General features: G+C 45.0%; 1 protein-coding gene across 2 annotated transcripts; it reads left to right on the top strand.

The window, feature by feature from the left end:
• The first annotated feature begins 58,857 nt into the window (after positions 1–58,857).
• On the top strand, positions 58,858–252,400 carry NAT8L (N-acetyltransferase 8 like). 2 transcript variants are annotated; one of them, XM_069632126.1, is made up of 3 exons: positions 58,869–59,425; positions 71,900–72,064; positions 241,548–252,400. In XM_069632126.1, the coding sequence occupies exons 1-3, from the start codon at positions 59,092–59,094 to the stop codon at positions 241,913–241,915; spliced, it is 867 nt and encodes a 288-aa protein (XP_069488227.1). In that variant the 5' UTR covers positions 58,869–59,091; the 3' UTR covers positions 241,916–252,400. The 2 variants fall into 2 exon arrangements, with proteins under 2 accessions (XP_069488228.1, XP_069488227.1); XM_069632127.1 differs by lacking the exon at positions 71,900–72,064 and having other exon boundaries at positions 58,858–59,425.
• The last annotated feature ends 35,958 nt before the right edge of the window (positions 252,401–288,358 follow it).

Genomic DNA, 288,358 nt, shown 5'->3' with positions numbered 1-288,358 from the left:
AAAAATGTAGTCTGCATTGATTCAAAAATACGGCAAATTTCTTTGGGTCTCCTGTAAAGCGCTCTGGAAGTGCCAAGGGAATATTTCCAGGAACCACCACTTGCACTGGAACCTGGGGCGCTGTAGGAGCGGAAGCCTGGGGATTACTTAATGGTAGCGGTACCTGTCCCGCTTGAGCCTGTAATAGTTGACGAGCCAATTCTTCTGTTCGATCCTTGTTCACCCCTAACTCCCTTCTAAGGGCACTGGTCTCAGACCGAGCTGCATGGACTTCGGCTCTTAATTCTCCAAAAAGTTGAGTTAACTGATCCATCTCAGTTGTTTCCATGAATGCTCAGGCAGAGTGTGTTTCAGCACGGCCTCCCATTCTTTAACGCTTACCTCCTAATCTCTGCGGGAGCACCTCTCTGGAATGTCAGCCGTAGTACTCTTCTTAGTTTGCATTGTTCACTCTCTCTCTCTCTCTGTTCATCAAATTCTGTCACCAATAATCTAGGAAAACATGCAGCAATTCTTCAATATATTTTTCCAAGTAAGTACCTATTAGGATGTTGCTACCCTAAACACTCTTGCGTTTTTTAACTTTGATTATTAGTTGGTGGGCTCTCCATCCTGCTTCTACGCAGGGGCACTTGTTCTGAAGAATGGAGATGTAAATGAGTTTTCAGAAGGTGGAGTTGAGACAATCTCCTGTAAGTGTTGTAAGTGATATGGGTACTATAGAGGAAAGAATGGTAAAAGAAAACCCTCCCGTAACAGGAATAGCACTTTCGGTGAACTTCCCTTACTAGAAGTATATGCAGAGGAGGAAACTCTTAACTCTTATTATCCACTATGAGGAAACACCTATATATATATATTTATATACTGCAGGGAAGATTTGTATTGCAAGGAAATGGGTCAGATACTGTTGAATATCTTCCTAAACAAGGCTAGCAACTGTCTTCCTAGTTCTAAAACGACCTGTCTAAGGGAGCACATGAGCCATGAAACTCAATTCTAAAGAAAACATGTCAGAGTGTTTTGTGAAGGAAGTGCCAACAATAAGCAGTCCCTATGGCAGCTACTCTGGAATACTTGAACTTGCACAACACATTAATATAACAACTTGCAACTTTTATTTCTCCTCAAGAAATTACAACGGCAACTATTGAACGCAACCTTTCAAGAGAAAACACAACAAAAATGTGCGCGCGCCAACATAAGCTGCCGATACTTGCGATGTGTGGAATGCTGACAGGCAAGAAGATGAAATTCCGACAGCTGACGGGAATGAAACGAAATGTCGATTCAGCTGACAGGAATTCACGCAACACCAGAACCGCAGGGAGGAGATGAAGGCAAGCCTTTACTGCTGACAGGAATTACGAGTAGAAATGCACTACTGAAAACTGCAGCAAGGACTGGGGAAGGCACGGGAACTACGGAGGGAACAACTATGAAGTAACACTGAGATAAAAGGGGGTCTACGGAATGTTACTGAGGTAACTGTAGACTGGAGCCGGCACCGCGGTAAGCGTACACTGTGAAAGCAGACGACGCGAAGCGCGTAGCAGCACAGGGAGGGGCTTATATGTGCAATGAGTGTGAACCACTAGACCTTAGCTGTCACTTCCCATAAAACCACTAGGCCGCCATATTGGGTAATGAGGAAGTGCCTTCTGCTACATAGCCTAGGCATGGCCTTTCTCCACTCACTGCCCAAGCATGGTAAAGCCATGGCCCACAAACCTTTATAGGTAAATCTAGGGACATGACCCATGATCATGACACACTGGCAGACCTCAGGGCTGCCACACCTGAGCACAAAACAGCCAACTATATGGGCTGGCACGAAGTACGCTACACACCTACAAGGAACATCTCTAACATACTACTCCAGACCATAATGTCAAGGCAACTAAAAAGACAGGCACCTACAATCAACCAAAACACAAACCTACAATCAACCAAAACACACTCACCTGACTCATCCTCAACAACTCAACATTCATAACACCACTCACAACAAAGGCAACCAGTGGGGCACCGGTCAACCATACCACTAGACTTTCTCAAGATGTTGGCCAGACACCTGAGCTCTCATAGCTTCTAAAAACCAACCAGGTAACCCTACCACCAAGATGTTCTGTTGCCGTACTCCCAAGACCATCCAAGAACCTAATCTAGGACGACCCCAGAAGCAGCATTTCAAGTAAATAAGCAGTAATAATCACCACTCACCATAAAGACTCCGCAGAGCCACACAAAATTACTAACATGACTCCTCTGAGCCGCAAAAATTACTATCATGACTCCGCAGAGCCACACAAATTACTATCATGACTCCACAGAGCCGCACAAATCACCATCATGACTCCGCAGAGCCGCAAAAATTACTATCATGACTCCACAGAGCCACACAAAATTACTATCATGACTCCTGTGAGCTGCACAAATCACCATAAAGACTCTGGAGAGCCGCACAAAATTACTATCATGACTCAGCAGAGCCGCACAAAATCACTATCATGACTACCCCTAGTCACAGTCATCAGGACTCTGCAGAGTCTCATGACTAGCCACAACCAGTCAGCGCACACACATGTCACACTGATTACATGCTCCCCATGCAACCTCAAACAGTCCTGCAACATAGCCACTCAACCCATCAAGCAACGGCATCTTTATTACAACCGAAAGAAACTTGTGGGTTGTGGGCAGGGCCCTACCCACACTCCAAATCAAAACACGTGCTTAATAAATCAGATAGCAAGATAAACATTTCAATAATAAATGACTCTGAGACTGTAGCAACACTATCTAAAAGTCCATGTTGTCCTTTCCTAAACAATGCTCCAATCTGCAAATCCTCAAGGTGGTTAAACTAAAACTCGTCAGGCAGCATACCATAAATCACACCTTTAAAAACAGTATAAGTCAATTAATGACCAGTCATGTTCAAATTGTCAGTATCTAAGAGTCCATGTCGCCATATGCATGAAGCAACGCTAAAAACCTGCAAATCCTCAAACTCGTTAAATCTAAATGTTAAGCAGCATAACTAAACACTTTAAATGCAGTCCCCATGCAATCTCCATTATCACCACTCACTACTGCCCAAACATGCAACATACATAAACGCTGTAACTTACAAGTTAAGCATCTCATAAACCATCAACTAGCTGAGAACACTTTCTTAATGATGAATATATTCTGGTACTCTTCATTTGACTCTTTTACATGTTAAAACAGCTCCATAACCAACGCAGTGAACCTAGAACATCAATGCATCCTGTATGACGGTCCAACAAAGAAGACAAATTGGTCATCAAAGAAAATTGGTTATCAACTCTCTTTGAGCAATGTGCGGTACATACTTCCTGGAACTACCGCTGGACTAAAACAACCATTACCCTACGCGAACCTGGATGCACGCTGTCCATGCCCTCTTTGACATAGATGACGTCTCTTGTCCCACGAAGATCGCTTCCTGACATCCGACGAAACACTCCTTCCTGGAACAACAATGTGCAAACAAGAGTCGCACTTATTCCAAAAACCAAACCTGTATCATCTGACCAGAAGAATAAAGACTTCCTGACTTCCTCGCTGTGTAGGCGTGTTCCGCTCGGTGCCTTACTCTAATGATGGCTGGCTGCTTCATAAGAACATGGGAGCCGGAAGCTCTCGTAACGCCTCCAACATTCCAGGCAATCGCCTACTCCCCAGGGAGCCAGGCTGACCTCACCAGTTATACCGGAGCACCAAGAGGCTCAGAGCTCCAAGATCCCAACCGTCACCTCGGATGGGCAGCATCTCATGTCGCACTAAGTGAAGCACTCCCAAACGCTTCAGACACACGGTAACAACAGGATTCATTAAACCCACTGTTTGCTAATGAAAAGGACTTAAAATCTTTGCTCTTGTTACACGCTGCCACATAAAACGTCACCAATGTTAGGAACCTTATGGGTAGGTCATCCACTTCTACTTTGTATCACTGATTTTCTCATGCAGAACAGCCAGACACGCTTCTGCAGCGCTGGTACCTCACACAAGTGCTACCTTCAACAACAAAATGACCAATGAGCAGTCTTCTCTGCTCATCCCCTGGGCACTCACCATCCTCATCCCAAGGTCAATCACCCTGATGTCTCCTAGCAACCCAACAGGACTGCCTCTCTGAATTCTCCCCCAGGTGCCACTGTTTGCTTCCCCTGTGTGTCTCGGCAGGAAGCCTGCTTTACCCCGCACTGGGTGCTTATCCATGCTCCTCCCAGTGCACCAACACTTCCTCAGCCCTGGGTGGTGGGACTCTTCCTGGACCATGGGGGGCAGTGGATTACCTCTCCTTGTACAGTCTCTCACATGAATTTCCTCCTGCTCTGCACCCCCCGCAGCAGTATCTCCTTTCTCCTTTATATGGACCACACACACACAGGTACCTGGTGCCTTCAGGGTCCATCCAACCAGTCCTCTTGGAGACCAGACCTCGTTGCCAATTGTTATGACCCGGTCTGGGTCATAGTGATTTAAGAGAAGGATACTGTGGCAGGTATACTTCATAGATGCTTTATTTCAGTTCCTCAGTTACATGTACAAATCAGGTCTCATCAAGTCCATAAGGAGATAGGAGGAAATCATGAGGGAAACCCACTGGCTCCCACCACCCAGGCTTATATAGCTCAACTGCCTGGGTTAGAACCCATTCATACACAAACACTCCAAGCTACCTCATACATTCCACAAATGACATCACCACATACATACAGCATTCAGAAGGTGAAACCATAGAAGGGAAGGCTAATCTTAACACCTCCTTCCCTTACAATCACAAGTGATCCCAACACCTCTGTGTACCGACCCTGCTGCTGTATCACACGGACTGCTCCTGTCTTAATTGATAACACGTGTACCGAACCCTGCTTCTGTTTAATGGACTTTGCTGGACTGTCCCCGCTTACGGTAACCATTGACACTATTCTTCCCTGCCTTCCATCCCCGGACTTTCAACCACACAATCCGGATTACTTGCTCACCTACCGGGATTATCTACTCATTGCTGGACGCACCATGTGCACAATTGGACGCACTGCAGCCAGTGCACCTCCTCGATCCTAGTGCACCCCTCGTGCCGCCCGGGTCTAGAAATCCACACTAACCTTCCTTTTTATTATTTTATCCTGCCGTTGTTGGTCATTGATCACTCTTCCTCAGCACGCCCTGTCTCCACCTAATTAACAGTAAGGATTTCCTTCTTCATTGACTGTTGTACTCTAGTTCCTTTTTTCAGGTTAGCAATCCCCTTTTCCTACACTTGTAGGAAACTCGTGGTTACCATCTTTTAGAAGGGCAGTGAACTGTTGACCCCGGTACTTGCTTATCGCTACAGAGTTTAGTGGACTTTATACATCTTCTACCTCTTATTGACCTGTTGGCCTTTTTGTTCAGCTGGGTCCGTGGCAGTGTGTTCTCCCCGCTCTTTTAGGTGATCAGCCCCTTTGTCTGTTTTATCAGTTCAGCAAAGGGGCATATCATAGAAAAGAGTTTACCCCTCAAAGAGGGGAGGCTCGGGTTCGGCTCCAACCCGAGCTCTACAATCAGCCCAGGTTTGAAATTCCAAACCTGGTATCCTGCTTCGACCATTCACCTGCCCAGTGAGTAACAATAACTGCCAAATCAGCAAAGTCCTCTATAAAAGCCTCAAGAGTAGCAGGTGTATTGAGAGGCGTAGGCCCAGTAACAACAGCAACCGAACAAACACCTGAGCACATCCCTGCCTCGTCCTCTGTTTTAGCCAGGGTGGACTCTTGTGCGTATATCCCAATATTCCTACTGCAGAGGAAATTTCTTTTGCTTTTCGTGATTAACACGCTCAGTTTGACGGGAGGTATCTTTGACCGCTGTGAGAAACCTGAAGGTGTCTCACTTACTAGTACCCGGGAATCTGTCATCCAGATGGCCAGGACACGGCCATCGTTATTGGATCCAGTTCTTGGGTGTGGACCAGTGCGGGAGGATCAACTGGATGGGGGGAGTTCGGGGAGTGATAGTGGGACACTGACGGGTGAGACGCGGTACCCCCTTCCTTATAACACCTTTTCCCCATTCTACCCTGTAGGATATTTAAAAGCTTGCACCCTCCTTTTACTACACAGTGAAAGACAATGGAATAACACCAGAGCCGTTTACCTGACATGTCCCAACACATGGGTCAAGCAGAGTCAGGCAATTGCTGATAACTACGCACATCTGATGGCCCTTTTCCTCCCCCACAGGGATAAAAGCATCTGCACACATTGAGCAAGGCCGAATGCATGAGGAAGCAGCGGTTCCGGGACGGCATTTCAGATGGAGGAGAAAGGCAATGGAAACCAAAAGGAGGACAAAGAGTTAATCAATTAGTTCAGCACAGCCGGTGAGTCGGCAGAAACTGAAAGGGGACCAGACTGTGTTAAAACTCAATTTGCAGTGGCAACATTTTGCGTTAAAAAAAAGAAGATAATAGACAAAGGTCTTTTGTGAACAAACGAGTTATCAATGTTAGAGTGGTCCGGCGCCACGTGGGAGCTCCTTCGAAAGACTCGGACAAAGGCCCCGCTCCTGAACAAGGAGGAGATGGTGAATTGAGAGAACTATAACAACCAAGAGGCACTAGGGGAGGCCAGTGTGAAATGTCAAAGTGGTCATATAAGGGTCAAGCCAAAACCTCTTGTACAGTCAAAGTCTTTGACACATTGTGAAGTGAACTGTGTTACTGAGGGGAACACTGCATAGGTTATGATACAGTGAAACCTAAACTTGCCATGGAAACACAGAGTTACCCATCAAGACCTGCTAGCCCTTCAGGAGTCTCTGTGTAAAGTGACAAGTGTTTCGGAAAGCAGGTGAAGGAGGTCGAGGGGGACCTAAGTAAAGGGGAGAAAGTAACCCAGAGAATTGTTTAAAAAGACATTGAGATTCCTGAATACTGTGATTAATTGAAAAGCTAAGGTAACTGCATTGTGATGACAAATGTGAACGCGACTGGGGGATGTCCACAGTGAGTTGTTGATCTGAGCCCGATTGAGGGAGGTTAACGTTGTGAAAAGGATCGGAGCCCGGCTGAGGGGGATTCTAGTGTGAAGAGTAATCTAGTGTGAAGAGTAATCGCCCAACGTGAACGGTTTATAGAAAGAATCTTTTGTTTGTTGTTTATGATATATCAGGTCCTCTGAAACAAGAGACTTTGCATAAAAGAGACTTGGGCACAGAAGGCCCTGATATTGGAAAAGGAACTGTAATCTCGGGCTGGAGAAGCCCAGAAGTGTGCTGTGCTCGAGAGTTCCTCCTTATCCCGTGCGTCAAACGTGGGGAAGGGCGAGCCCGGCTATAACATCCTGACTTATCCTTTTGAGAACACTTCTTTCTTTGTATACATTATACCACACTATTTTGTATTTAGAGGTAAGGACTGGCAATAGGATTTTCTTAGTATAGCCCCTTTTTATTTGACTATACTCCACTAGGACTGTATTATTATTTTTTGATGGTCGTAGCTTGCTCTTATCTTAGATTTAGGATTAGATTAGACGTTTATCTCACCCATTTTTACAGTTTAATAAACACCCTTGAACTGTGATCACTTGTGTCTGTCTTGCTTTGATACCATGCCTTCTTTACACCGCACAACCCACCTTATAAGCAGAATCCCATGGAGCCAACGGAACAGGGAGTCAGCGCCGGTGCGTCAAGGGCGGACCTGTTAATCCGCTGACGTGCCTGACAACTGTTGAAATGGGCACGCAGACTACAATTCCACTGGGGATTATAGTTTGCCACACAACGCTGTTCAGCAGACCACACTGCAGTTGTAAAACAGACAAGGGCTAATCTGTCTGAAATATGATACAGACTCTTCCATCCTCAACGACATTTACCAGCTGATACAATCCTGGATGGCACAAAATTAACTTTGTCTAAACAATGACAAAACTGAGCTACTTCTGGTTGGCACACAAACTCACCTCAAGAAACCTGACCCTAAATACAAACACTTCATTATTGATAGAAGCACCATTTCCATCTCTAAAGAAGTTAAAACACTGTGTGTGTATCTAGATTCCTCCTTAACCTTCTCCAGGCAAGTTAATTCCATAATCTCATCAGCAGCCTACACTGTCAAACTCATCAATGCTTTCAGACCCTACTTATCAGCAGACAGTTGCCTAACCTTAGCTAGAGCCCTCATTTTGTCAAAACTTGACTATTGTAATATCCTCCTGGCGGGCAGAGCAACCAAACGTATCAAGAAACTACAGGTCACTCAAAACAATGCCTTACGAGCAAGCACTCAACATACCAAGAAGAGAACATATCTCTGAAATCAGATGCAAAGTGCGTTGGCTACCAGTTCAAGAACGGGTTAAATTCAAAACCTTAGCAATTGCCCACAAATGCCTCACCAACATTGCTCCTAAATATCTTACTAATCTGCTTACTCCAACCCAAACCATCAAACCCACACGCTCCGAGTCAGCATTCCTTCTCACAGTGCCAAAATTCAAAATAACCAAGGTGGGGGGACGTAGCTTCCCAGTTGTCGCAGCCAAAGGTTGGAATGCCCTACCTCTAGACATCAGAGTTGAACCTTCTCACACCTCATTTTGCAGAAAACTCAAGGCCTGGTTCTTCACTTCTAATGTGAAGCCCTCGATGCGGCAATGCCTACATTATATTTACTATACAATCTGCCTATGTAAATTACTTCCACTCTAATTCATCAGTACACCACTTATGTGAATAAGATTGCACATGTAAATATCACTGATTATTATACTTACGGATCCTGTGCATCAGTAAATTATCCTATGTCTGTAAATATGCTAATTATGTGAATAAGATTGCACATGTAAATATCACTGATTATCATACTCACAGATCCTATGCATCTGTTAATTATCCTATGTCTGTAAATATGTTCAATATAGTACATGCCAAACTTATGTTTTCTATTGTTGACTGTACCGCATTACCTGTTTTCCAGCGCCCAGATACCCACGGGTTTGGCGTGCTCTATAAATGTTAAATAAATAAATAAAATAAAAGATTAGTCATATATAGCAGCATCTAACAGAGAAAGAACAAAAGCCATTGGCACCATTTGGCTACCACAAAAATTCAAGGCTTCAGCACCCTTCTGTGCTTCATACAGCAGCTGGTTGACAGTATGGCCCCTATACTATGTAAATAAGTAATGTAATTTATTTTGGATTGTTCCATTAAAGTTACAACATTTAAAAGCATACAAACATACAGAAAACAGTCCAAAGTATAAAAACAAGATACACATTTGAAAATGTTTCAACATAGGACACAATTAACTTTCTATGTAACATCAGTGCCAACAAACTATCCACGTAACATCAGTGCCTATCTTACAAAAGTGCTAAGTGAATAGTTTTTTTCCATATATTCTGCTTTCATCAACAGCTCCAGGGCTGATAACCACAAATTTACATTAAATCTCAGCAACATACAATTTAACCACATCCTCCTCAAACATGTATATTTAGTACAAACAAGCATGAAGTGAGGAATATCTTTTAACACCCAGATTAAACAATCACAGTACCCATCATCTTTTATCGGCCACCCTCAGCTTGTAGTTTTTGCTCCCAATATTAGAACATTTGAAGGTACTGCTTTGATGTGCAACACTTAAATGGAACTTGAATGTTAGCAGGTGCCACACTTAGAATTGAAAACATTAGCCTGTGCCGCATCTAGACAGAATTGTGAAAGTTAGCATGTGCAACACTTAGATGGAACTTGAATGTTAGCAGGTGCCACACTTAGACGTAATTCCTAACTTGGGCCTGCGCCGCATCTAGACAGAATTGTGAATGTTAGCATGTGCAACACTTGGACGTAATTCCTAACTTGGGCCTGCGCTGCATCTAGACAGAATTGTGAATGTTAGCATGTGCAACACTTAGATGGAACTTGAATGTTAGCAGGTGCCACACTTAGAATTGAGAACATTAGCCTGCGCCGTATCTAGACAGGATTGTGAATGCTAGGGTGTGCCAGACTTAGACGGATTTCCTAACTTCGCCCTGCTTCGCATCTGCATAATATGGTGAAGGTTGGCGAGTGCCACAACTAGATGGAACTATGAAGATTATCAAGCACAACACTTAGAAGGAAATGAGAATGTTAACATGTCCGACACTTAGATAGAATTGTGAACATTGGCATGTGCAGTATCTGGATAATATTGTGAAGATTGTTGAGTGCCACACTCAGACTGAATTGAGTAGGTCAGCGGGTGCTACACTTAGACAGAACTGTGAATGCTTGCATGTTAAGTCACATAACCCACTAACCAATATAAACTCAAACTCTCTGCACACTTAAACTCACAAAACCATCTCTCGCACAACAAGCTGCGTGCACTTCCCAACACTGCAACAACACATGTCTCACCAACAGCACACGCTGACTGACACCGATCCTATACTCGCACCAAAGCTCAGCACCCGATGTCTACCGAGTTGAAGCTGCCAACAGTGCACCACTCCTCTCACTATCCTACTCCCTCCTTCACCTTACTAACCCCTCCCACCTTCTCATTTACAGATCCTCCAGAGCGCCTGGGGACCAATTCCGTAGGTGGCGGTGCGCTATATAAGTACCGTTAACATAACATAACATTACCTTTTTTGACATCAGGGACTTCATGTTAATTAAATATTCCTTGTTTACTGAGTGATTCATGTTAGGCAGATTTTCCATACGCCATGTTGTCAGGGTCTTTTACGTGCATCTTCCTGATTTTAGGTACTGGAACGTATTCCTTGAAGGGCACCAGGGACTTTATGTGGTTGTGTAGCAGGGGGTAACTCTCAGAAGTGGGCTAGTTAACGGGTACAGTACACACTTTCATTAATACCAAATGGGAGAATGATGTCCATAAACTATGGAGCTCATTTTGCAGTCCCCTGGAGCGTAAATGGAGGGGCTAAAGACAGCTATACCTTTCTTAAAGCCTCTATTTATTGTTTATGAAGACGGGAGTGGCACAGAAATTAGGTTTTCCGCCTCCCATTTGCTCTCCGCCTTCAAACAATATTTGTTTACGACAGCATGAGATTTTCGTGCTGGCTTAACATCAATTATTCCCTATAGAAACCTCCTGCTTTTAGCACTAGCAAAACAGACGGTTTCCATGAGAAATCATTGTAAACACTACCTCCGATGCACACTTGGCAGGCGGCGTTTACTCTATTTGCACTGTGGAGTACAAATAGAGAAGTGTAAATAGGCTTCGGTCATCTCTTTACACTTCTCATTGCACTCTACAGTGCAAATGATGAAAACTGCATGGAGGGGACCTGTTTGCCAGCGAGGGCAAACATAAACGCTCCCATCTGGACAATTTATGAAATTAACAAAATTAGCTCTTATATTTTTATAAAATTATAATCTTATTATAAGAAAAGGCAAGAAAGAAATCATTACACTTACAGGTAAGTAAACTTTGCAAAACAAAAGGTGCCACAATGTGACAGGGAAGTAGGACCGTTTCAATTAGACTTTTCAGACATCAGTAAGAGTCTTTCCTAGAAGAGAAAATGCAGTAGCAGGAAAGCAACACACTTTTCCTATGTAGACTAGAGGGTTTCAGACTGAGATTGAGGGATCAGTTGTGTGGATTTTGGGTATTCTTTGATAGGAAAACATTACCTTCTGCAATGTAGTGTGCCTAGGATGTAGTGTCCCTAGGAGCAGTTTCTGGAGTTCTGGTGGAGTTCAAGCCTCAGAGGACCGTTGGTGTGGAACAGGGGGCCTTGGGATGAAGAAACAAATAAAGAAACGACTCGCCAGCAGTACAGGAGAGTCCAAAAAGCAGTTCTACAGCAGCATTTGGGGGGTTTCCGGTGGCGGCCGCAGTGCACATTGTTTGGTGACCATTTTATATTTCAGGGTCTTACAGCCTGGTACACGGGAGAATGAAGGACCGTTGGGAAGAGCGGTTGTTGAATATTCAGTGATTTCCAGGTTGAGGGTCCGAGCAAGAGTAGATGCAAGGTGAAGATGCTGTTATCCTCTGGCACAGGTTTCAACTTCTGAGAAGGAGGTCAGATTGAGAGCTGAGCGCTAGTCAAGCTCCTCACTCTCCTTCGCCATTCACTAGCCAGATCGCTTTTTCATGCCTCATCAGTAGCAGAACTGATGGGGCTTGAATACTCCTTACTTCTTGTAAACATCTCATAGAATGGTGGGTGAGCCATCCATCTCTGCTTCCACTTCCACCATTCACCATGCTATTCAGTACTTCGCTCAGCGGCCAATGATTGGGGATCCACCTATTCTGCTGGGGACTCCCTTCGGAAAAGCCTCCCTGCCACCTTGAAATTACAAGAGAACCATCTCTGGTTCCGGAAGCACCTCAAGACCTTCCTCTTCGGCTCTGCCTTTTCCCCTCTTCTCCTCTGCTGATCTGTTTCTCTCTCTCAGCACCGTGCACATGGCCACCCTCTGTCCTTCGGGCCCAGGCACCTGCTCACTCTGCCACCATCCTGCACTGCCGACGGGCCACCACTTGCACTGGGGCATGTATCTGTACCCATACAGTCCCCACCCACTTTTCTTCTGCACTTATCAGATATACCCTATCTGACTAACCTAGCACTTGCCACTTGCTGGCTGCACTACCACTGTTTGTCGCCTTATCTATTTATTTATTTTACTCATTAATATTTATTCTGTTCTCTCCTCTGTTCCGCACTTTCCACTTCTCCCCCTTCCATGCACTTTCACCCTTTTCCCTATCCCATGTACTTGCACTCTCTTAAATTATTAAAGTCACTGGGCCTAGTAAGATCGCTTTTTTTTGTTGTTTTCCTCTGTTCCCCTTCCTTTGCCTGGTCGCACTCTGAAACACTTGTGTATGAGCGCGATATAAATAAAATATAATTTCATTCATTTTCATTTCATTTTTATTATGCTGCAAGCTGCAGTGGCATCACCGTGCACCATACGTAAGTGTCAGAAGCTGCCTCCCTGGCAATGAGAAGGAAGGGGTTAACTGGAAACTTAAGACCTGCCAGGTACTAGCAAAACCTCTAGCAGAGTGATAAAGCTTTCTGCTAGACCCTGTAAATTGCTTAAGCACATTTGCACGTATTCCAAAATTGTACTTATGCCAGGTTGAACAGGAGAATTGCAATTGGTCCAATTAGCTTTTTTGGGGGGCTGGGGTGTGGGGGGTAAAAATGCCCCATTCCTATCTTCTCAAACACACCCACTTTGCATGTGGAAAGTGGATGTGGCTGCAGTACATCCATCGTTTTTTTTTTCATTTTGCAAATCAAGCACTAATTGTCCCATCTGTATTTTGTGCCTTTTACCGCCCACAAATGTTTTGCAAATCAACCTCTTACCATTAATGACCTACTAAGCCTTACCAACCCCCGGCTATTGAAGCTATTAGCACCCCAGACAGGTAAGTGTTGCTGGGCGTTGGAGAGGGGTGCAGGAATCGATAAGGGACAGGGAATTTCAGGCATGCAAATTGTCGAATATGGCCAGATAGGAGATGGTGTACCTGCAGCAAAAGCTACAGTGGACTGAATTGAATTTGGGCTGGTGTTATATGACACTTGGTAGGCTGGTGCCTTCACCCCCGGAGGTGCTAATGTGGGTTATTAAAGAGAGTCAAAATGGTTTATTGAAGCGCTATCCAACTGTGTTGCCACTTAAACCATTAGTTCAGTGCCAGTATGTCATGTTTCCATGTATGTCCAATCATCAAAATCATGCTCAACACCTGCACCAAAATACCCAACTTAAGTAGTACTGCCATCTTCCAAAAAATGAATACATTCCAGTTTGTGATTGTGGGGCACTTTTTCATTGGTACACGGGACAATTTTACGTCAAGGTCCGTCCCTGTATATATGTAACTTTGAGCAGAGCTAGTTCCAGTTAAAATTTTGGGAGTGGAACTCGTTAAATAACATTCCTTGAATTTTGGAAGTGAAAAATTGTCAGTGCCTACAATGTTAAATTTAAATCCATGTGAGCGTACTGAAGCGGAGACCTGTTTTTAAAGTCAAATGAGGCAAGTCATTTACTTCTTGGTTCCCATTATTATTATAGAGATGTGCGTGGGAAAGTGCAATACAGTTTTGCAGTACCTCTGCTGCAAAGAGTTGTCTGAAGCCAGGGCTGCTGAGGATAGTGAAAATGGCACTCAATTCATTTCCCTGTAGCAGAGCACTGAGCACGATTATTCTTGCCTGAAAGACACAAAATGGCAAGCAGCACATGAGCGCACGTGTGGAGAAGTGCGTGGGAAAGTGCAATACAGTTTTGCAGTTTGGCAGGAAGGCAACCTAGAGTACCCCCCCCCCCCCCCCCAGGCTCCGGTAACACCAGGTGTCACGTTTGACAACTGTATGTTTCTTTCATTACTCTAAATTTGCGACCCTTGTCTTTGTGCGCTCGTGTGCCAACGGCGATCTGAACCAAAAACATACACCTTTTAAACAATGTTTATCGAGGACAGTACCCGTTTTTAAAAATGACCGCAAGATCACATCTCAGGGAACGAAGAGCAGGATCTAAGAACTACGTATTTTTTGATGAGTTCCGCCTTTCAAGTCGATCTCTGAGCCTCAGATGTTGATGTCGTGGGACAGAACTTATGCCCCCAACTGACTTGTTTTTGGACCGCTCTGATCCTATATCAGATAACAGTATGAAAAAGGCAGGAGGGGAGATTCCCGCCCCGACGTCAAGTAAATATCATGCTGCTCATACACGTTCATCTACTGCAATTAAAAGGTAGATCACAGATTTCCTCCAGCATGGAAGAAGTGTAAGTCTGGGGTACCTATGGGGAAACTCCTCATTAAATCTCATTGGGGTAGAAGTTTTAAAACAAAGGAAAGAAAAATCTGGATTGTTGCCCAACGAGGAAAGTCACGAAAGAGAATTACAGCAAAACCTGGTCCCGGAATTGAGGACTGAAATACCCACGATTTCTCGGAGTACGTTATCCGATACCCCAGCTCCATTTACCTCTCAAAACCCTATATGGCTAGAAACAGCGCTAGATACATCATTTTCGTCTTGCTCAACAGAGACATTAGAGTATACTTTTAGAAAGTAATTAAGTAATTACAAAGAAGAATGGGAGTCCCTCTACTGAGAACGAACATGGGTCAAATAAACTGTTCTACGGCATTTCTTCCACTCAGAAGGGTCTACTTCCACGTTTTAGCTCACTGCACTCTTCACAGAGGAGAAATATCCATTTACATATGAGTCTTTGTCCCAACCACAAGGGCAGTACAGCACCAAAATGCTAGGCAATTCTCCTTTTGAACAAGAGTACCATCTACAACCCCAGACATGTGTTCCGGCCTAGTCGGGCCTCATCAGTGAGGTGAAGTTGAGCCTCTCTAATGCACAGTGACCAAGGGCTCCATGTCTAGATTACCCTGGGTTACACCAAGTTTTACAAAATTACAAAGGAGTGTGGGAGTCCCTCTACTGAGAACAAACATGGGTCAAATACCCTGCTCTTTGGAATTGCTTCCACTCAGGATGGTCTACCACCATGTTTTAGCTCACTGCACCCTTCGCAGAGGAGAAATATCCATTTGCATATCAATCTTTGTCCCACCCATAAGGGCCGTCCAGCATCAAAATGCTAGTCAATTCTCCTCTGAACAAGATTACCATCAGCATCCCCAGACATGTTGTTTCGGCCTAGTTGGGCCTCATCATTGAGGTGAAGCTAAGCCTCTCTAAGGCTCAGTGACCAAGGGCTCCAAGATTACCCTCGGTTACTTAGGGTGAAACCCCAAGTTTTACAAAATTGCAAAAGAAGTGTGGGAGCGAGTGCCTCTACTGAGAACGAACATGGGTCAAATACCATTCTCTATAGAATTTCTTCCACTCGGGAGGGTCTACAATCATGTTTTAGATTACTGCACCCTTCACAGAGGAGAAATATCAATTTTCATAGCAATCTTTGTCCCACCCACAAGGGCAGTTAAGAGTCAAAATGACGGATAACAATTTTGCAGATAGAAACCGTAGCTGAAGAGTGGTCTTGGATTACAACTTCTTTAACAGCTGGAAACCCTGATACCAGAATTTAACATTTTTTATTTTCACATGTCTATTCTATTCTATTTGATTTTCATAAAGCGCCAACTCGCCCGCAGGCCTCAGAGCGCTTAAAAGCAAAGTCACATGGAAGTCACATGGAACTCATCAAATGGTACATGACAGCATTACAATCTGTACAATCAATGCAGGTGTACAAATGAACAATCAGAATTAACAAGTTTAACAAGTATTCACCAAGATTAGACAAATGGTAAAGAAAGAAGAAAAGGAGAAAGACAAGGAAAGGAGGAGAAAAAAAGACATTTCATGAGAATCGAGCGCACAGTAAATAACATTGGTTACATATTGGAAATATTAGCCATATGTTTCTAGGAATGATCAGATATATCTGTACATTTGTCAGTGTTTCTAGACTGCGTATAAATGTCCCTCTCATATTTGGATATGGGTAACAACTGCTCCACTCAGTCATAAATACAGAAGGAAGCCGCTGACTTTCATGCCCTCAGGATCATTTTTTTAGCCACCATACATGCCTGGATTAGCCAGACTTTCTTATAAAATGGCACGTCCTCCAATGGAGATACATCTCTGAGAAGTAGAATGGATGCATTAATTGTAATAATGCAGTTTAAAACCAGGCCTAGTCTTTCACAAACCCCTTCCCAGACGTCTCTTGTTTTTGGGCACATACAGAGTAACTGACTCAAAGAGCTGCTTGTCTGTCTGCACTTCCAGCATTGGTCATTGTGTATAAGGTGTCTCTTGAACATACGTTCCGGAGTCCAGTTTGTCCTGAGACGCTCTTAAGCTCCAAACCATGCTGACCAAACGGACATTATTAGAGCATCTCTGCAAGCAGCCCTCATCAATTGATTCACCTAGCTCATTAGCCCAAGAATTGGTCAGCCCAGGGTCTCCTCTACAACTGGATAATAGTATGCCATACATTATGGCGGCTGGATGTAGCGCATGATTGCAAAGCTGCAGCGTGTCCATGCTGCATTCTATGATGTCGATTGGGCGGGATCCATTTTGGCAGCAATGATTCCCCTCATTTCCCTGTATTCTCCATAGGTGCAGTCACCCAAGTCAAAATCATGGCGAAGACGTGCAAAGGGGACCCATTTCCCATCCACAATCAAATCTTTGATATATCTGATTCCTCCCAGGAACCAAGATGGCCAGAAGAGTACTTTCCCTTGGATGGTCAATGCTGGATTTAGCCAGATCGATGCGTCCTGGAACAAGTACGGATCACTTCCAATTTGGCCCGACACACAGAGCCAGCACTCATGCAGGAAGGCTGTCAGTGGGTTGTCAAGTGGAGATGGTTTTGTCACAGTCGTCAACAAGGCTTTAGGTGCTAGGTGTGAGACACTATTACACTCTGCCACAATCTCATCGGCTAGATCTTGCTCAGAACCAACGGTCTGTTAGGGACAATTCTCTCTTTAGGCTGAATTTCCTAACCTAGTGAGTCCCCCAGCAGCTTTGCTGGATTTCTGGAGTTTGTTTTTTTCTCCTGCCAAGAGTGAGACTCTTTTTCTCCCACTCTTGCACATGATTTATGGTGTTCCTTTGACTGTTAATGTGTTTTCTGGGCTATGGGGTCCTTTACTCCATAGGGTCTCATGTGTTTTTACTATGTGTGTTACACAGCACCCTCCGTGCAGTAACACAGGGGTGTCATAGTGACACCCCACCATAGACTCCATACCCTGGGACTGACTACTGTCTCCCAGGACATGTAAAGTCACAAATGGCTTTACTAGTCCCAAATTATTAACAGAAACCAGTACAAACCATCATATAGTGGATGTACTGGTCGGGGCAATTTGATTGCCCGGGGTCTGTTAGTCGAGGGGGCAGGTCTCCATCCCCCCTGATCGAGTTTTGGCTGGTGGCAGTGGAAACTACTTTTTATATTCGACCGCAAATATTTCCCTATAGGATTTTCCCATTGTTCGAGGCTACCAACTTTAATTATTTAATTCTCATAGCCTCGAACATACCGCCGGTTTATTTAATAAATATTAATTCGCCGGTTGGTATTTTTTGCCAGGACTCGATTCTAAAATGGCGTTTGTGTTCTCTTCTGTGACTCCAACCCAAGTCGAGCCCGTTGTTCCACTTTTTGGCGGGCTTCTCCACAGAAACCTCCAAAAGTGGTGCCACTCTGTCTGGGTACCACAGGGGGTGTGGGAGGGGGTTTAGGCACCCTGGACTGAGTTACCTTGGTAACTCAAGTCGCACTCTGGTGTGATTGGCCCAAGTGGTGAGCCGGCCGGCTCACCACTTAGCATGTTTGATTGACAGCTAGGCTGAGTGAATGGGGGTATGCTGCATAAAAGCATGGCTTTGGGGACTGGAACTTCAGAAGTCGCCACAGGACCTGAGAATCCGACGAGGGAGAAGCTGAGCCGACCGACCACGACGAAACCACCGGTGGAGCCCTGCGGAACCGACTCACCACTTCCCGACGACAGAGAAGATCTCCCGGCTGGAGAGGCTTCTTCCCCTAACTGGTGGGCACAACCAGTTTACCTTCTTTTCTTCGCACCCCAGACCGGTTTGTGGTCGAACTGCCCGTGCCAAGCACCCCGGTGGCCGGATAGCCACTTACCACTGAACCGCGAATCAACGGACCGCTCCTTGTACCTGAGAAACTGCGCGGCTGGTTTCTTCCCTGGCAGTGCAAAGGACACCTGTCTTCCTCCCCGACAAGATCCTCTCTTCCCCCGGACGAAGCACTGACTTGCATCCACTGCCAGGAACAACCGCCCCCGCTGGAGCGTTCTCACCACTTTAATGTACCGTGTCCGCTAGGCCTCCCTTTCTAAGGATTGCTACAAGGTAATAATAACCCCTTAACCTTCTGGACTGGGCTGGCCGCCTTGACCCTCTAACTGGTCCCTTTCTTTGGTCCAACTCCTTTTTGAACCGTTACAAGACTTTTGTGCACTGCAACCGTGTGACCTTGGACACATTTCGTTTTGATCCTCTTAAAGCGGATCCGGCCTACTGAATCTGAATTCATGTGTTACTTTGCCTTCCTCTCTTGTTGTGTTCATGAAAAAGTGTTGGGATCTGTTTCAGTTCATTCTCTGCTTTTCTCTCCCTTTTTAAAACGAATTATTAGAGTGCCATCTACGTTAAGCGCTCACCGCTGTGTCTGAAAATAAGTGGGGCTTTACTTAAGACTTGTCTAATATTCTTTTAAGGGAGTGTATATCTTTTAGTGACCGTATTTCTGAATTGTTTACTATTAGTGCCTGTTTGTTTTTCTAGATGTGGTTTTAAATAAATAATTATATCTCTTTTACACCGAGCCCTGGTCAGTGTTTACTTGTTCTATTGTGTTCTCTTGACCTATTGTGAATACTCTGTATACTGCCTAACTCTTCTTGAGGGAAGTCTGACTGCTCAGCCACAGCTACCAAGTGAATCTGTGTGGTACAGACTGCTACCAAGTGGGTTTACTGCCAAACACCTGTAGTCCTAAATCTTTTGCAGTGGTCACAGAGGGAACTGCACAGGTTTCTGCCTAACACTGGTGTACAGCGGTGGGAGTTGTATTGAGTATACACTTTAGAGTGCTTGTTGAACACTTTAGGACAACGAACCACAGAGCTTAGCACTAAGAAGCTGATTTTCTAACTATGTCTGCTATGGAGAGTTATACCCTAGAATCATTGTCTGCCAAAACTGCTGATTGCTTAAAAGTATTGTGTAGACATAAGAATCTCTCTGAGAAGGGCAAGAAAATTGAACTTATAAAAAGATTGTTAGAAAACCAAAGTCTGGGTGGTACAGAGGAATCTACCCCCTCCCCCCCCCAGCAAATGTAGAAAAAAGTGATGGTATTGATCTGAATCAAAGTCTTGATAATGAGTCAGAAGAGGAAAGTGAACCTAATGAAGTTAGCCACTCTGAGCCTCTGTCTGCCTTACCTACTGTACCTACTGGGCCTATACCAGGTCCTACATGTAACCCTGCTTATTTTGAACTTGAAAATATGAAGCTTGAATTAGAGTACAAACGTTTTATTGCTCAATCTGAAAGCAACCAAGAGCTAGAGTTCAGAGGAAGGAATGCCCAGGCTGAGCAGAAGCAAGCTGAGTTAAGACTCAGAGAAATAGAGCTTAATCATGAACTAGAAATGAAAAAGTTGTCTGTGGAAAATACTTCTCTCTCCTCTGGTTCTTCTAGGAGCTCCAGTCCCAAAAGACCCCGGATGCCTAAGGAATTAGTGGGTATGTATGAACCTAAATTGGATGTGTTGGATTGGTTAAAAATGTTTGAGTATAATCATGGGAACCAGGACATCACAGGGAATGAGTTACTTGCCTGGTTGTTCTCTAGGCTTCCCCCTGTTGCAACTGATGTGGTAATGGAGTTGGGGGAGGTGGATAAGAAGGATTATGAATGTGTGGAACTAGCTTTGATAGCTAGATTTGGGAAGACCCCTTCCCAGTACCTTAAGAGGTTTAGGACCCTCAAAAAGCATGATGGTACCCCTTGGGCTACCTGGGTGAGTGAAAGTTTGAACAACTTAGAGGGATGGATTAAGGGTTACAGAGTTAACACTTATGAACGAATGAAGAATCTGTAACACTCACCTGATTCCCACGGAGGCGCCGACCCATTCTGGACTGCTACAACTTCTTCCACGGTAAAGCGTAGTGCTTGGAAGATGGACTGGACTGGACCCCCAAACCTCGTCTGTCTGGCCCGTAGAATAATCCTTCTGTAGATGGGAAAAGGGAGTTAACTGTCTGCTAGATTGTCTGTGATTCCCCCCTTTTTCCCCTTCGCACCCTCCTCGAACCCTAGCTGTGCCTTCCGCAGACTCTCACCTTAATTTCTGTATGGACGAGCTCTCCATCCTGCTTCTGACGCAGGGGCCCGTAGATTTCCAGTTACTTCACTGGATCTCAGATTTGGCGAGGGTTCGATGTCTGCTTGCCTTTACCAAAATGCTGCCGTAAGTATATAGTTCAAAAGATCAAGTCTTATTTGTCCCTTGGCCTTTGTTTAATTTTCAGGGACTAGGTGAGGAATCCGTGTGGAGGTATGGATTCGCCGAGGTAAGCTCAGGTGAGTACCTTTAATGAAGGTGTGCCGTAGTGGTTTGCTCCGACACCTTAATGAGTGTGTCTTATTTCCCCATAGGGGCCGGGGTACGGAAAAGCCAGAAAAGCCGCTCCGACCCGAAAAGGGAACCGAGGTCCCAAGGTGAGTAATCTGCCCTTTTGCAATTAGTTCGTTGCTCACCTTGTTTTGTCATTTTTCTCCGTAGGTCTTGAATTCGACCGATGTCGCCTATGGGCGCTGAAAAGGTTGCCGGTGCCACGTGAAGGTAAGTGGAAGCGGCGCGGCAGCGTGAGAAGCGGAGCGCTTCTAACTATTGTCTTTCTTTCCGTAGGTGCTGGGATGCGGCCGATGCCGCCTATGACCGCTGAAGAGCTAGACAGCGCCACGTGAAGGTAAGTGGAAGCGGCGCTGCAGTGAGCGATGAGATGTGTTTCTAACCCTTGACTTTCTTTTGCAGGATCGACGGAGTGAAGAATCCGGATGCTGGATGAAGGTAGGTAATGTCCTAATGCTTGCCTTTCTCTCCTTGCAGGTGTTGCAGGTGCTGGCGGGCGTGGCAGGAGCCAGGATGCAGGAGCCGACTCGGTGAGCGTCCTGCTGCAGATGCAGAATAACGCGAAGCACGTGTGGCCATCCGGGCGTGGTTTAAATAGCCTTGGAAGAGCTTCAGGTGAGTGTTCTTCCACTGGCCCCACCCGAGTAAGAAAAGAGTTCCTGAAAGAAAATAGTTCCTCCCCAGCCTTAGTTGGCTTGGAGCTTCAGTCAGCATGGTCTGCCTCGGGTGAGTATGCAGCATGGTCTGCCTCAGGTGAGTTCACCCAAGCATTACCATATGTTCTGCCATGATGAGCCTGGCGCCTATGGTGCCAGGACAGATGCCTTTTATGAGCCTAGCGCCAAAGGCGCCAGGACAAGGTCCAAAGAGCCCCTAAAGGGGTTGGCTGGGTCCTGCTTGGTGAGTATGAAGTCTGCTTCCGGGGAAGCTGGGCCTGCCCTGGCTCCTCGGGAGCAGGCATCATGGCATCATGACAGAATCTTGTAATGTTGGAGTCAATTTATGATGCCTGCTCTCCTGAGCTTAGACAGCACTTGGCTGATTCAAAAGAATTAGATTCCAGGAAGTTAGCTAAGGCTGCTGACTTGTGGGTTGCCAACAGGGCCACTCACATGGATTCTTGGGCTACTCAGGAAAAGGATGAGGGAAAACAGCCAAAGAAGGACTCCAAAGAGAATTCTAATAATTCCAATTCCAAAGAGGGCCCCAAACAGAACCAAAAGGGTAAGCCACCAGGGAAACCAAATCAGGCTAGTGTACCGCCTGGTGCCAAACCAGAAGGAGGTCAGAACAAGCCACCATTCCAGAAAGCATTTGGTAAATGCTTTGTTTGTGGCTCTACTGACCATGTGAAAGGAGATCCCAGATGTAAGGGTAAACCTTCAGGGGTCCAGCTTGTCTCCTTAGCCTTCGCTCCAGAGGAGGAAGTACAAATGGCAAGTGGAAACTTTCTATTACTGGCTGATGAACCCATTGTCGTCTCAGCCAGTGTTTCTTTAGTGTCTCTGGGTTTGTGGGAACAACAGAACTTAGATGTCTATAATTCTATCCCAGATAATACTAAAGAGTATTATAAGGACAGTGTCCAGGTGAATGGTCAGGAGACTCCTGCCATTAGGGACACTGGGGCCAGCATAACTGTGGTGGACAAATCATTTTTCCAGGCTGAGGATGTTGCTAAGGTACCCAAACGCCTCACCAGGTTAGCTGGAGGGCCTGTGCGGATGCTTCCCCAATTACCAGTTCTCATCCAGTGTAATGACATGACTGTGAAGATACCTGTCAGCATACAAAGTGAGGTGCCAGGAAGGGTTCTGCTGGGTAATGACTTGAAAACTCTCGGAGTAGGGTCACATACTCCCAGACCTCCTAGTAAAAGGTTACAGGAGCTCACCAGACCTGCAAGGGAGAGGACCATGAGAGGTACTCCCAAGGAGATGATGAAGAAAGAGATCATTCCTGCTCCACTGGATATGTCAGCTGCTGTCTCTAAGCAACAAGAAGCAAAGGGGAAACCTAAGACTTCTAACAGGAAACCAGCAGTCAGCACTCCAGTGCAGCCAACAAGGACTTCCCCTAGGTTGTCCAAAGTTACACCAGTAACTCCCCCTCCAGCTGAGGCTGAGAGGGAGGTACAACCCTGTGTGGTTGAACTAGACTCTGAAGAAGATCTAGTGGAAGGCCAGGAACTCATTGGAGATCTGGATCCTGTTGACCATCCTGAGCTGCAGTCTTTACTGGCAGAAGGTGGACCCAACAGGGCAGACTTCAGTAAGGGACAGAGAGAATGTCCAACTCTAGAAGGTCTTCGCCACCAGGCAGATGCTCAGGCTGAAGGGCAAGAGCCTGGGAAATATAGGTTACACTGGGAAGATGGCCTCTTCTACAGTGAACCAACCAAGTCTGCACCTGGGGACAACAAACAACTTGTAGTACCCCAAGAGAACAGACCACAGTTCTTGCAGTTAGCCCATGACATTCCTTTGGCTGGTCACTTGAGTTTCAAGAAGACTAAGGAAAGGCTCTCACTCTACTTCTATTGGCCAAAGATGAGGGCTGAAGTAGATAAATACTGCAGGAGCTGCCACACCTGCCAGACTTCTGGTAAGGTTGGGTCCAAGAATGTGGCACCTTTAGTGCCTCTCCCAGTAGTGGGAGTCCCATTTGAGAGAGTAGGGATTGACATTGTTGGTCCCCTTGATCCTCCAACCTCCTCAGGCAACAGGTTTATACTTGTTGTAGTAGACCATGCTACTAGATACCCTGAGGCAATTCCTATGAGGACTGTTACAGCTCCGGCTGTGGCTAAGGCCCTCCTTGGTATTTTTACCAGGGTTGGGTTTCCTAAGGAAGTAATCTCTGACAGGGGGTCAAATTTTATGTCCCACTACATGAAAGCCATGTGGAAAACCTGCAGAGTTACTTACAAGTTCTCAACCGCATACCACCCTCAGACAAATGGACTGATTGAAAGGTTCAACAGAAACATGAAGAGCATGATAGGTGCTTTAGAGGACCCCCTTAAAAGAAAGTAGGACCTTCTACTGCCATGCCTTATCTTTGCTTATAGAGAAGTCCCTCAGGAGGGAGGAGGTTATTCTCCCTTTGAACTTCTTTATGGTCATCCGGTCAGAGGTCCATTGGCCCTGATCAAGGAGGGTTTGGAGAGTGCTCCTTCCCCCAAGCCAGTCAGAGTGACTGACTACGTGATAGGTCTCCAAAGGAGAATGTCACATATGATGGCAGAAGCAAGTGATAACTTGAAAGCTGGACCAGCATTGGTCAAGCACTGGCATGACCAAAAGGCTAACATGGTTGAGTTTACTCAGGACCAGCTAGTTCTCGTTATGATTCCAACAAGGCAGAGGGCCTTGCAAGACAAATGGATGGGACCTTTCAAAGTTGTGGGTAAACTTGGAGAGGTCAACTATCTGGTGGACTTGGGCAACCCCAAGGAGGCTCCAACAGTCTTCCACACCAACAGACTAAAAGCGTATGTCTCCAGACCTGATGTAGGAGCTTTGCTTCTAGCATCAACAGAGGAAGAAGAAGAGAGTGAAGCTCTTCCTGATCTCCTCAGAGGCTTACCTTTAGACAAAAAGATTGAAGGAGTAAATCTCTCTTCAAACCTGACACCTGAGCAACAGGAAGAGTGCAAATCCATGTTAAATCAGTTTGCCTCCCTGTTCTCACTTTCACCAGGCTTGACCCCTTGGGGACAGCATGACATACTCACTGGTGACTGTCTGCCAGTCAAAAGCAGAGGATATCGAATGTCAGAAAATGTAAGAACCCACATCAAAGGTGAGGTCAACAAGATGCTTGATCTTGGAGTAATAGAGCCCTCTACTAGTCCATGGTCTAGCCCAGTTGTGTTAGTACCAAAGGCAGGATCTAAAGAACTTAGATTCTGTGTGGATGACAGAGCTCTTAATGCAGTCACTAAGACTGATGCCCACTCTTTGCCAAGGACAGATGAGTTGGTGGATAGACTTGGTGCAGCCAAGTTCCTCAGCACATTTGACTTGACGTCAGGCTATTGGCAAATAGCCCTGACAGACCATGCCAAGGAGAAAACTGCATTTTCTACCCCAGTTGGCTTATACCAGTTTAAGGTTATGCCTTTTGGATTGAAAAATGCACCTGCTACATTTCAAAGGATGGTAAACCAGGTTCTCAATGGGATGGAGGACTTCTGCATGGCATACTTGGATGACATAGCAGTGTTCAGCAGTTCCTGGGAAGAACATGTGGACCACCTGAGATATGTTTTGCAGGCTCTTGGAAAGGCCAATCTGACCATAAAGGCAAGTAAATGCCAGATTGGACAGAGTAAAGTAGTCTACCTTGGACATGAGGTAGGAGGTGGAGAAATAAGGCCTTTGCCCAGTAAGATTGAAGCTGTGCAAAATTGTACAACACCTACTACTCAGACCCAAGTGAGAGCCTTCTTAGGTCTCACTGGGTATTACAGGAATTTCATTGAGAACTATGGGTCCATACCTTCTACACTGAATGTCATCTCCTCTCCTAAATTCCCTAAAAAGGTTAGGTGGAATGAGGAATGCAATCAGGCCTTGAAACCCTGAAAAGGGCTCTTTGCCAAGCCCCAGTACTCAGAGCTCCTGACTACCACCAAACTTTCATTGTGCAAACAGATGCTTCAAATGTAGGAATAGGTGCAGTCCTCAGTCAAATGGATGGGAAAGGTAGGGAGCACCCCATTTGCTTCATCAGTAGAAAACTGAAGGATCCTGAAACAAGGTGAGCAACCATTGAACGAGAGTGTTTTGCTATTGTGTGGGCTCTGAAGAGGTTTAGGCCATACTTGTATGGTTCTACTTTTGTCATTCAGACTGACCACCAACCCTTGAGATGGTTAATGCAAATGAAAGGGGAAAACCCCAAACTATTGAGATGGTCAATCTGCCTGCAAGGGTTTGATTTCACCATTGAACACAGGTCAGGGTGTCACCACCAAAATGTTGATGGTCTCTCTAGGATGTATGTCATCGACTAGAGGTATGAGATTCATCCAGGAGTGGATTAAATCCTCCTGTCCCTTAGTCTGGGGGGTGGGGGAGGCGAGTGTTAGGGAGAATTCTCTCTTTAGGCTGAATTTCCTAACCTAGTGAGTCCCCCAGCAGCTTTGCTGGATTTCTGGAGTTTGTTTTTTTCTCCTGCCAAGAGTGAGACTCTTTTTCTCCCACTCTTGGACATGATTTATGGTGTTCCTTTGACTGTTAATGTGTTTTCTGGGCTATGGGGTCCTTTACTCCATAGGGTCTCATGGGTTTTTACTATGTGTGTTACACAGCACCCTCCGTGCAGTAACACAGGGGTGTCATAGTGACACCCCACCATAGACTCCATACCCTGGGACTGACTACTGTCTCCCAGGGCATGTAAAGTCACCATTGGCTTTGCTAGTCCCAAATTATTAACAGAAACCAGTACAAACCATCATATTGTGGACATACTGGTCGGGGCAATTCGATTGCCCCGGGGTCTGTTAGTCGAGCGGGCACGTCTCCGTCCCCCCTGATCAAGTTTTGGCTGGTGGCAGTGGAAACTACTTTTTATATTCGACCGCAAATATTTCCCTATGGGATTTTCCCATTGTTCGAGGCTACCAACTTTAATTATTTAATTCTCATAGCCTCGAACATACCGCCGGTTTATTTGATTAATATTAATTCGCCGGTTGGTATTTTTTGCCAGGACTCGATTCTAAAATGGCGTTTGTGTTCTCTTCTGTGACTCCAACCCAAGACAAGCCCTTTGTTCCACTTTTTGGCAGGCTTCTCCACAGAAGCCTCCAAAAGTGGTGCCACTCTGTCTGGGTACCACAGGGGGCGTGGGAGGGGGTTTAGGCACCCTGGACTGAGTTACCTTGGTAACTCAAGTCGCACTCTGGTGTGATTGGCCCAAGTGGTGAGCATGCCGGCTCACCACTTAGCATGTTTGATTGACAGCTAGGCTGAGTGAATGGGGGTATGCTGCATAAAAGCAGGGGTTTGGGGACTGGAACTTCAGAAATCGCCACAGGACCTGAGAATCCGACGAGGGAGAAGCTGAGCTGACCGACCACGACGACACCACCGGTGGAGCCCTGCGGAACCGACTCACCACTTCCCGACGACAGAGAAGATCTCCCGGCTGGAGAGGCTTCTTCCCTTGACTGGTGGGCACAACCAGTTTACCTTCTTTTCTTCGCACCCCAGACCGGTTTGTGGTCGAACTGCCCGTGCCAAGCACCCCGGCGGCCGGATAGCCACTTACCACTGAACCGCGAATCAACGGACCGCTCCTTGTACCTGAGAAACTCTGCGGCTGGTTTCTTCCCTGGCAGTGCAACGGACTCCTGTCTTCCTCCCTGACGAGATCCTCTCTTCCCCCGGACGAAGCACCGGCTTGCATCCGCTGCCAGGAACAACTGCCCCCGCTGGAGCGTTCTCACCACTTTAAGGTACCGTGTCCGCCAGGCCTCCCTTTCTAAGGATTGCTACAAGGTAATAATAACCCCTTAACCTTCTGGACTGGGCTGGCCGCCTTGACCCTCTAACTGGTCCCTTTCTTTGATCCAACTCCTTTTTGAACCGTTACAAGACTTTTGTGCACTGCAACCGTGTGACCTTGGACACATTTCGTTTTGATCCTCTTAAAGCGGATCCGGCCTACTAACTCTGAATTCACGGTGTTACTTTGCCTTCCTCTCTTGTTGTGTTCGTGAAAAAGTGTTGGGATCTGTTTCAGTTTATTCTCTGCTTCTCTCTACCTTTTTAAAACAAATTATTAGAGTGCCATCTACGTTAAGCGCTCACCGCTGTCTGAAAATAAGTGGGGCTTTACTTAAGACTTGTCTAATATTCTTTTAAGGGAGTGTATATCTTTTAGTGATCGTTTTTCTGAATTGCTTACTATTAGTTCCTGTGTGTTTTTCTAGATGTGGTTTTAAATAAATAATTATATCTCTTTTACACCAAGCCCTGGTCAGTGTTTACTTGTTCTATTGTGTTCTCTTGACCTATTGTGAATACTCTGTATACTGCCTAACTTTTCTTGAGGGAAGCCTGACTGCTGAGCCACAGCTACCAAGTGAATCTGTGTGGTACAGACTGCTACTAAGTGGGTTTAATACCAAACACCTGTAGTCCTAAATCTTTTGCAGTGGTCGCAGAGGGAACTGCACAGGTTTCTGCCTAACACGGTCTGACATAGATGTCTAACAGTAAACTCTAGATGATATTCGAAGGTTTACCAAATCCATACCACCGTGTTTCAGTGGAAGCTGCATTTTCCATAAAGCCATCCTCAGCGGCTTGCCATCCCACAGGAACTTTTGTATAACAGTGTCCAGTTCTTTGAAAATTATTCTGGGCGTCTTAATGAGGAGCATCGAGAGAATATAATTTATTTTTGGCGCCATGTTCATTTTGATGCAGTTAATTTTGCCCCACACTGATAGTTTCAGAAGTGCCCATCTGTCCATGTCCGATTTAAGCTTGTGTATTATTGAATCAAAATTCATCTTTGGCAATCTCTCAACCTTTGAGCCAATCCAGATTCCCAGGTATTTCATTTTCTCTGGACACCACATAAAGTTAAATTGGCTGCAAGTGTGTCTAATGGATGAGTTGTTAATGGGTAGAATCTCAGATTTGGTTTAGTTCACCTTGTAATCAGACACTTTGGAGAAGCGACGGATATTGTCCATTAGATGTGAAAGGCCAGAGCCAGGGTCACGTAAGAACACCAGTAAGTCATCTGCATAGAGCCAAATATTATTTGCACCTACACCTTCTCCAATTGCGTGAATATTGTCATCTGACCGCAGGATCACCGCCAATGGTTCCCTAGCTAGAATGAACAGTAGAGGGGAGGGTGGGTATCCTTGCCTAGTCCTCCTGTTTAGCCTGAAGGGATCCGAGACCAGGCCATTTGTGGGTACATTGGTATTAGGGTTAGCATATAAAAGCTTCACCCACTGTCTAAATGTTTCGCTGAATCCCATTTTCTCCAAGCAATCAAATAGGTAGGGCCACTCAACACTATCAAAGGCCTTCTCTGCAGCAAGAGAGGCCACCGCAGCAGGACACATCTGTTTACTTCCATTATCAATAGCCTGGAGCAGCTGCCTCATATTATATGCCACTGATCTTCCTGATACAAGGCCCACTTGGTTATCATGCACTAGCGATGGCACAACTGGTTCCAATCTTTTGGACAATATCTTCACCAGCTTACAATCTATGTTGATCAGACTAATCGGCCTGTAGCTCCCACATGTAGTCGGAGATTTGTCTTTCTTTGTCAAAACAGTCACCAAGGCATGTCGCATAGTATCCAGCAATGACCCAGTTTCGAATGAGGAGCTGAATACGTCACAGAGCAGCTGGAGGGCGCAATCAGGTAAGATCCGGTCAAATTCAGCCAGTAGTCCATCAGTACTCGGTATTTTGCTTCCTCTGTGCATTGAAACTGCCAGGCGAACATCCTCCAATGTTATTGTGCTCTCTAAGAGTGCGGCTTGGTCATTCGTCAGGCGAGGAATTCCAAAACAGTCTAGAAAGGTGTGTATTGCATTCTGGCCACAACTTAATTCTGATTTGTAGAGTTCTTCATAATATCCTCTAAATATTTAATTTATGTTCTTCTGATATGTCACCAGATTACCTGATTAATTTCTTATCGCAATCACACTTCTGTCACTCTCTGCAACACTAAGTCTATGTGCAAGTAGTCTTCTGTCCTTTTCTCCTTTTATCATTTTCCAAGAGACTTTTTTGTTAAATGTGTGAAGATGGATGGCTATATAGTCACCCAACAATTTGCACTTGGAGGACAACTTGGGACACCACGAGGAGGACTGCTGATCGTGGTCAATTCTAAGATAGCAAATAACGTGCAAGTAGTGACAAACTTTCCTCCAAGTATTCAGGCGGTATCCGTCTTAACACAATGGGACAATATTGATCTTTTAATAATAAATGTTTATTGTAATTACCTGGAAATGCCCCAACTTATCATAATGGATAAAATGGACAATATTTTATTGAAATGGCATCAAAAACACAATGCAAATTGTATTTTTTTAGCTGGCGATTTAAACGCAAACTGTTTGCGAAAAGAAAAGGTGGAGAAATTACCCCAACTCCAAGAAAACCTAAGTCTAATTGTAAAAAAGACCTAGCATGGGTAAGGTTCTTTAAACAATGGGACATGGTCTCTCTGAATGGCCAGGTAGAGGGGGACTTAGAGGGTCATGGTCCCTGGATTTGTGGTGTACATCTAGAATAGACTTTGTATTTACTACAGAAAATGTGTTTGATTACTGCTGAAGATGTAAGATTCATGAAGGAACTCCTAGTGACCATCAGATTCTGTTGGGCTCTTTTTTTGGGCCCTGAAGTCTTTCATTTAGGTCCTGTATATCCTCGGGTGATAGTAAATCAGAGCTGAAATCACCTAGTTTGGTCCAACAATATAACAAATAAATTCACAGCAGTAATTAAATAAAAATGTACGAAGTTTGGCCAGAATTCAGGTTCTAATGTCTGCTCACCTTCTAATTTTCCTAGGTTTATTTATAATTCACTATTTTGTTGAAGGTTTCTTACCTTCTCGACTTCCAAAAGGAAGAAGACTTGTAGTAAAGAAATTCAAGTGCTGAAATGAGGTCTAAAATACGAAAACACTTGAAAGAAGTGATAAAAAGACCAAGTGAAAGCTCAATTCTCCCGAATTTACCAGTTAGAAGGTGAAGCATGCTAAGACGCCTGATACAAACATCGGACACTAGCTACTGGTAAAAACTGGTAAAACGGTGTTAGGTCAAAATACCTTTTTCTAAAACAAAGGGAAAAAAAGATTGATTTGGAAAGACTGCTCTGTGACCGCACAGAGCGGTCTTTCTAAATCGAACTTTCAGGCTCCTGCCGCACACGAGTGCGCGCAGAGGCTGACAGGCGCGGGAGTGTCGGGAAAGTGAATGTGGGGCTGTGTGTGTGCGTGTCTGTGTGTGTGTGTGTGCGTGTGTGTAGTAAGTGTGTGTTGTGCTGGGATGGGGGTTAAATCCCCCAGTTAAGAAAACAACTAATGGGAGAGGGTGGGGAAGGGATCACCTTGCGAGGGGGGTGGGAGTATATGTAATATTTCAGAATTGTAAAGATGAAACAAAACAGCCAGAAAAGATATCAGTGTTTTTTGTGTTTGGTCTTTAAAATGTGAAAATATGACAAAAAAACAGTAAAACGGTCAATTCAAATAGAGATTTTCAAAGTTGGGCCTAAGAAAGTCCAATAGCTGAATCAAAATGGGTTAATTAGTTTGAGACCATGTACACCTCTTCTGATGGGCCTAAAATAATCCTGAGGCAGCCAGAGAGTTGGAACATAACAATTGACATGCAAGATATTGAATTGTTGATAGAGACATGTAGTCGCTCCAAGGCCCCTGGCCCTAATGGTCTCTGCAACATGGTGCTTAAATCAGATCCTTTGTTTTGGGCTGCCATCCTGTTTGACCTATTTAAAGAAATGATCTTTCAATGTAAAACGCCAGCTACTTGGTCAACAGCTAATATAGTGTCCATTTTAAATAAGGGGAATACGAGCGACCCGCTCAGCTACAGACCAGTCGCTCTGCTGGATATCAACTCAAAACTGCCTCTTTGATTCAACGAGAGCTAAGTGCATGAGCGGAATCCAGTGGAGTGATTAAAACAAATCAGATTGGGTTTAGAGCAGGGGTCGGTACAACTACAGCAGGACAAGTGGTCGATTATCTGTAGCAATTGACTTGGCCGAGAGTAGTCCCTGTAATTTACATAGTGAGTGTGGATCTCTCATTAGCTTTTGACAAAGTAGACAGAAATCTGCTCTGGAGCAAATTGGCAGAATGGGGAATCCCAAACCATTTGCCCAGTTTAATTATACACCTGCACACAAATACCACCTTAAGTGTACAACTTAGTCAAGCTGGAGAAACCACAAGAGCAATCCACACTTATAATGTACCACGACAAGACTGTGTCCTTGCATGTTCTGACTTGAGTGTCGTGTAGACCGTTGAGACCTCCGTCCCCAAGTGACGCACAGGGGAACCTAAAAGAACCCTGCTGTGCGACCTTTGGAGCCACAGGTGGGAGATGTTGCTTCCCGGATCCACGGAACCTCAGGAACACCGATGCTGCTGCAGAAAGAACGGGGTTAAGTACCAGGCAAATACAACAGAATACAAGAATCACAGGGTCTGAATGATCTTACCTATCCGGTGTTTGGAAAACCCAGGAGACCTAGTGAAGGAGGTTCGAGACTCAGATGAGAGGTAGTCCCCAGAACAACGGGGACCAGAGTCACACGTGGGTACAGGACAGCCCACCTTAACCAAGGGCTTGGAGACATAGCGTGAGCCCTCAAAGGGCAATGGCGTAGTGCAGACAAACAAAGTTCAAAGGGATGATCCGAAGGCAAGTGAAGGACGGGCCGAGGTTCAGCGATGAGTCAACAGTTCCAAGCAAAGGTACAAAGGATAATCCGAGGGAGTCCAAGTGAGTGATCCAAAGTCAAGGTAAACCAAAAGAGCAAAAATCCAGACGTAGCGCCAAACAGAATCGAAAGACAGCTGAGAAGCGGTGAGTGCTCCGTGCATCAAGCGTTATGTACTGTGCGCTTCCGAGTCACGTGACGCCCTCCATCGTCACGTGGGAAACGCCGCTCTGAGTCACGTGAGCGGACAACTGTTCAATGCGGAAGCGTTCTGCCGCCCCTTCTGCTGTGTGCTCTCCATGGCAACTGCCAATGCAGGAAGGGCTGCAACCGGGCACGTACATTGTACCTGGTACGGAGCTTTCGATCCTGTGGGGTAACCAAATCACGTGAGTCTCGAAACCTGGGGGGAGTAGTGTGGGAAACCGGGGAAGGTGTTGTGGGGGCACTAGCAGTGTTCTGATGTGCAGAGGAGCGTCTAACATTGCCCCCCTCTTTTTTAATGTGTACCTAATAGACATGGGGGGGAGGTCTCTGGATAAATATGCGCTTGTCCCACCAATAATATATATTTTTTAAATGTTGTGGGTAACTTACGCTGACAATATCGTACTATTGAACTGTATCAGAGTAGGCATTGTCAGGGTGTGGAATGCCTTTGATCAATATGCTTGTCTGAATAACCTGACTATAAATGTGGCAAAAACAAAAATGTTGACCTTCAGGAAAATGGGAGGCAAGCAGTTTGGAAGGCCCTTATCGAGAGACAGTGAAGAGGTCTCAGAATTTAAATACGTAGGCTTCCAAATGTATACAAAGCCAGGTAAGCAACTACTGATTTGATTTTTAATATCAAGAGTAGAGACATTGATCACTCAGATGAAGCATTTCCTTAGTAGGTTTGGGAAATATTCACTGAAGTCAATCGTCAAGTTCTAGAAGGCAAAAATCACCCCTAAAATTGGTTCTGGGTTAGGAATGTACCACGAGTTAGAGAACTTTGACTTGGATGTCATAGAGGGTAAAATATGGCTGGGCACTCTAGGAATTCTCCAATCTGTATCAATGACAATATTACGCCACAAGTTTGGATTAACTTCTTTGAATATGAAATTTTATTGAAAGAAATCCAACTCTGTGGAAAACGTACTAATCCCCCACAACACTTTGTTCAGTGACTTCAATGTGAAAACTCCCAAAATCGCGACATCATGCAGACCAGCTGCGAGCGAAAATTGGAGAAAATAAGCCTAAACCTAGCTGAAATAGCAGACGGTTATGGGAGAGGGAAAACATGCCTTTTAAAATTGGGTTGGTACCTTACCTGCGATAAAGCATTTGGATATAGAAGTTATAAAGATTTAGCCAAAGGTCGGCGTAGGTTAGCACGTTGGTAGAGTATTATGCGGATGACAGCCAAATTATCCTTTCCCTCTCAGGTGACTATGCAGCCAACTCTGCCACATTACATGCAGTGCACCAAACCATCCAGGCCTGGATGGCTGATCATCTACTATGCCTCACGATAAAAAAACAGAAATTCTCCTTGTGGGATCTCCAGCCATGCTCAAGAATGTAAACCAACTATATACCATGCTTTCACCACTGACTGCATCTCGATCCCTGTCTTCCCAGCAGTGAAGACCCTCAATGTACACCTTGATTCCACCCTCTCACATTCTCAGCTGCCCACACCAGCAAACCTATCAATGCTTGCAGACCATTGCTATCCGCCAACAGCTGCCTCACCATCGCCCGTGCTGTGATTGGCTCCGGACTAGACTACTGGAATGCGTTATTTGCAGGCACCTCAACGCAAAATTTACATAAACTTCAAGTCAGCAAAAATAACGTACTCTGAATGGCCCTAAATATTCCTAGACGAGAGCACAGCACAGCCGCTAGAAAAGACATGCATTGGCTCCCCATATGTGAATGCATCACCTTTAAAACTCTCTCGATCACCCACAGATGCCTGTCTAACTCTTCCCCCGCCCCACCTTTCACAAAAAGTCAAAAAGGCCCTGTAATTTAGAACGACTTGCTCCACTTACGCCCACCATCTCATCACACTGAGATTTAGAATGGCTAGAGCCGGCGGAACCAGTTTCCCGGTCATTGCAGCAGAACTCTGGAACACGCTACCACTGACCTTGCAATCTGAGCTATCTTACTGGGTCTTTTCCCACAAACATTTGAAATCTTGGCTCTGTACCTAGGGGGCCCCCCACGAAGGTTCCTCCGCCTGACACTTTCTGACTGTTTGAATACATGATTGCTTGCCTTGTAACCTGTCTTGCAATTAGCGGTTTGGAGCGCTTTACAAATGTAAAAATAGAAACACATTTATAAATAAAATACCCTTCCTGGAAATTTGCCAGATAAATCCTCAAAATCGAATTAGGTGGAAAGAAATTAGCCTGGAAAGTTCAGCCTGCCGGATTTGTGCTGCGGCCGATGAGGCACTGCATTTATTTATTTATTGTGCATTTGTAAAGTGCCTATACATCAAGTAAATTGTGTTTGAAAGCGCCCACAGGGCAAAAGGGAAGGGACATGGTAGTGAAGAACAAATACAACAATGAAAGATAGAGGCGGACTTACTAGGTCTTCTGAGAGTTCAGTATAAGTAAGTGCAGAGAGACGGGAGAAGGGATGCGGGAGTGGGGAAGGGTAAGTGCTAGGTGTATCAAGAGCTGGGGAGTAAGCAGCTGTAAGTGCCTAGGTGGACTGGTCAGCCGCCAATAACGTAAGTGCGGGCCTGTGGTGACATTGGCCAGTGGGTAACAAGGCGAAGTGCTGAGGTGGGAAGTGGGGGCTACATGAGATTGGGTGTGGGAGGCCAGGACTCGGGATGCCCATAAGGGCCATGGTCACCAATCTCAGCAACTGTGGGATTTAGCCGAGGAGGGAGGAAGGGGAGGAAGAGGTGAAAAGGAAAGTCTTGAAGAGCTCCTGGAATTTGAGGACCACTGGCTCAAGACGAAGAGAAAGGCTATTCCATAGGAGGGAGACTGCTGAAGAGAGAGATCAGCCCCCAGCTCGCTGTTTAGCGAAGTGCTTGACACAGAGAGTTGGTGCCAGAGGAACTTAAGGATCAGTCTTGTGGATGATGCAGACGGATTTTAATTTGATCCTTGCAGCAACAGGAAGCCAGTGGAGGATTTTTAGGGCTGGGGAGATGCGATCCCTGGGCTTGTGGTCAAGAATAAGTCTTGCAGCCCTATTCTGAATTAGCTGGAGGGGTCGCAGAGAAAAGAGGGTAGATTAAGGAAAAGGCTATTGCAGTACTCTAGACTAGCGAGAACCAGAGCTCTAGAGACATTGAGCTTCTGGGGGAAAGTGAGGAAAGGAAAAATTCCTTTGAGGAGGTGGAGTTGAAAGTGGACTTCTTGGCAAGGTCCTGAATGTGAGGGATGAAGGAAAGAGAGGAGTCGAAGAGGATTCCAAGATTTCTGGCTTCAGATGGAGGAGAAGGGTTAGAGACCATAGAAGATGGCCAGAGTGAGCCGAGTGGTAACTACATAAAGATCTCTGAGAGGATAAGCATGGTCTATGCTAAAATACAAAACTGGATGACCAATAATGGCATGTGCCTGAATGCCACCAAAACCGAGCTCATGCTATTTAGCTCATCCCAAGCTAGAGCTAAATTGGACAGCCAGTATGCAGGATTTATCATTGATCAACATTTTATCAAGGTAGTTAAAACATTGGGTGTCACGTTTGAATCATATTTGAACCTTGATGCCCACATTACTAATGTCTCTAATAAAGCCCAATACTTTATTAGACTTCTGAGGTTAGTAAAGCCGTATGTCTCAGAGGCCAATTATGCCACCTTAGTACGTGCCCTAATAACACCCAGGATAGACTATTGCAACGCACTAATGGTTGGGGCGAGTACAAATGGACTAAAAAGCCTGCAGGAGCTTCAAAACAATGCTGCACGGATTGACGTACCCACGCATGAACCTATCTCTGCCCACAGAAAGAGTCTGCACTGGCTGCCGGTGGAAGCACGTATTCACTTTAAGGCAATAACATGAATTCATAAATGCCTTTATGGTCAGGCACCCGGTTACCTGAAAGCAGGTATAAATACTGCTCTGAAAGAACCACTAGATCCAGTAAGGGGCTAACCTGCTGGCTCTGAGGAGCAAAAGAACAAGCGGCATGGGTAGGGCCTTTGCTGTCCAGGCCACTAAGAGATGGAATAATCTCCCTAAAAACCTGTGTGTCGATGAAAATCTGTTGAGTTTTCTAAAAAAGCAGTAAAACTCCTCTTCGAATGATGTGTCATTGGTATTGCTTTCCTTGTACCTCCCTTTTGTTCTATTCGCTACGTCCTTTCCCTATCTCTTCTTCTGCGCCCTGATGCCTGTGGGCTCTGGCGCATAATAAATGTATAAATAAATAAACAAATTAATGAGGGGCAGAAAGAAGGAGCAGGAGTCCCAATAGGAAGAATCTCAGTCTTCAGAGATCATTGGAAGTACACCAGGACTGGATGGCGGATAGGCAGTCAGGAATGATGGAGGAAGTAAGAGAGGGATCAGAGGGAAGTTTGAAGAAAAGTTGTGTGTCATCGGCATAACACTGGAAGTTTGGGGAGAAGGTGGAAATGAGGTGTGCAAGTGGATCAAGGTAGTTGTTGAAGAGCCAGGGAGAAAGGTTGGAGCCCTAGGGGACAACACAGGTGGAGATAGAGGTGGGAGAGGAGAAGGAGCCCAGATTGACCTGGGACTGACGGTCACTGAGGAAGGAGGTCAGCCAGTCCAGTGCCCGCTCCGAGATATCTTGGGTATCATGGAGTCGTTTTAATTGGATGGAATGGGTGACTGTTTCAAATGCAGAGGAGAGATCAAGTAAATGAGAACAGCTGGGAAGTTGGAATCAAGAGATGTGAGAAGTTCCTCACTGGTGTTCAGAAGAGCAGTTTCCGTGCCTCTGGATCTTCAGAATCCAGATTGATGGTCGTGAAGCTCACAAACAAGTTCTGTGTGCTAGGTCAGTTGGGGGAAGACCAGCTTCTCCAGGAGTTTCCCAAGTAAGGGGGTGATGGATATGGAGCGGTAGTTAGCTGGACAAGGGTCTGCAGAATGTGTTTTCTGGAGGGGGCGCACAAGGGCGTGCTTGAGAGATGAGGGGATAGATACAGTAGCAAAAGAGGGGCTGCAGACATCAGCAGGGGCAAGGGAGACAATATTCTATGACAAGACTGGAGGCGAGCATTATGCTTCATTTCTACTCTTCAGCAGTTCAACAAAACACATATAAAACTTTGAAAAGTGTTCAACAAACGTTTCTCTTTTTCAAACTACAAAATCCATGAGCCTCTGTAGTCCATGCCCTCTCCACCAGTCACAACCCACTTCCTGTGCTTGGAGTCCTCCTCCCCTTTTACTGCTCTTCAAGCAGATAAGTACCATATTTCCCCCCTCCGTATGTCTGTGTGAATTGACTGGAAAGGAGTGGTAGAACTTTAATGAAATGTCATTTAATATGTACTATAACGCTCAGTGTAGGTGAGCAGAAGATATTTTGAAGTGTATAGCGTTATGCTTCAGGTTTTGTGATACACGCGTACGCGGGTACAATAGGCGTTTAACAGAAGCCTAGCGCGTCGTAGAACTCGAGGAGTTTGCCTCTTTCCGAACAGTCAGCAGGTGAGTTGTTGCAGTTTAGTGTCCGCGAGGCCACCGGCCCGTGTCGCAATCTCGGCACCGTAGGGGTGCACCGCCCTTGCGGACTACGCAGTAAGCGTACCGTTACTCGCGAGGCGCGGCCCCCACCCTCGGGTAGGAGGAGCCGCTGCCCGCGAGTACTGAAGCGCCTAATCGTCAGCACGACACCGCAATAGTAGCCCCCACCCTCAGGTAGGCGGAGCTACGCGCGCGAGGAGTAGCCAATGGCACTCCTGCAAGCTGGCCCCCACCTGCAGGTGGGAGGGATTGTAACATGAGATTTCTCGCGCAGCAGTGTAATCGTCGCTATTAAGCGACTTTGATACCGAAGCAGGCACATCAGTCCAAACGCTCTTACAAGCTTAATAAAGACATTGGTTACAAGAAATTCAGCGATCCTACGATCGCCCGCGCACAACAGCATCAGCACAGCATAAACAGCTGAGGAAGCAGGTGCAGAGTCCTGAGCACCTCACACTGCTAGACAGCAGTAGAACAGTGCAAGTGAAGCGAGGTACCACGCAGCAGCCGGAAGGCAAAGATTATATAAGTTGGGGCAGCCACTGAGAAGAAAAAAACAAAAACAAAAGATAAATACATATTAATATCCAATCATCCTAAGGGAGCAGTGGGCGTGCTAAGACACCTGTCTCAGGTATTTTGGGCACACAGCACAGCAGAAAGGATGTCTGAGTTTGAATGGAGCGAGGAGGAGCAGTCTCAGGACCTCGCTGACAGTTTTAAGCAAGTGCTGGGAAGCTCCCTTTTTGATCCAGTGGCAGAATGGGTCAGACCCCTACAGGAGAGACTGGAGAGATTGGAGGCTATGCTCTCCCAGCCCGGTACAAGCACCAAAAACTATAAGCGCACGCCCACAGAACCCTTGAAAGAGGGGCATAAGGGGAGTAAGATTGCCCTCAAGAGGAAATCCTCTGACGACCCCCACGGCTCTTTGGACGGGGCAGAAGATAAGGCCCCAAAGGTTATAGACGCTTTCGCGAAGCTGAAAGAGGCATATCTACAGCGTCAAACAGTGCCAGACCTCATGACCCCCTCTCCTGGGGAGGATAACACAGGAGAAGACCCAGGCTCGGAAGAGGAGCTAGTAGAAGATCAGACCTCACAAGGAGAAGAAAGGAGAAGAAGAGGCCACAGAAGAAGACTGGGTAGTACCCAGTGGGGGTAAGAGGGCGCGCAAGGAGAAACACCTCCTGGAAGCCCATGACAATATGTTTGACCCGGACAGCATCCGGAATCCGAGGTCCACAGAATGGCAACCATCCCCCCGAGTGGCGCAATATATGGCGGCAAGGTTACACAAGGCGCTGGATAAGGAGGGGAGACAGCGCCTACGAGCAGAGTGTCCGCACCCAGACCTCCCGGGAAAGGTAGCAGAGACCCCTGAACTCGACCCAAAGATGCTAATCTTTGTTTCGAAGTCAACTAAAGATCCCCGCAAGGGTATTGAAAGATCCTGGAGGAGCTGCCAGGAGAAGGTGTTGGACCTGGCTGGGCCACTTGCCAAGATTATGGACCTCGCAGAGAGGGCAAAGGATACCGCGGAAGAAGTGGACCCCGAAACTCTCGACGGCTGGGCTCAGAGAGCAGTCTGCCTCCTCAGAAATGCGAATTGTGCCATCGCTTCAGAAAGGAGAAGGGGCCTTCTGCTGAAGATAGACTCGAAACTTAGCGACTTAGCATCGTATGAAGCAGGAGAAGGAGCCGAGGGACTCCTGTTTGGAGAGACCTTTGGGAAGGAGATGAGATGCTTTGTCGGAAAATACGCTTCGCTGGAGAAAGCTCAAGCTTTCATCCACAAAACAGAGTAGGGTAGAGTTTTTGGCGGGACTGGCCGCTTCAAGGGTCGAGCAGCCAGTCGCAATCATGGAGGAAGAAGGGGGGCGTGGCCAGCACGCATGCAGTGAGGTCGACAATCTAGAGTGCTCCTGCCCATGATTCTGCAGCAGTAGATATTACGGTGAAATAAATGAAAGTTTGGCGATGAAAAATAGATGCAGACCCAGGGAAACTGTTTTGCCAAACTCAGCTGATATCGGTGTTGGAATCGTGGAAAACGGAACATCCGAAGGAGCTCCCCCCCCGGCACCCAAGATGGCAGCCTCCGCTGCGGAAAAGAACAAAACACTACGACAGTTTATTTAATGAAGTGCCGGTGGGCCCGCAGGCGAAAGCCATCGACTGAGTTCCTTCCGATGGCAGTAGTTGGACGCCTCTGCAAGAATCAATTGATGAGGCAGGATGCCTGCAATTTGTCTGAGCGAGTGACAAAAACTGAAACTTCTCTACAAGAACCCAGTGAGGTCACGCATTAATTAAAAGCCAAAGTTCGAGAATCGGAAATGACTGTAACTAGACTCGAATCCCGCTCTGAAGATGCTGAGGGCCGAGCCCGCCGAAATAATATTCGAGTGCTCGGGATTCCGGAAGACATGGAAGGCTCGAACTCCACTGAATTCATAGAAACAATGCTGCTTCAAGAGATTGGTGCTGGCAAACTCACCCAAGCGTTCTCTGTAGAGCAAGCCCATCGATCCCTTCAGAAGCGGCCTCCACCTGGGTCATATCCACGCCCAATAATTGCGAAGATCTTAAACTTCCGCGACAGGGAGACGATACTGCGGTTCTCAAGGGAAGGCGGAGAGATAAAAAGGAATGACTCAGCAATAGTCATGTACCCAGACTACACTCCCACGGTGCAACGTGCAAGGAACTCCTTCATTCCCATAAAAGCAAGACTACGGAAACTTAACCTTAAATTCATGCTACTATACCCAGCGAGGCTTAAAATACTATATAAAGGAAAGGCAATCTTCCTGGAAACTCCGGCTGCAGCAAATATGTGGCTAGAACACAATAACCTTGCAGAAGACGCTGAAGAACTGGTAAAAGGAAGCTAATACTAAATTGACGAGCCAAACTGCACAAGTTGGTAACTGAAATACCTTACACACAAGGCCTCCTCTAAGCTCTACTTGGCGCCTCAACTGGGCAGGAGCACAAAGACCCAAACGCTGAATCGTCGACAGCCCACCCCACCCAGAACAGTGTGGACAAAATGACTACACACCACCCGTACCGGAAGGCCTGGATTGGCCCAAAAAGCTCGGGAGCCCCCGAGCGTTGTAAATTCGCAACAACTGCTGGGGGCAGTTCAATGTTGTATTCTTTGGTTAATTCATTCATCGGAATGGAGGTTGAGAATGTTGGTAAATCTCCAAATGACAAAATGTGGACATATGATTGGAGGGCGGTGATGGTTATCCCGGGGGATGCAGACTGGCAGCTAATGGGCGTCTATGGGAACTTAACTATAATCGCAGATGTCCCTCGAGAAGTGCAAGTGGTCCTCGTACACCCCACCGAACCACCATGGCTACGCAAATAAGGTTAATGACGTGGAATGTCCGGGGCCTGGGTATATACCTTCACAGAAATAGAGTCAAATCCTACTTAAAAAGGAATAAAGTGGAGATTGCTCTACTACAAGAGACTCACTGTACGGCAGAATCAGAGGAAAAACTTAAGGACCACTGAGGGGGACAGAGCTTCAGAGCCTCCTACTCCAGATACGCTGGAGGGGTCTACACATGGATCAGTCCTCAAACACCATTCCACCTAATAAAGATGGAAAAGGACCCAGGGGGTAGATACGTGGTGATATGGGGGACCCGTGAACAAATGGAGATATGTATTGTGAACTCATATTTCCCCAACAATAACATCCCAACTCATCTGAAAGCGCTAGGCACCAAAATACTAGAATACAGGAATTGTTTTTTCATGTGGGGGGGAGATTTCAATTGTGTCCACAACCCAATACTAGATAGGTCCTGGCCTCCTCTAAGAGGCCCCTCAGCGGATACTATGTCCCTGAAAGCCATGACTGATGAACTAGACCTGGCAGACGCATGGCGTGACTTACACCCTGAAGACAGAAGATACTCTTTTTTCTCGTCCCCACATGATCTCCACACAAGACTAGACTATTTCTTTATAAGCACGGACCGGTTGCCCCAAATTGTAGTTGCGCAATACTTGGGAAGGACCATTTCAGACCACTCCCCACTCCTGATAGATTGGAACCATATCGGTCCCAGACCCCCAATCCCCATGTGGAGAATGCCTGTGGAGACCTTGAAAGACCCGATATTCAAAGATGAGTTACAGGACTTTATAGATAACTATATAACTGAAACCACAGGTAGCTTAAAACATGTAAGTACGCTATGGGATGCCCTTAAGGTGGTAACACGAGAAATCATGGCCAAAGCCGGGGGCATCAGGAAACTACTACGCAGTGAACTGGATCATAACGAGAAGGAAATCATGAATCTAGAAGCAACCCCCATAGGCATCCCGAAGAGGGAAGATATCAAAATTCTTAGAGAAAACTGCACTGAAGCATGGAGCAGATTAGCTAAATTTGACTTTATCACCAGAACCAACAGAACCCACGCGGAGGCTGACAAGCCTGGACCATTACTGGCCTGGCTTTGCAAAAGAGAACATCCCAGACACATAACCACTACATTGCAGGATGAGGCAGGGGAGATACTATCAACAATGCCTGATGCTGTGGGCGTATCGACAGGGTTTTCCGTTATGTTGTCCACCCCACTCGAACCCTGAGAGTCTGCAGATTCCCCTTCCTCCTCACCTGATGAAGATGAGATGTCCAACTTCTTTCCACGGGATCGACGAGTGAAAGTCCTCCTCTCCTTGTGTAGATAGGGTCGGCCTCGGGAGGAAGCCACCGCGACCCTTTGGGAACGAGTCAGCGGTGACTCCCCCCCGCGACAGACAAGTGAGGCAAGGGGAAAAGCCTTACGGCACAAAAACCCCTTCGGAGTGTAGATATCCGATGCAGCGGATCGAGAGGATACACCAAGACCAGCTGAAATATGAGAGACCGGAATACCGGCGGGTAGGGCTCAGTAAAGGTGAGTTGAGAGAACGGCACAAAATGGAATCAAAGGGGGGGGGAGCCCGAGAGAGAAATCAAAAGAGGCAAGGCAGGAGAGAAGGGAAGCGAGCAATACACGCGCCCAAGAGAACTAACGGGGCGCAGGCAAGAGAGAGAGAGAAGACAACGGAAAGAGAGAGGTAAGCAGAGGAAAATAGGACAGGAGCGGAACACCGCTAAGCGAGAGAACTGTGGAGCGCAAGCAACGAAGAGGATACAGAAGTTGCAACGCGCCGAGCCGCCAAGCGTAAACAGGGAAGTACACTCGGCAGCGGCCATGATGGAAAGGACTAGACCGCTAACAGCGCTTGGGAGCACAACGTGGCGGCACAGTTGGACGGCCACCATATTTCCACCTCTTCCATAGACGCCAGGAACCTGCGGTTGTGACAGTATGCCCCCCTCGAAGTCGGGTTCCCCCCGGCTTGCTGGGATGTAACCTGTGAAACTGACGTAACAAACGGGGAGCATGTACATGGGTCCGAGGTTCCCAGGTATCCTCAGAAGAAGGATAACCTTTCCAATGAATCAGATATTTAAGGCGACCTCTGTGGTAACGAGAATCCCGGATGTGGGAGACCTCGTATTCCTCAGAGGTAGGAGCAGGCAAAGTGTGGAGTCTGGGGGTATTCTGTTCCCTGATACGAAGGGGCGTAATTGGGAGGTATGAAAGGTCGGATGAATGCGACTAAGATTCTTAGGCAGTCTGAGGCGATATGCTACTGGATTGATCTTGGATAGGACTTCGAAGGGACCAATAAATCGGGGAGACAGCTTAGAAGGACGTACCCAGCGGGGCAGAAACTTGGTGGATAACATGACCTTGGATCCTCTGTTCCAATCCGGTACAGGTCTCCGGTGTTTATCAGCTTGTAGTTTGTTACGGGCGTTGGCCTTTAGAAGACTTTGGTTGGCGGTGTTATGGGCTTCCTTTAATCTAGAAAGAGAGGTTTCTAAGGATGGTATAGGAGTCTCAGTCCAGAAGGTGGGTACTATAGATTTAGGATGGTACCCATACGTACAAAAGAAAGGGCTGATCCCAAGTGCGCTGTGTACAGAATTGTTATAAGCGAACTCAGCTGATGGTAAGAGGGAAACCCAGTTGTCCTGTTGTTGGTTAATGAAACACCTCAAATACTGCTCAAGGGTCCCGTTTAGCCTTTCCGTCTGCCCGTTAGTCTGTGGGTGGAACCCAGAGGACAGGGCCCTTTCGATACCCAACAGTCTGCACAAGGCAGTCCAGAATTTTGAGGTGTATTGGCTCCCACGGTCAGACACGATCTTTCTGGGGAGACCATGCAACCTGAAGACATCTTTCATGAAGACTTCCGCCATAAGGGAGGCCGAAGGTATCCTGGGTAAGGGGGAAAAATGAGCCAACTTCGAGAAGGAGTCTACTGTTACCATGATACAGGTACACCCCTGGGAAACCGGTAGATCTACGATGAAATCTGTAGATATGTGCTTCCAGGGGCCTGAGGGAATCGAGTCTTGTTGAAGCAAGCCAAGGGGACTTCGAGTAGGATGTTTATTTTGCATACAGGTCAGACAGGTCTGGATGTATGCCTGAGTATCGGCTCGCATACCGGGCCAGTAAAAGGATCTCTGCAGTAATTCCAAAGTCCCTCGTAAGCCTCTATGCCCGGCCACCTTCGAATTGTGACACCACTGGAGAGCTTGTATTCTGAGGTCCTGTGAAGGAAGGATGAGTCTCCCTCGAGTGAAGTACAGACCGTCCCTCTGATCCACCGGAGTCCTCCCCACTTGCAAGAGTGTTTCTTCTGGGGAAAGAGATCTTTCCCTCACTTCTTCCAAGAAAGACGATACAGCGGAAATGATCTTGATATGTGGAAACATGAGCTCTTTCTCGTATCCCAGAGAGGTCTCATCTCTGCGAGATAAGGCGTCAGCAACCTGGTTTTGGGTACCAGGTATGTATGTTATGAGAAAATGGAACTGTGCAAAGAAATGCGCCCATCGGGCTTGTCTGGTGTTATAACACTCTTGTTGACGTAGGATCTGTAGGTTCTTGTGATCAGTACGTATCAGGAACGGATGTAAGCTTCCTTGGAGAAGATGCCTCCATTCTAGACAAGCCAGTTTCATAGCTAAGAGTTCCATTTCTATGACTGAGTAGTTTAGCTGACTAGGGTTCAGAGTCTTGGAGAAATAGGCGATGGGATGTTCTTGGCCCTGATTTGATTGTAGGAGAACGGCGCCAACCGCACCCGCGGAGGCGTCGGTCTCCAGAATAAAGGGAAGCAATTGGTCCGGCTGTCTCAGAATAGGGGCAGAACAGAACCTTCCTTTCAGACAGATGAAACTCTCCTCGGCTTCCCTGGACCATCGAAAGGGCCTGGAGGCTTTCTTTAGTAGGGAGGTGATAGGCAAAGTGAGTCTGGAAAATTCGGGAATAAACTTCCGGTAAAAGTTGGCCAGTCCCAAAAATCTTTGAATCTCCTTGACCGACGAAGGGGAGGGCCAGCCTAGAATAGCTTCGACCTTCTTGGGATCCATGGCGATCCCCTCGCTGGACAAAATAAACCCCAGATAGGAGACGGAGGATTTGGCGAAAGCACACTTTTCCGGCTTGACCAATAAATTATGTCGCTGCAGCCTGTGTAATACTTCCTTCACATGACGAGTATGCTCTTCGGGCTGACGGGAGTAAACCAGAATATCGTCTAAGTAGACAACAGTGTTTTGGCCCAAGAGATCAGAAAATATACGGTCCATAAACCTTTGAAAGATGGAGGGAGCGTTGACCAGTCCGAACGGCATAACCTGATATTCGAACAGCCCATAGGGAGTGCGGAAAGCCGTCTTCCATTCGTCACCAGTCCTGATGCGGAGCAAATGGTAAGCATTACGTAGGTCAAGTTTAGAAAAAACTACTGAGCCTTGGACGGTCTCCAGGATCTCCGAGATTATGGGCATAGGGTACCGGTCCTTGATGGTAAATTGGTTAAGCCCTCGGTAATCGATACAAGCTCTTAGGTCCTTGGAGTCCCTCTTGGGAATGAAGAATAGAGATGCTCCTGCTGGTGATCTGGAAGGTCGGATAAGTCCGTTGGCTAAGTTGTCATCTAAGTAGCGTCTAAGGACTTCCTTTTCCGACAAGGAAAGGGGATACATCCTACAAAACGGAACCATAGCCAGAGGGACTAAGTCTATCCTACAGTCCTCAGGTCGATGAGGAGGAAGTTCCATGGGTTGTTGGTCTTGGAACACTGTAGCGTACTCCTGAAGACAGCTTGGGATACAATGGATCGTGCTCCTCTCAGGGGCACACCCCATCTTGACGCTTTCGAACAAGGGTCCTGGAAGACACTTCTCCTGGCAGTAAGCAGAATGAAAACTTAGAAGATTGGCTGACCAATCTATGGTAGGGTTGTGTCGTCGGAGCCAACCAATCCCCAAAATGACTGGGAAATGAGCTGCGCGAATGATATCGAAGCTCAGTACTTCAGTATGTTGTTGAATGGATACCCGTACCTCCTCTGTGGTGTGGGTAATGAGGCCGGAGCACAGAGTGGTACCATCTACTCCCTCTACCTTCTGGTCTTCCTTCTTGGCTATCCTGCGAAGGCCTACCTTGTCAGCTCATAGGGTGTCCAGGAAGTTCCCGGCTGCTCCGCAATCCAGCAGGGCCAGAGTCTCCATTTCCTTTCCTCTGAACTGAAGCTGGACGGATACCACCATGAGACGTTGGTCGTCCGAGGGTTGGGCAGAAGTAACTGAAAGAGTGACGTAGGAACTGGGAAAAGCCCCTCGGTAGTCCATCCTGCCAACTACCGAGGGCGTTCGTTTCCCGGACGTCTGGGGGGTACATCTGGGCAGTCTCTCAAGAGGTGTGTGGAGGAGCCACAGTATAGACAAAGGCTGCCCTCTCTTCTCCTCTTCTTCTCTTCCGCTGTCAAGGGCGGTCTGGTTGCTCCTATTTGCATAGGTTCTTCCCGGGTGGATGGACGAGCGGCAGGTGAGGAGGTCGATGGGTGAGTCTCGGGGTAAGAGCTGGAGCTACGGGTCTTTCTCTTTTCATTCCTCCGTTCAGTCAACCGAAAATCTATCCGTACAACAGCCTTTATGAGATCTGAGAAAGAATCGGGGCGAGGGATCCTAGCGAGCTCGTCCTTCAGCTCTTCGCGCAAACCCCTCCTGAAGATGGTGTATTGAGCCTCTTCTTGCCAGCCAGCTTCTGCAGCTAGTCTTTTGAAGGAGGATATGTAAGTGAGTAGGTCAGAACCACCCTGACGAACATCCAACAGGTCTTCACTAGCCAGGTGAGCACTCTCAGTGCGAAGAAATGTCTGCTTGAGAAGATCCTTGAATGCTACAAAGTTCTGTAGCACTGGGTCGGACTGGGACACCAATGGGGTAGCCCACGCTAGGGCATTACCAGTCAGGTGAGTGATCATAAACCCCACTTTAGCGTGATCGGAGGAAAAGGCGTTCTGTCTGAAAGCGAAATGGATATTACAAGCTTCCAAGAATTCTTTAACTTTTTTCTCTGATCCATCGAATTTGCCTGACACCAGAGGCAAAGGTGGTAAATCTGTGACTTGCTGTTCTCTGGCGGTAACTCTCTGTTGGAGAGCGGCATTTGCCGTCTTAAGGGCTTGAACTTCCAGGTTTAAGTTTTGTACAGCCGCAACCAATTCTTGAAGTTGCTGGGGAGTTGCCATGTCAGTATTTTGGCGCTGCAAGCTATCAACAATGCCTGATGCTGTGGGCGTATCGACAGGGTTTTCCGTTATGTTGACCACCCCACTCGAACCCTGAGAGTCTGCAGATTCCCCTTCCTCCTCACCTGATGAAGATGAGATGTCCAACTTCTTTCCACGGGATCGACGAGTGAAAGTCCTCCTCTCCTTGTGTAGATAGGGTCGGCCTCGGGAGGAAGCCACCGCGACCCTTTGGGAACGAATCAGCGGTGACTCCCCCCCGCGACAGACAAGTGAGGCAAGGGGAAAAGCCTTACGGCACAAAAACCCCTTTGGAGTGTAGATATCCGATGCAGCGGATCGAGAGGATACACCAAGACCAGCTGGAATATGAGAGACCGGAATACCGGCGGATAGGGCTCAGTAAAGGTGAGTTGAGAGAACGGCACAAAATGGAATCAAGGGGGGAGGCCCGAGAGAGAAATCAAAAGAGGCAAGGCAGCAGAGGAGAAGGGAAGCGAGCAATACACGCGCCCAAGAGAACTAACGGGGCGCAGGCAAGAGAGAGAGAGAAGACAACGGAAAGAGAGAGATAAGCAGAGGAAAATAGGACAGGAGCGGAACACCGCCAAGCGAGAGAACTGTGGAGCGCAAGCAACGAAGAGGATACAGAAGTTGCAACGCGCCGAGCCGCCAAGCGTAAACAGGGAAGTACACTCGGCAGCGGCCATGATGGAAAGGACTAGACCGCTAACAGCGCTTGGGAGCACAACGTGGCGGCACAGTTGGACGGCCGCCATATTTCCACCTCTTCCATAGACGCCAGGAACCTGCGGTTGTGACAGATACACAGAACCCAACAGGGCATTAATCACACCTTCAAGCATTTCTATGCACAACTATATTCCCATATGAAACGTGTCCCCAAAGAACAAATAATTGACACGCAGGATGAGATTGGGCTACCTAAGTTATCCCCAACACAGTCTGAATCTTTAAATATGGACATCACACCTGAAGACATTACGGTAGCAATTAGATCTCTGGCTACATGTAAGGCTCCAGGCAGCGACGGGTTGCCTCCGGAATTTTACAAGGCATTTGAATCCTCCATGACACCTATACTACACAAAGTTTTCTCCGAAGCTTACGAAAGAGGGACGCTACCCGATAGCATGAGAGAGACCCTGGTGGTGCCGATGCTTAAGCCCAATAAACCCGCAGATAGGTGTGACTCCTACCGCCCGCTCGCCATGCTCAATTATGACGTAAAAATATTAACGACAATCCTTGCAAAGAGATTGTCTAGAATAATAGGAGACATAGTGCACACGGACCAAAGTGGCTTTGTTCCGGGCCGTAACAAAACCATGAATTTGCGCAGACTTCAGCACATAATAGCCCAGACTGACTCGAAAGAGGAAAAGTATGCGCTATTGTCACTAGACGCCATTAAGGCATTCGACTCCATATACTGGGAGTGGGTGGTGGCAGTACTGGAGGCATTCGGCTTTGGCCAGGGGTTCAATCAATGGATCAAAATTCTCTACAATAAACCAAGGGCAAGGCTAAAATCCGGGAAATACATCTCGGAAGCTTGGGACATCTGCAGAGGAACTAGGCAGGGCTGCCCGCTCTCACCCATGCTTTATATATTAGGTTTGGAACCCATTGCTATCTATTTCAGGCAGCAATTGTTCGACGCAGGGATTCGGCTGGGTGGAGTAGATCACATCATCTCACTATATGCCGATGATGTGCTAATTTATGTCAATAACCCCCATCTCAATGTGCCAACGATATTGGAAGTTCTCGATAATTATACTAAGGTCTCAGGCATACAATTTAGCAAAACCAAGTCCTGTTTGTTCCCCCTCGCTGGCATGAAGAATAAGAGCATAGAAGAACTTCCCTCAGTAGGTATAGAATGGCAGACCACATCTTTCCGATATTTGGGGATTCAAATAATGCACACTCCGGAACTAATGCATGAACATAACACGAAGTCGGCTCTGCCTGCACTACATAAATCTGTGGGGTTCTGGGCAAAGCTACCTTTATCTGTGATGGGCAGGGCCTCACTCGTTAAAATGATAATCCTCCATAGGTTCCTATATGGATTCCAAAACGTGCACTTCCACATCACTAAACCCTTCTTCCAGCTACTTGACACAATAATCCGGGAATTCCTATGGGGAACAGGCAGACACCGGATAGCACTATCCACACTGGTATTACCACATAAACAGGGAGGAATCCAACTCCCCAATCTAGAAAAATACTACCTAGCGGCGCAGCTAGGCTTCGTGTCCAGGTGGTTGGCTGACGAGACCACCTCAGAGACCCCCCTATTGCAGTCCTTGATCTCCCCATTAAAACTGAAAGAATTCATTTGGGCCCCCCAAGGCCTGGTACGTAACGCACCCTATCTGGCGGCACTAGATAGGAGAATATGGCACAGGACCAAAATGCTCACTCAACTAAAACAAGCATATTCCCCAGAAATTCCGTTAATCTCGAGGTTGTGCAACACTGAAGTAGACCTGAATAATATTAGGCTCTGGGAGAAAAAAAGGGTGTATACCTGGGGGACCTATATGCCAAGAGAACCTTCCGAGAGTTTGCTGCTCTACAGGCGACAGACGACATTCATCCCGCCAATTCCTCTGGTACCAAAAGATCCGGGAAATAGCGCGGATAAAATGGGATACCTGACGTAGATCCCTTCATAACACTGTTGTATAATCTGGGAGAGAGTGGGAAAGTAGTGTCTCATATTTACAACCATCTAATCGACACTCCCAACCCGCGTAGTGCCGACCTCAAGAAGAAATGGGAAACTGATACAGGTCAGGAACTAACAGACAAAGAATGGGAAAGAACACTGGCATTCCCCAAGGAAGTTTCTAGAAACCATAGATTCCGGTTTATCAAGTTAAATGTATTATATCGCACTTACCTAACCCCGAGCAAACTGGCTGCATTCAGTAAATCCTCGCTCTCGAACTGCACTTGGTGCGGAGCCGAAGATGCAAACCTGACACACATGTTGTGGAACTGTACTAAAACACAGAATCTTTGGGCAGGACTAAAACAAACATGCGAGGAAGCTGGTGTAACCAGATACAGTTGGACCCCGTCCGAATGTCTCCTGGGAAATTACCCCAGACTGGCTAAACTCAAGCATTCAGTTAAACTGATGGACATAATGTGCATCATAGCTAAAAGGACTATCGCTATGTCATGGAAAAAGCCAGCTGGACAGAACTTCAAAGTATGGCGCAAGGAGCTGGAAAAGTGGCTGAATGCCGAAACTAGAGCCTGGGAAGACAGTGTGACCAGATCCACTGAAGACTCGAGCATGGCATTAGCAGCATGGAAGGACACCATGGCAAAATTATTCCACTCCTCAGATGATAAGCCCTCCTGAACAACCCACCTGGGTGATCCCTTGAATCATGCAACTCATCACATTACCTGGCGCAAAGCCAACACAGACCCAGAAATAACTCCAGATGCGGTCTTGCCCTCCCTCTCCCCGCACCCCCCACGGACATCCATACTGCCAGAACCCTGTTGTTCATCCCTTACGACAATCATGGAGACAGTTAAAGTTAATCTGTTGTTCGTAATGTTACTGTTCATTGTTGTACGGCATAATCCATGAAAAATCTGTTATTTTTCTGTGCTTATATTAAATGCCAATAAACAAATTTGAAAATAAAAGCAATCAAGGAGGAAGTAGATCCCAGAATCCCAGAGTGCAATACTGGGAGAACAAAGGCCAAGACGCCTTCTTCCCGTCCAGAGGGAGATTCCCGAGAGGCCGCAGGTCCAGAGGAACAGGACGAGGTCAAGGTTTTACGCCAGGTGAGAGCGATTCATTATCCTCCCGTAGGGGGGAGGACACGCATGTTTCTAGAGAATTGGCGAGCACTTTTAAGCGATTCCTGGATATTGCAGACCATCAGAGGTTTGCAGCTAGATTTCATAGAAGAACCAGTACAGCTGGGCAGACCACAGAGCCAGAGATTAGCACAAGCAGAACAAGCATACCTAGACAGCAAGTTAGCACAGTTAGTGCACAAAGAGACGATAGAGAGATGTGTGACGACCCCAAGGTTGGTGAGCAACATGTTCCTGGTCCACAGGAAAGAGAAGGTACGCTCGGTTATAAATCTCAAAGAGCTGAACGGATGGATCATATACCGTCATTTCAAGATAGAGGGTATCCACCAGCTCAGGGACTCCCTGAGAGAGGGAGACTGGTTGATGCGCCTAGATTTGAAGGACGCATACCTGACAGTCCCAGTACTCAAGGAGTACAGATCATTACTAGCTTTTCACTGGCAAGGGCAATTTTGGCAATTCAGGACGATGCCGTTCGGGCTTGCATCAGCACCCTGGGCGTTCACGAAGCTGATGAAGCCGGTAGCGGCAGCGATCAGAGAGAAGGGCGTCAGGCTGATCATTTACCTGGACGATCTCTCACTCTTGGCAGAGGATCGGGAGGTAGTAGTATACCAGACAAAATGTGTGCAGGACCTTCTGGAATCACTGGGATTCCTAGTGAATACAGAGAAATCCGATACCACGCCAGCGCAGAGATTAGACTTCCTAGGGTTTGTGCTAGATACCAAGAAGGCGACATTAGAGCTTCTGGCCCGGAAGATAAGAGATATAAAGAGAGAGATCAGGGCATGCTTAGAAAAGCAGCAGGTATCACTCAGAACCTTGGCGAGAATAGTGGGGTTGCTGGAAACTTCTACTAAAGGCATATTCCCAGGCCCCCTGCACTACCGAGTGCTGCAGAGGTTGAAGATAAAGCACCTTCATCAGGGACTGAATTATCATCAGCTAGTACCGTTAGATCAGGAGTCCATTACGGAGCTAGAATGGTGGTTAAAGAATATGGATGTCTGGAATGGGCGAGCCATATTCGGAGACAAGCCGGATCTGATCATAGAATCGACGCCAGCCGGAAGGGCTGGGGCGCCAGTTGCGGATCTCTACAGACCGAAGGCAAGTGGAGCGAAGAGGAGCTTCGCCTCCACATAAACTGCCTAGAGCTCTTGGCAGGATCGTTCGCGATCAAGGCATTCACAAGAGAAAGAATGAAATCGTGTGTCCTGCTGAAAATGGACAGCATATCAGCAGTACGCTACATCAACCACCTAGGCGGTACGAGGTCCAAGATGCTAGCAGAGCTAGCGAAGGACTTGTGGCATTTCTGCCTATGATCAGAGACGTCTGTGACGGCAGAGTATCTGCCAGGTTCACTGAACGCAATAGCAGATTGGAATTCTCGCTATCTGACAGACTCCAGCGACTGGATCCAGCAGTGTTTCAGAAAATGAACACGAGATGGGGCCCATTACGCATGGACCTTTTCGCCTCCTGGCTCAATGCTCAGACGAGCCTTTACTTCAGCTGGAGACTAGATCCGGGAGCGCAGGAAACCGATGCCTTCCTGCAAGAGTGGACAGGAGGCCCTCATTACGCTTTCCCTCCCTTCGTAATGTTGAGCAGAGTTCTAGCGAAATGTTGGAGGGAGAAAGCGGAACTGGTGTTAGTAGTGCCTTTGTGGAAATCTCAGGTGTGGTTTCCAACGCTAATGGAGCTAGTGACAGACATACCCAGAGTGCTCCCCGAGGGAGAGCGACTGCTCACGAACCCAGCTAGGTCATACCCTCCTCTGAGAGCGAGAGGGACAATCCCGCTAGCCGCGTGCAGCATATCAGGAAACGCTGGGCACTGCCTGGAATTTCGACGCAGGCAGCAGAGTTTATCGCTGAATCCAGGGCTCCAACCACAAGGAGGAGCTATGACGCAGCTTGGGCAAAATGGACAAGCTGGTGTAAGAACATAAGTGTTCATCCCATTTCAGCGCCTGTAGTGGAGATACTGAATTTTTTAGCAAACTTGTTGCAGAACGGAAGAGCTTTCCGTACGATAGGTGTGTACAGATCAACAATCTCAGCAGGTCATATGCCAATAGAAGGAGCCCCAGCAGGAGAACACCCTGCAGTAGGAAGGCTTATGAGAGGAGCGAAATTCAGAGTGCCACCAGACCCCAGGCATAATACAACGTGGGACGTGGCAGTAGTATTACGCCTCTTATCAGATTGGCCAACGGATAAGTGTCTTTCCCTCAAGCACACTATCAGGTAAACTAGCTATGCTATTATATCTGATTTCCTGCAAACGAGTATCGGATGCGAGAGCTCTGGAGATTAACAGAAGGTCTTTTGGACCGGAAGGAGTGACATTCTCGATAGTCAGGAGGACCAAGACAGGGACCACTACGGTCCATTATCCCTACTTCCCTAGTAATACGAAATGGTGCGGTGCACGTTGCATTAAGGAATACGAGAGCAGGACGACGGTGAATAGGGCGGTAGGTACCACACAGCTACTAATAGCACGTAGAAAGCCTTTTCACACAGTTACTACGGCGACCATCGCGAGATGGGTCAAGGAGATTATGCAAGCAGCAGGTGTGAATGTGGGCATGTATGGGGCTCATACAGTGAGAGGATCAATGGCCTTGAGAGCCGTGAGAGCAGGAGTATCTTTAAGTGAAATCATGCTAGCAGCAGATTGGTGGAGTGATCGCACGTTTAAAGAGTTTTATTTTAAACCAGCAGAGAGTCTGGCAGAAAAGCTGCTGGGGAAGTTTTGAACAAGCATAATGCTCGCCTTCAGTCTTGTCATAGAATGAAGATTACCCCTGCTAGCTGCGCAGGGAGTATTAATTCTATTAAAGACTAGGAGGCAAGCATTAAATTCCCACCCGAGTATATTACTGTCTATAATTGCATTGTATTATGTTAGTAAGTACACTACATAGACTTCATCCTAAAATCTCCTATTGTATTGCTTCTTAGGGGAAGATCAGAAGAATAACTGAAGACAGAGCAATAGCAGAGTGATTCAGGAAGCCGGAGGTTCGCCGGCAGTTGAGTTTCAAGTTAAAGAAAGACTTTGCATCGTTGGCGAGGATCAGTTATGGAGGTTGTGAAATTTTCACAGCAAGTAAAAGCAGAGGAGGACTCCAAGCACAGGAAGTGGGTTGTGACTGGTGGAGAGGGCATGGATTTTGTAGTTTGAAAAAGAGAAAAGTTTGTTGAACACTTTTCAAAGTTTTATATGCGTTTTGTTGAACTGCTGAAGAGTAGAAATAAATGAAGATGAAGCACAATACTCGCCTCCTAGTCTTTAATAGAATGAATACTCCCTGCGCAACTAGCAGGGGTAATCTTCATTGTTCTGAATGGTTCTGGAAGAGCAGGGAAAACCTGCTTGGAGCAGACCTTCATGGAGTGGACAACTCTGGTGACCTCATCAGGTGTGATAGGAGAGGAGAGGAAGGCAGAGGGAGGATGGGAGGTCATAGGAGACAAGGAGGTGGGTGAAGAGTAGTGGGAGAGGGACTAGAGGGTGCTCAGGATGTCCTGAGTTTTCACAGTGAAGTGTGTGGCCAGTGCATTGCTGAGGGCCTGTGAGGGAAGAGGCATAGCTCTCAACTCGCATGCTTTTGGCAGGAGTCACCCGCCTTGCAAAGGGCTGACTCACCCACCAAGCCTCCTGCATGCCCATTCATTCCAATGGGCGTCTCACCTGCGAAAAACATAATCGGGTGATTTCACCCGCCTTTGCGACACAAATGGTTGAGGGCTATGGAAGAGGTGAGGAGACTGCAGAGAGGTTGGCTAGTTTCCTGCGGATTTTAAAGAGTTCAGCTATGCCCTTGGATGCACTAGAGATTTATAATTTTATAATTAATTTTGTATTACTTGTAATTTTATTTGATAGGTGGAAGTAGTGCTCTAAGATGTCTATACACATGATGAATAGCATTGAATTGACATTTGTGACTGTTTTAAAAAGGTGTTAAGCTTTCAGCGGATAACATGTGACACAATTTAAAACAAAAATAAGTATTCTTTTTCTGGACCTACAAATGCTCAAAAGCAGGAACTGAAGTAATGAGTCCATGCCAACTAGAGTCTGTGTAAAGTGAGCAATCTTAGAACCGACCTTGGCGCGGCGGTGATAAAACAGAGAAAAAAATAATTGCAATCAAAACAGGCAAGATCATCACTTTTAACGCTCGCACTGCTAAACGTAAAAGAGGCCACTTCATGCCTCCAAGTACCGCAGCACTGTAGCTTCGCCACAGCAACAGCCCTGCACTGAAGTCGCACTGCGCATGTCCTTAAAAGTGGTTGAATCAACGTCAAAGGCGCAAAAGGGTCCACGGTAGTTACAAAACCGAAGTTGACGCTTTGATCCAGTACTACCTTTCGTTGATGTACGGCGACGTCGAAACCTGCTTGAAAGGCAAACTCCATTGTTCCGTTAAAAAAGAGCAATCAAGAAGTTAGAATGGGAACGCGATGTTTTAGCGGGCGCAACTAAACGGGAATTACTAAAAATTTAGATATGATTCTTAGCGTGTTAGCTGTTTGAAAACATTTGAAATCTTATCGTTTTAAATTGCAAGTTTGGTCACACCGCTTATTTCGTGGAAAGCCTTACTCATAGTAACAATAAAAGGTTTTCATGATGGCCGACTCCTTCAGCGCCGAACATTACAGAACGAGTCCTTCGTTTGTTTTCAACTAGGCATTTCACTTCTGTCAAGTCGGCCATCTTCCAAGTGAGCATTTGTATAAGGCCAAGGTGCGTGGCTTAGTTCAACAAGAATATGTTTTCTACTGCAAAAAAGGGTTTGAAAATATTACGTTATACAAATTAGAATATGTTTTACTAAATAGCTGGTTTAACTGCGTTAGCGTAACACGAGTGTTTATATACGCCAAAGCAGAAAAACAATGCAGTGCCCGATTTGCGACGCGTGGGATTGTGCCATTATAAAACGCTTTTGTAAATTAGGCCCACAGTGTATTAAATTGAAAGCAATAGAATACCTCGCGGTTTTCGGTGGCTTTCGTATGCGAGGTGTAATGAGTTTCTGTAATTCAGCACAGCAGCCGTAAGGAGGCGCTGTGGGAGCTGGCACCACAAATGCATATCAGCGTGCGCAGTAACTAACGGCCTAAAATATCACAGAGCACAAGTGAACACTATTATATTTTTAGCTGCCGGTTCCCTTTCCCGCCCGCTCCATTCGAAGCACGGCGGCCCTATTATATTGAGAAGCTGTTTCCGTGGAGCAAAGCGAGAGCCTAGCAACCAGGACCTAGCCCCCCGTCTAGAAGTGAACAGTGCCCCCCCGCCGCGGTGGGCCATTTGCTTTGACATCCCCCTCCAAGGGCTGGTCTCCTTTGTGTTGGTGAAACGATTCATTACCAGGGATCACAGTCCTCCCCTAACCCTCCACCCCCATCTTCGACAGAAAGACAGCGGCTAAACCTCCATTAAGCTGCCCAAAATCAGGCCGTATGGTCGAGGATGATAGGTATTCGTTGATTCTGTTGAAAATTAGCCAATCTCCTTCTTAATTATCGAAAGCGTGGGCTGTGTCGCTTCTCTATTAATTGCACGCACCAGTCCAGTTGTGTGCACTGTCGGTGCCAGTTATACAGTTATGTGACAGAAATGTTGTCTGGAGGTTGAATCCTCTGGGCGTATGCATTGCTGAGCGCACGTTAACAGTGAGAGAAAATTAAAGCCCACTGTAAAGCCAAACTAACAACATAGAGCCCACGAGAGGCTTACTTTATAGGATCTCTCGCGAGGTTGGTGCTCACCATTTAGGCGTTTTTCACCGAGTACCTCCTCCCGCCTTATCGCGCTGTCTGCCCGACTGGGTCCAAGAGACCACCTTGATGATTCGTTTTTCCGCTTATAAATGACACCTCAAAGGAGCATTTGGTTGCAGTAATAAATAGGACTATATTTGCCCAGTTCTGAGATTCAAAAAGCTGGTACTGGAACGCTCACTTGCCCCACTGTGTGTTTAATTTTCCCCCGAAAGATGGCACGTTAGACTATGTGGGCTGGTACCAGTTGACAGTAAAAACGGAATAGGAGCGATGCACCATTACATGCAATGTACAAAGATGGCATGATTTACAGTGTTTTTCAATGAGATTTCCCATTGAAAAGCGCTTTGTAAATCAGACCCAGTCACATCGGCAAAATGTTGCAAGTTATCAACACGTGTTACAGTGTACACAATAGATGGTATATTTTAGAGAATAATGCCCACCCCTCTTAAGAGCATGACCGTAAAATAATATATTTTAAATAGTTCACTATTTATACATTGCGAATAATATCTGCAACGTCAGTAAAGGGGACAATGCTCGACCTGATTCACAACGCGTTTTTCAATAGGATTTCCCCGTTTAAAAACGTTTTGTGAATCAGGCCCTCTGGCTTCAAGTACACCACCAACTGGGTACTTTATTTACGCGTAAAGAAAAAAACATGCAGATACGAGAATAGACGCATTTTACATACTCAGCGGGATCGAAATGTTAAACACCATACACGGAAATATGCACATGATTTGCCACAAAAATGCATACAGCGGCAGGCAGTGATCCTTCTCTTGCGAATATTAGGAATGGTCCGCGGGCGTTCGATGCAGTCCACGCTGGCCGCTCTCGACCCCCAGTCCAGCATTACATTGCGATAAAACAAGCCAATCACTCTTCCTAGCAGATGCGGTTGCTGACAGCGCCTGTGTTGTGTTTTGTAGACCTCAGCATCAGGAGAAGATCGTTACAGCTGCATAAAAAGAGAGTAGAAAAAACGATGTAGTAATTTGCAATAAAGGAGAGTAGAAAAGGGGGACAGGCGTTGCTCGTCACATGACGGCGTTTGGCAGCCAATGTGGAGGGCTCATGGGCCTCGATCGCCCTCCCAAGCTCCCCCCCAGAGCGGAGCTGCACCGGGCTCTGCCGCAATATAAATACCTCTCTAAAATGCGGAGGAGATTCTCTGCCTGACTGCGTCCCCGCGCACAACCCTCAGGAGCCGGGATAGCAGCGCGCCCCTGCAGCATCCCAAGGAGGACCCCCTGGCCACTTGCATGCATTATTCGTCTTCCAATATGGTTTGCGACACTAAAATCGTGGCCGAGGATCACAATTCTATGTCTCAGGGCTCCCAGAAGGACTCCCTGATCGTGTCCTCATCCCAGATGTGGTCCCTGCCGGCTGCCTCCTCCACCCAAGTCGCTGATCCCACGGAAGAGGCAGACGCCAGGGCCAAGGACCGGGTTTATATTCGGGAATTTCAGCCCTCCGACCAAGAGTCGGCCCGCCGTATCTTCTACGAAGGCATTCTCGAAAGGATATCCAGCACTGCCTTCAGGGGGTTGAAGCAAGAGCCCCTCATTCAAATCATATATGTTCTGGTTACAGGTAAGTTCATGCGCTCTGTGCGTGTTGCACTACTTTCATTGCAGGAAGAAAGACGCGAATGGTTGTCTCCAAGTGTGCACCTGTCCCGGATGCTCTATTACCTTCTGAGTCAGACCGTGGAAGGTAGGGGTGGCTTTGCATGGACGATCATTTTGTTTACAGCTATACTAAAATAATTTCGTGATAATGCATACTAATACCTACATACGTATTCTTATCTGTGTTGCTAACTATCGGCCGACGACGATATTTATTACAGTAGGTAGCGGTCCCTTCTCCACACCGTTAGCTATAAGCATGGCCTAAAACGCACACACTTTGTTTAAATCCCAGGTCAATCGGAAACTCTGCGGTGTGTGACGGTGTGGTGCTCTGACGGTGCCTATTTCGGTGCAGCCGTGCAGGTGTCGGCTTAGATGGTGGCACATGCACTGCTTCAGATGTTGCTGCTGCTGCAGCATTACTGCCGGCGTCCTCTGCTGGCTGCATACTCCCTCTGCTCGCTGCAGCATGAGAATGACTGGGAGGAGGGGCGGGTGTAATTTTCACGCAAGCGCTCAACACCTTCCGCCCCCTTCCCCTGTACCCATCACTCGCTCGCATATAAACCCCTCATGTCGCAGCACTCCCAATCCCTCTGCATTCCGCACCGGGGTCCTCCCCGTTACAGACATTACTCCAGTCAATAACCTCTTGCACGGACACCCTTCACTCCTTGGCTTTAACCCTCTTCGTCCATGCAGCCATTTCTCAAACTCTACCCCGTCAAACCCCACTAGCTGATTATCACTCGACCCCCTTTCTTCTCATTTACCTTTTCTGGTAAATGCTAGGGATGGGATGAAGGAAGCAGACCGACTTGCCGCTGCTTTCGTAAAGAAGAAGGATCTCTATTAGGGGGTTTAACAAACATACCACTTTTATTTTCTCCCTCTACCCAGCACCCTACTAGCTCATGTTAGAGAAAGAGAGCAATTAATTCCTATTTGCCCGTCAATATTGCATTGCACATTGCCTCGTCCGCAACCTTCTTATTCCTGCCGAGACAAGGTCTTTTTGCTGATGGCTCATACATCGTTTTATGCTTTATGCTTTATCTGCCTATGGTGTCCCTGGTTGCTGGCTCGCACAGATAAGTCTACAGAACGAGCTCAGAGGATGATTGCCGGTGCATGCCCAGCCTGGCATCTTCAGTTCCTATAGATGACTTAATAAACGATCTCAGACTAAAATCAAGGTAGGCCATCACAATCCTCTCTCTGAAACATAATCGATTCGTACATTGGTCCCAATTGTTCTATGCTTTTTTCCTATTCTTGTGGTATCCTTTGGATGCTCTATGTCGTTTTTATTTAATGTTTAGACCTCATCGTTTCTCTCCCTTAAGTTTTGGTTTTAAATGTGACTTGTTTCCTAGTCGATACATCTCTGCTGCACCAAAGGCACGTGACGTGTCATTAACCTGCAACAACTTAAAGGGTTTCAACAAGTAACAGCTAATAATATTTGAGCCAAAAAAAGAGCATACACGGTCCCCTAACTGTCCAGCAGTCCGCCGTTTGAAATAGTTCTCGATTTACCACAGTACATTAATTCCATGTTTAGGTGTTAGTAAGTACCTATGAAGGAGACCCCCCACGCACCCGCTAAAAATAGCATCATTCACCATAACCTACTGTGCAACATTGAGAAGCACCTAAAGATTCCTTATGCCCAGCCTCTCAACTGTATTCTGCATAGTTTTTGCCGGGTGCTATGCGTTGGTGAATACGTATTGTTGGTTTTTCATCTTGTAAGTACATATCTAGTTGACTAATGAACACAAATGCAAAATTCCAAGTAAGATACAGTCAACGTTGATTAAATCAAAGTAAGTCTATTTGTATAGTTGGTTGATGGAAAAGCATTAGGCAGATATTGCTTTTATATTTCTTTTTTGTTTTCCAATTTTGCTATCTTGCTTGCAGACTTCTTTGAGTCTTACCCACTCTCTCTTTTCCTGTTCTGTTACTGAAAATGCCAAACACGTTTTCCAAAGCATCTTTAATCACATAGAATACATTTCATTATAAATGACATAATATGTGTAAGACTAAGAGACAGTCTGTAGTAATTTTATCATTAAGGCTATAGGTAGAAACAACGTCTTAGAATGTTGTTTATGTTAGAAGGATTTTTCCTATTCACAATATATGGGGTTCAGGATAAAGCTACACCTAGGCTACAGTGCATATCCGTGTATGCCTGACTCTCCCAGGTGTAGACATAGCAGAGTAGTCAAGGCTTTACTATCAAGAGGGGCACAGGGCGATTATAAGGAACAGGGTGACGTGCAATAAGGGAATGTCCACGAAGAATACATGTGACAATATAACCTTTATACAGCTATAGGAGAAATGGATATGTAGGATGTTACATGCGAATAGCTTGCTAGGATAGAGTACTTAAGGCAATGACTTATGCAGAAGTCACTAAATGTTCTGGAAACGGAACCCAAATTCAGAAATGCAATGTTTTCGGTAAGGTTTGATTAACCGAGTAAAGCACATTGATAACCAACGTGATAACCTCTACCCATCCTGAAAAAGCATGAGGTTATTTTGAAAAGGAGCCGTTAAACACAAGCCAGCTTATGGGCTCTGCTTGCGCTCAGTGGTTTTTATTTTGGGTGCATTATTGTTCAATGCTACAAAGTCAAGTGACAAGAGGGAAAATTAGCTTGCAAAGTCACAGTCGAGCTGCATTGGTGCAGAGGGTGGTTTTTGGAGCCAGAAAATCAAACCCGAGGGTGGGGATTGGTGCAGCAACTCCAATAGCCGAGATTGCATCCTCAATGGACAAAGATGATGCTTGTGGAGGACCAGCAGTTGAGAAGCAGGTAAGCTGAGACTACGGCAGTTGTAGGTCTTTGACACTATCTACTGCCTCTCAGTTGCAGTAATATCAGTGTAAGGCGTGCAGTGGCTAGCAAGTGCCATTCAATGTAACCTGGAATCCTGAAGGTGAGTAACTTCACTGTGACCACCAAATCAAGGGAAGTGTGCACCATTATGGTTCCTTTCATTTGTGAAGTAAGGTCCGGAGAGTGCAGGGCCCAGCAGTTCTTCTCCATTGGATGGTCGAGTTGAAGAGCAGAGCATTCATCTTACTTGGATATGTTTCACTTCCAGCTGCTTAGAGGTGGGCATCAATGTTTGACAAAGGCTTTGTGCAAATCCGCTATTCTTATATATTTCTTAAGGGCTGGATGCAAATCCAGTCTCCAGTTAAGATCACTGAACCCTTAATACATTTGGCGGCCACCCAGATAAGTGTAGTCACAACATTCAAACTTTCAATAGTTTCTTCCCAGACAAATACTTAGAGAGTGTGGGTTAAGCAGTGAATTCCAGGTCCCATTCCAGCCAGATCTGATTGTGGCTGCCTGGTTCTCCCATCCTAGAGTCTCGGGAATGCCATGATAATATATGGCAAACAATTGATCTCATGCTTGCCAAGGAAGCTCAGTCTCGTGATGAGGCTAAGCGGACTTGTAAACCTAGGTCGCCATTTTAAAAGGGACCTCTGGGGAAAACGCCTTTTTTTCTTGATCACAAAATGGCTGTAGCAATGGGCAGCCTAACCAAGAGCTGCCACAAAGCACTGAGGTACATAAGGAAACAAACACGTTTACCTGCTCAGTGAGACAGACTAAATGGTACATATAGGTGTGAAGATGGATTTCTAAACTCTGACCTGGTGGGCAGAAATTTACGAGGCCACCCTCGGGTTAGTGAAACAGGGGAACCTTCTGAACAAGCCAGACCAATCTATGTAGCTTGGCAGGCGGTCAAGACTAAGTCTCAGGAGGGGTGATGAGTGATTGGAAGCCCACAATGAGCACACACAGTAACGAACCACAAATAACTCTTAGACAAGTGTATATGAAAACTATCTATACATTTATTGTTGACCGGACCAACAGACACAAGTAAACTTTAGTTAGATAAAAACAGTTACCACACAACATACGCTACTACATAATATATATACAAAATGTTTCCTAATGCGACAAATGAGGAAAACGCAGCCACAACCTGTAAAGATAAGGTTGGGTTACCACTAGGAGCATTAGATAATTCTTCTGAGTCGTTCCCTAACTTTTGAGTCCAGCCCAGGAAGTGGGAAGTCTTGTGCTCAACAGTGCAGTTGTGCGTAAAAATGCACTACCGTGCAGGCAGAACAAAAAAGCGCTGTCTTCTTGGGAGAGCTGTAGCAAGCCAGGAAGGGGCTTGAGGCGATAGAGAATTGGTTCCCACTATTCGAGTAGGATCTGCCCTTGGAGGCAGAGCAGTTTTCAAAAGGTGAGAATAGCTAGGGAGTGGAGGCTAACCCAGCCAAAAGCGAATACCTTGTATGGGATATCCATGCGTAAAAGAGATCGGTTGTGCCAGGGGGCCACCGGTAAGTGATGCAAGTACTCACCGACCCTCGGCACAGTCCGGACCAAACTTTGCCAGTTTAGTCAAGGTTGCTAGTAGGTTCGAGACCTGCAGTTTCGCTGCTTACCGCCTCTCAGAGGCTGCAGGATAGAGTGATCGTCTGTGATGGGACAGTTGCCTTTTCTCAGCTTTGGAAAGAGATATTCCAAGAAAAATCTAGTGCAGCAGGCTTCAAGGCACAGGAGAGCAAGTAAGCAAGTCACCTACAGCGACCGTCACCAATAGGTAGTGGCGTGGGAATCACAGGTGTGTGCAGCGTTACACACTCTCCTAATTGGGGGCCTAGAGGAGCTAGGTATCAGGTGTATCAGACTGCGTAGGTAAGTTTTCCAATATCTCAGTTATGTCTTCCTCTTCACTCAAACACAGAGTGTCTCCAAATTCCCCCTCCTCCTCACCTGATGTAGAGGAGTAGTCCAGCCTCTTCCGACGAGTACGATGCCCGTGAGTCTTGCCCATCTTAAGTAGGTAAGGCCGGCCTCGGAAGGAAGCCACTGTGACCTCGGAAACGGGTCAACAGAGACTCCCCTCCGCGATAGACAAAACGGAGTAGGGGAAAAGCCTTGTGGCACAAAAACCCCTCTGGATGACGATCCCAGTGATCCGGAAGCAGAGAAGGGGAGCGAGCGTGCAAATGTAGCAGTCCAATGTCCAGACAGAGCCGGGAGATGCAGGTTGAGAGAGGAGGGAACCTTAAGGAAGAGAACGTTAAGCTGGAACAGGAATCAATGGTAAAGGAGGCCAAGGAGAGTCCGGAGGGAAGCAGAGAGAGAGAAAAAGGGAGGAAGCCAAGATACAAGGCGAGGAAAGGGCGGAACACCGCCAAGGGAAATAACAAGGAGCGTGACAACGAAAGGGTAGTACGAAGGTTGCAACGCGCCGAGCCGCCGAAAGTGGAAAGTAAAAATACACTTAGCGGCGGCCATCTTGGAAAGAACTAGACCGTCAAAAGATGACTAGGGAGGAGACGTGACGGCACAACACGTTGGCGGCCATGTTTCCACCTGTTCCACAACCGCCAGGAACCCGCGGTTGTGACAGTATGCCCCCTTCCAAGGTGGCTCCCTCCCGGCTTGCTGGGATGGAGCCTATGAAACTGTCGCAACAAACGGCAAGCATGTACATGAGGCCGGGGTTCCCAGGTATCCTCAGATGAAGGATATCCTTTCCAATGGATGAGATATTCAAGGCGTCCTCTGTGGTACCGGGAGTCTCGGATGCGGGAGACTTCATACTCATCCGAGATGGGATCCGGTAGGATGTGTAGTTTGGGAGTATTCTGCTTCCGATCGTCCGACACAAAAGGGCGCAATTGGGAGGCATGAAACGTCGGATGGATCCGACTAAGGGTTCCTGGTAATTTGAGGCGATAGGCTACTGGGTTGATCTTATTTAGTATCTCAAAGGGTCCGATGTACCGAGGAGACAATTTAGAAGGACAGACCCAACGAGGCAGGAACTTAGTAGACAACATAACTTTGGACCCCTTTTCCCATGCCGGTACTTGGTTTCGATGTGTCTCAGCTTGTTGTTTGTTCCGTATATTGGCCTTTAGGAGGCTTTGTTTAGCTATATTATGAGCTTCCTTTATTTCGGCCAGGGAGGTTTCAATGGAGGGTATAAGAGTCTCAGGCCAAAAAACACGTACAATAGATTGAGGGTTGAAGCCGTAAGTACAATAGAAAGGGCTAAACCCGAGGGCATCATGAACTGAGTTATTGTAAGTAAACTCTGCGGTGGGGAGTAGGGATACCCAGTTGTCTTGAAGCTGGTTGACAAAACACCTTAGGTATTGTTCCAGGGTACCATTTAGCCTTTCCGTCTGTCCATTAGTTTGCGGGTGGAAACCTGAAGACAGAGCCCTCTCGATGCCTAACAGTTGACATAATGCAGTCCAGAACATAGAGGTGTATTGGCTACCACGGTCGGACACAATCTTTTTGGGAAGCCCGTGTAGCCTGAATGTCTTTGAGAAAGACCTCTGCCATGACTGAAGCCGAAGGTATTTTTGACAGCGGTGAGAAATGAGCTAACTTGGAGAAAGAGTCCACTGTCACCATGATACACGTACACCCTTGAGAACTGGGTAGGTCCACGATGAAATCGGTCGAAATGTGCTTCCAAGGACCCGGAGGGATCTGGTCCTGTTGAAGCAGGCCGATGGGTCTTTGTGTGGAGTGTTTGTTTTGCATGCAGATCAAGCAGGTCCGGAGGCATGTCTGAGTGTCCGCTCTCATGTTGGGCCAATAGAATGACCTTCTGAGAAGATCTATGGTGCCCCATAGGCCTCGATGACCTGCTACCTTAGAGTCGTGGCACCACCGAAGAGCTTGCTGACGGAGGGCTTGTGAGGGAAGGATTAATTTACCTTGCGTGAAGTATAGACAGTCTTTCTTGTCAAACGGCAGCTTGCCCACGGACAAGGTCGATCCTTCCGGGGAAAGCGATGCTTCTCTGACTTCTTCCAGGAATGAGGATACCGTGGAGATGATCTTGGTATGGGGAAACATTAATTCCTTTCGGTACGTTGGAGATATCTCCTCTCTACGAGACAGAGCGTCGGCAATCTGATTTTGAGAGCCGGGAATATAGGTGATGGAAAAATGAAACTGAGCAAAGAAATGTGCCCATCTGGCTTGACGAGTGTTATAGCATTCTTGTTGTCGCAGTATCTGAAGATTCTTATGGTCGGTGCGAATCAAAAAAGGATGCAAACTTCCCTGGAGCAGATGTCTCCATTCCAAACAAGCCAATTTCATGGCCAAGAGTTCCTTCTCTATAACGGAATAGTTCTGTTGGCTCGGACTTAATGTCTTAGAATAGTATGGTATGGGATGTTCCCAGCCCTGGTTGGTTTGGAGGAGAACAGCTCCCACTGCTGCAGCCGAGGCGTCAGTTTCTAAAACAAAGGGTAAACGTTGGTCGGGCTGCCTTAGAATGGGTGCGGTACAGAACCTGTTCTTTAAGCGGGTGAAGCTGTCTTTGGCTTCGGTGGACCACTAGAAAGGCGTGGAGGACTTCCTTAACAATGCGGTGATTGGAAGAGTGAGTCTGGAAAATTCAGGGATAAACTTCCGATAGAAATTTGCCAGACCTAAGAACCTCTGAATATCCTTGACCGATGAAGGAGAGGGCCAGTCAAGTATGGCTTCAACCTTCCTAGGATCTATGGTGATACCTTCTTTAGACAGGATAAACCCCAGATAGGATACGGAGGATTGGGCGAAAGAGCATGTTTCCAGTTTGACCAAAAGGTGGTGTTGCTGCAGCCTGCGTAGTACTTCCCTTACCTGGAGGGTATGCTCTTCGGTCTGGCGGGAGAAAACCAGGATGTCATGAAGATAGACCACAGTATTCAGACCCAACAGATCCGAGAATATGCGGTCCATTAACCTCTGGAAAATAGAGGGAGCATTCACTAGTCCAAAAGGCATTACCTGGTATTCAAACAAGCCAAAGGGAGTGCGAAAGGCCGTCTTCCATTCATCTCCGGTCCTGATTCTGAGCAGATGATAGGCATTACGTAAATCAAGTTTAGTGAATATCACTGAGCCCTGGATCGTCTCTAAGATCTCTGAGATGATGGGCATGGGATACCTGTCCTTGATGGTCAACTGGTTTAGGCCTCTGTAGTCGATGCATGGCCTTAGTTCTTTGGAGCCTCTCTTGGGTATAAAAAACAAAGAGGCCCCTGCAGGTGATCTGGATGGTCGGACAAGACCATTGGCTAGGTTTTCATCCAGATAATGTCGGAGGACTTCTTTTTCAGAAATAGAGAGGGGATACATCCTGCCAAAAGGAACCAAGGCCTGAGGAACGAGATTGATCCTACAGTCCTCCGGACGGTGGGGCGGTAGCTCTATGGGTTGCAGTTCTTCAAAGACAGAAACAAATTCCTTAAAACAGCCCGGAATGCAATGAATGGAGCTCTTTTCTGTGGCACATACAGTCTTGACACTCTCAAACAAAGGTCCCGGTAGGCACTTCTCTTGACACTAGGTGGAATGGAAGCTCAAGAGGTTCCTCGTCCAGTCTATGGTGGGATTATGCCTTCGGAGCCAGCCAATCCCCAATATAATCGGAAAATGGGCAGCGCGGATGATGTCGAACTTCAATGTTTCCGAATGTTGCTGGATGGAAACAAGCACATCCTCCGTGGTGCGAGTGATCAGACCGGAGCATAGAGGGGTACCATCTACTCCCTCTACCTTCTGGTCTTCTTTGGCGATTCTATGTAGGTCCACCTTATCGGCCCATAGGGTGTCCAAGAAATTCCCCGCAGCACCACAATCTAGCAGAGCCTGGATCTTGATCTCCTTTCCTCGGAACTGGAGCAGGACCGATACCACCATTAAACGGTGATCTTCAGAGGACTTGGCGGTGGTTACCGAAAGTGTAGTGTAGGAACTGGAAAAAGCCCCTCAGTAGTCTGTCCAGTCGGCTACCGAGGGCGTTCGTTTCCCGACCATCTGGGGGGGTACGTAGGGACAGTCCCTCAGGAGGTGAGTGGCAGAGCCACAATACAAGCAGAGGTTTCCCTCCCTTCTCCTCTTCTTTTCTTCAGCAGTCAGGGGTGCTCTGGTAGTTCCGATTTGCATAGGTTCTCCTCTGGTAAGAGGACGGGTAGCAGGTGAGGAGGTAGAAGGATGCGTTTCCAGGGAAGGACCGAGACTGTGGGTCTTCCTTCTTTCATTCTTCCGTTTGGTCAAACGGAAATCAATTCGCATTACAGCCTTTAGGAGGTCAGAGAACGAGTCAGGGCGAGGCATCCGGGCTAGCTCATCCTTTAGCTCTTCTCTCAGACCCCTCCGAAATATGGTGTACTGTGCCTCCTCTTGCCAGCCTGCCTCAGCCGCTAACCTCTTAAAAGAGGAGATGTAGGAGAGCAGGTCTGAACTTCCTTGATGCACATCCAGTAGGTCTTCACTCGCTATGTGAGCGCTTTCGGTGCGGAGGAAGGTCTGCTTTAATAGATCCTTGAATGCTGAAGAACTGGGTCAGATTGAGAGACTAAGGGAGTGGCCCATGCCAAGGCATTCCCTGTCATATGTGTAATCATGAATCTCACTTTAGTATGGTCTGTGGAAAAGGCGTGCTGTTTGAAGGCGAAATGATTGTTGCAGGCTTCTAAAAATTCTTTAACCTTCCTTTCGGAACCGTCAAATTTGCCTGATACCAAGGGCAGAGGGGGAAGATCTGTGGCTTGCTGTTCTCGGGCGTCTACCCTTTGCTTAAGAGCGGCATTGTCTGTCTTAAGGGTTAGCACTTCTTGGTTGAGGGTCTGTACCGCTGCTACGAGTTCCTGTAGCTGTTGGGGAGTTGCCATGTCGGTATTTTGGCGTTGCAAGCTATCAAGTGTATCAGACTGCGTAGGTAAGTTTTCCAATATCTCAGTTATGTCTTCCTCTTCACTCAAACACAGAGTGTCTCCAAATTCCCCCTCCTCCTCACCTGATGTAGAGGAGTAGTCCAGCCTCTTCGGACGAGTACGATGCCCGTGAGTCTTGCCCCTCTTAAATAGGTAAGGCCGGCCTCTGAAGGAAGCCACTGTGACCTCGGAAACGGGTCAACAGAGACTCCCCCTCCGCGACAGACAAAACGGAGTAGGGGAAAAGCCTTGCGGCACAAAAACCCCTCTGGATGACGATCCCAGCGATCCGGAAGCAGAGAAGGGGAGCGAGCGTGCAAATGTAGCAGTCCAATGTCCAGACACAGACAGAGCCGGGAGATGCAGGTTGAGAGAGGAGGGAACCGTAAGGAAGAGAATGTTAAGCTGGAACAGGAATCAATGGTAAAGGAGGCCAAGGAGAGTCCGGAGGGAAGCAGAGAGAGAGAAAAAGGGAGGAAGCCAAGATACAAGGCGAGGAAAGGGCGGAACACCGCCAAGGGAAATAACAAGGAGCGTGACAACGAAAGGGTAGTACGAAATTTGCAACGCGCCGAGCCGCCGAAAGTGGAAAGTAAAAATACACTTGGCGGCGGCCATCTTGGAAAGAACTAGACCGTCAAAAGACGACTAGGGAGGAGACGTGACGGCACAACACGTTGGCGGCCATGTTTCCACCTGTTCCACAACTGCCAGGAACCCGCGGTTGTGACACTAGGCCTGCGAAATTTGGCGAGAGAGGGCACAGGATCACCAGAAAGCGATGTCCCACGTCTCTGGTTTCAACTCGAGACGGCAGTGGCTCTACGGGATACGCTGTTAGTCTCGAACCAAACGCGAGAAGTAAAATATTTATAAAAAGTAACTGCTGCCACCAGTTCATCTCAGGCACGCTCGCACAATCCCCCAAAAAATCCTTTGAGGGTGTCTAGAGCCATAAAACAAAAAGGACCCCAGTTTACGGTACTGGAAGGTACATTGTGCACTGTTAAAAAGTTACCAAGAAATGGCAACATAGTTTCCCAGTACTGATAGTCTGAAGGATGTGTCAGTTTCCCCATAAGAAGTGCGCAAAAGCCCAGGGGAGCACAGCTGAAGGCTGGGCTCCACTGGTAAAACGTCAGGATAGAATAGCCAAACAAAAGCAAAATGTTTGGGGGGTCCACAAATGGAGGGAAAATTGCACATAAATGAAATCTTTCCTAACACTACGGCACCATGGCCTTGCAGTATTTATGGACTCACAGGAGCATATATAATTTGAGTTCCTGCAATCTCTTAGAGGAAAACACACACATGCCATAGAACTCAGTGCAAGTCTGAGGTTAGGACTTTCGTCCAAATAGTTTGAGGCTACATTTATGGTTAGTGTTGGTTGTATGAGTGTTTGGAAAGGACAGGTCTGTGAGAAGCTATTGAATGTTGCGCACAAAGATCTAGAAGTAGTTAGATGGTATTATGCTTGGTACCGTTTGTTTGCAAAAATGTGGTACACACACCTTTTTTTGCCTATAAGTATACATTATTTACAGATGATAATAAAGAAACTTAATAGAGCTTAGCTTGTCCTGGTAAGTTGAGTGTCCCATTGATTTGCAGGTTAGATCTGTGGTCTGGCACTTCTGACGGGTTTAGAACATTGTGCTGGGGCAGAAAGGAAGGTTTGGTCGTTGGTTGGATAATTAATGGACACTAAGGGGAGGGGAACCGAGGTGCAGCTTTTAAGAGACTTATATCAATAAATAAGTCATGCCCCTTTTACCAAGCAGTTGTTCACTGATTGTTCATTTGTAGGCTATGGGTGGGTCAGATTTATAATTGCTGATAATGTTTGTGAAAGCTGTGGTTGGATTTACCCCTTCACTGGGGCATTTTACACTGGTTCTTTGAGGATTAGGTTTTTCTGAACCCGACTTTCCGATTTTGAGTTTTTTCTGTCCTTCACACTTTCCCCAACATGGGGGTGGTGGTTTACCACCCCTCCTCGTTGCCTCCTATTACCCCGCCCCATTAACTCTTGTCTTCAACAGCCATGTATGGTGTGTGGATAACGAGCTGTCCAAATTCCCTATTCCTATATTCTTTCAGTAAAAGTGAGCTCCTTTTTTTTTTTTTTATTTTCGAAAATACTCGTGTCCCCTTTAAATTGGCACATACTGATGTGTCATGTGATCTGCATACCACACGCCGTAAACGTCCACAACCTTGAAACTAGTGAAGAACACCATATGAATGGAATTTTAGAGCACCATTTCAAAGGTACTGGCTTCTTTGCATCACACCACAAAAAGTATGATATTACACCAGATTATGAACATTAGTGCCAGCAGGAGAGGCAGGATGGGCTCAAGGCCCAACATCCTAAAATGTATTTATGCGTCTTGCAACCACAAATATCAAATCAAAATTCTGCATGCTAGACTCTATAAAATAACACCCACGTGTTAACAATATATGCACAATAGCATTGATTTCTTTTTGATATAAATGCTCAGAATTGTATCAAATGCATACGAATCTCTCTGTTTTGGGTCTTTGTATTCCAATACCAACTCTAAATTCTCTTTTCTGACAGGTATCGTTTATTTCTCTTCCTTATCTCCATAGTATTGTGCTTTGTTGTGACCAAGTCCTTGCTGACGACCTGCTGTTTACCCATCATTCTAATGGGCTTGAGGTACTACTACAGTAGAAAGGTTATCCTCAGCTATCTCGAGTGTGCGCTACACACGGACATGTCTGATATTGAACATTATTACATGAAACCACCAGGTGAGTATAACCCCAAAATGAAGAAAACACATCAGAACTCTTCCCGTTCCAACTGGCCTTTTTTTTTCTTCACCGTGTCTACAATAAGCATCTTAGCACGAAAACTTTATGTAGGTGAATTTTAGGAGGACTTGTGCATGCTTGTTGCTTTCCATCCACGTTTGCAGGTTATGCGCTATGCAATGTGCATATTTTATCTTGTTCTCGTGAAAATGCCTGCCCTTTTCATGCCTAAAAGTGGAGTCCAAAAGATGGGTAAGTATTAGTAAATAATAATTTCCCTTTTTTATATAGGGAATAAACATTTATCAAGGATCATGTGCAAATAAGCTTCGGTAGATTTGTGAACACATCTGAATAAAGATAACACCATAAAGAAGGAACTGCAGACATGCATTGATGAAAATATTAAAATAACCTAAAAACACATTTAACAAGCTCTTTCTTATATTATGGATGAAAAGTGCTTCTTTTTTCTCCTGTCTCATTGGTGCCGGTGTAATTTCACCGACCCTTTTAAGAGTATGGTATCATCTAATTGACAGATGGTATATTCGGTGGCGATTTGTACGGGCATAGTAGTGTATGTTGTAGACCTACAGTGCTTGTTTATTGGATCGCTTGAAAAGTGTGGTTGACGGTCGTCTTTCTCATGTTTATTGGCATTGTCACCTGGTTATGAAATCGCAACGTTGAAAGCACGCACTTAGCTTTATGTAAGACTCTCAATTTTTTAAGTAATATAGATGTACAATAACTCTGCCGTTTTATCATGCACTTTCTTTTACACCAGACGGCAGTATTTCCGAGCATTTAGCATATGAATAGAATGCCTAATTTAAACAAAATACCAAATTTAAATGATTTATGAACCTTTAATTCAATCCCACTAAATGGATACTCCCCTAGGACAAGTGGCTCAAGCATTCTCTAGAAAGCTGGGAACAGTAAACCTCACACAATCGTACAGTGAGTTGCAGTGAATGAGTAAAGAAATATTGCTTTAGTCATTTAATATCTAGAACCTATGGTAAAGGCCGTTGGCACTGATCTGAGAAGACACAGCTAAATTAAGATGTACAATGATACTTCCGTAATATGAAATTCTACCCCATTTGTACAAGGTTACAATCAAACAAAATGGGTTCCTTATCTGGCCAGTTGTCACACATATATACCTACTGCTCTTCTAGCCAATTTACAGGTACACATACTGTTCTTCTAGCCTAATTTACCAGATGTAGATGTATCAGACCTGTGGGTAAAATGTTGATGTCACCAAACGTACACCATTTTTTGTGGTTTTTGAAAGGTCTCAATAGTCAGAGATATTTCCCAACTGTTCCCTTAATGGTAGTCCAGTGCAAGCAGTGTTCTTTTATCTAGTCTCTGCTCTTAGTGGTTTTTTCCCCAATATATTCTTTGTGGCTTCATTTATCATATATTACATTATTTTTTGATTAAAAGTCTTCCGCTTTACTCCTGAACCGTTTTTATAACACATAATTAACGCGGACCCCGATATTCAGAATCTGGAGGGATCTAGAGGCCTCCAGAAGCAGAAGACACTGGTGAGAGAGTATGGAGGAGAGATTTAGTGTAAGACAGAGAAGGGGGTAAGGTAGTGAGGCAGGGTGGGCACGAGAGAGGAGAGAGTGACACAGACAGCACAAGCAGAGACAGGTGAACGTAGAAACGAAGGGTTCAGTGTCAGAAAGAGGCAACGAAGGTGCAGAGAGTCAAAGAATAGATGGATGAATAAAGGTGTGGGAGAGAGTGACAGGAAAGTGGTAAAGGATATTCAGGAAGAGAAGATGCACTGAATGAATGAAAGAAAAGCAAAAGGGGTTAAAGCTAGATATCTAAAAGGGAAAGAGGGGAAGATATGAATGAGAACAATAGAGAAGGACGGAATATTATATTCAGATAGAGGGAGAAAAGAGATTAGCAGGGGGCTCTAAATAAGTAACAAAACTGGGGAAAAGGAGGTAGAGGGAGCAGAATTGCAAGAGAGTGCTAGAGAGGGAGAGATGCATTAATAAACAGATGGGTAGAAAGTAGTCTTTTTGTGAGGTCTTCAAATTGTGTTACGGGCTTACCAATATCACAATCGCAGTGTTCTTTAAAATGCACTACTTAGTTCAGGTGATGGCAATGAGAGCCGAATGGGCTTTAGAATGCACTCGTTTTCTAAAATCCACTGGGTTGCATCACTTTCCCCTGTGAAGTGGACTTTAAAGTGCTGTCAAGGTTTGACCAATGTACCTTGTCGGTGTGCTTTCAAATGCGCACTTAGTGCTCTTTTAAAAACATGGTTTTAAATGGGGTTTTCTTTAAAAAAATAAAAAAGCACATTAAATAACAAAACATTCATTTAATATACAACATAAAATAACTTTGGGAGTAAAACAAGTGTATTAGCATAATCTGACATATAATTAATTGTTGTCATATTACACTAAAGTTAAAGTATTGGTGAATGAGGTGCCTTTTTGGTCTGAAAGAGCTCAACAAATCATTGTATCTTTTTATAGCAGCAAGAAAGTTTTCCATTGACATGGGATTGTCGAGCAGTTGCCCTCTAAATTAATGTGCTCTTTTCCTACTCATTCCCTTGTAAGAAAGAACCCCTAACCTTTACCTCCCAATGGCCAAGTAAAGCATTTCTTAAATACTAGCGTATTTTGTCCTAATTTACTGGCCTTGTATTGCTTGGTGGGAAATCTCTTAATGATATCCCTTCCGAGAATCACTTGTTTAGTTGTGCGTTACTAGCTGTGATGAAGAGCTACTTTCGACTGGGATCACTGAGTCAGCAGCAAGCTGGCCCTTGCAGATGAAGCTTTCAGTTGCTGGTGGGAGTTTGGTTTCCTTTCTTGAAAATAAATATGGCTTATAGCAAAGGACACCCACACTATTAATATGTTTGATTGTACTGCCAAATTGGCCGGACCTTCCATTTACTTGGGATTGCATTAACATTAACAGTGTTTGTTATTTTTACATTTCAAGTAACCTAAAGAAGCAATTATTTCTTTCACTGAAAATGTAAGTTTGTAACTAAAATTTAAGCTGATGTCTGTTCTTAATTCAAACTACAAGATGTAGTTGGACAAATTACTTTGGCTTCATTATGATTTACTTTATTTGTACATTGCACACCAAATATAGTCATTTATTTTCCTAGTTCTTGCTTTTTTAGGGTGCCTTGTAGTACTTAATCACAAACATGAAGTGTTTCCAAAAGCAGGAAGACAAAATAGAATGGTTTAATATTTTTTTTTTTTTAAAGTGGAAAATTACAGTGGACTCTACATATAAGATATAACTGGATATTCTGGTGCTTGCCCCAACCAAATGCAGATTTGGTGCCTAATACAAAACCACGCATTTTCCAGCCTGCACTTTGGAGGAAGGAATGTAATACTCAATGACTAGCATAATCAACCTCTGCCAGTAATCCACAGTTGCCAAGAAATAATCTATAGAACACTTTTCTTTCCCTGTTCAGCTATTCGGCATTCATGCTGCACCAGTGACCCCTGCAGTAGTTTTATAGCACATAGGCTTGTCTGAAGAGTAGTGCATTGTGTCCCGCCCGGGGTATCCAGACCTTATTCTGGGAAAGCAAAAAGAAGGGGGGAGAATAAGAGGCGAGGTGATAAAAGTATGGAATATTTCTTTTCAAAAATATTTGTTGAGATACAACCACTGTGTTACTAAGTATTTTTTTTAAATACTTAGTTCTTTCAGGCCATTATCCATAGAAGGAATTAGTTGTACACAGAGTAAGAATGGTGACTGAGATAGACCCAATATTATGGGAGCCTAGGCTGGTGAATGAGAAACGAGCCCACTCCTATTCCAATTTGAGTGTATACCCTTCATGACAACTTTCTTCCAATTATATCTCAAAGCAGTCATCCTACTTCCACTACTCGCTTTTAAGTTCCTTGTGTTCACTTTCCACCAAGATTGCTGGCAAATGTAGTAACTAAATAGTATAGTCCACACCAGGATTGTCTGTTATGCAGTAGAAACAATTGTTAGTTACACATATTCATATTCCTTCGATCTAAATCCATTCTTGAGTTTTAATCGAGTCTGTAATTTTTCCCAAAGTAGTACTGGTTATTGTTTTCCCCAGAAAACGGGTATTTAATCAGTCTCTGAATGCTTCAACAGGAAAAACATTAGATGTCAGGTATCCTTCCACCAACCATGATATTGAGCATTGCCAGCACCGATACTAGTTGGCATGACTCTGATTTGTAGACCGATGTCACCAATACTTGTCATCTTTGAAGATTTCACAAACCAAAAGAAAATATGATTTGGTTAACAAGCTGGAGTTACCCTTGTCTTAAGGAGGTATTTTACTTGGTACAATATTGATTATATTACTATTCCAGCCAGTTTGATATTTGTGGGAGGCAGTAGAAGAGCTCAATGAGGTAAGCATCCACTTCTGAGTCTGTTACTTGCAGGTTAGATACAGATTTGAAACCCTGCAATGGCAACTCAGTCCTTAATTCTCCCGGGGATATTAAATATAGTATTACTGAGTTGGTTGATAACACTTGCCATTTGCAGTGCTATGAGCTGGCAAAGCCATGATTGCAAGTACCTTATACAAATCTATTATTAATAAAAAGTTTTTACTTTTAGCATAACATCCAATAATGATTTTTATTTAGTCGTATCTGCAACAGTTCTGCTGGGCTTTTTTTTTTCTTCATTTATTTATTTATTTTTTTCGCTGAATGTTTTCCTGGTTAAGAAAGGTTTCCACACCAGGACAGTTGCTTTGCAGCACCCTTTCAATAAGATAGTGTTATCCAATCCTGATCTAGCTTGGTTTCCCCACAGTATTGTTTTTTCTTTAAATCAATTTTTTAACTCTCACAATTTTCAATAGAGCAAATGGGCAATCAAACCGGAATTTACAGAACTAAGCTCTGGGATCACCAAAGCAACGGCTGATGATCTTATTATGCTTGCATTTTGCCACTGAGTTCAGGGAGGTGCAGTGTTTGGTCTACAGAGATTCGTGAACCCTCACTAGACAGTTAACATCTTTAGAGATCCAAACATTATGGTGGTAAGTGTCTGAGCTGCTGAGGAAGGGATTCCATCAAATAATGTGTGTGTGTTTGTGAATGGACAGTGACGAAGATGGCAATAATGCCTCTGTATGCCATGTCAATTTGGCATCTTTTTGTTTGAGACGTATTGACAATATATCATAAACAAAAATGCCTTTAACCTAATTAAAGATACTATCTTCAGCAGCGCAGCCACACATTAATTAGTTTGCAGTCGGTAAATATTGGTGCATTTCTATACAGACTTTCTTATCAATACACAAAGGCCATGGAATGGATGAACGTGAAAAATCAAAGGCATTACAGAATTATAATAAACACCAAGATTACGGATCCTCTTAATCAAGTACACATTTCATGCACATCATTTCTGGATAACAGAGTATGCAGAGAAAGAGAGTAAATGGTTGGTCTTGGAACGTGGATGATGTTGGTAAATTTTGGGAAAGGTAACTGTCTGACCAGGCCTCATAATTTTTACTTCGCTGTTTCCCAAGTAGAAATTGTATCAAGACAGACCCAACCAACCATCTGTCTATGTTTGGATTTCCATCCCAAGCTCACAGTGCTTGCATAATGCCCAGTTGACTGATTTATAAACTCAACTTGTGAAGGTGGGGTAATTTAGTAAAATTGTTTGTCAAGAGTTAGGTGAACATCAATTGTTTGACGTCTTTGTTGTCCAGTTTTGCAACAGACGAACTATGGTCATACACGGGCACGAGATGTTTTTTGGAAAACCAGTGGTTATAGAAATAAGCTTATTTACTTATCTCAGTTTTGGAGAGGAGACTCGGGAATACCATAACCACAAGCTGAAGCATCTAGTCTTAACAAGAGGCTGTAATGAGCACAGGAATAGACATCAAGATGGACTTTGAAAGCAGAAAGAAGACCTTGTAATCCGGAAAAGCATCATAAAGGTAGGGAATTTTCAAAGCAAAAATTTGCCACCTTTATTAATTTAATTGATAATCATTCTCGGATGAACATTTTCGAATGGTGTCATGTGGCATCCTATTTATGCAAACCTATATTAAAATGTTTCTTCACAGGATTAAGCATACATATCCCCTCCTAACTACTTAGGAAAGACAGTGGGGGCGCTTTAATCAAATTTAGTCAACCTGACTAAGAATTCTGGCCTCACTTATGCAATCCCCATAGATATAAAAGGGTAGAGAAAGGAGACCGCTTTTGCAGACGATAAGACCCACTGGAAATAAAGGGAAGTGACTATAAAGAGTACTCGGCAAAAAGATAATGGCTAACAAAAAGATATACAATACAAACCAAACTGGCAGCGCTTTTTACAACAAACACATGAACATCAATTAGTCAAGACCACTGCTCCCCCAATCCCTCCCCCCTCAAGCTTGTTTGTCCCTCTCATTCCGTATCTGCTGTGTGTGGCAGGGTATCACCTTCTTCTGAGACTGCAGAATCCGTTATTGTTCCAAACAGTACTGCTATTAATACTCTCCATGCTAGCAGGGTACTCACTTCTTCTTCCCCACACTTGCTACTTCCCTCCTGCCATACCACCGTTTCAGCCTCCGCCCATTTTTGCAAATCCCGCCACCATACCTCCACCCGTGGCTTATGGCACTGCTTCCATCCCATGGCAATCCTTCGTTTTGCAAGCACATATGCCAAGACCTCCAATTTCCCAACATGTTTAAGTTTCCGTGGTCTAGGAAACCATCCTAACAGGCAGGCCCAGGCCGTGTCTATAGTGAGCGTGACCCCTTTGTCCGCTAGTTTTTGCGCCACTTCTCCCCAGAAACTCTCAATCACTGGGCAAGACCAAAACATGTGTGTCATATCAGCATCTTCCTTATCGCATTTTGGGCACGCTTGTTGTCCCGCATTTACAAACTTCGATATTCTCATCGGGGTCATGTAAGCTCTGTGCGTTATGTACAACTGTATTTGTTGTAATCTGGCATTTCTTGACACCTTCTTGTGGTATCCCATAGCACGCTCCCACATCCCATCTTCCATCTGTGCTCCCACCTCTGTTTCCCAATCCAACCTCAAATGCGTCAATTCCTTCCTAACCCTGGTCATCACCATCTCATACAGTCTAGAGATCTCATGCCCTCCTTCTGATATATCGTATATTGTCCCCATAATGGCGTCTGGTTCCTCCGCCAATACAGTCTCAGGCCAGATTTTACGAATATTCTGGACCAGCCTTAGATACGTGACATACTGGCCCCTCTGCAATATATAGTATATATATATATATATATATATATATATATAATCGTAGGCACCGTTTTGTGATTAAAATACTAAGTATGTATGCATTCCAAACTATAAGTAAGAATTGATAAGACATTCAAGGCACATTTTAAAGTACTAACATATTAATACAAATTACAAAACAGATGACAAGGAATGGAGGCCCTGTTAGAAAACACAGCTCAATCACATTTGGCATTGGTAAAGCTAAGTATGCACCCATGTAGTTTCCACATTTATAACACCACACTGGCAATTGACAAGTAATTACCAGCGAGGGGGCTGCATATCGGGCAAGGTACACAGTTAGAATAACTAATGGAAAATACTCCACAGCTAAAGGAATTGACTATATCATTCAAAACGATAAGATACTTGGGCTTATCAAGCAATGGTCTTGCAAGGGATCTGTACTCTGTGCTTGGCCCTTATGAATCTAGGAGTCATTTACCATAGTCAAATTACCCCACCCTCCATGTTTATTAATGGATAGGTTAGGGCGCAGCTCTCTTCGCCTAACCGGAATCTCTTCAGGCTTCAGACTACACTTTCACCCAAGTTGACCCGTAATTCCTGCCCCCAAATCTTCCACCTATGAATCCTCATCTGCAGATCCTTTCCCGCATCCCAGACCTTTGCAGCAACATTTAATTGGAGGGCTTTCCTTCATGCCCACAATAAGAGCTTTGTTTTTTCCATCCTCATGTTTTGTGATCACTGCCATACTGAGCAGACCCATTCAAATGCTTATTCTGCCATCATGCCGCGTGGGGCGGATGGGTCTGCTCTCTCCCTGCGTATGTTTGCTGCAGAGGTATGGACTTTTCATGAGCCTAGGTCTTTTTACATCAGCCTCCTTGCACCGGTCATCCCGCAGCCTGAACCCCTGGCCACTTGCCCCACCACAATCTTCGGGGCTTGCTGGGTTCCCGCCTCCTCCTTGGATCTGTGCATGTGTCCTTGCTACCCTAATACTCCTTCCCAGCTAGATTGTGCTTGTCATCACACTGCACAAGACTTTGTACACCTATTCTGGGACTCTATTAAATCTACACAGTGGACCCTCTCCTCTAACTAGACATTGTAAGGGAAAGCTTTATTCGTTGCTTTGTCCCTTTTCCAACTGCCATCCTGTGTTTACCATCACGTTGGTCTAGGTTTCAAGGTGCCAGTAATTGGATCCCCTTGGCACTTTGAGCTTGCAAACGGGCGCTGTTGATGGCTTATTTTCTGTGTACCTCTCCTCTTTTGCTGGTGGTCCTTAGCATGCCGACTCATTATTCAAGCTTTGACACTTGTCATGTTTCCCTTTTTACAATTGTACATGCACCTCATGCTTCGACAGTTTTTTACCTTAATTTCTTTCATGGCCTGCACCATTGCTATCCTTCCCCTTTCCTATCAGAGTTCTATTCCATTGCCTCATTCTAGTAATCTTGTTAACCTCATCTTTACTCTCACTCACACTCGAAAATTGGTAATGTGCCTTCCTCTTTCCCTCTAGATTTTCCTTCTTATCCTTCACAGTCCGCTCTTATGCCGCCCTCCTTCGTGATTTACACCGCTAAAGCTTTCCTGCTCCAATATGTTAACCCTGCTGATGCTCTCCTGCACCGTCTTCCACCTAACGTTATTTTCTGTGTGTTCTATCTGGATCCATGTTGTTTTTCCATAGGCCATTTTTGCCGAAGCCCGGTTTACAGGTCCAACTTTGGCGATGCCGAAAAAAAACGTTTGTTGGCCCCGCTTCGGCCTCAAAAATCTTCTCTTACATACACCCCTGACCCCTCATAGCCACCTCCTTACCCTTCACCAAACACACACATCACCCTCGGCTCATGCAGGGGACATTCTGCAGCCCAAACTCGGGCCATGCCCCACCTTTTGCTTCACATGACTCCCCCAGCCAACCTTTCCCCAACCCACGACCACATCCCAACCTGCTGCTTAACTTGGTCATTTTGGCGTCACTTCCAGGTCTGCTCAAATTCATGTACGCGTTCATTCCTAAAGGTGGGATCACAGGAATCAGTGTTCAGTGAAAGTGGGCATTCCCATCTATCTTACATGACTTTGGCAGTCTTTTCTCTTCACCAGCGTGTAACTTACATACACACGCGGTGCTTAGGAACTACTTCTCCCTTTGGTTCTGTAGTTCTTTCACTGCTCTTATAGAAACGTCAGGCGCATCAGCGCCTGTTTGTGTCGGTTCGTGATGGTGAGTACCTCTACCTGCCACCTTCGCTTCATTTATTTTATTCTTTTTCCCCCATATTGCTCTTTTTCTGTCTAAACCATGGGGTCCCGTTGTGATTTTGTATCTGCCTTTCTACAAAGTCTTAGAATTAGGCTAAAAACTGCGCTACTTGATGCACAATACTGAACATTCTATAATTGATTCCAATCAATTGACTGCTGTACCTACTCCTGCAATTTCTGTTCCTATCTTACCTGAGCTGGTTACGTCACAGGAGTCAACATCCCAGCTTCCCATGGCAGCTACATCTACCCTGAGTAATGTGGTACTTGCTGACAAAACATTGAAGTGTTTACTACTAAACACGCGTTCCCTTGTTAAACACTGTCACAAGGTGGTTGACCTTATCATGCAAACTCATCCCGATATATGAGCGGTGACGGAGATGTGGGTCCATGATGCCGCAAATCACTCTCTCCAAATGGCAACTCTGACCGGTTATTCCTTCCTTTATTTAAATGGGTGGGATTAACAGAGTGGTGGATTGGCCTTAATTCATAAATCTACTCTTAAATTTCATGTATGTAGCTGCCCAATGCTGGATCATTTTGAGGCCCTTTTCGTTAAACTCAGCCTGGATCCTATATCTTCTCAATCTACTTATTGTCTTCAGACCCTCCCCCCATGCACACCCCTTCCTTTGAAGAAAAGCTGTTAGCATTTATTGGTAACTCCTGTAAACTACATTCCCGCACTATTATATTGGGTGATATTAATCTCTGGGCTAACAATCTGACGGTACAGTCTCATCTCTTGCTGAGTCTCTACACTCCATACTCTCACGCAGGTGGCAACATCTTAGACTGGGTCCTATCAAAAAACCTTCCAATCGTAAATATTCAGGTAGATAACTATATATGGTCAGATCACCATCTTGTCTCTTTTGAGATTAACCATCACAATTCAATTCCTGTTGTACAACAGCCCCCTGTATTTTGGATGACTAGAAATGTGCGTAAAGTCACCCAAGACACATTCCATGCCACGGTTCTTCCATTATTACCTTCACTTGAAGAACCAATGCCTCTTGGAGTTTCTATAGCTGGTATAAGATCAGCAGTAGATCAAGCATTTGAACTACTTGCTCCTATTAAATCATCCTCTAAAAAAGGAGTATCCACATCTTATACTTCATTCACGCCTGAGGTAGTTGAGGTTCGCGCCCAAAAATGCTAATTGGAATATTTATGGCGGAAACATCCATCTGAGTCAACTCTCACTGCCTATAAGCTTGCGGTCAGGCATTTTAAAACTTATACATCAGGCTAAGGAGAAACATCTAAACTCCCGGATCTCAAAGGCCAAATCTAGACTTAAGGAACTCTTTTTTTCAATTTTGCAAGAATTGAAGGGATGCGCTCCATTTGTCTCTTCTCTTGCAGGTCATTCTTGGTGCCAACATATTCACAATAGTTTTATTAACAAAATCCTCACTCATCAAAACAACATTAATGCACAGGTAAAACTATCTACCCTTATGCCCCCTGTTATAAATAAGGCAGAATTCATCAATGATGCTTCTGTTTTCTCATTTAATACAGTTTCTACAGATGAGGTCATTGATGTGGTTTCAAAGCTTAAACCTACCTCCTGCAAAGGAGATATTGTTCCTGCAGCTTTATTTAAAGAATGTATTCCTACTCTTGCTCCATGGGTGACTAGATTCATTAATCGATCTTTCCAAGAGTCGTATGTCCCAGAAAGCATCAAGGAAGCATGGGTAACGCCTAAGCTACGAAGGAACATTTTGATCCAGCAGAAGCTGGTAATTATCAACAGATTACCCTTCATCCTAAAAATATTAGCCAAAATTGCTTACCTTCAGTATCAGGCTTTCGTCGAAGAACACAATATACTAGCTGCCCAGCTGTCTGGTTTTTGACCAAACCACGGGACTGAGTCTGCACTGTTGGATTTAAAGTCATGTATTGCTGGCATTTTGGATGAAGGCAACGCAGGGTTATTGTTACTAATGGATCTGTCTGCCGCTTTTGATCTTATTGATCACCAACTCTGGGCGGACAGATTGACTTCAGTCGGTAAATGTACTAAAGAAGCAACTGCCTGGCTTAAATCTTTTATGGGTCCCAGAAATATGAGTGTCACCAAGGACAATACATCTTCCATCATCTCTATTCTTACATGTGGCGTCCCTCAGGGGTCTTGTCTCTCGCCATTGCTTTTTAACATTTACTTGCGGCTTTTCTGTGATCTTCTGTCGGCTATGGGCATATATTTCGCCAATTACGCTGACAACACGCAGATTGTTATTAGGCTATCAGGCGAATACCCTGAATATCTGGAGCATATCAACTATATTTTCTTGCAAATCAAGAACTGGATGGTTGATTTCCCTGGCCCAAAACTGAGTTACTTGTTTTGGGTACTCAGCAAGGGCTAAAAAAAATGGACATAATTCAGGGTCTTGGACAAGTATGCTGACTCAGATGGTAGGTTTGTTTAAGTGGTTTGGGTGCTGGAAGGCCGTTCTCTGACAATTGTTAACATCTATGGGGCGAACATTGATGACTTGGACTTCTTTGAGGCCGTGATGCTTAGATGCACTCCTTACATTCATACCAACCTCAGCTGAGCAGGAGATCTTACCCTTCCTTTGGATGTCCTTAGGGATAGATCGAGCACGAGTCACAAACCTACTGCGAGTGCTGCCTTTAAGCTTGAGCATTGCATGTCTAAGTGGATGTTTGACAGACGCTCCATCCGGATAGCAGAGAGTACTCTTACTATTCATCAGTCCATGATATGTAATTGAGGATTAATTTCGTACTGGCTGGTGCAATGTTAATGCGGATGACAAAAAAGCACATAATTCACCCTCATACACTTTCCAACCACTTTCCAATTCTATGGTCAATTGGTTTTGATTCCGGGGTGGCACCACCTCCCTTTTGGTGCTTTGTCCTCAGCGTTGCTGGATGTGGTGTTTCGTGGAGAGCTTAGCGATTGGATCTCACCTTTCTTTGAACACAATATTGGTTTGGTCTCCAGTCTGGCTGTGGTCTGGGAATTATTTAAGGTTTATCTTTGGGGGTGCTGTATGGGATAATCAAAAGCATTCGATAACAGTTAACTGGGTTGGAGGCTAAGCTGCGACACCTGGAGCTCCGTTTGGATGACCCGGCAGGAGCAGAGACATAAACTCTGCTGAAGGGTACGTTGAGGAGTTCCGGGCCATGGCAGAGAGACAAAGTATTTGCTGCCACCTGCACTTGCTCGTAGGTATGGTGAGGAAGGCAGATTGGGGTGTCGCCTAGTGGCTATGCTTAAAAGTGAGGGTGGGTTCTTCCGACATTGCAGCGGTACGGAACGTTACTGGGCAGATAGTCGGGGACCCTGAGCACATTTTGAAAATCTTCGAGGTCTATTATGAGAGTTTGTGTGCTACCAGAGAGCAGGCTGATCCTCATGTTTTGTCTAATTATCTAGACAACTGCTCGATTGCTGCATTGGATAGTGCAGCTTGTGTATCCTTAGCAGAACTAATTACTCTCGATGAGCTACATGCCGTGGTCAAAGGCCTCACTTCCTCCAAGGCCCCAGGTTCAGATGGAGTTATGGCAGAAATCTACAAAGAATGTGCTCCTGAGGTGGCTCGATACAAGTTGCAGGTATGGCAGGAATCGTTAACGGTCAGGAAACTGCCTCCGTCTCAGCATGAGGTGATAGTCACGCTTATTTCAAAACCAAATAAAGACATGTTGGACTGTGCTTCATATCGTCCAATTTAACTTTTTTCAACCTTGATAATAAAATATTTGCAAAGGTGCTCAGAGATCGGTTGCTACCCAACCTCTCCTCAATTATCCACTCGGATCAGTCTCGTTTCATGCCCGGAAGGTCTATTACACTGAATTTGAGGCACCTTTTCACGATTCTTGCAAAATTTGTTCCTAATGTGTAAGCTGTGAGTGCCCTATTGGATGCCGAAAAGGCGTTCAATTCTGTGGCCTGCTTGTTAGCGCTACTGGAGAAGGTGGGACTTCTGTCGATTTTGTAGAATCTGATAATCTATTGTATGCTGGCGCCAGTGGCCGTGTAGGTTTGTTTTGGAGGAGATTGGAGGCTTTTCTCTTAGGGCGTGAGATGCGGCAAAGCTGTCTGCTCTCACCGCTCCTCTTTGCGGTAGCAATTGAGCCTATTTCTCAGCGACTGCGTCAATTTCATGCTAATAGAGGGCGGGAACTGTGAGGCACACATGAGAAAATCTGAATTTATACGGATGACCTTTTCCTATACTTTAAAGACCCCATTAGAAATGTACTCACGCTGACGGAGGAGGTTGAACATTTTGGTAACCTCTATGGATTGAGGATATATTGGTCTAAGTCGATCATGTTCCCTCTTAATGAAAAGACTGTCCCACCTGCTGATATTGGACAGCACAGGTTGCAGGAGTCATCAGTACAGTACCTTGGGATTAGGGTCAGTAAGGATTGGGCTTCTCTGTTTCAGGACAATCATCTTGCATATCTCTAGGTCCTGTGGGGTAAGAGTTCCAGATGGTGCACGCTTCCTTTATCTGCACTGGGCTGTATTGCTACAGCCAAAACAGTGATTTTTGCCAACGTTATTGTATTACTTCCATAGTGTACCAGTGTTGACGTGTGGTGAGATTTTTCACTGAGGTAAAGTCATTGCTAATACAATTGACATGGTCCCTTAAGGGTCCAAAGGGGAGTTGGGAGATCATCGTGCAAACCTATGACAATGGTGGCCCTGGAGCTCTTGATCTAGAACTGTATTATTTGGCTTCCCGGGTGCATTTTGCTACATATTCGATGCAGGGTGCTATGTACTTCATGCATGTCAGGATTGAAAGGATGTCGGTTCGCCCTTACTCGCTACAGGGATGTCTTGTTTTGCTTTAGGTTAAGGATAGGTGTTGTTTTGATCCAGTGGCCTGCACAGTTCATGCTTGGCGTAGATTTTGTGGCAGATTGCATGTTGATTGTCCATACGCGCCATGTCTCTCGGCATAGAGGATTGAGAATGTACACCATTCGTGTGATGAATCCATTGCTTTGCAATGGGAGGGATTGGGTATTCGGTTTATGTATGATCTCTATACGGAGGGTACTTTTGTAACCAAGGAACAATTTGTAGCACGGTTGGGATCTGTTTTTCCCCCTGACTATTTCAGTATGCACGGGTACATGCTGTTTTTTTGTGAGTGCTGTCTGGTTTTCCCGTTGGAACTGCCAACCACCCCTCTCCTGCAATTTCTTATAAGTGCAGAAGGCAGTCGTATCTTCCATATATCGATTAGCACAGGAGACGCCCATGAGGGTTCTTGCATGTAGGGGGAAGTGGGATGATTTGGCACCGTATTTGGCGATAAGCAATGGAATCAACTATGTCGCACCACGCGCAACTTTGCTGTTAGCACCAGATTTAAACTGCTCCAGTTTAAGAGGCTACATCAGGCATACATCTGCCCGGCGCGACATCAGCTGTTTGATCACACTAAAGATGGGAGGTGCCCTCGGTGTTCTATGATAGCCGTGTCATTTACCCACATTATCTGGTCCTATCTTTCTTTCTCCTTTTTGGGAGGGAGTGACAAGGACACTTGCGTCTATACTGGGATATGTGGTGCTGTGTGAATTGGTGTGCTGCATGTTTGGTGGTTACCAGGCTTGCCCAAAAGTGGTAAGAAGCTTCTTATGCTATGGAGGATTCGGATTTTGGCACGGCGGTGTATGTAAATGAAGTAGACAGCTCAGTTCTACCTACCTACGAGTCCTGGCTAGATGCGATGACCTGGTGTTACGATGTTAAGTGTGACTACTCCGCCATGGTCATTCTGGTTGCTATACCCCGGGAGGAAGCCTGGGGGTCGTTTCACTGTTTCTTCATTGATCAGTTGAATGGCACATTGCTGGAAGAGGTTGGTATTCCGGTTGATCATGCCGTGAGCATTTAGGAGGAGTTTCCAGTTTACCTGCCTTGACAGTGTGGGATCTTTTGTTGGTTGTCTTCCTTGATGTGCCATTTATTTTGTGTCTGTTTATCTGCATATCTTGGGAGTACATTGGATGTGTTCAGTATTTGGCAATTTAACAGCATGGAACTTAAGTCCGTGTGACTCCTGATTTATTGTCTGTAATTGCTGATTTGTTCAATGTACTGACTTAAACGTGAACCGTATAAATACATACATTTTTTTTTACAAAGAGCCTGAGCAAAATGCTTGCAGGTGAACTGGCAGGAGATGTACCTAGTTTGGTGCATGATTTCTGAGGCTGGCTGCATCCCAGGGTGCAATACTTCACTTAAGCAATGTCGTTTTTTTTTCTGATTCTCGATCTGGTCAAGGATTGTCCTGGGACTTATTCAAATGCCAGTCTTTACACGAAAAGGCTTTTGATTCCATTGACTAGAAGTGCCCGTAGCAATCTCTCATGGTATTTGGTGTGGGGGAGTACATTCTGAAATGGGATAGACTTTTGTACTGCAGCGCTAGTAACACGAGCGAGTCCTAATGATATCATCTGTGCATCATCCTTCATGCAGGGGGTGCCCATTGTCACTGTTGTTTGCACCCGCCAAGGCTCTGAGGATGCTCTATGTTGATAGCGAAATTGTAATGGCCGGTACGTTTCATGTAGTTTCTTTGAATGTAGATGATATCCTGTTATACTTTAGCATGCTCCTATTCTCCCACATATGTTAGATACTAAACATGATTTTAGGCTTATTTCAGAACCACACAGTAACAATAGGAAGTATATAGTTTATTTTTTATTAACTTGTTGCTCTCCTTTTTATAATCCCTGTGGATCGTGATCAGGTGTATGAGCATAATATACACAATCAGATGATAGGCTAGAGAAATCTGTTGCTTGTTGGTGAAAATATCCTATATCAATGTTGGGTCTTGTTGCACCAGTGAGAAGTATCATTCTTTTCAATAGATTCCCATTATTTTTAAAATGTTGCTGGATAAATTGTATTGTCTATTGTATAAGCTTATCTGTTCTGACAAGGCAACCAAGGTGGCATTCTCTACAATGAAATTACATAATAATTATGGTGGAGCTAGGTGTAACGGGTCTGATAAGATGATCAGCAATCAGGGGCTTGGGGGGGGGGGGGGTGTAGTATAAAATGTAAGTATGAGAGGGTGGTAGGCTAACTAAGGAGACCAGATAGTAAGTCCCTGATGGTGAAGCAAAAAAGGTACTCATTAGTTTTGGTGGAAATGTTTGGGTTTCTTTTTGGTTTCGTGGATTCTGACCCATGTAAGGTAATTGTACCCAATTTGGTATGTTAGTCAGTGGGGTGCATGTGGGGTTCTAGTAGTCTGTGTAATTTGGAACATGTCTTCAATCAGAATATGACTCTATTGTACAGAACTCCCTTGCTGAACAGGGCACTGGTGAGTCTGAAAATCATAGCTAAACTGAAAGGTATATTCGTTTTTCTTAGGTGACACTGTCATGAAATATTTGTGTGCACCATGAAAGTACCTAGGACTGCTTGATTTAAATAAATACAGTTTAAATATTTGCACTGAGCTTACGTTATGCCTGCACTTAGGAGGACATTTAGAATTGATTCTAGTGATGAGTATTCTAGTTGCCTGGTTTCTTTGCCACCTACTTGCTCATGATTTAGAAATGTGAGGGGGTAGTTACTATGTTACTACTGACCTTGCACAATATTCAAGGGAGAGGTAGGCCACGTTGATGCTGCAGTGCCTGACACTCCATGATTGTAATACCTTATCTTATTTTAGCAGCACTGGGGCCACAGAGTTCATGAGTGACTCCTGTGTGTAATATTCCATCATTGGGAGCAGTTCTACCTGGCACACATGGTGCCAGCCTATCGAGATGTATAATGGCAGCATGCCCCTACTGGAATTGGGAAAGCTCTTCCTTTTTATCGAGGTTGTATCCATAGACACGAGGATAAAGGTTGCTTACAGTTACCGATACATGCAAACGTGGCTTGGCAAGCTGTCCTTTTTTGGATGGATTGCAGCCTCCCACGTATTCCTCGTCTTTGATTTATTTGTAAGTCAGCTAGCAGCTTCGGAAACATTTGTACATAGTATCAGGTGTTGTGCATCGTAGAGTCATGGCCCTCGAAGGCCTTCGTCCTGTCCTCAGTGTTGACGCTTGTATAAGTACCTTGCGTGGTGACGGTTGCCTCTGTTCTGTTTTTCAACATGCTCGGCATGCTTCAGGCGGTTCATTGCTTCAACGAGTTCTCACTGTGTATTTCTTCGAAGTTTGTTGAAAATGTCTACACCGAAGACCGGCTTCAAACAGTGTTCTGATTGTGGTGCTAAACTGTCCATTACGGACCAACATTGGATCTGCCGGTGGTGTCTGAACCGACAACTGCGGCTCCTGTCAGTCTATGATAGTGAAGGCCTTGAGGGAGAGGCAGTGGAATCTCTTGGCAGATAGTCTCCTTTCTGAATCCCCTTTTACTACCCCTTCAAAAAGGAGGTCGTCAGACGTCTCCACGGAGGTCTCCCTGGTAAAAAAAGCACTAAACTTTCTAAGCGCTCAAACTCCAGATCTTGTCATTTGTCCTCATCCTCCTCTCACAAGATGATAAAGAAATAACAGCATTGATCGCGGTCGTCTTCTTTGGGCTCCTCTCCTGACAGACAAGTACATTTCCCAAGCAAGGCGTCCTCTTCTGCTGACTGGTAACATTTTTGTCCCCAAATGCTAGAGGTTTTTCAAAAGGCGGCCCGAGCGCCCCTCCGAAGAAGCCCAAGAAAGCTTCAGAACCCACTGCGCCTGCAAAGACCAGCAGGGCTTCTTATGAGACCACTACTCGCACGTCAAAGAGCCCAGTCGTGAAGTCTCATAACCATTCGCAGAAGGAGTCTTCATCTCGGCACAAGCTAAAATCGAAACCTTCCTCGTTTTGAGCCATCGACACCCTTGTCTTTCACGCCATTGGGCATCTTCGAAGATTTCGAAACCTTCCGTCCAAGTTTTAAGCCTTTGCTTAAGGCTGATTTATTTAGGACCATGGGGTCCATTTTTGAGGAGGAGAAAGATGACAATGTACCTTTTTGGTTTTGAATATGGTACTCCAAATGTGCCTGAAGAATGCATTTCAGAGGAGTCCCGATTGCAAAATCTGGTGGACACTCTAAAAGAGACTAGTGGCTTAAACACCTCATCAGAAACGGATTGTGCCACTTCTGATGCTTCAGCCCATTCAAGCCCCTCCTACAGAGCAGTGATGGGATAGACCACTGAATATCTGGGATGGGGAAAGCAGTAGAAATCCTGAAAAATAATGATTTAACTGGCATCCTCCATAGAGGACCTCCAAGAGAGCCAGTATTACCCTTCCACACTGCTTTAAGAACTAGAGTGATGGAAAACTGGCTAAAACCAGATACCACACCAGCGGCCAACAAAAATCTGACAAAGAAATTCAGGGCTGCCTCAATAGACCTAGATTTCCTGTCTAAAGGCCCCACTCCCAAGAGTTTAGTGCCTCAAGCAGCTATGTCAACTTCAAAGGCTGCAGTTTATCTGACTATCCCCCTCGGATAGAGATGACAAAAGGAAAGGTTTGATGCCTTAGGAAAGAGGGTATTTTCCACAGGCAGCCTGCCCTTAAGTCCATAAATGCCACTTCTGCCCTGGCCAAGTATACTCACACTTTGTGGGATGTAATAGATTTGTCCGTAGACCATAATCCCCGAAGGGGCGGCTAGAGAGGGGTTTCTTAACCTGTTACAAAATGGCAAGGAAGCCATGTGCCAATCACTCCAGTCTGGTCTGGATTCTGCAAACTCTGTTAGCAGGGCTATGGCGTTGAGTATTGTCGCCAGGAGATCTACTTGGCTAAGGAAGTCAGTGTTTGCACTGACATCCAGTCATGTTTATTGAACATGCCATTTGATGTCTCTCAGCTTTTCGGCTCAAAGGCTGATGAGAGCCTTGAGAAAATTACAGCCAGCCAAGGCAGCAGTGAAGTCACTGGGACTAGCGATATGCCAGCCTAATCTGTCTCAGGGGTCTTCCCATGGATGCAGGGGTCGGCCCTTTCATTTCTACTCCTCAATTGCTAGAGGAAGAGGCCAGTTTGTACAAAGGGGCCAAAGAAGAGCTCCCTGTGATTCAAGAGGAGGAGGAGGGAAGGCTTCTCTTTCAGACCCTGCTTCTTTGCCCTCGGCTTCAGCAACAACCCCAAAACCCCTTTGAGTCCTTGATTCACAGGACTGCGGTAGGGGGCAGGCTGACTCAGCATCAGGTTAGTTGGCAGGGCATAACCTCTGATGCTTGGCCACTGGAGACAGTGGCCCACGGCTACTGCCTCACCTTCTTAATAAGACTGCCAGATTGTCCTCTGGGAAGCCAATCCTTGAGAGATCTGGTTCTGCGCCTCCTACAGGATATCTTTATCCCGTTGGAGAAAGGTGCGATACAGCCGGTACCTGCAGTAGAGAGGAATTATGGTTGGTACTCTCCCTATTTTCAAATCCCCAAGAAGGACGGAGGACTGCGACCCATCTTGGACTTGAGACGATTGAACAAGTTCCTCAGGAAGAACAAGTTGAAGATGGTAACTCTTTCACAGATCCTTCAGGCCCTACGACTCCAAGATTGATTGGTGTCATTGGACCTTCAGAATGCTTACTTTCATGTGCCTATTCATCACAAACGCAGTAAGTACCTGAGGTTCTCGGTTCTCATTATCAGTTTTGGGTTCTGCCATTTGGCCACACCAAGCACATGTCGGTGGTGGCAGCAAGTCTAAGAAGGAAGGGGATTCATATCTACCTGTACCTAGACAATTGGCCGATCAGTGCTTGTACTCCTAAACAGGCTCAAGATCATCTCAATCATACTTGACACTTCCTCCACAGACTGGCTTCTCCCTGAATTTCAAGAAGTCCCACTTTACACCATCACAGAACCTTCAGTGTATTGGAGTGGTCCTGGATTCATCCTGGCCCCCCGAGTTGAGGGCTCAACTTCACAGATGGTCCAAAGGTTTCAGAGTGCTGAGTTTCTTCCGGCCTGCGGCTTCCTGAGGTTACTCTGCCTCATGGCATCTTGCATTTTTGTGGTGCCAAAAGTCTGTTTGAGAATGAGGTCCCTTTAGTGGGCCCACAGATCCCAGTGGTCTCAGTTCTGCGGCAGAATGACGGACCTGCTTCAGGTCCCGAACAAGATCTCTCAGGATCTCCTGTGGTTGGCCTGTCAAGAGAAAATGATGAAAGGAGAACCCTTTTGGCAACCTTGGCCAGAGATGACAATTGTGACAGATGCCTCCCTCACAGGGTGGGGAGAACACATGAACAATCTTTCAATCAGCGGTCATTGGTGTCTGTCCGAGTCCAAAGTTCACATCAACTTTTTAGAGCTGAGAGCAATCAGACTAGCGCTGATGGCTTTTCTGCCTTCTGTGTGGGGGAAGACTGTCCTGGTAATGACAGACAGCACAGTGGCCACGTGTTACCTCAATAAGAGAGGGGGTGTAGGATGACTTTCTCTATGCAGGGACGCAATGCAGCTCTGGTTTTGGGCACTAGGAAAAGGAATCTCTCTACTGGCAGTTCACCTAGCTGGAGAATAAAACATAGTGGCGGATGCTTTGAGCAGGCAGAGCACTATCTCCCACAAGTGGAAGTTGGCTCAGGAAGTCCTTCTTGAGATCTTTGCCCTTTGGGTAACCTGTCAGGTGGATCTGTTCACATCCAGTGTCAACAGGAACTGCAACCTACTCTGCTCCAAGGAATTTCCTCAGGAGCTCTAGGAGACGCGTTCATAGGGGACTGCGAATGTCCACTCCTTTATGTGTTTCCACCAGTCCGCATCATTCCTCATGTCATCAGGAGGTTGATGAAGTTTAGGAAATCCATGATCCTGATTGCTCTGCATTGGACCAGGATAATGTGGTACCCGGACCTTCTAGAGCTGGCCATCTGGCCTCCTATTTATCTTCCCCAAAGGGAGGACTTATTGTCACAAGAGGGGAGGGAGGTGCTCTCCATCATCTAGAAATCCGTACTCATGCCTGGTTTCTGAGAGGATAAGATACAAGGATTGGGTCCAGAAGATGTAATGGAGTTCTTGCCTTCGGTCAGAAGGCCAGCAATAAAATCTCTGTACTGCTGCCACTGGAAAATGTTTTGCAGCTGGTGCAGAGATGAGCGTTTTTATCCTTTTACATGCAAGACTTCGACGGCATTGTCATTATTCCTTCACCTGGCCCACCAGGGGCTTCAGGTCTCCACAGTAAAGGGTCATTTGGGGGCACCTTCTATTTTTAAGCATTCGCAAGATGAGGGTTCCGATTTCAAGGTCCCTATTGTAATTCAGTTCTTAAAAGGGTTAACAAACACCTTTCCCTCGGTTCCGTTTATTGAACCGGTTTGGAACTTGAATTTGGTGTTAAGGTACCTAATGGGGTCACCTTTTGAACCCTTACATTCTTGTCCACTCGGAATGTTAACCCGTAAGTCTGTTTTTATGACGACAAAAACATCAGCCCACATCATCAGTCAGTGAGCTTCAAGGTCTTTCTGTTAAACCACCCTTTACTACCAAGGACAAGGTGGTTTGGATGGTACGTCCTTCTTGCTTACCAAAAGTGGTATCTGAGTTCCATTTGGCACAAAAAAATGTTGCTACCTGTCTTTTATCCACCTCCTCATCATTCTAAGGAGGAGGAAAGATTGCATCGCTTAGACCCTAAAAGGGCTTTGAGCTTCTACATTTCCAGAATGTCAAAATTCAGGCAAGATGATCAGCTCTTTGTGGGGTATTAGGTCACAAATTGGGGCGAGGTGTCACTAAACAAACCATCTTGCGCTGGATAATTCTATGCATTTCCGAATGCTATTCATTGGCTGGCAAAGATTTTCCCGATGGTTTAAGAGCTCATTCCACCCGGAAGTGGCTTCTTCGGCTCTTCAAAGAGGGGTGCCAGTACAAGACATCAGTAGTGTGGCAACTCGGTCCTCTTTGCACACTTTCAGCAAATACTATTGTGTGGACTCGCAGTGAGCTGGTAGACCTGGGGCTGGCACTGCCATTACCACAGACCTGCAGTGTAAGACGTTGGAGTTTACCATACCCTCAGTTTCCTTTAGTGAATTTACCTTGTGTTTATTTTGCTATTTTTTTTTGTTGTAGTTACTAGTTGATACTTAATTGCCACCTATAAGCTGAAACTATTGCATTAGAGTACACCTAAGGAGAAATGACATGTGTGGGCGGTACACATAGCATGCTGCATGGTTTTTTTCCACTCATTGACTGCTCATATCCTATGGCCATTTCCATCGACTTCCTGTCCGTCCCCGCCCAGAACAAAACCTCCTGAGATCTCTTTGAGCTAACTTAAAAAGCCTTACCATCAAACTTTGTGCTCAAAGTGCCTACTAGTGTTTTTTCAAAGCAGACTCCCGAGAGATAATTATTTAATTGGAGGTGTAAATATGCTACTAGTTTAAAAAAAAAACGTTTTTTTGTTGTTGTTTTAAACCATGGCTGCCTTTAGTCACTCGGTTTATAGGCACTGTGCGTGTCCTTCACTAAAGTCCTGTTAAAAGCAAGTATTGGCAAAGCCAAGAGTCTTGGCTTGTGTATAAATATTAGGCATTTGCCAGGCACTGTTAATATATGCCCAGGCACTCGCACCATTTTGCAGCTGCTACCATTGCTTGCCCATTGATGCCACTACAGCAGTGCCTGGCAAATACATTTCCCATGCATACACACAAGCCAAAAGTGTTGGCATGGCAATGCTGGTTTTCACTTGGGACAATCAGGCCTAAGACCTCATTCCCTTTGGGCTTACCATTATACAGAGAGAACTTCTCTTAACCTTTTTATCGGTCTGTGACACAATGGCCACTGATTAGCAAAACCAAAGCAAACGTAGTTGGATATGGGCAGCGTGTTGAAAAACAAACACATGTATTTAAAAGCTCACTACATAAGTAAGCTTGCCCTAAGGTGGGCACTACCTACTTTGCAATTCAACTCTTATTTTAAAGTAGTCTTTGGAGTATGCAATTCATTAACGTTGTGCGGCTGCTTCAATCATTAATCGCACAACGAGCCGGAATGTGCGTGCATGAAACGGCTTACGGGCCTCTGTGTTGTGTCATGTTGTGCAAACGGAATTGGTTTACTGAAAAATTATTCGTTATCCTGTTTCGCAATAACATGTGACCTCTAACGATGAATCTTACGCAGACAGAAACTAGATCTAAGTTTTAGTCATCTGCCCTAGCAAGTATATTTTTTAGATGTGACTAGAATGTTCGTTGTAACAATAGGAGCGGACAATAAAAACGTCATGTAATGTGATCACACAATATAAAATGCCATTTACTTTTTTATGGTTTATGCCTACCAGCTTGAATACTAGTATCCAAATAAACACGGACGCCACGAACGATATCAGTAACAAAGTGCACCAGATGTTAAGAGAAGAAACTTACATTTCCCTGAACGTGGTGAGACAAAGGAGAGGACGCTGTGCTTCCATTGGCTGTAGAATGTTTCCAGCCCCCTCTACCTCCACCCACCGTGCACATGCACTTCTGCATGTATTCCTTTGTCACTCAAGACCAATGTTTGTCATGAACTCTCTGGTCGTATAGAGAACTGTTTATACGTTACAAAGCAGTGATGTGCTGTGACTGCTTCACGAAGAGTGCCGAGGCGTATAATGTTCATTAGCACACACCGAGACATTTTAGGGACATATTTATAGATGTGCTTTTAGCAGCGCAGCCACACACTGGGTGGGAGCTCTATGATGTCATTTTCTGATGCACAAAACACAGAGCTAAATAGTCATTCATGTGATGTGAAATTCATTTTGTCGTTCCCCAATAGCCACGCGGAAAAGCCAGGCTTTGTAGGTTCACATAGGCGTCTTTGTTTCCCTTCTGTCCGTAAGTCTGGGAATACGAAATGCACCTTTCACTCGGGCAGCTTCGTTTTTGTAGAACGTGTGCTTGCTTATCACTTGTTCAAATATCTCCTTTTATTTCTCACGGCTATGGCATGCCTCAGGTGGCATTCATGAATTCTTAATCAGTTAACAACTTGAATGGTAAATGTTTATGTGGTGGCTGGTTAATTCCTAACTGAGAAGTAATTGCTGTGAATTCCACCCCAGCCCTGACGCATAACCGCTGCAGTACAGTATGCTTCAAGCATCCAGGTTTACATGATCCCTGTAATCGCTCTGATATCGAAATTACTTTATACGAATGTAGCCATTAGTCGCCTCTGCGTCTTCTTTATTGGAGGTCATAGTCTACACACATGCAAGTGTTTACATTTGAAATTTTTCATGTGCTCCATACTTTGGGTGAGAAATTAGCAGTGTCTTCCTTTGCCTGGTGTTTCATACAGAGAGACCCCACCTCTTCTAACCATGGCATACCATTATTGTATTCATTTTCCATATTGCAATTTTACCAACTAGTTGTGTCTTTATGTGGTACAGCAGCAAGTAATGTAAAGTCTGTAATGTTGCTAGAGGGTAAAGTCCGTCATTAAAACTAAAGCTACCACAGGGGTCATGTTCCAGGTGGAGTAAAGTAAAAATCATCCGTAGAATGCATGCGTACACGATTTTACTCCACCGCACATGATCATTCGTTTATTTAGCCGGGAGGGGGAACAGAAAGGAATTACCATTTCCGTCACCTCCTCGCCTTACAAATATTCAAGAATTTAAGCCAGAATTATATTTTCCTTATGGCGCAAATGATGTGGATTCCTATGGAATCTGGCAGATTTCTTTTTTATTTTTTTTGTTTTTATTGTGTGATGTTTTTACATAAACATTATATAAGAAACAACAGAAGTAATAGACGAGAAAAAATAATATGTTATAATAAATACAACTACTATACAGCTAAAATCTTAGAAGGCATAGAAATGAAAAATGTGTACAAAAAACATAAGCAAACATATTTAACATAGATTAATCAGGTTCAGAAGGTTACTAACAACAACAATAGAAAGGGAAATGGATGATAAAGAGAATAACCCAGACCAAAGTATCTATACAATATAGACTAAGTACAAATCTCAAAAAAAGTATTCTGAAATTGTATGGAGTAGGACTTTTGGTCAACAGATAATTTAAAATCTCAATTTCATCAATGTGTTTACAATATCTACAAATGCTAGGTTACCGAAATATGAAACCAATATGTCTTCTAAAATGGTGTTTTGCTGGGCTTCTTGTTGGTTGGATAAAGACTTGTTAATAAGTGCCGAGGAATTTACATTCTGTTTTCTGATAACTTCTAGCATCATTTTCTTTAAAACAAGTTCTAGCAGTGGCTTTTTGGTCAGTTTTTACAGGTATCAAAATAAGGATTTGATTAGCAGGAGCCAAAAGTAGCTCCTGGATATCGGCATCTCCCAGTAAGCAGGAGCAACCTCTCGAAACCAGGAGCGATTATATAGCGTGCAACAAATGTAACTCCCACATGAGATGCAAACTATAACTTTGTGTCAATTAAATATAACCTATTAAGCTTTGAAAACTTTCTGGATGTGCCCTAGTACTCCTTTACGCACATTCCTAAATGCACAGAATTCATGTCGTATGGATATATGTATATGGCATTAGTTCACCTGTGGATCCAACTATAACTCCAGGTAACTGTTCGTTTCAAGCCAACCAAACTCTCCTATGCTAAAACAAGGAGCTAAATAGCTCCCAGCTCCCCTCAGTTTCGAATCCTGAATGACATGTTAATATTATTTGTTCCAATTGTTTGCCCAAGGTTATTACTTTTTTTTTAAATAGCTTTAATGTTATAACCAAATTCTCTTTTTTTTTTTGCTGAAGAAGACGATAATAAAAATGAATTTGGTAACTTCTTTTACTAACAGGCAACCCATTTATATTCTTTGATATAAAAGTTGAAAAATGTGGCAGAACAATTGTTCCAATTTTCCTTTCAAATGAAGTATTATAAAGTTGCCAAATAAGTTAGTAAAGGGATTGGATTATATTGGGCCACCAAGATAATTCACAGTTAATGCAGCGGGGCAAGAGTTAGTGTTTACTTAAGTTACAATCAAAGAAAGTGGTTAACATATCATGATCATTTAATTCAGATTCCCCGATATAAAAACTTGAACACCTATGAAATAATGAAGCAGTCCTCAAAATGTAATCGATGCGGGAATGGGAATTGTCTATGTGCCAAATATCCTTACTGGGGCTGTCACCCTTTACACTGCCATTTAGCATGTGGAGGCCCCAGGTTCTAAATGATGAACACTTTTTATTGCCTTGTGATTGTTTGTTATTGGGAAATGCATAGATTGGAAGAAGAGTCACCTCTTCAAAATAATCAATTGGACATACTGCATTAAAATCCTATTTATTATCAACTATGACAGCAAGTGACAAGTAAAAAGTTCAAATGTACTTGTAAACTCTGCGAGATAGGCATTAAGTGGACAAAGTGAGGTGTTCTTGTGCACATTAATTAGGAGAATATCTCTCTTTAGAAGATCTTCATTTAACTTGATTCTTACAGCCAGGAGGACCCTGTACGTATCAGGAGCCTTTCAGTACTAAGGGCAAATGGAAATAATAAGGCCACCAGAGGATATACCTTCCTTGCCCTTGATTGCTAGTTGCTAAGTTACTTGATAGACATCGAAACAAAAAACAATAGAGGAGCCATACATCTTGTAGAACGATAACACGATATGCCCTTAAATGGCCTCATAATTGAGCACTGGTTCAAAGGTTGCAATGACAACTTGTATTCAATGAAATAATGTTTAATGAACAATAGCTATTAAAGACAAGCCCTTGTCCCAACTGTTTTAGAATCCCTCGGTTGAAGAACTGAGGACAGCCAAGGCTAGTATGTATCGATAGTGGAGGTTGTGTTTTTACTACCTAATAATTGTATTGTGTGATTCATGCAGTTCCTGGCGTAACAGCATATTTTGAGCGCTTCCACATTTTGGAATGTAAATGCCTGCGAATGAAGATCGGGTCCAGTTCTGTTTGGTCCATAATATGGAGTATGCTGGAAAGATTCCGTTTTCTGCCAAGATCATCTCGTATATGATCTTCGAAGGAATATTAAACAAAACTATATCCATGCTGGCTGGGTCAATAAAGTCAACCAAATCAATATCTTAATATGTAATAAGTCTTGAGACCAGAGATCTTCATCAATGCAAGGGTATAAGATCTATTAAGTATTATATTTGATTTGTTTTTCAATATATGTATTCTTGTTGAGTTTGGTTGTGCTCTTCTTTGGCACTGTTTCTTTTGTCAGAGCTGCGGGTGTAAACCTATCCTATTTTATTTTCATGGTAGGATATCTTTTATTGAGGCTTTAAATCGATGTTCGAACTGTTCAATTTGCTTCCCTGCATACCGCATTCACCTAGGTTTTAAACGTAACATAGGTTCCTTTTTTATTATTACATCACCCAGGAGGCTTTGCTCCACTGGGTCAGTATTTATTCAGTCAATGGCGCTTGACCACCAGCACATCAACAAGGCACAGCTGGGTGGCGCATGCGCGAGCCGCGCATGAAAAAGTAAAAGAGCCAGCTCCTGTCGGCCGCCGGAGTAATCCTACAATATTCTGATTCCCAGCACTCGTTCTCGCAAGAGAAACAAGCGATTCCGTGGCAGAACACCCCGACAGCCACTAGCTCGAGCCCCGAGCAGAATCGGAGGCGGATTGCTGCCAAACAAACTCCGAGCCCGGTGTTGGTCCAGGCGACGGCATTTTTTCACAGCACCGAACCCAGCTGCCACTGCGGCTCTCCATGCGTCCTGCATGCCTGCGGGGCCGGCAAACAGAGCCCGCTAGCCCCACGCCACAGACCAAGCAGACAACGACCACTGGGTACCAGGGAAGTCGTGGCACTCGGGACACTGCCCAACGAGGGAGCCACCCACACGCTGTGTCCCGGCGGCGCTCTACCCCGCTCACACTCCTCGTTGCTGCCGGTGCGGGACACGAGACTGGCTGCGCAACCCACGGCAAAATGATCTCCCAACCTGCATCCAACAGGGGGGGTCCACACGGGCCTGAGGTGCGGCCAGACTACAGGATACGAAGTGAGACCACTTCTCCCCAGTGCCTCCAATCCTGAAGGGGCCCGCAGGGGAAAACACCCCCCCACAGCGATCCCCAGACCGCCCGGCCACTAGACTCTGCAACCTGGCACTGCACACGGCAGAGAGCGGCAAGGACCATCCCACGACGGACGGGCCCGAAGCCCAAAGGAGCATCCTGCGGACCTGAATACTGCCCTGCTACCCAAGGCCCCAGCCCATTAAACCCAAACAGCAAGGGGGCCCCGGAGAAACATATATGGCATCTGGGCCAACACTACTGCCAGGGAAGCGGACATACCACAAGGTCGGGCAGGTGAGCGGACCGGCGTCCACACAGTACTAGGGGGGGGTGGGTGAGACAGCGACATAGCAGACCCCCTCCCTGCCTCGGTATTGAGACACCTAGGAATGGGAGGAGAAGCCTACAGCATGGAATAATGGCCACTTGAGCCCTATACAACACACCCAGGACCTGGGCACACCTCAGCTGAGACGTCCCCCTCCCACAACGGACAGACTTGGCTGTGCGACAATGCCTCATAGACGACCCGCGAGCAGTGAAGTGAGGGGGAATACCCCTGGCCACCAAGCGAAAGACCCTACAAGGAGCAGGCTGGGGATAGGACCCACCTCTGACCCCCACCCCTCCACCACCAGCACAAGGAACATAGGTCTACACAGCAATCTGCACAGAGGGTGACACGGACACAACCATAACCCGTGCAGGCAACCCTTGGGGATCCGTGCCCCCACAAACCACCAACGCCACACCGCCCCTCGAGCCGGACAACGCAATGGGCAAAGACCAAGCCAAAAGACAGACCCTCCAGAGCAAGATGGACCTCTACACGGTCAGTCCCCTCCATGGCACTCCAACCACAACCCCACGAAAACGGAGAGACAGGAGAGGACGAACCCCACATCTCTTTGACCAATGTCATGAAAGCTATCAGAGTCGCGGACGTCCCTCGAGGGGAAAAATAGGCGGACTGGCTGTGGAGGTGTCCTTTCTGCGGCGGGACCTCCACAACTTGTCCTTGAGAGTGGGGGAAATGGAGCAGCGGATTTCCAACTCGGAGAACGCCATAGGACGGATGGAGAAGCAGCTCGCCGCCATAACCCAGAAAGTATCACAACTTGAAAACCGAGCCAAGGATAGTGAGGGACGCGTGAGGAGGAACACTATTCGGATCCTCGGAATTACCGAAAGAGAAGAGGGTCCTAGTGTTGAGCTCTTTCTGGAAGACTGGTTGGCTGATGTGTTTGCACCTAACAAATTCTCAATTTTTTTTCTCCATCGAGCGAGCCCACAGGGTTCCAACCGGACGGCACATCCCCGATGCACAGCCATGCACAATTATTGCCAAACTCATGAACCTCCGGGACAGAGACACAATTACACAATTCTCCAAATGGCCCGCGCCACTGGTACCATTACATACAACGGCCATCGTGTTGGCTTCTATCCGGATTACACTGGGGAGGTTCAGAAGGCTCGACAATCCTTTGACTCAGTCAAAAAGAAGCTACAATCCCTCTCGATGAAATACGCTCTGATCTTCCCAGCGCTACTCAAAGTGCACCATGAAAGCGCTACCCATCTGTCCGACTCACCGAAAGGCTTGGGAGTGGATGGAGACCCAAATCCTGAACAAACCGTAATGCCAAAGGTCCCCAAGAGAACCTCCGAATCAGATGCCAAGGAAGGACGACTCTAAACCGCAACAGAACCCAAGGAGCCACAACCCTCCCACATCGCCACAAGGCAGCCCGGACAGAGAAGACTGGATGAGGCCTGCCTTAAGGCATGCGCAACGCAGAATTAAAGGGTCCATGCGCCGGCAGCCGCCACGGAAAGATGGAATCTTACTTGCAGTTGGCGTAAGCTCCCCGCAAACTCATCAATGTTCTGGTTTCAGGTTATGTGCACAGTTAGCACACAGTTTGGGCTACAGGTGCCTCTGGTTGGGGGGGGAAGGAAAGTGTGGGGCACATGGATGGCAGCCCTGTTGTAAGGCGGGGTACAGAGTTTATTTTGGTTAGTCATTTTAGGAGTCTTATCAAGCATGACACATGTTCAAACTCATAGGCAAAATGACAACACCTGAACATTGTTTTTCCAGCAGTGACACCACGTATAATCAGAACCAGTGGCCTAACACAGTACGTGGGATACACGGACACCTCATGACAAATACCACGGCACGCAATACTACCTCCTCCATTGATCAAGGCCACACGTAACGCTACCATCAGGAACGTCTGGTTCCTGACTTGGAATGTTAATGGTCTGGTTAACGGAATTAAACGAAGCCTAGTCGTGCAGCTTCTGAAAAGGGACATGCCAGACATAGTGTTCCTGACCGAAACTCACCTAGCAGGCACAAACTGTACCTTATTCAAACGCACAAACTATCGAATAGCAATCCACGCTGGCTTCATTATGGGTTCCCGCGGCGTACTGATATTAATACACAAACTTCCCTTCCACTTAACCACTGTCACCCAGGACATGGGGGGGGGGGGCTACATAACGGGGACACTTTGGGAACAATCTATTACAATGCTAGCAGTATATGCGCCACCAACCCTGGTGTCCTCGCTGCTTACTGTCATCTCTCTGCTGATCGCCGGGGATACGTCGGATGTCATGATTATGGGAGGCGACTTCAACAAAGTCACGAATGTAGAATTGGACCGAACGCATCTACGCGATAGAAGCCCTGCCACGAACACTAAATTGGCCACATTTGCAGGTGCCCTGAGACTGCAGGACGTTTGGCGTACTTTACACCCTGATCGTAGAGAATATTCCTACCACTCTGGAGCACATGCTTCGCTTTCAAGACAAGACTACCTTTTTATCCCGTCCATAGACATGCATAAAATATGCAAGACATACCTACTCCCCAGAGAAATTTCTGATCACCCCCCTCTGGTATTAGAATTTAGCACTTCCAGACCGACCCCCACCCCTCCCTGCTGGCGCCTGAATAATTATTACCTGGGATTCCTGGAGTTGGTGGACAGAATCCAGGATACAACTAAAGCATATTTTTGAACTAAACACAGGGACCGTAGCCGACCCGGGAGTTCTATGGGAAGCCTATGAAGCAGTGCTGAAAGGCGACATCATCTCTTGGACCACTGCATGCACATAAAAAAAAACCTTGCCACGTACACAAGGCCGAACAGCAGGTTAAACATGCCAAGGAGACTCATCTGGATCAGGACACGCCTGGAACATACCCGGCACTACTACTGGTGCAATAACGCCTCCAAAACATAGCTCGAGATAATCCCAGGCAAGCACACAGAGCTCTACGCGCCAGATTGTGTGAGACACGAGATAAGGCCAGCAAGATGCTGGCATGGTTGGAACGAAGGGATGAGGGGCACAATAATGTTAGACGTCTCAGTGTTGGTGATTCAGACCCACTGACGTCCGATAGAGCCATAGCAGAAGGCTTCGCCACACACTATGCTGACCTATATAGGGCACCCAACTCCCCCATAGACAAGTCAATCATGGCAGAAATCGATCCTCCCCACACTCACTAACGAGCAGCAAAGCCTCCTGGAGAAGATCACTGAGGAGGAAGTGATAGCAGCCATGTCAGGACTCCAATCTGGGAAGTATCAGTGGAGTTATGGCGGAAGATGGGGGCAAATGAGATTGCCCACATCTGCTGCACATGTACTAGAATGCACGGGACCACAGCTCCCTGTCCCTGGACCTTAGCGAAGCCACTATAATAATGCTGACCAAGGTGGACAAACCCCCTGAAAACTGTGGTCCGCACAGACCCATCTTCCTCATAAATAATGAAACAAAAATTCTTGCGAAGGTATTGGCCGATCGTTTGCAACAGGTCATCTCATCCCTGATTCACCCGGACCAATGCAGTTTCATGCCGCAAAGGTCGACACGTATGAACCTATACAGGCTACATTTAGCTGGAAAGAGCTGACACACTCCGAAGCCCTTTGGCATTGCTTGCCATCGACTTGGAAAAAGCCTTCAATTCGGAGCACTGAGAGGCCATAGGGGAAATAATGCACTGGATGGGTTTCGGTTACCAATTTATGACCTGGGTAAAACTCCTTTATAGCTGCCCGAGAGCGAGGACTTGGGTCAATGGTTGGCGGTCAGATCCCTTCGTCTTAGGGAGGGGCATGAGACAGGGCTGTCCCCTGTCATCCATGATCTCCGCAATCGCTAAGTACTGCTGAGGGAGTCCAAGTCATGGGAGGGCTTTCGATGGCCAGACATATGGGAGGATAACTGTACGCGAACGATTTGTTAATCTACTTGAAGGCTCCGGTTAACTCCTGCCCCACAGTCACACACTTGCTAGAGAGGTATGAAGCCTTCAGCGGATTACGCGTCAGTTGGTCCAAATCTGTATTATTCCCGATAGGGAGACCGAATGACATAATACCTGCAAACTGCCCATATCGTGTTGAAACGAGACAATTCAGGTACCTGGGCATACAGATCACAAAAAGCCTCACAGACTACATTGCCGTAAATTTACACCCCATCGCAATGAGATTCTTAGAGGACACTTGTCACTGGGCATCGTTACTGCTAACCCTATTATGCAGAGTAGCCCTCTTCAAAATGATCGCCCTTCCCCGTTTCCTGTACATTCTACAAAATGCCCCGCTACACATCCCAAGGCACGAATTTCAGAAAATCGGCCGTGCCCTCCGAAAACTGTTTTGGTGTGGTTGTCACCAGCGTATAGCACTTGCCACGCTCAAAAGATCCATCTGGGAGGGAGGCATCGGACTGCCCAGACTATAGACATACTACTGGGCCAGTCAGATGGCAGCTGTGAATGACATGCTTCACGGGGACGCAGCACTGCCATATGTCAGAGCGATAAACACCAGTAACAGAATGCCCCCTATTGAACTATCGCGACCTGGGCAGAGCGGCCCCCCGTCCATGCTGTTGCATCTGTCACGAATTTGGGTAGAAACACACAAATACATGGAATGGGACGTGAAACTGACACCCGGGCAACCGCTGTGTAACAGATACCTCTCACAAATAAACAAACTCCCCAGATGGCCCGCCTGGGTGACACATGGGATAACGAGAATCGAGGATGTTATACAAGAGGGCAAGATGGCCACGTTCGAAACGCTACAATCCTGTTTCTCTCTCCCACTAACAGAACAATACCACTATACCCAAATAAAACACGCACTACAAACCCACCTTCCGGACATGAGCAACATGACCGAATACACCCTGATAGAACGCAACATAGTCCCTGAACATATCAAACACAAAATCACCTCAACCATGTACAATGTGATCACCTCTTTTGCCATGAATGAATTAGTTGGCCTTAAGGCCAATGGGAGCGGGATGTGGGAGCGTTACAACCACAGGACTGGATTGCCGCGATGATGTACCCCCGTGAGGTGGCAATCTCGTCCAGACTTAGGCTTGTCCAGTTTAAGATACTACATTGTACTTACTACCCGAGAGTGGCACTCTTCCGGTGGGGTAAGGTCTCAGATTCACGATGCTTGTGCTGTAGGCACGAGAAAGGCACCTTCTTTCACATTTTATGGGAATGCAACCACATACAACAATACTGGCAAGCATGTTGTGATGAGTTAAGAAGGGTCATGGGTAAAACGATACCAAGTGAGCCAAAACAGCTATTGCTGGGGGTGGATGACGAAAGTGATCTATCACGACATGAATAATTGTTTCTGTCGACTGCCACGGCAGTATGCAGGAGGAATATTGCACAGCCATGGGGTTCGGAGGCGACACCCAGCTATGATCAATGGGTTACGAATGTTGACATATGCGCCGCAATGGTGCACCGACTATACCGCAAGGGGTTGCCCTGAGAAAGCACACAAAATTTGGCAGAAATGGCAAGACTACCACTGACTGGTTTACTGCCTAGCCAAATATCTACACCACTGGAAAGAGCGCAAAACATGTAAATGTCACTGAAATATTATTTAACACTGCTAGTGATTTTGAATTTATGACCCGTTGGTTCATACTCATGGTGCAGGGGGTTTTGCATAACGTCTACCTGTAGATGTAATGTATATTTGTGTGCAAAAAACCAATAAAATGTTTGATCAACAAAAAAAACAAGGCACAGCTGGTTTGCGCAGTGAGTGCCCTATCTGTCACGCTGACTTAATTTTCCCACTCTGTATTTTACTTGAAATTGTCCTTTTTTGCAAAAATCTATTGTGTGTGTGTCTCGGTGGATACTTGACTTTTATGAATGACCTAATCTTGTTTTTCCAAACCTTTTTAGCCTTTTACGTGCTCCCAGTGGTGTTTAGTTTTTATTCCCTTCTGGCTGTGATGTTCTCTCATACTTTCTTGTGTGTGAAATCGCACTATATTGCTGTTAATTCTTTATATTCTTAATTATGCAAGTGACCGCTGTGAACGGGCCAGGGTCTTGTTTATTGATAATGACTCCTTCCAAAAAAGCAGATATTTCAGCGTGTTACTTAGCGATGGACTTTAATGTCCCTAACAGGAATGTCCAACCGCAGAACCTGCCCATAGCTACCGTTACTCAAGCTGCGCCCAACACTGATGCAGACACTATTCCTATTATGGGCACGGGCCTAAGGATGATGTCACAGCCTTAATTGGCTCTCCTCTTACCACCAGTTCTGGGACAGGGCAAGTCGACTTTGTTTTCACCCCTGTATCCTTTCCTAACAATGAGCTCAAGGATTTTTATATCTTTTCTTCCAGATCCTAGCATATGAGGGGGTTCGGGCAATTAACGTCATAAGCTAACTATTTTGTTCCTATAAAAACAGACATTACCTCTCCACCTCCTTTGTCTAACTTGTGTCTTAATTCTGACACCGTATTTAGGAGCCTAACTGCTCCTAATGTGTTGGCACACTCTAACATGGTGAAATTGAAGGTCGCCTTACTCAACACTCGCTCACTCGTACAACACTCTGTTGAGTTGGCTGACCATCTGGGAGACTCTGCTATTGATCTACTTGCCACAACGGAGACATAATTGCATGAACATGTTACTCATGCCCTTACACTTGCCACACCAGATGGCTACAACTCCTACAGGTCTGATCAGATCACTTCTAGAGGGGGAGGTGTGGCACGTTTTTATATAGACTCACTGAAAATTCATTCCACTGCGATAAACTCACTTGATAATTGTGACGCATTATTAATGAAACTTAGCATACATCCCATCACTACTGTTACTCTTGCTTATTTATTGCCCACCTCAAAAAATGCCTCATTGGAGAAGCAATTTCTTGCCCTCTGTAATGAAATTGTGAGGCCTACTTCACACTTTTTGGTATTAGTAGATTTCAACCTGTGGGCTGGTAATCCACTTGATGGTCCCACAAGGCTCCCATCTCCCCCCCCCCCATTCTGTTTAACATCTATGCTAGACCACGTTTCATGCTAAACAACATGGTGGTCTGCTACACAATCTGAGCAGTAGACTAGTTCCACCTCCCCTTGTTCTGACGCTTGTTTTTATATTAGTGTTCGTCATTTATATAGCGCCTTACGCCAAGTTGCTGTACAGATGCCAATTTACAGTACAGTAATTAGACTAGGTAGTAGTACATTGCACAGCAGATACATACCTTCACTAATTAGATTAGTTGAAGTACACAATTACAATTGAAGTAGAAAGGTTTTCAAAGCAGCACGAAAGGCAGAATAAAAATCAATCGATCGAAGAACAAGAGAGAGCATTCCAATGGAGAGGAGCAAGCAAAAAAAGTGTAATTGCGCACAGGGAGGAGGAGGTACAGTTAATAGAAAGTAGGACTGAGAATGATGAACACAGGAGGGGACATAGAAAGAGACAAGGGATGAAAGATAAACAGGAGCAAAACCATAGAGAAACTTGGAATACAATACAGAGAAAGTTGAATTTCAGTTGAAAATGGAAAGGTAGCCATCGAAGAGAGGCTAGGGAAGTAGAAATAGAGTCACAAATAGGAACATAGTACAATAAACAAATAGAAAAATCCTAGACCGACTTTAAAGGAGCTAATCCAGAGACAAGAATGCCAAAGAGAAGTGCAGAACAATAGAATAATCATGATGAAATTAGAGAAGATCTATTTTGTAACTGTCTGTCCTAAGTGTGTGCCCTGAGGCCTTCGGGGTTGTTGGCATGGTATAAATGGTAAAGTAAAAGTAAATAGGACGAAGAGATGGAGTTGGGAGCCCCATTTCATAGATGGTCATGATTCTTTTTAGTTTTGGAAACTTCATTTTAAGATTTCAGTATGTACAATTATAAGCATCCAGAAGAAAAAGAAAATTCCAAAACAATTAGCTCACAGTGCGCAACCTGTACATATTTACAAAACCGACCCCCTCCCCCCACCCACATCCAGGGTTCACATCAATCACCAATACATTGTGAGGAATTTCAAATCAAGAAAGCTTCCTGTTTCTCTGAAAAATAACCCTTTTCATCTCCGCTAAACCATGCATTTCATCAATTCACATTTCAACTAGGACTGGATTCGCCGTCTTCCAACTTCTCAAGATAATCATTTTACCCACCATCGCACCTCAATAGATCAATTTTTTCGGACTCATTGAAAGATCCTTTAAAAGAATGTAACAACTGAGTATTAAAGTCTTAAAATCAAAGGCTTTTTTTTCATCTAACACTGCATCACAAATCCTACCAAATTCAAACCCAAAAGCCTTGTACTCTGGTGCATGTCCAAAGCATATGTTCAAATGTGCCCGTATCATGAACACATGACCAACAATCAGAGCTATCAATCAGACCTCTATGGAACAGCCTTTCAGGAGTCCAGTAGACCCTATTGATTATTTTAATCTGTCTGGACCTTTCCACCAAACTTAAGGAACATAACCTCGTATTTGCACACATACGCAACCAGTGATCATCATAAATAATGGCCCCTATCCTTCCACTCCACTCCTCTCTTAACAAATCATTGCCTTTAAATTTTCCTGCAATCAAATCATACACTCGACTCACCAGACCACCCCCACCCACTTTAGGTTTCTTCCATAATATGTTAACATCAAGACTTTTCTCCAGATCAATATCACCAACAGCCTTTCGAAGTTTATGGTAATCACTCGTACAGAAATGTGACATTTTAAATTTAGATTGTAACCCTTTAGCAGTCAACCAATTCCCATTCTCATAGAGGTCGCTCAACCATTGAACGCCCGCCAGAAACCATTCTGACCAAAATAGGGTCTTCCTATCACATTTAATACCAGGATTCAACCAAATTGAGGCGTTGGGATCTCTCAATGTGTCATACCCCAAACAAGCATTCAGACTCCTCCATGAATTGAATAGCCATTTAGTCAGTGGGTAATTTACACCTGGTATTTTCTGTGCAGTCGTCAGCAGAGCTCTAGGCAGCAAAGGACCAAAATGACTACTCTCAGCACTCAGCCATTCATCTTTATTTGGTTTCATAAATTCCAATAAAGTCTGTGACATACAAGCCAAATGGTATGATCTATAACTAGGTACACCTAATCCAGGGGCAATTGTAATTTACATAGCTTTAACCTTGGTCCCATAAAAATCCTTTAGTAAGCCTATCCAATTCCTGCCAAAAATTCTTCGAAATATCTAACGGAATCATGCTAAGCACGTAATTAATTCTTGGCGTGGAGACCATTTTCAGCGCGTTAACTTTACCCCATAAGGACAAATGCAGAGCGCTCCATCTCTCTAAATCCAACTTATGTGCAGTACAGACCATATTCAAGTTTTCTGTTGCGTAATCACTTATATTTGGTAAGATCCAAACTCCCAAATACAGTAACTTTCTTGCACACCATGTAAATCCCCATTGTGTAATGAAATTCTTATCACAGAATGGTACCGAGGGAAGAACTTCTGACTTGGACCAATTTATTTTATAACCTGAGAGGTGACCAAAGGGTGACAAAATCTCCATAAGAGTTGGAATTGAAAGCCGAAGATCTTTTAGGACCAGCAGCAAATCATCGGCATAAAACTACACCTTTTGTGTAGTTCTGGTGTCAGTAGGTATTGTTATTTGTTACAAACACCTCACTTCCCAAGTTTCTAGCTTGGTCTTGATCATGTTAACTAATGGGGTGTGGGATTTCACCTTAACACTGATGTTGTCATACAGGTTAACAGTAGAACCGAGTACCCAGTTAGATTTTGTCATCGAGATCTCTTAATGTGTGATGAAGCTTTGATTGTTCAGATGAACAATCGGCAAGCAAGAGAAATCTGGACAATTGGATAAGTGTTCTGAAAAAATCGATGGTGTGTCTAATAGAGATTCTGAAGTAATGCTTTTGGTCAGAGTCGTGTTTCTGGCAGCGTCAAAAGAGCACCTCTGATTAGGTGTCTATGAAGTGGAAGGCATCTCTAATTTGACTAAATGAAGCTACTTTTAAATTCCAATTCTTCAGTATTACAGACTCCCGACTATAAACCCCCGATAATTGCAGTATTCCACTTTATAAAATCTTTCTATACAATGTTGAATGAAACATTGTTATATGGATTTTAAAGAACAATTCCGTTTATGGGGTTATTTATTTTATGAAATAATGAGATTTGAGATATAATGAGATGAATAATATGTTTAACCTGTGTGTTAGGTGTGAGATTGACGTATTTCATAAGTGTATAAGAAATTAAGTGTTGTATCTTTTTGTGATATTCACGTTTGATTATATGTTTGTAATGGTAATGATGTGTAAGGTTTATGAAAACCCGACTACAATAAAACACTTTTTTAAAACAAATTCGGCCCTTCATCCATATGGGGATAATAGAAATGGCCCTTCAGCCTGCTCAGAAAGTTGAAAAGCTACTGTAATAGGCGTCTGGTAGTAGGAGAGCATTGAAAGACATAATACTCTCCCCACACATTGGCCCCAACAACCACAAATCCCACGTTTTGTTACACCCTTCTAGTGGAAAACAGAGCATGTTGTGGAAAGAGCCATGGCTGCTAAGTCCTGCTTCGAAGCCTGTAGAAATCTGTCCAGCACTCAGGAGAGTGTGTCTATCTTAACCTTTTACAAGGATCCTCTTGGAATACCAGGTTCAATACAATCTGGTCAAGTGGCACAGCAAGTGGAGCGCTGAATCCGGTCAAGTGGCACAGCAAGTGGAGCGCTGAATCCGGTCAAGTGGCACAGCAAGTGGAGCGCTCGCTTTGACATCAGTACAGATCCTGCTAATGCAGGTTCGAATCCCAGCAGGGCCAAACTCAGCCTTTCATCCTTCCGAGGTCAATAATAATATTTGTTGATGGATGTAGGTTTCAAATTTTTAGAAATAGTTCAAGGGACACGGTGGATCCAAAAACATTTCACAAACATAATAAGGTGTGTGCCAGAGGAACTGTGGACTGAATCAGCCATGGCATCATTGGTGCCAGTGAAAACGGACATGAAATATCAGGCACATAAGCGGAGCTGTAATTGTACCACCATCCTCAAAGGCACGCAATTTTCCCTGCTCCGTAAAGGCCAAGAAATGGAAGAACTGCCTCTTAAATTAAGACAGAAAAATTGAGTAATGTTTGGTAAGGTTCTTTATAATGGATAGGACATTCCACCAAGTCACCTATTCTAATGTATACGCTCCTACATAGACCTCCAGCCAGTAACAATTAAACAGAAACACTGCATTCCAATGGCACCTACTTAGTGGTAACATCCCTCGGCGCAAGTTACCACCAGGGCTTTAAGTGGGGTAAGAAATCGAGAGGGGGCCCTCGTTTGGGGATGTGGCCTAAAAAGCACGCAAATCGTAAGGTCTGCACACAAATATATATATATATATATATATATCTGTGTGCGTACCTTACTATGGTTTATGTACTTTGCAGGCCATCTTTTCTAAACATAGAAATATGTTACATATGTTACATATTTCTATGTTTAGAAAAGATGGCCTGCAAAGTACACAAACCATAGTAAGGTACGCACACAGATATATAACATGTATATATATTTGTGTGCGTACCTTACGGTTTGCCTAGTTTTCAGGCCATGTTTTCGGGTTTATAAAAGATGGCTTTGAAAGTACACAATTCAAGCCATCTTTTATAAAGCTTTGACTACGGACAAAATTGTCGGTCGGCAAAGCTTTATAAAAGATGGCTTGAATTGTGTACTTTTCAAGCCATCTTTTATAAACCTCGAGGAATCCTCAGGTTCTCTGAGGGTTGAGGACGCCTCGGCGACCTGGGGAAAAAAGGGACAGTAACTGCCTCTGGTGACCCCTCGCGTGAGGGGTCACCAAAGGCAGTTACTATGACTGACGGAAGTGGCAGCCATGCACAGCATCGCTGCAGTTGGCTGCCACTTCTGTCAGCTAGCCTGACATCATGGCAGGCGCATCTCCCGTCGCGGCCGCGACGGGATAATGCATTCCGCCAATGTTGCGTGTGGTGGGACTGGGGGCCCCGGCAGGGCCCCGGCTCAGCCCCACTTTTTGGAGACTGCCGGGGCCCAGCCCCGGCAGGCCCGGGCCCACTTAAAGCACTGGTTACCACGTGCTTATGCCACACGATGTGGTGCATTATTTCTACTTGAAAATCCCGCTCAATGAGGGAAACATGTTCAGTTTAACACAATGGCCGACCAAGGAGAAACATTGCAATTTTTTGAAAGAAGGCAAACCAGCAATTATAGCAATCTGCTACCACTCACTTCTTTTCAATAGAACTGCCACCATTACAATAGTCCAATAAGGAAATGATGCCCTCTGAGGCAGGCTATCTTCTGGTATTGACCCACCATCCTGAGGTAATAGTCCAGTGGAGCAACAGCATTAACTAGGATTGCAGACCAGATAGTACAGCCTGCCATGAAAGCCTTTATAGCGGTTAGCACCCACTAATGATGAGGATAGGGGCATTGATTTAGGCGGGAATAGGGAAAATAAAGGTACTGGAGGCTTGGGTGCAGGTTGTAGGCAAAGTATGTGGACGTAGCTGTGTGGGTGGCAATGAACCCGGCAAGCTTGTGCAGGAGTGAAAACAAATATAAGCAAAAGAGGAAGATGGACACAGCGCAGGATGAGTGTGGGAAGCCAGCGGACCATTGAAGGAGAGACGTCATAAGGGCTTAACCTTTACCAGGCCCAACAAACACATGGAAAGCTGGCAAATTCTGAACTCCTTCGTCCTCAAACTCTTTTGTCCTGCCAATATAAAAGCTCAATACCTTCTTTGGATATAATTGATGGAAACACGTCCTTGCCTAAGAGGGAATTGAGCATAAAACAGTGATGCCTGATATTCTGATTGAGATGGAATTTGAGACCATTTATAGCAAAAAGAATGGCCTTATCTGGAAAGACCCCATCTCTTGGAGAGCACAAGAAAGTGTAGGTTCACAAATGGACCATGAAGCTCACAGGCATTGCATATTGAAGAATATTTTAATCATAAGTTGCCTCAAAGGCTTGAAGGGAGCCAGCAGAAAGGTCGAATCCAAATGCTCATGCCAAGAGGGTATCAATAGAAGCTGTGATAAAGTCGAAAGAAATTGAACTACATCAGAAGACACAAGTGGCTGTGCTAAAAGTAGTCTGTGACACGTGAGAAAAGGGTCGGTCCAGCACTCGTCCTGCACCCCATGGTGGCTGTGGCGAATGTCTTCATCAAGATCCGAATCTAGAGATGAGTATTTGGGAGGATGACTGTATCCATTATACTAACCTGCAACTCTGTTACAGTTGCATTTTTTGCTAAAAGGTTTGCGAAGGTTGAATCGACATAGGATTGGGAACTACACCCGTTTACTGGATAACATGCTGTCTGTCTACAGTGATGCTGTATCATCTGGAGGACCTAGAAAATGAAAGGTGAAGAAAATTAAACTACTCACCTCACACGGTGTGTGTTTAACAAGTTGTTAAGTGTTATTTGTAATATTTCGAGAAATCAGGTGCTCCCTAGCATTCTCATGATTGTACACTTAAAGGTATGCCTTTCATGCTATTAGTAAACCGGATTTGAATAGTGATATGTTCATACGTTCCAGGACAAAATAGAATAAAAGAGTTGGCCATTGTGAAATTAAGTGCATCTCTTTTGTCTATGCACTGCTCAAATATTGGCACATTTTATCCCTAGTTATTTTGCTTAAATGTTCTAATGTTTGTTAGCTATGAGCGTAGATTTTGATTTTTTTTTTTCAGAGATTTAGGCAAAGTGATATGACAGCAGAATTATGTAATTCCGGCACCCTTTTGGTTTCACTTGGCATTTGCTTGCTCAGTAAATTTAACTCATTGGGTGTCATATTTTACCAACACCACAGCTTTAGAGGGAATTTATATTGGGATATACCACACAGGAAATATAACCGATTATTGCACTCTGGTCTTGTAAAGTGGAAGGTTTTGATTATTATTTTGAAGTAGATGAGGGCCATGAGGCATCTGATCCAGGTTGTTTCAGGACATGTAGGTTTCACATTAAAGATAGGGACGGCGTCAGGGCCTTTTAACTTTTTCAAATGAAAGGGGCTTCGAGCCTCAGGGGGGCCCCCGCCAACTGCTCCCATATTGCCAGTCAGTTAGTTGTCTAAAAACAGCAATATGTTCCTTTATATATTACATTCTGGGGCTTACAGTGTGTGCTTTGCAGCGTTCACCTTAGAAGCTGCTTTTGCTGGAGCCCGTCCACCCATCACATCCATTGATGCAAACAGAAGTGTTATCACCTTGTTGCCTTTCAGCACTGGTTCCTCCACATCAGCCACTTGCTTACAAAGGATTGATTGCTATTCAGCAGGCATTCAATATTTCAGCTCCCTGCTGGCTCCCTCTCTTGTGATAACTGGTGGTATTAATCATATCTTTATCTCCATTACAATGTATGCCCCTCTCCCCCATGTGTGCCTCATACTGCTTTCCACTCTAAGCAGAGGAGCACCCAACCGTCATGTTGGAAGGGACCCCTGCCCATCTTAACCCGGGCCTGATTGAAGAGTTTTATCTTCTCTGTAGTTTTTAGTATTGACTATTAGAGAGTACTTCAGCAGCATCTGTAAGCGAAACTGATGGGACTTGAGGGGGGACACAAAGCTTATGGGTGGTGTTTGGGTATTTACCCACCCACTGATTGTACATGGCCATGCAAATCCCTATGGCCCTTCCAATCCACTACCTACCCCTCCAGCCCAAACACATCATTCTTAGATTTCTTTGAACTGGCATTGAATAAAGTTTTTAGCTTTGGTTAATAGTGAGTGCTTACGTGGCACCTGTGAGCCGAAACTGTTGCACTTGTGTACCGATAGGAGGAAGATGTGATTTGAGGGAGACACACAAGGTTTGTGGGTGTTTGGGTGCTCCCATCTCAGCAGATATCCCCATCTCCATTTCTCTCACTACCCCTCTCCTGGTCTGACCATGCCTCCATGTCCTCTTACCTGGATCTCTTGGGTCCCCCTGCTAAGCCTCTGCCTGCACAGCCAGTCTCCTTCTACGTCATTTTACCAATGAAGCGAGTGTCAGTTGCTCCTTTTGCTTTTCATTCCCCTCCCTCTCCAGCCACTGATTCTCACACTGACACCGCCCTTGGTAACCTTCACCACTCAATCTCCAACACTCTGGACATCCTTGACCCTGTCATGAGGATTCGCATTAAGCTTGCCCCTGTGTGCAACACCTGGTATGATTTTGACCTTGCCTCGCTGAAACACAAGTCCAGAGTTGCTGAGCGGAAGTGGCAGGCCTCGAGCACCTCCTCTGATAGACTGCCTGCCGCCTGCTCCAAAGGCAATACAGACTCCGCTCGAAGAAGAAGGCCTATAATCAAAGCCTGCATCTCTGGGGTGACTAAAAACACAGCTGAACTATTCAAAATCTGCAAGGAACTCGCCAATCCTACTGCAGTCGCCACCTCTCCTCTGCCATCCCTGACCCTCTGCACTGCACTGGCCTCTCACTTAATAACCAAAACTCAGGACAGGATCTCTCCTCTTCAACCCTCCCTCCTCCCTCAACCGCTATCAGGCCTCCCTTGGCCTCCCCCCTCTCCCTTTCCCTCCTACTCACCTCATTCTCATCCATACCACCGGAGATCTCTAGACAAGTCCTCTCTATAGTCTTCTCCAAACAGGTGCTCCTCTGCTCCTCCAGAACTATCAAGGACAACATTTCATCCCTTGGTCCAGCTTGGCTGGTTTCTGCAATCACTCATTTGCCACTGGCTCATTCCCGCTATACCTCAAGCACTCCCCTGTGCACCCTCTGCTCAAAAAGCCTTCTGCCGACCCTTCCTGCCCGGCTAACTACCGCCCTATCTCCATTAGCCCCTTCCTGATATGATATGATATGTTATTTATATTGCGCCTATACATAGGTGTTTGAAGGTGCGACTGGACAAACTCTTAGAGAAGCTGGTCATCTCCCAGCTGAACCACCACACTGAATCTGTTGGTTGTCTCCACAACCACCAGTCTGGCTTCAGAGCAGCCAGAGGCACGGAAACTGCACTCCTGAACACAATGTGAAGACTTGCTCTCAACTCTCACTCTCCTTACGTTCTCCTCCTTCTTAACCTTTCCCCTGCCTTTTGATACAGTTAACAATGCCACCCTTATAAATTGGCTCCATGATACTCTTGGCAACACAGGCCTGGCACTGAACTAGTTGATCTCCTTTCTCTCTGACCGACCTTCCCAGGTTCAACTGGGCCCCTTACCCTCCCCATCACACTCTCCGCCTGCAGTGTGCCTCAGGGTTTTAACCTCTCGCCGTGGCCCTTCACCATCTACCTTGCCATTCTAGCCCATTTGATCTCTACCTTCTCTCCTCACGGCCAGTGTTATGCATACGACACACAGCTATCCTCTAAGCTTCCACCCACTCCCTCCTCTTCTTCCTCTCTCATTCCTGACTGACTGCTATTCAGGCAGGGTGTGCTTCTAACGATCTCTGCATTAATGCCAGTAAGACTGAGATGCTTCTTATTGGGACCACTGCTCCCTCCTTCCCTCCTACTCTCTGGCCGCCCTCCGTGGACCCTCTTCCCTCACTCTTTTGTGAGGCAAAAACACTTGGCTTTATCTTCGACTCCTCTCTTTCCGTCTCTCCTCACATCGTGCATTTACCAAGGAGGCCCACTTTCAGCTGCACCTACTCAGAGGCATTCTTCCTTTCCTCACCTTCCCCCAGAAACCCATTGTTTCCAGAGCTCTGGTCCTCTCTAGGCTGGTCTACGGCAACAGCCTCTTCCTCAATCTGCCTAAATCTTCCCTTAGTCCCCTTCAACTAATCCAGAATAGGACTGCAAGACTTATCCTTGACCTCAAGCCCAGAGAACGCATCTCTCCAGCCCTAATATCTCTCCACTGGTTCCTGGCTGTTGCGAGGATCAAGTACAAGACCCTCTGCATCATCCACAAGGTGTTCTGGGGCCTGGTACCCTGCTAACTCGGTCTCCCTAAATACCTCCCTGCTAGAGCCCTTCGATCTTTTAGCTCCAACTCTGCAGATCAGATGCTGTTCCAAGCAAAGATTGGGGGGGGGATCTCTCTTCTGCAGGTGCCTCCCTCTGGAATGGCCTTAATTGGCCAATGGTTTGAGCCGGATCTCCTTAAGTTCGAGAAGCTTCTCAAAACCCTACTTTTCTCTTCTTCTTTCCCTCTCCCCCTTGCCTGCTAATGTCCCCCTCTTCTGCATGTTGACTGGCTGCTTGGTTCCTTCTGAGTCTTACAGGGCATCGGGCCCTCCTCGCCCAGTTTACCGTAGCATTTCGTTCTCCCATGCCCCCCGCCCAACCTGCACTTGACCTACCAGGCTCCCTCCCGTTGTGGTTGCCTGGCAGAGTCAACACCCTTACTGAGCCCAATCCAGCCCCATCCTCGCACTTAGCATGTGGACCCTCATTCCCTTTACTCCCTGCTTTCCCCTGGCACTTGTCCACCTGGCCTCCCCTTAGCACTCACCTAGCCCAGGTGCCCTCTTCAACCCTTCCCACTCCTTCCGCGGCACTTGCATGCTCTCCACTCATTCCTTCCCACCTTAGTATTAGCGCATCACACTCTGATCGGCACTTCCCACCCCACTTCTCTGCACTTGTTGTTGTTTTTGCACTTGCACGATCTGATTGACACCAGGCCTAGTAGGACCATTTTTTATTTTTCATCCCTCCGCCTCCCACCTTTGGTCTAGTGGCGCCCTGAAGCAGCATTTGCTGTATAGGCGCATTGTAAATGCCCAATAAATAAGATAAATAAATAAATACATACATGTGTACCCACCCACTGACTGTTCATGGCCAGTCAGTGGGTGAGTACAAACCATACCCAGACAGCTAAAATACCTGACATCTTTCTTCTGAAGAAGTTCCCGAATGAGATGGTGTGGTATAAAGTACTTGTTTAAGGTTATAGAGATATTGTTGGCGCCGTGCTTTCATTTTATTAGGCTGTAACGATATTTCATATTGCAATCTATTTGAATTTAAGTAGCACTATATTAAAGGTCACCCAAATGGGTGTGCCTCACTGCAGAATGAAAATTGATTATTTGCAGGGACTTTAAATGTAACCCTGGAACGTTACGTGCTCCATTTAAGCCCCTGTCCCGAGGGTTTGATTGCTGTTAGTATCCAGGCACATTGTGCCGGGAAGCTAATAGTTACTTTTCAAGTTGAAAACAGCACGTTTGCCATTTCGCAACTTGAAAAAAAACTACAATGGGAGATGACTGACATGGATCACGGAGCTGCGCTGGGAACAGAGTTCCCAGCACTGGTGAGGGACAAAGGAGCATAAGGTAATTGAAGAGGTAGTGGTGGTGGTGGGTGGAAATTGAGGGGTGGGGGAAGGAGGAGAAAGTAGGCACAGGGGCACACTTGCCTGTTTCTGGGCAGGGAAGATGGCGGCATCCCGCTTCGGAGGAGGCTTGGAGCGGGGGTTTACCATGTGGCAAATCACCTGTTCTGAGCCTCCCGATTGGTTGGCAGGCCGCACCACTTCTCCCCACGCCCAACTGTCTACTAATGATACATTGCGACACAATTCTTGCAGCTGAAATGCTGTTTTTCTTCCAAAGCACGGAGATGGAAAGGTTGGCTCTAAAATATGTCTCCAATGAGACAAATTGGATACCCTGCGTATGGGGTGGAATACGATATTATATAAGTCTTTTGCTACCCTCTAAGCTTTTACTGGTGATTATTTTGTAATTATTGAATTATCCTTGCAAATGCTTTTTATTATTGTTATATCAAATGTCATGTGAACACACATTGAAAGCTTTCCCAGGTTGTGTGATCAGACAGACATGCAGTGGTATTAGTTAGCCCTCCTGCTGAAAAGAATAATAGGATTATTCCTAGTCGCTTTCATATCAATTGTCTGTTTTCTTGCCATACGTATTTGTGTACCTTTTCACATGTTTATACCTGACGGCTTCTCCCTCCAGGGAATTGAATGTCTTACATGATGAAACGTGAATGCAATAAATAATCAGCACTTTTTAAAGTGCATATTTACGAGAACCACAGTAGTCTGTAAAACTGCAAGTACACTTATTTTATGCTAAAATGTTATAAAGCAACATAAACATGCTTTCACCTTCAACAAGCCCTGCAACTACTCTGATCATAAATTGTAACCCTATGTTCATGATTAGCAGTAGTGTTCTAAAACTTGCACATTTTAATTTTTCTTTAGTAATAAAACAAAGAATTTGGTGTGACCACCAGCAGTATTAACACTTTTTCTTGTCATTAAGGACACCAGCTGCACATGCTTTGAGTATTTGTGCTAATCGGATGTAACTTTGTGACAAAATGATTACGGCTTTACAGGAGTACAGGGTTGAGTAGCGGTTAAACTGCATGACCAGCCCCACACTACTACTAAAGTAACAGTGATTTCATTCATAAAGGTAAAACAAGGGGGTGGGGTTTTTTGGGGGGAATGGGGGATGGATGTGAAAACAGTAGCAATTCAAACAGTAATAGTACAAGAACCCTAAATATAGAACTGTCCAATCCCGGTTCTGTAAAATATTGTTTTGTAATTCAACATTAAAGATGCAACTAACTAGGACACACAAGCAAAAAACAACCCCCATGGAGAGACCACAGAAAATGAAGAACTGGCATAGAACAGCACTCTGGCTACGTTAGCAGGGATGATCAGACAAGCATGTGAAGCGCTGCCACTATTTAAAGGATGTATCTTTCATGAAAATGAATAAAAATGGGGGCTTATAAGTCACGAAGGTCCTAAAAGTGGACTGTGAAACAGGCCTTCTTGACAGTACCTTATTCTTAGTCTTAGCTGGTTTGACAGCATCGAAATTGGCTTTTCTGTGCTTTTCCTTGCAGTTGGGCGGTATTCTCGAGTCACATTGACCCAGCAGCAAGTCAGCATTGAGTCAGCTTAGAGACTGGTCTCTGTGCGGTTTGAGTTGGTGTTCGAGGCAATGAGGTTTAAAGGGTCCAACGGGTTTAGATTGGCAGTCGAAGTCTGTTCAAGATGATGTTAATTCTGGGTCGAGTCTGCGTGTGACACATTGGCTTACTGCAGTTTTAGTCAGTGTTCTAGTTGTGTCACAGCAAGCTCCTTTTTGTGCTATACAGTGCTTGAAGATGTAGTGTGAGTGTCTTGCTACTGGTGCAAAGTGACATTGAGCTCTTTAGAAAATGTTGGCGAGTGTTAGGCAGAATCCTGTGCAGTGCCCTTAGGGACCACTACACCTGATTAAGACTACAGGTGGCAATACAAGTTTTACCTTTGGTACAAGCCCGTACTACTAAGTTATAGTGGTAGCAGTAGCAGAGCAACCAGGCCTATCTCAAGAGTATATGAGCAGTAGCAGAAATTACACAAAGGGACCACAATTACTTTGACTCAAGCAAACACTGACTCAAGGTTTCAGGTAAAAAATAAAAGTACATTTATTTTTAAACCATCAGTTATAAACACAACACCTCTATTAAACTTTAAACAAAACCACATATTAAATATACTACAACTAACCAATTCACTTTGTACAGTAAGTCTCAAGGTAAGTACCCTGTGTTGGAATGAACCCGTGTTATGAACAAAACACGATACCGCGGATTCGGTTGCGATCACTTTTTGACAGTTCGGTCTACTAAATAAACGCGTATCCGTGACATGAAATGCTACCGGGGCAAAAACACACTTAGCACCTGAGATACCCAGAGGGAGTTGGAGGCAAAAATCACAGGCAATATTTAGGTTAGGCAGACAGTATCGAGAAACACTCAGAAACAGGAGTTCAAAAGTCAAAGGGTCGGAGCCAGGGTTAGGTGACGCCGGAGACCTGTGCCGAAGATCACACTGTTAGTTCAGGATTCAGTGTAGCCAAAAAGTACTTGGATATTGTCAATGTTCGGAAGCAAAAGTTATAAGAAGTAGGGAAGACAAGGACGAGTCTTGAAGATGAAGAAAAAGGGATTCACCCAGTTTCCTCGAGTAGAACACAGTACCTTATTCCAACGATGCAGCTGGTGCCCTGGCAGTTGTTCCTGTTGGTTTCCCGCAGACCCACGATTCCTGGAGCTTCGTCGTGAAGGAGGACGTCTGAAGGGGGTCTGCACCACACAGGGCTGAAGCCGGCAGCAGCGACAACGAAAACGTGTGCTCCTTAAAAACAGGAGAGGCTCAGCAGGTGGCTATCCGGACCACTACAGCAGTGTGCAGCAATTTTGACCACGGCGAAGATCTTTGGCTGAAGAAGGTGAGCTGGTTATCCCCACCAGGCTCAAGGGAAGAAGACTCCGGACTGGATCTCCTCTTAGTCATTGAAGGGAAGATAGCTCAGGACTGCATCAGGGCTTCACCGGGACGGGGTAGTTGCAGCAGCCGTCGTTCTTTCCGCTTCTCTTCGGTTCCTTGTAGTTCCAGAGGCGACTCTGACTTCTAGCCCAAGAGACTTACCTTTTATGCGCAAAACCCCCATTCACACAGCCTGGCTGTCAATCACGCAGCAGGGGGGTTGTCCAGCCCGGACAACCACCTCAGCCAATCGTGGCAAAGTGCGACTCGGGTTTCCAAGGATACCCTGTGCAGGGAGTGACTACACCCCTTCCCCACATTCGGTCTACCTAGACAACCAGGCGCCAAGAGAAGGGCTTCTCTGCAGAAGCCCGCCAAAAGACTGTGAACAAAGAAGGTGAACCTAGTTTGCAGAGCAAAGTAAAACACAAGAAGGACTTTAACAAAAAGAAATGGCGAATAAACCCAACCGGAGCCAAAAGAAAGGCGATTTGGTTAAGCGGTTTTATGTTTGAGGCTAATATAATAGCCAAGAACAGTAGATGGGGTGTACTGGGTCTGTGTTAAGAATGACTATGCAAAGTAAATGGCAACTTTACCTTTCTCTGGGGGACAGTAGTCAGCCCCAGGGAAATGGAGTCTGAGGGAAGTCTAAAAGACAACCCTGGGTTACTACACTGAAGATGCTGTATAACCCATACAAGAACAGGGGCACTTGGAGTGGTGTGCTCCAGTGCCTAGGATCACACAATGAGTAAAAACACATAGGCCAAAACACATGTAAGAGTGGAAAAAGGAGGTACACTCTCACCAGGTGGAAAAATAAAATCCAGAAATCCAACAAAGCTGCTGGGGGACTCGCTAGGTGAGGGGAATTAGCCCTAGAAGGAGAATTCTCCCTAACAGCGAGCATCTTGAAGTTGAGTACCAAAAGCTGCACTGCAGGTCCTGTGTTGGTTCGAAGGACATGAAACACAGTTCGAATGCCGTTCAAAGCTGTGAGAACAGTATTCCAGCTGCTCTTGGGCTTTCTGGTTGCTGGGTCCAGGTGCTTCTAGGACAAGGAGAGTTCTTTGAGCCCTGCACTCCCAGTGGAGAGAGTGTGGCTGATACCTGCAGGTGTGCCTTCACCTACAGAGAGGAGGCTGGTTCCAGTGCAGCTGGAACAGTAACAGACCTTGGTCCCAGCAGTTCCACCCCAGTTGATGGTTAGGGGACATAGCTCTCATCTGCCTTGGATGCCTTCTATCTTCACTTTGCTGTTGGAAACCTTTGGAATTGTCTGCACTTCCAAGAGAGGTTCAGTGAATTCTTCTTTTCTTCTCAAAGTAAAACAATGAGTCAAAGAAAGGGCAGGAGAGCCTTTTCCAATAAAGGCAAAATGTCACAGGAGATTGGTGGAAGGGGTCCAATCACGGTTGGTGTAACACGTTACCTTTCCTTCTGATATCATACAGAGAAAACCAAGCTAGTAAATTCCCTTCTCAGGCCACCTTCCCACTCATATTACTACGCATCCATGTTATTAATTTTCATGCAACAACCCCATCACCCTACAATTAATACATTTAACATGTATCTAGATAGTTGTATGCAAAGTACCGTCCTATCCTAACAAATAATTTTAATTTGTTAGAAAAAGGGATATTGTATTACCGTAAGTATGAACTGAACGTAAGCCGCAACTAACTTTAGACAGCCTATCCAATAGGCTTACACAATGTTACCAACACTTAGGAACACAATGGCAAACTTTAGGAGAGGGTCAAATAATAAGTGATTGTGCTTTTTTAAACTTTAAGTGTAAATCTAGTTTTCATATATTTTCTTTTCCGATTCCAAGAAAGACTCGCGTCCTTCAACCCTACCTCGTCCTTCAAACCTGCCTATCAGTTTAAATGGCCATTTGATATTTGATTGGCAGCTTCGCTATAAATAGCACACGGTGGGAACATGTAAATTAGCTATAATGATCAGAAAAGTCCAATTACAATATAAAAAAAGTCTCACCATTACATTCGACTTCAAAAAGACAAAAACAACAACTGGACAAACCATAATTCGGAAATTGGACGTTTCAGCTATAATGTCAGGAACCTCATTAATTTAGTTATTTATATTTCATCACTTCAGCAGGAGTTGGAGGTGGCTGTGACATCCTCTCTGACTAACAAGCTTCCTTTTAATTTGTGTACTGAATTAATTGGGTTTCCATCCTAGTATACAAACTGCTGAGCACTAATTGCCCTTTTTCTGTTGCCAAGCTGAAAACGGATTTCTAGCAAAAAGTGAACCCATTTTTCTATACGTTTGGTTTCAAGATCTGTGCTGGTTCCTGATATGGTTTAATTCAGAATCGGGCAACAGTGCCATTACACAGCAATATGAAAAGTACACTGGCTAAGCTCTCAAAAACAGGGGATTTCAATTCGCAGTCACTAACTGTTCTGTTACCATGCAGTTGAATATGAATGGTATTAGTTCACTGCATGGTGAACATTCATATGTATTTTATATAGAAAATGGTCATAAATAAAATCAGGTAGCCTCCTGTTATACCCTGTTTTTACTAATTCATTCATTGTGGGGTTCTTTTTAAAGACGGCTATTGTGGCTTCAGGGAAGGGAGGTGCGATCGACTGCTTTGCTTTTCAAAGGTGATCCCTTTCATATGTTCAGAGTTGTAATAGGTTACTGGGAAACTGGAATGACTCCCGAACCACTATCATTTCTGAAATACCATTAATACTGTGGCAATAGCCTGCACATGCCAGGCAGGCCTGACATGTGGCTAGCTGCCCCAGCCCCACAGGGCACTTAACTTCCCTTCTTTGGTAACAGCCTGCTGAGTTTGTAAAACGTACGTCCTTAAATATTCAGTCCCTTACCACAATACGACAATAACTAAATGTTAGACTATGTTTTCCAGTACTATATTACCATATAAGGGGATTTACAGAAAATGAGTGAACACTTTGATTATGGATGAGTTTCATAGAGTTGAAGTAGTAAAGATATGGTGGGCAGCGCTTTAGGGAAGCCATTGGTGAATAACACATGCCCCCACTGCTTTCTTCAAAGCATTTCCATCAGACAGGAAAAGTGAGTACTATAGTATTGGGCAGTGTTAAGAAGTCATTTCAATCCATTGCAAGAAGGATGTGAGTTCTAGCAGGGATATTTCATCATCATCTTGGAGAGGTTGGTTGGGTAGTTTGCCATGCAGCACTGAATGTGAAAGGATATGAGGTTTGAATTGAATATTAGAAAACAGGTAAACAAAGGGCATTCACACACAGTAAGGAAAAACAAGGATTTGCTAGAGGCATACATTATTATAGTGTGAATTCCTGAGCTCCTATATTAGTAGGATTAACTTAATAATCCAAAACAACTAGATCTAGAAAATGAACATTATCAAAGATTTGATACAAACCCAAGATTGGGATATACATCAGGATTCCCATTTCCGACCTAGGTTTCAGGTCCAAATGTGGTCTTTCTTGATTCGTTGTCACTGATATACCATGTCAAAGCATCAGTTATAGTGATATTCCATCCGTGTTATTGTTGTAATGGAGCTGCTGCAACTAGGCAAAGGCACGTATAACTGAAAGACATCAATACATTGTGTTGACTACTATCTATGAAATAAGTAAGGTCTCTCACAAAATGACTGCACCACAAATTTCATTCAATATTAGAGTGGTTGTTTTAATCTTGAATTAATCTCCTGTGGGAGTGCCCATATGATAACACGTGTTTCGGCACAACATGTGCCTTTTTCAAATCTGGGCAGTTATTGCATTACAAACATTCATTGCTTCATTCGAAAGAAAAAAGAAAAAAACATCCATATACAATGTACATTTGGAACATGAGAGAGATAAGGGGATGTGAAGGGCAGGATATTTGAGGGTTAAATTGATAGAAATGACGAACAAAGAAAATGTACAGAGTACAAATTTAAATTTATTTTTAGAAAAATGAACATCTACGTCTCCATGCATATATACATATAACATTGTCAAATATTTACATACTTCTTATTCCTCTTTACTTAATCCATTAATTGCAATAACATTCTCAAACGATAGGATTTATAAGTTCGGGTATAACGGGTATTTCTCTGAACAAGCCAATTATTTTAATCACTGAACCCTCTCCAAAGCCTTCTGTCTAGAATGTTAATTAATCTGATATCTTTGCTGACAACTTGCCAATATGTACTTTGCAACAAAATCACCTTTGCGTACTTGCCTTGCTAGAAAAGGTTGTACCATAAATAATCGTGCACATTTTACCATAACTTTGCATTTTCATTTCTTTGATTGCTTGCTGAATGGGTTCTCTCTCGAGTGAAATCCCTCCAATGAAAAATGTGTATTTTTCCTCATTGAAATAGACTTAATTGATTATGTTCGCTTGACTTTAGACACTCGGGTAACACATTCACCAACTATTTCTAATTGCCCCCTTAATTACTTTCAAGGAACCTATATACGGGTCGCTATTCGCACCTCAGTAAATGTCTATAACAATATTGTACTTTCCGTCTACCCATCACTGATGCTAGTGGTCAGTGGCAACTCACAACCCCACTATTATAATTATGTTGACTTCTACTGTCCCACACCTTAAACATATGTCATGTTTCTTTACCATACATCTGTTGTATCTTATTAACCATGCATTTTGACTTTTCCATTCTCTCATGAAAGCCGTGACTTTGACTGGCTAGCACCTCAGATTATGCCATGCCTTTTACTTGATGGCATTATATAATAACTGCTGCATAGTTTAACTATAAACTTTGAATTTCCACTTTGTCATTCTCCCATGTAATCTATCGCCATAGATTTATGCATCTTGAATTAAAGTACCGCTTACCTACAGATGCGCTTCTCCTGTCCCACGCGTCCGCTCTGAAACACCATTGCGACGTCCACTCGCATCTCTAAAGTGTATGTGTGTTCCTATGGTTACCGTATCAGTCCTTCATTGCTTTCGGTTTCTCAAACCTTGGACATGCCCTACTTTGGGATACAAGTTTGTCCAGATAGCGGTATCCCGCTTCCTCATTCCCAACGTAGTTTGGTGTGTGTATATATATATATTATCTCTTAGGATCTTGTTGCCACCAACAGGGAACTAAACTAAAATATACACGATAGACCCATGTCTTAGATACATGTGCCCAGTAAGATTTTCTAGCAACCGATATAATGCTAATCAAAATTATGAAGCGATACATCCATGTCTTGAACACAATCTTCAAATACTAATACTCTCAAAAGTACTGTTCCATATTCTTTATAGTAGCGTTATTTTGTGTACCTTGGTTAACTTTATGCGATGTTTTCTATGTCCATAGCCCTCCCTCCTAACGACGGGCACCATGTCTTGGGAGATAACTATTGTGAATGGTACTAACAGATTGGATTGTTCACATACTTTATATCTTCAAACATGGTGTCATAACAAAGGACCTTCATACATGTTTCAAATACTAATGTGCATAACTACACATAAATGTGCAAGGGGATCCTACTTCCGGCTACTCCACAGTATAAATATACAACCAAAAATCGTAAATGTACAATTAGACACGTTCTTCACGCCATAACCTACACCCATTAAATTTGTTTTAATGGTTTTGTGGCAAAATGGCCAATCATGTATAAGCCTTACTATAATCATTAAGACAAAGATAATTTTTTTTTAATAAAAAAAATACGTGGGTACTTCACTAGTTTAATCCCTCCAAGTGTAGAACCCTGGTTGCTGATTGTACTGGTGGTTCTAATATCAATGAGCTAACAGTACGTGTCCCAAATTCTTTAGCATGTTATGACCATATCTCTAACTCTCACTCCATTCATTCCAACCTTCACTTTCTTATTTCAATTGAAAATAAGCCAGTATCCAATAAAATATAATTTTCTTTCCCAACCCCTATGAGGAGTTTACAGAAATGCTGCCATCTCACTGTCTTTATTCAGGCCAACTTCCAATGCTCTAAATCTACATATCATCCTCGCTTCTGCTTGTCTTAATAATACTACTTTGTTTCCACCTCTTCTACCAAGTGTCATTTTTTTCAGTCCAATGAATCTAATATCCTGCTTTAAATCAATTTGGTGTTTGGTCTGCCAGTGCTGTGCAAGTGGCAATGTGGAGTATTGGCTCCCGATTCCATACAGATGTTCCCTTATCCAAATCCTCAGCTCTCGTATCTGACTTCCAATGTAGATCAGTTTGCATACACAAATTATTGCATACACCACATATTTGGTCCTACAATTTATATTCTCCTGGATTTTGATTCTATTGCCTTTACTGTCATGGAACACACATGTACTTTCATGTGCACATTTGCATAATGTGCAGGTACCAGATTTTCTACACCCAGTGCTATCAGATCTCAGCAGCCAAGTATGCATTGTTGTACTCTGTTCCTCAGGTAGTAGCGATGGACTCAAATTGTTCTTCAGTGTTTTAGCCTTTCTATAGATTATCGTTGGATGATCTTCTACAAATGTTGATACACGTGGGTCCAATTTCAAAAGATGCCAATGCTTTTTCAGAGTTTTCCATATCTCATAGTTGCTTGAAAATAACTAAGTTAACCTACCCCTGGTCCTTGATTTTTACCCGTTCTTTTTGAATCAGTGTTTGCTCTCCTGGCATACTCCTTGCCTTCTCTCTTGCCCTCTGAATGCATTTCCAAGGGTATCCTCTTTGCTTGAACCTCGTTGATAGCAGATCACATACTTCATCAAACTCTGTTTGTTGTAACAATTTCTGCGTGCTCTTATACACTAGCCAGTGGGTATGTTTCTTTTTACTGGGTCATGGAGGCAACTAGTTGCATATAGGGTGGAATTAACTTCCGTCTCTTTGCGATATGGTCAGTTTTGCAGGTGATCACCCACTGCATGGATTGTTAGATCCAGAAAATTGATGCTGCTTTTATTACTCATCCTAGTGAATTCAATTCCTACATTGTTAAGTCTCTTCATAAATTCCTGAATTTCCTCTGGTGTCCCATTCCAGATTAACGGCACATCATCGATATAGCGTGCCCAAAGGACCACCTTTTCTTCAAAGACTTCATCTGTGTATGCTGTGGAGTCCTCATACATCCCCATAAAGAGGTTTGCCAATGATGGGGCATATTTAGTGCTCATTGCCACGCCTTTCTTTTGTTTATAGAATGTGTTATCAAAGATAAATATATTATCTATCTATGGAATATATCTAAATTTTCTAACGTGTGATTGCATGGAGAAATAGTCCTGATCTAATACCCTCTATCATTGTAATCCAACACCACAATCTAAAACAAGAGGCTTTGGCTAAACGTTTTTATTTAAAATAATAAATACACCAATTAAAGTTTGTCATCTAGCATTCAATGCTGAGGAGGTGGCCCATAATCCACATAAATACAGGCTACAGAATAGAAACACAATCTGCCTGCTATTATTTCAGTAATACTTGCCTCCAAAATACACACAAAAATACAATGAAAGCATATCTGACTAACTATGCTAGACAAAGTAATGCAATCCTCTCCAATATAAACATACACATTGTCATCAGTTGCAAGATTCTAAAAGACAAAACTAAGACAAAACTATTCTCAGAATACATTTAAAATACATTATACAACAATACAATTAACTTTTTTCTCTGACACCATTGACAAGTTATGGCATCTGTGGTAGGTCAGTAGAAGGAGGTGGACAAAGAGGTGGCATTTCTAGCTGTGATTGTATTCAGATAATAAACAAAAGGAAGATCTGTCCCTAACAAAAAGAGGATTCAATCTAAGGGCACTCGCTGTTGGTGAGGTAGTCCAAATCAAAATAGTCCATCCTGTTTCCGAAAAATACCATATGCTGACCCGACCACTAAAGGGTGCATCAACCAACAAAAAGGGGTTTGGATTTGAGCATTAGCTCAGCTACAAATTAGGAAATTGGGAAAGCGCAGAGGAAGACCTACTGTTTCAGGTTGAAACAAGTGTCGGCTATCCATGAGGCTACCCATTAAAAAAGATAATTTCACTATCCAGTTATGAGTCATTAGTGACCTAATTTGGCTAAAATTATACATGAAAGGAATTCCTATAATGACTATGCAGTAGTTATTTTGATTGTAGACCTGCTTGGCAGGGGAGTTGCCCTTTGGTCACACACCTTTTGTGAGTTTGATTTTTGAAGTGACTTTGAGCTTGTGTCACTTGGTGGGACCACTGCAGGCCTAACACCAATCTCTTGAATCAGAATCATACAATAATAAGAATAGTTTGATTGTAACTTTTGTCCTAGGCTCGATGGATTGGTAGCGAAAACACCTGTTGGCTTGTAAACAGTGCTCCCATAAAATACTTTAAATTACCTTCTGGGATAAAATGTGTTCTTGGGATATTCTATCTAAATGCTCTGGGATTATTGCACACACATTTGATTTTTGATCTCAAAGGCCCAGGACAATTAGGGGGCATGAACAGTTCAAGGCACAAGTAGGATCTTTCTGTTTATATGTCAACCTGCTCATAAATCCCTCTCATGCAATCTTGTTCTGTCTAGGGAAGGAATTCTGCATTTAGCTCTCTCCGGAAAAGGTTATCCGAAGAACATTTTCATCAGCTCTTTCCAGTTGTAACCCCAACCCGCTTTTTTTGATTCCTATCGGAAAGGCTCTTTCTTTGCTGCATCCCCACAAATGATTCCTCTTCCCATCTGTGCGACTTTAAATACCCAACAAACTCTACCTATGCAACATCATTTGACACAGCCGTTTTGGATTGGACAGATCCTTTAATAGTAACTCTTCTCTTACACCCACTTGAATCCTCCTCTGCTTTGATTGTTCCAATGTATTTTAAGGGGATGTGAATGAGCCCTCCCCTCAGGAATTAAATTGGACTGAGATATGTCTTTCCCTCCCATTTTATTGTATGGGCCTGTAGCATTACGAATACCTATACATTCAGGATCACAAGAACAATCCGAATGCAGAGGAATGCTTCCTATTTCTGTAGTTGGAGGCATTACAGCGTTATTAAAATGTAAATTTATGAATAACATTTTTAAACGCCTTACATGGATGTGATACTCCGCTCAATTTACCTCTAGTCTTGGTTTTTTGAATTGAGCAAGGGGCTTACATTTTAGAGCAATAATGTATTTGTTAGTTTAAATGCATTCCTTTGGTGCACATTTTACAGTAAAATTCAACTTGCATTAAGTCTGTTGCTAGAATCCTATTATCAACAAAGACCTCTCTGTTTTCCAAAACAAAATACCCTTTGAATGGACTCATTTGAATGGGCTTCTTACAAGAGATGCTATTGGTTTAGGGTCTATTCAATGCCTCTGCCATTTGAAGTTGCTATGCCCGGCTCAACAGACCTTTGAATATTTTGACCTGGCTCGCCTCTTAACAAATACAAGTCCACCAAATTGAGATGAATCCACCATGTAGCTGGCATTTAACTCTGTACCCAGGACAAACGCCTTGTTTTAAAATGCCAGGACATAAACATCTGTCCATTCATCTGTGTTGATGGCTTAGTCACTGCTTGGTAATGAGGCCTGTTTTACAGAAAGCTGAGACTGCATTCCTGATCTCGAGAACTGAGCCCTGCATAAACATACAATTTAGGAATAATCAGAGTTCAAACTAAATTGACCATATTGAAGTTCCATGTAAAAAGGAAAATCATTTACTGGTAAGGACAATTTAATAAAGTGTTGGTCTATCAACAAATTTAACTCAATATATAAGTTAACTTGTCATAAACCTTCTGTCTGTCATGTCCTTGTAGAATATCACATATATAATTTGTTGAAGCGTGCATGCTCTTCCTGCTAAAATACATCTATTAGCTAGAAAGACAACACTCATTTGTGTTGTGTTTAACATTAGCCAACATGATAAAGATATAAAGCCATTCTAATTGCACATTGTTTGATGAAGTGTTACATTGGCAAAACATTTCGACAACTTCCTTGACACCATCACTTGCAAAAACGTGAAACATTTTTTATATGTTATAGATGGAGGGCTAACCATAGTGTGACCTGCAGATGAGCCATTTATAAGAAAGTTAAAGGAACCTAAAAGAGCTGCACATGTGAAGATACACAAGTTTTCTTGGAAGACCAGAGTGTATAATGAGCCTCACTGATATGTGCCCAGACGTGCCCGTTTTGCCTGGAATGCTGCTGCATCAATTCCTGCCATTGGAGCCTTTCTTCTGCGCTGTTTGTACTATTCTCACTATTTAGGGGCAACCTGTTATCAGCAGAGCTTGAATGTTTACTGCACTGCACTGCAACAGTCACTGTAAGGTACTTTTAAATGGTAAATTCATTTATATTTCTGTATATCTCCTCTACGTAGGGGAAGCCACGCCCATTCGCACGCACCAAGGAGTGCCCAGAAGTGGCTGTTTGGCTGTTCGGCTGGGGGGCTTACTTTCTGGTTTGTCGTAGCTTTCTACCTTTGTAAAGGGGAAATACGGGATACACGGCTGGTATCTGTTGGAGGGATAACGTTGCAATAATATTTCTCTGACCGCAACGAGATGGAAAATTGCAGAATGTACAAGTGAGATGTCACGAGATGGTGTTCCCTTTTTCTGCTAACACCAAGTTTGAATGCCGTGGGTGGGTACCACTGGGTAACGCTGCAGAGGGTGCAGGGGAAAAAGGGCCTCTGTAAACGGTTCATAGTCCCACACCTTTATAAAAGGTTTAACATGGGAGTACGCTGCTGATAACATTGCAATAATATTTCCCCGAATGCGACAAGACAGAAAACTGGTAAATGTACAAGTGAGGTGTCACGAGATGGTGTTCTTTGTAACTGCTTACACCAAGTTTGAATGACGTTGGTGTGTATTAACAGGTAAAAAGGCTGGGGAATAAGAGCCTTGTGTAAGTGTTATCTGTCTTTATTTTTCTCAGAATGACATCAAACAGTTTTTAAGCCGTGTGTGTGGCAGTAGTGTCTATTTATGAGGTCACGCCCCTATATTTATACGTTTTTATATGTCTTTACAGACAGAGACAGGGTGATGGAGTTTGTAAATTGACGGATACACTAAATTATCTAAACCATTCGCAAAGCCAAGTGACCATAAAAACCCAAATTTAAAAATAGCTGAAATTGAAATGGGGTACATCTTGAGGGCAGATTGGTGGAGAAGGGAGAGTTGGTAAATTGTAACCCTGCATAGAATGCAAAGACTAGGATCTTGAGTCTATAAGGGGCAAGGGGAGGAGTAACTAAAAGACATCCCGCTAGAGGGGGTGGTTGCATAATTTAACAAGACAAGGGGCAAAGAAGAGGAAAGAGACTCTAGAAGGGTAAAAGGTATGAAGAAGAAAACCATAACTAAACAAAAGGAGACAGTTTTTACGCCCCTGGTATTTACAACCAAGAGGAGCACACTGGCTAGAGCATTAGCCATGCCACTCCCTCAATCCCCGGGTTTGGAATAAGAGACTGAAGATCTAGATTGGGGTTGGGGGGGGGGGCAGGGTACAGATGCATTAATTGTGGAAGCAATGCAGGAAACAGAAGAGGGAGAGGTGTAGGTGAATGAGGAGTGCCATGTCCCTCGCAATCATTATATGAAGAGGAGGGTTAGCTAACTGGGGAGGCTGCAAATGCAGAACAGAGAGAAGGTGAGGGGCAACTGGGATAACTTTTTATATTCTCCTCCCACATTCTCTAAGGGTGTAATAACTTAACTGGCAAGGAAGGTAAAACCTATGGAGTTGAGGGAGGGGGAGGATGAAGATAAGCAAGAGGATGAAGAAAAGGAAGAGGAAGGATAAGATCTTAGTAACAGTTCTTCTGATAGGAAACCGATACCAATGACGATATTGGAAATTAGATCATGGGTAAAGAAGGAATTAAAAGAGCAATCAAGCTGTCTAAGTAATATTATGGAGAGACTTGATGCAAAGGAGTGGGGGGGTTAATCCTAGAAGTATGGCAAAAGAGGAGGGTGAAAGAAAGGGTATGGGGGTGAAAACATGAATTAAATGTGGAAGATGTGGTAGAAGTGATTGTGGTACAGGATGAAGAATTGGGGGATAGAAATAAGGAAGAGCAGGAACCTCTAGGACTTGTAGAATCGAACAATTCAAAGAAGAGAGAAAAAGGCGGCTGAATTAAAGAATGTAAACGCCTCCTCTCGTAAGTTTATGCGAACCATTGGAAAGGGCTTAAATGGTGAGAAGGCATTTGTGAAGGAAGAGGGAGGGTTAGGAGAAAGTAATGAGGCGGAGAGTAATGAAAATGACTCTATTAAGAATAACAAAAAGAGTAAGCCTGAACAAAATGAATCCTCTAAGGCTGAAAAGAGTAGCTAGATGTATTAATTTTGGAATATTTAATCAGCCTGTACACATTCAGCCTAGGTTCCCAATGCCCCATCACCTTAGTCAACATATGAGTCACGTAAGTGTTTAGGACGTGGAGAAGGGTCTAGAAGTAGGGGGGCAACCATTGAGTGCAAATGGATAAAAGAGAGCCATACCTGCACAGGGGGTGGATGACGTAGGTAAGGCAAATAGACAGGAGATGAAGGGGGCCCCGGATCAAGGGGATGACAGCATACAGAAAAGTATACTCCTGTCGGAAGTGGAGGTTAGAAATATTGTGAGAGATATGTTGGAGGGGAAAAAGTGTGGGAACCTGCAGGTGGGAAAAAAGGAAGAGGAAATTAGTTGGCAAGGAGGGGTGAGCTAAGAAAGAAAATTGAGTGTAGGGATCTGGCTAAAAATAGCAACCAGTCTGAAGATGGGTGGGCTAGAGAGAAGCGGAATAGAAAATACTAAAAGTGCAAGCTCCGAATCAACCGGATGCCCCCAGTCTAATTTTGAATTATCTATTTGAGGGTGGGCCAAATTCTCTGCATAGGATGGGGATTCTGGCTCTATTTGATGAAATACCTGCCTTAAAATTGATTTCATCGGCCGATATTCAACTGGTGGATTTTATTCACCCACAACGCTATGACTACGTGAGATTAATCATTCAATCTCCCCTGGTATGGAATATAATACTGAAAGAAGCATTCAGTTTGCACAAATATGGATATGATTTTTCAGTGTATAACAGCGGGAAATATAAGCAAGAGCAAAGCAGGGAGAGGGAGGATCTGGAACATGAGGATAGGGGGGGGGGGGGAATATGATGCTTGGAGACAAAAGCCGCAAAGTGGAGAAGCTCCCGATTGGCGATGGCTCGCACTTACACTACAAGAATCCATAGCTAATTGAAATCTTTGAGTCAACCACTTTAAAAATAATAGTACCCTGAAGCTTCTAATTTGGAATACCAAGGGTCATGGGCATCTGCTTACCAATACTCAAATCTGTAAGGAAATTAAGGGAAATGATGTAATATTTCTCAAAGAAACCTGGGTAACAGAGAAATTAATCTGGGATGGATTTGACATACGTATATGTGTGTTGCAGGGAGCTAAGAGAAGGCCAAATGGGTGTGGGGGGGTAACTACAGCAGTAAAAAAAGGTGAGGGATATAAAAAGAATTGAGGAATGGAGGATAATGGTTAACATTCTGGGTATGGGGTGTGGAAGTCAAGGGGGAACACTGAATAGTCGTCATTTTATTAATTAACGTGTATTGGACTTCTGGTATTAATTTGGAAATAGTTATTGATAAGCTGAATCATAAAATGGAAAATGGTACAATGTGCATGAGGGTGATAATGTGATTCTTGCAGGAGATCCAAACGCAAACTGTAATATTAAAAATATAGATAAAATTAACATCCTTATGGAGCCGCCAAGAGGCACCGAGATGTGCTGACGGATCTCGGCTGGCCTCCGTCCCGCGGTGCTTATTTTTAACTTCTGAGCCCCCCCCAGTATCGTGGGAGTTGACACCAGACCCCCTCCGAGGCTTTCTTGTGCTGTGGGGCCGCGGTGGAGCACTGTTCCGAGGTCCGTGGGTGCCGGAACCCCTGAGGGCACCCTCATCCCTGCGGGAAGTGGCAGCAGCAGGGGTGGCCTTGCCCGCCAAAGAAGACGTGTGGTGGCCTGCTGGCTGGCAGTAAGGAGGGGCAGTGGCGGGCCCCGCGCGCGTGCCCCAGGAGGAGTCCAGACAATGGAGATTTGCGAGGGGGGTGTTCGCGACCTGGATTGCAGGGCTTGAGCTGCAGTGGAGGACGGCTCCAGGGCTCGGTGTGGAGAGCCAGGGAGCAGGACAACCTCCGAGGGACTCTGCATAGTCGGTGGACATGAACAGGCAGCCCTGCGGTGGTTGGAGAACTGAAGGAGGATCTTGCCTTCCGGCGGGTCTCGAGGTGAACCTAAGGAAGGTGGCGTGGGAGTGCGGTGGCGAAGGCCTCCCCACCGGACTTTGGGCTTTCTAATAACTATCTCACGGTCTGGACGGAGGAAGGAGAACGGGTGGCTGTGCTCGAGGCACGCTGCTGGTGCAGGTGCTGGAGGGGAAGTGGCAGGAACACCCCCCCACCCCCTGGCCTAGGGGTTTTGGGGGTCCTTCATGCTGGGTAGGTGGGCTGTGAAGTGCCGTCCTGCATAAGTGGAGAGGGGGGCCCCCATGTCTGCTTGATGTTGGGCTGAAGCGCAGCTCTGGAGGTGTAACGGAGACACCTGCCGTGTGTGCCATTCCTCTGGGAGGGGTGCCTCCTGCTGGCGGTACTGGTTGCCTTTCTCGGCCGATCTTGCCCAGGCCAGGTCTGAAGGAAGAGGTATCACTGGCACTGGAACTTTTGGGGGGCTGAACTGCAGTGAGGGTCCGGTGAGCTGCGGAAGAGAGTGGTGGTACGGGGTCAGTCTGTGGGTAGCAGCCAGTTCTTTGGATGGACTGGGCACAGGCTCTGCAGAGGTTGCGGCGGGTTCCTAAACTTTTGGAGACCAGCAACCACATGCAGGCCTCGAGTCACCCGGAGGCAATGGATTCTCAATCAATCAGTCGCAATATGGCAGTCCTTCTGGAGGAGATTTGGGGTTTCAGGGCAGACCTAAGCAAATGGCTTGACTCCCTGGATAAGAAGATGGACTCAGTGGAGAATCGAGTCCAAGCCCTTGAGGCCAACCAAACCTCTGCTGACCTATTTGTAACGCAGTTCGACATGAGGCTAGGTGAATTGGAACGGAGAGAAGAGAAGGTCACCCTTAAATTGGATGACCTTAAATACAGGGAGCGTCGCTCGAACCTGAGGTTTCTTGGAATTCCCAAACAAGATGGGGAGACGCCGTCGGACATTGTGAGAGTGGTCAAGGCTATCATTAGAAAAGTATTCGACGGAGAAAATATCAGCGAGCCTACAATCGACAGAGCCCATAGAGCTGGAGGGCACCCGGGTGGCCCTAGATCTGTTATTGTGAAATTTCATTATTTTACAGAGAAAACCAAGATTCTTGAGCTGACGCGCAGGATAGGCCCTATTGACTGGGAAGATGCTAAAATATTGCATCTCTGCGCTCACTCTTGCGCGTTGAAGACTCTGTGGACCCCTTACAAGGTGGCTGCAATCTAAGGGAGTGCAATATAGAGGGGGCCACCCGTTCTCGCTCTCTTTTGAGGTGGATGGGTAGAAGTATTCCCTGGTTGCGGAGTCTGATATCCAGAGAGTGACTAGAGAACTAATGGGGGACCCCTCCTCGAGGCAGGTCAGGGGTGGAGGGAGTAAGGAAAAAGGAGATCAAGGTGCACCCTCGGAGGGCACGGGGTGACGGCATGTCCGAGGGCACAGGAAGTTCAAAAAAGTGGCTCCACCATCTCCAGAGCAACCATCAACTCAAAATGGATGATGGGGGTTTGAGTTGGTTTGATATGTGTGCTTTAAGGCTCTGGAGTTAGGTGTGGGATTGTGCAAAGTTGATAACTGTTGCCTGTGTCTCAGGCTTTAGGGTTGCCTGTTGCGTTAGGAAGGGAGGATGAAGAGGTCTGCGTGATTTCACATGTCTTTACAATGGGGGGGGGGGGGAGGGCGGCTCAGAAACATGTTATATGCTGTTGTGATTCGCCTGGTTGGAGGCGACACTTGGTGGCCTGGAGGTGCGGCGGTTGGATGTCGCAGTTCTTCCAGGCGCTCAGGAAAGGGGTGAGTGGGAGGCCGGGGTTAGGACTGTTGGGGAGGGGTTTGGGGGAGGGAGGGAGGGATGAAGAGGTTGTGTTTTTTGGTTGTTGGGGAGGGTTCATTAAGGCATTGGGGTGCGTTGGGGTATGGGAGATTCACGGGGCTTTTCCTGGTTATCCTTTGTGTGCAGAGGCTGTGGGTTGGGGGCTATCATAATAGGCTCCCTTGTGGAGTCAGCAAGGTCTTTTGGCTTTCCTTATGGGTGATTCGATTTAAAGCTTGTCGGTGGGGACCCTGAATGTTCGTGGATTAAACTCCCCCACCAAGAGGTCTACGGTGATTAGGGAATTCGCAAGGCTTAAACTTCACTTGCTTTTTGTACAAGAGTCGCACTGGGTCAAGGGGAAGAAGCCCCCACTTAGATCCAAGGCTATCCAGCATGCTTTCTGTTCCTCATATTCGGCGAAGAAGCAGGGTGTCGCCCTCCTTATTTCTCTGCATGCCGGCTCCTCCCTCAAGGCTGTCAAGTATGACCCGGAAGGGCGATTTGTTATGGTCAAGGCGGATGTGAGGGGTCGATTGTACACGTTGGTGGGCGTGTATGCTCCGAATGAGGGGCAGGACGTCTTCTGGGAAGGGATGGGGGAGAAAATTAGAGGGTTTGATTTCAATATGATACTTTTCCCGGATAGAGACAGGAAATCCCCAAAACCCTGGCCAGACTTACGGTCCCAGGCAAGACTCTCAGATTCTTTCCGTCGGAGCAACTGGGAACTGGTCCTGGAGGATGCTCATCGCTCAAAGCACGAACGTGAAGCACTTTACACTTTCTTCTCCATGGTGCATCAGACGTTCTCCAGGATTGATTATGTCCTGGGGGACTCCTTGATCAGGGACTGCGTCTCTGACTTTGAGGTAGAGACGATTCCTTGGTCTGATCATGATCTGGTTAGAGCTGAGCTGGGGGTCCCTCCCCCTAGTCCGGCAAGGTCTCGATGTATTTGTAATGATTCCTTGTTGCAGGAAAGGAGTTGAGGCAGTTGCTGCTAGTTGCCATGAAGAAATTCTTTGCTTTCAATGATACTGGGGAAGTGGAGGTTAGGGGGATTTGGGATGCATTCAAGGCCACGATCAGAGGTCACCTGATGGAAATGGGCTCTAGGAAGAAGAAGGAAAGGAATAGGGAAGAGCTGAAGCTGAGAGAGAAAATTGCAGCTATTCAACCGGGAGGGAAACTGAAATCACAGTTCTGCCCTGGCAAGTGGGAGGAGCTTCAGAGCCTTAGGGTAAAATTGTCTGCTCTTTTGTTGGGAGAGACAGAAAGAAAGTTGGCCTTTTTAAAGCAGCGGTACATGGAGAGGGGGGGGAAGGCGGATAAGATTCTGGCTTGGAGGCTGAGGGGGCTCCGTAATAGTGAAAGGGTAAGCTGTATCGCAGACCGAGAGGGGGGAAATGTTTTGCGGGATGACCTGATCGCGGAGCAATTTAGGCATTATTATGAAGGTTTATATACCTCTGAATTTTCAGGAGACAGGGCAGATGTAGACTGGTTCTTGGAACACCTTCCCATTCCTCGCTTAACCCGAGAAAACTCAGACCACCTTGAGCACCCAATTTTGCCTCAGGACATATCTGAGGCTGTGTCTTCTATGAGGAGCGATACAACACCAGGGGATGAAGGGATTCTTTTTCGGTCCGCTTCTATAACATTTTTTGCTCCACGTTGGCGCCTTTCCTGGCGAAGGTGTATAATTCGGCTATAGAAACAGGGTCCCTCCCGGGTTCCATGATGTCTGCTCTTATTGTGGTTAAGAAAGGGAAAGACCCCACGTTTTGCCAGTCTTATAGGCCTATCTCTCTTCTTAACGTTGATGTTAAAATTTTAGCCAAAAGGTGCTTCTGAGGATGGGTTTGGGGGACAGTTTTTGTGGGTGGGTCTCGGCCCTGTACAACGGTCCCTCTGCGAAGGTACTGGTGAACGGCTGTACCTTGGCGGGCTTTGCGCTTTCCAGATGCACCCGACAGGGGTGTCTCCTCTTCCCCCATTTTGTATGCTCTGGCAATGGAACCTTTTGCTATCACGGTTAGGGCAGACGATGGAATCTCTGGGGTGCAGTGTGGTGATTACGAGTTCAAGTTGTCCTTATTTGGGGATGATATTTTGGCGTATCTGACTAATTTACAGGAGTCCCTTGTGCATTTGCTAGGCCTAATCAAGCGTTTTGGGGTGTTCTCTGGGCTGAAGGTCAACGTTTCCAAGTCGTGCATAATGCCAATGGGTAGGTTAGACCGGGAGATTAGAGGCAGAACTGAGATGCTGGGTATGATGGTTGAGAGAGAGGCATCTCCATACGTTGGCATTAATATTCCCAGAGATTTGGGTAAAGTGTTTGAGTCAAATTCCCCCCCCCCCCCCCTCCAGGTTAAGTTCTTTAGTGATCTGGCAAAATGGGCTCCCCTTACTCTCTCCTGGTTTGGGCGTATGGTCGCAGTAAGGATGAACATTCTCCCCAGGCTTCTCTATCTTTTTTCTGCCCTTCCCTGCATTGTTCCGGATTCTTTTTTTGAGTTATTGCAATCTCGACTTCTCTGTTTCATTTGGGATGGGAAGAGGGCTAGAGTGAAGTATTCCACCTTGACCCTCCCCAAGTCTTATGGGGGTTTTGGTCTTCCGGACTTCAAATTGTACTATAAAGCAGCCCAGCTGCGTGTGATGTTAGAACACCTGAGGGACGATTTCAGAACGTATTGGACCTACGTGGAGGATGCGCATGTACACCCGAAGTTAGGGACCTACTTTGGGCTCCACCAAGGGCCATCCCAGGGGCGACCAGATCGCACCCGACCCTAGCGGCCCTATGGGCATCCTGGAAGCCCAATAAAGATAACAAACCTCTCTCTTCCTGGCCCTCTCCCCTTTCCTCTCTTTGGGGTCCCCCGATCAATTTGGAATATAGAGGGTTTCGAGGGACGCAGTCGTGGTCGGATCACGGTGTGGAAAGGGCAGCCCAATTCTTTCACCAGGGTGGTTTTGTCAACTATAGCTAGTTGTTGGAAGTGCTGGTTGACAAAACACTGTCGATCTTTGAATATTTGCGACTAAAGGGGAATCCGCACTCAGTCCGCTTGTCTGTCTGACCTCACATGTCCCCTGAACCCCTTTGAAAGAATCTTTGTCGAAGCCAAGTCCAGGAAGGGGGCCCTGTCCAAGATATACCACGCCCTGATCACGGCTGATTTGGAGGGTGGACCGTCGTTTAAGTGCATCTGGGAAGAGAGGTTGGGCCTTACCCTTGATGATCGTGCATGGCAGTCTGTCTTTAAGTCAATTTTCTCTGTGGGGTTGTATACGGCAGCCATGGAGCACAATTTCAAGATTCTTCATTCTTGGCATCGTTCTCCCATCTCCCTTTCTAGAATGTTTGTTTGTCAGGGTGTCTCCAATGTGCCCGAGGGGGTGCTCCTCCCGCAGTACCTGGTTTCACATGTGGTGGGGGGGATCCGGTAATTCAGGTCTATTGGTCAGAAGTGCTTAGCTGGATAAGAGGCATAATGGGAAAGAGCCCCTCCCTTCACCCCCTGGAAGTCCTTCTGGGTTCGCCCCTTCCTGATGATGAGTCTTTATCCTTCTCAAGGGTGACGGGGGGCCATGTTGGGAGCGGGGAGATTGGCGGTGGCCCAGAAATGGAGGGGATCCGCTGCCCCTACGAAGGTGGAGTGGCTTAATAAGTTACTAGCTATTTTTACATATGAGAAACTGTCGGTCATTGCGAATGACACTATGCCTTCTTTCCTACAGGATTGGACTGTTGTTCTGATAAGTATGGATTGTGATGCCTTGAAGCTGTGAATGACCACGGGGGGGGGGGGGGGAGTCAAGGGGACGGGGGCAGGGGGTTGCTCTGCTCGAGGCTCGGGGACGGGAGACAGTAAATGGTTCTATCGCCATGTTCTGTTATGTCACCTGGGACCTCACTGACTTTGCTGCTCTCTTGAAAAGACTTATTGTGTGTTTAGCCTCGTGTTCCTATTGTTCTCTGAAGCCGGGTTTGCTAGTGGAGGGGGGGGGAATTGGTAGAGGTGGGGGGGGAGAAAAGGGATACGGTTTGTTCTTGATGTTTTTTTTTGGTTTATGTCGGGTGGTATCTGGCGGTAACATTGTTTGCTGAAAAGGTCAATAAAAACAAAGTGGAAAAAAAAATGAACATCCTTATGACTGATTACATACAGGTGACGCGAGGTACGAAAAAACCAGTAGAAGGGGGTATCTGGCTCAACTTTTTAGAAACATGGGGGTTGATCCTTCTGCAAAATGATGCCTGCACATGGACGAAAAGGGGCCTCACATTTGAAATAGATTACATATTCATGTCAAGTAAACTTTTCTCTAAGGTACTAAATTACGAAATAGAGCTTCTAGATTACAGACAGATTGGCTTCTGTAAAAATATGGGCACTGATTGTGGGGGGGGAGGGGGCTAGTGGTGAGTTGCCTCCAGAGATTGGCCTGCTCATCAACAAACTCCCCAGTATTCATGGCCTCAATGGATCTAAGTAAGACCTTCGATATGGTGAACAGGAATTTATTGTGGAAAAAACTAGATACATTCGGAATGCCTAAGGGTTTACTTAGCATGGTGATTCAAATGCATAAAGATTCGAAAATAATGATCATACTAAATTCGGAGGGGTTACTGTTTTAGGGAATGTGAAACTAGGCGACAAAATACATCAAGGGTGCATACTGGACCGACATTATACAATTTATGTCGCTTATGTTGGAGAGGCGTTGAATAAAAATACAATGGCCTCTCCTAAAATTGGGGCATTACAATTTGTTTTGTATAAACCATATACAAATAAATAATAATAATGAGCCTCAATCCTTTTTCTGGTGGCAGGAAGCATGTGAGGTTTCTGCATTTCCCAGCACATAGATTTGCATAGTCGGCTCTGAGTGCCAGAACCTCTGTGAGGGCACTCGTTACTTGAGGTGGTTCCTCTGGAGTAGGAACTCCAAGGAAATCTGTGATTTACCCTCCCTCAACCTCTTCGTCTTCAGAAGTATCTTTTTCTGACTCTGTGGTATAGGGCTTGGTAAAACAGGCATAGGAGGAAGCCCTGAGGGCTGAACTGGATTAGGCCCTGGACTGATGCAGTCTGAGTGGCTGGAATTGGTGGCAAATGATCTGGAGCCGGGGGCATGAGTTATCTTGTAAGGTTCTTGAAGTCGTCTGACATGGCCAGGAACTGCATCAGTGACAAACATTTTGAAGAATCTGACTTCTTGACCACAAGAATGGCAGGATGTCGAGGATTTTGGGGTCCTTGTGGACACTGATGTGGGGACCCATTGCAATGGCCCAGGCAATGGCGTCCACAAGCCTAAAACATTAGAGACGTTCATGGATATGCCATAGGCCACTCTGTCTGATTCCAGCCAAGACGGGAAATAAAGGCACTGTTGGGACACTGTGGGCAGCAACGGTACTGGAGAGATTTATGCCTTTTGAGCTCTAGCTTTTTGCTATCTTGGCCAGGGATGAGCCTGTGAGAAGTTTTCCAATGGCTTGCATCCCTGCTGTGTCGAAGCCTTTGAATGTGCATCACACAGCTTGTCTAGCAATTTCCGTGGCTGTTGTTGGCCAATTTTATGTGAAGCAGCGCAGTTTGATTTCTTGGAGACATGCAGGCTTTGCCTTTTCTTGTCCGGCTGGTACCCAAATCAGTAGGTCTCTGAAGACCCTGGGAAAAATCACTGCTAATAGGGGGCAAAGGAACCTCGGGCAGTAACTCTGGATGTACATAAATTCACCCTGTGGGCTCAGGCACAGGCCTAAATGCCTTGAGAATGTCCAGGTGGATCTTAGAGGATTTCGTTGAGCACTCCCGACTGTGACCACCGCTAGGAATGAGTCACCCTGATGGGGCCTGCAAAAAAGGACTTGCCTCTTTGTCATGGAATCGCAAATAAGAAGCCCTTTTACTAATGTCTTGACTCTACCTTAGGGCAGAGCCACTGAACAGCACCTTTCACCATTGAAGCATGCGCCAGAGCATGTGCGGCTCTAAGGGATCACACAGTTAGTATTCTTATTATGGTATTTATTGAGAAAAGACCAAGCTTTAGGAGGCAACAGAGCCCTTTAATAGTCATAGGGTGAACACGGCGAGGGATTGAGAGCGCAAGCAATCAATACAAGGCAGTGTAGCAACTGGGCAGAGAGAGTTCAGGTAATTTGGCAGCTAAGAATCTCCAAGCAAGCATGGGAGGAAACGGCAAGGGGGGGGGAGCAGATCACCCAGTGTTAGGTTAGGTGGGGCCTGGGTGGGGACGGTGTGGTCCTAGATGTTAGGGAGGAGCCATTGCTTGAAGAGGAGGGTCTTGAGCTACTTCCTCAAATGTAAAAGTGAGGGCGTGAGTCTGGTGTTGACAGGGAGGAAGTTCCAAAGTCCTGGAGTTATGGACAGAGAAGCCCGGTCTTCTTGTTCTTTCCTTCCTGCACCGGTGAAGATCAAGTGAGCACATATCCTTGCTTCTGGTAGACTGTAGGCCTCAGTAGATACTTAGCTTCTTAGCAAGGTATCTTGTGGACTTCCGAGTTATGGCCTTGTATATGATGCTACAGGATTTGAAAGTTATATGTGCTTGCAGCAGGAGCCAGTGCAGTAAATTGGGGGTCTGGAATGTTTTGGAATTTGCAGATTACTTTGGTGCTGCAGCAAGTAGGACACAACTCAGAGGTACCAGCGCCACAGTGATAATGCCTCCTATAAGGCCATTGCCATCATCCTTGTGAGAGGACCATGGCATGGACAGCAGATCTGGAGTGGATGAAGTCCCTGATTTGATTTGAGACACATTTCATCATTTGGCCCAAGGGACTCCAGACAAAGCATGAGAGCCAGACGCAGGAAATCTCCTGTTGCAGGAGGCACAGGAGGAAAAGCCATTTATCACTTTACATATGCCAGGAAGGTGTGCCATTGGAGGATTCTCAGCCCATAATTAAATAAACTGGGCTAGGAAAGTTGAAAATCAGCTACACAGTGCGTTAGTCATCCAATCACATTGCGTGGCCAAAAGTACTGGCAAGTAATGTCAGTGGGCAGAGTCAGCAGGGGCTGGACACGCCCACCTCTACCATGCCCGTTCATGTACCAATAACTTAAGGGAACGTTGTTTATGCTGTTAAAAAATACTCTAGTCCTAGTCCCGTGGGATGGAAATGGATACGTTGGGAGGAAAGGAGATGGACGTAAAAGCATGATAATGATTGTACTCAAAAAGTTTAATCAAATTGTCACTGACAAAAGTACAATGAGTATTCCAATAGCATTTGAAAGATTATTCTTAAAACCCATGAGTAATTAGTTAAATATTAGAGTAAATACAGCGTTTCATGGGGGGTGGACAAAACAAGATTAAAAGACATACACACAAGGATGAAGCATGAGGAAACGGTGAAACAGCAATACAGAGGATAGCACAGGGGCAACGTGCTGGTCTTGGAAGCAAGACCACGCAGCACAACAGAAGTTCGAAACCCACGCTTAGAAACCGAACTCAGGTATGGTATTAGGTGCGTTTAATAAAAACCAATAAAATAAATATTAATACATGAGTAAATATCACAGTATTAACATTTCTGGCAAATTGGTTAGCAGCAAAAAGAGAATGCACTTCATTCAGAACATTTATTTAAAAAAAATATTACATTTGTGAAAATCAATAGCAGATTGAATGGAACCTTTTTTTTATTCTATGACTTGAACAGACAAGGTTTCCCCCACTATATGAGCCATACATTTTCAGAACCTTCCTAGGTAGAGGAAATAAATTGAAAAGCAATATTCGCAACCAGGATAGGGTGCATCTGCCAATCAGGTGTCTGGAAGAGAATGCCAGAATACAGTTTGTACCACCTGTTCTTTTCAGGCCCTTCCCTGGGTGGCGCCATCTTGATTGTGGGCGTCCCCACCCTCCTAATAACATTAGCACCCTTACACCTCCAGCCCCCACTAATCTGCTGGACCAGAGCATTGTGACCCAGTCCTGGCGCTTCTTCCGCCGGTAGCTGCCATGGACATGGAAAAGGGACTAGTCCTTTTTCCAAAGGTGGCGGAAAAGGGACTAGTCCTTTTTCCAAAGGTGGCAGACATTGTTTTCTTTATCCGGGATATTGTATTTGCGCAGCAGGGAGCCCATCTCCCAAGAAAAAAATGAACACATTTGGGGCGTACAAGCTGGTAACTGCCCGCAGCCCTTGCTGAGACCCGCATGTTTAGACTGCAGGACGTTACTGTCTGGCTGGGGCATGATTAATACATTAATAAGTAAATTAAAGAACTTCATAGATTAAATACAATTATGATAATTTCCACTTAAGGGGCCTAAAAATAGGTACACTGGCAAAGGGCGGAGCATTAAAATGAAATATTATTTGAAAAACATTCAAAATGTCAGTCCAGAAAGCATGTACAAATTTACAAACAAAAATCATGTGACTTTTTGTAACAAGGGCCGATGGCAGGCTGTATCTTCAGGAGGGTTGTGAGCTCATAACAGTAGCAACCAAAACCGCTTTGGCACAATGGTTCCAAAGTAAATGAATGCCCAATCATGCTTCTATGTAATATAAGACCTTAACAAAAAAAATCACTGCAAGAAATGAACAAAATAACCTTACAAACCCAAAAATCACTGCAAAAATAGAACTAAATAACCTTACAAACCCAACCCTGACAATGCAGAACTTGCTGTTAAATGGCATTCTGGCTTGATTAGCAGGGTTGTGCAGGCAAAAAAAATGACAAAGTCAAAGGCTCAAGTATATATCTCTAGGAAATGGGTAGAGACTCGGGGATAAAAAGTCACTATGGTATCAACAAGTGGACTAGAGGGACAGGGCCTCTTCACAATACCTTAAGATTCTTGTCTTTGGGGGCTCAACAGTGTTTAACCAGGCTCTAGGAGCTTCCTGAAGGGGAGATTCAGTGTTGAGTTGCTGAGGTGGGCAACTTAGTCCAACACATGGTGCAGTCCAAGCAACAATGGGACGTGGCACAAATAAACTTTGGACAGGCATGCTATGTCTGGGTTGGTGTAGCTCAAAAGTGGTCCAATTCAGGAATCGGAGCCCAGAGCTGTTCCCTAACCTCTGAATTGCTGGGAGGCCTAAAGCAGGAACTGTAGGACCAAGTTGAGTCCTTTGTTCTGCACTTCCATTCCTGGTTGAAGTCTGGCACTTACAGGGGGTCCTCCAGTGAGCAGAATCCTGGTTCCAATGCACAGCCAGTAGCAAGACTTTAGTCAACAGTAATCACCTCCACTGTTCCGCAAGGACAGAGATCTCCTCTGCTTTGGATGCCTTCTGCCTTCACTACTATGGTAGAGGTCTTTGGAATGGATTGCAATCCCAACAGAAGTACAATCCAGCTTGTTGTAACAAGTGTCCCTTGCCTTATGACATCACACTGAGTGCCTTGCCTGCGTGTTATGGAGGGGACAGGAAAGGGAAGAGAGACTTAACTGAGACCAAGATAGTGTGACACCTCTCTCAGCCCACCTCTCCTCTTTGACTACTCTTACTCTGCCTCTTCCCATGCCTGCTGAATTCAAAGGAACTCCAGTAGTCAGCACCCTGATGTGAGAGTGCCTTTATTATGTCAGTGCTGCCTTTCAAGAACAAATTACGTACCTTTGGCAATGTTCTTTCTGGTGGACAAGGTATTCCTCCGACAGATTCCTTATCGCCTGAAATATCCAGTTTAAAAAAGGAGTCCACCCCTGGGTGGCGCCATTCAACGAGATCATCTTGTTGATTGTCTCATGCCAGGACCGCATCATCGGCATGCATGAACAGAGCCATTGGCACCATTTTCTACAGTTCTGTCTTTTTTCTCACTGGGAAGTCAATGATGGCAGAATGTTGCTTTTATTATTTATTTATTAGTCTTTATTCTGTTCTCCTTTTGCTCTGCATTCCATTTCTCCCCATTCCTAACACTCACCCCCACCCCCCATGCACTTGCACGTTCTGAATGTCACTGGGCCTAGTAAGATCGTTATTTTGTTCTCCCCTTTTTCCCCTCCCCTGCCTTGTCGCGCTCTGAAACACCTGTGTATGAGCGCAATAGAATTAAAATATCAATATCAAAGAGAAATCAAATGGATATGGTCACTCATCAATCTCTGGCAAAAATTGTACTTAAAGGAATAGTGCGCTCAAAAATATTGTTGTCCCGAGGGTTCAGGCATGTGTTTTTAAGCATACGTTGATCGATCGTACAAACATTTTCTATGCACCTTACTGTAGTTTTCCTCTTTTTTACACATTCGAAAACAGGCAGCAGGGCGTGGCCATCTTGTGATAATCTTATCCGTTGCTGCATCGCCCAAGGTGGACTGCCCTGTCCGCACTAAATCATATCCCCCGCCTCTGAGGCTGACATCACCAAACCTAGTGATACTCTCCGCCTATCTCCATGACGTTACTGGGCAGCGTAGCCAAACGCAGAATCCGGAATATCAACACACATCATGTCACAACACAGCGCGTCCCAATTTTGAATATAAAACTATACGTTTAAAGGAAATAGCAAAACTGTACAATTTGTAAAGTACTTTTAGTTCACAATAAACGCTCCGAGAACATCTAGCGATTGCCATATTCAAGCAAATGGGTAATTGTTTTTTGCACCATCCAAAAATGTTTATAGTGAGTCACACACCTTTTGGGTATGAGAAGCGCATTGGACGCAACGTGAATCGCAAGGCTTGGGCATCAGCTTGGCGCTAGGCCCATGTAATCGATGTCAGGTAGCTCCTTATCGCTCGTACCACGAAAGGGCATATCGGCCCCTGGCGATCGTCCCAAAAAAGCGTCATTGTGATCCAGCCATTCAAGTGTATCTGCAGCTGCCGGTTAAAAAACCTGTCAGTTGGTATCTGGAACTCAATGACAATCGCAGAAAGGCAGGATGTAGCTGTTTGAAAAACATAACAGAAATGTGTCTCAGTAGCCGATCTTTATTACAATTTATCATTTTACCCATTAATTCGGCCCTGTGTTAAAACTAATAATGAACACAGACATGAAACAACGAGAACACAGAGAAAACAACGTGAAAAGTAGTCTACAATTTGCTTCAGAGGTTAGTGCTATAGAGTATGTTCAGCTCGAAATGGGAGGGGGAAGCTGACACTACAATTCGAAGAACACATGGACGGCATTTTTATTAAATATTAGATTGAACCTGGGGTACCCCATTGATGGACTACATGCATCTCGATGCTGGACTGCCCATGTGCCCAGGACAAAGACAAGTACACACACATGTTGTATTTGCGTGTCATTGCAATATGCCACTAAGAACAACCCAGTACAATGTAAGCCAGCAATAATGGTCGGCTAATGATAAGTTGACCTGTTGGTCTACAAAATCATCGAAAGTAAAACTTACATTATATTCGGCATTTCCATTCTCTCGGCGTAACGCAGCGACTCTGTTCAGATCAACGATTTTTCATAAAATGAAATTGCATGTTCCTTTGTCCAGTTAGTGAATGGTGAACCTTATCATATTTGACGGGATTAAATCCCTCCCTCCCTTCATTCCTTTCAGAATCATCCCTTTCTCTCAAGGTCGAAAAAAAATAATTGAACCCTATACTATGTACAATGCATGGGCTTGCTCAGCTCGCAAGCAAACATTCAAAGCCACTGACCTTCACTCACATGGAGAGCCAATAGTCGTTCAGACCACAGTGGCATTAGAAATATTTTTGAAAAACCTATGAATTGTTTGCTACCATCCACCAATGGGGTGCGAAATTTCTAGTGTTTTACTTGTTTCCTCTTTAGAACTTCGCACTCTCCCAGTGACTCCCACAGCTAGCCCACACCACCTGTCAGCTCAGCCCGTCTCCTGTTCACACGACAAATCACGTAAACATTTTTTGCAAGGAGCAAGTCTCGAGCCCTGACAAAATGTGCTTGTATGAAAATGTCCGAGCAAGCCCTGCTGCAAACCCCTCCTGCCAGGCCGCAGTTCCCTGAACCCATGAACGCAGTTATATATTAGAGGCCTATAAATTGCACATGTGTGTTTGTACTATTCCACATTGGTTCGCTAGTGAGGTAAAGGGTGTGGGGGTCTTGCCCCTGAGGCAACCAGCAGGGGTCGGGATTGATAGCTGACAGGTCTGGCACATCAGAGCTAGAAAGGGGGTGGAGTGACACATGTTAGTTTAGGACAGAATATACTGTGACTGGGGTCTTGTTTTATTGGGAGGCACTCTGTGGTGGTCCGCAAGGAAGGGTCACACTTCTAGTACATGAAAAGAATAGCTTTGGAGGGGCACAAGGTAGAACAAGCAGTAATTTTCCAGCAGCAAGGGTGAGAGGTGCAGGAGAACATTTGTTGAGATGGATGAACAACTACAAGTCATGGGCTGGCCCTGACACACACAGGACAGTGATCTTGGAGGAAGAATTAAATGAATACATTCTTTGTTCGCAACATCTTGTCTTGGCACATCCATGAGAAAGGGAGTTGGGAGGCACAGGTACAGGAAGAAAAAGGAAGGTGCTGTCCGTGCTCGTGGCGCTGCGGAGGGGGAGGGGAAATTTGCAATGCCAGAATGCAGCCTAGTCCAAAGTTGGAGTCGAGGGTGCACAAAATGGAGTCCAAGTGTGCCTAGCAATAGCCCCACCCTTGCTTATGTCAGGGCCTTCTTCCCCATGGCCGCAGAAGGCCAAAGGAGGCGTTCCCCCATGAGTGCAAGTGCAGGGTGTCACTTTCGTGTATAATGTATGGGGGCTGAGGGCTCCACCGACCCACTCCTTCCTTACATTAGCAACGACCCCAACACATGCCCCCATGAATATATTAGTCAGAGTGCAGCTATTTCTCACCAGCAACCCACTTTGATGCGCTGTTTTGCTCACAGTCAGTAGTTCTTGCGTGCCGAGTATCTTATCTAGCCTAGGTTGCATCCCTTTTGTGGGCAAGTAGTTATTCAGCTATTTGGGCAACTGTTTGGTAAGGCAACTGCAGAACCCCAAAGTTGCTTTCATGCTGTTTGTTATCTATCTGGCCCTCCCACAATCATTGAAGATCCTACAGTAGCTCGACGAAACTGGGAAGTGTTAAAGCACAGCGTTACATTGTATGGCATTCGTAAAAATGGTACTTGCTGGAAAACAAATTGACAAAGAGGATGAATTTGAAAAGACAAATTGGATGCTTTATTTGGACACTTTATATAAACATTGTTGATCAAAAAAACAGATGGTAATCATTTGAACCTGGAAATGAACTGTTATACAAGCTCTGCTTTAGGTGGACAGGGAAAGTTTGCAATGTTTTGTGGCAATGTATGTGTCCTCGGATCAAAATCGTGCACGATTCTGTGAGTATGTATGTCCAAGACAGTCATAAGATCTTTCACAAAATCAAATTCCATTTCCTCGTATATTGACTTGACCACCCACTTTTTACTTCTTTTTGTAAAGGCCATTGTGTAGTGAAGCATCCCAAAGTTTCCCACAGTCCTCGATTGTTCACGTCCTACATTCTCGTTATGCGCTAATACCGCTAGTAATGTCCTATATTGCATCCCTTCTATGCCGAAATGCAATCTCTTGTGCCTGTACTTTAGGCACATATTGTGGAACACCTCCAAATCTCCTGTGTGACAGAATTCTGTGAGTGCCTTCAAATCTCTTAGAGTTTAATCAAACACAATCTTCTCAAGAAGATGGAATCAACCACTTCTTCTTCCGTTCCTGCTCCGGCGACAAATGGCCATGTGCACATTGGTGGAAATGTTGGTTTTCTGTCCAAGAGTGGATGTTGGAACAGTGGTGCATTAGTGACCGCCATTTTTCTAGTAGAATTTCCACAGACCCATCGCAAGTTTTGGAGCTCCAACAAAGATGGTTGCTGAATGACTGGAATCACTGTAAAATATTTTCAGAACCTTTTTTTTCCTGCAGCTGAGATTTATTTATTGATTGATTTGACAACGTGCTATACATCAAATTGATGGCGAATATTGGGAAACTGCTCTCTCATGATCTTGGCTATTGAAACGTGTCTGTCCGTGGACTAGACATCGATTTGCATTCCCCTCGATTTGGAGATCTTCCAGGGATTTTATAAAACCAAGTTTCTCCATGGCCACTGAGGATTAATATTCGGACACCTAAACGTCCACCGAACTCTCAATTGTTTTTAATTTCCATGTCCTGAAAGTGGTATGTGCAGTACTTTGCTGAAAATCCAGGGTTGTCACACTGTCCATCGCCAACTAGCCTGAACCGTTTTTCAGAGAATGTACTTTGAATATACTTTATTCAATTTTCCAAGCTTCACTAATAGCAGGGAATAGATATTGATGTTGATATTTGTAGTACTGTGTTTTAGAAAGGCATTAGAGTCCCACAAATTGACAGAAACTGGACAACTTACTGAAACTAGAGCCACTGAAAAGTAAAGCAGCTGCACACAATAGATTTCCAGCTGGCAGTTTCCCCAGCATCGGTTGAGCGGACCATGAACATTTTGCATGGAGCATTTTACAGGAGGCTTGTATTTTGAGGTTACTGCCTTGTGATACACGAGTCACATTCACCAATGGCTTCCCGCATACTTCCCCTCTCACTGGATACACACATTTCAGCATCATTATAATCTCCATCACGCATCTGTCGAATACAATGTATTTGGGCTCCTTTTATTAGACTGTCATCCTGCATGGATGTTGTTTCTAACCCAACTGTGGTTGACATATCAGCCCAACTGGACAAACTGTAGTCGAGATCTTTGTCTAGTTCCTCGGTCAATTGTGTTGATGCTTCAGTCTCTGCTATTTCAGCTTCTGTTACTTGAACACGAATCAGAGAAAACTTCAACCCAATCGTTCAACATCTAATCATGAAGGTTGAGATTCCTGCCACTGTGATGAAGTATCCTGCCACTCGCTTGGGTCAGTAGATCCTCCTACCAATTGATCTTCCACGGAGGTGTGAGGAATCAGAAGTGATTCACCCAGGAAACCTGGCCTGGAACCCCTCTCATGTGGCCGGGGAATGGCAGATGCTTTCTGATCCTGACCCACGAGGCGGTGTTAGCTGGAAGGATCACATGCGAGGGGCAACAGGTCAGGAGGAATGGGAGACCCCCTTAGATAACTTTCCCCGATACCCCAATCTCCTAATGGCATATTGTAAAATAAGAATTGTTGAAAGGAGTGACTTTTGTAATAGGGACTTTAAATCCCAGAATTCCCAGAGTACTGGGACGAAGAAGAGGGCTACAGAGGCACAAGTTTGCAAAATGCATTGAAGTTAATGACCCACACCTGAGGATGGCTGAGCTGCATAAAAGACCCCCTCAGTTGCATACCAGGAGACCAAGATGAAAGTAGTTGAGGAAGGCGAAGCAACAGGAGAGCAGTAGTTGTGTGTGGATAAGCTTTGAAGTCTCCCTGAAGCAGCAGAGGAAGAAATCAGGGAAGAGCCAGGATGCCCGGACCAGAGTGGCAAGAGAAATTGATCCTGGTCCTGAGAGGGTTGTATGGGCTCGAGATTTCAGCTGCAGAGGTCACGCAGCGGAAAGCGCACCTTTCTCTGACATTCCCCATGGTAAGGCATTTGGCAGAGGCAGGCGAGCACTGGATCTCTGGGGGAGCCATGAGGGCTCTGGAAGTCGCAGGCACAAAGGCTGCATACCAGAACTGAAGCTGACGAGCTGGGATCAGCGAGGTACACGGATGCGCACGCCAAACCTTGCAAGTTCACTATTATATTGTGACCCAGGAACGCTCCACGATTACCGGTTGCATGAATACCGATCCGATGTAAAACAAATTACTGATCATGACACATACCAAACTGATGTAACACAAGGCAGATGGCTTAAAGAGACTTTAAAGGTCCCATCAAAAGGAGGCGATTGTGATATAGTGGGTGATTATTACAACATTCACACGGAGGGGCGCTTTCTCAAAAAGCGAACAAACTACTATTGGCAAAGCGAAATGGGACACACATTAAGGCAATTGAGAAACAACCAGGGTTGCCTAAAACAAAAGAAGATAACTGAACCTAACCGTGTGTGTAAAGAATATTGCCCAGGTGTAGAGAATGCTTTAAACCCACATTGCCAAAGCCAAAGTAGTGTGAAGAAGAGAAAGAGTTACTATCAGCATTTGGTTAATAATACAAAGGTAGAACAATAATTGGCAGGATGGCTGCCCTACTTATAAGAAGTTCAGGAGTAAGGAAGTATTGCCTGTCTTGTGTGGCAAATACCCAGGTGTAATAAATATCACCAATTTGATTCTTGTACCACTTAAAGGAAGTCCTGAACCTAATTGTGTGAAGCAGAAGACATTGTTAAATCTTTGAAGTTGACCCTTACCACAGAAGTATTTAGAGGTAGTAGTTGGGCCTGGCAAGGGAGTATACTAGGTCCTAGAACTTTGTGCCAATTGGTTCTGGTTGGGCAGGAGAGTATACCCACACAGTGAACTGCGGTAATTTATCTTGGCTGATAAGAGAGTATACCAGACCAAGAGTATACTAGACCAAGAGTATGTGTAACCATTGGTTCTGTTCTGACAAGAATATACCGGAACACAGTGTTGTAGGAAGTGGTCAACCTGGCATGAGAGTAAGCAAGGTGGAAACACATAAAGTACTGTGGGTGGGTAAAGCTTATAACAAAGCGGTACCAAAATATCCTGCCAAAGACATTTGTTCTGAAGTTAATGCAGTTCTGAACTGTATATTGTTAACAAGAAGCTGTCTCAAGACCTTGACTACTAGTGGAAAGAGGAAAGCTTGGTTAAACAGTTGTGAACCATCATTGGAATCCAAGTTGAAACTTTGTGTTGTCAAATTGGATTAGAAAGAGAACTAAATGTCCATCATTTTGATATGACAGAGGATTTCCCTTTATCCTTTTTGAACAATTAAAAAAAGACCTGCTTGAATCTGGGGAAGGAGAGTTTGCCCAGGTTATCAGAAGAAGCAGCTATTGTGGTGTGACTTGTACTTTTATATTTGTTGTTATTAAACTGCCATATATTTCGTAATTGGTTTATTGTCTATTTAAGTGTGAGGGACAAAAACCTTTTGTTAGCATATTTTCCTTTACTTTATTTTAGGCAAGGAAATTCTCATCAGGGTGGCGATAGTGAGGCGTTTATCCAACATTTTAAGTCAATAAAAATGGCATCTTTTGAAAAACCTTCAAAAAGGTGTCCACCTCACATTCTGACCCCTCACTGAGGGCATAGCAGAATGTCCAGCATGACTGGATACCAGGTGCCCCGTGTCCAGTCTGGTGTGCTCCAGATCATGGTTGTCTTGCTCCATCTCCACCTTCTCAGCACTAAAAGAATCAGAAATAGTGCGGGGGTGGGGAGGTGGCGTACGCCAGGTCAAACTAATCCAGTATCGCCAGCACATTGCCCAGAGATTTCCTGTGTAGAGACTCTGAAGCAGAAGATCTCGTACCTGTTGCAATGGTTTGGCTTGGGGTCTCCCCTATTTGGAGAAGATGTCCTCCACAATCTTGCTGCTCAGTTCCCACTCATGAGACACTCCCGGGAGTCGACTCCATGCATCTACTTGGGTGCTCAGACTGCTGGCGAGTTGTGATGCTATCACTTAGACCTAAATCACCTGAAACCACAGGAACGTAGCACAGCTTTAGTGAACCCAGGCTGCCCATCTTGTTGTTGTAATATATGGCAGTGGTGTCCGTGAGGACCTGGATAGCCACACCGCTGATGGGTGAAAGGAAGGATTACAATGCCAGGCACACTGCCCTAGATTCCAGTAAGTGGATGTGGAAGGGCTTCCTGGGCCGTCCCACAGGCTGCTCACTGAACAATCATGAAGATGAGCTCCCCATCCCTTGAAAGTTGCATCAGTGAGAATGGTGTGAGTAGGCCACTCTTGCTATAATGGAGTCCCCTGAAGGAGGTTGGTCTTGGATGCCCACCAACTTAGTGCTTGTTAGACCTTTGGGGGACCTGGATAATGTCCCATTGAACTAGGACCCCAGGCTTCTCAGGGACAACAGTCCACATCCGGAGTCTTGCTCCCGGACTATAAAGATGCAGGATGCTTTGAACCCTAGCATCCTCAAGAGAACTCTTGCTGGGAGTTCACCTTTCAGCTGGAAGAGCACTACTGTGGTCTCAATACTTGCCACTCTGGTGGTGGGAAGGCTTTGCCTCGTGGTGTATCCATCATTACCCCTAAAAACTGTAAGCATTTGGATGGGATCAGAAAAGACTTCTTTATGTATAAAGCTGTGAAGAAGATTATGCGAAATCCCTAAAACCACAAGGCATCCTCTTGATATGGCTCGCTGGAGTCAGTCATGGAGGTAAGGGAAAATGTGTCCTTTTTCATGTGTAGATGAGGCCCGACCACCACCATAATCTTCATGGATACTTGAGTCTCAAGTGAGACCAAATGGGAGCACTGTGAACTGGTAATGAATGCTTCCCACTACAAAGCTAAGTTATGTCTGATGTTTGGGGTGCATAAGGATGTGGAAGTAAGCGTCCTGCAAATCCAAGAACAGCCAGTCCTGATCTTCCAAAGCCTGCTGGATATGCCTGAGTGGTGTGATCATCTTGAATAGATCCTTTCACAGGAGCCTCACGTCTAAGCTGAGTCTAAGCCCTTCATTCATCTTTGTAATTAGTAAGTAACAGGAATGCCAGTCTTTTCCAAATTCCTCTGTTGGAACAAGCTACACTGATCCATTTGGCAGATACTGAGTAAGTTCTTCTAGTAGTAGGAGCAGTTCCAGAGGACGCAAAGGTAAAGTGGGAGTGGGGGGTTGGGTGGTTTTATTTAAGAAATGCAGGCAAAATCTGTGGTCTACTAACTGTAGAATCCATCTGTCTGAAGTTATTAAATGTCATGCATCCCTGAAGAGTCAAATCCTGCCTCACGCATGACACTTCATGTGGCTGTGAGGACAATTTTAGGGGTTTTAGAGCCTGAGGTCCTGAAGGGGCCGAGGCCAAAGGTTTTGACTTTGAAGTTCCTATGCCTCTGGGCGACCTATAGAAAACCCTTTTCTGAAGTGGCTATCTCCTTGCGATTCCTCTGCCATTCAAATTAAAAGAATAAGGCCTAAACCTCCCTCTTCCAAAAGCAGTTGTGGGAGTTGACAATGATGGCCACAACAAACAAGTTGCCTGTTTTGATTCCTTGAATTTTTCTAGGCTCTAATCGGCCTTTGAATAAAACAAATCTGTACCATGAAATGGCATATTTAATAGTTTTGTTTGTACACGGTGTAAAATGTGCTGTTCTCATCCACAAATGCAAATGCACAACCGCTGCTGTACGCATATATCTCCCCCTGGAGTCCATGGTGTCTAACCCCACCACCAGGGTGTTCCTAGGTGTTTTTTTTTCATCCTGTACTGGCTGATTGAATGGGTTTTGCATCTCAGGAGGAAGGTGTGACTGAGCTGATTCAGTGATATCCCACAGGGAATGAGATTATCCTGCTGGTACACAGTGGCATTTACTACCCTTAGGCCCAGAACTCTGGCCAGAAATACCTTCCTTCCCCATGCATCCGGATTTTTGGAGTCCCTGTCTTGTGGTACCTATGTGAATGCTGTGGTCTTTGAGCTCTTGTTGCTGTGCTGGATTACCAGTCTATCTGGTGAGGGTTTCAAGGTTAGAAACTGTGGATCCCCTGGTCCTGCTCTGTTCTTGGGCAATATATTTAACCACAATAGGTAAGGATGCTGGCTTTCCCCAAACCTGTTTATTGACATCTACCAGAGCCCCAATAAAAGGTAAAAATGGTACACATGGCACATTATGCTTTAGGACCTCTGTGATACAATGCAAATCTACATCTTCAGAAGAGCATATCAAATTAAAGGAATCCACAGCTCTGTCCACTTCAGTTGTGAAATGGCCAAAATAGTGACTTAAAGCTATTGTAGGTTCAACACCTATATCTGACATGAGGGATTGAGCGAAATCTTTTTTTGGTAACCACTCACTGCTACCTTCGATAAGTCCGGGTCAGTCTCCATCACAGAAGGTTCTTCCAGCAATCTCATTGCCTTTTTATTTAATGTTGTGATGGAATTTTCCAGAGCACTAATTTTGAGATGTTGCAGACTTCTTCTGGTTCTTTATTTTCTTCTACAGCCGTAAATTCTGTCTTCGATGGTTGACTTTTGGAAGTTTACTCATTTGTGATTCATTCGAAAGGTAGCAAGAGTTGCTAATGCCATCCTTTGTGATGAAATCTGTCGTCTTGTGTACAGTTGGGGGTTGAGGCACTGGTGAAATATAGGAGCTTGGCTCTTCAATTGGTTGCTCCACAGTACATATAAAGGCGGCTGTTGCTGAAGGCGTATCCACCAATGATATATCGACTCTCGATTGAAATAGGTGTTCTCATCCAATGCTTCATCTCTTTTGTTAGAAAAACCTGAGGAAAAAACCTTGGTTTCCCATTGTTGAAGTCTTTGAGCAATATCCAATAAGCCATTCTACTGTTTACTCCATACTGATATTTTTTTTTTCATTTTTGTATTGATATAACCGAGTTTAATCAGTTTTACAGTATACTTCCTTTTTAAAAAAACAATTTTTAACATCTTATATAAAAAAGAAACAGGTTAATTCCTAAAAAATATAAACGAGAAGTGTTTCAACAATACACTTGCTCTGAATTCAGTGTCATCATATTAACTATAGTCATCTGTACAATAGATTCCTAAAGTAATTGTTTATACATCATCTTGTATAATGGTTATAATCGTTCATATAGAAAAACAGTAAAGTGCTATCAACTTTAGCCATAAAAACACAGTGTGATTTCCTCTGTTGCAGACTTTCCTGCAATATACAATTATTACATCCTGGACTCGAAAAGGTTATTTCGTTGGTATGTTCAGCCATTACGTTCGATATTACATCAGATCAAGCAACGCCTATCCAGCTTTTAATAGTTGCAAGTCTTTCAATACAGATAATTGCTTTAGCTCATGCGTCAACAGCATCTTCATTCCAATTGATCTCATTTAGGAATGCAATTCTTAGGGAGATTATGCGACCGCAGTATATCATCCACCACATCACCTCTGCTGTAAGTAACCTACATTTCTCCAAGGTTCGTTTGAAGTGTTGTTCACGCTTGGACTTCAGAATGTTACATTCAGTCAGTAAGTGTCTCAAAGTTTCCGGTTCATTTACACCTTTGCAAAAGCAACATATGTTATGTTTGCATGAGTTTACGGCTCGCTTTTAGCTCTCTTGTTTCCCAAGGATTAAATCTTACTTTAAGGAATTGCATTCAACTGATATTTTCTTATAGCTTCACCAATGAGTTCAATACTAAGTTCAAGGCTAGTATTGAACTAGAGCCTAACTTCAAAGGATCATGCAAGATTCCTATGATGTCAAATGAGAGATTTTCTACCCACGGGCTTGTTAATTATGGTGAAGCATTTGGTGGCCTGAGTTTGCTGTCAGAAAACATTGACAGAGTGAGTGATAAGGAGCCTCTTACTAAATATTCAACAAGAGAATCCAGAGAGCAATCTAAATTTTGTGTTTGCGCAACTCTAGGCAGAATTCGCAAAATAATTAATCATCTAGGGGGACATCTTGAAGTGCATAGGTTTCACATTTTGAGAGTACTACTGCACCAGCGGTTCTCTCACTATATAGTTCGGACATATTGTGCACAGATACTTGAGTTTTGGGAGAACAATAGTCTGATTTTGGAAGCACAATTCCTTGTTAGGTTACCACTCTCACACGTGCTTCTGTTACTAGTTGCTGTGTTTACAAGATGGTCTAGGCCGCTGACAGGTTGAAGGGGCGTCAATTCGTCAAGTGACTTGAGTATGCTGCAAGGTAGATTTGACGCACAGATTGTATATGACCGAACAGCAAAACTGGCTAAGAGAAAAAATAAGTCAAAAATTGTCAAAAAAATGAGTCCTTACACGCAGCACCACCAAGTAAATTAGTCCACCTATTTTCCTTTTTCAAGTAGAGGCACTCGCCAAAACTAGCAGAAGCCATCCCAAGTCCGCACAGGCAGTGCAGCTGAATCCACCTGAAGAGCTTGCTGGGAAACTCATTTGTTATTCATACGAGTAGCGGTCTTCTTTCCCAGCTTTTTCTCTATGCTGGTCAGTGCTTTGACAGCACGAACAGCGAAAACAGCCTGCATTGTTCTTGTGAAGGGTATTTATTTTCTCTGTTTTTGGCAACACCTATCCTCTAACTATTCGATTCTGTAAGAAGGTAGAGCAGAAGGGAGACTAACAGAAACCTTCTTAAAGCAGGTTTTGATTGGGAGCCAATGCTTGTAAACTGTATTCTTTTTATTGGTTAAAGGAAGATGCCGTACCACTGCATCACCTTTCTGGAAAAGGAGATATAAGTGGCCTTTTAATAGTAGAAAAAGTGCAGTGGTGCTAGAAAGACAAAAAGTAAGGAATGGAGGTTGTTCAGCATTGCCTGTCTTTGATGAAAAAGACATTAAGACCATGGGACAAAAGCACGTGATATAGACCACAGAATAGACTGACCACTCTACCGTTGCTCGGCAACTCCAGACATGATGGCAAAATCAAGATATAGCACAGCCAGTTTATCACCCCTCACTCAGATTACACCTTGCTCTGTTTGCTTTCTCTCCTTCTCCCTTCTACCTCCAGGCCATTGAGAAATGGCATTTAGGGGGATGGAGTCACTGGACTGCAGCTCAGAGCTGCAGGGCCGGTGCTCACGTTATACTGTAAGGCATGGCTAAGAAACACTGGGGAAGTCTGCCTCACTCAGGATGTCATGATGCCTGCCCCCGGAAGACCAGACCAGGCCCAGCAGCCCCGGAAGCAGGCATCATGCCACTTGGAGCATGCCCAAAAGCCCCAGTTAGGGGCTGTTTGGGTGCAGTCCTGGCGCCATGGGCGCCAGACTCATTATTGATAACTTACCTGAAGCAGACCATGCTGCATACTCACCTGAGGCAGACCATGCTGCATGAAGACTCAAGCCAAATGAGGCTTAGGAGGGACTATTTTACTGAAGGGACTATTTTGTTACTTGGGTGGGGCTGTGGAAGAATACTTACCTGGATCTTCTTCCAAGGCTATTTACACCACGCCCGGACAGCCACACGTGCTTCGCGTTATTCTGTTTGCTGCAGCGTAACGCTCACCGTGTTTTCAGCAGCTCCAGTCTTCAGCCACGCCCGCTTCAGTCCTGGGACTCCTGAAACAAGAAGAAAGAAGGATAAAGGTTAGAACAGGAGTTTTAACTTTAATCCTTACCTGAATCCTGATCCATTTCGCCACGGAACTGAAAGACAGAAGTCTTTGAAGCATCGCTTCGCATTCCTACGGCGCCGCGCTGAACTCACCTGCTTGGCGGTACTTCAGCATTCCATCACGCTCTCTCCATCTCGCAGCCGCCCTCCGACACCTAAGGAGAAAAAGACAGCAAGGTGAGCAAGGGGACTCTCTGAGGCTATACAAGCTACCTCCAAGGACTTACCTGATTTACCACGGGAGGTACTCTCCTCATCTCGGGTCGGCGCAGTCAACTCTGCTTCATCGCCGAAACCCGGCCCCTAAGGGGAAAACCACAATAGACTTACCTGAATCTTACCAAGTGCCATTTGGAAATCTTCGAGTGGATTAATTGGCAACCTGCAAGGAATCAGACAGAGTGAAGATCAGACATTTGAACTCTTATGAACAATTGGACTTTAGCGTCAATACTGGAACTCACCAATTCCTCTACGCCAGTGAAGTAACTGGTCATCAACGCGCCCCTGCGGTCGACGCAGGATGGAGAGCTCATCCTACCAAACCATCAGGTGAGACTAAGGAGGGGACATCAAGAGTGATCTGTGGGAAGACAACGGGAGTGGGGAAGGTGGGTTGACACTCAAATTCCACGGATGGTTAATTCCTCTTCTCCTTTGCAGAAGAATATTCTTGCGAGCAAGACAAACTAGGCTGAGCGGGCCAGTCCAGTCAGTCATCTCGGCGCTACACGTCACGCTGGTGGAAACAACAGCGCCCCAGTTCCGGTCGACGCCCCTGTGGGAACCAGGTGAGTGTAACACAGGAAGACCTCTTTTCAGGCACCTGATCATGCCGTTGGAGGTTTTGCTCAGTTTGCTCCGACTGATGAGCAAGGATCCAGGACGGATTAGTATGGCAGCCAGCTTCCACCTCCCACTGCTCCTGGAGCATACCCTCCCTACCTACAGTGTGCAGACAGCTGCCCGCTCTTGACCAAGATTTGAGAACGTACTATGCAGCCTACATTACAGGTTAATGGAATTCAGTATGATTAAGAAATGGAACTAGTGACATGCCAGAGGTTTCAGTTGTTAAGCGATTGCTTTTTAATAGTCTTAAGTAACATCACATTGGTATTAAGGAATGTAAGTATATTAGATACTGTGGGGAGGCAATGATAATGCAGTGAGCCAAGCGGAAGAACCAGTAAGTAGTTTATTGTAAGAGAGAGCGCAGAGAGCAGCGAGTACCTCAAACACCAGTAACCAAGCTCACTGCCTAATGTACCATGCGCTCCAGAACACATGTTCTCTGGAACAACACCAGTAAGATGTAACACATCTTCCCCCTCACGAAGGAACAGAAACAAATTAGGGAAAGGAAAAAAGGAATTGGGAAATAACAAAATGCAGAAAATATGAATTCAGATAGCCAAATTAATAAAGTGGTTTTGACTAAATCACACAGCCAATGAATAAAGTATTATTGATCACACACAAAATCCTTAAACTTGGTGGGAAACTTTTTAGCTCTCATCACTGACACAACACTCAGCAGACATTTCCCCCATCCATCCTTCGTACAGAACTTCCACCCTCACTGACCACAACTCCACCATCACAGTCCCTGGATGGAACCAACCCCTGCTCGCATAAAGCCAACCTACCCTTGGACCATACTTCACCTCCATCCACAACCAGAACACTGTTCCTCACTGCTGCAGTCCTTTTTAGGCCCCACAAATCTGCTCTCTAAACATTTGAGGCCATACCTGGGACTCTTGATCAAAACCCAATCCCCAACCAGCCACTCCTCAACCTTAACATTTTCATCAAACGCACCTTTATATTGACATTTTGCCTCTTCCACTGTCCTCATCACCTCTTCTCGATCCACACTCACAGTGCACGCCAACCCCATCCATCCCACACACAATTTCATCCCTGGCTGGCATCCTTTCAGCGAGACAAAAGGGGACACATTAGTAACTGAGTGGGATGTAATGCAGTAGCTCCATACCATTTGTTTCAAAATCGCACCCCACAAAAACCTCGACTCCACAGTCAACTGCATGCCACTGACAAGTTCCACCAGCTCTTTTGCTCTGTGGTGGTACAAGGCCGTGTGCGTGTGCTTAATTCCAAATTGCAGCAAAAATGTCTTCATCGTTTCCGAACAGAACTGCACATCATTTCCGGTTACAATTTCTGTGGGAAACCCCTCAGGTAAGAACATCTCCAAAAATGACATTAATTCCACAGTGGGTGCCTCCCTCATGCCCTTCGACTCTATCCCTTTTGAGTGGTAATCCACTAACGCAAAAATGAACTTGAAACCTTCACCCATCCCTTCAATGGGTCCCATTTTGTCCACTGCCAGCTTTTGACAAGACTCCCTGGACACCTGCACCGACCAGAGTGGTGTCTCATGCACCACTTTACCCTTGTCACTTTTTAAGCAGTTCCTACAATTCCTTATTTCCCTTTCTACACCACTATTCATTGCTGGCCACCAGTAAATCTGTCTCGCCATCCATTTTGTGCCATTGGCGCCAAAATGCCCTTGGTGAGCAATGTCTATTAGTTTGTCCCTGATGCCTTCAGGGGGATTCACTTTATTCCTTCAACCAGTGCCAATTCATCCTTCCCTTCATAAAAACATTCAGATTTTCTTTCAACATTGTTCCTGTTGGGCCACCATATCACTGTGCACTCTGCCACTTTGCTAAATACCACATCGTCGCTCCCTGCCACCCTCCATTCTTCTTCCCTCAAAGCACCCTGCTCAATACTGCCAGTGATCATTTCCTCTTCCTTTCCTTCCATCTTTTCACCATTATTGCCACATTCCACTGGAATGCGAGAAAGACAATCTGCCACCCCATTCTCCTTACCAGGCACATAGCACATCTGAAAGTCATAATTTTTCAACCCTAATATACATTTAGATAACCTGGGTGAACCCTTGTACCAATTTCCACAAACTAAAATTTCTACCAGAGGTGTGTGATCCATTTTCACAATAAACCGTTGGCCCCACAGGAAGAACTTAAAATGCATAATGGCCCAAAACACAGCCAAAGCTTCTCTTTCAACCACTGAGTAGTTTTTTTTCTGCACCCCTTAGTGGCCTAGATGTAAAGGCTACCACATGCCCTTCCTTCCCACTGTCTTGTTGCAACAAGGACATTCAACACAGTGCAAACCGCGAAATATACACGCCCGCACAGTCAGCTGGACTGCGCCTCAGGCGTGCACAGTGACGTGCACATGAGGTAAGACCCCGTTTTGATAAGTCAGAGTGGGTGCTGAGCATTTCCAACGCAAGTCCTGACGGGCCCCCCCTACTCTCCTTTTTCTCCAATTTGTCTGATTTTACAGATAGAAAGAGGATGCGTCAAACACCCACAATTTGGGCATGGAGTTTGTGAAAAAGTCCCTCTGTGATTGGTCGGGGCTGTATTCTAAATCAAACACTTACCGCAGCATATGTGGATAACGGTAAGCTGTTGACCAGCGTTCCTACCAAGGACAGTGTTTTTTTTTACTCACCAGAACGTCTAACAAGAATCTTAAGTTGTGTAAATAGTTTATCTCTGAGATCACACTCCGTTCTAACCCACACTCCCACCTGTCATTATTCCTTGACAGATACCCCACGGATTTCAAGAACACTTCTCCCCGTCCTGAAGAAGGCCACCCTCACTAAAAGCTTCAAGAAATAGCTACACTTGGCCGAAACATTATAGTGTTGACCTTCCTGTTATAATGTTATGTTACTTTGTGCATTGTTTGATACTCCAGTGTTGCATCATTCCCTGGAGAGAACACGTTCATTCATAAACATTGGGTCACGAATGGTAGAACATGTGCATTGTCTTGAGTCTAATCCTTTGGATTGAATTGGATGGTACACAGTGGTACTACCACATTGTTAATTTGTAAGAAATGTAAAAATGTTTTGGTCTGTCTTGTAAAATGTATAAAGAATGAAGCAATTATTGTACGTAATAAATAATTAAGTGACCATGATTTGGCTGTTCCAGCAGGTCTAGTTCATCTGTTATTTAATCCATGAGTGTGCAATAGTACAACAAAGGACTACATGTGTGTTCTCTCACCCTGATTATTTGTAAAATATCATGATGTACCCACCTGCGCATATCAGGGCTTAGCCAGGCGCCCTTTTTGTTTTTTGTCTGAGTGCAATTCAGCCACATGTCGGGGCGAGTGCTTTATGCCTGAGCCAGCCTCCTCAATAGCTCAATGCATTTAAATAGGCAGACCCACTGTGCTTGCTGGTTTTTATTCAGTGTTCACACAGCACTTTGTAGCTTCCGATCTGCATTTAGTGAACATTGTTGGCTGTTAATTCAACATTGCAGACCTTTCCACGAAATGTGGAACTTTGATTGTTTTATCAGTAGACATTTCTATGCAGAGGAACGTAGCCAAATAAAACGGGATTCATGCTAGAAATAATCTGTTTGTTTTTAGTTTCCTGCAGATATTCATCTGACATTATCATTAACTCTAATGGTAGCTTAAAAACAATTGTTTAAGCACTGCTTTGTACTAAAATGTTGGTTCCCAGGAAAGTTTCAGAGTTAGTGCGGGGTATAGGATTGTCTGCCTGAGTAGATTGCCGTCAAATGCTGTAGTTTCATGGCAGTGAATTTGTGGTAAATATTTTCATAATAGAACCAAAATACTAGGTTTCATAATACGGTTATATTAGATTGGCTTAGTATGAATAACTTTCACATACCTTGGTGGCCAAGTGGCATAGTAATATAAAATGTTATTTTGTGGTATTTTTGCACAGATTTGAAACAAAAGTGTTAAATGACAGGCATGCAGAGCAGCGCCCTTTAGCCTATGAAAAAGTGCTATTTGTTAAAAATATGAATGTTATAGTTAGGGTTTACTTTAAAGCCATAGCTCTGTCTGCTGTTGGCTTAAATGTGAGACCTAAAATAGCAATTGGAATTAGACACTTCTGGGGGGATTTATTAGTGGAAACTCTGAATGAAATTTATATTAGTAGATTTGGCCTAGTTATAGTTCTTCAGCATTGGATCATTCATAGATTCACATGCTGTTAATATTCCCTGTCATCAGGCAGGGAATCCTCGGTTATATCGTTTTTGTTTTCTGTAAAGGAAAAAGCAGGCCTATTGTGTATGTTAATAATGGGAGCTTTCGGTCCCATCCATGGGACATAGAGTAATTAGTCCCTCCTTCAGAGACTCTCTACAGATTCTTACCACATGTCATGCTGGAAGGAGTTCTCGTGTGTTAATACTCCTCCACTCCATTTGCAGTTTTGGCAATACAATTGGAGAAAGTGAGTATAAGAATAGACTTAGAATAGGACTCTTTTTAATAAGAATTAGATCACAATAAGTACATATAAGATAGACATTGTGTTGAATTGGTGGGATAATGCTGACGGAAAAGTGATGTAAGCACCGACATGCATATAACATTATAAACATTATATACAGTCAAACACCCGTAACTATGGGCTCTGAGATAACAGGAATTCTGTCACTTTCGTGTCTTATTATGTAGTAGCTGGCATAACTGTATAAGTTGGAGAGAGAGTTTTAGGACTATTCATTTGCAGAGCTTATTTTGATTACATGTTGATTGCTACCTTGAAGTCTTTTTCACTCTGTGCTGCATAAAGCGTTGTTTGTTGTCATGCTGGCTGCATGGTACATTTATTTATGGAGTATTTATAATGCGCCTATACACAATGTGTTTTGCAATATATTTCCTTATTCGTTCTTAATAGTGTTGTTATTGGAAATTGCCTTTTATTTGTCTACTAGTGTAAGAGCCTGTGTACATGGGTCAAAGTGCAAGTTTTCATTGACACAGTAGTACCACTGCATATCCTAAGGCAACAGCTTCCTCATGCAGTGACAACCGGCAAAGCGATGCAAATTGGCATTGTCTATATGTATCCTAAGGCAACCGCTCCCTCTAGCGGTGACAACAGGCATAACTACTGCATCAGACAACCACATATTTTAGATTAGATAACTGTCCTTATAGTGTGCCATTTATTGGCCCATATAATTTTGACAAAAACAGTGTTTTTACTGTCCCAATCTTCAAATGGCAGAACACACCTGACTATGCTATAATTTACTTGTGTTCCAGCTCCTTGATGATGTGTCTAGGTAGTGTGCGCTTTCCTTGTGTGTAACAACTTTCTGCTACAGTATACAACAAAATACGATAGTATGTGACAATGCCGTTGATGAAGCCCTGTCAGGCGGGGGAGGTAGACCGACCAAAACAACCGTGGGTGCCAGAGAATGTGTAGACAGGCCTCCTCCCACCATCTCCATACCTGCCAGGACGGTACTATGGCAGGACCTGGCGTCACGCTGCATAACATCCTCGCAAGGAAAAACATAGACCAGAAAAGAAGAGCCAGCTCACCAAGAGAAACACCCTAATACAGCATAGCCGCGTAGAAAAGGGGTTTTGGGTATTGTGGGCGGTTTCAGGGAAGTCAGAAAATGTTTTCTCTGTTAAAATTACAAACACCTAAAACAAACAAAGAGTTTGAAACAGTGTCAAAGATTTCAGAAGACAGAAATAGCAAAGTCCAATTGTATCTTTCCCAGAAGGCAAGCGTACCGTAGTAAGTCCAAACAATTCCTCTGGGGAACAGCCACTGAACATCCCTTACACACAGGGCTTCCACACAAGCGTGCTTCCACACTTTATTTATTTTGGTATTTTAAAGGTTAACATGTCTACTTTCACCAAGTGGAAAAGCTATTATGGCTCTTGAAGGATCTTGCTTTTCTATCCTTCCCCTCCCGTTATTCCCTCTTTCTCTTTTGTGCGTCCCACATTCACAGGAGCACAACATGTCACTATCTGGATACACATTGGTGCCGTAAGACCACTAGAGTGGTGATGGGAGTAGTACAAAAGCTTTTTAACATAACAACATGTATATTATAATGATATTAAGTCCTCTTGGATTGCCTTATAATTATCAGGAGTGGCACAGTATTCTATATAATGAATCTCAGCCTTGTATATCATAGGTGGACATTTCTGTGTTCAGATTCGTGTTTTTGCAAGGCTGTGTGTTTGTTTCTATGATGATTTACAAGCTGCATGCGGGGAGGAGAAAGGGACTGTGATGGAAATGTGATCTTTCTTGTTAGTGTATTGTAGTGACCATACTGAATCGTACTAGAGCAAATTGGCGTGTGTGTGTATATAAAATAGGTACATTTAGTACTATTTAGGAAAGGTGTCTAAATTAGGGTGATCGTGTTTGTTCTCGCACCAATAATCCACCCATTATAATCTCTATTATGCATGGAAATATAACCTGATTGGATTAAACATTGGTGCTTCCTTCCCAGCAATGAAGTAACATTCTGAAATAAATAAAATAATCCATCTGGAAATAGTATGCTTGGTTATTGTTTTAGCTAGTTTGTGACAAGTATATACGATGAATAGCTGATCTTCCTGTCTCATTTGCTATTCTTGCAATGTAAAAGTTAAGAGCCCTTTTCGGGTGAAGTCTGTGCAACCTTTCTTCATCCTTAAAAAGGGTGAGAAGGGGGATAGAAAACTGGTAGTTTTATGTTCTGGGATAAACAAAATTCAGCCAAATCCTTAGGAAGGAAGGAGGGATGAACCCTCAAAGCCACCTGCTACTTAGAAAATACAGTAAATGGTGAATTGCAGAATAGGGCTTGTAACCGTGCGGACAGAAGTGATAGCTACTAAGACAATGGTCTTCTATTTTAGTAATCTGAGAGGACATGAATGCAGCAGCTCAAAAGGTGCTCCCATCAAAGATTTAAGTACCAAGTTCAAATGCCGGACGGAACCAGACAAGGGACGGTTAGTCCTTTCAGAGAGTGGATTACTAGAGGGGTCTTGAAATAAGAGCCCTGCTCCAGCGTGCGTTTTGAAGGTTGACAGCGCAGCCAATTATCCTGTAGCCACCTGCAACCCTTGATGGGCTATGTGCAGTAAAAAGAAAAGCACCACAAGTGTATTGCAATTGAAAGGGTCTGTATCTTTCGCGCTACATGAGCTGCAAAATGTGTTTCCAACAGCAGCAGTATATAGCTTTAGTTACTGGTTTCTAGCCAAAAGCAACACCTTTGTAACGTCTCCCGGGAAGTGCCAGTCTTTATATCTTAGCCTCTCCGAAACCAGGCATGCAGGTACAGCATTCTGATTCCTGGGTGAAGAAGAGGGCCTCCCTACTGAGAAAGGGAGAGAAGATCCACTCTCTGGGGAAGATGGAATAGAGGGCAGGTGGACATGTTCAGAAAATGGGAAGCATGTCCTTCTGGCCCAATTCAGAACAATTAGGATCATAGATTTCCCAAACTTCCTCAACCTCCTGATGATGTGAGGGATGACCGCGACTGGCAGGAACACGTATAGGAGTGGGACATCCTAGCCCACTACAAACACGTTCTCCAGAGCTCCTCTCTGAGGAAATGCCTTGGAGCAGAAAAGGTTGCACTTCCTGTTCACAGTGTACGTGAACACATCCACTTGAGGGGTCAATCAGAGGGCAAAGATCTCTAGAAAGACCTCCAGAGCCAACTCCCACTTGTGGGAGATTGTGCTCTGCCTGCTCAGAGCGTCCACTGCCGTATTCTCTTTCTTGGATAAATGAACAGCCAACAAAGAAATCCTATTTTGTAGAGCCTGAAACAAGAGCTGCATTGCCTCCTTGCACAGTGGTAGGCAAAAAGGCCATCAGCAGGAGTCTGGTCGCCCTTAACTATAAAAGGTTTATGTGTAGTCTTGATTCTGTTGGTTACCAAAGCCATCAAAGTCAAATCACTCATATGTGCTCCACATCCCATGAGGGAAGCGTCCATGTCTACAGTTAGCTCTGGCCAGGGTTGGCAAAAGGGCTCTGTGATCATCATGTTTTTCTTGCAGGCCCACCACAGGAGACCCTGTGCTGCCTTGTTCAGAACCTAAGGAAGGTCTGTCATTCTGCCTGAATACTGTGACCATTGGGATCTCAGGGTCCACTGGAGAGACCACATCCTTAGTCAGGCCTTCAGCACCAGGAAAATGCAGGATACCGTGAGGGCCAGCAACCCCAGAAAGTTGAATGCCGGCAGATATTGGACATTCTGCAACTTCATAACCATCTACAAGATATGTTGAGCCCTCAACTCTGGAGGAGAAGCCTTCCCCGAGGATGAGTCCAGGAACGCTCAAATAAATTGGAGCTTCTGAGAAAGTGTCACTTAGGACTTCTTGAAGTTGAGGGAGAAGCCCAGTTTGTGAAGGAAGTGGCAGGTGCTGCTGAGATGTTCCAGAGCCTATTGTGCAGAACGAGCTCTGGTGAGCCAGTCGTCCAGGTAGGAAAAGATGTTAATCCCGCCTCTCCTTAGACACGCTGCCACCACAACCATCATCTTGGAGTCCCTCGGGAGGAGGTAAGCCTGAAAGGAAGCATTCAACATTGATATTGTTTACTGTCAATGGGCAGGGGTGGACTGGGACGCAAAAGAAGCCCTGGAAATAGTTTTCAAAGTGGCCCCATAACAAATTTTCAGCAAGCCCCCAACATTTTTTCCTATAAGAACATTTGAAAATAAAATAGGTTACCACACAAGAGTCCTGGGTGCAGTGGCCTACCGGGAAATCTCCAGAGTTGCCCGTAGGCCAGTTCATCCCTGTCAATGGTGAATCTCAGGTACTTCCTCTACTTGGGATGGATAGCCACATGAAAGTACACATCCTGTAGCTTAAGTTACACCACCCAGTTCTAGAGCTGAGTGTTCCGGATACTCAAAAGGAAAGAGAAGTGCTAATAACCCAAGGCTTTTAACACTATGGGGCAAATTCACAATAGCTTCAGTAGTTCACTCCTGTTACCCTTGTTTTCAATTGAAAGCTGTTTTGTGATACGTAAATTACACATCCAAGGGGCGTGTATGCTTCACATTCCCTTAAACAATTAGCGTCTTTTTAGCTATATTGTTATGCATACAAATGTTATCATTTTCTGGCTGCATTCCAACACTTGGTGTGACATGAAACTACAACACTAGGTTCCAGTAATTGTCATGCTGAGATGAATATCTGGCGGTAGGAGGGGATAAGTAAAACTAGCATTCAAAATATGAAACTAATATGATAGTTTATGATAGCACACAGTTAAAAAGAAAACTATATAAAGATGTAGTGAGAATTACAGGCTCTGTATGCCAACATTAAGGCAGCGGGTTACGAGGGTGCATGCGATTTTCAGGGGCAGATCAACTGGGAAACAAACACCATAGGGTGGACTGATGCAATCCTAGAACGGATGGTTCTACCTAAATTCATAAATAGGTCAAAAGCCCAGTCTATTAACAGACACATAGTTGAAAGCGGAATGGGTATGTGCCTCACACTTGGGCAACTCTTCATTGGACTTGGTTTGGCAATGAAACCTGAATCTCAGTTTCACCAACCCAGAACTAAAAAGGCGTTTACACATGAATGTAACTCACACTAACGCTCCCATGCTGCCTCAAGCCGGTTCCAGCAATAATATCTATCCTTCACATGGTTTTCTATTTTCAAGAAGCATTGGGGTAGATAAAAAGAACATTATCAGCATTTCCTATGTCTGGACCACTGACAATGGCTAAATCTTAATGCAGGTTTTCTCATTGTTATTTCCCAAACAGATGATAGCTCATGGCACCCAAATTGTAATTGTTAACCTCTCAGATATCAAATGTTGCAGATAAATCAAACATGCAAAGGATTGGAAACATTTAGTACAGTATTAGACTTTATAACGATATAACTGGAAATCCTAACCATTGCAATTTACTGGGGATGGTCATGTGGCTTCTTTAAAATGGCTACCTGACTCAAAAAGTCTTCAAAAAGGTTACTACTTGTAGATACAGCCAAAAACATGAGACTTTTTTAAAGAACCAATTCCGTTCTTTAAGGGGTGTGCAATAATTGAGTTTAGAAAATAATTTATTTCTATGTAAACATGAATTTGCTTCAAGCTGAGTCCAAATATGAATGTCATTGTTTTCAAATGTATAGCGTGTTGGATAGTCCTCTGACATTGAGCATAGTATCATGAAAAAATTGTCACCTTGCTCTTACTCCAAAAATATCAACTGCTTTACTGCAACTCTATAAATAGACCAGAATTCAAAATTTAAAAATGCATACTAGCGTACATTCCGGATGGCATGGAGAAATTGGAGTTCATGAAACAGCCCGTCACTGGTTGAGAGCCTACTGATAGGCTTTATAACCCCCCCTTTTCTCAAGGGAGAAGAACAATTGCAAGTCTTTCTAGTATTGTTGAACGCAGCAGTTGCATGCCATTGGCATCAGGCATTCCAGCTAGAACAGCTGCTGACAAACCTGGAGCAAGTGTGGTGTGCTCATCAGGGTTTCGTGCACATGCCTGATGTGCAAGCTGGTGGCTGAGCCTGATATAAACTCTGTCCTTATCGCCAGACAAAGCGGCAGATACAAATTTCCAACAAAGGAAATCAATGAAAAAAAATTGCTGCCCAGTGCAGTAACAACCCTATCAAATACCCGGTGTCATTACTCACAGATTGGGTGACCCAGTGCGGGCATATGGATTTGTATAAAATGTGCAAAGGAGCTGATAACGGTATGGGAGCAAGGAGTCGGTGAGCGAGCTGCAAAGGCTATTTGAAGATAAGAGAAATGAAGCAAGAAGTACAGAGAGATCCTGCTGGAAGGAATGGGAGAGCGGAAGAAGGAGAGAGCTCTACTAAGAAGGAGGCTGAGAAGAAGAGAAAATATACTGAAACCTGAAGGAGGAGGAAAGAACCCTATAAGGCACAGGGGACATAAGCAACCGCAAAGGGATGGGGAAAAGAGGTTAGAAAGAGCTAACAGGGGGAGGTTGAAGGGCTACTTGGGAGGAAGAGGATGAGAGAGCGAACCCTAAGAAGAAAAGGAGCATAAGCGAGGAGCATGTCGGAAGGAGAGGGGAATAGACTGGAGGCAAGGAGAGTATACCCCAGAGTAAGAGAGGAGACCAAGTTGGAGGAGCCACACTCAATGGCTGATAGGTAGAGGTATGAGCATGTGGTGCAACGTAGAGGAGGTGAAGGAGGAAAGACAAGTTGGAGGGGACAGGAAATGCAGGGAAGGTTCTCTTATGCAAAAGACGGGTACTGCCTGTCAAGGAGGCGAGCAAACAAGGATCCACAGGGGATAAGGCCAGGGCTATGAGACAGGGTGGTGGCAAAGAAACAGGAGTCCAGCCTCTATGTATAAATTGCCTACCAGCCCCTGGTGGAAGCTCTGGGGTTTTTCCTTTCAATACAGTGTCCTGGATTCTGCTCTTGTGCAGGCTCAGTGGGTTAAGGTATGTATGTCCAAGACCAAGGATCAAGCCCACCCGCCCGAGACGCAGACGACCTGCGTTCACCAACGTAGAGGATAAGAAATCAGTGTGGGGACGTTTAAAACGTGGACACTTAAAACCCTAGAATTCGGGGTGACTTTGAATTGATCATTCACGCCAGGAAGGAAACTCTAATTAGTAGTTGTAAGCTAAAGACTTGAACTGTTAAGTCATGAAGAAGCCATCTGGTTAATGTTGAGATTTTGCTTTGCAATTTCCCTAGTTGCACCCAAAACTGTAAATGGGCCCAATAAACCATCGTTAAGACAGAGTAGCCTGCATTGTGTGGATCCTACTTGGCTTTGTGACAATGAGGTGGTATTCTTATCTGTAACATAATAAAGTAGTTTGATCTTGCAGACTGTGTACCATCTCTTCTTCCATCTCCTAAACTGGGTACAATATTCATTCTGTGAATAGTTGCGTTTCCATCGTCTCACCTTCCTGCAATTAAGTTATTGCAAATGAGGCAGTTTCAAATAACCTTGACATAATTTAAACCTGCAAATATAAAAAGTAGGATGAAATGCAAAAATGTATTTTTCCTCTGCTTCTCACTGCAGCACGCCTGTACATCATTTAGTTTGCTGCTTTTTTGTGGAATTGTAGGATTCTGAGTTTACGTTTCATAATGCTTCAGTACAATTTAATTGTCCTAGTTTAGCACTTCCTTTTAAATATCACTTAATCCGATAACAATGTGTGCCCAGGATAAGAAATCAAATGATTAAAGCTCACATACTGTCTTTGATCTATAAGCATCAGGAACAGGATTTCTACTTTGCTTTAGGATTAAATAGATCTGCTTTTCTCTTCCATTAGTCTTATCTATTACTGTGTCTTTTATGCATTATTATATCTAATGGGACAGACTGAGCCACCGTGCTTTATTTCCTTACTATTTTCTATGATTTCCACTTTTTGTGAAAAAAGCACTCATAATAATTCTAGGACTGAAGATCAATACTACAAACTATTGTTTGAGGATATTTAGCAACAAACGTGCACAAACCACAGCAAGGATTTGACTTAAGTTCATTTTTACAATGTTCTTGCTGTTAATAGTAATCTTATGGGGAACCAAAGCCAAGTAAGCAAGAAATATAGACATAAGTGTGAAAATGCCTCAAGATGGGATGCGTGACGCCCCATCGTGGCATAGATTTGGTCTGCTAGTATATTATAAAGCATCTGCGCTAAATCTAATCTTGATTTTTATTTTTTTATTGTCCATACCAAAATCTGCATATCTTTGTTCTGGATTATCCTAATCTGAAATGTGTATGTACAATACAAACAGAATTATGGAATTGTTTCCACAGATGTGCTCCTTAATGAGATGTATCACGACACCCAAAAGCAAATGGTGCACAAAAGGTGGCCTTCGCTATAAATGCATAAGGTAATGAAACTCAACAGAACACATGTTATGAGCTGAACGTAGATACCGGTGTGTGGTTAAAATCTAATAGGGCTCTTATTTTACCTGCTGTGGACATTCTGAGAGTGTCTTCCAAGGTTTTTCCGCGGTCTATGAAATGTGTTTGATGCACAGAGCACATCAGGCTACACAGGGAAAAGCACTGTGTGCTCTATACTTGTCAATTCACGTTTACAAAAAATTGATTGACTGTTGCTGTGGCATCATGAAAAAGTGGTTCAAAAATCTACTTTGGCCATAGGATGATATCAGGATTTTGACAAACACAGCAGTCTCACTTGAGTGCCCCATTGTTGGAAATCATTGGTGAATTGATTGGTGAATCTGAAGATCTTGGGACCTCTCATAACTATAAGCAAGACTTTAGGATTTTAACAATCTAATATTCTTTGCTCTTGCAGAAAACGGGAGGTTGTGCTCATCTATTTCGTTTGCAGTAATTGTGTATCTTTTTTCTCCCTGTTTTTCTCCAGTTTTCCACCCAGAGTTCATCCAGCTATGGCTATGATGGGTTCCCATGGCCCAATCAATGCTGGCTCAACCCACAAAGACAAATATGGGATCCAGGAACATGGGTCCAGTCATCCACTTTGGGGTCAGGAACGAATTGTTTTCCTGAAGCAAAGCTTGCTGGAATGTGAACAAGGTTTTTCATGATCTTTTGTTTAACATTGTAACTGGAAATAATATTCATTGTAGGACTGAATGTGTGTATGTTTTTGCAGTTAATGATCTGCTACCTTTGTCACCAAATCTATATTTTAACTACACATAATCCCAGCAGTTTTTTATGCTGGTATAATGCCGGAGTGTAAACTTAAATATCCTCTTTATGTGGGAATTTGTTGATAGCTGAGTGAGACCTCGAGCCCAGACCAAAACTATTTGAAAATCGTTGTCCTCACTGGTGTTAAATGCAGTGTTTACGACAGCCCTATGCCTGTGGCATCACCATGACGACGATTCCTTCTGTAAACGCGAACACATTTTTACAAAATGGTGTTGTTTACGGGTTTAATACATATGCAATTGCACATGTCTGTCCTAAATGTGTAATTTGAAATATCTGAAAATTGACAATCTCGTGTCTCCTGCACATTAATATTTCTAGCCGATATGCAAAAACAGGAAGTTGTGAACCCATTCAAAGCAGTAAAAACCTGTCCTGTTCCAAATGCATAGAAGATTAGTATAAAACCAGTTCAATAATAAGTATTTTATGTGGATTTTAATACGGAGATTTAATAATGTTTATTTCTGGGTGCTGAAAAGCCGAAGTGCCACGTTAGTATAAGTCCACTATTTTAATAGCATAGACAGAAAGTGTTATGTTACATGCATTGGCACCTAATTTAAAAGTGCTTTTAAGAAAAATGTAACCAGTTACTTAAAATATGCTTTAGCAGTTTTCTATTTGGAAATCACATATTTCGCCAGTTATCTTATAGTGTAGTCTGCTACCATGAAAACTATTTATTTGAGGTAATGAGGCACCTTATCTTAAATAAAGTAACACCCCCTTTGGAGTCATAACACTCATTGGATGTGCATAAAATAACAATATGAATGAAAACCTATAATTTCCAACATAAGGGGCAAAATCAATCTATGGGTTGTATATGCTAGCAGTAAATTTCAGTGTCAGTCTACTCCGTACCTAGAGTTGTAGTACACTGGGAGCATTGGAGAATGGCACCTTTTTCCAAGCTTCTTCCAACAACCATTCGAGCGAATTTGATTTTCTCAAAACTGTACCAAAATCAATTTATTTAGGACAGTATTTTGGATGACTGTGCAAACAACTAGCTAGAGGCATCTGATTTCTTGTGGGCACGTGCCAGGAGTACAAACACCCCTTCACAAATGTAATAGCACACGCCTTCTCCTAAAAAAGAGTGGGCCACCGACAGGTCAACAGACTTTAAACACATCTGGTGCAGATCTTTAAGTAAGCACTTCAGAAATAGTCTGAGCAAAGGGCACCTTTGTGAAGTCAGACTTGCGCCCTGCTTTTCATCTCCATGCTCACATTTTCAAAGAAAGGAAGACCGAAACATCACCCAACCTTTCTATTACCATTTCATACACCTTTTTCTTTATGCGAAGTCTGCACATTCCGATGTATTCTTCAATATTTGTCATTAAACAAGATAGACAGTTACATATAAAACATTGCAAATCATACAAAGTTATAAAAGACCAACTTCTCTCCCTGGATGCATACAGCCTTGTCTATAGTTGTAACCGGGTTAACAGGGCTAATCCTGCATCCAAGTCCAATTTCCCTTACTTGTTCTTATCCTTTAATAATAGAAGATCATGGATGTTTTAGGTATTACGTTGCTGGTGTATAGCCTGCTGCAAGGTTCTTCGGCAGAATATCGAAGAAGTAACATCAAAAGGCAGTGTTGTGAAAAGTCTCATTGATAATTCAGTATACAGTAAAGACCTAAGAAAAAGTAAAACACTGCTACAGCATAACGAGGACCCAGGAGAAAAGACATTCCAGACACAAAAATGAATTCTGAAACCTGTCCCGCACCCGCACTAAGGTCAGAAGGGGAACGACAGCCATGGACCCTAATAAATCAAAAAAGGCAAAGGCAAAAGCAAAACAATGCACCATTATGCCATTTCAGAAGATTGATCTGGGGAATGCCAAAGATAATAACAACAGTCCACAAACCTATCATACACATGCGTGAAGGGGATGGCAACAACGCCGCCACTTATGTATTCGAACATGGAAATGATAACCTACAATACCAACTTAATACAAATACTCGGCTGTAGGAATGTGGTGGCTGACTGCGTCTGTAGAATTACTAGAAAGAGGGAGGAGGATAACGCACAGGAATCAAACAAAACTAATATGTGGTGACCCCGATGAATCCTGACCTACCAAGTGAGTAATAGCTGGAGTACAGCGAGGAAGATGAGGTGACAAACTGAATCCGTAGGTATTTGAAGGAAGGCTCAATAGCTAAAGAGCCAGATGGATTCCGTCTGGTAGCGGAGAAGCTTTCTGAGGGACTGTGTGGACATCATGAGGGCTGACTGGCAGGTTGCAGCAGTAAGAGAACATTTGAGGGCATTGACCCACGAGGGCACCTGGTGCGAGAGCTCACAAAGCTATGAGTAAGAGAAAATTACTGGTGGCCAGGCCGGTATGAGGACGTGAAAATACTGCATGTGAGATAGGTGACAAGACAAAGGGCATCATCACAAGTCTGACCGTGACCCTTAAAAGCAGCGGCAATGGAATTAGCGGCAGCAATACTGCTCCGAGCCGGCGCAAATACCACCGATAGTTAAATCAGCCGGTGCTATTACAGCCAGCGCTATTATAGCCAGCCACACGAGGTGCAAGCACGGCCACATCACAAGTCCATGTCCGGCGGTATTAGTGCCAGAAAGCGGCACTAATAGCGCTGAAAACCGGTGCGAATACCGCCAACAACACAGCGCAGTCACCTCCAGATGGAGATAAATTAACAGAGGTGCCTGAAATGAAGCCACATGTGATCCCAATCCACCCCAGAGTGCTACATAAGGCACACCCCTACCCCAACCACTGTTTTCAACACCATGCTGACACTAGCCATTGTGAGCTCGGACACACAGCTGCCCATGCTGCACCTGGCAGTAGAAAGGCAGTACAACCAGGCCAGAGTTCAGTGGCGGATTGGGTGGGAAGAGGAGGCAAGGCGTGCACCGATCACCAGTATTAGGCCTTCACCATGGACCCTCACCAACAGCCAGTTGATCACCCTGTACTGCCTCAACAGGGAGACCATAACCAAGCTGCTCACCTCAATACAGGACGGCCTAGGTAGCCTGATCAACATCCGGACAGCTGTGCCACCACTGCTGAAACTAGTGTCTGTCCTACAATTCCTTTGGAACTGGCACCTTCCAGCACCCAGTGGCCATGATGCACAGCATGGCACAGCCTACATTCTGTGCTGTGTTGCGCCACGTGCTTGAAACCCTCATGCAGCAAGTGCAATGCCACAACTCACTTCCTACCAGCCCAAGTAAATGCCATGCAGACACAGTTCGATGCTGTTGCCCAAATGCCAAATGTGATTGCTGCTCTGGACTGTACCCATGTTGCACTGTAGGCCCCCAGGCCAACTAAACAGTCTATCGTAACCACAAGCACCACCACTCCCTGAATATGCAGGTGACCTGCAACCCCAAACTGTACATCACCCACTGCTGTGCTCATTACCCTGGTTCCACTAACGATGCCATGGTCCTATGGAACAGCACACTGCCAGGATACATGGAGAGGCACTGAGGACAACGGACCTGGATAGTGGGTGAGCAGAAAAGCCAGCATACATGCTGTGAAGCACATGCCCAAAGGAGGAGGGGGATGTGAATAACTACACAAAGGATGGTATGACAAACAAATGTGAAATCCATAGTTGGCCGGCCTCCCGCACCAACGGCACAGTACAGTACAGTACAGGACAGGGAGCATGCACATGTCAGACTTACCTGCATGGAGAAGCTGATGTACAATTACAGTAGCAACTATAAAAACCAACATGACTACAGGTACTACAGTGCAACATGCACTTACCCAAGGAATGCTGACAAATGGCCACATCATCTCACACAACAACCCTGCCAGTACCACAGCCATGCACCCATGTTCGCCCAGCCCACAATGGCAACCCGGCAGCCCCAGATGCACAGGGAGGGCCTATGGGAAACCCAGCATGCCACATACACAGTAGAAATACACTGCCGCATGACAGCCACCATGTCAGCAGCACATGTCACCGACATACACCTTAGGTAACATATGCTGCAACGGAACAGGGTGCATGTGAAGTAGAAACAATGCATGACACGAGTAACACAGCATGCACAGGCATAGAATCGACACATGACTTGAAATGAAGGCCCATTTGCGTGCACAATTTGGCCATTGCCCCGATATTGTGTAAGCCCACACCTTACACCATGACTAATACCTGTGCCTCCCCCCCATTCAGGTGACTCGGACACCCACAGCTGCCCTGGCTAATGACCTCTGTGCGTGATTCACAAACACTGCAGGATAATGTCTACCACCACACTCGCAGCAGGTCCCGTGTGTGCATCGCGCGTACCTTCGGCCTCCTGAAGGCACGTTTCCCCTATGTCGACCAGACTGGTTGAGCTCAGATGTACGCTCCAGAGGAAGTGGGCAAACCTGTGCTTGTGTGTGCCATGCTGTACAATATCTGCCTGAAGAGGAATGTTCTGCACCCCCCTGACGTGGATATACCACCCCCAGAGGATGAGGATGCAGTGCCTGTGGACAAGGTAAATGCACACATTGCCAGAGACGAAGTGAGGGGTGGGAGATTGGCCAGCCAGGTTGAGACACTTTATTCTGACGCTTTCACATGGCACAAGCCATCCACGACTGTGACACCACCTCAATCAATAAACATGACAATGGCACAATCAGGAATGTCCTCGTATTGATTAACTGTTTTCTTGGAATGACGTGCTCCAAATAGCCCCCCCACCAAATTCCCATCACACTATCCCCCTCCGTCTCCCACCACAAACTCCCCATCACACTATCCCAACTCCCCATCACATTATTCCCCCACCCCCACCCCCACCAACTCTCACTATCCTCCTTTCCACCACGAACTTCCCAGCATGGCCACTCATGGCAATCGGTGAGTCCTCCACAACCGTGGCCTCTTTCCCCCTCTACCATCCACCGGTGATTTTGGATGCAGAAAGCTCTGGGACTGATGCCTCAATGTACCCTGCTGTGACCCCTCTGTGGGTGTGGTTGAAGTGGATGGTACGGAGCCTGTCCCCAGGTTTTGTTGGCGTTGCACCTCCGTGCTCGGAAGGATGGCCTCTCCAGTGCAGATACACCTTCAGTCATCTTCCTGACCATCTGGGCGTACAGTGTCAGGGCGACTGGGCTGGCAGTTGTCTCAGCCCTGTTCCGCACAATCCTGCTGGTGGCTCCTTGAATGCTGTCCCTAATGGCCTGCAGGCGTTCGGAGTGCGTGTGGCCAATTGACTCCGTCTCCCGCTGTCTGCACTCCATGTCCTCCAGCCTCTGCAATAGCATGCTGCGTGTCTGTGTGTGGGAGAAGGGCTCTGCACTGGCCTTGGGCAGAATTCAGGGGAGCCACATTGAGGGAGTCTCAATGTCTGGCTCAGAAGACTATACACGCCAGCTGCCTTGGGCCTGTGGACGCTGGCGACATAGAGGGATCTCCAGGGAGTGTAGATGCTGGCAGCGTGGAGGGCTCTCTGGGGGGTGTGGACGCTGGCGGCGTGGAGGGCTCTCTGGGGAGTGTGGACGCTGGCAGCATGGAGGGCTCTCCGTGGAGTATGGCCCTTCGGCAGGCAGTGACAACAGGCTAGTGTCCCCTGAGACTACAGTCACCCTGCCAGCAGGTGTGGGCTCAGTGTCTGTGCCTCCAGCTGTGGGTGCAGTGGGTCTTGCACTACTCCTGTTGGCCTGTGGTGTGGGCATTGGCTTGGCCCTGCTGTGTTGCGGTGTTACACGGCGGGACATCCGTCCCAGTGTAGCCTGAGTGGCCCATTGTGGGGTGGTGGTGGTGGTGGTAGCAGACCTTGCCGGCCTGGATGCGCCCCTGCCAAATGGCCCTGCATCCTCCTCAGCTTCTTATGCCTCTGATGCCCATGAGTGCCCTGTAGAGGACATAGGGAATTACATCAGGTATGGTTCCCCCATGTCTATTGGCATGCAAGACACTTTTGCTATGGTACGGAGTGGGACCCCACACATATGGGCAAATGGGCAATTTTTGATCAAGAGGTATTGCATGTGGGCCCAGCATCATGGGTTGCCTGTAGCGATGAGTGTGACATATGGCCAGTTGGTCTTTTGTCTGTGTGTTGGGAGGGCAGGGTGTCCATGTTGGGGCAACTGATGTCTGGCATGCAGGCTTGTGGTCCTTCATGCCCCCACATCCCCTTCCCCAGGTGGCACTCACATGGTGGGGTTGGGGGTGGGGGTGGTTGTGGTGGCTCAGTCCATGGCACTGTCATGTCTGGGGTACTGCTGTGCAGCCAGCAAAACTGCACTATCGTGCACAGTGATTGGCAAACTGAGCCGATGTCAATGTGGCGAATGTGTACTTCCCTGTGGCTTGTCTGCCATGCCAGCATGGGGCAGGCCAACTGGGCCTGCAACATGCTGATGTGACTGCTGCACGGTGTCGTGGTTACTCAAGCATCTCAATTCCGCTGGCACAGGGTGCGCAAGTAGGGGCGTGGTGCGCATGGTATTTGTTGGGTCACTTGCCACCACTTCCTGCTGCTCTGACGCTCAGGGATGCCCTTGGTGCCCTAACCCATGGCTGCTGTGGAGGGTGTCCGATGTGCCACCCCTTCATGCCACCCTGTTGGCATGCCCAGCTTCTGGGCCTGATGACATGTGTCCGTGTCCACTGGGGCTTGTTATGCTGGGTTGCCATTTGTGCATGCACTTGTTGGTGGGGGGGTTTGACTCACATCATGGCTGCTGGCACCCACCTCTGCACAGCCGACTCCTCTATCCCTTCGATGTCCAGCACCTCACTGCATTTCTTCTCCCAGGCGGCGAGGACCAGTTGCTCCACAGTGCCTCCTCCAGTCGCCAGGGACTCTTGGCGGTGTTGAGACAGCAATACCCGCACTCTGACCGCTTGGTGCAGTCCTCTCCATCACCGGGTACACTTGCCACTGCTGTCACCTTCTGACAGATGGCATTCCAGATGGCTGTCCTGAGTTGCCCAGTGGTCTTCCACTGCCGACTGCCATAAAGTTCCTCACAGTGGGCAATGACCTCATCTGTAAGGACCACCAGCTGCCCCTCACTAAATGTGAGTTTGTGCAGCTGACGTTCAGCCGCCTTGCCTCTTATCCTCTCTTGGGACATTCTTGCTTCTTTACAAGACCGGATGGCTGCAGGAAGTGGAGATATTTAATGGATTATGTTTTTAACAATAGCCTGCGCAATGCTTCCCGTTCTGGCGATGATGTAATTCCCGCTGGTGCTAATAGCGCCTAGATAGCCAGTGGGAGAGCTATTAGTGCCGGTTTCTCAGCAGTAACGTATTTCGGTGAAGTTTCCACCAGGGCTAATAGCGTTACCGCCAGAGTCGGAGGCGCATGCATGTCAGGTTGTGATGCAAGGCTAATACTGCCAGTAACGACTGGCAGTAAAGCAATTTCCACTTGGTGGAAATTGCACCATATTGTCGCCCAACTTGGTGATGAGGCCCAAAGTCAGTTAGATCGCAAACATTACACCCGGTGGATGTGTCTGAGAAGGTTTAGGAGAAAGTGAAAATGTGCATAATGGGGCCATCAGAATCCCTGTGTCCCAACAAACTCATCAACGTTCTCCTGGACTACTTGTGCAAGTGGGTAAATTGGAAGGGATGGTAACTACCGCCTGCATTGTGGAATTCCTCACAGAACTATTCAGCATAGGGGGCACTCTCGGGGAACTGATCAGACAAAAGGGTCCAGTTTACCATCTGGTGGTGAATAGAATGGTAGAGCGCATGAACCATTTCATCAATGGGATTATACAATTGGCTTGTGCAAGATCTCTCAATTAGGTGATGCTCAGGGGGGCCATGTGCACCATCAGGCAAACGCATCACTATATAGCCTTTTATACTGATGAGGGGATGGAAGGATACTTACCGTTTGAATCATCCATTGGTCCATAATTACCAGGACACATGGGTTGGTTTGAAAAAGATTGTGGAGAGGAAAAAATGTAACACACTGAAGTACAAGGAGTACTCTGACTTCAAGCATGCACCTAAGGAGCTTGCAGTTTCCTGAGGCACTGGGACAGGGTCAAGAAGCGCTGGCTGGTACCGAGGGACCTTTCAAAATGGAGAGCACTGGCCAAAGTAATCAAGAAGGGCAACTGAACTGTAGTGCTCGACAATGGGGAGCACTGATCATGTGGAAGTGTGGTGTAGGTCGGCTCCAACAAAAACATCCAACAAGGGTGAAGATTAATCCCTTTTACATTCATGTGGATCTGAACCGGAAGTCTTGGCCAGTGGTGGGGCCAGGCATGCTCCAAGGCATAGTGGAGGCAAACCAAATTCTACAAACCTGGACAGACAGATGGCCCAGCCTATAAGGAGGAAGATTGTATGATTGCCATTCTTCCCCATCCCTATTATTCCTACCCCATTATTTCCAACCACACCTGCTTCTCCCACCCCCTTTTTCCTTCTCCCATCCTATCCATTCGCCCCACCCCGGTTTGAGTATGGGGGAAGGTATACTAGCCTAACAGAAGGCCGGCAAGTGGGCAATTGGGATGGGATGACCTATCCACATTGCAGAGGTCATCCCATGGCAGATTGGCGGCTGCAAGGCAGAGGCTTCTTGCTGTGGCAGGGTGCTACCAATAAAGTCGCTGTTGCACTGGAGCTGCAACCCTTCTTTTTTTTTTTTACTTTCTGAGTCTGATTGCTCGTGTCTTTGGAAGGAGCACTTGACCCATCAATGTCTAAAATCTGACTCCTATGAATATTTTGTCATGGGAAGGAAGATGTTTTGAGTCGCCTCAGTTAATGACAAAGCTGAAGATCTGAAGTAGATGGTATGTCCTCTTGATGTGGCTTTGGAGAATCCACTGATCTGCTGCCAAAAGGAACAAGATACTCAAGTAAGGATACATAGAAGCCCCTTCTTGAAGAGCAATCATAGAAGCCAGAATATGTGTGAATAAACTCATTCCCTGAGTTCTTTTCAGGCTGGAAGATGTTGACAAACTGGTAGTGGCAATGTCTTAATGTGAAATGAAGGTACTTGAAATGTGAGCTTCGCATTTGCATGTATGGGTCAGAATCCACATGGTCTAATGATGCTGGTAAAATCTCCTTGTAGGTGATCGGATAATCAGTTGAGTTTCATCTTGATGTTGAAGTTGCCAACTTCAGTTGGTATGAGTATTAGATGTCTAGAACCAGCCCGTAACTACACCCTAAATATCTTTGAGCTGTCAGAACAGGGTAATGGCTTTGCTTCTAGCTCTTTGATCCCAGGAGCCAGTGCTTCCTGCATCTCTGGCCATCTGAGTCATGAGGTAGACCACATTCCTGTATGAGGAGGATGTTCTAACATGTCTGAGGTAACTGTGGTAGAAGATACTGGGTCATCCGGAGATAGAAGTATTTTCCTAATGCACTGCAAAATTCTAAAAAAGGAATTCCATCTCGGCATAGTCGGGATCTCTGATACTTCAGTGGAAAGGAATGAGCTTAGTGTGCAGTCAAGATATGTCCATGTCTCAATCAGGGCTTGAAGTGATCTCTGGTTGAAGATAACTGAACTCTCTCAGGAGGATGGCCCAAATATGATCTTAGTGGGAAACACGGAAGTCTGTGGCTTTACCACCATGTGTTTTCTGCCATTTACATATCTTTCTCTAACTGATCCACAAACAGTTTGGCACCATAGAAGGAAATCCTGGGAGAGGCTGCTTCCTGTGAAGATTCAGTTTTCGAATCACAGATATAGACTGCTTGGTGGAGACAGAGGTATCACTGGCCTCTTCACATGATCGAACACCATTAAAACCAGATCAAATAAAAGCTCCACTTGGTGGACATGGTCTGCAGAAGAGTGAAAGGTTATAGACCGTCTTCAATTGCATTGTAAAGTTCAGTAAAATCTGCAAGGAGTGCTTGAGATGTAGAATGATTTAGGTGCCGGCTCCTGCATAAGGGTTTTGAGGAGCGTCCACTTTCTTATCTACTGTGTCCCTGAATACTGCATCCTCAAGTGTTAATTGAAGGATAAACAGAGAAGCTGTAAAGGAATGTGTTTTCTACAAGATTCACTGGTATAGCCTGTTCTTCACCTTACAACGCATTCATATTCACCAAGAAACAAGAAATGGAAATCTTTTCAGGCTCTGCCATTCTCACATGATCTTTCCTTTCACGGAGGAAACTAACAATTCCAGATGCACTGACTGCCAGAACTGGCAGACCATGGGGTCTGAGTTTGGGCGCGGTTGCACTGCCTTCAGAAAACTAATTTTGGAGGCCACATGGAAGCGCGCGTTGTGTAAATCACCCATGGTCAAATTCTTCCCTTTAGGTGTAGCATTGAGGTCCCTTTCATCTTCTTGGTGGAGTCTGGTTTATGAGATGAAGATAAGTTCCTCCTGCAAGAAGATTTATTTTTAACAGAGCCCTGAATTTCCTTAATTGTTTCCTAAACGGGCTTGTGAATTATATCTTAAAATAAGTCTGAGGAATGTGGTTCTTTCTGGGTGGAGGAGAAGAGAAAGAAAACGTTTCATTAGTATCTCCTTGATATTATTTCTCTTAGCCAGTTGTGTACTAAGAGCTACATATTGTTGCAATCGGCTACAATGAAGGAGGGCCTTCTTTTGGAGGATGGTGATTCTAACTCAGACCTGTTAGCTGCATCCGCAAGCATTCGACCACCAACAATTCACCTACTCTACTGCATATGAACAACCAAACATATTAACTTGGGCAGAAGAGGATGCTTGCATGCTCTCCAGTTTGTCCACTAATCTGTCTCCTTGCCCTCAGCGTTTCCCAAAGCTCAAGACTGGCAGGAGAGGGAGAGGATGGGCTAATATGTGCACTTGTGCTTCCCTTAACCTGCAGTGTCGAGAAGCTCCAAAGCAAGGCACCCAAAAAAATGTCCTGTCCCTAAAATGTCCTTGTGTGGAAGACCAGTAGTCAAATCAAGAGGATTCACGGGGAGAGAAAGGCATTCATCATATCCTCCAGGTTGAGGGCAGGGGATACAACACAATGTGTTATTAGTTGCTATAAAGATATGCTCTGGTAGCAGGCCATTGTAACACTAAGTCCTGAGATGAGGAAGAGGCACTTAAATGACATGTTCTATAGGAAATGGAGCTTCTAATTTATCAGGACTCCTTTAGGACCCACAGCCCATTGTGGAATCTGAAACAAGTGATCTGCTAGGGGGATCACTCATTAACATAAGTGTTAATATTGTTTGCATGTTCTATTTAGTGGACACATTTAGATCTACAGACTGTTGGCATGTATCCAGGATAACGTTTCAAGATGTTTTTGTAGAATGGCCCTCCTGTACAATTTCAGTGTCTTGGCAAAGAAGGTTGCTTTGACTTTTTTTTTTTTTTGGATGCATCAAGTGTCAACGCCTCTTCTAGTTTAACAGAGTGAGCTGTTAATTACACTTGTGATGGACATACATTATAAATCATGATGCAAAGCACTTAAAATTCAAACGCAGGGCTTACTTACCTTAATGTCCTACAATATTTTATGTCCTACGATATTTTTGAGCAGCACAAATCGTTAATGCTATTTTTTCCAAATTTTTATTCAAGCACTTTACCAAACTGTACAGGGCAGGAGTGAACACATTCGCTAACTATTTCAGAGCTAACTAGTTCACAGCTGGTTGCAGTCTGAGCTTGTTGGTGCAATTTTATTTTAATATTCCAAACGCTGCCTCACTTAAGGTAAACTAATTTCAATGAATTCGAAATGCCACACAATCCCTCTTTTGATTCAGCAGTTTATGGGTTTGTTTTATGTTTTTGTTAAATATTGCCTTTGTGAAATGTCTGGTGTATGCTGTCCAAGCCTACGTACACCAGGGCTAAGACTGTGCAGACAGGTAGACATTGTATTTCTTTTAACATAAATCTGCCAACTTCATTAAACAATAATTAACAAATAAAGCTTTATAATTGGGTGCGAGTAAAAAATACTTTTTCAGACGTGCACTGGTGTCCCAATGTCTGCAACTACGATCCACTTCATAAGAATGCTTTCTTGCTTTTTCCATGGGATACACCCTAGTGAAATGTTATGCAGCTATCCATAAAAATACTGGACAACCAAAATCACATGCTTATTTGTTGGCATTGAACAGATCCATTAGGAGACTTTCTAACTCCTAATAAATTCTCCAGTTACCCCTCTGTAGAGCTTAAGCTTTGCACATTCTGTGGTAGGCTCTATGCTTTTGGTTTTCGTTTTTTTCAGGGTTTGTTTAATTAAAAGAGCAGGAAACTCTACACACACTTTCAATAAAAACTTCAGTATCCATAAAAAAATTAAAACCCTACTAATTCCTGACTCTCTGATTCTCAGTCACTGCATATGCGACTGACATGTAATTTTCCAAAAAAAGGGTATTTGGAATGCCAGGGGCTACATACATAAGCGCCAATGAACATTATAACAATAAGATAAAAAGGCAAAAGTACATATTAAAAAGCTACCGCATAACCCAGAATACATTGCATCCTGCGTGATTTATAAAATCTGAGCTAGCAAAAACCAAGCCAACAACTAAATATGTAACCACGGAAAAGATCCCAGTCAATCGAGAGAAAAAGATCCAGGCTTTCCATTATCACCTAATTGGCTTCCATTACCTGTAAGACTGACAACCTTTTCCTGCTAACAGTATAACACAAGAGTCAACGTCAGATGTTTTTAAGAACACATTTCTTCTATAGCCGCGGGTACACAACTACAGATAACCATTGCTTACCTGTAGTCATCATACCCGTGGATATTGGGGGGGGGGAGCGGCAAAACCCAGAAATGCTTCCCTGCCCCCCCCCAAGGTCCTCTCAAAGTGACACTGGCTTCCCTATCCAATCACATGTCCAGAACGATTATCCCTTATATGTTCTGTCTGATGTGGGATTGAGAGGGTAATATAATAATCTGGTTTAACTCTTTTGGATTCTTGTTAAAAGGAAAATTAAGAAATTAAAATAATTTTAATTTCTGGCTATGGTGTTGCCCACTCTGTATTTTAAAACACTTGCTACCCTGCTACCCATTGCTCAAAGATGTTCATCAATCACTGACTGCTTTTTACCTATTTTTTGCAGTGGTATTGTGATGCATAAAAGATGGCAGGCAATGTGCAGTGAGATTAAATTATTTGCCAAGGATCACACGCTTTGATTAAGCAGTGTGCTACAAGCACCTTGCTTTAAGGCCGGTCTCTTGGGCCCAACGAACCGCATTTAAGCAGTGCAGAAAAGGGGAAAAAATGATTGGCTGCAAGAATAACATATGCCCGGGTACTTTTGCCCTCGAAACGTAAATCAAAAGCTGGCACCCATGAATATATACACAGTAAGTGAACATATAAGTACAATTGACCTTCCCCTTACAAGAAAGGGTGCAAGACAAAATAGCATTGGACTTTTAAAAAAAAGTAATGAACACCAGAAAAATAACCTGAGAGAAGAAATGTTCCAATAAATATGCTGGAAAAGTATAAAAGGTGCTCACCTTTTAAACCCTGCAATATGTAGTGAAATATTCCATGGAAAACAAAATCCCAATATGAAGCAAGTGCTTGTGGTCTTGTGAGTTAAGCGGCTGTACTAGGAACATGACAACCTGATTAAAATCCTGTTAGCCTAATACTTTAGCAAGCTTGTCAACCTCAAAAAAGCCTGAGGGGTTGCGTCTGCCCTCTGAAAAAAAACGTACGCTGTCCAGACACATGTGTCCTTTATTTGTGCCCTGAAAAGAAGCCACAATTAGGGGAAAATAACTGCACCAGTGTCCAGGATTGCAACCTCTCTTGCCACACCCTGAGCAACTACTCAAGACTTACTTGCCCTCTCATCATTTCCCCTCCCCGCCCCCATTTCTGGCTTTCAACAATACTCTGCTTTATAAAGATATCTTGAAAAGTACACATACTATAGTGTCACGCAAATATATAAATCTTTATAGAACTATGTTAGGGGGAATAATGCCACAATTGTACACTTTTTACCTATCTTGACTGGGAGACTACAAACACCAGAATGCAATTCAGCAAAAGGCAACAAAATTGTCTGAGTGCAATACTTTCAAGGACTGACAGTAGCACAGTTTAAAAAAAATGTGGATGCCATGTGTTTTCTTATTGTGTTATAAGGCATTTAAAACTAAGAAAACACACAGCATCCGGCTCTGTGGACTGTCTCCCAAACATGCAGTAACTGGGAACCCAGTTTAGCTTCAAATCGAGGAAGGAGCCAGCCCTCAGGCCATGCTGCTCTAAGCTCTTGTATCCTTTGCTCATTTATTAGGCAACATGGCCTGAGGCGGCCAGCCCCTTAATCGCTTTGAAGCTAAGCAGTGTCGGTCCCGATTTACTGCCCGGTTGGGAGTACCGAATGTCATGGCCAGTGATTTGTCACCCCTGACGTCACTGTAGCTGTAAAAATATCAATTTTTTAAGAACACATTTCTTCTATAGCCGCGGGTACACAACTACAGATAACCATTGCTTACCTGTAGTCATCATACCCGTGGATATTGGGGGGGGGGAGCGGCAAAACCCAGAAATGCTTCCCTGCCCCCCCCCAAGGTCCTCTCAAAGTGCCCCTGCCATCTGTGCCAGCTTCCAATACTCTCATAAAGGCCTCCTCCCCTCCACTGAGCTCTCCCATTCCCCCCACAACTCTTGCTGTTTCTGTGATGTAGTTTGCTATGAAATGTCAGCTATTTGCGGCTATTCGTTCCGATAGCCGAGGTTACAGAAAGGTTTTATGTTGCAACTCAGTCCCTAGACACCTGCCAACTTCCCAATTTCACTTGGTATCTTCTTAACTTCCCACCACCTGTACACTGATGGCATTGTTTTTGGACCTACAAAAGTCTTTTTACTGTTTCATTTTCCATTACTCTTGACTATAACCACGGCCATCTCACGCATCGAGAAAAAAAGGAGAGGTTGACTCTTTCATTCCTATACACTCGGTTTCTTGCCAATTTACCAGAGATAAATATATCTACTTTGGAGCAGGGGCTCCCCCTTTTCCATCCAATATAAAAAGAACTACTGAACAGTTTAACCCCAAACCACAAAAGAATCGTGAGTCAACGATTCTTTCCCAAGTTGTTTCGGACCTAGTCCAAATTCGTCCAGCGGTTTGGGCTGTGCGGTTGAGTAAAAATTGACCTTTATTGTCTATGTGAAAATGGATGGGGAGTAAGCTGCTACTTTTTTTTGGTTTAATTTCCTAATAACCTTTCTATTTTTTAACAGATCTAGCCCTAATTTTGCATTCTGGGAGGGGCCGCCACCCCAAATTGTCTTCAGAATTTCGACCAAATCCATTACACGAGTCAAAAGTTATTAGCAATGAATGTTTTCGGTTTCCCATGGGAGCCTCACTACCTTAACTATGGGGCGATGACCGCTGCCCTATAATGTACATATATGTATGTTGTTAACCACGATTAAAAAGGGTCAACCAAACTTACCACACCCAACCATTGCATACCAACAAGTACACATCAATCATCGGTCCAACCTTTCAACGAAATTAGATTATTGCATAACATTCCTGCCCTAAAACCCTCATAACTGTGCTTATAATGTCACTGCTAATCAACTAGAGCTTTCTCCAGGTATTTAGATGCATTTAAGAGGCACACTCTTTATTTGCACTTGAATCACAATTTTTGCTGTTTTTCTCTTTCATTTGTTCATGCATTCCAGGTATTTAGTTGCATACAAGAGGCACACTCTTTATTCACATTGTAATCACCATTTTTAATGCTTTTCATCTTTCATTTGTTCATAGGAACACTCTTTATTCTCACTGCAATCACCATTTTTGCTTTTCTTCTTTCCTTTGTTCATGCATTGCTCAGATACTAAAGCTGTCAGGCTGCAGGGCAGGAGTCTGCAACCTGTGGATCTCCATATGTTTTGGGCTAAGACTTCCACCGTTCCCTTGCCATTAAATATGCTGGCTAAGGTACTGGGGGTTGTAGTTCCAAACCTCTGGAGAGCCATAACTTGCAGGCCCCTTCTGTAGCACAACATTTAAATGGAAAGGTACGTGTCTTCAAAAGTTTCCTGACAGACTTGCCATGTTAAAGCCAGGCTGTCTCCAGCAATCCAGCCTTAACAATGTATTTATTGTTCGCTTGTTGGGTGCTTACAAGCATGACCTGCAAGGGGCAAATGAGTAGAACTTCGAAAATGATGTTACTTGTAAAATGAAGATATAAGTAAACATTCTATGGGGCTGATAACCTTATAGGTTTTCTCAATCCCTGTTTAACAGCCGACCTGGGACCAACTAGTATTCGTCATTTCTTCTTGCATCTAATTTAGCTTCCTAGGTTCGGGTCTGGAGAATTTACCAAACCTCCTGTTCGCTTAGCAGGTCTTAAGGAGTAATCAGCTCAGTGCCACTGGGACAGTTTTCCATGCTATATGGAATCTATAAATGAAGTACCCCTTATATTAATTTCTGATATGCCTAACATTCTTCAACAAGGTGAAGACCTAAGTCTTCCTGCCTCTATTTCTTTCTTCAAACTTTCATCTTCCCTTATTCTTGACTTTTTGGGACTGCTATGAGTAGGAATGGGTGGCACTCTGTAGAAGAATTCCTGGATGACCTAGGCATTCAGAACCTATGTACAGGTATGGTGGTCACTCTTTGTTTGATATGGTCCGGTCCCTCCTTTCCTGTGGGCATGGTGGAGGTGCCCACAGGCTTTGTGTTGCCAGAATATGCCTAGAGACATTTGTCTTTCCCTTACGCCGTCTTCTCGCTGGGATTTGCATCCAACACCTTAATAAATGCGTTTCTCTGATATGACCAGAATTATCTTCTGTTTAAGATTTATTTCCTCTCAATTCTTTTAAACTCTGTTCTTAGCAGTGATACATTTAATACACTGGTTTGTCAGATAGCTGTGGAGATTTAAATTGTCTTTCCTGTGTTAATATTTGATTGGTCAGTTGTCTGGATAATTCATTTTATGCATCCTCCTGAAGTGGGTCTACATTAGCTGCATTAGTGATTGCAAAGGAAAGCTGCACTGCAATAGCATGCTTCTGTACTCTCGGCACCAGCTTTTCTCTCCTGGAGTAGGTCAACCTGCCAATCCAAAACAAAACTTACTAGAAGTGAAATGTATCCTATTATCTTGCTCATTTAACTGCCAGTCTTCCCCCAAGTTCCCCTGCCATCTTCTGGGCAGCTGGGCTCACTGGTGAGTCTTTACTTAACCACGTGAATCATTTAGTGATGAGGACAGAAGCTAATATGTATATAGTAAGGAGGCTCCATGCATGCAGGCAAGTGTGAAGGTAGCTAAATCCTGACCACTAAAGGTTTTTCCTTGATTATTTGTTTTGGACAGCACGTGTTTGTAAAAACATCTTTCAGCTTGCGTTGTCTATTCTTTTGGGCTACCTCTAACAATATAGCTCCACATCTTGAAGCTCGGTCTAAGTGCTAAAGGGAAGTCAGAAAATCTCCCAACCGCCATACAAGACAAATATTTTTGATATTGGGTCCTGGTTAGGTTCTTTCCAAGAACCTTTGAGCTGCATGGACAGAACCATCATATGAGGTCATCTATCCCTGTCTGGGTCGGTTATGAGGCTATTGTCCTTTTAATGATGTCCTCAATAGTAAGCAATGAGCTGGACCTACAGCCTATACCGATAAGCATTTGAAAGATATCTTTACCACTCAGTTGTCTCTAATGCAACTTTGCTCCGTTTTTCTCCACTTCCACCCATCCAAGTTTCCTTTCCTCAAATCAACATATCCAATCCCGTTATTAGGACTTTCCTCCTGTGATGCATCTTGTGATGTAATGCTTGTTATTGTCCGACTCTGTAAGCCTTTGCTGAAAACAGTGGCACATTTTTCTATAAACCTTTTCTGACTACATATTGATGGAACAGTTCTCTCAGAGTGCCCTAATTTAAGTTGGTAGACATCTCTGACCAAAGTGTGGCCCGGGATTATGTTCAGTAGCTCTGCTTGATCTTATTGAAGGTCGTCCTGCTCTTTCAAAGCATTGTGAATTAAGATTTGGCATTCTGTTAAGTCTCATACCCATCCTGATTGCCTCCTCTTGTATGTTCATACAGTACGATTTTGGCGCAAAGTGTGCATCTGTTTCAGGTTAGTAATAGTTGTTCAAATGGAATTAGACCTCTTTCTTAGGTCAGAAAATATGAATATATTATTTTGCATTGCGAGTAACAAAATATGTAATGCTGGCATCGTCGATGTCCAGTGAAGACTTTCCACACCTGTGACTGTTCAGGATGGACATGTTTTAGTTTGTGAGAGTTGACACTGGTGTAGCCATCTGATACCAACCCTGCTGTCAACACCAGTGGGATCATCGTTCTATGCACATTTTTAAGAAAGATACCTGAGAATTAGGAAAGAGACTTTAAAATGAATGTCACTACGTGATGGAACTTCTTGAGGCCTGAGAATGGAGGCACTAGTCATCTCATCTTTGTTTTGCAGTCTTTCTCCTCAATCTCTATGAAATGAGGCAACACCATATACAGTCTCCTTCATATCCAAGTTTGGTTTTGTTATTCCTTCAGGGGTGTACTCTCGATCCCACTCGTATTACCATGTGAGACAGAGTGGGAAGTTATTCCAGTCTTGACCGACTTGGAAGCATGGCTCAGGACTGAAGGAGAGTGCAGCACTCAGAAAACAGATGGCCCAATGCCCGCTTTTATTACCATGCATGGTTTTGGTGTTTGATATAGAATTTACCTACCTCAAGAAGCAATGGGTGAGTTATAGGAAATCCTCTCGGCGAATTCCAGAAGTTATTGAGTCTAAATGTTCCTCCGCCCTCTCTACTAAGATCTTTTACTGCAGCTCTGATCCGTTCTGAGATTTTCGTTTATGACATCTAATCTGTGTATTCTTAGGAAGAGTGACTTTAAACCATACTCTCCCTTATATTATCATTTGTGATGACCAGCACTTATTAGACCTTATTTGTACATGCTGGATGCGTGGACCGAAGACCTTGTGCCAACATCCTGGGGTTAGCGGAAGGCACTTTGGTCTTAACGTTTGACACCTGTTGGGGATTGTTTAAAAAAAAAAATGTTTTCACAATCTTCAAAGAAAATTCAAGTGTGAACCATGTTAATAAATAGGAAATAACAGGCAGGAACAACCAACGTTGAATTAGCCCAAGCTGATCAATAGCACAAGGTGCCAAGTAACCAACAGAATTGCAGGACGCAATATACATGTACGGTCCACCCATTTCAGTTTGGGTTTTTCGACTCTTGTTTGTGATTGGCTTGATTTCTGACCAATTTGCATACAGTTTAACTTCTTGCTAGCTCTTAATTGGCTGGCTCATCTCCTGGTATGGAAAAGCACTCCAGCCACTTTGTTTTTAGTTTCCGCCACAGAAGCTAGATTTCTGATTCTGGACTGAGGCCCCATAATGTCAGGACATTTCTGTTTTCCTCATCTTCCTCGACCCCAACACGTCTCAGGTGACTTGTTGCATGGCGAGCAACACCGCTAGTCAGTATCTCTGTCACAGTGGCTGCTTAAATAAGTGTCTGGGAAGTGACATTGCTGACAGCACCAGTACCTACCTAGTCATAACACAGTTTCTGACTAAGGACACATCATCTTTCCCCAGCCCTGTGGTAATCGCACAGCTTTTCTTGCGGGGAGGGGTCTCACAAGCAATACTCTAGCAATTGTTGGTAATTTAGCTCCAAGAGGCACTACAATATAGTTACGCTTACTCACTCTGAGTGTGCAGCCTTGGCACTGGAGCCCAACAGATAAGATAGAAGGACAAAGCGAAAATAGACCACTGTCTGTTTACCTCACTACTCAGTTTCCCTCACGCTATAGCTCAAGCAATGAGCAACATTTGGGTTTCCCAGAAATATTTCCTGCCAGCCTCCTTACTATCAAATTACCCACATTGCAGGAATTTCAACGGACCAAACTTGGTGTAGCCCTTTCATGCAGATCTGCTATATCAGTGGCTGGTTGCTCAGACCCTGAATAAGCAATCTGTCTGTCCTCTCAGAAGTACTAAAATAAATCAAATAACTCCAGTGTATATCTGTTCTTCTCAAACATGGTACATGGCAGACATGACAGTCCTGTCTGATTACAAATCCAAGGCATTGTTTAAGCGGCAAGAGTCCCAGTAGCGTTCATTCTGTAATGAGTGAGGCGGTGCTAGACACTGCTCCCTTTAGACCAGTGGTCTTCAAACTGTGGGGCGGGACCTGTCCAGGGGGAGCACGAAGCTCTTTACAAATGGATTGCGGTGACTGTGAAAAATAAGCATTCAATGGAAAATAAGTAGTTATAGCTTGTATGTGTTGGGGCACAGGACCAATATTTGTACTCAAGGGGGCATAGTATGAAAAGGTTTTAAGACCACTGCTTTAGAGCAAGGGGTCTGCAATCTTTGGCTGTCGAGATATGTTGAACTAGAACTCCCACTTGTCCTAGTCAGATTAGTCACTCATGGAAGCCGTAGTCCAAAACATGCGGCAAATCGCAGGTTGCAGACCCCTGATTATGGACATTGCATCATCTTATAGAGCTACTGGGTTACAATATAAATGTTTTCTTCATGTCACAACAATAACAATAGATTCAGGGTAGATTTAGAACAGAAATAAAGTATAATAAATGGCCTGGTATCAATAAAACATATTTTATATCTGTTTGTGATAGGCATACTGCTCTACATGTCACTTTAAAACAGAAAAATAAGTTAGATGGGAAAGAAAATTAGCAATTAGGTATGGCCCGTGCTAAATGGTACAAGACATGGCCTTCTTAATGAAAATGTAACAAGTCTAACAACAGATAAGAATGTAATAACTGGGGGACCCTGAATGATAAAGAAACCTGTTGACAAACAGATACTAGTTAACTAATGGTTCCAAGCATATTATGCAAATTCCCAATCCACCTTGCAAATGGTATTTAGCCAAGTTAATCACATGGTGATATGAACATAATGATAATGGTCCTCTATGCAAATACTCCTAATAGCAATCCACATCAGTGTATACTAATCATTAAATAGCTGCGAAAATAGCTGCTTATGCTTTACATTGGAGATGAAATCTTAGTTGGAACTTAAAACAGAAAAGCAGAAATTGCACACGTGTAAACTGCACCTGATTCACAAAAGGAAAAAGAAGTGTATCTTGCTTAGGTGTACTTGAACCTTTGAAACTGTGACCTTTCCAGCCCCATGGAGAGAGCTCACAATGTTACCATATATTTTTATAATGCTTCATGAAGTATTGCTCACACTTTTTAAGTGTCGTAATAATAGATAAAAGTATTTCCCAATCGAACAGCACTCATTATTCGACCTAGGAAGAGCAAGGGCTGTGACAGCCAAGGCGGGGTTGAAATGTGCAGAATGCAGGTTACCTGTATGTATGAGGTGAATGTTTAACTTGTCAGTTATCCTCCCCGTCAATGGAGCATTTCTTTTTCCTTTGTGGATCGGATGCATTTCACTCGTCTGTAAACTTTACAACGGGTTAAGTATTGCATTCCTTTTGTGAATTGGCATCTGGTTTAGTCAATCGTTACTGGTTTCCTCATTAAAAGTGAATGTGACCTTCTGTATCTGGTCTCAAATTTATATATTTGGACCAATATCTGAATGATGGGGTTTGATACACTTCTTGACTTGATAATATGTTCAAGTGAGAGAGCCTGGAAAAAAAATTACATTTAAGACTAGGGAAGTTTCTTTTACTAAATCGGCATTGTGAATTTACCAGACCCATGTCCCAACCTTCCCATGCTACCACCAGTGAGCTGATTTCAGTTTTAGGACCGATGGGCCTCTTATTCTGGGACTTGCCAATAGAGTTTGTATTTTAAAAAGGACGAGGTGGGAAATACATACTTCGATAGGGACAAAGTAACCAAATGTTTCAAGCAGAGGCATATGGCCAAAATCATTCTGGGGGAGGGGGCGGGATTACACGTGCCTTAGATCAACCGTAATAAGAAAAGAAGATGGACATGTTGCCTTCTCTCATCTCTTCAACAGTGCTTTCTTTTTCCTTGTCAGGAATTGGAAACGGAATGTTGCGGCCGCCATGAGAGTTTCCAGTTCCAGAGTTCTGCGCAGTCACTGAGCACAGGGATTAACATGTTGAAGGTCTGGTGGATCATGCAGTACCTGCAGAGTTGCTCTCCTAGTAAGCGTTGTGTGAATTGAGATTCAGGGCCAGGGAAAATGTAAGTCTGTGGCAAAATCCAGAGAGCCAGAATAGCAGCTTCACTTGGACTGCTCTCCGGATTCCTCTGGATTTGCCCATGCTTTTAGAAATGGTAACCATTTGAAATAAGATTTTACTTTTCTAGAATCTTCTCTGCAGCATTTAGAAGGTGAGTGTATTTGTCCTTATATCTGACAGGGCATATACGTGAATGCAGTTTGGGCCACAACTACTTTTGGGTTTAGCACTTCTGACATGAAATTGATTGAAATACTTAACAAGCATTTTCTTTTTTTTGGGCAAGCGTCACATAGAGTAATACAGTTCTGCTGAAAAGGCACTGAGCTCAATGAAATCCTAAAGCCAGCTGACTGTAAATTAGCTCAATAATGCGTTTATACCACAATTACTATTTTCTCTCCAGACCTTCGTTCCACCTCTATTCTCATACTTAATTCCAACTCTTGCATCACGTTTAGACCTACATGTTAAGGGGAGAGGGATGGGGCGTGCGGACAGAGTACAGGTACTCTACAGACAGGGTGAAGACATTCTATCTGTGACCCTTTAATGTAATTTACCTTCTTTACCCATCTCTTTAGCTCTCCCACATGATTCCTAACACCTTTCATCTTCTTGTGTGTGTTTCCCCATCTGTCCCTCCTACATTAGGACACCTTCAGTTTGCCTTCTCACCAATACTTATGAGTTTTGACAAAAATGTGCACTGTAGCTCTTCGTAGATTGCACTGCTTTCCTTAGTGTGAAATCCCACCTTTTCTTCTTGATTCGTGTTCTTTTCATACTAGTCTAGATTATGTTCACAAAAGAACAAATTACTTTTCCTTTCATGTAAGGGGTACTGACCAATTGCCAAGGTAGGCCTCAACATTAAAAGTTTTCTGGCAGCCCTTTCTGTGTTCAAGGGTTTACAAGATTCCTTCCTTGCAATATTTACGGTTTAATAATTCTTAAAAGGATTAACACATTGGTTTCCACCAAATCTTTTGTGGTTCCTCTCTGAGACCCGAGCTTAGTACTAAACTTTCTGATGGTAGCTCTTTATGGGCCTTTAGATTTGAGGTTGCTTTCATTCAAGGTTGCGTTTGTGTTGGTCCTAACATAGTCCAGAAGAGCATCTGAACTGGAAGACCCTTTCTGTTTCTGCATGGTTAATTGAATTTGCAAAAAGATTACCCTTGGAATTAAGTCTTCTTTTCTGCCAGAAAAACTGTTTGCATTTAATTTGCAGTAGAACATCCTCATGCTTTGAAAAATGTGTAAAGGTTGCACAACTTGGATTTGATAAGTGCTTTGAAATTAATCTACAACATCCAGGAACAACATCTACAGTATTGATGACCACTTGTTCGTCTGCTTCACCATCCCAAAGAATGGGAAAACGATTGCTCAAAAGACTATCTCTATATGGATAGTTTTATGCATCAAGACATGTTATGTGTTAGCCCATACAGATCGTTGTATGCAATCAACTATCTGACAGGCAAATATGTCACTTTTACAGAGTGTAGTTCCCTTGAAAGCAATATGTCAAATAGGAACATCTACATTATAGACATTTAAAAAAAATACCATTTGGATTCACTGGCTAGTGATGCTGTGAGAGTAGGGAGTTCAGTTTGTTCTGTTCTGAAGGGAGACTCTTTTTATTTCCCTTCTTGATATGAGACTTTTCTAACGTTACTCATGGTGAAAAACGGATGGGACTGATGGGGATGGCTTTGGTGGATAGTATCCAAGTATGTATACGTATCACATAATTCCCAGAGCAAAATGTAATTAAGGAGCCATCTGAAGCCGTCTTGGAGCTGTGCACTGCTATCTGTGGGTAAATGAACATATTTTTTTTACAGAGTATGTCTGATGGATAGCTCATAGATGAGGAATATGTGGGAGGAATCGCTGTAGCCATAAAAAAAGCATTAGCAAAGGTAAATAATGTGTTCTTCTCAACTGCAAGAGTAACACTTAATCCTAACCATGTGACCCTACACTGGCCATAAAACATATGATCATACTTATAACATAGGGTATTTCTATGACATTAAGAACCACTTTAACTCAAATTTCTCAATGCAGAATGTTGTTTACAAGGCAAATTCTCCCAGATGTGACCCTAATATTTATATATCATGTTTTCTCGTTGCTACGGTTTGCACACTTTAATAAAAGTTTAGTAAGCATTTTATGAAAAATTAATGGTCCACCTGAACCTTCTTCAAAAATAGTCAAGCAGGTTTTAGGGGGTTCGAGAAAAATGTTATGTTCCTTCTAATCTCCACAAATCACCCTCAAGTTCCTAATCTCCACAAATCGCCCTCAAATCCACAAATTTAAGGGACCTTTAAGGAAGCTTGATACATTCTTGATGATCTGAAGGATGCAATGGGATTTCAGATGTACTTCACAGGTCCAGGTAGCCCAGTAAGGTAGCTCATTGGGCTAACAGATCTAATGCAGGCTTCTTTCTGTAAACCATAGATCAAGAAAATTAGTACAACTGAGTTTGGAAACAACTGCCACCACTCCCCATCTAACCTGAGACTGGGTAATCTATTTCCCTCTGTTTCCTCCCCTGGTTGATTTAAGATCCCTTGCTGCCATATTGTCCCCTCCCCTATTGTTATATCCCTGATCCCTTGTATTGATCCCTTGATCTTCTTCCCTCACTGTGTACTTCCCCCTAGACTTTGTAAAGCGCTCTGTTGCTTCCCAAAGCTAGGTCTTCGCTCAATAAGTGTCCTTATAATAACTCCTGTTGTTGTGCCAAGTAACAAATACATTTCTGGTTGCTGCTTGCAAGATTGCTCACCAGGTCGGTTAACACTGATATGGCTAAAGAAAGAGCAGTAGGAAGGAATGATTTGTTGTAATTGCACTCTATAAATACTACAGCCAAGTGCCAGGTTGTGGACCATACACCTCTAGCTATTGTGAGGTTGAAGTACAAGGCCTGGTATGTCTCTGAAGAGCGCCTTTATGCAATGCTCTGTGTAAAGCACCTATCCTCCAAGTGTACATATGCTTGTTGTTCTGTTTTGAAAATGGCAACTGAATAAGAGCCTTTTTGACTTTACACCGTAAGCCTTTCATGGTTATCTGAGATCCGAACTTGGTTCTGACGTTTTGAGGCAGCTCTGTTTGAGCCTCTGCATTCCTGTCCCTTGAGATAACTTTGATTCAAGGTCACATTTCTTGTGGTCTGTACTTTGGCTAGGTAGCTTCCAAACTACAGGAGCTTTTAGATTCCCTCCAAATCTGGGTTAGATTCTAAAATTCTATGCATCTACAATGGATGAGGAGAGAACTGACTACCAATTATTCATTAGATTCGCTGGTCCAAAAGAAAAGAGAGGTCATCGTAAAACAAACTGTTTCTAGGTGGATAGTCCTTTGTATAAAAGACCATTAAAAGTGAGCACACAAGGAGGTACATGGCGGTCTCTGTGCCACTCAACTAGGGACAAGCAGCTAAATCAGCTTTACAGATGGGTGGTGCTGTTGAGCAAGAGGTGCCAAATGGTAACATTGTCCTTGATACACACCTTCAGAACACATTACCACTTTGATTCACTGGTTACTGAGAAAGCAAGTGTAAAGAGGTCAGTCTTGCAAAGGATCATAGATCATTCTCAGTCATCTCCCAAATCCAATTTTATTCTGACAAGGCTTTGGGAGTCTTGAAAACATGTGGGAGGAATGTATCCATTAGAATTCCAAATTACTTAAGTAAACCCATATGAAATCCTGGTGCCAAACCTAAGGGACCAGAATTTCTGAAGTCAAATGGACCATGTAAAATAACTCTTAAGGGGCTCTTCAAGGGAGTCCAAGTATCTTGGATTGAGTATGGATTTGGTAAATCACCTTTTGGTTGTGTTACAGTCTAGATAGTAAACAAAAACTTGCAGGTAAAATGCAGTACAACACCTTCTATTTAAAAAAGACAAGGCTTGAGATGTGCCAGGACCTGTGTAGGGACATTTTACCTAATATTTTCTAGGATGCGAGCTAAATGTGAACAGGAGAAGAGGGCCTATTCTAGAAGAATCTAAAATCCGATCCATACTTTTTTCAATCACCTGGGGCAGTCGCTGGCATTTCTAAGTGCCAAGCATATTTCTGTTTTATCCTTTTTTGTATTGTTTGCGTGGTTTTCTAGGGATGAACTGGCTCTAGAGATTCTGTCAGCACAAGCTCTGTATCATACCCCACATACCCTAGCAGTGCTTCTTTTCACTTTTTAGTAGGTCTTCTCCCCCTTCCTGGGTTCGTCGTGATAGGACTCCCATCTCCCTCCCTGCATGGGTTCTCAAAGACCATAGCCTTATTTAACTGGCTGATTGCATTGCAGCTGTTTCCCCTTCAGCCTTGGTGTTCATAATTGGCTCGTTCCAAATGGCTCCTCTTCCACGTGTTTCACTTCTCCTAATCCCCAGGTCCAGGTGTTGTGGGATTCCCTTGTTTCAGGTTCAGGATGAGCTTGGTTCTCCTTGTTCGAGGGAATAACATGGGCAATTGATGCATGGTCTGCTAGCAGGCTCTAGCTGTGATTGTCAGAGGCATTGAGAGGGCCATGTGCCATTTTAAGACCAGGTGCTACTGTAAGATCATGCACCAGCTTAGTTCCCTTCCAGAGCACTCTTGCGCTGCTCCTTGTGTTCCTTTGGGCCTTCCCTGGGATGTTTTCCTCCCTGGCCTTTGCGAACTCTGTAATTGATATTGGTCTGTATTTTGAGAAGTGTTAGTAAGGTTTTCATTTTTTCTTATTGCTGCAAATAAATGCTGTGCAATGATGTTGTCCTGTGCCCAGTGTTTTTAAGATGATTTGAACAATGCATGGGCTTTGATAGGGGTCCTGTCCCCTTTTCCACCCTAAGCTTTCTGAGTGGAAGGGTTGGGTTTTAAACAGCTGTTATACCCCCTTTTAAGGAAACCCTTCGAATACCCTTAGTAGGGGATGCTGAGGTTAACTTTGGTCCCTCTCTTCTGTACCCATGCAAAGGTGCTGGGATCTTAAAAGAGTGCTCTTCACTTCTATCCCTACTGCCAATCTTTCTGAACGTTCAGGGCCCTTAGTCTAAGTCCCGTGGCAGGTAAATGTGACTTGCAGGTCTGATTTACTTCCATATGGGTCTCTGGGCAGTCTGGGGGCCAAGTTAAACTTGGAGTACTCAGGAAGTCCCCTCAACCCTACGCTTTTCTCAACCTCAGCAGCTGTGTCCTTATTTCCAGTTGGGGTCTCCATGCACTTCAATGGAACCTGCAGTACTAAATGCTCACCTGGTTACTTCTTGTGTATTTCCCTGAGTTCCAGGTGCTTAGATTACCTGTTCCTTCGTGTACCCTCCCTCAGGCACCCCCCCCTCTCCATGTGTGAAGTGTGACAGCGCTCCCTTTAAAGAAGGTACTTCTAAATAGGTTTGATTCCAGAAGTCCCATATCATGTAAAAATGATGGGTTGGACAATTAGTTCCAATATTAAGATGAAGGTCATAGTCTAGATTATTTTCCCCACAGTAAATGTTGTGCTGGTAGATTTAATACTCTCTAGAGAGGCAGTTCCAGAAAAGTTTATTGCAAGTTTTGTGTTTTTAATGTGGACTAATTTAGCTTTGACTTCGTAAAGTTATGTTGGTTTATGACAGAAGTGTTTTTGTTTTTTGCATATGTAAAACTAATTCACGATATTGGAGTCGCATATATTCCAAGCATGTAAAAATGGTTTCTATGGGTAAACTACATTGGTATTTGGGCTGTACCTTAAAACGTATTGTTTTTGCAGTTCCCGTGGCATTGTTACTTGGGCCTGGTAATGTACCAAGTGTTGTTCACAAGACAAAAACAGCTTTACAAAATAATAAACCTTAATGGTCTATCACACATGAATCTTAAATGCAATCCTTCTGAAGTATTCGACCAATCCCAATAACCACACCCCTTTTCTCGTTTAAAAAAAATATTTTTCCCGGCATGCATTTAAATGAATCCAAAATCGTTAACCAGTTCCTTGATCTTGCATGGTTGTTAATTCCTCAATCATATGGCTACATACTTTGTTTTTGTTTTTTGCTGGGACATTGTGTTCATAAGCTCTGCATCTTATTTAGTTAGAAACTGGTAAACTATGCTTTACATTCCATGTATGGTGTGCTTTACTGATGTTAATTAAATACAATTGTTACCTTCATTGTTGGCCACTGTGCGGATCTCACAATATGTGCGATATGAGTTATTGCAAGATTTCTTTGTTATATCATTTTATAATACTAACAATATTGAACTTGCTAGAACATGACTGCCTTCACAAACATTTACATGTAACAATGAAAGTGATATTAGTACTAGCTGGTCGTTCGCTGAAAGGGTGCCATGCTTCCATGAGTACCTATTTGATTTATATACCTGCCCTTTCTTATGTTAATATTTGTGTAATTTGTAAACTATTTTATTGTTTTTACTGTTTTGGCCCTTTCATTGGAAGTACCATTTTTGCTTCATTCAAACTGAGCTTATTTAATTTCTTTTTTTTTTCTCACAATGAATATGTTCTTTCAGTGTCTTTCCAACCCCACGGAACACTGAGGTTTATGTACATTCAAATAACTCGGCCACACAGCTTGTTAGGACATAAATAAGCTCACATGATGAATTGGCTACAGCTTTTTGTATGGGTTACCCCGAAGGAAACCTCTCAAATTGCAGGTGGTTCAATTTCCTTTATGTGCCTAAGGAGCAGAGATCATTCAGAGAATCTGCTGTATAGGCTGTTTTCAAATGTGCCCACTGCATTCGCCAAATTAATTCCGTCACATCTTGTTACTGTAAAATGTATCAAAACATGCATTTAGACATCCTCTTGGGAATATGTTGAAGGTCACTAAGTGGATTCACTTTCTAAGTAATACTTCTCTCCTGTTTAAACATGCATGTATGCTGATTTAAATAAGCTTAATTTTGTTTCCATTTTCTAAAGAGCTCTATCCCTTTCAAAAGCTCATGGTTAAGTTATGTTCGCACCCGGGCACGGCGCTCAGCCAATCAGGTGGCTGGAACAGCGGGTGAGAATATACATTTTCTGCCCGCTGTTTCCAGCCACCCGAGGGCCTTACCCAGGTGGCGCCATCTTTTTTGTGGGGAGGCAACTGGGAGCCTCTCCCGACGTGGGGGTGAAAGCCAATACATCTAAAAATGAAAAATAGCTTTGACACCAGAGAGTAGGAATCCACAGTGACAATAGTACTTTATGAAGACGGGCTTGAACAATGTATGTATATATTTGAGGTTGGCATTTTGTTGCATGTTGATCTATCTGACGTCGGGCTACTTTGAGCAATCTCTTATGAAATTCCTGCTAAGAATGGCTACTGATAGTTTCTTTGATGATAGATTGATTTCTTATTAGGCAATTGTGGCTGAATGCTACTAGAAAAGAAATGTTATACTTCTCACAACTAGTGGTTCTTAATAATCTGAAAAGAATGGAGGATTACATCATTTGATTTGAAAAGAGAAGTGACTGCGGCAATGGGCACTAGTAGATATTTAGAGACTCGAGACATTATTACACATTTACAAGGCAATTCAGAAAATTATTAAGACCACACAATGATATCCTGCTAGATACAATTAGGTAGCATGCTAATGAGACTTAATATAGCTGCACAATTGTTTAGAACTTAACTGCAGTTAGAAGATCCCAGTGATTTGCAGATACGCAAAAACATTTATTTAGCGGTTCTCATACTTTTGAATAGGGCAGGGTGCAATTTATTGAAGATAAGAAAGAAAAGCGTTTGGGTGTTATTTTAAAGGCAGATAGGTGATGAATTTAAGATATTTGAGTGCAGGGGTGCTATGGAAGTAAGGGCCTGGAATGTAGAGATCTACAGTGATCTATCTTCTCTTGGTTCATTAACAAAAGGCTAATTTTGGGGTAAGGTTTATGCGGTTCTGAGAATGATGCGATGTCAGGCCATGGATAGAATTGAAGACCAGGGTGACAAATTCCCAAACAAACCTATAGCCAATTTGCTTGTGGTGGGGAAAAAAAAAGTTACGGTAACAAATATCTGTTGGAAACTTTAGACATTTCTCTCGGGGTTCAAACGTGTTTCAGTGGGTTGATGTTCCAAATTGAGGATTACAAAGTTAATCTGAGCACCAGATTATTGATCAACGTATTAATGTAATGAAACAAATGCCTAATCTTTCACATTTTGGGGTTTTAGAAGAGGGATGAGGTGGCAGTTGATGGCATGGGGAAGAGCAGAGACATGCAGGTATCCTAGTACCCCAAGGATCCTGGCTGAATGGGCTGTACAATCTGGATGATTAGAGATGAGAAAGGGCAGTCTCTTGACAGGAAATTGATGGCTCCTTTTTAGACAAATAGATCATCACTTGAAGGACTGACCTATCTATCTGAGCTTAGAAAGATGACAAACTTCTGCTTGTCTTTTTCTACTGTGTCAGCTCTATCATGTTCCTCATCATCCTTTGTATCAACCACTAATTCGGAAAAGTTCCTTGCTTTCATATTTTTTATGATTTTTAAAAACATTCCACATTGTCCCATGGATTCCATTGGGTAATCTAATAAGCACACATTTTGTTTTGGAACCCTAGTTCATATGTGGTTTGTACCTCCAGATATACCCCCTCCCTCGTAGAAATTGGGAGTAGGACAGCACGGTTAAACCAATTGTATTAACTTGTTACAATCTCTATACAAATGGTGTAACTACTATGGTATGCTTTCACTATAATATTAAGGTTCATGAAAAGAGAACCTGTTGAGTTAAGTGACTGCCATAAGGACAGGCTGTGCATTTATGTTCAAGTTAATTGTTTTCTTATTTTTCCTTCTTAAATTTGTTATTTTATAACTTACAGTTATTGATAACATTTTTGTATTTGTTTGTATTTATCTATTTAGACGGGAGGTCCTTTTGAAAGTATTATATGACTGAGGCAGTTGCAGGGTGAAGGAGATTGTTCAGTATGCCGAGGTTAGTAGGTAGTGGGAAAGTCTGGTAATGGTGGGGTAGATCAAACATAGACCAGGGCCATTAACCATCGTACAGACATTAATAGGATAAACATGCTGGGCCTAGTGCCTATGTTTAAGCATTATGAATATTGCCCTATTTACATTTTTAAGTGACCTAATGTCAGGGGTATTATGGGTGTTCGTTGGGAAGCAGCGGGAGGGGGGCAGAAGATGCTCCCTTGCTATCTCACATGTGGTGGTTGTGCTGTTATTTTAAGAGTTCCACGTTTGAGTTGATTAAAATGACTAGAGGGAGTGCATTCCAGTGAAGGGGGCAAGCATTGAGAAATAGTCACAAGGAAGGCAGGGTACAACAAGATTGAGAAGAGCAGATGACCTCTGATAACAAGGAGAGTAAAGAGAGATGCAGCCAGGGAGGTGTTGGGTGCCAGACCATTGATAGGTTTGAAAACATGGAGTAGGATTTGAACATTTTGTGATCGTGCCTGAAGAGCCATCCAGCATCGTGTCTGTTGGTGGAGGTGGGGGAAGTTCTGGGTAGAGTATGTAGGATGTGTATAGTTGAGGACTTTGTTTAGAGGGTAGAAAGGGATGATGAGGAGTAAGCAAGCAGAGTAGTCTGGTTTGCTGACTGCTAAGGAAGATATCAGAGTATTGGCTGGGCGATAGATGATTTGGCGGCAAAACATTCAGTAGGTTGATCCTAGCCTTGGTGGCCTTGGTAGTGATACATCCATGAAGTTGAAGCTTGCTCTCAAAATAGATCCCAAGTTTGAGACCTTGTGTAAGTGAGAGGAGGTCAGCTGGAAGGAGATAGGACAGTGGGGTTAGCATTGGGTTTCAGAAGAAAGATAGCTTACATGTTGAAGAATTTAAGCAAAAGAAAGCATAGAGCCATCCAGTGTCAGATAGCTGTGAGACAACAGGTGAGGCTTTCTAGGATGTCCGGAGGTGAAGGCAGGAAAGAAGAAAAAGATTAGTGCCATTGTCAAAGAGGTGATATTGAAAGCTAAATGATTTGTTGTGTTTACCAAGGGAAGATGTATGGAATGTGAAGACGGGAGGTCCTGATCGTTCCTGAAGAACGCCCACTAGGGGGTGACAAGGGGTGAATGTGTCGGAGTTCCATGAGATTGAGAAGGAGTGGTTTGAAAGGTAAAAGACAACCCCATCAAGGTCAGTGTCCTTGAAGCCGAGGTAGTAGACGGTTTGAAGGAGGGAGTGATAATCCACCATGTTATAGGCAGCAGAGAGGTTGAGTAGCATGTGGACGGAGGAGCGGTGAGAGTGGTAACCAGTTGACAAAAATGTGGATACATGGACGAGTATGTTGTCATTGGAGTGTTTACTTCAAAACTCTGATTGGAGAGGATCACAGAGTGCGTGAGCCTCAAGGTAATTCTGAATGTGACGATGACGTTCTCAATGATTTTGAAGTGGTGGGGCAGGAGAGAGAGAGGCAGGTCTAGAAAGATGTTTTAGCACCAGTAGTGGGTTTCTTCAGTAACAACAGTGGCTATTTCATAGCAGGCAGGAAATATAGCTGTGTAGAGGGATAGGTTTAAGAGGGAGACGAGGTAAGAAGGCGTGATGGGTACCAGGTCATGAATAATTTGTGGTGTAAAGGAGTCGATTGCGCAAAGGGTGGGTTGGCTAAATGAGGATGGTTCAGTGGGACATGTGGCAGCGAAGTGGGATAGTGAGGAAGGGGTGAAGGTGGTAGGTGGTGGAGAGGGAGAAGAACTGGGTGGAAGAGTGAGGAGGGTGTGCAGGATATCTTGTGCATTTCTAATAGTGGTGGAGAAGTAAGATGAAATATATTTAGCAGAGATGGAGGAGAATAAGGAGCAATTGTTGTGCAGTAGAAGGAAAATCATATACTGGAGAGTCCTGGATAGTTCATGGCTATCAGAGCTGAGGGAGGCTAAAATGTTAGTATAGTAAGTTGATGGGTCTGGAGCAGTAGTGAAGGCAAAGACAGAATCTTTGTAGGTGGTAGTAAGAGTAGCACAGTGATTTTATGCCAGCAGCATGGGTGGAGGCGCATGGCTGTATTTAGCTGGTGGATGGCTGAATAAATCATTGATTGGGGGCAAGAGCGATAGGAGGTGACAGTCAAGGGAGCTAGCCAGTGCATCATTGCATTTGATTAAGGCAAGTTCAATAGAGTTGGTGAGGTCTGGCGAGAGGGCAAGACAGCAGGGCTTGCCCTAATTGAGATAGAGAACATGCAGCTATTTTCTGATATTCTTTTGGTAATTGCAAAAGGAGGGAGCAATGAGGGGAAAAGGCGAATGGCGATGGCAAAGTGGATAAGCAAGTGGTCAGAGGGAGCAGGGACAACCGAGAGAAAAGAGGAGTTAAGACTGTAAAATAGGAAGATGAGATTGAGGGAGGTTCCTGGGCTGAGCAAGAAGATTATGCATGTTAATCAGGGAGTGATGACAGAGTGGAGAAAGGGCAAACCAACGGGAGTGTTTCAAGTAGTAAATTGAGATCAGAGAAGAATAGGTCCCCAGTGGGCGGTGGATAAGGAAGATAAGAGGGGTCAGGGAGAAGAAGTTAAGGTTAGGGGGCAGATGATGCTTCTTTGCTGATCCTTAGGCAAACACTACTGCGTTGTTTGTGTGACTAGAGGAGTAGAGAAGGCAGCAAATTCAGTATGGATGGAAGTGAGAGAGGCAGTTTCATTGGGCGATCTTGGTGTCAGTGACACCCATCACTGAGACTTCAGGCTAATTACAGCCAAAGTGGTCAATGAGGAAGGATACTTTGTTGCAGAGGGATTGGGCATGGACAAGAGTGGGAATCGGCAGGTTACTGGTTTGAGTATGAGCAGGCCAAGTAACATTACACTCAATCAAGGCTGATAAAGGAGTTTATCAGATGAGGAATCTGTGGGAGAAAGGCAATCCATTGAAGAAGAAATTACTTATCGTAATGTTCTTACTATGGATTCTTCTCCTGCAGATTCCTCATCTGATAGATATTCCCTCCAGCTCTGCTGCTTCGGAACATTTCCAACCGGGGCCGTCGATGGATGATCCGTCTTGCTCTGCATCTGGTCGTCGGCTCCGGACGTGATGTCAGGTGTTGTTTAACTGCCTTGTCACAATGCCCCATACTCAGTTTCCCCCTTTTTTCCTAAGCACACCACTCTGCATTGGAAAACGGAGAGAACAAACCAAGTAGTTTTTTGTTGTTTTTTTAAACATGTGGCAGGAAAGACAGAAAACTGACACAGAAGACCATCAGCAAGTCAACATGAAAGAGAAGATGCGCACCAACCACTGATCTTCTGAGCGGGGCTGGATGGGAGGGGAGATGAGGAATCTCATCTGATAGACTCCTAAAACAGTAGATGTAGCGGGCGGGCAGAAAGTTAAACCATGAAATTTTGCAGCACTGCCCTGCCAAAACGCGCACAAGCTGTACGAGTCACATCCAGACTATAGTGCTTTTGCATAGCAAAGGTATGAAGGGATGACAATATTGCAGCGCAACAAATATCCCGGACAGGGATTCCTCTCTGTAATGCTGTTGACGCTGACACTCTCCTTGTCGAATGGGCCCCGATGTCTGCCGGGAATTCCTTTCCAGTGGTCTGGTGGCATTCAGCTATACAGAAAATTATCCTGCGGGATAAAGTTTGCTTCGTTATGGGCAGGTCCTTACGGGCTAATGAAAAGGCCACGAAGAACTGGTCAGCTCTTCTGAAATCAGCTGTCCTTGCATATAATAACTCAACAGTTCCTCCTGCTTAGAATGGTGCGGAGGAGGGTTGAGGACCGGAAAAGTCGATGGTTTGCGAGAGGTGGAATTCTGAGACATCCTTGGGGAGAAAAAATTCAGGAAGGGTGGTTTACAGCATAAGGCCTGCAGTTCACTCACCTGCATAGCTGATGAAGTGGCCACCAAAAAGGCAGTTTTCAAAGAGGGAAGTCTTAAGGGACAAGCGTGCGTAGGCACAAAAGGAGCCGCCATCAGAAAAGTCAGTACTAGCTTAAGGTCCCATTACGGAATAACAAAGGGAGTATTTGGCACAAACTTATTTACAAGGCCTTTCAGGAATTATGCCATCACTGGGATTGTAAAAAATGAACCTTTGATCTGGGGATCTCTTAAGCACAGAGAAGGCCACCAAATAACCCTTTACTTTGGAGACCTGAAGGCCTGCTGAGGCCAGTGACAGAAGGAACTCCTTCATTGTAGTGGCGGGGCGAGAGATGGGGTCAATCTTGCGTTCCGTGCACCACGCCTCAAATCATCTCCATCTGCACGCGTACAAAGATCTTGTAGACTGTCTGCGTGCAGCCAGCAACACCTCAGGCACTTCCTCAGAGAGGTCCCAGTCATACCTCATCCTCTCAAGAGCCACGTATGTAGGTTGAAGGATTCGGGGGTCGGTTGGAGTATCTGACCTTCTGACTGGTTTAGGAGATCCGGCCGCCGAGCAACCAGTGAGGTTGACAGGTGGACAGATCCAAGAGGTCAGAGTGCTACATTCTCCTCGCCCAGTCCGGGGTGACCAAGATCATGGTCGCTCGAAACCTCTTCAACCTCCAGAGAACCCATGGAATGACAGGAATCGGAGGAAATGCGTAATAGAGAGGGAAGGTCCAATCCACCAGTCCCCAGTGCACCATTCGCTGGGAATTCCCTCAAGCAAAACTGTCTGCACTTCCTTTTGGATTTGGTTGCAAACGTATCCACTGCTAGGGTATGCCAGAGAGAGAAGACCTCCTCTAGGACCTCCTGGCATACTTCCCACTCGTGCAAGACCTTGCCTTGCCTGCTCGGAGCATCTGCCAAGTTGTTCTCTGTGCCCACCAGATGGACTGCTAAGACTGAGATCTGGTTCTCCAGCAACCAGAACCAAAGCAGCATCATCCCCATGCTGAGGGGGCAGGAGCGCACACCACCTTGTTTGTTGAGAGTGCATTGCCACTGTGTTGTCCATCAGAACGAGGACATGTTTTCCCCTGCAGCGACGGGGCAAATGCTTTCAGGGCAAGCCAGATGACTCGCAACTCCAGCCTTTTCATTTGCCGCTTGGCTTCCGTTGCTGGATAGATGCCGCTCATCTGCAAATCATCGCAGTGAGCGACCCAACGCTTCAGAAATGCATCTGTGACCACTCGGGTCTGAGGCCAAGGAGGCCAGACGGGTTCCCCCGCCAGGAAACTGTTGCAGTACGCCCACCAGGACAGGTCGTTGACCACGGATGCAGAAACCCTGAAGAGATCTGATAGAATGCCAAGGTACTGATACCATTGATACCTCAGGCGCCAATGTAGGGATCTCGTGCACAATCTGGCCTCTGGCACTAGATAAAATGCAGGAGGCCATGAGACCTAGGAGGCAGAGGAAGGCAGCCGCTGGTAGAGTGACATGGTTCGGGAACTAGTCGACCATTTGTGTCAAGCTGACTACTCTCTACTCGGGAGGGAAAGCCTTCCCCACCCGAGTGTCTAGGACCGCCCTGATGAACTGGAGCCTCTGGACTGGCGTCATTTGGGACTTCTCTGAATTTAGGGAGAAGGCCAGCTTGTGCAGCAGCAAGCAGGTGTCCTCTAAATGGTACAGGGCTAGAACTGCGGACTTCCCTTGGATCAGCCAGTTGTCCAGATATGGAAATACGTGGACCCCTTGATCTCCTGAGGTGAGCCGCAACTACGGCCATGAGCTTGGTGAAGACCCTTGGGGCGGAGGTTAGACCAAAGGGAAGCACCTTGAACTGATAGTGCAAATCCCCTATGGTGAACCTTAGGAACCTCCTGTGCTTTAAATGGATTGGCACATGGAAATAAGCATCCTATACGTCTATTGACACCAGCCAGTTCTGTAGTTCGAGAGCGTGGGGAATCTCTCAACGTCAACATCCTGAATTTGTCTTTTCTCAAGAACTTGTTCAAGGCCCTGAGGTCCAGAATGGGACCGAGACCACCTCCCTTCTTGCATACCGGTAAATACCAGTAATACCAACCTGATTCTCTCTGCTCGGGCGGTACCTCTCCAACGCCCCCCTTCAACAAAAGGGCTCTCAGTTCTTCCTGGAGCTCCTGTCCCAGTTAAATTGGAGGTGGTCTGCCCTGTGGCTTTCCTATAAATGGTAGACAATAACCCCAATGAATAAGCTGAAGAGCCCAGACATCGGAAGTAATTGCCTGCCACTGGAGCAAATGCTCCTTGGTTGCCAGTGAATTCGTCGAAAAAAATTGGTCGACCAGACAAATGGTCGAATCAAATTGGTCGAAAACCATTTCGTCAAATTTTTTTTTTTTTTCTATTTTAACCCTTTTTTTTTTTTTTGGGGGGGGGGTCCCCCCCCCAACCCCCTTTTTTTCTCTAAAAACCCATTTTTTTAACAAAACGAAAACCCAAAAATAAATATATAAATAAAAAAAAATTTTCGACGAAATGGTTTTCGACCAAATTGCGTCGACCAAATTGCAGTCGACCAGTTTTTTTTCGACGAGTTGACTGGACACCTGCTCCTTCAACCGTCCTCCAACCGGTGCGCTGTGAGTGGGGAGAATTAAAGCAGCTTCGGAGGCTGGGTCTCCCCCGCTGCTGACGCTGCCTGTGGACCTCTAGAAGCCCCTTTCCGGAGCGCGAGAAATGCTTCTGCCCTTGCCTGGATGGTGGGAGCTGTGCTCTCCTGCCATAAGGAGCATACTGCCTGCAGCCCCATGCTCTAGAGGCGAAGCTGAAGGCAGGTTTGGCTGGCTGCGCAGCTAGACATAAAGACTTAGCAGCAATTCTGGGTTCCTTAAATTTTTCTAAGGAATCGTGACTTTCTGGCCGAACAGATGACCACCTTGGAACGGCTTGTACAGAAGTTTGACTTGGACAGTAGGCGAGATACCAGATGTTTTTAAATAGGCCTGCCTTCTTAGCATTAGTGCTGACGCCATAGATCGGTGTACACAGTCGGTGTACACAGTCGGCGATGTCCAGGCCTGTTTGCAGTGACTGCCTGGCCACCACTTTCCCATCCTCCACTAGCTGTAGGAAGCCCTCGTGCATCTCTCCTTCTGGGATGTACTGCGCAGTATTTTCAACTGCTGTCCGTAGACCAAAGGAGTACTTGGCAAAACTGCTTGCCACATATTGCCCAAAGTGAATGCTTTTTTTTGCTAAGGTATCAACTTTTTTTGGTTCCCTGTCGGGAGACAGAGTAGAAGTGGACGATGCAGATCTCGATGAGACAGTGGCAGCCTGCATAACAAGCCCCCCGGGAAGGGTGAGAGGAGAGGAATGGGAGGTCTCCTCTAGCCAGCCTATATTTCCCGGAAGTGGTGGAGCTGATGGGAGGAATGGAACAAGGATGCTGCCACATAATTGTTAAAGTATCAGCTATGGCAGGGTTTAAAGGCATATTGCGCTCTGTGGTGAGGCCTAAAATATCGGTAAGGTCATAACCTTGTATCGGCACCACTGATGAATGCAATCCTAGGGTATCAATAACCCTTTCTACTAAATCCCTGAATTCAGACATATTATGAACACAGGGCAGGAATTGCTGAAATCCGAGGTCTGGAGTGGTGTCCAGACTGCTGGTGTCATGGTGGCTTTGAGCTAGCTGTAAAAGCTGATTTTGGTCTTTAAAATAATTGACCCCTCCTGTACCCAAGTAAATGGGGTCGACATCCCCTGATGATCGGTGTCATTACCGCCGAAGATACCTGCCATGGTATTGAATACAATTTGGACCAGGGTTGTGGTGGGAAAGTTTTCTCGACGACTGTCTACGTTGACGATCTGTCTATCGGCACTGATATGGTGGATATCGGTGCCGATCGGTGTTGAGATGCCGTAGCGTCGACATCCTTGGATGTGTGGGGCTTCCATTGGACCTCTTTGGGTGTCGAAAGATTTATCGGTGCAGACGTTGTCGGTACTGGGGGCACTAAAGGGGTCAGTAATGCCGAGCGCCGCTCTTGGCTCCAAAGTCTGTTGCGTGTGGGGGGGGGGGTTAGCCACGCCGACTGCAGCATGCTTTTTAAACATGTGAAGCACATAGGACTTAAAATTTTCCCACTCTTGGTGAGTGCTAGGCCCCGCCTACGGCTTACCTTTATCTGTCAACTAATTGGAGTCCCGATGGTGGCAGTGATGCCGTTTCTTTTTTCGGGACAAGGACGAGGAAGAATGGCTCCTCGAGTTGGACCATTTCTTCCTCCGCCTATGTTCTTTTTTGGGGTGTGCACCTCGGTTTTGGCCTCCAAAGACCGACCGGTCGACCTCGATGGTGACTTAGAGGGCGGCCGACCAAGAGCAAGTTTAGCTGCTCAATCGCAAAGAGATTTGGGCTGCATTTTGGCACACAATGGACACCTGTCCGTCACATGACCCGTGCCCAGGCACCAGAGACACAACTCGTGTGGGTCAGTGATGGACATCTTGGTGCCACAGTCGGAAAACGCCACTTGAAGCCTGATCCCCGAATGACCCACATCTCGCGTCGAGGAATTGTAAAAGGTTTTCTGATGACAATGTCGAGTGAGTTTAAGACTCGTCTGTGTTCCCAAGCAGTGTGTTAGTTGTGGGAAAAAAGGAACTGAGGTGTGGGGTGTAGTGACAAGGTATTTATACAATGCCTGACGTCACGTCCGGAGCCGACAAACAGATGCCGAGCAAGACGGATCGATGATCGACAGCCGCATCGAAGTCCACTACGCCCCCTGTCGAAGGTTTCCGAAGCAGCAGAGCTGGAGGGAATATCGATCAGATGATGAATCTGCTGGAGAAAGGCAATCAGTTGAAACAAAATTACTTATTGTACTGAAAAAACCTCTAACGTCCGCTCTTCATGTCATTGCTCCTCTGAACTTTGCTAAGCATATATATTTATTTATGTTATTTGTTCTATTGTTAATTGTAGAACACCATGTGGCCAACTGGTTTCTTCAGAGATGGTCAGACCGAGCCTGTGCTATAGAAATCTTCTTGTCACCTTGCCTCACTTGGCAAAATAGCTCCCAATTTCGATTGAGAAATAACTACCAATGCATAGGTTCTATGCAATTTTTAATATTAGTCCATACACCTATGTTCTAATTGTTCTTTTATAACGTGCATAATACCGGAGATCGGTTTCTATGTGTTATTTTGCCCCTGCGCTATCCTCCCAGAATGTTAAACTGAGCTAACTCCTACGCCCCCTCACTCCTCGCCCCGATTTATCACTGCCTTTTCTGCCAGATGGAGCCTATTTGTGAGCAATTTTGCTGCGTAGCTCCAGTGTTGCAACTTCAATCTAAATGTATACATGTCCTAATATTTTTACAAGTTAAATGACGTCTTAGTGGTTCAGCTGCATCCATCATTCTGCCTTTCTCCCTTTCCCTGGCGTTCAAGTCCAAGTTCAATCTGATGTGCCCGCTATGACCTTTTCCTTAGGAAAGCATGCTTCAATGCATCATGCAACTCTCACTCTTCTATGCACCTGGACTATTATTTATTGTATTCATTTTTGCATCAGTATTCCCACCATAAAGGACAGACGGTACTGCTGTTGCTGATACCTCTCTGCTCTTTCTGTGTGGAGCGTGACTACATTTGCCTTTCCACAACCTGGAAGGTTTGCTCTCTTTAGCTAGTGATTGAACATTATTACCAAAAGTCCTGCTACAGCATTTTAAATTCCTTTAATGTCCTAGGATATATATAATCTTCTTATTGTACCTCATCTTGTCAAGTATAGATTTTTGTAAAGAGAAGCCAGGAACCACTTTCTCTCGGCTCATTACGTTGGCATCCATATTTGGCCTCTTACCATTAGCTGCTTTATAAGTACACGACCGAAATGATGTTTTAACAATTCCACTCCTTGCCTGCCTTTCCCTAATTGTCTTCTCCTGGTCCTCTTCAGAAGCTCAACTTCAGCCCTGCGTTTAATCTTCTCACTGAACTATCTAAAAAAAATCACATCTTGGAATGGAGAATAATTTTAAGCTAACGGGGAATATCCTTGCTAGTCATTCTTGGATTGCATTTATTTGTGTTTACATTACTTTACAGAAGTATAACTCAAAGGCCACTCCCAGGAAAGATTTTCCTATTAATATAATCATCCAGTTGAACGATATACCTACACGATCATGTTATCATTGGATTTCTTACTTACCTAATTTTATATCTTAAATGAAAATGGTGTTTCTAACTCACATTTCATCTCTGATTACTTTTTATCTTCGTGACGTTTTCTAATCTCTTGGTTTATGTAAGAAACAGTCATATTTTCATATCTGTATTCAGCAATGGAATTGTGCATAGCAGTTATGATGAGATTAATAGCATTTGGTGGGTTCATGGTTGTAATAGATTCCCAAACAGTGCCACATTTTTTAGATAGATGGCCACTGGAATTGTGAATGCACACTCGTATTGTGACACAGTGAAAAGGGATTCATTTAGATGACACTTTATTTTTTTTAATTGGTGCTGGCTAAAACAAACATTGCTGTAGAAGCCGACTGGCCCCTAACTGTAACACCACAGTGTGTTGAGCCAGGCTGGCTTTGGGCCATAGCACATGAAACTTCTTTGAGAACCCTCTCCTAAGTACAATTTACCCAGAACCCCAAAGTAAGGGAAAGGTTATCAACTCTTGAAAATATTGACAAAACAATAATCACAAAGAATAAAAATAGAGATTACATGTGAATGGGCCCTAGATGCTGCTAGAAGAACTTACGCTTCTGTGCCCTAGAACTGTTTAATCAACATTCAGATGGCTCAAGTGCAATCACTCTTGTCTGACGGTAATCACTATCCCACGGGTAAACATTTGCCATGTCCATATAACAGATCTTAATAGGCTAAATCTACTTTTTAAGGTAGTAGCCATCAGTATGATTTTGAGCAGTATATTGTTTGATCATTTCTCAGACATATAGAACTTTTTCTATTCTAGGGCTTGCATGAAGGCATGGGAACAAATTGATGAGCATCATAGTGTCTTTGGTAATTAATAGAGAGGTTATCCAGAGTACTTTTTACATTGTAGAATAGCCAGTTCCACCAGAAAGACTCAAATGTAGTAGCAGGAATGAAGGGTCATGCTACAAAATATATCTCGATTCCGACGGGGAGGAAATAAAACTGGTAGAGGGAATTAATCTATAAAGATATTTATCTGCACCACACCAGTTATCCTGGTCTATTACTGCGTTTGAAAATTCCCTCAGAAACATGACTTGTTGATAAGGTTGTATATTACATTAACATGCTGGCAATGTATAGCTCAGTGTGCCAGCCTATAATACTGCATTTAGAGAGATTCTGTCTGAATGATTTTAATACACTGGAAGTAAAATCCTGGCCTCTTCACCCAAAACAAAAGTTACTCACCGTAGTGACTAGAGTACTCATAGTCCTTAAGTCCCCTTTCGTCCATCCTGTATGGGTGTCCCCTGAATCGGGACAGTACCGGAACCGTTGGCAGTGACAAAATGAGCTTCACCTTTAAATTTGTATAGTGTGTGGGGATGCTGCCCCGGGTGTGCATACGCCTCCTAGCCCGGCCCGCTGGCACCTCACCTCAGGCCCCTTTTTACACATCGGACTCTAGTACACCTGGCTATACCTGTATGAGTTTGTGATCTACCAGCTGGGTTTGGATGGTGGGGCGTATGGCAGAAAGGGGACTTGGGACTATAACTACTCTAGTCACTTCGGTGAGTTAAATTTTATTACTCATATGTCCCGTCCACTTTGCTCCAATCTGTATGGGGGATTCCACCGAATACCGTAACTAGGCGGGGTATGAGACCTTAGCTTGAGGCAAACAAGTTCTTTAGAACTGCCTGTCCAAATTCTGCACCCTTCCTGGAGCTGGTGTCTAAACAGTAGTGCCTGCAGACAGCTGATGATGTACCCCAAGGTGTTCTCTTGCTGGAACCTGTTTCTTTAGAGCTTTATATGTCTCTGTGCAATGGTCAGCAGCATCCACCTGGTGATAGAGGCCTTGGAGGCGTGTGACCCTGGTGCCGAGCTCCCAAAGGTAACAAACAAAACTTCTGACTTTTTGAAAGGTTCTGACCATGAAAAGTACAACTTAAGCACCTTCTGCAGATCTAGTGAATGCAGTGATTTCTCTGCCTCTGACTGCGGGTTCGGGAAGAATAGCGGCAAACACATTTCCTGAGTTAAGTGGAATGGCAAGATCACCTTAGGTAAGAACCTCATTTGAGTTCGGAGAACCACCTTATCCTTGTGGAAAACTGTGAACGATTCGCAAGCTGACGTGGCTTGGATTTCACTGAAACCTCCACACAGATGTGAGCGCTACGAGCAAAACCACTTTCAGTGTACCCCATTATGTCCACCAAGGCACTAGACTTGAAGGGCTTACGTTGCAAAGCTGTTAACACCACATTCATATCCCAGGTGGGGGAACAGCCTTGACATGCCATTAAGGTGAGCTTTGAGCACCGGGTTGGCAGCCGAGAAGACCCCTTCCTCTGAATTCTTATAGGCACCTATAGCCACCAAAGTGCAGGAGGTGTCCCCTATGAACCCTGCCTGTGCAAGATGGGCAGTGAAAGACCGGGCATCATCCAATGAGCAGGTAAGTGGATCTATCCCTTTATCCTGCAAACAAAGACCAAATTGGGTCCACTTACTGTTATATTTTGCTCTGGTGGAAGTCTTCCTAGCCCCCTTTATAATCTGCCAGTTACTAATGGATAACTGTAATGCCTGCAATATTGACTGATAAGATAGCAACCAGGCTGAGAGGGCTAGCCGGCATGGTTCCAGGCGTGCTACTGCCCACTGCTGTTGAGTGAGGAATCCCTATGTATGAACCGGCAGTGAGATGTGGCCCTGGTTCTTTAACTGCAACAGGTCTGAGAACCAAACACTCAACGGTCACGGGGGAGCTATGAGGATCACTCTGCATCCAAGAGACTTCCTGAACTTGTGGATGAGTCTCTAAAACATTGGACGGGGAGGAAAGGCATAGCAATGGAGGCTGTCCCAACTGATCTGAAACGCGTCCCCTAGAGAGCTGAGCTCATCCTGCCCATGATGCAGACATTTGGCATTGTGCTGGGAAGCAAAAAGATACTCCATAGTACGGCACCACATTCTGAACAGAGCGATGAGGGCGGTTATGCAACTCCTACTGGTAAGTATTGCAGCCCAGCCTGCTCAACCTGTCCGCTTCTACTTTGCGCTCTCCGGGAAGGTGAACTGCTCTGATCCAGATATTGTGCGGCAGGGCCCATTCCCAGATCTTGATTCCTAACATGCAGATAACCCTAGATATGGTTCGCCCCCTGTTTATTCAGGAGCCATGAAATGGGTGTCAAAGGTTGCCCCGCCCCCCCAACCCTGGCCTTGAAACACTTGTGCATAGGTGCATTATAAATGGCATATCATCATATCTGGGCGGACGAGTCTGTTGTCACCACCAGAGCGGGCATCAGGGGCACCCCCACTGCCACATTTCTGTTGTGGAGCCACCAGTGCAGATCCTAATGAAGCGTGGAAGGAATAATGAGTTTGTCTGACTGAGACCCTGTCTCCTGGTCCCAAGAGGATGCAAGATGAAGCTAGAGTGCCCTAGCGCTTCTCTGCAGACCAAGTCTCTTGTGGGGAGCTCTGCTTGTTGGGGACACACTTCTTCAATTGCCTGCACACTTTATATGGTCCAGTGCTGTGTGGTCGTGCAATCAGCGTTTCCCTTGGAGAGAGTGCAAATTGTGGAGCTTCAGTGCACCGCTATCAATGTGCCAGCCTGGGTAAGGTATTCCCTTTCCTTTGCTCTGCGCGCTGATTTCTCATTGCAGGCAGTTACCTGTTGGTCATTTGCAGAGGTTTATCTCTGCGCGGCTCCTTCACTGCAGGCAGTCAACTGCATAATCGCCTATGGCTCAGAAGGGGGAGGTGCATGGCAGCATATTCATTTATGCTTAATAACGGGCCGGTTCCCCAGTCCCAGTGCCGCCGCTTCATACAATAAAAGGCCCCTCCTGTGTGCTGTGTGCGCTTCCCGTTCAAATGGGGGGCCGTGAGGACTACAGTTTAGCTTTGGGCCGGGTGCCACGCTCACATGGAAGCGTGCCTCACTTAGCGCTTGTGTATGGGGAGCGACTCATACATGCACACACACGCAGTCATACACAGAGATGCAGGACGCGATATTGCCGGTTGCATCACCCGGTGGCAACTGCCGCACGGACTTCCTTTATTCCATTAGGCATGCGCGGGCCCAAACGAGGCTCGCGCATGCCCAGTGCACACTCAGGACGTCACATCCCTTTTTATCTTTAATAACAAACAACAACATGAAGTTAACTTAGTAAAACATTAACTGGAGGGACCTGACCGCAGGTCTCTTCCCATCACTTTCTGACGGCCACCGGTATCCTGAGCTCAGTCCCCTGAGTCCAAAGCCATAGTCCTTGAGACGGGCAGGCGGTCTCCTGGACACTCTTGAGGGATACCTAGACGTGACTGGTGGGGCCTCCGTGCTCTCTTCTGCCTCTGGGGCTCCGAGGTTCATGGGTTCCTCACCCAGCTCTTCAGGGCCCTCTTCCTGGGCGGGCACGGCTTCTGGACTGGACATTCCTGTTGATGTGTCCACCTTCTTGAAGAAAGACACATTACGCGTGACCGTACCACGCTCACAGGCGGCCGTCACCATGGTCCCCTTTACATGGGTGACCTTCCAAGGGTGTGGTTCAAACGGTAGAGCTAGCTTTCCTTCGGGGTGACGGTTCTTTACTAGCACTGAATCTCCGACACGGAGCTCCTTGCCCTGCAGGCCTCGTCTGTCACTTTCCTTCTGGTTGTGTATGGCCCGCTCTTGTCGTACTTTTTCATTGTCTATGATGCCCGGATTCCTTCCCTCAATTTCAGGTATCATTCCTCTGGGGCAGCGCCCAAACAGTGCCTCCGCCAGGGGCGACACCCGTGGACTAATGGGGTGTGGTCCGATATCCCCGCAAGAACTCCACTAGCTTCTTCTGCAGGTCATCACCTCCGTTGGCCGAGATCCTCAGCACTTTATTCAGTGTGCGCATCATTCTTTCCGCTTCTCCGTTAGCGCGAGGCCACAGTGGCGAGACTCTGTGGTGCTGTATTCTCCTATCACGGAGATATTGCGCAAATTGGTTGCCGGTAAACGGCGGCCCGTTGTCGGAGCAGAGTATCTCCGGAAAACCGTGTGTTGCAAACATTCTGTCGAATGCCCTTGTGGTGAATTCTGTTGCCGTCGATTCTACCACCTCCACCTCCGGATATCTCGACCATTGGTCAATGGCTACCAGGAAATACATGCCCCGACCCGTCGAACCAAAGTCTAAATGGATTGTCCCCCAAGGCTTCTCACTCCGCTCCATCGAGCTTATAGGGGGAGCCCTTTCTCCTGGGGTCGCCACCTGGCAAGCCAAACACCTTTTCACGAAGCCCTCGACCTTTTCTTCTAGATCCGGAAACCACACCTTTGGTCGTAGTCTCTTTCGTTTTGACCACCCCTTGATGTCCGATGTGTGCCAGTTCGAGCAACCGCCTCCTTAGTGTCTGCGGGATTACAATTTGCCTCACTCTCAGTAGCAGACCATCATCTGAGATCGAAAGCTCCTCCTTTACCCGCCAGAGTGCCTGAAGATCTCTCTGGGCCTCCTGCTGCCGCCGGGAGTTGTTGCGCAGCATCTCCCTCCATTCTCCACTTCTAATGGCCTCCTTAGTGATGTCAAAAACTTCATCCTTGGATGACTCTGAGGCAATGGTTGATCTCGACAATGCTACGGGGAGCGCCCCCTCCACCACATGACAGAGTAGTCCCTGGCAGTCTGACACCCCTCCGCCTTTGTTGGTACCTCCAGGGTTGGGGTGACGTGATAGGTAATCTGCCGGATTGTTGGTGCCTGGCCTATATATTAGTCGCACCCCATACTCCAACAGTGCCAGCATTCACCTCTCTATTCTTGGTGGCGGCTTCAAAGATAGACCCGCCAGTATTGGTAGTAGGGGCTTGTGGTCTGTTACCACTATCACAGGCTTTCCCAAAATATATAGGCGGAAATGGTGACAGCCCCACAAAATGGTGAGCGCCTCCCTCTCAATTTGCGAGTATCGCATTTCAGTATCAGAGAGGGCCTTGCTGGCGTACGCAATGGGTCTCATGTCTCCTCTTCCATCCGGCTGCAAAAGCACTGCCCCCACTCCCACCGGACTGGCATCAACGACAATCTCTGACTCTACGGCGGGGTTAAAGTAGGCCATAGTGTCCCCATCCAACAGGGCATTTTTGAGGGCTTGAAACGCCTCCTGCTCCTTGCCTTCCCACTTCCACACTGCATCGCTTCTGGTCAATGCTCTGAGGGGCTCTGATAAGGAGACGAGGCCCTTGATAAAGCGTCCACAATAGTACACCATCCCCAGGAAGCTTCTTACCTCCGTGGGGGATGTTGGCGCTGCTGCCTCTTGAATGTCCCTGATCTTCTCCGGGTCTGGTGACACTCCCGCTGCGTGAAATATGAAACCAAAGAAGCCAATCCGATCTTTGAGGAACTCACATTTCTGGCGGTGCAAGGTGAGGCTTAGGTCGTGCAACCTCTTGAGTGTGTTCTCGAGCCTTCTCATGTGCTCGGCTTCTGTGTCCGCAAACACCAAGATGTCGTCACTTATGTTCAACACCCCTTTTAGGCCTGCGAGTGCTCCTCTGATAGTGTTCTGAAAAACCTCCGCCGCTGAGGAGATGCCAAAACTCAGACGTTTAAATTGGTAAAGCCCCTCGTGCGTCGTGAAGAGGGTGATGAACCTAGAGTCTTGGTGGAGCTCAAGCTGGTGATAGCCCGCTCGTAGGTCTAATTTCGAAAATACTTTCGCTCCCTGTAGTTCGCCTATAATATCGTCCAGCGTTGGCGTAAGGTGCCTCTCCCTCTTAATTGCGGCGTTGGGGAGACGCATGTCCACACTAATTCTCACAGCCCCTGGCTGCTTCGGCGCCACTACTATGGGGGATACCCAGGGTGTCGGCCCTTCCACCCTTTCAATTATGTCATTGTTAACCAGCGAGCGAAGCTCCTCTTCCACCTTTTCTCCCAGGTGGAACGGAATCCGCCTGTGCTTAAGGGCGGTTGGCCTGATCGTATTATCAATGTGCAGCCGAACCGGTGGTGCTTTTAACTTTCCGACCCCTTCAAAAATGCCTGTAAATTTGTTTAACAGCACCTCGATGTCCACTTGATAAACTGCCATTGTAAAATGGACCAAATTCAGGGCCTCGGACGCTGCACAGCTGAGTAACGATTGGCGGCTCACGTCCGTAACAAAGAAACGTGCCTTTATGGTCTTGCCTTCCTTGGACACGGGCGCTACGAACACTCCATCAATTGGAAGGGGGGTATCCCCTCCAAATGTAAAGATCTTGGCAGTTGATGTGCTTAGCGCCGGAGGTCCTGGAATCCGCCGATAGTGGTCTGCGGCCAGCACACAGACCGATGCACTTGCGTCGGCACCCCAGGATGTCCACTACGCACTTAGGCTGTCTCTTGTTCTTGGCACCTGAAGCAATGTTCGAGATGAAGAATACTTCTTCTTCTTCCTCCTCCTCCTCTTCTGCCATTTGCAGCCTCTGTATCTCCTGCTCCAACGCCGCGATGCTTCGCATTTTCCTCGAGCCACCGCCACGTGCTCTGGCTGGGCCTCTCTGCACTGACACCGGGGCGGGGGCACGACACATTCGGGCATAATGGCCAGGTCCATTGCATCTGCCACACGACCTATCTTTGGCTGGACATTCCTCTGAGTGGGGCAGATCATAGCCGCACTGCTGGCAAATGCCATCAGACCCCGCAGTAGAGCGAATTTCCTGCTTTTTCTGCCCCCACTTGTCTCTTGACATCGACCGTTTCCCCATGGCGAACGCTTCCTCTGATGCTCCTCGAAGCACCGCCGCGTCCGTTTTCGCACCTCTGGACTCGGCCAGCTCAAATGTTCTGCCACTGTCCAATATCTGCTGCAGGGTCCAGCCTGGTTCTCTTAACACTTGTCTCCGCAGTTTGCTGGAGCTGCAACCCTGTAGAACCTGATTACGTATCATGCACTCATCATTGTCCCATCGAAAAGTGGTGGCCATCATTCGAAGCCGGGCACAAAACTGGTCGAGCGACGACTCCTCTCTCTGCTTTTCCCCGCAGAAGAGGAACCTCTCGTAGCCGACATTCGAGAGCGGTATGAAATAGTTCTCCAGCGCCTTCTTCACCTCGGCGTATGTGCCTACCTGCAAGTTGAGGGACTCGTAAATGCGTAAAACCTCAAGGCCTGCCGAATATAACAAGGTGGCCCTCTTTGCATTGTCATCATTAATCCCCGTTGCTGGAAAGTACATATCCAGTTTTTTGATCCCAAGCCGCCATCTTGGGCCCAATTTCGAAGGGGGGCCTGACACATCAAATTCTTGCATAGGTAACAAGGCTCCCTGTTGTGCTCTCGCCGCCACCGCTGCAGTTTCTGCCTCTCCTTCACTGTCTGTCATGTTCACAGGTCGTACAGGCACCTCCTGATGGGCTGGAGGCCGCAAACCTGACTCTGCAGGGTAGTGCACGTACCTTCACTTCTCTTACTGCGTGGGGTGGCCTCCTTGTTTCATTTTGCAGCTTTCAGGTCCCCTTCATGTGGTGCCTGTCTTCAATGGGCCATCCTCTGTGTGTGGAGGTTAGCCAGAAGTTCCAAACATTTAGTAGAAATGGAGCCAGTGGCGCACGAGCACCTTCTCAGGCCGCTACCACTGTGCTCCTGCTTCTAGAACGTCGCCGGAATGCACCCGCCGGGTCCGTGACTCATCTGCCGTGACGTCGCTGCTAAAACATGCCATATGTGTTTCGCGAGCGCTCGTGCAGCATCCCGCCTCGTCGCCAGTTGTTGTGTGGCCCAGCGGTGTATGGGGAGCCACTCATACATGCACACACACGCAGTCATACACAGAGATACAGGACACGATGTTGCCGCTTGCATCACCCGGCGGCAAATGCCGCACAGACTTCCTTTATTCCATTACGCATGCGCGGGCCCAAACGAGGCTCGCGCATGCCCAGTGCACACTCGGGAAGTCACACGTGTGTCCCTCCTGGCTCTTCGTATGGAAAACGCTCCTCGGCCTGGATATCCACTCCCTCGACACGGGAGCACTGGGGGTTCATTTATTCCTTCTTGTCAAGCTCACCACCGCCATGGCGGATCTTGCTTCACAAAAGCTCTCTTAGTGTTCAGGCAGCATGCGCCATGTTGGTCGCCTCGTGCAGCAGCAGGGATTTCTACACGTTTCATTCACTGTTTAATCAGGCACGGTTTTCCCCTCACATTCCGCCGCTACATGCTCCAACCGATCAGGATTAGAAATGTGCCTTTAGAATGCTTTAAAGATCAGCATATTCTGGATATCCCGCTTTGTCCTGGTGCCTGCCAGCCATAACGTCTCCGCCCCCTGGTGGTCTCTCCTTTTTAATTTGTAAAGCTCTTTACTGATTTTCAACAACAACACAAACTTGAGCATTAAAACTAATCCACAGTAATACATTCCCTAACTCATGCAGTACAATAAAGCAAGACACAACAGAAGAGGTAGTCTATTCATAGCTGATGCATCAGACAGAGGTCCCGAACCATCAGAGGCACCACTCCGTACAGATATTAGATAGGTTGTGCAAGGTCCCCAAATGTTCCTCGGCCTAGATGCCGGATGTATAGCGGTTCCATATTCAGTCTCCACATCCGAGCAGTACAGGATGTCCACACTCCATTGTTCGTGCATTGGGGGATGCCCCCTTCCCCACCCCATGGCAAACAGCAATAACAAACATATAAGTTGCCCAACGTACTTGGGAAGCTCAAATGTATACCCCAGCAGAGCGACCACAAAGACTGAACACTCGAGCAGTCATGCTGGGTGCAAAAAAGTAGCAGGTGAGCCTCCACATCTCTTGCATCAGTCCGCTGTCTCCGTAGAAACCCTGTGAAGGTCCACTGGGGTTAAGTAGAACTGATGGAGAAATTTGAAACTAATTAGCTGGAACTACTGTTGAATGCAATCCTCCAGGTCTGTGCGCAGCAGTACCTCCACGTGTCGTCTGGGATGGGGGAGCCCAAAACGCTTTCCCATTTACCAGGGGAATCTTCCGGCCACCTCACAGACTTATCAATGAAGCTGGCGTACAACTTGGAAACCAAGGTGGCCCTATACCAAAAGCTGATCACTCCATGCAGAACCAGGGCAGTGAGGGGCTCTCAGGGAAATCTGGAAAATCTGTCTTTAAGCACAGTGCATAAATATGTCAAGCGCTGCCACCTTGCCCCTCACCTTAAATTCTTCCAGTGTCACGTACTGCCCCTCTGGAAAAACATCCCGCCAACACGAGAGTTTCAGCTTGGCAATACACTGCACATAAACCTTCTCCCCAGTCAATGGGAACCCCAGGGCACGTGGGGGCGGGGAGGATGAAGTGGAGAATACAGGCCATCACCCAATGGCAAATCCTCAATGCGTCACCAGGGGCTGCATGTGATGTCAACCATATTTTGGGCTTTCGTCATGCATTGCGAGATGAGGATTACTGCCCTCCAGAGCGACGGAGCAGCTATTGTCCTCTCGATCTGGATATGTGCTCTATCGGAGACTGAGTCATACCAGTAAGCAAGGAAAAATGCCTGAGCTGCGATCCAAAATGAATCAATTTCATGAAGCGCAAGGCCCGCTCTCTCCAGTCGGCCCACCTGAAATCTATTTTTTGCACAACATCCTGAAATTAAAGAGCATCAACTTTGTGGCATTCATAAATGTATTGAGTTTCCTGCTTTAGCTTTGTTCTCCAAAGTGTTCCCTTTGTTTTCCAGCTGTTGTAACTATGCTGTGACAAAGCCTTGGAACTCAGCAAAGGAGCCTAGATATCTCTTATTGTGGTTTACAAGGTTGTCATCCTTTCCTCCATTGCTGAAGTTCTTATCTCAACAAACTGGGAGGAAAAGCCCCCATTTTACCCCATTCACAACAGCCATAAATCTTGTACATTTGACTTGCTATGGAGACGCTGAAGGCACTTCAGAATTCTGCTACCTCCCTTAGAGAAAGAGCCTGAGAAAAAACGGGCCACCAGCTATAAAAACTGGCCACCAGCTATAAAAACTGGCCGTTGTCAAATAAAAAAATCTTTCGAGGGGATTGGGTCCTCTGACGTATTCCATATCTATGACAGGTAATGTCCACAGCTGTGCTGCTTCGGAAAGTCTTCGGTGTCTGTGTCCTGCGTCGATGCGCCGTCCCCGAGGACCTCCTCCGACGGCCGACGTCACCCGATGTGATAAGTAGGACGCACGACGCTGTAGGCTCAGTTATGTTTTTTCCACGCACATGTTCGCTTCGTGAATCTCGGTACGCCTCGACTCTTTGGAGTTTGCTGTATTCTTCTCGGTTCGTTGAACCTGTTCGGTTTTTGGGAAAACCTGTTTGTGACGATGTCTACTTCGTCTTCAACCCCGTGTCCGGGCTTCAAGAAATGCGGGGACTGTGGGTCCAAGATGCCGGTCACGGACTCGCACGACGCCTGCCTCTGGTGCCTCGGGGAGGCCCACGATACGGACGACTGTGGCGGCTGCCAGTCGCTCACGGCCAAGGCCTTGCGGGAGCGCAAGAAGAAGCTGTCGGTAGGTCGGGTGTCTAAGCCCCGGAAGTCGAGGTCTACGGGGCTTTCGACGGATGACTCGAGAGGCGACTCTCCGCGTCATCGTCAGAAGTCCAGTGGGTCTCCTTCCAGGCGTTGGTCTCGCCACTCCTCCGCCTCTTCGAGGCATTCCCGGAAGCGCCGGCATCGGTCGCCTTCCCCGTCCTCTTCCGAGGACTCCGCCCGTCAGCGGGTCGCTTATCCCACCATGCAAGCGACACCGGAGGAATGGGCTTCCTTCGGGAAGCAGATGTTAGCGATTCTTGAAACGCAGGGCACAGGTCCGTCCGCGCCTCCGAGTGGGGTCGGTCGGCACTGGTCGAGAGACACCGCTCGTACACCTTTGGGCTCGGGTGGTTGGCACGGCTCGCGGGAAAGGTCCCGCTCGGACAAGGGTAGCTGTTCTCGCCATGCCCGTTCCAGGTCCCGGTCCTCGACGCGCTCAAGACCGCGTGATCCTGTGCCGTCTTCGAGGAAGACGTCGACGCCTGTGGCGCCGAGGTCGTTGACGATTTCTCTCGAGGCTCTGCCTCCGAGAGGGTCGTCGGCGCCTAGGTCGTCGAGACACGCTTGGAGCTCTGGCTTCGAGGCCTGTGTCGATGCTGGCGGCGCTGCAGCTGACATCGACGCCGATTCGCTCGATGCCGATTCTCTTGGCGCCGACTCGTTTGGCGCCCTCAACGCCTTTCGAGGCGGTGGTGTCGGAGGAGCCCGGTGGCACGGGGTTAGCCCCTAGAAAGGCTCTGGCTAAGGTCAGGCATAGCTTTGGTCCCCAGGTGTCTTCCCCTCACCGCCTGGAGTACATTTCAGAGGGGGATGAAGGCTCTGATGAAGGCTTGGTTACGGTACCAGATGAGCTTCTCTCAGGCCATAGCCAGTTTGATGACCTGAGGTAGTCACTGCATGATGTCAGTGGACTGGTCACCTCTCCGGAGGTGGAGTTTTGTAGGCCGGAGCCTGGCACTCATGCCGATTCTTCATACCGGCGCCTTATGTCTCGGGTCACCGAGTACTTGGGATGGTCGGCTCCCCCAGGGGAGTTCGTTCAGGGTGATCTCACAGACATCCTTGATCTTGGTCCCCCCACTGACCCGGTACTGCCATTTCATATGGCTCTGCAGAGAAGGGTGGCGGCGGCTTGGACTGCTCCTGAGAGTCTCCCGGCAGTGGGCAAGTCTTTGTTGCGAAAATACCGTCCAGCCAGTAGCGAACCCTGCTACTTGTCCAGGCACCCCACTCCGGAGAGTTTGGTGGTGCAGGCGGCTACGACCCCGGCAAAGCAGGCATTGTATCCTACCATCCCTCTGGATAGGGACGACAAACGTTTTGACGGCTGGGCGAAGAAAGTGTTTTGTTCAGGGGGTATGGCGCTTCAGGCGGCCAACTCCATATGTGCCTTGTCTCGTTTCACACACACTCTGTGGAACTGTGTTGCATTAGCGGCTGAACATATTCCAGAAGGGGACGAACGGGATGGTTTCCTTGCTATGGTTCAGGATGGCAAGGATGCCATGTGTGAGGCCGTTCAGTCGGGTTTGGACATGACAGATTGTGTCAGCCGGTCCATGGTGGCGAGCACTGTAATACGCAGGTTTGCGCGGTTGCGGAAGTCTGGGTTTGCTCCTGATGTGCAGTCCCGGCTCCTCAACATGCCCTTTGACGGTGAACATCTTTTTGGCAGCAAGGCTGACAAGAGCCTTGAGAGGTTGCAGACCTCCAAAGCTGCAGCGAAGTCGTTGGGCGCTGCAGTTCGACAACCTTCGCCTTTTCGTCCTAGGGGACAACAATGGAGGGGAGGTTCCTTTCGCTATTACTCGTCCTTCAGTAAAGCAAGAGGAGCTGTCAGTCAAAGAGGCCACCGTAAGAGTTCCAGAGGTGGAAAACAAGGTACTCGAGGTGCCAAGGCCGCTCGGGCAGTTGCCTCTTTGCCCTCAGGCAACGCTGCAGCCGCTACCACTCAGTCATGAGGCCAGGTCCCATGGTTCGCCGGTTGGGGGAAGGCTGGCGCAGCATCTTGTAGAGTGGCGAGCCATTACTTCAGATGTGTGGGTTCTGGAGATCATAACCCACGGCTACTGTCTTCCTTTTCGGCAAAGGCCTCACGACAATCCACCTGGGAACCTCTCTTTGTAGAGTCCGGATCCGCTCCTTGCGCAGGAAATTCAAGCCCTGCTGGAGAAAGGTGCCATAGAACTGGTGCCTGTAGCGGAGAGGAACAAGGGATGGTATTCCCCTTATTTTTTGATTTCAAAGAAAGACAGAGGATTAAGACCCATCATGGACTTGCACGGTTTGAACAAACTCCTCAGGAAGGACAAGTTCAAGATGGTTACTCTCTCTCAAGTCCTCCAGGCCCTTCAACTTCAGGATTGGTTGGTGTCTCTCGACCTCAAGGACGCTTACTTCCATGTGCCGATCCATCCCAAGCACAAGAAGTACCTGAGGTTTGCGGTTTCCGACTCGCACTTTCAGTTTCGGGTCCTGCCTTTCGGATTGACCTCCACCCCGGTGGTTTTCACCAAGCTCATGGTGGTGGTGGCAGCGCATCTCAGGAAAGGGGGGGGGGGATTCACGTCTACCCCTACCTGGACGATTGGTTGATCAGGGGGAGCTCTCCCGAGCAAGTCCTGGATCATCTGTCCGTCACCTGCCACTCCCTTCACAAGCTGGGCTTCTTCCTCAATTTAAAGAAGTCCCATTTGAGGCCAACACAGTGGCTCCAGTACATCGGAGCAGTGCTCAACACATCCCTGGGGCTGTGTTTTCCTCCCCAGGTGAGGGCTCTTCACATTCAGCAGATGGTGCACATGTTTCAGCTTGCCCAGACTCTCCCAGCGTCCGAGTTCTTGAGACTGCTTGGCCTCATGGCATCCTGCATTCTTCTGGTGCCAGAGGCCAGGTTGCGGATGAGATCTTTGCAATGGACACTCAAGCTCCAGTGGTCTCAGTCCTACGGCAGGTTGTCGGGCCCTGTTCAGGTCTCGCCCTCGGTTGCCCAGGACCTTCTGTGGTGGGCCGTTGAAGGAAATCTGATGAAGGGGGCCCCATTTTGGCTGCCCTGGTCAGAGGTGACGATCGTGACGGATGCATCCCTCACGGGATGGGAGCTCATGCCAACGAGTTGACAGTCAGCGGTCGTTGGTCTCAGTCGGAGTCCAGACTCCATATCAATCTGTTGGAGCTGAGGGCCGTCAGGCTAGCCCTGAAGGCTTTTCTGCCGACTGTGCGAGGAAAGAGTGTCCTGATTCTAACGGACAACACAGTGGCCATGCACTACCTCACCAAAAAGGGGGGGGGGGGGCAGGGTCACTTCCTCGGTGCAGGGAGGCGATGCAGCTCGAGTTCTGGGCCATACAGCAGGAAGTTTCGATCTCGGCTGTTCATCTGGCCGGAGACGACAACGAGACGGCGGACGCTCTGAGCAGGCACAGTGCGATCTCTCACGAGTGGGAGCTGGCTCAGGAGATTTTCCTGGAGATCTTCGCCCTTTGGGGGACCCCTCAAGTGGAACTCTTCGCCTCCAGTGTCAACCAAAAGTGTGAAAGGTGATGCTCGCGGGAATTTCCACCAAAAGGAGCCTTAGGAGACGTGTTCGTGGTGGAGTGGTCATTCCCACTGCTGTACGAGTTTCCTCCAGTCCCCGTCATCCCGCAAGTACTACGGAGGTTACGGAGGTTCGGTTCCCGGATGATCCTCATTGCTGCGGCTTGGGCCCGGAGGACGTGGTACCTGGACGTTCTCGACTGGTCCATCTGCCCTCCTACCGAGACGATCTGCTCTCACGGGAGAGGGGTCAGGTTCTCCATCCAGAGGTCAGATCCCTCAACCTTCACGCTTGGCTTCTGAAAGGTTGAGGTATAAGGATTGGGACCTCCATGAAGACGTGATGGAGGTGTTGCTTTCGGCCAGGCGGCCGGCAACAAAGTCTCTGTGCCGTTGCCATTGGAGAAAGTTCTGCGACTGGTGCAGAGTTAAGAATGTGGATCCTTTTGAGTGTGACATTCCCATGGTCCTGTCTTTTTTGCTTTCCTTGGCCCACAGGGGCATGTAAGTGGGGACCATTAAGGGTTACCTGGCGGCGCTGTCCATATTTAAGCGCTCGTCTGAAGAATGTTCCTATTTTAAGATTCCTTTAATTTCTCAGTTTTTGAAAGGGCTCACTTATGTGTTCCCTCCGTCACCTTTTCTGGTGTCCGGTTGGGATTTGAACCTTGTTAAGTTTCTTATGGGTGCTCCGTTTGAGCCTTTGCATTCTTGCCCTTTGAGATGGTTAACTCTGAAAACTGTGTTTTTGGTTGTGGTTACTTCCGCTCGCAGAGTGAGTGAGTTACAGGCACTTTCAGTTAAGCCACCCTTCACTGTGTTTCATAAGGACAGAGTTGTCCTTAGAGTTCGTCCTTCCTTTCTTCCGAAGGTGGTTTCGGAATTTCATTTGAGCCAGAAGGTTGTTCTTCCGGCGTTCTATCCTCCTCCACATCCTGGTAAGGAAGAGGAGAGGCTCCATAGGCTTGATCCTAGGAGAGCGTTGAGCTTTTATATTTCGTGCATGTCCCGGGTCAGAGTGGAGGATCAACTTTTCATTGGTTACGCTGGAAAGCGTTTGGGACAAGCTGCGACGAAACAGACTTTGTCTCGTCGGATTATTTTAGCTATCTCCGAGTGTTACCGCTTGGCGGGTAAGGACCCTCCGGCTGGCTTGCGGGCCCATTCTAGCAGGGGAGTGGCTGCGTCTACTGCCCTGCACAGGGGTGTTCCTATTCATCACATCTGTGATGCAGCCACCTGGGCTTCAGTACATACTTTTGTACGTCGCTACTCCCTCGATTCCATCCGAGGGCAGGATCTGGCCTTTGGCAAGGCAGCCCTGTATTCCGCAATTTGATTGGGCATGCTAAATTTGTGTTCTAAATTCTTTTCCCACCTCCTTGCTTGGTACTGCTTTGGGAGTCTGTCATAGATATGGAATACGTTGGAGGACCCAATACCCTCGAAGAACAAGTTACTTTCTTACCTGGTAACGTTCTTTCGATGGGATGGTCCGACGACATATTCCATATCGCTCCCTCCCTACCTTCCCTGCTGCAGAATTTCTTTTGCGATTGCAGCTTGCGTTCCGCAAGGCCTTGTGTGTCTGACTGGCAGAAAACTGGTGGCACACGTTCTGGGGGAAAAAACTACAACTGAGGCTACGGGCGTCGTGCGTCCTACTTATCACAACGGGTGACGTCGGCTGTCGGAGGAGGTCCTCGGGGACGGCTCATCGACTCAGGACGCAGACGCCGAAGATTTTCCGAAGCAGCACAACTGTGGACATTACCTGTCATAGATATGGAATACGTCGTCGGACCATCCCATCGAAAGAACGTTACCAGGTAAGAAAGTAACTTGTTCATCATACATCAAACTGGCTGCTATTATTCACCTGGCTAAAAATGAATTACTCCAGTAGATTTTGGTCGCATTTCAACAATCACTGCAAGTCACTATTGCCTGCTGATCTAAATCCTATATATGAAGGAACATGGTTTGAACACATTGATGCACTATTCAAGGACCCTACATTGAAAATAAATCATGGAACTCTGAGAAACAGAATAATGCCACTCACTGAGTTCGACTTTGAGGAGGCCACACTAGTTAACATAATCACAAAACTAAAGAGCTCTCATGCCTCGGGACCTGATGGCATATCAAATGTTGTCATGAAGGCCCATCCAGATCGCTGGGCAAAAATATTAGCCACACTATATAAGCAGATGGAGCTCTCTGGAAACATACCACCCAGCTGGCATAAATCTGTCCTGGTAATGATATTCAAGAGGGGCGATAGACTGGATCCATCCGACTATTGCTGCCTCCTAGCCATAATGGACGTGAGTCCGAAGATTTTTGCAGCTGTATTTTAAAAAAAACTCAAGTTCCTCATAAATAACCATAAAACAAAAGCGACTCATGCACTGTTGCTTCGTCGACTTTAGTAAAGCGTTCAACCTAGTATCCAGACTCCTCCTGTGGGAAAAACTGTCAGGACGGGGCATAAATTCATCGCTATTATACTGTATACAACAGCTGTACACTGACATGGAAATCTCAATTGGTCTAAATTTAGCAGGTTTGTAGACCAATTTCCGCCAAACAAACTGCAGTTTCAAACAAGGTTGTGTATTTGCACCCAACCTGTACAATCTGTTCACTGCTGATTTTGCCCAAGCCCTCCGGAAAGTCAACATTTCCCACCAAAAATAAATGGTATGCACATATCATGGCTAGCATACGTGGAGGATATTATACTTGTTGACCAAACACAAATAGGGTTACAACGGTCACTGGATGCGCTTGTGGAGTATTCCACAAAAAATCTAATGATCAGAAATACAACTAAGACGAAGATCATGATTCTGGGAAAGTGTACAAAAGCGACACAGGAAAAAATTGGAATTTTAAAGGTACCTGCCTGGAAAATGTCAAGGAATACACATACTTGGTTTTCCCCATCACTTCTAATCCCACAGCAGCATAATTTGGTGAGAAAATCACTGCTAAAACCTCGAAAAAATGGTTAGTGGTAAGACATTGCATCATGCATCAGGTTGGATACAATATCGAGGATCTACTGGAGATCTACGGCTCATGCATTATACGGGGCATACTGTATGCTCTTGCTGCTTTACAACTTTGACTGATAACCTGGATAGACGGATTAGAGTTTACGTTCAGTCATAAATCTCCCCAAATCAGTGCCGGTTGTTGCACTCAGACTTGAATACGGGCAAACCTCTTTGCTGACAAGTTGGTCCACTCAATGAGCTTTGCCTCATCTTAAACTTGTGGCCACAAATCAAAATTCCAACGCCCTACTGCAATTGTTGTTGAAACATTTGGGATTGGAAAATCATGTCCGCCTTTATCAAAGAATTAAAGCTCATGGCCATGGCCCATTTCGAGTAGTTAGATCTAGCAGAGGACATCATTAATAAGACCCCAACTTTGAAAAGAGCATTGTTTGTTTGTTTATTATTTATAATGCGCAGACATACCCTGGAGTAACAGTGTGCAGCAGGTACAGGAATATGCGAACCTTAGTTACACAACTTTAATAATAATAATTTGGCACTTATATAGCGCTACGAACCCTCAGATATCTGAGCGCTGCTTATTATTACCCACGGTGTGTGGTGCTCATTTATCGACCTCGGAAGGATGAAAGGCTGAGTTTGGCCCCGCAGGGATTCGAACCTGCGTTAGCAGGCGCTGCACGGATGTCAAAGCGAGCGCTCTACTCGCTGTGCCACTTGACCGGCCACTTTAAGTTGCATACAGATAATTGGGTATACATCGAGTCGTAATAGGGCATATGTACAGTGGCAACTAACATTGTAAACAAATTTACAGTAGTAAAATACACAAGTTTGAGAGGTAGTCATTTCAGTTAGCATTACATTAGTAAGCATTCGCTTTCAACCATAGACTAGTCTTAGTCCTAAAGTTTTGATAAGGAAGGTCAGTTCTTAGGGTGTGGGATAGGGAGTTCCATAAATTAGCTGCTTTCTCAGGGAAGCTGTTACCACCTATAGTAGATCGATTGAATTTAGGGATATCGAGGCGGTCTTTGTAGGCAGTTCTGGACTGTCTCAAGGAGTGTTGTCTGTTGAATTTGTTAGCCAGGTAAGAAGGCGCAGCGTTATTGAGGGATTTGTGGGTGAGTCACAGGGTTTTTAGGTGGATTTTATCCATGATAGGTAGCCAGTTGTTCTGGCGACTAATCTCAGTGATGTGGTCTCTTCTGGAGATGCCCAATGCCGCCCTGAGGGCATTATTTTGTAAAATTTGGAGTTTCCGAATGGCATCTTTGGTTGCCCCAAGGTAGAGGACGTTGCAGTAGTCTAGGCGAGAAAGGATAAGGGCTTCTGGCCAAGGTAGTGCAGCTAAGATCAGATAGGAATGGTTTGGCTGTACGGATAAGTCTGCATGTGTAGGCCGTGGAGGATGCCAGAGAGTTAACCTGTTTTGCAAGTGAGAGTTTCGAGTCGAGGTAGAAGCCCAGCGTTTTTACTTCATGGCCTACTTTGATGTTAATGCCGTCAATTAGGAATGAGGAGTAGTTGGGTCCTCGTTTTTTTAGGCTAGAGGTAGTGCCAAGGATGATGAGTTCGGTTTTATCATCATTCAGGCATAGTCCATGCGTGGCCATCCATGCCTGGATGATGATGTACACTCTGTTCACCAAGGCCAAATCCTTTCCATAATCCCCAGAAAGCGGGAGGAGGATCTGGGTGTCATCTGCTTAGTTAGTGTAGGTGACACCAAGAAGATCCAGATCGTCGAAAAAGGGGCTTGGTAAAAATGTTGTACAAAGTAGGAGAAACACACAGGCCCTGGGGGACGCTGCAGGTGATAGGTATGGGGTTGGCAGCTGCAGTGGGCGAGAAGACCCTCGTGGTTCTGCCATTTAGAAAGGATCTAATCCAGGTGATTGCCTTGTCTGAGAAATGTGCTGCCAAATTGAGATGATTACATAAGATGGTGTGATCAACCAGGTCAAAGGCGGCCGAGAGGTCTAGAAGGAGGAGAAGGGCCGCTTTACCGTTGTGTCTACACTCGTCAACTTGGGTCTTGAGATCGATAAGAGCTGTCTCGGTTCCGTGTTGGGGGCGGAAACCTGATTGTCTAGCTCCTAGTAAGTGGTGCGCTTCCAAATGTTTTTGGATTTGTACATAGGCAGCCTTATCCAGAATTTTTAGAAGGAAGGGTACTGTTGTAATCGTCCGGTAATTGGTCGGTACTGAAGGGTCAAGAGTGTTTTGTTTTTTAGCAGAGGAAGTACCCAGGATTGTTTTAGATTAGTGGGGATGGCGACGGTGGAGAAGGACGCGTTGATAAGTTTTGCAATGAAGGGAGAGGTCACGAGCTGCATCCTTGATAAGTTGTGCGGGGCAGAGGTCACCCTGACAATTAGGTTTTAGGGACAGGATGATTTTTTTCCACTTCCAATATCGAAACTTTGGAGAAGTTAAATTAGGTAGATTCGTTAGCAGTCATCCTTTCCGTTGTTATGGGTGTAGGCGAGTTATTTAGGGATGCTCCTTTTTTGCTAAGGATCTTGTGTTGTAAGGTGGAGATTTTGTTAGTAAAAGCATTTTGGATCTCTGAGCACCATTTTTTATCTTTGATACTTGTATCGAGTGGTTCGATTGGGGGTCTCTATTTCTTTGAGGATGGAGAATAATTCCTTCGTATTGGATTTGGCTTGGGAAATATGTGTTTCAAAGGAAATTTGTTTTGCTAGACATATTTCTTTTTTGTAGAGGGCGGAAAGTTTGGTAAATTTAAGTTTATTAGCTGCTATTATCTGCTGAAGGTAGCTTTTTCCAGGCGGTCTCACAGTTTCTTTTTTGTTGCCTGAGGCTTTTTAGTTCAGGTGTAAACCAATTATTCAAGTGCGTCTTGGGTTTGCTAGGTCTAAGTTTGGCGGGAGCGATCAAGTCCAGCGAAGTAGTCATAATTTTGTTGTATTCTTCAACCAAAGTCTCAGGATCTGTGTTGTCTGGGAACATGTTAAGAGTAGGGAGTAAGGCAGGGATGAGCCTGTCCGTCGTAATGCACTTTTTATTTCTGGTTAGCGTGGGTGGGGCCCTAATGGTTGGTGGAGGCAGGGGTCTATTAGTGGACGGCATGAATGACACAAGGTGGTGGTCAGTCCAGGCTAACGGTGAGATAGCGAGGATATTGGCTTGACAGTTGAGGTCTGCCACCCTTTCAAGCGTTCTGCCTTTAATATGTGTGGGTGTGTTGCTTCTTTGGGTGAAGCCTAGTTCAGAAAGAGTATTGAGTGTGATCAGGGCGAACTGGTCTAGAGGGTCATTGAAGCACATGTTCAAGTCTCCAAGTAGAAGTACTTGTGTAGAATTTAAGGTTGCTAGAGAGGATGGTGTTAATGTCATCCTCAAATGAACCAGAAAGCCGTGGGGACGGTAAATCAAGTGGATGTTAAGCGTTTGGGCATTAGAGATTGGGACTTTCACAGAAAGCAATTTGCATGATGGGACATCAATCGGAGAAGACAGTCTCATTGCCAGGCTGCATTTGTAGATAATGGCGATGCCACCTCCTCTGGATTTAAGTCTGTCATGTCTAAGTATGGACATTAAAATCAAATTGGCTCAATGGGATCAAGTATAAAATATTGAAAAGCTGCATGGGGATCAGAAGGCAGAATTAATATTATCAGAGTTTTCATCCCCATAAGCCACGCTCTTATCTAATTAAGCATTGTACAATGGAACTCAAACATTTTATAATACGCCTACGACTAAATCTTCTTCCGACTATGGAGCATATTGGCTCCTGGAAGAGTATACCATTGGAAAAGCGCATCTTTCATCTCTGCCATACCCAAGTGGAGAGTGGACGACATTTATTGACCAACTGTGTTTTTCTTAAACCATGCTATCAAAAAGGGTATGGTAAGTTTGTTTTTAACATTGAGGATGTCGTCCAAGAACAATTCTGGGCCACTCTATTTGATGCCGAATCCATTGTTATTACTGCAGCTGCCCACGATATATGGAATGAAGCAGCACATTTTTTTAAGAATCACTGAATTTGGCAAACATTTTATAGACTTTTAGATCAGTTTCAAATATGAAATGTATTGCAACTGTTTCTTGTATTTTTATGTTTATCCATTGTGTTCCTGTTTTCTGTTTTTTTTCATGTGCTTAAAGTTTTATGTTTAAACTAATGCACAATAAAAAAAATATTTAAAAAAGATGTCCTACGTCACATGCATCTGTTATAGGAAAATACTTACAGAAATTATCCAGTTTTTCATAGTTGCCAGGAATGTAGTTATTCCTGCTCAACTGTATTGTTTCAGTAAATACTTTGTCCATTTGTTCTCCAACTGAGACTCCAGTTAATTCAAAGAATCCTAAATTTCTATTAGATGGTTCTCGCTAGAGAAGATGCCCTTCCACTGTCAGTGGTTCTGGTGTATCCCCCTTGGCCACTTGCTTGCTGTGCACTTAGTTCTCGAGTACAAGATCCAAGGAAATATCTTTACTGAGGCAATGCTCTTCGTTCAGGATTTCTGTGAACTTTACTCACCAGGTGCTAGCCAGATGGGATGTGGATTAATGACAGAATGTCGCTACAAAAATATTTTCCAAACCTTGCTTGGTCCTGTGTTTGTTCCACGAACCATCTATTTTACTATTGTTACACTTTTTGTTGCTCTGAACATTTCACAACGTAAGGGAAGAATCTTAACCTCCTCTCTAAACACGCCCTTCTAAATGTAAAAGCGATATACTTTGATTTATATATTACAAAATATCACTCGACAAAGTGGAAAAGTAAATGTGGAGCTACTCCATTCTTCCTGTAAAAATGCTGCCTCTCTTATGAGCAAATAGTTCTGATGAAGACTTACACCACCCTGGTTAAACCAGTAGTTTAAAGGCTCAGCTCAATTATTTGCCATCTCCAAGGTGAAATCAGTTTATGAATATTTGTTCACCATGACGACTTCAGTGACTGACCAACTGCATCAAGTAGTAACTGAAGAGCACAATTGGGATGTTCCTAGGAGGAAGGCCATGTGTTCAAGACAACCATCAGACCCTTTGAGTTTAGTGACGAGGATTTATTATAGTATTGCACATGAAATGAAGTTAGTTGGGAGAATATATATATACATACACATACACGCCATAATTATGGAAAATATTAATTCATAACTCCATACACAAAACTATGAAATATTCTGTGGCAACTAGCTTATCAAATCTGCAAAACAAAATGCAATTATGATTCATAAATGTTGAGTAGTCTTAAACTTTAAGGGGTGTTTTTTTCTTGCAGGTTCTTGCTTTTGGGTAGCGGCCCTAGATGGAAATGTAGTGGGAATCGTAGCGGCAAGAGGCAATGAGGAAGAGAACGTGCTGGAGTTGCGCCGTATGTCCGTAGATTCGAAATACCGCGGCAAAGGGATTGCCAAGGCGCTGGGGCGCAAAGTCTTGGAGTTTGCCATGGTCAACAACTACTCTTCTATTGTACTGGGAACGACGGCTGTCAAGATGGTGGCCCACAAGCTGTACGAGTCATTAGGTTTCGAGCACGTAGGCATTGTTGAAAACTACATCCTCCCTGGGATGACACATTCCATATCCGAGAGAATGTTCTTTCAGCTCCGCTACCATCGCTACCGTCTGCAGCTTAGTGAAGAATAGAGCTTTTTTTCCTGTGTATTTTTTTAAATCATCGCCTTGTTCATTTGCCGATTTTTGACACACATTTAATTTTTATATGCTTACTAAAACTTGGTTGTGCAAGTGAAAAAAGAAAATGATTGCTCCACGCATGCAATCAGACGGGGATGCTCTGCTGGATGCACTGATGCTCTCCCAACACACACATTGCTGTCTCAGCATTAGCCCCATTACTATAGAAGCACAGCAACTAGAATACTTCCAGGACTACAGATTTGGTGCACATAGTATTTTTTCAGCAATGGTGTATCATACTGATAGCCTTCACACGGCTGCCACTTGAAACTGCATTTTCTGGAATGCGTTGAATATGCATTCAAAGCATCCTGAACGTTACTCGCTGACCGTTCTTTAAACGTGGAAAATGCCTGCTACAATGCATGAAGGGGACTTTTTGCACGAACTCAAACACATAGTACTTGCCAACAAAGAATTGTAAAGCTTTTTGGGTGTGTCCAATTCTGAAAACATCTGAAAAAGATGTGGGTGCAACCAGAATCCATGCAACTCATTGCCATTCTCTTCTTTATCAAGGACGTAGACTCTAAATCATCATATTTTGCAAAGTACAATAGAAGCGGAATATATTTAGTCTTCATGGATAGCCTGCAAACCTGGGCCAGAACTTTGCATGTATACTGTACATTGGAGGTCCTGTATGCTGCCTTTTAATATTTGAAACAAAAAAAAAGGGAAAACAACCTGTGCTTATTTAGTTGCAGTTCTAATGAGAACACAAAATTGAAAGTTTTCAGTAAAGCAATGTGCGACATGCTTGCTGTTTTTGAGGATTGGAGTTGCACACCCAGCACAGATGTACACACTGTCTGTTGGATAAATAAAGACAGCCTTACTACAGTCATCCTTAAACATGAAATGTAACTGTTTAAATGATGTCTGAATTGTGTAATGCAAATAGAAATGCACAACAGATATGGCATGTGTCTGTACGTAGTCTGTATGTACAGTGCCTGCAAACAAAGCAAGGAAACCAATACTACTAGCCTGAAATGTAAAGTTTTGTAACATACTTCAACTAATGGTAACTTTGCATGAATGAAGCCTGGGGAAAATTAGATTTTAGCTTTAGTTGTGATTTTTCACAAGTAATAAAACAGCCGCAATGCACTCAAACAACAAGTTAGGATTCAGATATGTTTAGTTTTAAGGTAAATCTTGAAAAAGTAAAGTTTTAAAATGTGTTACCATACTGTGAAGAATTACATAATTCAGTTTACCAGAGCCAGCATATGTTCTCCTTAGCTGTAGTAAATGTTAGAGACTTTGTATATACAGTCGTCATTTTACATATGAATGAAGACCAACAGAGTGCACTTAACTGTCCAAGAAATGTTTAGAAGTTGGAGGTGGAGTTCAGGCATGTATTACATGCACATAAAGTAAAGGGGCAAGTTTGGATAAAGCATTTCATGGAACACCTACAAACCGCAATCAATTATGTGGACTGTACGTCTTAGAGAATGGCGTGAGGTGACTATACATTGGAACATGGCCCCACCTGTACAGTGTTAGTATATTTAAAGAGTCACCAAGGAGATATGTCATCATACAAAAGAACGTGCCACAGGCGGAGTCCCTTAAAACTTGTATACAGTCTTTTATACTTACAGCTGGGGTTATTTAATCCTTGATATGAATGTCCAAGCCCTTCTACTTTATCATCTCCAAGAAAATCTTCAATCATTTTTGTTGCGCTTTTTTTCTTGATCTACAGTGTGCTTTGACACCCTACTCTGGCTCGTCGTCCTTTCCTCGTCTTTTGTTTTATTGCACCTTTTTTCTCTTTCACTGAAGTTCTATTTTCATTTTCAATAATGTACACTTCTCCGACTAGCGATACCTGTTTTTTCTGGCTCTTTTTCTTGTCACTCTTCTTATTTCTAACACTTCTCCATATCAAAAATGCTCAATGTTTTATCTTAGTAATATCCCTGTTGCCACAAATGGCAGTCTCGCCCTGTGCAAGCGCAGAGCCCCATCTCTCGCAATAAATCCTTGAGAGAAGGCATGTATTGACTGCACAGTGGCATTGTAGCGTCAGAACAGACTCTTGGTCAGTTTTCACTAGTAGCCTATATCGTCATTGTGTTATTATAGGCTTCTTCTAATGTCAGAAGTACACAGTAACAAGAAAATGATGCACACGAGTTTACACTATTATGACAGCATCCAATGTATTATATATAAACTGGGATATGTATGGTTTGCTAATATGTGTGCAGTCAATTCCACTGTAATATAAATCACAGATGTGCCTTTATTTAGGCCACATAATTGCAACTACAGTATCAGTCTGCATCACGATAGAACATAATACTTTGTAAATCCAGCATATTTGTGGATTTATGCATGCACTTACAAACAGAACAATATGCAGCGATATAGGTGTGCAGTGCAATGTGGCCTCCCATCGTTATTTGAATCCGACAGCCACGTAATGGATATGCAAATGCTCTGTCTCACAGGAAAGAGTCCTTCCTGACCTTTCTCGGCATGAGCCGCTACTGTCAAAATTACATTTCTAACCCTTCTAGTACAATGCCATTGGCACCTGGTTGGCCCTCTGAGGCTGCGCCTCTGGAATAGTGCTCCCAGTCTGCTGGCAGCTGCTATCTACAGCCCTTCACACACAGAAATATGAGCAGTCCTGGGTGTTTGTGCGTTCAGAAAGGCTGGGCCGTGCTGCATTGAGATCTCTACTTTGCCCTCAAAGTATGTACAGGGTACCCTTGTGACTAAAGTGAACTGTGCATAGTGCAGACGTGTGCACCTCTGCAAAGTGCAAGATTTATGTACCACATCATTCCTAAAGTCTGTCCATCGATCAATGCTGCTATATCATGCGGCTCACAAAGCAGTGTTTGTCAGGCAGTAGTGGACTGAAAAGTAGAGTGCATAAATGTAATTATACATTTGTGATGCGCCTCTTAATTGGATTTTTACATGAAAATGATCAATTCATGCCCTAATTATATGATGACACCATAGAAAAGTTGTAAAATCATAACTGATGCACAAACACCAGACCATAATGGTTATGGGGTGTTAAGGGCCCTCAAAATATTTTCATAAGAAAACAAATTGTGGCAAATCCGTGTTGCCTGAACGGAAGGTGCCACGAGTCAATGTAAGGTCCTCTACAGAAAACTCAAGTGTTACCAAAAAAAACGTTTACCAGTGATGATATCGCTGGTGAAAACATCGAGGGTGACTCGATATTTTTTTAAAGGCACTAAACTCACTGGCAACATATTTTAGGACTGGTGAAATTATTTAAACAAACTCCAGTGCTAGAAAATTTGGGGAAAGTGTTGGATAGTGCCTTTAAAAAAAATATCGAATAATCCTCGAAGACCAGCGATAATATCACTGGATACCAAAAAAAACCCCAGGAACCATTGCCAAATCGTGTGTTGCTGCCAAACGTACTGCTTCTGTAGATGTAAATAGTCACCATGCCCACAGTAGACTGTGGCCTATCCTGCGCCAGGCCTAGCGAATGGAAGCATGCTAGGTTTCTAGCTCGAGACGCCCTCTCTTTAATAAAGATGCATTGCATAGAAGTTTCATAGAAGATTGAAGTAAAGTTCTAATCCACATGTTGTCATGCATCATTGGATTTGTACATAGTGTATGAAACCGTGCTCAGTATTTTCGTGCTGCTTTTAGGTAACGAGAACAACGCTGGCAATGTAATAAAATAGGCAAGCACATATTGTGCTCATTTAACGTCCTTTCAGAAAAATTCTCTCCATCAATACAACCTCATAACGACTAACCAACATGGATTTAATAAAGGGTATTGCGATTTTGCATTCTAGTTTTCCTAAGGGTTTTGTTTGATCCACGTCCCTTTTTTTTAAATCTGCCTCATTAAAATGAAGAAGCCAAAATCAGCACACGTCTTGCACAATCAGAGTACATGCACCAAGGCACCACTTGATTTGTAGGTAGCTGAAAACCGGCCGAATCACAACGCTGTCATAAGAACCTTCTGTGAAATGTCCACACTCTACCTGACCTCTAACTTCTTGGGTCCAGACATGACCCTGAAGTGTTTTCAATGTGGAAGTCGTGCTTGGGCCTCAAAGACTATCGTTCTGTTGTGGGCATGCTTCAAAGCAACCCCCTTTTCGGTTTACAAGATGTTTTCCAATTGTACTTTTCACTCCTACTTTCATGTGGAATAACTATGGCACAACCCCTTCTTCCTTGAGTACTGGATTCTTTAAATACTCCTAGTTTAAGTTCGATTTCCAGGCGACTGACATGTGTGTGAACTTTGGAAGCTTGGAGCGACTCAAAAGCTGGCTTTCGAAGGACCTCAGCGTTTAGCACTCTTTTGCTGCAGCCCTGTGGCAACACACAGCCTAAATCGAAGTATCATTTATCATTTCTCCTCGTGACTGCGGTTTCAGTAAAATTGCACATCTTAATAGTTTAGTTTGGTGTCACGATTTAAGCTGCTTTTAGACTCGTGTATATCCATTTCACAGTTTTGACTTGAAGTTGTGTATTTTTCCAGTTGCTTATTTTATTCCTTTGACTCATTTCATTTCTCGAAATAATTATGCCATAAAATAATCGTTCCCCTTTGTATCTTGTATATACATTGTTATCAATAAAAGTGCTACCTTGTATAATTTTACAGTTACTTGATATGTTGTTTCACGAAAATGTAAAACTATCTAGTGCAAGCAGTCATAAGACCCTTAGATATGGGGGTTTGTATTGAGAGCATAGCCAATGATCCCAGGACTTTTGTAACTATGGGAAAAGCTACCTATTTGTGCCGCGATTTTGTTTTGTTCTTGTTAGATTACAATTGTATGTGTGGTATGAGGGTGCTCCAAACTTTCAGTACACTGTCTATTTATGGACATTCTTCTGTTTTTAATATAGGATTGTGGGTTCACAACAGGCAACAAGTGCATCAAGTTCAGGACCTTAATAAGGCCAACCACTGGGGTGTTAGGCTGCCAGGCAACAGGGAGATGTCAAGGTGCAGCCTTATTGAACTCGAAGCAGTGTCTCTTGTAAAAAGATCAATAATGGAGAGCCATCACCACAGCTGCTGGAAGTGATGAACAGAACATGTGTGCTAGTTACCCTGCTTTAAAGCAAATGGGCTGTGTCTTATAAACCTACAACTATGTAGTGAGCTGCAAGAACCGAGTGTTAATGTTAAGGCTTTGATTTCAAAACCTTTTTAAATATTTCATGATGCAAGGAAAATCAAAGCATGCACCTACTGTTGATATGTGTGCATGCAACTTAAAGCTTGGCCTTTCATAACTCAAGGAAACAAATGACACACAGCAAGCAACCCAAACTAGGACTTGAACATATCACCCTTTTACATCTATCACTGCTCATCAGTGGCCCATCTAAAGGGTTTGCTTTTTTTTTTTAGCCCACAGCTGTTTGTTATCACGTTTAAGAACATGATGTGGACCTGCCCATCCACGCCTGCATGGTATATAGTGGCCATCAGGAACCAAAGCTAATGTCGAATGTAGACTTAATTTCTGTGGGTAGTTGATGAATGGGAAATAGGCCAGTCTCGTTTGCTTTCATTCTAAGCGTGCTTCTAGCCGTAAGCGTTCATGTTTATGGCTCGTTTCTCTAGAGGTATCTCTTCAGGAAATTTAAAAGACATTGGGACCGATTCACAAAGCATTTGTCAATGAGCAAATCCAGTGAATCAGGGCCATTGTGTCTTTGTGCATGAATGTAGATGCAATGAGTAGATGTTCTAAAGGCTTCCTTATTTTAATAGCGATAGCGATAAAACAATGCTTATGGTGCTGTGGTTTTAGGCATAGGTTTCTTTTGTAGCGCAAACTGACACCCTAAGTGCCAAGCAGGTCACACAGTATATGCACAGAGTTTGCATCTCAAATGAAAAATGTAAGTCAATCCTCCAAACACCTTTGCAGAAACCTGGTGTGCCTGATTTACCCCCAAAAAATTAAATGGGAAAATCCCATTGAAAAACGCTCTGTAAATCCGCTCCTTTATTTGTACATACTTGCATATATTCAGCAACATACTGGAAGATCCTTACAGTTAGCCACGATCCATTTGCCCATTTTTAAAAAGATTTTCAGGTGGTCAAATTTGAGGATTCATGTGGGAAATATACATGCTCGAGTATAGTGCTGGGAAACAATGCAGCAGGCATCTGCAAACATGCTTTATTGTTAACAGTACGAACAGAGACCCAATAATCGGGCCTTATACTATTTTCCTGTGGACATGCTCCACAGAACACATTTTGGAAATCTGACCCGTTTACCACGTACACACAAGGCTATTATGCCTTTGTCCTTGTCCATCCCAGCTCACATTGGTGCCTGCTTCCGGGACGACATGTTCTGCTCTGTTGTAAAACATGATTGTGTCAAATGTACACGTTTTACCATTCCAATTTGTTTTCAACATGCGGAGGAATCATGGCAAATGTGCTGTGTGATTAAGGATGTAGCCAGCTTCATTTTTGTTGTGGAAATCCTAAGAGTATCTAACATAACCTTTCGCAATGACCTAGATGCAGCATCTGTTCTTCATTCCTGAGAACAAATGTAATGTTGTGAAAGACTAGTTTTGATCAATGTGGGTGTGGGGCTGCTAAACTAAAGGTAGTGTGGTGCCACTGCATTTGTATTTGCATTTTTTAATGAAAAGGTTAGTGATTCGAACATAAATGCTGCATGTGAGAATAACAACTGTGACTGCAGTAATCCTTTCTCGGGGTCGTTTAGATGACAACTGCGTGATACCTGAGCTGGTTGGGGTCCAGTTTGTGATGGGGGAGGTTCATAGTGGGAACATGCACTGAGGACTGCACAGAGAGACAGTGTCAGTATACAGGGAGTAAGATATTTAAAATGCTGTTGGGGCTCCATTGCCTTAGCAAGTCTATTTGTTGCACTTCCCAAACCATCCTCTCTAGCCATTCCTTTTTCAAACATTAAATGGACTCCATTTGTATATGTCTAATATACGAGCTCTGAGCTTTCACTGCATTTTAGATCCCCATAGGAGCTGCCCATTACTCCTAAGACACAAACGTTTACCTCTTTTACAATCGGTTCTAGGATGTATTCCCCTGATGTTGGTTGTTGAGGTCTAATCTCGTCATTTGCAGGTGCTTCAACCACTGGAAAACAAGACTGACCTGTGTAGGCTTCACTCCACGTGGTTCATTTTGCACATACTTTTCCTCGTTGCCCTGTGCACATCAAAGTATCATTTGCTTGACTCAGAAAGGATCATATTCAATGTGCAAGGAAAGCTGTTGGAAGCCGAACTAGTCCCTGTACATTCATGTGCTGAAGGATATAGATTACAATGTACAATAGTAACCTTTGTTCTAGTAGTTCTTCTGGAAGGAACCCAATCATTTCTATGGCTAAAACCAACAGCACATAGTACTTTATCATGGAAAGATGTGACGTTTGATCTGCTGGGCAAGCATGATTTGCAACTGCAGGAATACACCCTACATCCAGGTTATGTTTCCATGCTGTAGGCCCAGTTAGAAAATAGATGTAAGGCACTTAGGTGAATAAGGAATGAAGGTGATTCAATTGATAGTTCATTTTTTTGTAATTCCAGAAATTGACTGCTTTGTAGCTCAGCTCATTATACAACGATTCGTCTACAGAAGGCCCCTCCACCAAGCCCCTGAGCCGTGTACTCCGTCTTGCTTTCGCTCTTTCCAGCTTCTCGCTCTCCACTGGAACACTCTTCCTCTTTCTATTCGATACTGTCTTTTCTCTTTTTAAGGTCTCTTTAAAAAAATCATCTTCTTCTCTGTCCTTGACTGTCTGCTTTCGGAATTGATATTTGAATTCCCTCACCCTTTCGTAATTTTTGTACTGTTATTTTAATACTCTGTGCAGCGCTTTGGATAAAAGCGCTATATAAGCTTTAATAAAATACAAAAAAAATACAAATGGAGCTGCTGAGGAGCACATTATTCTAATAATAGCAGACCTTTTTGTCATTCGTTTTCATTCACATGATGTTTCAAACAATGCAAACATGATGGTTCTTATGATACTCTGATATGCACATCTGATCTGCTGGGTATGTTTCAGATGGAGGTGCCTCTCAAGTTCAAACTAAGGACTACATTGTGTCTTAATATAGCAGTGAACTTGTAACGCTTCAACACTTGCACTCTGGCTTAATTCGAAAGGGTCACAAGATCCAACCTTATAAGGTTCAGAAGACCCTCTTGGGAGGGTTTTAATATAGTATGGCAGTCTGATTTTTAGACTGTGCAAGCAATATGTCAGGGGCTCTTCCTACCTCATTGAGAATGCTTGATTCTCTGCTTCTTTCACCGTTTTCATAACAATTTCCGCTTTAAAGAGTCAACAAGAAGAAATAACTTTATAGTACACTGTCAAACATTAGATAATCAAGGAACACTTGTGTATAGGTGCGTTATAAATGCCATATCGTATCATAAGGAAAATAGGCTCATGCCAACAAAAGAATGGGAACTGTGGTCTAAGTTCTTGCTATGATACATTGGTCCTAATGCAGAATTCCTGTGTGCAACTGTTTTCAAACAAGAAATTTGTTGCACCACTAAATAATTCTATTAGTAATGTCCTCTAGCTGTGACCTCAATAAGTGTGCTCTTCTTGAACCATGGATTTTTACTAACTGATGGTAATAAAAGCTAGGGTTTCCGTTTTTTCCAAAATTGGTATTAGGGTTTGACAATAATGAACAATTCCTCTTGTTTATATTTGGCCAGCAATGATCTTTAGGCAAGATAAATTAATACACAATTTTACATGAACTGAAAGGTGGCTTTTACTTCTCAAGCCACAATCTGGCAATTAGCATCCTTTAATATCAATGTATAAAGATAAAGAGATAGAAAAGCTATTTGTTCCTAAACTCTATATCCCGGTCTGTGATTCATATTTAGATCATGAAAGTCTGCATGGACCAGACTACACAATGCTTGCTTATGATTTCAGCAAGGGCACACATTCTACAGCAGAAAGTATGTTTGTTCTGCCAAACTTTTTCCATTAAAATCTTTTTTCTGAAATTGTGGTCCAATTCTGAGATGAAACATTGAAAGTCTTAGAATACAGGAGACACAAAATGTCAATGGCACCACAAGAAGTCAGTCGTGGATATTTAACCAAGATTTGGAAACTTGAGGTGCATTGATTGAGGGTGCAATTCTTTGGGGAGCGTGACTATCCTCGTTTTGGGCATGCATTATTTAAAAACAATACTAGTTTGTTTGATTTATTTTGAAAAAGTAATACTTAATAGCCTATATCACAAGGAGGTCAGTTGTGTGAGGAAAGAAACAATATGAACTTCTTATAAAGAATGTAGGTGTGACCGAAACATTCATCTGAAATCATCATTACAAAAACTGTATTTTGTCCAAATGCTTTTGAGCGATTCAGCATCAAGAACTCTAGTACATGCTGTCGTCATTACTGGGATCTAAATGGATTTATTTATTTTATTTGTTTAAGCATTTATTTCAGGGCGCAAAGCCCTCCGGCATATAGGCGCTTGTTTCAGAAAGTGCAAAGGTACTTAAGATCCGGTAGGTTATATATAAAATATATGTATATTGCACTTCGGGATCATGATAGCTGTAGGGTGATTTCTGTTTACATTGAGGCAATTATTTAATCAGAATGTAGATGACTGTCCTGATGTATCTCAGATATTATTAGTGATTCATAGTATTCTATATCCATTATGAATGCATCTTAGAACAATCTTTACAATTGGCCTTTAACCAGCAAGTCCACGTTTCTTTGCCTCAAATATATTGTTAGCATGAGTTAAATAATATTGTAGCTTGAATGCCTCATATATGCTTGTAGTTGCCACAATCCTACAGAACTTGATCCACAAATCCTACTCTAGTTTAAGATGGGATCATTTTCATACTAAACTGATTGGGTTCAAAACCAAGTAAATTGCACAAACGATAGACCAATGCTGCTCACGTCTGAAATTGTTTGTACAGATGATGGAGAATTTATGCTGTCTTGGATGGGTCATGTTCAAACTATTCCTCAATGTAATTGACTGGTCTGAAAATATATTTGAGCCCCACTTCAGAAAAGCATGCATAACATATCCAATAGCCTCATATCTGTGGAAGACACCTGCTCATGCTCTTCATAATGGCACGTCTCAATGCAAAGTGAGAAAGGGAAGAAATGTGTGAGTTAAATATTGTTTGTTTATGTATTGAAATTCCATTCCCGATGGCCGCTGAAACTGTGAATAATAATCTCACCTGCTGTAAAAAGGTTAAACTAATGTTTATTTTACTTTTTTTTATATAAATGGAAACTGAAAATTGTAACCTGAAAGGAAGAAATTTAAATATTGTATGAATAAATAACATCGTCTTCACACACGTTTTTCAATGAATGTTAATTGTGATTGTTTTACTGACTTCTATGTCTAAACTCCAAATTACACATTTTATGCTTTAAAACAATTTGGATTCAGCCAACTGTAGGCTCTGAAGGTCAGTTAAAAATGTCAGTATCATCAAAGAAGGCAAGAACACAAATTACCAGATCAATTGAACAAGCTGGCACATCAAGAAAGCAGCAAATTAATGGAGAAAGGACTAGACAGCATTATTTAAATACAATTGAGAATGGTTCTGAGCTGCATATATCAATCACTCAAACTAGTGAATGTTGCCTATCACCATAATATTTGTGTACCTTTTGATTCTTTCTAGGACAACCATTCCATTGCTATCACCCATTTCTGAATCAAGATGATCCTATGGGTAGACGCCAACGCCCTAAGGTCCTTCAAACATGGGATACATTTATAAAGATTATTCACAATCATTGAAATAATCATTTCATGCAATCTCAGACATCCTTCTAGCATGTATCTAATATCATACATGTGGAACAAAGCAAGTGTTGATAACTACATTCAGTAATTGAACACATTTAATGATTAAGCACACAAGGGCCTCATTAAGAGTTCGGCGGGTTGCCGCTGAACTCGTTACCGCCACCTGATAGCTCGATTACAAATCCCGGTGACCCGGGATGTCAGGCGGTGGAAGGTGTAACTCCCCATTGCCATGAAGTCCTAAAGGGACTTGTAGTCTGGTGGTCCAGAAAGGGTGCCGGTACGCTGCTACCCATGATTTCAGAGCAATAAAAGCACAGCTTATAGAAATGACAAAAACTTGGCAATACTTTTAAAAAATCAGCCAAAAGTATTAATAAATTCATCAATAATGTATGAACAATTTTTGCTTGCTGTCAAATTCCTTCGGATTTCAATGCCAGTATCAGTTATTTACAAGCAAATGCAAGCTCCCATTTTGGGCAAGTGCTACATTTCGGTTACTAAGCACTTATTCAAGCAGATGCTGAATGGTAAATACTTAACCATGCACATATTAAGAAACAAATATCACTTATTCAAGCAGATGTTACATAGCAAATGGCTATCCATACATATACTAACAAATGCCAACTAGTTAAGACTAAGGCCTAATAGTTTCTGTCCACGTCATTATCTAGGTGAAATAGTTTCGATGACGTAGAGCCTTGTAACTAGGGCTTGTCTTCTTCAGGGCATGTTCACAAAAAACAGCACAAATACCAAACGATATCTCAGATATATGATATAAACAACTAATATGGTACATGAATACAATAAATATAATCATGACCATTAAACTTCAAGTAATAATGTAATCGGAATTAACATTGCATTCTTACTTGGCAAGGAGGCGGAGTGGCACTTATCTTTAAGAATAATCTTTCTATCAGACAGGTAAACAATGTAAATATGCCTAATTTTGAAACTTTAGTAGTTAAAATCGAACTGAACCCCAATACCACACTCAAGGTATGCATTCTGTATCGTCCCCCTTTCCCTATGCCAGACTTCACCATGAATCTGAGTGAACTAATCTCTTCCACACTTAAACCCAAATCTCAAGTGGTCTTGGTTGGGGATTTTGACCTAGGTTTTCACGATCAAACAGACTCCATAGAAAAAGTAAGAAAAAACCCACTGAAAAACCTTGTTTTCACACAATACATTTTAGAACCCACACACTCTGGGCTAGAATTCTAGACTGGGTAGTGGTGCATGGTATTCCACCTAATAAGATCGATATCCAACCCTGCCCCTGGTTTGATCACTACTTCATACAGTTTGAGTTGCCCACTGTCAATGCTATAAAGAAATCTACACAACCACTGGAGAAAGTCCTCAGTCGTCATCTTCGTAAGCTTACCCCTGAGGCTTTAGCACCTCTTTTTTTTTCCCCCTATCCGAATAACCTTGCCCAGTACAAGTCTGTTTCGGACCTGTCAGCAGCTTATAACAAAATTATGGGTGAAGCAGTTGACACTCTAGCTCCTTTGAAGCTAAGGCCTGGTAAAACCACACACTCCAAAAGATGGTACTCCTCCAAAATTCAAATCCTGAAACTCAAAAGAAAAAAAATCTTATGGAATTGGCAAAAATCACTCTATGACATCGATAAGGTTAAGTATAGCCTCACAGCTAAAGAACACAAAGAGGCAATATGTGAAGCCAAAAAGGACTTTTATAAACTGAGGATTGGGGAAGCAGTCTCAGAGACAAAATAACTATTTAAGATCCTAAAAGAAGTTGGAGATCCCTGCCCTATCACCTCTGCAATCATTAAAGATTCAGCATGGTGCACTCAAATTGAAAATGCCATGACTAATAAGGTAACTGCAATTAAAGAAGATAGCAAATCAAGGTGTTCTCACATTATCCCTCGTCCACCGTCAGTCAGTGGCAAATCTCAGTCTGTCACATTGAAACCCTTCACCTTCTCTGAGGTGAACAAAGGGGATATCACTCATCTCCTATCTGAGCTGAAACCCACAAATTGTAAGGGTGACGCCTGTCCTGCCAAAACAGTGAAGGCCTGCGCCCATCTACTTACCCCTCTTATCACAAAATTTGTGAACCTCTCTTTTCAGGATATGTCAGTGCCTACTGATGTAAAGCAGGCGTGGATCACTCCACTCCTTTAGAAGCCATCTCTGGATCCCTTCTTGGCGAGTAGCTACCGCCCTATTAGCAACTCCCCCTTTCTCGTGAAAGTATTGGACAAAGTAGATCACCAACAGATTCAGGCTTTTTTAACTGGGCACTGCATTCTTATCCACAAACAATCAGGTTTTCGTAGTGCACATAGTACTGAGTCCACTTTGCTGGACCTGAAAACTAACATCCTACTTACTATGGAGAAGGGCAAGAACTTGCTACTGATGCTGTTGGACTTAACAGCCGCATTTGACTTGGTCGCTCATTCCATTGTTGCCAGCAGGTTACTGGAACAGGCTTCTCTAAGGAAGCAGTCAATTGGGTTGTCTTATTCTTGTCAGAACACTCAGCCTAAGGTCTTCCATGGAGACACCGCATCAGTTAGCTCTTTTCTTCAATGTGGGGTGCCACAGGGTTCTTGCCTCTCTCCCACTCTGTCTAACCTCTATATGCTCACCCTTTTGACCTCTTGGATGCGGATGGCACCTGCTACGCCAACTGTGCTGATGATACCCAGTCTCTGTATCTGCTTTCAGGTGACTATACAAAAGACACTGGAGTCATTAATGGCACTTAAAATCTTATTCACCACTGGATGGCTTTAAACGGATTAGCCCTGAATAACTTGAAGACTGAGATCATGATTCTAGGCACAGGCCCCAAACTGCGTCACTTAGATCCAGTCTATGCACATGTCCAAATTACAGACTGTCTCCTCCCCACCTTAACCCTAAGAGTTACTTTTGACCAAAAGCTCTCTTTGAAACACCACATTGGCTGTTTGGTATCGAATGCCTTCTACTACATTAAACTCCTGACGCAAATCAGGCCTTACCTTGACACAGCAATCTGTGGCAAAGTGGCCAGGGCCATCATTGCTAGTTGAATGGACTGCTGTGCTAGCAGTCTGTTGGGTGTGGGCAAAGGTGAACTTAGCCACCTGCAAGTGGTGCAGAATAATGCTGTAAGAGCGGTAATGGGACTATGGAAATCGGATCATGTGTCTTCTGCCCGGAGAGAGCTGCATTGACTTCCCATCGCCAAGAGAATCCAATATCGCATCCTCTGCATAGCACACTCCTGGCTCTTTGTCCATTCTACCTGCAAGATCAGCTGAAATGGCTCCCTGATAGAAGCTGCCTGAGGTCAAACAACGCAGGGCTACTTTGGGTACCCAAATCCAAATTGTTACGGGTACAGCATGGCTGTTTTGCATTTTCTACTCTGCATTTGTGGAATACCCTCCCACCTGGTTTCTGGCTTTGCCCTAGCCTTCCTATCTTCAAACGAAAGCTGAAAACTGTCCTTTTTGAATAATCCCTGGGATGCCTGACGCAACCTAGTCCCTCGGTCTACACCTTCTACCTCTCACTATATTCTGTTCTCTATTTTGTTTCATGTTGTAGAGCTCCTGTGCCTCAGGGCGCTTCATTTCTAGTACTTAAGTACTTAAATAGATGATCACAATCAAGGTTAAAGTTTCTCACTGTGATTGCTCAACAATTCATTAAAATCACACCCTAGTGCATCTAAAATGCCAAATTAGTGTGCTTAGTGAAAGAAAGGGTTACTCACAACTTATGCTGTGGATTCACATATTCGATGTGGAATCTAATACTTCCTGAGAAGACATTATTTGGTTGTCCCTCAGTACTTTTAGAATTACCTTTGCATAGCTAATACTTGTAAGCGTATAAGATGTTCGACACATATATGAGAAGTCATTTATAACGCGCCTGTACACATGTTTCAAGGCGCGATGCATAGACATTTCAGGCTTTCATAGTCTGGGAGAGCTTGATAATTCTAGCGTATGTGGTGCTGGCATTTATTTTACATCTTGTGGCACAGGCAACACTCTTTACAGTTTATTCTGCAGTCCTTTGTGTCACGTAACGAGACATCCGTCTACACACAATGTAATTTTAACGAGAATCCATCAATGGGACTCCATTGACTATGTTTTGCAAACACAGCAGCCATCTTTAAAAAAAAAGGGCTGCATTAACTGGTACTCAGGAGGTTCCAGGTGTAATGTTTGCTGTTAGAAATCACAAACTGGCCATTTAAACAGTGTATACTGGATTGTAAACCGTGCATTCATGGATGTTATCTTCTGGCTAATTTGATGTCAATTGCTCTGCCTCGTGAGTCACTTGTTACTATTTCTAAAACACACCATTTTATATCATCTGCAGTATGTTTAAAGTCCAAATAATATTAGATTAAAAGTACAGCTGTATTGCCCGTGTGAATTCAAGATCCATGCTCTGTGAAAAGGTTCCCCTATCATCACATTCTCCTTGCAGACCCACTACAGGAGATCCTGTGCAACCTTGCTCGGGACCTGAAGGTCTAATATTCTGCCTGATAATTGTGACCATTGGGATATGATGGCCCACTGGAGAGAACTCATCCTTAATCCTGAAGAAGGCCTCTGGCACCAGAAAAATGCAGGATGCCATGAGACCAAGCAAATTCAAAATAATCGAAGGCCGTTAGATGTTGGGTATTCTGAAATTTCATCACCATCTGCAAGAGATGTTGATCCCTCGACTCGGGTGGCAAAGCCTTTCTAGAGGAAGAGTCCAGGATGGCTCCTATTAATTCCAGCTTTTGGGAAGGTGTTACATGGAACTTCCTGAAGTTGTATTGTATTGAATACAGAATAGTAGAGTGCGAACTATGGCCCAAAGGCATCAAGGCGCTAATAACCAATGATAGGGGAGGGAGTGCTACTCAGGAGAGTTGAGAATTCAAGAGATGTGTTTTCAAATTCTTTTAAAACTGGAAGTGGTCAACAGCAGGTGCACCGGAAGAGAGTTCCACATAGTGGGGGCCAATTCTATACTGAAAAGGAGCGACCTCCCGCACGGGCCCTATATTGACTCAGGATTTTAAGAAGGACTTGTGAGCAGGACCTAACGGGTCTAGCAGGCGTAGGTAAGCTTAGAGCTAGATATTTTGCACCTGTATTGTGAATGGCTTGATGCACCAGACATAGTACTTTAAACTTAATCCGGCTCCCAATCGGAAGCCAGAGAAGCTGGCAAAGCATATCCAAATAATGAGAGAGGTTTGGGGCCCCCAACACCAGTCTTGCTGCTGCGTTTTGCACTAGAGGAGGCCTACAGGCTGCCCAAGGTAGGTGCCATTGCAGTAATCAATGGAATCCATGATCGTAGAAGTGACCACCTTAGCCTGGAAATCAAAAGAAAGAAATGGAAGAACCTTTCTCAGCACTTTCAGCTTAGCAAAGCCCATCTGGCACATAGAAGAAATCTGGGCCTCTCTGAAGCCCCTAGAAAGAAGCTTGACTTTTAGGCTTTTAACCACCTTCACTGGCTCAGTGTAAGGCCTTAAGGACAAAGGGCAGTAATCGGTGCTCCATGAAGCCCCAGCGGAGGGGAACCCACCCCTAGGACCTCCGTTTTGTCCCTGTTTAATTTAAGCCAGTTCAAGGCCATCCTTTCTCCAATGGAGGACAAGCAATTCCTCAATGTAGAAGGAGGACCCGACATCAGGCATTTAGTCAAAACAGGCCCTGTGTGTCTGCATAGGTGTAAAAACACACCCAGTGATCCGTATTAGGGTTGGCCAGGGGATGCAGATACAGATTAAACAACAGGGAGGATAAAGCGGAACGCTGTGAGACGTTGAGGGAGAAGCCCAGTTTGTGGAGAGAGTGGCGGGTAGGGTTTGGATGTTGCACAGCCTGTTCAGGAGAATGAGCTCTGACCAGCCAGTCATCAAGGTAGGGAATTTGTATTTAATTATTTTATTGGTCATTTATAAGTCACTTATACAACAATCAAAAAATAGTCCATAGGCGCCCCTCTGCGAGAACGAACACAGCCCATTGACCTGTTCTTTGGGAAGAACCCACTCGAGAGTCCGCAGCCACACTTTAGCTCACTGTACCTTTCACAGATGGGAAATACCCATTTGCATATCAGTCTTTGTCCCGCCCACAATGGGCAGTCCAGCACCGAAATGCTATGGCAATTCCCTTCTGAACAAGAGTACCAACAGCAATCCCATAAACGTGTTTCAGCCTTGTTGGGCCTCATCAGTGAGGTGGAGCAAGCCTCTCTGAGCACAGTGAGCAAGGATTCCATGTCTGGATGACCCTAGGAAACTTAGGGTGACTAACCTAAGTCCCTTAAACAATCAAAAAAGATTCCATAGGCGCCCCTCTGCGAGAACGAACACGGCCCATTGACCTGTTCTTTGGGAAGGTACCCACTCGAGAGTCCGCAGCCACACTTTAGCTCACTGTATCTTTCACAGATGGGAAATATCCATTTGCATATCAGTCTTTGTCCCACCCACAATGTGCAGTCCAGCACCGAAATGCTATGGCAATTCCCTTCTGAACAAGAGTACCAACAGCAACCCCATACACGTGTTTCATCTTGTTGGGCCTCATCAGTAAGGTGGAGCTGTGCCTCTCTGAGCACAGTGAGTAAGGGGTCCACGTCTGGATGACCCTAGCTAACTTAGGCTGACTAAACCTAAGTCCCTTAAATAATAAAAAATAGTCCATAGGCGCCCCTTCTGCGAGAATGAACACGGACCGTTGACCTGTTCTTTGGGAAGGTACCCACTCGAGAGTCCGCAGCCACACTTTAGCTCAGTGTACCTTTCACAGACTGGAAATTTCCACTTGCATGTCAGTCTTTGTCCCACCCACAATGGGCAGTCCAGCACCGAAATGCTATGTCAATTCCCTTCTGAACAAGAGTACCAACAGCAACCCCATACACATGTTTCATTTTGTTGGGCCTCATCACCGAGGTGGAGCTGTGCCTCTCTGAGCACAGTGAGCAAGGGGTCCACATCTGGATGACCCTAGGAAACTTAAGGTGACTAAACCTAAGTCCCTTAAATAATCAAAAAATAGTCCATAGGCATCCCTCTGCGAGAATGGACACTTCCCATTGATCTGTTCTTTGGGACGTACCCACTCGAGAGTCCACAGCCATACTTTAGCTCACTGTACCTTACACAGATGGGAAATATTCATTTGCATATCAGTCTTTGTCCCGCCCACATTGGGCAGTCCAGCACCGAAATGCTATGGCAATTCCCTTCTGAACAAGAGTACCAACAGCAACCCCATACACGTGTTTCGGCCTTGTTGGGCCTTATCAGTGAGGTGGAGCTGTGCCTCTCTGAGCACAATGAGCAAGGGGTCCACGTCTGGGTGACCCTAGGAAACTTAGGGTGACTAAACCTAAGTCCCCTAAATGTCATGAACCGCCGAATCGTCCATTCTGGACTTCATGGTCCATGATGCACCGCGGTATGAACTCCGTGATTCTACCAACATGGGCGACAGTTCCGAAACACTGCACACCAGCCCTTCCGTGTTACGCTCGACTTCCTAGAAAAGAGCCACGCCCCTGCGGCGCCACGCATCTCAACGCTACTGCTTGAAGTAGTTAGACGTGTGTTATCGGAGTCCGCTCCGTGCTCCTTTTGATTCCTTTGTTTTCCTCCTTCCCATTCCTGTTACTCGCTCGTCCCCTTCCGTGGTTCATTCCTGGATTAATCTTGTGCTCGGTCCTACGGCGCTTCGGTTGCTACCGAGCCTGGACTATCTCCCTCCTGGTTCCACGTCCTGGATACTGAACGCTTCCTAGCGGAAGGCAACAAGAGCTCACGCTGGAATCAGAAGACCCGCACCCAGGCCTAAACAAGTCTCGGACAGTACGAAAGAAGGAAGCCACTTCCAAGAAGGTCTCAAGTAAGGAGAAACAGGTGAAAAGGGGAGAAACTTGTGACACTAAATAATCAAAAAATAGTCCATAGGCGCTCCTCTGCGAGAACGAACACGGCCAATTGGCCTGTTCTTTGGGAAGTACCCACTCGAGAGTCCGCAGCCACACGTTAGCTCACTGTACCTTTCACGGATGGGAAATATCCATTTGCATATCAGTCTTTGTCCTGCTCACAAGACAGTGCCGCCCACAATGGGCAGTCCAGCACCGAAATGCTATGGCAATTCCCTTCTGAACAAGAGTACCAACAGCAACCCCATACACGTGTTTCAGCCTTGTTGGGCTTATAAGTTAGGTGGAGCTGTGCCTCTCTGATCACAGTGGGCAAAGGGTCCACATCTGGATGACACTAGAAAACTTAGGGTGACTAAACCTAAGTCCCTTAAATAATCGAAAAATAGTCCATAGGTGCCCCTCTGCAAGAACAAACACGGCCCATTGACCTGTTCTTTGGGAAGGTACCCACTCGAGAGTCCACAGCCACACTTTAGCTCACTGTACCTTTCACATATGGGAAATATCCATTTGCATATCAGTCTTTGTCCTGCTCACAAGACAGTGTTTCAAAGTGCTACACGGCAAAAGAGTGTCATGACCCGTACACCAGACCCCCACTGGCAAATCAGCCTGCCAGGTAGGGCCGGCTTTCGGAGTTCCATTATGGCCTCACAGGCCTTACAACCTTATCCGAGACACTCTTGTAGTCAGTCATGGCGCCTTTGGCGCCAGGCTCATATTCATTATGGAGAACATCTTTAAAGTGGGACTATTTACTTGGGACTGCTTTCTTTGGGCCTGCAGTCAACATGGAGGCACTCGCATAGCCCAGTTCCCAAGAACTGAGCTATGCGGTATAGTGTTTTGGGTGTCGTTGGCCTGGGACTACTTTACCTGGACTACTTTACTGGAAGGCTATTTAAGCACACCCAAGCAGCAGAACACGTTTCAGCGTAATGCTCACCGTGTCCAGTCCAGTCTCCTTGATACCAGTAATCCTTGGGACAACGAGCCTGCAGAGAGGAAGAGGAACATCATTATAGGAATCTTACCCGTGAACAGCATCCTGTCTGCAGGCGTTGTTAACTCCTGATTCTGCTTACCTGGGGACAGTCGATCCAGCGGGCTACATCTTCTGGGCACTGCATGCTTTCCGGAACAAAGCTACCTGAAAAGGAGAGAGAGAAGGACAGCATTAGTGAACGCATACTAACGGCTTCACACGAACAACGGACATTACAAGATTCTCACCTGGTTAGTCGCTTCTTGGTTAGCATCGTTCCGGAACATCACGGCCACCGGTAAAGAACATTGCGGCCTGCAAAAGAAGGAGAAAGACACAGGTTACCATATACAAGGTGAAGCAGCGCCGCGCATCGCACATTACTTACCGGACAGCATTGCGAACACTGCACCAGCCATTACCAGCAGGTGCTCAACCCAGCCTGCACAAAAACGCCAAATCTCTTGCACACCCAAAGAGAAGAGAAAATACATTAACCACAATAGGAGGAAGGAAGGCAAGAACAGTATTGAATACAAAGACTGCACGGCAGCAAGACCTACCTTAAAGACACTTGAAAGGGCTCGCACCAGTGAAGTAACTCAGTCGCCCACGCCCACACGAGACTACGCACCCCTGCCACAAAGAGCAGGACAGGGAGCACGCCCTCTACAGAAACAAGATGAGGAGAGGGCCCAAGGGAGGTGGGAAGAGACGCTACCAGAGACGGCCCAGTCTTGAATCCAGCCCTCCTGTATTTCAGGCTCAACTTCCATCGGAGGCACAACCCGGGATCGGGGAGAGGGTTCGAGGTGCATATCATCCAACCATGGCTGAGTGGCAGCCCTGTGGATACAAGGTGAGCGTAACAGAACACGAATCCTACAATAACATAATCCACCTAGGCGTCATGGAGACATCAGAAATTGACCAATTGGCTCAGTTATTTTAACAGTTACGTGCCGAAGTTCATTCAGCCAGGCAAGAGACCAATGCTCTCCAGAGGGATCTAGTTGTTACCAAGGATCGTACTGAGGAAATCAGTAAGCAATTACTCCAATCGCAGGCAGGACAAACTCCATTGCCTGGAAACAATCCGCCAGCACAAGCACCAACTTCATCAACCACTCCAGTACAAATAACTGTTCCTGGAGCAGTTCCATTAGCATCACCTGAACGATTCTCGGGGATCCCAGGAAGTATGCTACGTTCTTGAATCAATGTTGTCTTCATTTCCTTTGCAGACCTGGTGCATTTCCCTAACGACCAGGCACGGGTTGCTTTTGTTTTGTCATACCTGAGCGGTAGTGCAGCGAATTGGTCGGTACCACTTGTAAGCCACGATGATCCACTGTTACATGACTTTGGAAGGTTTCAGAGGGAAATGGAGAAACTCTTTGCTCGTCATACCCAAGAACAAGCAGTAGATGACAAACTTGTGTTGCTCCAGCAGGGGAATCAAGACTTGTTAACGTATATAGCATTAGTCGTTGAAGCTGGGTGGCCTGAAAACAAAAGAACCATGCTGTTTCATCGAGGTCTACGGGGAGAACTGAAGGACGTTCTAGCTCAGGTGGTTGACCCACCCAGAGACTGTACTGAATTCATCAATCTGGTTGTGCAACTACATCACAGATTACAAGACCGAAAGGCAGATCGGACTAGATCAGACACTCGGGCCATGTATGTTCGGTCAAGGAACATTGTCTCACATGTGTTGGAGAACACTGTCGAACCCATGCAAATCGGAGGTGTGCGACCCCCAATAACAAAAACTGAAAGAGACAAGAGAAGGAAACAGCAGCTATGTTTGTACTACGGAAAATCAGGCCACTTCCTCAAAGATTGCCCAGTGAAACCTCCAAGGAGAATTGTAGGGGCCACAGAAAAGGAAGATAGCAAGGAGTCGGAAAACTACCAAGCTCAACAAACGTAGAGGTCAGTTTGTCGAGTGAGAAGAAAGAGCCACCGACCTCACACTTTGCAATACCAGTGATCCTAATCAATCACCAACAACCGTCTCAGATGCATGCCGTTGAGGCATACATAGACAGCGGAGCAGTTGGGAATTATATAGATCAAGGACTGGCAGCAGAGATGGGGCTTCCCTTATGTTCAAAGTCGACCACTGAAAAGGTTACCACTGTGGAAGGGACAGAAATAGCTTCCGGACCAGTAACTCAATGTACAGCAGGATTAACCCTACTGTGCCAGGACGGACACCGTGAAACTATTGCCTTTGATCTCATCAAGGCACTTTAGTTCCGACTAATAGTAGGGATGCCATGGTTAGTAGTTCACAATCCTCAGATAGATTGGCGTGCAAAGAAGCTGGCCTTTCCCGATGACTGCGCTCCTACCTGCTATTACTGAGAAGAAGAGGAACCCGACTTACGCACCTCTGCGACTCCCAGAACGGAGGCATTGGCACTTGGTGTGACTAGTACTTTACCGAGCGAATACCAAGATTTCCAGGACGTGTTCCAGAAAGAACAAGCTAACACGCTACCACCGCACAGGCCCTATGACTGCCAAATCAACCTCATACCTGGTGCACAAATTGGCAGAATCTATGCACTTACAGAACCAGAGAACCTCCATTTGAAATCCTATCTATATCAGTACCTGGCAAATGGGTTTATCTGCCCGTTTACATTACCGGCAACCAGTCCCTTATTCTTCGTACCAAAGAAGGAAGGAGATTTGAGGACCTGCATCGACTACCGCGCACTAAACCAGATCACTGTAAAGAATCGCTATCCACTGCCACTCATTCCCGAATTGTTAGACCAAGTCAAGGATGCCCAAATTTATACCAAATTAGACCTTAGAGGAGCGTACCACCTGTTCCGAGTAAAGGAAGGAGATGAATAGAAAACCGCCTTTCGTACCAAATATGGCTTGTATGAATAGCAGGTAATGCCTTTTGGGCTTTGCAACGCTCCCGCTGCATTCCAGTACTTCATGAACGATGTCTTACGAGAATTAATCGACATTTGTGCCTTGGTCTACATAGATAGAGTAAACGGGAGGGAAAGCCCAAAAATAGACAAGGACAAAGGGCTATCTATGTATGAAATACTAACAAGGGGAGGTGTCCTGTCTATGGGAGTCAAAGCTTTTTGCAATATGTTTAAATGTATCCAATCCCCTACTGTAGCTTTATGTGTGCATGTCAAAAGGGTAGGCGTACATACAAACGAGTAATAATACACGTGCGCTAGCTTATGTGAGACTGGGAGTAGTTTTTATTTACTAACCTCAGTCACTTTATCACTTTTTTAGGAAAATCAGGAATTGCATTATACAATAATTCAATTGTTCCGTACATTCAGAAAACCATGATGCATGAGGAATTGTGCAGAGGGCATAAAACAGAACTGAAATAAATTCATACATGGATATGCCGTGTGATGACACTCTTTGAGAAAGACACATATACAAACAGATTTCTTCTCGTATTTAGTACATTTTGTTCTTCTCATAATTCACTGTATATAAACATCAGGTAAGGAACACATTTACCTCACTAAAATAGAACAAACATAACCTGTTGTTGCTCTAAACACAGGACCTTGGATAGGCCTGACAAAAGCCAGGCTAAAGGGTGACCAAAATGGATCGACGTCATTGACATAAATCAAAACAAAGATTTTAGAAGGGGACCTAACAACCCCGGAAGGTGAAAGAGTCCCAGGACGTTTCGGCTTTACAGTGGGTCACAGCATTCTTCATGGAACCAAGGTACGGTATCCCCTGTGAAAGATGGAGGGGAACTATGGTTACAACACCATATGTAATGTCAGGGCGCAGTGTATAAAAGCCTTTTAAGATACTGAAGACAAAAGGACAAACAAATTAAAACTCTGGTTCACTCTTATTGTTGGTCAAGTACTGACCTTGCACAGGACTGGGTCCTCGGTGGTAGCCAGGCGGCTTACTATGTTAGTGTTCCGATGGACTTCTCAAATGGAAAAATGGTGGTTGCTTCTCACAGCGTGGAGCTGGATGGAGAGGGAAGGTAGAGTGAGGCTTTTGTGGCTATTATACCCCTGTGAGTAAGCATCAACATGCCAAAAGAAACAAGATATGGTTTAAGGAGGGGCAAAAGGATTACCTTGAATTTTGCGCTGCACACACAGCTTGTGGATGATTGAGAAAATCCTAGTAACGAAGGACCAGGAAAGCAGGCTGAGGGAGCCTCTTTGTCAGCGGTGGAACGGAGCTGCACGAATCTGTGGGATTAAAGACAAGTACCCAGGGGGTGGTAAGGGTATGACTATGAACAGGGCATGGGGCGGGAGCCTGCTACTGTAATGGGAAGAGCTAATGTTACCTGCCATAAACGAGCCGCTGGAACGAGGTGTGTCCGGGAGCTGGAAGAGGCACAGAATGAAGCTGTGTTGGTGCGCAGGGGCAGAAGTGGAAACGCTGCACCCCGGCGCATGCGCGAAGGAAGCAGCGTCATGACAACTCGCTGCTTGTTGCTAAGGGGGCGGTGTGGAGCTGCTGTGAGCGATCCTGGGCTAGCTCTAACTACCACTGTGTAGGAAGGGCAAATAATGAGCGGCCCACAGAGTGGCAAACTGTGGTGAATGGAGAGAGGCCAGGGCGTGGCTGGGATCGTGCATGGGTTCCCAGTGAGCTACCTACAAGCCACACGGGCACACCGGTGTGGAGCTGGAGGCTATAGGAGTCTGGAAACACGAGGCAAAAAGGCTGGTCTAGACTGGCGAGAGGGAGAGGCATTATAAGTGGTAATGAGGTTCTATTTCATTAAGCCCCAAGGATGTAGATTGAAGTTTATACATCCACCATCTCTCTTTGAAATTGAGGGAGTTGGTAATGTTACTGGTTTTGTATACTTTATCTGCAACCCACCAAGTAAAGCTGTCAGGCCCATGTTGAAGTTTGAGGAAATGTGATACCATTGGGGCCGTAAGGGTTTTACAACGGATTCTAGACCGATGCTCCCCAATTCTTTTATGAACTGGTCTCGATGTTTGACCCACATAGCGTAGCTTACATGGGCATTCTATGATGTAAATCACATTGCAAGATTTACAATTGGAGAAATGCTTAAGTTTCCACTCCTTGTCACCAATCATGAAAGAATTCATTTTTTTGGTCTGTTTGCATGCTGTACAGTTCCCGCAGGGATGATGGCCATTAATCTCTCTAAGGTTCCACAGAGTTGATCTGGTACTTGTTTTGGTCATTCTGGCATGGGTGAGCATATCCCTCAAATTCTTAGATCTTTTAAGTGCCATTCTTGGCATCGGCTCCTGGGGCAAGCTAAGCTGTATAAGTGGCCAGAATTTTCTTATAGCTCCTCTGAGTTTAGTGGTGCTGGGGCTAAATGTGGTGACACATGCCATGATGTTTTCTTGCTGAGTGTCCTGAATTTTGGGTGTAAGGAGTGCTTCTGTAGGTGTAAATCTAGCTCTCTTCTGGGTGTCTCTAAGGAGTTTTTTGGGGTAGCCTCTGGCTTTCAATTTGGTTTCAAGGGCTGACGCATTCTTTTTGAACTCTTCAGTGTCTGTACAGTTTCTGCGTACTCTCAAAAACTGGTCATATGGAAGGGTATTTCTCAGATTCCGCGGATGATTGCTTTTGTAGTGGAGCACTGTATTACGGTCTGTCTCTTTTTTGAACATGGTGCATTCCAATATGTTGTTCTTAGGTCTAATAGTGAGATCCAGAAAGTTGATACTGGTATTGCTGCTGTTGATGGTGAATTTGATCTCTTCCGTGCGATTATTGATCCATCCGAAAAAGTCTGTGAGGATACTATTCTCTCCTTTCCAGATAAAGATAATATCATCAATGTACCTGTGCCAGAGTAAAATGCTGTCGAGGAATGGATTGCATATGTTAAGGACATGATTGTATTTATATTCTGCCATGAATATGACGGCCATGCTCGGGCCAAATGCTGCCCCCATGGCTGTACCACGAATTTGTAGATAGAAGGTCTCTTCAAATTGGAAAAAGTTGTTGGTGAGAGCCAGTTCCAGCAGTTCAACTATAAAGTTGATCGGGACTCTGGTTTGTGACATGTGGTGGGTAAGATGGTGCCTGATGCATTCGACCGCTGACTCTTGGGGGATGCTTGTGTAAAGGCTATTAATGTCCATGGTGACTAGTATATCTTCAGAAGGATTGAATGGTTGGTGTTCAAATTTGTTTATAGTAGCCATGGTGTCCCGCAGATATGAAGTGTTTTTTGACTCAAAGGTTTTAAGAAGAAATCAATGAATTTGCTGATGGGTTCAAGCACTGAACCACAGCCAGACACTATCGGTCTTCCTGGAGGTGTAGTCTGATTCTTATGGAGTTTGGATAGAGCGTAGAACGCTGGGATGCGTCCCTCTGAATTATTCAGAAAGATTTCCTCTTTGTCCGAAATCCAGTTTTTGACCATGGCGAAATCGGTTGTCTCTTTGATCTTCCTTTTGATTTCTGCTGTTGGATCTTTGCGCAGTTTTTTATAGTTACCCTCTTCATTGAGGAGTAACAACACCATTTGCTTATATTGGTCTTTGCTCTGGACAACTACTCCTCCTCCTTTGTCTGCCGCTTTAATAACGATGGAAGTGTTTTCTGTCAGTGATTTCAGAGCTTGCTGTTCCCCCTGAGAGAGATTGTTTTTTTTATGCGAGGTGGTAAGCTGTGCTTTTTTCATTTCTTGCTTAATGCATTTTTCAAAAGATAGAACATATGCTGGCATTTCATTGTCACTGGGAAAGAAGTCCAATTTTTTCCTTAACCCGGAGTCTTCAAGTTCTAAAGGGCTTTCTTTATCTTGGAAGAAGATTTTTCTTCTAATGGTCCTGTAAAAATAAGAAAGTTCCTGGTCAAGTCTGAACCAATCTGTATGATTAGTAGGGACGAATGACAATCCTTTGGATAATAGGGGTTTCTCCTCTTTGGTGAGCGCACATCCTGAGACGTTGAAGATCGGTATGGTCTCTAATATCTCCTCCGTCTCCTGTTGCGGTTCGGTGCCCTCCACCGTGGGTAATTGTATGGAGGCATGGGCTGAAACTGTGGAGGGCCCCAGTAGCCTCCCTTGGGTCCCCCTTGGCCTAAAAAAGGCATCATCTGTGGCTGTTGCTGGTCCGCACGGTTACTTGGTCTTCCGTTGGTATTAGCTAGGTGATCATAGATGACATCTTAGTGTATTCAGCCTCGAAACAGGACCATGTCAAGCACATCCGCTCCGTTCTCACCAAGCTCCGCCAACATCAACTGTATGCTGAGCTCGAAAAATACTCTTTTTATGTAACCGAAGTTGAATTCCTTGGTTTCATCCTCACTCCGAAAGCATCAGAATGAATATATACACAAGGTAGATGCCATTTCAAATTGCCCGCCGCCAACTTCGCTTAAGATAATCCAGAGCATGCTGGGTTTTGCAAACTTCTACCGCTGATTCATCCCAGACTTCTCTCAAATTGTACATCCGATTATGTTATTACTGTGAAAAATCAACAAGAAGTTCATTTGGACAGAAGAAGCAGAGAGGGCCTTCCATGAGCTTAAGAAAAAATTCACTTCCACCCCAGTCCTACGACACCCTCGTCCAGACCTCCCTTACATCGTGGAAACAGATGCCTCCAGTATGGCTATGGGAGCTGTTCTCTCACAAAGGGACCCTGAAACTGGCCAGTTACATCCCGTGGCCTTCTGGTCGTGAACATTTTTACCTCCAGAGTTCAACTATGCTATCACAGACAAAGAACTCTTGGCTATTAAATCCGGTTTTAAAGAATGGCGACATTATCTCCTGGGAGCCAGACATACTGTCACAGTAATCACAGATCATGGAAACCTGCAATACCTAAATACAGTGAAGGCTCAATCCTCACGTCAACTGCGGTGGGCCCTTTTCTTCGCCGAATATGATTATGTAATCATATATCAACCGGGAATCCGGAAAGGAAAGACTGACGCCTTGTCCCGCATGGGCATTGATGAAAAGGTATATACAGATCCAGTAGCCATCATTCACGAGGCCAAATTCTTAGGCCTTACGACAGCTTTGATACAATCTGAACTCCAAGACAAGATTCAGCATGTAATGGGTCCTACACCTTGCTAGAATGGTGTACACAAGGAGAACAACATTAAAGACCAAATACCATATTTTAGGAACCGTTTATATTTGACAAAAAAGGAACTACAACAGCAAGTCATTTCGGGTTATCACGATTCCCTGATGGAAGGTCACCCTGGAATTGCCAAGACCCTAGCCAAGGTAAAACAAAACTATTGGTAGCCTACTTGGCATAAAGACACTATCCAATTTATCCAGTCATGCGGTGGGTGTGCACAAAAGAAATTGCAAAAGCAGAAACCAGCTGGTCTTCTTCAACCATTGGAAATCCCTCCTGCACCATGGCACACACTTTCCTTCGACTTCATTACAGACCTACCTCCCAGTCAGGGATTCAACACTAGTTTAGTGGTCGTAGACTTATTCTCAAAAATGCCACACTTTATTCCTTTCAAAGGTCTTCCAGATGCATCCAGTTTAGCAAAAGTGTTCCTGGAAAATATTGTTACATGGCTTCCCATCAGTTCTGATCTCTGATCGAGGTAGTCAGTTTGTGTCCAACTTCTGGAAAAAGTGCTGTTTAATGGCTCAAATCAACATCCGACTATCCACCAGTCACCATCCTCAAACGGATGGCCAAACAGAAAGAACTAATCAAACGCTCGAGCAATACTTGCGTTGCATGCTGCATCAAGTGGAAGGAAATTGGAAAGACTTGTTATGGATAGCAGAATATAAGTACAATTATTCGTTACATTCCAGCATGGGACAAACCCCTTTCTACGTCCTATACGGTAGACACCCACGTACTTCTGAATTGGACCTTCTAACCAATTTGGAAATGCCAGCGGTAAAAACTCTACATACGACCATCTCCCAGGCCTTTAAAAAGGCAGCAGAACATCTAATTCAAGCCAAGCACAGACAAAAGAAATTCATTGACCAACATCGGAGAAAGGCCCCCGACTATCAAGTTGGAGACAAGGTTTGGTTAGCATCAAAATATGTACCCATAAAAGGAACCAGGACCTTTCATCCTCGGTATCTGCGACCTTACTCCATCAAATCAATAATCAACCCAGTAGCTGTCAAATTAGCATTACCATCCAACATGCTAATTCACCCTGTGTTCCACATATCACTCCTGAAACTGGTACAACCTGGTACACGGTTTACGACACCACCAGATCCAGTGATGGTTGACGGAGAACCTGAGTTGAAAGTAAAGGATATCCTGGATTCCAAATACACCAAGTCCAAGTTATATTACCTAGTTGATTTGAAAGGATACGGCCCTCAAGACAGATCCTGGGAACCTAGCGAGAACATCCATGCACCACGCCTGATTAAGAAAGTCCATCAAAACTTTCCAACCAAGCCAGGACCGGGCAGAAGAACCACCATGAGAGGGGCCTTGAGGGGGAGTGCTGTCATGACCCTTATACCAGACCCCCACTGGCAAGTCAGCCTGCCAGGTAGGGCCGGGTTTTGGGGTTCCAATATGGCCTCAAAGGCCTTACAACCTCATCCGAGACTCTCTTGGAGTCAGTCCTGGCGCCTTTGGTGCCAGGCTCATATTCATTATGGAGAACATCTTTAAAGTGGGACTATTTATTTGGGACAGCTTTCTTTGGGCCTGCAGTCAACATAGAGGCACTCACATAGCCCAGTTCCCAAGAACTGAGCTATGTGGTACAGTGTTTTGGGTATGGTTGGCCTGGGACTACTTTACCTGGACTAATTTACTGGAAGTCTATTCAAACCACACCCAAGCAGCAGAACACGCTTCGCGTTATTCTGCAGTTTGCAGCGTAACGCTGACCGTGTCCAGTCTGTTCTCTTTGATACCAGTAATCCTTAGGACAGCGAGCCAGCAGAGAGGGAGAGGAACATCGTTATAGGAATCTTACTTGTGAACAGCATCCTGTCTTCAGCCGTTGTTAACTCCTGATTCTGCTTACCTGGGCACAGTCAATCCAGCAAGCTACATCTTCTGGACACCGCATACTTTCTGGAACGAAACAACCTGAAAAGGAGAGAGAGGAGGACAGCATTAGTGAATGCATACTAACAGCTTCACACGAACAACAGACATTACAAGATTCTCACATGGTTAGTCGCCTCTTGGTTAGCATCATTCCGGAACATCACGCCCACCGGTAAAGAACATTGTGGCCTGCAAACGAAGGAGAAAGACACAGGTTAGCATATACAAGGTGAAGCGGCGCCACGCATTGCGCATTACTTACCGGACAGCATCGCGCACACTGCGCCATCCATTACCGGCAGGTGCTCAACCCAGTCTGCCCGAAAACGCTAAATCTCTTGCACACCTAAAGAGAAGAGAAAAGACATTAACCACAATAGGAGGAAGGAAGGCAAGAACAGTATTGAATACAAAGACTGCAAGGCAGCAAGACTTACCTTAAAGACACTTGAAAGGGCTTGCACCAGTAAAGTAACTCGGTCACCCACGCCCACTCGAGACTACGCACCCCTGTCACAAAGAGCAGGATGGAGAGCACGCCCTCTACAGAAACAAGGTGAGGAGAGGGCCAAAGGGAAGGTTTGAATCCAAGGGAGGTGGGAAGAGACACTACCAGAGACGGCCCAGTCTTGAAACCCGCCCTCCTGTATTTCAGGCTCAACTTCCATCGGAGGCACAACCCAGGATCGGGGAGAGGGTTCGAGGTGCATATCATCCAACCAGGGCTGAGTGTCGTCCCCGTGGATACCAGGTGAGCGTAACAAAGAGAGGGAGCAAGGGAACTAAATAAAACAATGAATAAAACATAAAACAAACAGCGGTCCTAATAGGCCTTGTGACATTTGGAATGTGCAAGTGCAGAGAAAAAAGAAAGGGGTGGGGGGTAGGGGTAAGTGCTGGAGGGTCCCCAAGGGGGAGAAAGGCCAGAAGTACCTGTTGCAGGGTAAGTGCAAGGGCAGAGACATCCCAAGCAAAGGGGAGGTCAACCATCCAGCCAGTAAGTGCAGGCCTGTGTCAGAACCGCCTGACGGGCACGAGTGGGCCCAAGGGCCCATGCACAGTGGGCCAGATGCTGGTGGCGATTGGGCTGATGGAGGACCCTATAGGACTCTTGAGGGGCCAGGCTGCCAACCTCAGCGACTGTGGGGATGGTTAGCACGGGAGGGAGAGAGGGAAGGAGGGGGAGAAGAGAAAAGTCTTGAGTTACTTGCAGAACCTGAGGAGATCCTGTTCAAGAAGGAGACAGAGAGGAAGCCTGTTCCAGAGGAGGGAGCCAGCCAAGGAGAGAGATCGTCCCCCAGTCTCTTCTTGGAAAAGCGTTTAACCAGCAGAGAGTTGGAGCAAGAAGATCGAAGGCACCTAAAAGGGGATTATTTGGCAAGAGAGAGCTGCAGATAGCGTGGTCCCAGGCACCAGACAGCCTTATGGAAGATGCAATGGGTCTTGAATGTTATCCCTGCAGCAACCGGGAGCCAGTGGAGAGATTTTAGGGATGGAGAGATGCGGTCCCTGTGCTTGAGGCCAAGGATAAGTCTTGCAGCCCTGTTCTGGATTAGTTGAAGAGGGCGTAGGGAAGAAAGAGGCAGGTTAAGGTAAAGACTGTTGCAGTAATCCAGCCTGGAGTAGACCAGAGCTCTAGAGACATTGAGCTTCTGGGGGAAGGTGAGGAAAGGGAGGATGCCTCTAAGGAAGTTGAAGTTTAAAGTCAGCCTTTTTGGTAAGGTCCAAGATGTGAGGGGGTGAAGGAGAGAGGGTCGTCGAAGATTACCCCAAGGTTTTTGGCTTCAGTGGAAGGAGAAGGAGGAGAACCCATAGAAGGTGGCCAGAGTACAGGAGGAAGTGGGGAACAGGTGTCCTGATAGGAAGAATCTCAGTCTTACTGGCATTAAGGCAGAGATCAATCGAAGTGCACCGGGACTGGATAGCAGACAGGCAGCCCGGAATGACAGGGGAGGAGGAAGTGGGGAGCTTGAAGAAGAGTTGTCTGTCAGCGTAACACTGGAATTGAGGAGAGAAGGTGGAAATCAGGTGAGCAAGAAGAGCAAGGTAGATGTTGAAGAGCCAAGGCGAGATGATAGAGCCATGGAGAACACCACATGTAGCGAGAGAGGTAGTAGAGGGGAAAGAGCCCACGATCACCTGGGAAGGACGGTCAATGAGGAAGGAGGACAACCAATCAAGTGCCCAGTCTGAGATACCAAGGGTATCTTGGAGCTGCTTTATGAGGATAGAGGTATTGACCGTGTCGTAGGCAGAAGAGCGGTCAAAGAGAATGAGAACAGCAGGAGAGTTAGCATCAAGATTTGTGACCAAGTCTTCACGGGTGTTCAGGAGAGCAGTTTCTGTGCCTGAAACTCGGAATCCAGATTAATGGTTGTGTAAACAACCAACGAGCTCAGTGTGTTGGTTCAGATGTGGGAAGACCAACTTCTACAGGAGTTTACCAAGGAAGGGTGTAGCAGAGATCAGGCGGTAGTTGGCTGGAAGCGAGAAGTCTGCAGAGGCTGTTTTAAAAGGGGGTGCACAAGCAAGTTCTTGAGAGAAGACGGAAAAGAGCCAGAGGCTAGGGAGTGGTTACAGAAGTCAGCAAGAGCCGGTGCGAGGGAGGACATATTGTCCTTAATGGTTCTGGAAGAACAGGGAGGCACCTGTTTGGATGAGACCTTCATAGAGAGGACTACTCTAGTGACCTCATCTGTTGTGAAAAGTGAGAAGGAGGAGAGAGTGGGTGGGGGAGAATCCAAGGGAGGCAGGAGGACAGGGAGAGAAGTGGAGGAGGGGGTAGAAGATAGTGAGATCAGAATATCCTGAATTTTAGAAGTAAAGTGGGTGGGCAGTGTAGTGCAGAGGGCCTGAGAAGGAAGTGGTGAAGTACAGACTGCAGAAGGATTGGCTAGTTCCTTGCAGATTTTGAAGAGTTCAGCCGTGTTGTTAGTGGCTCCATAGATGCGTGCCTGGATGTGGGCCTTCCGTTCAGCAGCTCTACACTTGCGTTTTAGAGTGGCTAGATCAGAATCATACCAGCTGTTAAGCTTGGAAGCAGGTTTCAGGCGGATCCTCATGACAGAGGCAAGAATGTCAAGAGTGTTAGTGGCGGCAAGATGAAGATTGTCAAGGACAGAGTCAGTGGGAGAGTCAATAGTGGGGGGTCGAGGGGGGGATAAAGGTAGAGGCAAACGCAGCAGCTGACACTTGTTTCATCATGTTGGATGACCGCGAAGGAGGCTGGTAGTGCTGGGGGAGGTTTGGTCAGGGGGCCAAGAGGTCCCAAGTGGGAAGAGAGGAGGGAGTGATCAGAGCAGGAAAGAAGGGTAGAGAGAGGGTTGGAGAGCGGAAGATCAGCGTGGATGATGGCATCAAGAGTGTGTCCGGTAGAATGGATAGGGCCGGAAGGGAGGATAGAGAGGGAGGTACAGAGATCACCGAAGAGTGTGACGACAGAGAAAGTGGAGGAGTTTAAAGGTAGAGGTGAGAAGAGAGGAGGAGAAGTCAGCCCATTCAGATAGGAAGAGAGAGACAGGGTCAGGGGACCTGTACACAGTGGCAAGGGTGAGAGAGAGAGTAGGGGAGATACCAAGCTTGCAGAAAAGGCTTTTTTAAATAAAAAAAAGTTTTATTGTATTTGGTTTACAACACCTTTTAGAAAAGTTCAAAGAATTACCTTTCAGTACATGTTAAAAGAAAAATGAGAGCATACACAGAGAATATACACAAAGGACCCACACGTCTTTCAAAAGTGGATATTACAATTTTCCAGCATTCTAACCACTGCTATTGTAAGTCCTTGTGAATTCCCTGATATCATCCTGTCCCAGAATATCTCTGCTATATAAAAAGGAGACTCTAGCCCATACTTTCCAAAGGCATCAAGCCTATGTTGCAGTGTTCCTGCATAGTCTAGTAATAAATGTCTGGTAGTCTGCCTCTCAGGATTTTTGCAGATCTCACATAGTTGGATTGCTGAGTCTCCCATCCCTCGTTTTGCAAGGATTTCCCCAGTGTGGATTACATTCAGTCTTAGGGGGTCATTACATGGTAGGAGGTAACCAAGCCGCTATTAGTGGCATGGCTACCCCCTTACTGGGTACCGGGTCAGGGTTCCTTAAATGAGGAATTACCGGGCCATTTCAACCTTGGAGGGCCCAGTAATTCCCCATTCAAGGAACCTGGACCCGGTACATCCCCATTCGAGCCCCCATAGGGCTCAATGGGAATGGGGAGGGTGCTTACAACGGGCACGTTAATAACGGGCCCGTTGTTGGAACCCTGGTCTGCTCGCGGGATCCGCTAAGGGCATCTGGTAAAACCAGGCGTCCTTAGCGGGTTCCCACGAGCAGACTCGTAATGAGGCGGTAACGGGTTGACGGCTCCGGCACCGTTACCGGTGCCGTTAACCCCTTACCGTCTCACTCGGAATGACCCCCTTAGTCTCAGAAACTTTTTTCTAATCCTCCAGTCTGATAATTTTAGCAGATATTTATTTAAGTGCCCCTATTTTCTGTCCACTTTCTGCAATGGGTTGGAATTCGCAACTGACCGAATTTCATCGATGGTGTTTATCCAGTCCAACTCATACCATCGTTTTTTTTACCTTCTCAGGATTCTCCAGTAGTGTTGCGATGTCAGTGTCCATCTTTCCCATCCATTCCGTTATCTGACAATCCAAACCTGTTAACATTTTTGATTTGTTATTCATTAAATGGATTTTTATGTCTCGGAACAATGAGTCTTCTTGGGACGATATTATAAGTCGGTACAGAGCGATCAATTTCCATCCTGCTTGAGCTTTCAGAGATCTTAAACATAATTCAAACCTAATTATTTGAAATAGGTAGGCACATAGGTAAGCCCAGAACATTTTTCCACAACCATCCCTCCCATCTATGCCAATTTCCATTCCATGTAAGGGGTTCAGCCTCTACCCCGTAGAGTATTATTGGAATGACTTTGGCATGATAGTATTTGATGAGAGGCAGGAGGGAGAATCTACCATATTTCAGCAGAATTGTTTTCATCCTCGCCGATAGTTATTTAATTTTCAACTGTATTTCAAGTTCTACCTTACAAACAGCCGCTGATGCATAGATTTTATATCCTAGGTAGATTAGATTTTCCACCCTGGGAATTTGTTGACCTCCCAGCGTCCAATGGGAGAATGTGATCTTTCGATTCCTATGTCTGAAGGCCAGGATTTTTGATTTGTTGGGATCTATTGTCAAACCATTTCCCTCTGCATAGCTCTGTAATTTATTCAGATGACGCTGAAGCCCTATTGCGGTTTTGTCTAAAACAACCACATCATCTGCATAGGCAAGCCAATGGATTTTGGTGCCATTTAGCACCAGGCTTGCCAATGCTGCCGGGGCCAGATATTCTCCCATATCGGGTAGATACAAATGAAAGAAAAAAGGTGCTCCCAGACAACCCTGGCAGACTCCCCATTCTACCCCCACTGGTTCAGAAAGATGACCCTCCTCATCCAAGTGGACTCTGACCTTTGTGTTCTTGTGGAGCTCAATGAGCATATCACGAATTCCTTCCAGGATGCCCTTGTCTCTGATTTTGACCAGAGTCTGCTTCTGCCCACCTGGTCAAATGCTTTGGAGAAGTCCACCTAGGCCCTCCCATATAGCTCTTGCTCCCCTTTCTTCCCTGTATTTTCAGTCATAAGATTTATTACTAGACCATTTAGGGGTATAGACAAACCTCTTCTGAAGCCCGTTTGGCATTTTGACAGAATGTTCTTTCAAAGGAGGAGTAAGGCTGGGTGGGTATGAGAGAGGTAGGGACCCACTCAGGGAAGATCATGGCTACTCCACCCCCAACACGGTTAGGCCGAGGTTTGGAGATGATCTTATAGCCATCAGGGAGGAGGGAGTCAAAAGCAGTGACAGAGCTGGCATTGAACCATCTGTGGGTGAGAGTGAGGACGTCAAGATCAAAGTCATCAAGACGGAGGCAGATGTCAGAAGAATGTTTGACAGCAGATCGAGCATTTAGAGTGGCTAAGTGCACCCGGTCACCACCTTTGACGGTTTTCCAAGGAGGGGCACAGATGTGTAGTACACCCATCAGAGGAGGAGAAGGAGTAGCAGGAGAAGGAAGGAAGTTAATAAGGGTTGACAGATGCTGGTCGCAGAGGAAAAGATTGGGTTGAGAATGCTGAGCAATGACAGTGCCATTGTGATAGACATTAATGATACACCTAGAGGATTAGAAGTGAGTTAAGAGCACTTCCCATCTAGTGACACCATTAATGGGTGAGGATTGTGACGTCCCGAGTGTGCACAGGGCATGCGCGAGCCTCGCTTGGGCCCGCGCATGCGCAATGTAATAAAGGAAGTCCGTGCGGCAGTTGCCGCCGGGTGATGCAACCGGCAACATCGCGTCTGGCTTCTCTGTGCATGATTGTATGTGTGCATGTGTGAGTGGCTACCCATACACCGCTGGGCCACATAACAAGAATGAAGAAGGGGAGAGAGTAGAGTTCAGATGAGGAGTCTATAGGTCTGGAGAGGGGACAGAAAAGAGGATATCAGTGATAGTCTGTCTGGAGGTAGCGCTGACATAGGTGCCTGCTATAGGAAGACCAGGATTCGAGGCCAAGAGATCTTTTTTTAACTTCTTTCTTCCAGACTTAGTGGGAGAGGAAGGATATGTGATAGAATAGCAGTTAGAGGAGATGGGGGAGATGGCGAGTGCCAGAGGCGTTGCTAGGTGGGGGCTGAGGGGGCTATAGCCCCGAGTCTTTTGGTTGCAGCCCCGGATAGAAGCTCAGGGGTTACAACCAAAAAGGCTAGCTAGCCCCCAACATTAGCATTGCCTCTGATCTTTTCCAGACCTAGCAACACCCCTGGTGAGTGCCATAAAGGAGGAAAGAGCGATAGAAGAGGCTGCACAAGGCACGACACAAACTCACCAGGTGACCTAGCAGCCGAGATGTAGCACAAGATGGAAGATGTACAGATGTAAAAGCACACCTAGTTTTGAATTTCATCAAAAAATACAGATGCTGCACAAAATGGAGGAGGCACAGATGTAAAAGCACACCTAGTTTTTAATTTCACCAAAAGGTACAGATGATGCACAGCATGCACAAAATGGAAGAAGCGCAGATGATGTAAGAGCACACCAAGTTTCACATTTTTTCAAAAAGAACAGATGCAGCACAAAATGGAGGAGGTATAGGTGTAAAACACACAGCACAAATGGGTAAAGCGCAGATGTAAAAGAACACCTAGTTTCAAAATTCATTAATTTCATTTCAGCTTTATTTTAATAAAATGTATCATAAAAGCCAGCATATACATACAAACATCAGTACATATGCATATAAACATCAATGCAATCACAACAGTCACTAGCCCACCCGAGATCATAACTAATAAAATTGGCAACGCGCATGTTCAGAAGTCAAGTGTAAACAATTTGTTGAAACCAGCAAGAGTGCACAAAAGTGTCCATGTGCATAAAATAGATAGTTATATTATTAAAACATATAACACTTACACTATAAAATAAAGATGCAGCACAATATGGAGGAGGTATAGGTGTAAAACACACCCAATTTGGAATTTCCCCAGACAGCTGTGATGCTGGAAATGCATTGGAGGGACAGGGCCTCCCTGTCCTTGTCCTGTAGTCCTTTTTCATTTGTGTTCTGTATTGTTTTCTGCCCAGGAGTCCATGTGAGACTCCTGGCAGTGCAGCTGTTCCTGTTTTTGGTTTGGTGTACATACCCATGGAATACCCTTATGGCACCCATGGGTGGGGGGTACAACCCTGTGCCCCTAGTGTATGTTTTTGGGCACCTGCGGGTGGCCCACAGAGCAGGGTATGGGCTGGTGGCAGCTCCATGCTGAATTTGACAGGTGCTCTGAGTATCTTCCATTTTGGGATACCCAGGCCCTGCCGTTGGAATCAGTTGATTCCTGATAGAAAACAAGATGGCCCCTGTGGCCTCTTGCTTTCTATTGCCTGTTGCCTTGTTTTCCCCAATTCCTGGGAAGCCCTGACTCTGTCCCTTCCCCCTGACTGGCTGTTGGGTGGAAGTTCCATATATGATGTTGTTGTGAAGTCCAAGCCAGACTGGCTGGAGCCTTCCCAGTGACTGTATGTTGTGGGTACACCCTGTGGGTGGGACCTGGGTGAATGGAGTGTGTGACCAATATGCACTTCTTATTGTGGCTGTCTGGTTTCTGGTATGAGAGACAAAGACTGAGACAGCCCTGCCCGAAACTGGCCTGAATGCAGTGTGTAGTGTTGAATGGCTGGGTACTTGTCTCAATCCACATTCCTTGTTGTGAGTGTCTGAGAGGGAGGAGGATGGCCTGAATGCACTGTGTGCCTGATTGGCTGACTGACTGCATGAATGCCCTTCTTTATGATTGGCTGCTGAGCGTGACCCAGCAGTGTGGATGAGAGACAGAATAGTATATCTGGGGACCTCTCACCACTGGAAATTGCTCAGAAGCTGTGTCTACACTTGAAGAGTAACTAGAACTGCTGATCCTCGACGCCCAGCTGGAAGAAGGCTTGCTGCTGCATTTGCTTCGACCTGATCTGAAAGCTGCCGAATTCCTCGAAGACTGATCTGAGAGAGGACCTGGTAAGGCACCCTCTTCCCGTGCTCCGAGGGACCATCGAGCACAGCTAACCTTTGCCGAAGCGCCCTGGAAGTCACACCCTCGAAAGGCTGCCGACTGGAGACGGGGACCGCTGAGGAGAACGAAGTGAAGCACCCGGACTTCGCCGCTGTTGAAGTCCATTGCCGTCAACCAAGGTTCGCAGGTTTGTGTAACCACTGAAGGCCCGTCGAAGTTGTGTTGCCCAGACGCGGGGACCACTTGACGTCGTGCTGTCGACGAACGGAGCCGCCCGCTCCTTTGCCTAAGAGCATTTGAATCGAAGGACTCCCTTGTCCGCAATGTCGACCGCTTTGTCCTGCTGGAGAAAGTCGAGGCCGCCGACGCGCCAAGGAGAATCCGCCGGTGGGTTTCCCGCCACATGAAGGCCACAAAGACTTCGACGATTCAACGCCCTTGCTGGGCCACAGTTCTTCAGAAACTCTTTGTGGTCCTGAACAATCAATGGCCGAGGTGCCCCGCACACCTCATCCTCGCAGGACGTCGCAGACGAGCACCGCCTGGATCGACGCTGTGGTCTCGGCACCCTCAAACTTCTCATCGACGCCGTCAACACCAAGTTCACCCTCTTCGGCGCCTCTCGACGATCCGTGGCTCCTGCTTTAAAAGGGAGCCACTCAAGAAGGATCCGTTGACACTTCTTCGAAGAACTCTGCTCCACCAGGTACATTGGGGGGGTAAAAACACTATATTGTTTGTTTTTTTATTTGTAACATCTAGTTTTTTTACAAACTTTTATTATAATTCATACCTGTTCATAAGTCCCAATTTATCTTTACAATTACATTCTATGCTTTTCAGTTTAGGACCTTATTTAGAAAATGTATCACTGAGCAGGTTAAATGTACTCAGTATCCGGATCCACAGGTCTTTCATCGAGTCATTTGCAGGCTTGAATTCACTCAAGTGGATGGATCTCAGCCCATTTAAGGCCACACATTCAATTGTTAGGTGTTTTATTGTCTCTACGTGGATTTCACAATGCTGACAAGCTTCATCGGTAGCTAGCTTTATTTTTCTCAGCACCAACATTTGGTTTGTTTTCAGTAGGTTCAGTCTAAGTCTGAGAAATCGATCTCTATGATATCGTGAGGGAAATTGGCATAGATATTTCAGCATATTGTCCACTTTATTCTTTGTCGGACCCAGGTCTAAAGCTGTCGGCATCTTTGCGTACCTATCCAAATTGTCTATCCATAGCCACTCTTTCAATTTAATTCTCGCAATTTGCGGGCGATTCAACAATGTATCCATTGAGATATTTGCATCTAACATGATGGCTTTCACTTTATCTGACCATCTCAAAAGCAAGCCTGTATGTTGATGTTTTCCCTCAGATCTTAATATTTTAAAGGCTGGTTCACAATGCATTATCTCCATCTTGCGTAGCAATGATAAGGATTTCCAGAGTACTGTTCCATAGAGTCTTTCCAGTGCCAGTTTGTGGCGTATGATCGTCATTGAGAGATATTTAGGCAGTCTCAGAACTTGCCGCCCGAATAAGCTTTCCAATTTGGTCCAGATCTTATGGTCCAAATTCCAGCCGGCTTCTGCTCCAAAAGTTATTGTAGGCACTACTTTTTGAAGGTAGAACATGCGGAGCGGTATTGCCGAAAACTTTCCATACAAGGTGTGTAGTCTCGCTCCTTGTAGGGAGAGCATTCTGGTCCGATTGAACAGGTCTCGGACCCAGCTCCATTCCCGTATTGAGATGTTCGTCAATATTCCAAGATAGCGAATTTCATTGACTTCTTCAATGACTTTATTGTCGATTCGCCATTTAAAGTTCTTATTTTTGGCGTTCCGATCACTGCCAAACTTCATGATTTTGGTTTTGTTCACATTGATTGATAGATCGTTTTCAATCATATAAGTTTCCAGTTTTGACAGCAGCCGTTGTAGGCCTATCTGAGTTTTATCAAACAATACTATGTCGTCAGCATAGATCACGTAACTTATATGATGTCCGTTGATTTTCGGAGGGAAACAATTCACATTTGCTAGGGCCATGGGAATGTCAGCAATATAAAGCTTAAACAGAGTGGCAGCAAGTGGACAGCCCTGTTTCACCCCTCTGGTAGTAATGATTGATTTAGACAGGTCTCCACTTGCATTTAATGTTACTTTTATTGAAGTGTTGGAATGCAATGCTTTAATTGGTGACAGCAAAGCGTTTGGACAGTTTCTTTTTTCTAACTTCTCCCATAGTTTATTTCGACTTATTGAATCGAAAGCATGTAGCAAATCGATAAAGGCCATGAATAACTGGGCCTTATTATTCAGTGCTTCTAGCTTCAATAGGTTCACCAAGGTTAAGTTGTTCTCTATGCCCACGCCCTTTGTAAATCCCGTTTGTCTGATATCTGGTAGATCTATTTCCTTTGCCCATGAAGTTAACTTTTTTTGCAAAAATGTCGCCAGCACTTTGCTGATAGTATCTAGGAGGGCAATCGGGCGGTAGTTGGCAGGATCGTCCCAACTGCCCTTCTTGTATATTGGTACTATTATTGCTTCAGTCCATGATCTCGGCATCTGCTTTCTGTCTGCTATCGCCACAAATAGCGTTCTGATGAAAGTTGACCACGCATATCTGTGTTCTTTTAACTGTGTATTGCTGATCCCATCCGGTCCAGCAGCTCTCAATGTCTTTAGTTTGTCTATAGCCATAAGAATATCTTCTTTGGACTCAATTATGTTCCAGGCTATATCAGTGGTGCCACTTTCAGCGCGCTGTATCATCTCCATTCCTGTAAAGACCTTTTGATAGTGCGTCACCCAGTCGTTTTCTGTCACTCCATTTATCATTAGGGCGTCCTGGTTTGCTGTTCCTTTATTCAGGATTCCCCAGATTTCTCTTGAGTTGTTTTTTTTGATCAGTGCCAACATTTCTTCACCACGTTCTTGGTCTCTCAAATAGGAAAAGGATTTCAACCAATTCCGATATTGTTGTTTTCTCCTTTTTAAGACGCTCGTAGCATTCATTCCATACTCTTTTTTCAGTTTGATCAGGTCTTTCCTTAGCTGCTTTTTTTGGTTTTTCACGATGAAACTCCATTTATGCTTGTGCTCATTAAGACGAGCAGCGGTATATAGTCAAATGACTCAACAGTGTCATGGTATGTTTCCTGGATTTCATTTGATATTTTAATGATTTGACGGTCATTTATACCTAGACGGTTTCTCCCATGATTCACTTCTAGTACTTGACTATTGTTGCCAGATTGCTTTTTGCACATTAGCTTGCAGGACATTACTAATATATAGTGGTCACTGTTTGTGGTTGATGTAATTTGTAAATTATTGATTGTTACAAAGACATTTCTAGTTGTCCAGAAATGATCTAAGGTTTTTTTTGTAGCCCATGTTTTCCCAGGTGAAATTTGGTGGTATATCGCCTTTCACATGGCCGTTTACCATCATACAATCGCGGGCTTCCAGATTTCCACGCCATTGCGATCTTCTTGCATTACCTTGGCATCCGACAATCGATTTGTCTTCTACAAGCTTCTTGTGTTCATCAAACCATGAGCTGTTCAAATCTCCACACAAAATAATTGCAATGTCCAAGTAAGTCCTCTGGTAGTTATCAATTATTTTCATTACAGCAGCTATGAATGCATCAGCAGAGATTTTTAGTGGGTTCCAGTACACGTTCAACAATAAAAGATGTTTTTTATTATTATTTTATTATTATTGGACATAACTGTTGGGGTTGATTTTTTCCATTATTTCCCAGTTAGTGCCAGTTAGTGCCTGATTTTATCATGGTGAGTAGACCCGAAAATGGCCATCCCTTGTTGTTTTTTACGGCTGGATTTAGCAGTGTCACATAGGCATCTTTAACCGGGGGCTCACGCATCCAGGTTTCTTGGAGACAAATTGCAAAATTGTCGGTTAGCTCCACCGGAAAGTCATTATATAAATGACTAAAGCCCCTCGTATTCCACGAAATCACAGTCACAGGCGCATCATTTTCATCTTTCGTGAGCTACTTCTTCGTTGACTTGACTCCAGCGCTCCCGTTCTTTAAGTTTAACAATAGTGCAGTATTAAACTGTCTCCGTAGGTCTTCACGTCGCTGATCCATGGATACTTTTACGCTTTTGGACTCCGGTGTCTCGAATGTGCTTTGTGTACTTGTTGGATCATAAGACAAGATCTCAAACCCCAAACATAGAAGATCTTGCTTCGCGGTTAATAGCATATTACGTACCGCTTGGGAATTAATGTGCAGTAATACAACATCCACTCGATCTTCCGATAAGTATTCGACAATGCGGATGTCATCGGACGTTATGGTCCGCAGCACTGGTACTGCATGCAGTAGGCGCATAGTGTTAGCAAGATTCAGATTGACATCTAGTTCATTTCTAAATATATTTTCAATCATTATTTTTTGAGAGGCAACCTTAAAAGCACTGCGAGGGGCTTCATGTGATTTCGAAGGAGAATGTCGACTCTGCGCTGTTGTGTGTTTTGGATTCAATACAGATCGGCAGTTATTTGATGGCTTGGAACTAGAATCTATATGTCTTTTTTTCCATTCGAATTGAGTTTTATAGGAGGCTCTTTCTTTCGCGCATAACTCTCCATTTTTATCTTTATGGCAACTTGTCTTAATTAAGTGATGTTTCTCTTGTATTCGGCTTAAAGATTTAGAGCTACTTGTCGACGTATTCCCACCGTCCACCACAGATCCTCCAGAACAATCTTCAGCTTCGCCATCAGAATATGTGGACATGTTACATAACTCTTCCATTAAAACGGCAGAGGAAGATGAACTCACGTCGGATTCAATTCTCCTCCGCTTTTTTGGATTTACAATCACTTTATTTGCAGGTGCTGCATTTTTCTCTTCGTGTCTATCTTTGTTATTTGTGTCCGGTTTGCCAAGTATTTTATTTTCATGTAGCTTAGCTTTTACAGGTGTGGTCAGGTTTCTTATAAATTGCTTTATATTACTTCTATGTTTTGTAGAAGTCTGTATGTTCTTTTTTTTCCAGCTTTTTCTTGGCGTTGCCATTTCTCTGTGAGATTAGTTTTTCTTTACTTGCCGTGATCTCAAGATTTTTAGCCGGACCACTGAATATGCCATATGATGCCTTTGCAGAAGAACACGAAGGAATCTCCAAACGCACCTCCGGTGTCGTATTTGCCTCGCAGGCCTGGTTGCTGGAATCAGCCATCACGTCTTTGGTACCTATTGCAGATAGATGTTTTACGCTGGCCGTGATTTTGTTTGGTTCGTTATTAGTTCAATTTGTCATTGACGTAGCTGTTGTTATTCCACTTTTTCCTGTTAGGTCAATAAGAACGTGTAAGTTAGGCTCATTGGCTGCTGTATTTTCATCATTTGAGTTTCCTGCTACTGCTGTGTCCACTTCTATTTTGCATTGAATCCCTACATCTGTGCCACCGTGGGTGATGTTTGCAATAGAAGCTTGTTTCACCAGTAGTTGAGATTGCATTTGTTTTGTGTTGCCAGATATTCCATCTAGAAGCAGTTTGATTCCTTTATGTTCTAACAACATCTGCTCAAAGTGTCTGCTTGTATGTTCGGCAGATTGAATATTTTCAGCTTCTTGTCTTATTTGAAAAGCCACAAATTGCGTTTCAATTTTATTGATTTTGTCATCTAGTTGCCTTATTATAGCTCAATTATTTTGTGAAGATTCATTTAAGCTTTCATACAGCTTTATAAATGGTATCAAGGCTAGTGAAGTGGCAGCCAAAACATTGTTGTGAATCTGTATGGCAGTAGCAACTGACAAGTTCGATTTTAAGGCAGGGTCTTTACTTTGCGGGCTGCCGCTATTCTCCTTACTTGGGGAACTCAGGTTGCTCCTGTTATTTGCTGGGATGGTTTTCGGCCGTTGCTGCATGTGCTTATCTGACACTTGATCGTTCTGACTTTTCGATTTGGAGCTGGGATCATCCTTAGAGCAAAGGTTCTTTCCTTTACTTTTAAAGCACTCCGTTGTTACATTCGCCAGGTTTAAGCCCAGATAAGCAGTGTCGTTTTCCAGCTCGATAGATTTTTGGTTCGAGCCTGTCACTTTACCACTGGTAGAGCGCTTGTGTTCGCCTTCTTTATTATGTCCCATGGCTGTTTCCATAGTAGTGATATCACTTGAGGTGCCTAAGGAAAAGCTTGCTGTTAATCTCCCCTTCATTTCCTCAAAGTCGGCTAGGAGTCTCTTGGTCAGGCGTGCTTCTCTCGCTGCTAAGTCGATCTCCTTCAAGGGTAAGTCATTGCGGGAACCCTGTTGTATTCCATTAATTAAGTTCCCTATTTCAGCTTGTGACGAATTGTCACCACTGTTTAATCCGGTTGAGGCATTGTTTTTACTGCTATTGCTATTACATGCAAGTGTTGACTTCATGTTTTGGTTGATGTTCTTAGGACCAATTGCAATTTTCTGTATAGGGGTGCTTTCCTTACGTAAGTTCACATGCTCTTTAGCAGACACTGGGAAAGTAAATTTCAGCAAGCTTTGATCTAATGCTATATTCGGCACCTCAAGCGCAAGTAATTCATTATCGGTCACATCAAAAGGAGATTGGAATGCTTCCGCATTTATTTCGATCACTTCTGCAGCATCATGCTCAAAGTCGTTTACCCCATTATTCAGCCTAGCACCTGATAAAATGCTGCCCCATGTATTCATAATATTTGTATTCTGCAGGTTCGTGGGATCCATACGCTGTTCAACAACAACATTGTTCTTGCTAACCATTCCATTTTGCAAGGCTACAGTACGCGCGCTGACTGCCTGTGCAATTTCGTGGTTCGCTAGGTCACCTAGTTATAGTTGTTGTGGTATGGAAAGTACTTCGTCATCAAGGTTCTCCATGGGTTTTACCTCAGTGTCTGCCACCGAAGCCTGAGCAGGCGCTGGGGCCTTTAGTGAGTTATCCGAGGTTGTCTCGAACACCGCAGACACCGGCTCGAGCTCTGCTTGAGTCCGAGTTTCTAGAGTGCTCGGTGCTGCTTTTGTTCGACTCTGAGACATCCCCTCTCGCACATCCAAAACTGTGTTCATAGTGCAATGGACCTTACGAGGAGCGGAAGTAACAGCGGGTGCCAGTCCACTCCCACTTCTTTCTTCGCCCCCTTCATTTGTATCGTCGGGATGACGCGGCCTTAGAACACTCCCATTCTCGTTTCCACTTTCAACATCACTCCCCGCGACACTATCTACATATAAGTCCATATCTGAAGTGGTACCGGGGAGGGGTACTATTGAATTCTGGGCTTGTTTTAGCTTAAGCCGTGTCAATGGCCCATTGTCACCCATGAGTGCCTCTTACCTCTTGATTTCAGGCAAGCGCCGCTGCCCTCCGCCGCCCGCTGCGGACTGCTGCAGACTGGACTCAGCGCACGGACTCCGCGCGCGCTCCGTGCTTTGCTGGTCTTTTTAAGGTCAGTTGTGCTTTTTTTTTTCCTTAAAGGCACATAGAATGCTCAAAATCACTGGAAACAAAGTTCGTGCACCGTAGCTGCAGCTCCTCTCTCCTTCTCACACTGCTGCAGACTGGACTCTGCGCACGGACTCTGCTGACGCTGCCTGGAAACTGAAACACTATAGGAGAGAACAAGACTATTGAGCAATATATGGACTGGGCTTGTGCTACATCTTTATTTTACAGGTTGCCCAGGTGGGGGGATCTCCACACAGAACTGTGTCTCGGGAAAGGGGCCAGTATTCTGCCAATTGTGTCAACCATCTTGCTTTCCTTCCTATCTCTATTGCTGGTTTCCTTGTTATTGATCTGTGTATAACCGTGCCACTTACAAAATATCTGCACTTTATTAAATTAAG

The sequence above is a fragment of the Ambystoma mexicanum genome, chromosome 6q (assembly GCF_040938575.1).
Source record: "Ambystoma mexicanum isolate Mex_15411 chromosome 6q, UKY_AmexF1_1, whole genome shotgun sequence".
In the NCBI taxonomy this organism is placed as follows: Eukaryota; Metazoa; Chordata; class Amphibia; order Caudata; family Ambystomatidae; genus Ambystoma; species Ambystoma mexicanum.
Note: the sequence above shows the minus strand (reverse complement) of the source record. Positions and strands in the feature narration are given on the sequence as shown.

What these genes read in the sequence shown, in the direction of transcription:
- NAT8L (XM_069632126.1), top strand. Translation starts at nt 59,092, where the DNA reads ATGCATTATTCGTCTTCCAATATGGTTTGCGACACTAAAATCGTGGCC. An exon ending in CATATATGTTCTGGTTACAG is followed by an intron (nt 59,426 to 71,899) that starts GTAAGTTCATGC and finishes TTATCTCCATAG; the next exon opens with TATTGTGCTTTGTTGTGACC. An exon ending in TTATTACATGAAACCACCAG is followed by an intron (nt 72,065 to 241,547) that starts GTGAGTATAACC and finishes TTTTTCTTGCAG; the next exon opens with GTTCTTGCTTTTGGGTAGCG.